The sequence below is a fragment of the Ostrinia nubilalis genome, chromosome 1 (genome assembly GCF_963855985.1).
Source record: "Ostrinia nubilalis chromosome 1, ilOstNubi1.1, whole genome shotgun sequence".
Classification (NCBI taxonomy): domain Eukaryota; kingdom Metazoa; phylum Arthropoda; class Insecta; order Lepidoptera; family Crambidae; genus Ostrinia; species Ostrinia nubilalis.
The window spans coordinates 11,631,135-11,888,628 of record NC_087088.1 but is presented as its reverse complement, the minus strand read 5'-3'; the positions used below and the strand labels follow the sequence as shown (position 1 = coordinate 11,888,628).

Sequence of the window (257,494 nt, the reverse complement as noted above, 5' to 3'; positions counted from 1 at the left end):
TATATCCAGATCCACAATATCCAACCATAATCATCTGTTTAGCTCTTGGTTCCAATTTCTTTGGTTTTGGTAAAGTTACACACCAAGCTTTGCTCCCAAAAACTCTCAATTTTTCTAAATTATTTTTACCATACCATAACATAGATGGTGTCTTCCCATTTAGTGCAGTAGTTGGACTCCGGTTTAATTCATAAGCTGAACTGAATAAAGCTTCACCCCATAGTTCTTTTGGTAATTTTGTTTCAATTAATTTGGTCCTCACTTTGTTTAATAATGTTCTATTCATCCTCTCCGAGGTACCATTCTGTTGGGGGGTGTAGGGAGTTGTATACTCTATTTCTATTCCTTTATTCATACAATAATTCTTGAGCATATTCGAACTGAATTCTCCTCCATTGTCTAGTCTCAGCCTTTTTGTTTTCTTCCCAAACTGTGTTTTTATATATTTTATAAGATTTATTAAATTACTTTCTGCTTCACTTTTTCTTCTTAACAGTTTAACCACAGTGTAATGACTAAAATCATCTATTAATACTTGAAAGTAATTATGACCATGTAAAGTTGTAGGTTCTACTGGACCACAGACGTCTGAATGAATAAGATCTCCTATTTGCTTACTATGTCTCGACTTTGAATTATGAAAACTTCTTCGAGTACTTTTTCCTTCTATACAAGTTGTACACTTTTTATTAGGTACAGGTAAGTTCAATGTTCTCAGATCATCATAATTAATGTGTCCCAACCTTTTATGCCAAATATCATTTCCATTTTCTTTTGAAATGTGAGCACTATTTATTACAATTTCCAAATCTAGAGTGTATATGTTACTCATTTTTGTGCCACTCAAATATATATCACCTTTTCTTAATGTTACATTTTCTTGATCAAAGATTACTTGAAATCCTTTTCTTGTTATGTTGTTTATTGATAATAAATTATAGGACAAGTTCTCTACTAGTAATGCTTCCAATTCTATTTCTATGTCTTGATATTTTGTGTTTAATTTGCCTTTTTTCTTTGCTATTAAAGTTTCTCCATTTGCTATTTGTATTTTAATTGGGTGTTTTAATTCTTGTATGTCTGTCATAAATTTTTCATTCTCCATAGCTACCATATGATTACTGGCTCCTGAATCTAAAATGAATTTATTTAATTTCTCCACAGTACACATGGCTAGAAATGCTAACTTTTGTCTATTATTTTGTGGTGTTCTGCCTCTGTATCTTGGACCTTGGCCCCTGGTCATGGTTCGGCCTCTTCCTCTATAGTTTCCAAATGAATTTCTGTAGTTCTGATTTGAATTTGTATAACAATTAACGGCTTTGTGCCCTTTCTTTCCACATTTAAAACATGCCATAAAGTTAATTTCATGTATAGTTTCTTTGCCTTTTAATTTTAATTCCGCATCCAGCAGTCTTGATTTCACAAAGTCTAGGTTTAACTCTTTATCCACAGTCATGGTTTCCAGCGTTGTTATTACTGTTTCATACACATCCGGTAAAGTTAATAAAAGATGGGCCACCCTGTCCGTTTCCTCCATGTTATGTCCGGCAGCCTCCATGTCACTAATCACAGTGACAAATGCCAGAAAGTGGTCATGTAGATTTTGGTTATCTGTACATTTTAGTGATAATAATTTCTTCTTTAGATATAATTTATTAAATACAGATTTTCTTTCGAAAATTTCTTCTAATTTTAGTAACATTTCGGATGCAGTTTGCGCCTTTTTAATGATATCTATATATTTATCTGATACGCATTGCACAATTACTGACCGCGCCTTGGCGTCCTCAATCTGGAACGCTGTGATCTTTTTGTCGTCCTTTTCGTTCAATATGTCAAAATTAATTGCTTGGACTACACCTCTCTCTTCGAGTAGAGTTTTTATACGAAATTTCCAATGGGAAAAGTTCAATTTATCGGTCAGTTGAGGCATTAATAAATTTGTTGAGCCGGTAGCCATCTTTAAGTTCGACTTGATAGTAACAAAGAAAAGACGCTCCTGAAAAATGTGAGAACTAACGCTTCCCTACGGCCTGTGCCATCTGGCTTAATAGCAAATTACACTCTTTATCACTTTTATAATCTAATATCAGCCCATAACCTGTTATAATTAGTTTAAATGAAAGAGTATTTAGTTAACTTATTTTATTACGTCTTGCACAGGTCAGGTTACCATAGAGAAGAAAGAATATCCATACAAATGTCATCGAGTCTTCTAGCTGTCATTTACAATTTACACAGTATAAAAATCAATGATCCCAACATAAAATATTATTATTTCTCAACTTTCTTCAATTAAACAGTACTGTACCGTTATTCGAAGCCTTTATAATGAGAGTAGTGTCTGTCTTTTCCTGTTTGAGTACTAGTTTTGACGTATAATCTGCCCACGTGACTTCCGCTCCGGTCCCCCACCGCCTAAGCACGCCTCAATTAACGACACTAGCGCCACCAACGGTAGCTCGAAACTAGGTTTCGATATTCTCAGTGGGTAGACACTTCTCATACAAAAACTAGTCTCTATATGTAGCAATTGATATACAACCTTATCCCTTAAGTAATAAAGTGCATTTTGGATTGATTTCTATATAGCAGGGGAACCCGCGGATCAATACCACCATACTAAAAATAATTGTTAGTGTCCTTATGTTGGTAGTATTGTTAGTTTGACAAATGAAAAAAAATGTCTGTCAATTGAGTTTGAGTTTTAAACCGGCGAATTGATTCGTGTGAAGTTATTTTCTCAGATTTGGTGCAATATTACTGTAAATAAACTTTTCTGTCGTTTACGTTGAGTTGATTAAGTTCCTCCGTATCGGGCGTGATAAAGTTTGCTGTTCAGTGTTATGTTTTTTGTGAGATAGAGACTCTTTTAAATAAGCTGTGTTTCAACTTCTACAGAAGTTTAAACTCTTATTTACTTTTCTGTTTAATGGGTATGTTATCTACTTACTTGAAATATTAGATCTATTACAAATCTATTTTTCATTAAAAACAACCCTATGTGATGAAAATGTAAATGTACTTTCAAAACTGGTAAATGCATGAACCAGGGCATTGACACTGGTTGGAGAGAAATTATAGGCTTTGTTTAATTAATACCTATTTCATTTTAGGCTTCTACTGATAATGGAGAGTAGAAACAACAAGAAGTGCGTTATTTGTAATAAGAGGCGAAGTCGTGGTGGATCACCCTTACTTTTGAGTAGGTTTCCTCTGGATTCTGACCGGTAAGTTTCTAATAACACTCATTTATTACAAGATAATTTTACTGATTGTGTAAACTTAAAGGCTGGGATTAATATTTTTAATCATACAGTAAATAACCATAACCAATTTTTAATTTCAGTATTTTGTTTCGTACTCTGTAAATGAATTGCATAACAATACTAAAAGAAATTAGTTGATGAATAAATTTCAGTTTGTTATTCTTTTTCTTTTCTAATAGGTATTTCTTATTTCAGTTGTCGAATGTGGGTTAAAAATGCTGGCATAGAAGACTTAGCATATGTACCTATTGAAAAGTTACACCAACTGAAGTTTGTTTGTGGTGGGCACTTCACTCCTGAATCCTTCAATGCCAAAGGAACTCGGCTGAAGAACTCAGCTATTCCAACACTGGAATTGAGCAATCCCATCTTGCCAGATGAAGTTTTGACAGAGTTTCCTCTTCATGTAAAAGACTCCAATAAAGAAAACCTCAAGACAGGTATGATGATGACTTCAATTATTTTTTTTAAATTTAATTTACTATCTATCAATTTTTCTGAATTATTTAGATGTCTTAATTAATTTTCTTTGGTTTCCAAAACAAACCAACCGAATGCAATTTAACAAGGTTCTTTCTTTGTAACCACAAACATGTGTTGTATGCTTATCAATAAATAATATATAATTTCAATTATTAATTATATCTATACTTTGTTACAGTTCTTTATGATCATTCATATTGCATTCCAAAGAAGTCAAATCCAGTTGAACGAGGTATGTTTATCTAAAATTATACTAATAATATAAAAAGGAAATATTTAATTGTTTGTTTGTATTTGATCGGCTCCGTAACTCGAAGCCAAGATAGCCTAAAGTGCGGGTTAGAACCCCACAGCTTGAATATTGTAGTAAACCCACTCGTAACACAATTTAGCTTAGAATGTGTGTTGAGTTAGAGGGACTTTAGTAATTTGTGTAATACAAATTCTTCAAAAAAAGTACCGGACCAATTTGAAAAATTTTAGGCAATCTACATTAATTAGCCAGGTCAGCTAGTTTAATAATATTTATAAGCTAGTAATTTTTAATGTGAGCAAGACATGTACTAGACTGATTGTACCCTAAAGTTGGGTAAGAACATGACATTTTATTACCCAATTCACATTTCATTATCTGCTTTCAGTTCCCCTTACAACTACAACCAAACAACTAAATTCAACATGTTTGGGAGCTGTGGATATACCAGATTCTGGTATTTCTGCGAAAACAACTTTTGAACCTCTTCCTTCTACTTCCAATGCACCAGAACATATGACCTATAAACCCATTACTCATGGTAAGTGTACAAACTAATTATTTACCTTCTAAAATATGCCTTCCCTCAAACTAAAGAATGCCACCCTGGATGCATTCTGCAGTCTGCAGTCAGGTCAAAATGAACTTATATGTACAACATTCTAGGTTTCTGTACATTTTATATTAATGCGATTTGACCGTGCGGATACGAACAAAGAACGCAAAGCACACGTGACTGATTGCCTTATCACGACCACTTACAGATTGTCTTGACATACCCGCAGACCGCATCCAGAATGCAGAACATTAAAACCTCTAAATGCCTTTAATTTAATATTATGTCATTGTTATTGAAGGTGGGCCCACGCTTCATATTTTATGAGAAGAGCTATCATTATCCTGTCTTTGCATTTTTTTAAAACTTGATAATGATTGATTGATTTGGAAATAATATGTTTCATAAAACAACAAAATAAATTTTAAACTTATTTGCATATTTATAATATTTCAGATGATAAAAACATTTGCCATCAAGATGCACAGGCAGAAATATTAGTCCACAGTTATAAAAGACCTAAGAAAAACATTGAAATGAAAGGTAAGATAAAACATACCTAATTTAAAAAACTAAGTAAAATTGCTGATTAATTAACCAATATTCAATTCAATTTGCTTTAATGTTGTTTTTTTTACTAATGGAAATGTTTTTATTACAGACACTTCATCAACATTTACAATTAAAGAGAAGAGGCTTTGGCGACAGTTACAAAATGCAAAAAAAACAATAAGGAATATAGCGAAGTCAAGAGTGAATTTAGACAAGTTAGATTCGGAAGTGCTGACATCGTTAGTAAAGGATGTAGTGCAGAATAACAAAAAAAAGTCACAAGGAAAAAGGTGGACTTTAGCCAACAAAATATATGCTTTGGCTATATTTAAACGGTCCCCTAAAGCATACCGCTATATGCAAAAGCTGTTTACGCTACCAAGCACTAAAACGCTCCAAAGGATTTTAAAAAATATACCAATGGAGCCTGGTATAAATAAAAATATAATTGATATGTTAGAGGCAAAAGCATCAAGTATGCCAAAGGAAAATAAATATTGCTCGTTAATATTTGACGAGATGGCGTTAAAGAAACGGATAATTTATAACGAAATTGCTGATAAAGTGGATGGCTACGTGGATTATGGAGAGGGCGAGAACATGGGACGAGAAAAGAAAATTGCAGACCATGCGTTAGTGTTTATGATACAGGGTGCTAAACATAAATACAAACAATATATTGCGCACTATTTTGTGGAAGGCACAATATCAACAGCAAAACTGGCAAAAATTATATCGGACATCATCAAAAAATTAAAAGAAATCGGATTTATGGTTCTAACAACAGTTTGTGATCAGGGATCTACAAATATAGGAGCTCTTAACATGTTAAAAAGAAACTGTGGACAAGGCATAGATAGCAACTTTTTCTCTGTAAATAATGACAAAATTTTTATAATCTATGACATCCCTCACTTGTTCAAATCATTACGAAACAATTTCTTTAAAAGTGGAAATATGTCTTTCGATGGAAAAATTGCACAATGGAGGCATTTGGTAGTTGCAGAAGAACACAACAGAAATTTTTTAAATTTTAAAAAACTGAATAGTACCATTGTAAATCCAACATTCAAAACTAAGATGAGGGTGAAGTATGCTGCGCATGCTCTGAGTAATACCGTGGCAGCTATTTTAAAAATGATGGCATGGAAAGAAGTTTCTGATTGCAATGATACAGCATTTGTGATTGAACAGTTAGATAAACTATTTGATTGTACAAATGGTCCATCATCTTTAAATGACGTAAAGAAAGGGATCCGGGAAAATGTTTCCACATCAAGTAATCACATTGAGTCTTGGAACTTTTATACTGATAAGTTAAAAACCATAAAATTTATAACAGCAGAAAACACGATACTAAAAAATGTTAAATGCGTAAAGGGATATCAAATATCTATCAAATCCTTAAACGATATTTGGGAAAAGTTAAAGAATGAAGGGTTTAAATATATGAACCTTAGACAGTTTAACCAAGACTCTCTGGAAAACTTATTTGGAATCATTAGGCAACACAGTGTAACCAATAGAAATCCCACTATCACGCACTTTACTGCAGCGCTTAAAACAAGCATGGTTACTGGGCTGAAAGTGCCTCATAGCAGAAGTGCTAATTGTGAAGCAGACAACAATAAACATATGCTGGAATATAAAGACATTTTAAAAACTAATTTAAAAACAACAGAAATAAAAATTAATGTTCAAGATTCCACAGACACTGAATTTTATCCTGTGTTGTCTATCCCGGACCCTGAAAACTTAGAACAGCCCATTGAAAATTTGTGTAGCCTTGAAAACCAACCAGTAGTATATGTAAGCGGGTATTTAGCTGCCAAACTATTACAGAACAGTTCTTGTTTAATTTGTGAAGAGTGTTTGAGCGTGAAAACTCCTGTTGACAATGATTTGTATGCATATATATCTCTTCGCGAATGGTGGCATGATAAAAAAAGTCTCGTTTATCCAACAATTCAATTATGTACCACCGTAAATGAAGCTAAACAATTTTATCATGACCATATTGCCGACCAGATATATATGGAAAATGTTGGAAAATTCATTTTCTTAATGTTGAGTACAAATTGTAATTTTAGTTGGTTTAAATGTCAACAACATAATAAAGAAATTTATGATAAGATGTTTAAAATATTAAGTTACCTTTTTCTAAGAAAAAGTTGTAAAATCATTAATGACAGCTTCATAAAAAGTGAAAACAATTTTGCTGACAAAAGTAAAAAAGCACAGCAACAAAGCATTGAAAAGTAATCTTGAGGCTGAGGTTCGATCAGCTGATAAGAAAATTAAAGATGTTTATAAATAAAAATCCTATTTTTTCTTAGAAAAAGTTGTGAAAATAAAAGTTTACAAAATTATCATTTCTGTACTTTGTTATAATTTTCAATAATTCCTCATGCCTACAACTGCTATGTCATGTTCAATACTTATTGTAATATACCTATTTTATTTCGAAATAAATAATTTACGTTACAAAACTTCGTTTTACTTACACATAGTATAAAATAAAAATAGTAATCATTAAAATATTGAAGGTTCCTATACTAGATATCGATATGCAATTACAACCCTAGCAAAGTATCGATAATCGATAAGTTATTACGAACGTCACTAATACTGTCAGAAAATAAGGCATTATGTTGGTAGCTCCGCCTGTAGTTTGTGCGGTTGGTAAAGATTTGCGGGTCGTTCTCTAAAATGCATATGTGTGCGTGAGCTCAAAAAATATCTATGGAGTGCCGTCTCTTACTCTTTTATGCTCTTTGGATATTCTCGCCATTGGTGTTTTAGTTCCCGTTCGAGACCAGTGGGTAGACACTTCTCATTCAAAAACTAGTCTCTATATGTAGCAATTGATATACAACCTTATCCCTTAAGCAATAAAGTGCATTTTGCATTGATTTCACTACAGCAGGGGAACCCGCGGATCAATACCACCATACTAAAAATAATTGTTAGTGTCCTTATGTTGGTAGTATTGTTAGTTTGACAAATGAAAAAAAATGTCTGTCAATTGAGTTTGAGTTTTTAACCGGCGAATTGATTCGTGTGAAGTTATTTTCTCAGATTTGGTGCAATATTACTGTAAATAAACTTTTCTGTCGTTTACGTTGAGTTGATTAAGTTCCTCCGTATCGGGCGTGATAAAGTTTGCTGTTCAGTGTTATGTTTTTTGTGAGATAGAGACTCTTTTAAATAAGCTGTGTTTCAACTTCTACAGAAGTTTAAACTCTTATTTACTTTTCTGTTTAATGGGTATGTTATCTACTTACTTGAAATATAAGATCTATTACAAATCTATTATTCATTAAAAACAACCCTATGTGATGAAAATGTAAATGTACTTTCAAAACTGGTAAATGCATGAACCAGGGCATTGACACTGGTTGGAGAGAAATTATAGGCTTTGTTTAATTAATACCTATTTCATTTTAGGCTTCTACTGATAATGGAGAGTAGAAACAACAAGAAGTGCGTTATTTGTAATAAGAGGCGAAGTCGTGGTGGATCACCCTTACTTTTGAGTAGGTTTCCTCTGGATTCTGACCGGTAAGTTTCTAATAACACTCATTTATTACAAGATAATTTTACTGATTGTGTAAACTTAAAGGCTGGGATTAATATTTTTAATCATACAGTAAATAACCATAACCAATTTTTAATTTCAGTATTTTGTTTCGTACTCTGTAAATGAATTGCATAACAATACTAAAAGAAATTAGTTGATGAATAAATTTCAGTTTGTTATTCTTTTTCTTTTCTAATAGGTATTTCTTATTTCAGTTGTCGAATGTGGGTTAAAAATGCTGGCATAGAAGACTTAGCATATGTACCTATTGAAAAGTTACACCAACTGAAGTTTGTTTGTGGTGGGCACTTCACTCCTGAATCCTTCAATGCCAAAGGAACTCGGCTGAAGAACTCAGCTATTCCAACACTGGAATTGAGCAATCCCATCTTGCCAGATGAAGTTTTGACAGAGTTTCCTCTTCATGTAAAAGACTCCAATAAAGAAAACCTCAAGACAGGTATGATGATGACTTCAATTATTTTTTTTAAATTTAATTTACTATCAATTTTTCTGAATTATTTAGATGTCTTAATTAATTTTCTTTGGTTTCCAAAACAAACCAACCGAATGCAATTTAACAAGGTTCTTTCTTTGTAACCACAAACATGTGTTGTATGCTTATCAATAAATAATATATAATTTCAATTATTAATTATATCTATACTTTGTTACAGTTCTTTATGATCATTCATATTGCATTCCAAAGAAGTCAAATCCAGTTGAACGAGGTATGTTTATCTAAAATTATACTAATAATATAAAAAGGAAATATTTAATTGTTTGTTTGTATTTGATCGGCTCCGTAACTCGAAGCCAAGATAGCCTAAAGTGCGGGTTAGAACCCCACAGCTTGAATATTGTAGTAAACCCACTCGTAACACAATTTAGCTTAGAATGTGTGTTGAGTTAGAGGGACTTTAGTAATTTGTGTAATACAAATTCTTCAAAAAAAGTACCGGACCAATTTGAAAAATTTTAGGCAATCTACATTAATTAGCCAGGTCAGCTAGTTTAATAATATTTATAAGCTAGTAATTTTTAATGTGAGCAAGACATGTACTAGACTGATTGTACCCTAAAGTTGGGTAAGAACATGACATTTTATTACCCAATTCACATTTCATTATCTGCTTTCAGTTCCCCTTACAACTACAACCAAACAACTAAATTCAACATGTTTGGGAGCTGTGGATATACCAGATTCTGGTATTTCTGCGAAAACAACTTTTGAACCTCTTCCTTCTACTTCCAATGCACCAGAACATAATTATGACCTATAAACCCATTACTCATGGTAAGTGTACAAACTAATTATTTACCTTCTAAAATATGCCTTCCCTCAAACTAAAGAATGCCACCCTGGATGCGTTCTGCAGTCTGCAGTCAGGTCAAAATGAACTTATATGTACAACATTCTAGGTTTCTGTACATTTTATATTAATGCTATTTGACCGTGCGGATACGAACAAAGAACGCAAAGCACACGTGACTGATTGCCTTATCACGACCACTTACAGATTGTCTTGACATACCCGCAGACCGCATCCAGAATGCAGAACATTAAAACCTCTAAATGCCTTTAATTTAATATTATGTCATTGTTATTGAAGGTGGGCCCACGCTTCATATTTTATGAGAAGAGCTATCATTATCCTGTCTTTGCATTTTTTTAAAACTTGATAATGATTGATTGATTTGGAAATAATATGTTTCATAAAACAACAAAATAAATTTTAAACTAATTTGCATATTTATAATATTTCAGATGATAAAAACATTTGCCATCAAGATGCACAGGCAGAAATATTAGTCCACAGTTATAAAAGACCTAAGAAAAACATTGAAATGAAAGGTAAGATAAAACATCCTAATTTAAAAAACTAAGTAAAATTGCTGATTAATTAACCAATATTCAATTCAATTTGCTTTAATGTTGTTTTTTTTACTAATGGAAATGTTTTTATTACAGACACTTCATCAACATTTACAATTAAAGAGAAGAGGCTTTGGCGACAGTTACAAAATGCAAAAAAAACAATAAGGAATATAGCGAAGTCAAGAGTGAATTTAGACAAGTTAGATTCGGAAGTGCTGACATCGTTAGTAAAGGATGTAGTGCAGAATAACAAAAAAAGTCACAAGGAAAAAGGTGGACTTTAGCCAACAAAATATATGCTTTGGCTATATTTAAACGGTCCCCTAAAGCATACCGCTATATGCAAAAGCTGTTTACGCTACCAAGCACTAAAACGCTCCAAAGGATTTTAAAAAATATACCAATGGAGCCTGGTATAAATAAAAATATAATTGATATGTTAGAGGCAAAAGCATCAAGTATGCCAAAGGAAAATAAATATTGCTCGTTAATATTTGACGAGATGGCGTTAAAGAAACGGATAATTTATAACGAAATTGCTGATAAAGTGGATGGCTACGTGGATTATGGAGAGGGCGAGAACATGGGACGAGAAAAGAAAATTGCAGACCATGCGTTAGTGTTTATGATACAGGGTGCTAAACATAAATACAAACAATATATTGCGCACTATTTTGTGGAAGGCACAATATCAACAGCAAAACTGGCAAAAATTATATCGGACATCATCAAAAAATTAAAAGAAATCGGATTTATGGTTCTAACAACAGTTTGTGATCAGGGATCTACAAATATAGGAGCTCTTAACATGTTAAAAAGAAACTGTGGACAAGGCATAGATAGCAACTTTTTCTCTGTAAATAATGACAAAATTTTTATAATCTATGACATCCCTCACTTGTTCAAATCATTACGAAATAATTTCTTTAAAAGTGGAAATATGTCTTTCGATGGAAAAATTGCACAATGGAGGCATTTGGTAGTTGCAGAAGAACACAACAGAAATTTTTTAAATTTTAAAAAACTGAATAGTACCATTGTAAATCCAACATTCAAAACTAAGATGAGGGTGAAGTATGCTGCGCATGCTCTGAGTAATACCGTGGCAGCTATTTTAAAAATGATGGCATGGAAAGAAGTTTCTGATTGCAATGATACAGCATTTGTGATTGAACAGTTAGATAAACTATTTGATTGTACAAATGGTCCATCATCTTTAAATGACGTAAAGAAAGGGATCCGGGAAAATGTTTCCACATCAAGTAATCACATTGAGTCTTGGAACTTTTATACTGATAAGTTAAAAACCATAAAATTTATAACAGCAGAAAACACGATACTAAAAAATGTTAAATGCGTAAAGGGATATCAAATATCTATCAAATCCTTAAACGATATTTGGGAAAAGTTAAAGAATGAAGGGTTTAAATATATGAACCTTAGACAGTTTAACCAAGACTCTCTGGAAAACTTATTTGGAATCATTAGGCAACACAGTGTAACCAATAGAAATCCCACTATCACGCACTTTACTGCAGCGCTTAAAACAAGCATGGTTACTGGGCTGAAAGTGCCTCATAGCAGAAGTGCTAATTGTGAAGCAGACAACAATAAACATATGCTGGAATATAAAGACATTTTAAAAACTAATTTAAAAACAACAGAAATAAAAATTAATGTTCAAGATTCCACAGACACTGAATTTTATCCTGTGTTGTCTATCCCGGACCCTGAAAACTTAGAACAGCCCATTGAAAATTTGTGTAGCCTTGAAAACCAACCAGTAGTATATGTAAGCGGGTATTTAGCTGCCAAACTATTACAGAACAGTTCTTGTTTAATTTGTGAAGAGTTTTTGAGCGTGAAAACTCCTGTTGACAATGATTTGTATGCATATATATCTCTTCGCGAATGGTGGCATGATAAAAAAAGTCTCGTTTATCCAACAATTCAATTATGTACCACCGTAAATGAAGCTAAACAATTTTATCATGACCATATTGCCGACCAGATATATATGGAAAATGTTGGAAAATTCATTTTCTTAATGTTGAGTACAAATTGTAATTTTAGTTGGTTTAAATGTCAACAACATAATAAAGAAATTTATGATAAGATGTTTAAAATATTAAGTTACCTTTTTCTAAGAAAAAGTTGTAAAATCATTAATGACAGCTTCATAAAAAGTGAAAACAATTTTGCTGACAAAAGTAAAAAAGCACAGCAACAAAGCATTGAAAAGTAATCTTGAGGCTGAGGTTCGATCAGCTGATAAGAAAATTAAAGATGTTTATAAATAAAAATCCTATTTTTTCTTAGAAAAAGTTGTGAAAATAAAAGTTTACAAAATTATCATTTCTGTAATTTGTTATAATTTTCAATAATTCCTCATGCCTACAACTGCTATGTCATGTTCAATACTTATTGTAATATACCTATTTTATTTCGAAATAAATAATTTACGTTACAAAACTTCGTTTTACTTACACATAGTATAAAATAAAAATAGTAATCATTAAAATATTGAAGGTTCCTATACTAGATATCGATATGCAATTACAACCCTAGCAAAGTATCGATAATCGATAAGTTATTACGAACGTCACTAATACTGTCAGAAAATAAGGCATTATGTTGGTAGCTCCGCCTGTAGTTTGTGCGGTTGGTAAAGATTTGCGGGTCGTTCTCTAAAATGCATATGTGTGCGTGAGCTCAAAAAATATCTATGGAGTGCCGTCTCTTACTCTTTATGCTCTTTGTTCGAGACGGTCGTAGAATTAGCTCCGCTAGTTCGCGACCCATCTCACAGGTACTAGTCGTGACGTGATTCAGGTAAAATATTACCATCATAATGTAAGTACTTCTAAATTATTATGTACTGGCTGAAAACTTATAAAAAATACTGTGATTGCTTATTTCGCAGTGTAATTTATTTTTACAACGGTGTTACCGTTCGGGGGTAGATTGCATTCAATCTAACTCAGTGTAATTTTAAATAATTATCTTTCTTCTCTAGTAATACTTGTACCTAACGGTATTCCGTTAGACGTGTTTTAAAAGTAACATTACTTTTTAGCAATGTTTGTTTCTAACGGTTTTTCGTTAGATATGTTTTTAAGCTAACTTTTCTTCTTAGCAATGTTCGTACCTGACGGCGTGTTCCGTTAGATGTGTTTTAAAACTAACATTCCTTTTTAGCAATGTTTGCGCCTAACGGTTTTCGTTAGATGTGTTTTAAAACTAATATTCCTTTTTAGCTGTGTTTGTTCCTAAGGGTTTTCCGTTAGATGTCTTTATTTTCAAAAGGAAAGAGGAAATATTATGTCCACGTGCAGAAGAGGAGCAAGAGTTGGCGTAGAGGACAAATCAAAGGATGGTGTGGTGTAATGTGATAGTCGCAAGATGTGATTGCTTGCTACAATAAGCTGTAAGTACCAACTTACCAATACCATTTCAGACATACGAATTCCATCGGACGGATTGTGTTGATTTATAAATCAACAAAATAAATAAACGGTAAACTACCTTTATCAATATGCATCCGGGGAAAGTATGAAAACTTCCACTAGGTAGGGTAGCGTACCGACGTACCTATTCTACCGCCATTATGGAAGTCTAACGCATGGCTTATAACCCAAGAGTGAAGTGTGCAGTTTGTCCTATTAGGAGACGGTACGTAGGTATAATAATACCTTTGTGGTTTTCTTAAACTATGATTTCAGGAAAACGCTATGCTGTTACTGTGTAGATAAACAGTGAGTCTGTGTAATAAACGGTGAAGGATGAACATCGTCTATTCAGCCTGATACGCAGTTTATTTGATGCTAGCGGCATCTGGAAAATTTTTCGGCAGCAATACGATCGCAACTCTGCTCCGCAGATCGATCTGAGATTTCGCCTTATGCTAAATACCTACAGTGGAAAACTCAAACTGGCTACTCGGCAAGCTAGATGGCAGTGTAACCAAAACGCAGCAGCATAATCCTGTAGCGAGGGTAAGTTCTCTTGGAGCAAACAGGGAAAAACCAGGAGCCAGAACCTTTTCTCCCTCATCCCACCGGGATAGGAGAAAACTCAAACACTCAAGGAGTCTCATATTGAGCCAGGCAACGCCGCTCATTTTTATTTACGTCGAGAGGTCTTAGTAAGGCATTGGTCCAAACCCTCTTGTTATCCCTCATCCCACTGGGATAGGAGATTACCCAAAGAGAACCGGACTCAAATCATACATTTCGAGCCGAGCAACCTCGCTCATTTTTATTTACGCCGAGAGATCTTAGGGCATCGCTCTAAACTCTCATGTTATCCCTCATCCCTCTGGGATAGGAGATTACCCAAGGAGAATCGGACTCAAATCATTACATTTCGAGCCAAGCAACCTCGCTCGTTTGTATTTGCGGTTCAAAGACATGAGGGCATCGTCCTAAATCCTCATAATTTTTGAAGAGTTATAGAACCCAAACGCCTTATTCCACGGCAAACGAAAATAAGTAAAGTTGCCGAGTAGACATGAGGGCTTCGCCCTAAATCCGCATAACTATAAAATGGTCTGAAATTCTATTTTGCACGGCAAAATTAAAGTAATGTTGCCGGGAGGACATAAGGGCATCGCCCCAAATCCTCATAATTTTCAAGGGTTATGGAACCCTAATTAAAATGCTTTATTTCATGACAAAAGTGAGCTATTTAAGACCTGCCATGGGTAAAAGGTGGAGACAGAGATCATGAGATTACGCAAAAATTACTCGATTCGTGTCAGTTTGGCTTATTTCATTACTGCCGAGATGATACAAGGGCATCGCCCTAAACCTTCAGAATCTTGAAGGATGTTAATTAATCGGGGCCGCAGCTATGCGCCCTGAATTTTTGGTACCGAACAGTTAACGCCTGGAGAAATTAAATAAACTTAAGCCTTTATGCAGCCTCTGCATAGTAAAGTTACAACTATTGACCTGATAGTCTTTTAAATAAGGTATACATTCATAGACGCTTGGCGGGTACCACAAAGTACTGAATACTAAAATAAGTATTTGTCTGCTATACATACCTATAGTACACCGACAGACTCATGCAAATGTTCTGACGGCAATTGATTCGCACAGAAAGAGTCGCGACATTCGCGCCCTTACCTATTGGACGACTTCATTCTGGGGTAACTCAGGACCCATCCTTGCTTCGGGGTCAGATATAACCCATGCCCCTATTGTAATAAAAGCACACAAGTCTGGATAATAAACACAATGAAGTCGGTCCTTACCTATATAAAATAAATAAACAAAATAATAACAGTCTTACAAACTAGTAACAGTAAAAGGTGAACTCCATAAATACAAAATGGCCTAACCGAGTCTCGGTTACCAAAAACATACAGATCAAGTCACGTAACGTTACAAATCCTAAAGCATTGGCTCTTCTCATGTTATAACACTACAATTCATGATTTGCGTGAGGCAAAGAGCATTTTAACCGCCAACTTGAGGCGCTCATGGCACCCAATACCAAATACTTATGATCCATAATAACCAAAAGTATAAAGCTTATCTGAGCTTAAAACAAATTGGGCACGCTGCATGGTAACGCATTTCGCAATTGAATTTCACTGTAGATACAACGAAAACAGTGACTTTAGTAAACCGTACTTACTAAATATACAGGGTGTTTGGCGCATCGTGTGCCATAGGCATAGAAAACGCCTTTGTAGTAATAAAAAGGGAAATGTGACTGCATACGACAACAGTCGAAATTAGAAGAAGATGTCGTGAGTGTATACGTTGCCGAGGCGGACATTTTGAACAAAATTTGTAATAATTAATAAACGATCAAAATAATTATTTTCGTCTTTAATTTCAAGAAATCCACATTGAAAAACGAAAGGGAAAAGGTTTTTACATTGCATAAGATAAATAATTTTTACCTGTTAGGTGTTTAATAACGTGCTATTCACACAAAAGGGGCTATAAACACAAATTTCGCAAATCAGTCCGAGTAGAGTCAATGCACTAATTTAAGGAATTTGTGAAGTTATTGTTATTATTTAAACAAGATTAGTATACCGTTTGAATGGGGATAGACTAGAGAAGTTTTGTTTAAATCCGAAGATCGCTATCTCTTTTATTTATTTTTTTATAGCCATGTAAACTTAAATGTTCAGTCCATTTTTAACTTTTCGGAAAACTTCAAAGCTGAATTAAAAAAAAACTAGATGATATTTGCCAGTAAATTTAGATTTGATGCAACCCTACATCAATGCACGTCAAAACAAAATATTTACTTTGAGGCTACGCCTAGTAGTTTTTTTTTAAATCGAAATTAAATGATGCGATTTGGGTATTTTGGTGAAATTACTAAAAAAAATAATATAAAAGTAGCCGCCTGGCATGGAACGTGTTATGGGGGCTGAAAATATAGGAAATGACCCATTCTATCCGCCAAATCATTTTGGCACACGATGCGCCAAACACCCTGTATATTAAACCGCGTAGGTTTACATACTACAATTTGTTATTTTCTCATTTATACAAGCCATTACATTCGTTGGAGAAAAGATTGCATACCAAAAGTCACACAAGTCTTCAGTCTCTTAACTGAACTTTCCGTGTGCCCTATTATAGTGTCAATGACTACGTCTTGTCTACTTAATTTAAGTAAATAAATATAATTTATTATTAATGTCATATGACACCATGTCATATTGTTAATTCGACCTTTTGTGCACCTCTGTGGTTCAATAAAAATTGTCGTATGAATATGAACGACTTTTACGAGGAGTTAAAGTGAATAAATCAAAACCTTCAGTCCAAGAAAGTAATTTAACTCTGATTTTTCCAATTATCACTGTGACCTTAGGGTCACACAGAAGTACATAAACATGGTTGGAATTAATTTTGGATAATGTGCCGCACTCTTAAGCTCTTTGCTTGGGGCCGAAAGTCCTTCGCCTACCTACATAGTACAATTTACAAAATTCGTATTTGATGTGATTTAAATCCATCAATTATTATACTGTAACGAAGGTAGTCACAAGCAAAATGTTGTGGCACACACAACTGTTTACGAGTTAACTTGTTTTAAGTACAACAGCCTCGTGAAATATTCTAATACCTACCCGACTCGCTAGGTCAATAAAGTAATTTGTCTCTGCTGACTATTGTCACAAAAATTAGTACTTACCTACCTACTGGCAACTTAGGTATGTACACTTCAATGAATCATGAGTGACATTGGCGATGATATAAAACTTAGTGTTACACAAACATCATTACATAAATATTTTTACATAAATATTATTACATCGTGCAAATGAGCGATCGTCCAACGGCATTCAGGGTGATGAAAATAAATCATTCGAAATTAAATCCGATGCCCACCCTAAGGGCCTTGATGAAACCTGATAAGGTTTAGATCGGCTACGAAACTATCATTTAATTCTAGCTGTGCTTGCGACTTCGTTTGCATAACTTTTCCCGCTTTCGCAACATTCTTATTGATGCTCCGCTACTATTGGTGGTAGAATGATGTTATTATGATTTTATAGAATTCGTGGTTAAAGGACTCCAACACAAAGATAGTTTTTGTGTTGATGCAAACAAACTCTTGTTCAGCCCTATAACATTATTATCATAATTGTAATTACAATAATACATAATTACATATTAAGATTGCTCTGAATTAAGCTGGTTGACTAACCGTCAATAAGCTGATCTAGCTGACAAGTTATCACTGTTAGCCCTAAAGATAATGGTCGCACAGTCTTACCACAGCACCGACGTTTGTAAACCGCAAAGTTTACTAAGTTTGTACTAGGAAAGTCTGTATTATTATAAATTTTATCAATTCCGACTCAAACTTCGCTATCCCTAGCGAACAGCGATAACGCGGAATACTCAGGCAATACAAAAGTATCGTACCTATACATAGCCGGCTAGCTATTGTCACCTATTCATTACACCGTCCACCTAGGCTACGGTCCTGTAAAGGTTTATAAATATTAAAATCTGAGCTGATATCTAAATGTGGGAAATGTTGGAGATCATCAAACGCCCGCTATCGGCAAGCGACCTTAACTGTACCAGTGAATATTCTTATCCATACCTAATAATTATTCACTCCTACCGAAGCTTATTAAATTCACCCAACAGTCTGATACTGTGAGTGAGGGTGGACGTAGCATTCGCGCCTTTTACATGACGTAAAGTAACCGATAGTTCATTATTACATAGTTGTTAATAAACGATGCATTAGACGTGAATTTACGGAGATGCAGATGCAGGTTGCGTTCTGTAAAATATTATAATGTACCTACACACAGTACCACAGATCACTATATATGTAGCAAGCTACACAGTACATTACCACTCAGTAGACAGATAAGCTAAAGTTCTAACTAATTCATAACATTTCTCACTGATCAATGTCTTATTCTTCAATTGATCACATTGGCGATTACACAGCGCCACCAGGAGATAATAGACACGTCTCTCATTATAAAGGCTTCGAATAACGGTACAGTACTGTTTAATAGCGACGTTTTACCTGAAAATAAAACGTTTATTAAACATACTTACCTTATTCGAAGCCTACTTTTTAAATCTACCTGGTATCATAAAACACAATGGTGAGAATATCGAAACCTAGTTTCGAGCTACCGTTGGTGGCGCTAGTGTCGTTAATTGAGGCGTGCTTAGGCGGTGGGGGACCGGAGCGGAAGTCACGTGGGCAGATTATACGTCAAAACTAGTACTCAAACAGGAAAAGACAGACACTACTCTCATTATAAAGGCTTCGAATAAGGTAAGTATGTTTAATAAACGTTTTATTTTCAGGTAAAACGTCGCTATTTTGACTGTAATATCACAGGCTCGATGCCAGTACTTTAGTAAAAACACCAAATGTCATTGGGAAGCTTGACATTCGTTTTTTTGACACTTTCTTGACAGCTTTTGATTGACGTTTTGAAGAAACGTTTGCGGCTTTTTTGGCTGTGTAATATTTTGGTGTAAACAATTTATTTACTCGTAAATGCCTGAGATAAAATTCCAAATATACTCATGAAGATGAATGCAACCAGTTTATATGTATCAACATGTCGTTTGATTATACTGGCCGACGCAGCAGATAAGTCTTCTTGGACAGATCTTTTTCGCTTGGTTCCTTACTTGCGCCAGTCTTTATCCTGTACAGTCTGCGGTAATTTATTGAAGGCACCCTACACTCCCACGGGCTCAGGATGCCAGCATCACGTGTGTAAAAAATGTAAAGGTGGTAGAAAAAAACTCAAGCCTTCTTGTAATTGGTGCAAAGACTACGAGAATTACGCTGAAAATTTGCAGTTACGAATACTTCTCCAGTGTTACAAGAAGCTATGTGAATATTTTATGGGTACTAATGTGTACAAAACGTTACTAGAGGAAGATGAAGTCGCGGCAGGAGTGAACGGCGGCACAGTGGCCAGCTCGGGCTTGATCGACTTGATTCAAGAGGGTGCTGGCTTCTCTGATGACTACAAAAGCACAGCAGGACTCTCCAAGTCTGCTTACAGTATATTGCCATGTGTGTATACAAATTCTGCATCGACACAGACACAAGGAGCTTCCTCGAGCACTACAGAAACAAGATCTTCTAGCAAGGACTCTCCAAATTCTAGAGCTGTATCAAATGGCTCACCACTTTATTCTGTAATGTATGCAGGCTCTGGCAATAAAATTACAATAAAAAGAAAAGCAGTAGATGATACTGAACCACCTCCTCAGGTTGAACCGCCACCAAGAGAAAGCAAGGTAACTTTGACCTTTGTGTTAATTATGTAAATCGGTAAAATTTACAATACCTTTCGTACTGCAATATACCCAAGTGTTAGTAGTTTTACACTGAAATGTAATTTTTTGATGCAAAGTAAATATCTGAATTACTTAATATGTGTTTGTTTTAATTCCCATAAACCTCCTTTTCATTCCAGTCCAGTTCAAGTTTTAAGAAACCATCAAATAGATCTCGTAATTCGGCAAGCAGTAAACGCAAAGGTTGTCGGTGTGGCAACGCAACAGCTACGCCTGGGAAATTAACTTGCTGTGGTCAAAGATGCCCATGCTACGTTGATAGCAAACCATGTACTGAATGTAAATGTAAAGGATGCAGAAATCCACATAGGCCAGACGGCATGAAGGTGAGTGTCTAAATAAAAGAGGCCATAATTTTTTCATAAATAAGAAATGCTGAGCTAATTAATTCATGATTCAAAATTATATTTCTATATTATATCATCTATCTTTTAGAAAATAGTTAATTCTATAGCTAAAATGAGTTTGCATTTCACAATTTAATTTGCTAGTAAATAGATGACACAATAAATGATTAATTTATGTTAATCGTTCAGGCAGTGAGATCTATGTAACTCAATATTGATTTTTCAACTTCTAAATTGTTAAGAGCCATTTTACATTTTCGTGCGAATTTCTAAGATTTTGGAAGCATGAATTACTATCTTAAGCAACACCCAGAGATTATTTAATAACTGCGAAAGATAGGTCAATCCTTGTTGTTGACCATTAATGAAACGGATTTACTAAAACTCTTTTGCTTAATTCACAGTGCCCCATCTCCCACAACCATTTTACGAAAAAATTGCCGCAGACTCATTTTCAAAGTCCTGTATCTATTATTTATGCTCATATAATAAGCTTAAAAATATATAGTAATCATCGGACATATATTCTTGTAGTCCATTAATGAAATAGATTCTTGAATTTCATTACCATTATTGAGTAAAATCTAAAAATAATTTGGCAAATTTGAAGATTAACGTCACATTTTGATCGTGGTTTTTGGTTTAAAAACACAGCATAAACTGCAATAAAAGTATCCCAAAATAAAGAATATTCATTGTAGAATTAATTTCTACAGTTATTGTTTAAATATTAGTAACCACTTTGTCAAAATATTGATGTGAATATCAGTATAAATTACAATGCGCAAGCCGACATCGATTAGTATGGCGCGAGCGCCCGTCAAGGCAGGACCTGTGTCATTTTTCCCGCCGTGACGTTTACGTGCGTTCGTGTCGTAAAGCGGTGATTTGTACGGCGACCAAATACATTTGATACTATGCCGAGAGGCTGTTTCGAGTCGGCCGTCCGAGCAGAAATTGAAATGATGAATTTTAATTTCTTTGACGGATCTGGGTGTAACTATGTATAATATGTAGGTACCATGTATTTAATTTAATAAATAAATTATAAAAAAGTATATCCATTATGATAGCACCCTTAACACAAGCATATTGGTTGCCTACTTTTGGACTAGATGGCGCTGTGAAATTGTCCAAAGATTTGTTTATTTATTTATCCGCTTTGAGTTTTGTTTCGTGAAGAAGAAAAAGAAGCGTTTTGTTTTGTTGTTAAATCTATACTAATAAAAGAAGAAAGATTTAATTGTTTGTTTGTTTGTTTGGAGGCAATAGGCTCCGAAAAAAAATTTCTTTCACGATTTAGAATCCTAATTTTTTTCTATGTAGGCTATAAAATATTTTCAAAAACTTAAGTCCAAAATCTTTGTAAAATTCGACGTTTAATAAATAAATTAGATAACATGTTAATACTTTTTTTTTTCAGTACGATTTTAGTACTTGTTTTTCAGAAATTCTACGATTTAACTAAACTTCTAAAGTGTTTATATTTTATGCATAATTTATTAACTTCTAAAATATACATATATCTTATTGATAATGACGTGCTTCGTATTTTATTAAAATTATTACCTGACTAGGCTAAAAAGGTGTGGAATATTATTTTGGAGATAACTTGGTTCCATAGAAATATAGAGAGATGTTAAGTAATGCGCTGAGTTCGAAACTCAGTGTCGTATTAGAAATTCACACACACAAAGAAATCAAATTATGTGCTCATTATCCATTGCGGTATCAGTATTCAACGTTCGAATAATCTTTAGTACTATGCAAGCAATATAAACTGTTTACATAATGACGTCGCTACTGTCATCATTGCTTTCACAAGCAATATGTTCCAATTTGTCCCTTGTCACATTTCCCTTTAGTTTCTGTGATCTGTGCTTGTTTCTAAGTTGATATCAATGAAATATTCCTTAGTACTTCTGATTTTTTTATTTTTTTTATTTTGACACGTCGCACACCTAGATCTAAACTGAGACAACTCAAAAATTGTCAATTTTGACTTATACTTGTATTCAAATACTCGGTTATCATACGCATCTTTCCAACATAACAGGTTTAATAACGCCTTAATCCATTTGCCGCTAGATGGCGATAACTTACTTTTGTTGAATCAACGCTTGTCAACCCCTTCCACCTAAACAAGCGTTTTGTCAGTTGACCTTCGCTAGTATCAGAGAGTGCACGTATTAAAATAAACGAAAACGCGGATATTTAGATTTGTTACAGTTAAGCAGAAAGTATATAATGAGTTAATTTGAGTAGTAACAGTATTGATGAATTGTTCTGCAATAGTTAACCAAAACATTTTGATTTGTTCCAGTTTTGTTTGATAAAGCAACTTATATTTTGTTACTATTTTGAGTTGAGTTGGTTTTGATGAATCAACTTGTGAATTTCTAGTTGGCGTAGTTTTGTTGGAACAAATTTCATTTCAATGTTTTTCTATACACAACGTGTAGTTTTGCATATTTCACCTAAAATCAGGTACAGTATGATAATCCCTGTTTCCAAATAGTGTTAGTTTTATTCAAACTATCTCCTGTTTTGTTTGAGAAGAGTGTTTTGAGTTAACTTACTATTGTTGGATAAGCAAAACTTACAGTGGATATTATTTTTATTTTCCGAAAAAAATTATGCTGGGTCGTTTTCTTGTAAATATTTTAAGAGAACAGTGTAAAGATAATTAAAAGGCAATGTACAGACGACGGCACTTCAAGTTAAACACTGTAGTAACTTATGTAGTTGTAATACAAGTGTATAGTCTGGTATTTTGTTGTCTGCACAAGAGATAAAACCTTCTTTATAATGTAGAAATATAAAATAATGTAGAATAAAGGTCTATAATAAGTAAATAAATTAATAAATAAACATATCGATCGGCTGATGCTAAGAAAAAGTGGCTGAAGAAACTCAAACACCTATCATGTTCACCATGTCATGAAATCTTCATTTTTATCTCTTATGCTGATCCAGATCGTGTTCAAAATGAACTGTTTTCTCAAACAATTCCTAAATTGATCATTTAGGATATCGAAACATTCAATGAAAACCACTTTAATAGTGCAGGAAGAGGACTCAGTCACATCTTGAAATTTTGAAATACAGAGGACCAAAGAACGTGGAAGAGATGACATTTGAAAAGTTTTATGACATTAAAATTTGCAAAAAATGTGGGCAGCTAATTTGGTTTTAGACGAAAATCGGAATCAAGTTAAATGGCACGATATACAAATTTTAAGAGTGGAAAAGGAGAACTCAAATCTCAAAATGTCCAAAAAAAACTGATTCAAGTCTAAATGTACTTTATTATTTATACAAGTCATTCTCCTAAAATGTAACAACTAAAAAAACTGCGATTAAAGGTAAAAAGGATAGATTTTTTGACCCAGTTTATATACAGGGTCCTTTCACAGCCTATCAATAATCCAAAATAAAACTGAGTTTCATAACTTCCCTAACAAAAAATGTAGTAATACGTTTTTTTCGCCTCCTGAAAAATGCCCTTTTTTGAGTTGTCTCAGTTTAGATCTAGGTGTGCGACGTGTTTGAAAAATCAAGGTAAGATTACAATAAAATAACAAGTGAAAACGTAACATTGCATTGCAACTTGCAATTTCGCAATATTGATGAGGAGATTCCATTGGAAAGTCTGTATTCATTCCTAGGATTCCCCTAACACCATCAAATTCAAGAGAATTCAAGAGAGTGCAGTTTCCCATCTCATGCTTAGGGACCACGGTTTAAAATAGTGTGGTTGCATAGAGCCTGCAACGGGCAACCGCGTGCGCAGCTGCTCATACTAATTTTCGATACAAAAGCAAGTGTTGGCGCCCTCACGAGTTTTAGCGGAGTTCCATATGGTAGCGGGAGTAGACTTAATGGAAATCTATGCTTCTCCGACGACCAGTTGTATGTGGAATACTCCAGAGTATGCGCACACAATAGCCTGGTGATTTTAGCACCTGAAGGAAAAACAAAAAAACATTGTTTACAAAGAAATCTGCGGCAGGTGTAGTGTTTTAATTTTGTTTTAGAAAGATCTCATAATTTTGTAAGTATTCAAATATTTAAACATAATGATGTGTAGATTTTATATCAAAAAATATAATCATTTAACAAAATTAATTTTCTTAGAATATTTTAATTCTATTAGAACCATTTTCCACTTCATCGCAGAAGAAGTCGCGGGCAAAAAGCTAGTATGAAATATGTAGTATTGCCCGCGGCTTCACCCGCTTGAAATTTAGTTTGTCACAGATCGTCATAAATTATAGCCTATACATTGTTATTCTGGTCGACGCCAGGGATGGATGAGCGTCGCTGTCGCTGGCGACAGGGTCTTCTGGTTCAGGGTTCATGGCGTAGGTCTCAGGCAAAATGAAATCCACTCGTAGAAATTAATAAACTCAGTGTATTAACGAAAATAATTACACACAGCACTAGAGTCGTATCGGAACTGAGTGAACCAAAGGTCTTGCGATAGGAACGTCCGACCCGAGTGATAGTTGAACACAGACTGCCTAGTACTGCTGTACTGTACTGTAAAGTTTCATCAAAATCTGTTCAGTAGTTTTTGCGTGAAAGTGTAACAAACATCCAGACATCCACACAAACTTTCGTATTTATAATATTAGTAAGACTAGTAAAAAGTAAGATGGTAAGATGAATTATTTTAGTTATTTGTTTACTTATAATAATATTTATTTATTTATTTCTTAGCTCTGTCTGATAATGGATCTGGAGGAGATGCAATGGCCACCTCCGTAACAAAACAATAGAACCATATGGAGTTTAGGCTTGTGTGATTCGCCTTGACGAATATTTCGTATCCAGGGTCCGATGATGGAGCTGTAAGGGGGCAGATTTTTTTCTTTCACTATGTGACTGTCTTTATTTTGTACTTAAAATATTTTACATATTATACCTATTCGTGTTTCATTATTCGTATCCAGGGTCCGATGATGGAGCTGTAAGGGGGCAGATTTATTTTTCACTATGTGACTGTCTTTATTTTGTACTTAATATATATTTTACATATTATACTATTCGTGTTTCATTATGAATCGAAATATAAAAGACTTAATAAACTCTATTAAAAATTTAAATTAATTAATCAAGTTTGAATACCTCATTCTACCTTAAAAATAATAACTTAAATCAAGTCTTAATACGGTCACGGCTCAAGATTTTTTTGTCCATTTCAGCGTTCTTTTTACTCTTTTGACGTTGCGTTGACAGCTTTTACCTAAATTCGCGCGGAATATTTTTGTGAAATGGCTCTTAAGTATATGCCACTTAATGTGTTTCTACCTAACTAAATGTGACAATAAAATACCTTTTCAGGTGAGACCACACATACCTCAGCTGGACACGCTGCAGCTGTCCCTCAACAGTGCTGACAGTTCACCATCGTGCTCCGGCTCCATGGACAGTCTTGACGATACACTAACCATAGAAGCTATGGAGGAATCGCTTAATTTTAGTGCAGATCTCAAATCATCTAATATTAAAGGTAAGATATTTATAATTGTAGTATGTATTGACAAAATTCTTGTGTATTTCCTGTTGTGAATTAGAAAAATATTATTTAATTCACTATTTTTTCCATGTTTATTGTAAAATAAAAAAATTGTATTCTAAACTTAGTTACCATTGCCGTTTCAGTATATTCAAGTCAATTACAAGAGGTATCCCCGTCGCTACCAGCCACAATAATGATGGATGAGGATTTGGCGGGCTCACCGGATGACGAGCTAAGTTCGCCGCACGAACACGAATACGGCCCGTGTTCGCCGCAAGGATCGCACGACGACGGCGGCTCGTCGCACTCTACAGGACACGACCAAGACCAAGACAACGACGATCACGACGGCACTAGCGACATTGAGGTTGACGTATGACATCCACTCTCGAGCGCCAGTGACTAGTGGCCGAAGCCCGTTGAACTCTTAACATGTATGCTGCACTTCTCTCCGTCGAGTGTCCGCTCCGCTAGTCACTTGTGTATTGAACTTGTGTTAGCCATAAGTTTTATTGTTTATTGTGCGGATATTGTTTCATTATTAAGTTTTGTTAATATACTGACTGCGGAATGTCTATCTGAATACTGTAATGTACTATAATTTGAAACCCCAATGTTACACTTTTGTATAAATTTATAACCTCTACTTAGGATTATGATTTTTATGTACTTATTAGCAATGCATTCTGTCTTACAATGTAAGACTATTATTTTCTGGCAAAGGTTATAAATAAATAAATTATTTAATTGTAATAAAATTTTATTCACCTGACTCAAGAATTAATGAAATTGTTATAGTCTTTGTAATTTTTTACTTACGTCTGTATTCCTAATTATTTTTAATTCAAATGAAAACTAGTTTTTATACCTCGTGTTGCGTAGCTGCTATGCAGTAGGTTTTAAGGTGTAACTTGGATATCTTCTTAAATGAATTGTCTAAACCAATTGCATATTTTTTAATAGAACTTGTTTTTTATGTTCACAAAACTAACGAATATTTTAAATGTTGCAGTTTATTTATTTCTTAGTTTTGTTACTTTGTAGATCAATGTAGTTTACAGAAAAAATATTAGACTCCGTTATATTTTTTTAAGTTATGGGATGAACTTTGCGATCATCAAATGGACATGGTTTAGTGAGAAAGGCTGCACTTGTGGGTATGCGATATTGTGTAAGATGTTAAATGATGCCTCATGTAATGTATAATAATTTTATTATTAGTTTAATTTAGGCGCCCAGTTTTGTAAAATAGTTTCTACTATCATGATCAGGTCTTATAATGATATTTTTATAACAAGATTATTATTGAAAAATACGCTAGTTTACCACAGAAATGTACATTTAGATTTGATCATATTAATTTTAAAATCAATTTATTATTTTAAGGAATATTTTATCCTCAAAATACATGTTGCTTTAACAATCTAAAAAATTAAACAATTAATTTATTGAATACTTAGTGGATATTCTAAGCTGAATTTAGGGCAAAGCCCGAATACTTAAAATTCACACTTAATTTTTTCAATCATCAAATATGATTTGAGAATATAATTGATATTTAAAATGTTTTGATTCTTGATATTGAAATAATTTTCTATAAACTCGATATGCGTAAAGTGTCTAATGTGTTTATTAATCCTAAATCTGACTGTTAAAAGTGCATTCCTATTTCTGGTTCGAATACTGTCCTCCATAAAACTTTCCTCTTATGTATGTGACTGTCGATCTGTTGTAGTATGTAGTGAAGTCAAATCGTTAAATTATTATGATTTTGAAACACTCGACATTTTGTTTACTATTGTCGTTAAAACTGGCGATAATTATTTTCATAATAAGAAACGGTTCTTAATGTAACGGATTTTAACTTCATACTGGGCTAAGTTAAATTGACTGTATATTTTAATAGATTAATATTTAAAAATTTGTATGATAGCCAAATTTGTGTATTCGAGTGTTTCAGTATTCCCATCTTATTTATCAAGTGTGTTGTAGAAATCGTGATCCATGCCAGTAAAAATGTTTTATAGTAACCTATTGAAATAAATCATCAGTTTTATTGTTACAAAGAAATTCAAAAGAACTGTGATAAAGCATCACCAATGAAGTTGCATAGTTCTATACTGGCATGTTTGTTGTGAGTGTATTAGGCTAGAGCTCTCGAGTACAAATAAATTTAATGAGAATAAAATACAATTGATGTAATTTTTGCTTTAAATCACTAGACGAATGAAATAAAATCAAAATATTTTTGTTACAGACACACTTTTATTTAAAACCATTATTGTTAGTTAAATGATAAAAGAAAGCGGGTGAATCTAGCAGGTATCGTTGAGCATTAAGTCGGGCTTGCCTTCCTTGGCCCCGAAAACGTCCGGCGTGGAATTCCAGATTCTGTTGAATTCTCTTTGGAGGTTCGTCACCACTTCGGGTTGCGAGGTGAGCATCGTCATGTCCTTATTGCAGTTCACCCGCGCCGTCTCATAGTCCAGCGAGCCCATCACCGCCAGCCCATCAGAAGTCGCTTCACACGCATCGATCAACGCGAACTCATGTTCAATCCTCTCGGACTTGATCACCTTCACTTCGATGCCGTGCTGTGCCAACGACTTCAAGTTCCCAAACTGATCACTGTTGTGTATAGCAATTCTAACCTTCGCTTTGTTCTTTAGATGCACGTTTATCAGACATTTTGTGATGGTCTCGCTCTCAAGACTCGGCACGCACACGTCCACCGATCGGCAAGCGTTAGACAACACAAAGTTAATGCAGTAAAGATTGTTCAAGCCTGTTTTCTTGACTTTTTCCTCGTCGGCTGAATCCCCGTAGAATAACACTTCGTTGAATGAATAATCATATTTTCTATCAATTCTTTTCTTAATTAATTTAAACGCAAGGCCACACAACATTGGCCCGCTTATAAATAAACCGTTTTTCCAATTAATGTATTCCATTTTCTATTTATAAACTATAAATTATATTTACTGTTATTTACGGTGGTTATTCTACTTTTCGCTTGTTGAATGTATCGTATTTACTCTGGTACCGTGCCTTTAGATCTTGGCGTATAGTAGGGTAGTTGAAGAATTATTTGTTTTTTTTTTTCACCGAACAAATAGGAACTCTATACAAACACTTGTCACGATGATTAATTATGTTTGACTCTTAAAAAAATAATTGTCAGAACAGTTGAAAGTGCGTATTTTGATGTTCCCTTTTGTATACCACATACATTTTTAATGATTTTTCCAGGGAGTTGGTGTTAATGCGACGCTTCGCTCGTGTTGTGCTTGTGTTTACATGTTCGGGACGTTTTAGTTTATTCCAATGATGTCTCAGCAGCGGTCGAGAAAGGCCGCCGGGGCTGCCTTAGAGGCCCCCCGAGGCCGGCAGTCGGTCGTCAAAGCCTCAGGCGACTCGGTTTCCTCGAACCTCCAGGCAAAGCAACCCACCGTCAGAAGTACGAGCAAAAGCAAAATACCGAAGAGCCTGCGATACGACTTGGAAAACGCACTCGTTGGTGTAAGTGCCTGTGACAATTTTAGAGCAAATATTTTCAGAGCGAAGTCAATAAAAGGTACCTCTTTTGTCTTCTATCCCTTGGATTGTTATGAAATTAAAGTCTAAAGTTTTCGGAAACCGAAGTCAAAGCACGTTGCTGTAACATGACGCCAACGCCACCTGGTGGCGTTGGACCTAGGACCAAGTGTCATGCCTACTCGAAAATCTAACGACAGAGTTGCGCTAAGCCACTTAGCTAGGTGGCTTCATGAGAACTTGTAATAAAATTAATCCGATTTTTGATAAGTTAGATGATTTCTGGAAGGCATACTAAGTCATCGGTCGGTTCACAATGCCCACCAGGGTAGTGATCTCAGCTGGCAACCAGCTCGATAGAAGAAAAAAGTAATGCTGTTATTTTTTCTTTCAGCTATGCGACGTGTGGTTCGAAGAGATCAAGCCACACCTAGTCCGCAACAACATAAAGGTGCACGTGCACGGCGCTGGGCCGGCGAGCGGCGACCACCGGCGACTGCCGCCCGGCGCGCCCGGCTGCTCTCACCTCGACCCAGGTGCTGCCCCCGATGTACGAGCCACACCGCTCTGACATCTCCCTAACGTCCACACAACGACATTGTCTTACAACTGAGGTCCTTATTACAACGATATTAAGGTGCACGTGCACGGCGGTGGCCCAGCGAGCGGTGGCCACCGGCGGCTGCCGCCCGGCGCGCCCGGCTGCTCTCACCTCGACCCAGGTGCTGCCCCGATGTACGAGCCACACCGCTCTGATATCTCGCTATCATTCACATTTCACACCACAACGGACATTATAATGTATTTGTTAAAACGACGTTAAGGTGCACGTTCACGGAGGCGGCCTAGTGAGCGTTGGCCACCGCACCACATGACACGCTCGGCTGCTCACACCTCGACAGAACCTCGAAATAACACCATTCAGTTTTATTAAATAGTCGCTATAACCACTCACACTGAAGATTAGAACCTACTAAAATAGTTTACCTACAAAGTAGCTGGGCTGACTGAGGTCTTAAACTAGATGTTACTATTATTAGGTACCTGTAAATAAAAAGCCAGAGCCTACTTAGGTATCTGTAAATAAAAAGCCAGAGCCAAAACACATTGGTAGTAATAAATTCAATAAAAAATAAGTTGTCAACAATAGCGAGTGTTGTATTTTGTATCCAGCCTTATCAGCGGGCATGTGTGAGCTGTGCCGACTGCTCTTCAACGCGGCCAACAGCATCGAGAGCGCGGTGTCGCAGGCCGCCGCCGTCGGGCCGCCCGCCGGTCTCGTCGCCGGCGCAACTGCGGGCCTCCCTTCTGGTAAGTTTTTAAATAAATAAATTGTTTATTATATCAAACTTTGTTGTTCTGAGTGTGCGATCTGGAGCCTAAACTAGGGCCACCCTGTATTTTAGGCCTCCAGGTCCCCACTCGCGGATCACAATAAGATCTAAATACCTCTCGTTTCTACCTCACGTCGCCACTGCTGGGAAAAGACCTTACCCTAACAGTTTGTCTGACTAATAGCGGCACATACAACTCGGAGCAGCAATAGCGGTTCTAATTCATTGCTTTTTTTAAATTCTTTTATTTACTTATTTTAATCCTAAACTTCTTCGAGAGAGTTGCTGAATTTTCCCATGAATTTTACAAACATTTTCTTTCATATAAAGCTTTTCCCGTACCTAGTTATCAATACGATAAATTCTTTACACCATATTAAATAAGTATTTTTAGTTTTTAATCCCTAATTGCTGTTGCTTTAGTCTCTAACGCATGATGTTTTCACCTATAATTAAGTTTGCATTTAACAAGTGTAATTTTTTATAGTTACTTTTGTGAAGCCTCAATGTAACCTTGTTGGTGTTCAAATAAATAAATAAATAAATAAATCGAGCCATTCAGAGACGATGAGATAGGTAATATCTACCCTGACAACAGAAGGTGGCTTGTTGCTTTTCTTTTTGTAGGTAAGTATAACTATGTGGCTCATGGTTTGAACTGATATTTTTGGGTCAATGATTTTAATCACAATTTTAATTCCAGAATCCGTATCAAACCTATGAAGCGAAGTTGCCGAAGTCAAAAACGCGGCGTACGCCCCGGCCGCAACCACCACCGCCCACCTGGCGGACGCCCCGCCTGTGTCGCACCTACAGCATCATAACGCCCCGCTCCAAGCCGCCAGAGCGCCGCTCGCACACTGCCGACCCTCGGAAGTACCGCGTAAGTGCATATTTATCGAATCGCTTTTCTTTCTTTTCTTTGAGACTGTCTTTGCGTGAATTGATGATTAACACATTTAAGAACAATGTTCAATGCAGTGTCAATACCTAATGTATTTTTTTAACTAACTTATACATACGGATCACTACAAGGAAAAAAATATTCGTGCTGGATTTTAACATAAAACGCTGAGTTTAGCAAACTAGCGCCACCTATATATTTTCATACACGAGCATATCTTTTAGATGGTCAATTCATAAAGAAAGAAAACAAAAGCGTGTATTGGGAATTCATTTATTGATTTATCTTTTTATCACCTTTACAGCACAACCAACCAAAACGTCGACCAAAGAAGATTTTCGTAGACAAGTCAACTCAAACGCCAGCATTACGGAGGCCGGAGATTCTACCTACGTGGCAAGAGGAGCCTCCTAGCGTGGCACCAGTGTGTGATCTGTTCGGGCAGGAGCCGAAGCACAAAGCCACGACGCCGTCGTGTCTGCGATGCCCGGCCACGACTACCTTGCACACGCAGCGAGCTCGGAAGCAGCCGGCGCCCGCTTCTCCTTTGTTTCAGGATGTAAGTAACTTCATTTAGTTGTAGGATACGTGGCAAGAGGAGCCTCCCAGCGTGGCCCAGTTTGGGATCTATTCGGGTAGGAAAGGCGCAAAGCCACGACGCCGTCGTGTCTGCGATGCCCGGCCACGACTACCTTGCACACGCAGCGAGCTCGGAAGCAGCCGGCGCCCGCTTCTCCTTTGTTTCAGGATGTAAGTAACTTCATTTAGTTCTAGGATACGTGGCAAGAGGAGGCTCCCAGCGTGGCACCAGTGTGGGATCTATTCGGCTAGGAAAGGCACTAAAGCCACGCGACGCCGTCGTGTCTGCGATGCCCGGCCACGACTGCCTTGCACACGCAGCGAGCTCGGAAGCAGCCGGCGCCCGCTTCTCCTTTGTTTCAGGATGTAAGTAACTTCATTTAGTTCTAGGATACGTGGCAAGAGGAGCCTCCCAGCGTGGCACCAGTGTGGGATCTATTCGGCTAGGAAAGGCACTAAAGCCACGCGACGCCGTCGTGTCTGCGATGCCCGGCCACGACTGCCTTGCACACGCAGCGAGCTCGGAAGCAGCCGGCGCCCGCTTCTCCTTTGTTTCAGGATGTAAGTAACTTCATTTAGTTCTAGGATACGTGGCAAGAGGAGCCTCCCAGCGTGGCACCAGTGTGGGATCTATTCGGCTAGGAAAGGCACTAAAGCCACGCGACGCCGTCGTGTCTGCGATGCCCGGCCACGACTACCTTGCACACGCAGCGAGCTCGGAAGCATCTGGCGCCCGCTTCTCCTTTGTTCCAGGATGTAAGTACCTATGATATGTGATCCTGTATTGTTTATTTGCTAGAATGTGTCCTAATCTTGCCCTATTGATCGATGATGTACCTAACATTCGTTGTATTAGGATACGATAAATCGCATTTTAAACACACTCTCGAACTAGTCCATTCTGTTGTACTCTTTGGTACGTTCTATAGGGTATAATTACAAAACTATAAGGATCTGGAGCCCAAATATAATGTGACATTGATTCAAGGCATCAGTAAAATTACGACTTTAATCATTGCCGTAATATTTGTCGAGACTTGTAATATTTACAAGAGCCTGCTTTGATTATAATATAGTTCTGCTAGCCTATTCTTCGATATTATAAAAATGTTGACAGTCACTTTCTTTCCAGGACCTAATAAACATAATTGCCGAGAAGAACGACAAGCAACTCCGTGTATTATTCAGGAGTCCCACTCGCTCAGACCACACGTCGACTCTCAACCTGGTGCAGACGCAACCGGCTCGGCCCATGGGTGCCTCGAAGAAAGTACCGTGGAGGTAAAACGTGAATTCATCCAAAGCCAGGCTAAAATTCAACTCAAAGTTACACTATGTAAATTTCGTTGGCTATTTTTAAAAGAAAAGTCATGTAACTCAAGCATTGCATTTCAATATTCAGGCCCCGTTACGATACAAGGCTCGATGCAATCTCTATCATAGATTCTGGTGATATTGAAATCAAACCAAATAACAGCTTCAATTTAGCTTCAGGTTCAAGTGAGTTTGGAGCATCATTTGGGAATATTAGCCTTATTGAAATGAATCATTAAGAGTTGTCTTAAAAAATCGATTTTATCTTCAGACAACTTTTCAGAATACGACCAACTTGAGTAGGTAATAAGCTAGCATGAATGGATCAAACAATTTAGTCGAATAGATGAAAATTGGAACTCGGAAACATTTTATTCAAATGATCTGATCTCTGAATCTGATTATTTAGATAAATCCTCTTTTGTGGAAGCTCTATCTATATTACGGCCATAAGTTTGTTCGACATTTTTGATCCATAAATGCTATCAATCCATAAATGGGTCGTTATTTTGTCTTGCATTTTAAGAGCCCTATTCGTTAGTTGTATAAAAATGAGGAAATCAGTTGATTTCTAAACCAATTAATAATACAACCAAAGCAAACGTTGCTCTTAAAATGGATGAATTGCTATTTCAAGTACTAGATATAGAACTATAGCACAGTTTTAGTTAGTCAATGTTTTTTCATTTTTTACGAAATGTTGCTGTGATGAATCAATATGAAATGATCTTGAACATTCTTCCCTACTCTAATAATTGTACTAAATCTTGGCCCATTTCTGCAAAGGATCACTATTGTATTTATAAAAATTTACTTTATTTATTTCATACGCTTAAGTATTAGAATATTCTCTCTATAAATAAATTTAATTATACTAGTAATGAACTTGTTTCTTTCATTGACGCAGATTACATTTGTGTAATCAGCAACGATTAGCTACAAAGAGTGGCGCTAAGTCTCATGAACCATATTTCAACTAAAACGTGGGAGAATGCTCAGTGTTCTCTGTTGTTTGTTATAAATACATTTAGATCACATTTAGAACAATGTCTTACGTTTCTCACACTTTTGCTTACCATACGCTGTTTCTTGTTTCCAAGATCTGATTGAAACTAAAGATGATTTAGATACGTCTCGATTTGAGACGCTCGATGAAAGCGTTGAAATCTCTCGCTGCTTAATTGGGAAGAATTTATTATTATTGTGTTCAGGAAAAAAAAACGAGACTTCACTCACGCGACACTTTTTAATTGGTATACAACTTCCTTACTTCTATTTCCTTACTTACGACTCTTTACAAAATTACAACAGACGTATCGACTATAAAGGCAGTACAGGGAGTGCTTTCCACACGAATAAAATAATTTACAAAACAACAGTCGAACATAATATACATCACGCTCACTAGAACTAAATAAATAACTCACATGTCACCGGGCTTCGTTCGCGACCGCGACAGCGCCGCGCCGTCCGGCCGGGGCCGAAGCGCGCTCTTTGGATCCGAGAAGAGTTTATGGAACGTCCTGGCGTCACACTGCACGGCACTAGTTGGTGTGCTTCACGTAGTCGGTCTCGTAGTAGGCGGCGGCGCCGTGGCCCTTGCGGTCCAGCGCGCGCACGCGCACGAACAGGAAGGCCGCCACCAGCGACGCCACCACCAGCACCAGCAGCAGCATCACCAGCCCCGCCACGAACGACGGCACCGACATGCAGATCGTCTCCGGGTCCGACGCCGGCGACTGGATCACCACGGTCTCGTTGCCCGCGGCGTTGTTCAGCGCGAAGTTCACGTCGCCCGGCGCCACCACCTGGATGGTGCGACTCGTGTTCACGTCCGTCATCTCCTGCGCGTCGCGCTTGTAAATTCTCGTCGGCGTCGACGTTTCTCGTCGTCTCCTCACGCCCACTAATCTCTCTGGCAAGTCCTCCACTGACCGCGGGCGGCCGCCCAGCGTCGCTAGGTTCCCGTGGCCCTCGTCTTTCCTCTTGACGGTGTTGTAGACTCCGCGGCGGCCGGGCGGCGGTGGCGGCGGTAGGTTTACTTCGTCGTCCTCGCGCGCGGGCGCGGGCGATGAGGGACTAGGTGCGTTTGGCGTTGAGGACACTTGCGCTTGGGGTGGCGGCACGGCGTCGTCTCGCTTTTCCGAGAAAGCTCCCGTGGCGTCCGCGGGATGTCTCGGGTCTGGGAACGCAGGGGGCACGCCGTACTCTGAGTGTGGCGATTGTGGTGGCGGTCCATACTCAGCGTGAGGCGAGTTAGGTACGCCGTATTCTCCAGCGCTCAGTGAGTTGCCACCGAGTAGCGGCACTCCATAATCTGCTCCGAGACCGCCGCATTTTGGCTCAGGACAATTATATCTGCAGACCTGGATGACACACTGGAAGTGCACATTCATTGAGTCGGGGAATTTGAAGGCTTGAAAGTAAGCAAATGATACAACAGAAGCAGAAGGACCGAAGTTCTTTATCTTCTGGAATTTGCTCATAATCTTTGGCCTGACCACACATCCGTATTGGTCGACCAATTGAATAGGTGCCCTTTTGCCGTCATGTGCTACGCAGTTTCGCACGAGCATGTCGAATTTGTTCTCGTCGTCCTTAATTGCGAGCACCATTGTCATAGTCTGTCCAATTTTGACAATACCAGACACTTCTGAGGCCCAGGGTCCTTTTCCGACTTGAATTTGCATCCAGCACTGCAGGTTGTCGCCAAGAAAGTTAGCCGTGACGGCATGCAGCATGTCCACCTGGAAGGGTCTGAATGTGACTGCCTTTTCGTAAAAGTCGTACCACGTGCATCGTAATTTTCGTGCCTGATCCCATACTTCTTGAACGTAAGGGTCGTATTGTACAATAATCGTGTTTTCCACGTAGGAGCCACTGGGCGTTGGGCTTCCGTAACTGGCTACGTTGTGGTTCGCAGAGCTCGACATACCACAGCTGTTGAGGAAGATTTCAAACGTCGCGCTCAGATGACCGGTGCCAGGTTTTAAATGCATGCAGTGAGGGTCGCTGTAGAACCCTTTGGAGAATATCATGCCGTAGAATGGTCTGTCGAACTCTATATTGACCCGCATGTGGGTCTTCTCGCACTGAACTTGAAGGTGTTTTATCTTCGGACTGTCGGGCGTGGCGAGGGGCCAGGGGTCGTCTGTGTGGGCGGGGGGCAGCGGCGGGCCGTAGCCGCCGCCCGCTCGGTGTTCTAGGGGCAACGAAGCCGAATCCACAGGTGGCTCGCATACTGCATCCTGTAATGAGACAAACGTAATTTTAGTTAGATTATAATAAGTCACCGCAATTGGCATCAATGAAACCTAAGCTGTGGAAAATTGTTATCGTTGGTGTTAATTCGAGGTTGGATAAATAGCGGATTGGACGTGTTTTGCTTTAATGATGAGTTATGTGTCCGTTTAGTGGTTTGTGTACAGAGCCGCGCATTCCTGCGTCTCAGTCTACTTCCCGCGCAGGCGCGTGCGCCGCGGGCCGCGATCTCGTAGCAGTGCGTTCTTTCCGACTTTCTACACTGATGGATAGCTCGTGCAAGCAATTATAATATTAATCAGCGCAATCATACAGCCGAGATGAGTTCCGCGGCTGCTTTCACGATAGTTTGTTACATTCTTACTAGAATTATTCAGCGGACAATTTAACAATTGAAATTATAACGATAATAACTTTATAATAGATGAAATTTTGTTAACGTGTCTTGAGTAAAATGTAGTTATTTTCACAAAAAAATCTACTAAATTATCTACTCAAATGCATTTCAAGAAATACATTTAAAATTACTATAGAGTCGCTGAATAGGATGTACGTAATCACGTCTTGATTTTGAAATAATTTAGATGCAAACGTTTAATTTTGTTCACGAAAGCAGGGAAAGCGTATGTGTCCCTGTAAAACTTGAAACTCTGTATTTGGGTATTAGTTGAATGAAGGTACGAGTATATGGGGCGAGAGCGACGACAGGTGGTCCATATATGTGGCCAAGAATAGGTGCAAGTGGTGGGTTGCATGTCTGTACATCATGTCAATACTCAAAGATCCCCTACTCTAAGCAAATCTAGCTTTTATCTCTGTAGCTTACGGGCTAAACTGCTACAGTGTTGCCTGGAGCTAACGTTTTCTAAACCGGTTAGAAATTACCCACTGATCGAGATTGTCAATTGCGGAAGAAAACAGTGGACCTATAAACATACACGCTTTGACAAATAGAGCTTTCTTTGACAACTCTCGCGAAGGTCGTCTAGCTCGATATTCTGGTAATCGATAAATATATTTAGATTTTCTTGAATGTTCTTGAAGTTCCATTTTCCTTCTGTCCGCCGATACTACTCCAAGAGGGAGTGTCTCCCATGTCTTTATCATCCCTTGTGAGCATACTCATGGTAAATGCTGAGCGTGGGAGAACTCCATTGTACTTAGTTGTCATATGGTAAATGTAAAGCATACTTTGTCAATAAAGTTTTTTCTATTTCTATTTTCTATTCCATAACAAAGCTCTACGTAATGTGGGGCTGGGTTATAATTTGATAGTCGGTACGAGTCATTATTACATAAATATTAAAAGGTATCATAAATTCATAATACCCGTGAGTGTATCATTTTTTTTTTAGATTTAAATTGGATTACACTAACTAGGCTCTCACTGTAATTACGAACTATGACAGGATATTCCCATTTATCAGCTAAGATTGCATAGAATCTGCGCCGTAATTGATAATGCTTGGAAGATGCGCGCGCGCCGCTATAATGTATCGGCAGGTGCGGCGCAGGTGAAAGTATCGCTTCGCCGCATCCGTTTCCCCCCATACGCAAGGGATATTCCAAAAACCCCAAAATGTGCGTTTTTTATTCCCTTTTCCAACGTTTCTTTGCTAAAAATTTTTTTCAAATAAAATGAATTCAACGGTCACAGACAATCCAATTGAAAATGAAAATGAAATATTTTATTCAGCGACACAAAACAGCATCAAAAATATTTAACAAAAGTAAAGAGAGTAGGTAATGTGCGTGTCACCGAAACGGTATCCACTCAGCATCATGTCGAGGTGTCGTAAGGGACACCACGACGCTGGTCTTCCGTGGATACTCGGAGGGCAAGAGGCACTGCTATAACACAGCAATACTACTCCGGTTGTAGTACAAGCAACACAGTTATCACTAAAAAAAACACACATTGCGCATTTTTATGTCTTTCACTAACTCGTAGCCCTATCCAAATCGATTCGATGCGATATGCACAATCGATCGTCACGTATTAGAAAAAATCTTAAGTCGTTATTTTGTTCTAAGACTACGACATCTAAGAAGAGAACGAAATAATTTAGTTAAAGATTTAACTTAAGCGTAAAAAGGTGAACTGTTTAACTAGCTTTAGCTTTGTGGGTGTTTTATTCTTTTTGTCATACTGGGTGGGACATACATGGGAGGCTGGAGGTGTCATTTTACATTGTCTCAATCAACAGATCATTGCGCTAAATATGATTTCGCATTGAGTGGTACAATAATAAAGATTATCAAAAAGTTCATAATTATGTTTAAGCACACACACATCAATTTAAAACACACCAATTTAAAAAAAAAACTACATAATAATTATCTTACGCGTTTGTTTAATTACCTCAAATTAAATAATATTTATCGCAATATGGTGTTGTGTCATCATCACTAAGTGCTCACTTTCCTTAGAGTTTATTGAAACAAATTATGTGAATAATTGTGGTATTTAATGTTAATAATTGTAGTATTGTTCTAGTTAACATTCCATTAAATGAACAATATTTATACACGTAGGTCACTCACGCACGGGACATATATTATAAGACAGCGCAAAATCCTATTCCTAGAATTACCTACTAATAAATACTAATTATGTGTAGAAATCATGTGATGCAATAAATAAATGAATATGAATTTGAAATTCTGCATATACATACTATCCTCAGGGATAGATTGTTATGTAAAGTAAGAAAAAATATATTTTCTCAAATTAAGCACTGGTTATGTCGGCCACATAAGAAGTTCAGCTAACATAAAAGTAATTCCTTTTTACCGGGCCTATCTGTAGAATTAATAGTCTAACCTTCAGTCATGTGAATAACAAGCGTAGCAAGACATTCTCACGGTTGATTCATAAAACAAGATTCAAACGAATTCGGTCCACATCATATTATAAGTAAAAGTGCGTGGTTACATAACCCATGAAATAAATGGCTTCTTTAAAGAAACCTGTCCACTTACACCTTATACACTACGAAAATTGGTACAACGCAGATGAAAGTTGTTCATATGAACGTGAAATGGGTGGAACCGGATTTTTGTTTGCGTTCCAAGGTGTTTGCGAATCCTAACAAGGTCGAGGTTATTTATGTTTTTGATAATCTGCTGATTCAAAAGTCCTTTAGAAAATGGCTTGCCCGTTAGGAATTTTGGTTTTCACTTCTTTACAAACAAATCCAATATCTTCTCTGTACATTCAAGCAATTAATCTTGAGAGCTCATCTGGCGCATCTAATCTTCCTATGCCGAATATACATAAAAAAGTCAAGGTCCTACAAAAGATGTCACTGTCAAAATATTGAAAAAGAAAGTTATTTGTGAGAAATTTATCGAGAAAGATTAGACATAATAAATCATAATATTAGTTCATTTTATAGTTGATTTCCTAGCTTGAGGACTTACACTGAACAATCTCTATAGAAAAGACTTCGACGATAATACTGATTTGTAATGGATATTTAAATTTTTTACGTTTTGGTAACTAGTGTCACTTACGACTTTTTATTCAGATATCCAGATCATTTGCGGCTTTCCGCTTGACATCTGAGATGGTAATATTTCTACAAAATGGCGACATCAATGTCGTCGTCTCAGCATTCATAACAATAACTTCCGGGATGTGATCGGTGCACTTGGTTGCAGTATTTGAAACATGTCCCACAAGATGCGCACTATTGTTGCTGGCGGGACGTGGGAAGTGTGCCCGAGTGCGTGCATCGCGACCTGCATGCCTGCATCTGCTCTGATGCTCTTAATTGTGCTAAGAGCTTTCCTACGCAGTAACTAACCTGCCCCACATGCACTAATGACTGCTTTATGAAACGTGACAGTCATTTGAGATTCACAATCACGTTTCGAGATTTGCGATCATTGTTTGTCTAACTACAGAGTCTAACTGGCAAGCGAATGAGTTAAAAAATCGCGTTTACATGGTAGATTATATCTTACATTGTTTATGTTTTTAGATTTTCTCATGTGCGATTTAAACTGGCCCTTATTCTAAAAATAGAGGGAATAGAGCAACTTAATTTGTGTTTTGAGTATACTTAACGTTTAAACGATTGTCTTACGTGGGAAAGCAAGTATTTAATGGTTAATGATGGTGATGCTGGTTAAAGTTATGGGCACGCTTTTGACAAATGGTCGAGACAAGTGAAAATCGACATTAAAAATAATTACATGCGTTGAGCACGGGTCAGAATGCGCGGTAATCGGAACGTAATCGATCACTGGTTGGTACGGCACGTCGCGCGTTTATCTCGCGATCGGCGCATAGTCTTGAACTTGAACTGCGCGCGAAGGGCACGGTTGAACACTTTCCCTTGGGACGGGAAAGCATTGCATGACGTATGGGAGCGAGTTCAACTTTTGACCGTTTATGAGCACATGTTTATGAAGCCCTTACATAGTAAACGTATATTTCTGTGTTAGTATAAAGCGACAATCGATCAAAGAGGATTTTATTCTCAGATTGTTTTAATCTTGATTTCTAAAATTTTGAACTTTATGATTTTGTTTACTCTTTTACATCTATGTAAATTGTTACTTTTCAATGATGAGAAGTTAATTAAACTTTTACTTGTATAAATTAGCTATAACTGCTCATTCAGCGCCCATAGCTTGCAGAACAGATCGATTCTTCCGATTATCCGAGTAATTACAATAGAGTATCGACAACTCAAATGAAAGTGTCCGTTTACACTTTCTTTGACAATACAAGCACTTTCTAACACAAATTAGTGAAGTTGTGTCTTACTGATGAGTTAGTACAACTTCGACATTGCACCAGTTGATTTTGAACTAGAATTTGATGAATATTTGAATGCATAATGCAACGTTGTCACTTCGTTGAAAGTTTTGTTTCGTGGTTTCAGGACTCTTCACAGGTATAACTTGTAAAAGGTTTTGCAAAGTAGGCTTTTCCATCAATCAAATCAAATTAAGTGATTTATTTGCATTACATGTGTGGTTTGACAGTTTTTAAACGATTAAGTATCTTTTTTTAAACGGTTTTATCTAGCTTGCCCTGTTTACTAACTACGGCTCTACATCTTCTATCTTGCAGCACAGTCAGCGTCAAATAGTTTGTAACACCCAATGTAGCCAAAAAGTTCGCAACACGTTTTTTTTTTGTTACAATATTGAATTAAGGTTGTGTTTTCAACTTTTAGGTCACTTTGGGTGTCACGAGCTATTTGACGCTGCTGTATTTACAATAAGTTTAATTATAATCAGATGGATTACAATCGCAACCCGATACGTTTACCTTTTTGTCTAAAAACGGCTTTGGTCATAACCGTGTTATCTTTCCGTCGATCATTTTTGAAACCCTTTTCTTGTTATTTATTTCTGGTAGAGTGACTTCTGCCCACGGCTGGCTGCGCTAATTGTGTGTAGAACAGAGAGCCTATTCACGCAGTCGCTCAAAAAACCAGTAAAATAAATCATGTCGATCCCGTAGTTAGAGTAATAATCCTGTAAACTTATTATTAATACATACAGCTCACAATATTACATAGAAAGTGTCATCTCGTCCTGTTTTTCTAATTATTAATTATGTACGTCAGCAATCAGTCTAAATAAAGGCAAGACAACTTATAAGTAGATATAACGAGTGCGAATAATCGCTAACGAGTCAGTCAGACGCTGACACTGATTGATTAAATTAACCGATGGTGATCTAATCGTGATGAATATCGACACGACTCTAACGTAATAGTGGTAAGAATCGAATGCCTTTATCGATAGCGAGCACAATGACGCGAATTCAATGGAAAGAGTTAGGCAGTACCAAAGTTACGACACTATTACGCTTTGTGTCTTCAATGAAAGTGTGCATTGTTGTTTATTGTAAAGATTTTTGTAAATAGATTCACACTTTTTTCGAAAATATTGTAGAGTAATTTTACGCATCAACGTTTTACGCGTTTTATTGTAAACTATTTTTATTGCATGTTTCAGTCGTCGATTACAATTTTATTTTATGTGACGCCTTTCTGAAGTTACACTTGTTTTTGATTTAATTATTTATCATGCTATAAGACTAGAGCCGTTTTAGGTCTCCTAATGATGCCTAATTTTGACATTTTGTTAACCTGATATAGAATCTAAAGTTACAACGTTTTTTTAATAATAATTGATGATTAAAAGTTATTTAATGACTGAAAATCAGTCCTAAATGTAATATTTAATGTTATTGGCGAATTTCTAAGTGATGTCACTCAAAGAAATTGGGCATGGCGGCAGTTGCGTCAGAGCGTGGAAAGATGCGAAACCATAGTGAAAGTGTTCTTGAAGGGTATTTCGTCGGTCGACGACTCCGCACCGCGAAACGAAACGTTTGGCTTATGCAAATTGTGTGTATCTCAGTTCCGTATCTCCGACCAAAAGATAACAAGGAAAGTTGACATTTACGTTTTGCATACAGTTTTGAAGATTATTAAAACCCAAAATCAGAATAAATGATTTTTTTTTTCATTTTTCATTTTAGTCCAGTAGAATTAGCTTTTAAATCGGAAATAATTCCTACAAAAGATTTTATTGTTTTAATGGCTTCATTGGTTGCCCATTAAGACTCTCCTAAGTTTTCGACTTCGACGGAGTTGTGCTTAAGTGGTGGGGGCCCCCGAAAGAGGCATTTTTTCGGTTTTCCGGTTATACCGCGTAAAGGACTTACCCTATCAAAAAGTGGTCTTCATGACGGTTGAAGGGCACTTAATTCTGCATTGAATAAGACCAAATTCATATGTTTTGGACAAACCGTTCTCGCGCTAAAGTTCGGCAAAGTAGAAAATATACTTATAATTAATGACCCTCTCCACGTCCAATGGTTTGTTACCCACAGGCTTCCAAGTCTTGAAAAGGGCCACCTCAACCAGTGTAACCCTATCAAGGCTTACGAGCTTGATGCGCCTATCCTTGTTCGTCCCAGCCGTTCCTTAACTGCGGTTGCTGCACCTCTTCCTGGCACTCACCTGAACGACTCTGTGTTACCTACTGTGGCTGCCCCTCTTCCTTGTATCCTCCTGCATGACTACGTTGCCTAGCCGTATGCCTGGTCTAAGGTTCGACGCCAAAAATCAACAACAACAAGTTCATATTAAAACGCTGAAGAGTTTTTTGTTTGTTTGTTTGAACGCGCTAATCTTAAGAATTACTAGTTTGATTGAAATCATTATTTTTGTTTTGAATAGCTCATACATTGAGGAAGGCTATAAGATATATACAATCACTCTACGACTAATAGAGGCGAAGCAGTAAAGAAAAATGTTGCAAGCACGGAAAATAGTATTTAAACTATTTTCACGCGTACAAAGTTGATTTTGTGGCGTCGAACCTTGGACCAGGCATATAGCTAAGCAATGCAATCGTATAGGAGGGTACAAGGAAGAGAGGCAGCCACATTAGGTAACACAGAGTCGTTCAGGAGAGTGTCAGGAAGAGGTGCAGCAACCGCAGTTAAGGAACGGCTGGGACGAACAAGGATAAGCGAATCAAACTCGTGAGCCTTGTTAGGGTTACACTGGTTAAGGCGACCCTTTACAAGGCTTGGAAGCATGTGGGTAACAAGCCATTGGACGTGGAGAGGGTCATTAATTATACGTATATTTTCTACTTTGCCGAACTTTAGCGCGAGAACGGTTTGTCCAAAATATATGAATTTGGTCTTATTCAATGCAGGATTAAGTGCCCTTTAACCGTTATGAAAACCACTTTTCGATAGGGTAAGTCCTTTACGCGGTATAACCGCAAAACCGAAAAAACGCCGCTTTCGGGGGCCCCCACCACTTAAGCACAACTCCGTCGAAGTCGAAAACTTAGGAGAGTCTTAATTGGCAACCAATGAAGCCATTAAAGCAAAAAAATCTTTTGTAGGAATTATTTCCGATTTAATCAATTTTTGTGTTTAATTCTACTGGCCTATTTCGGGAGTTAAGAAAAGATAAGACGATTGAAACATAGGTTGTCATTTTAAACGATAGTAATGTATTTTATACCACGATAAATAAAACTCTACAGTAAGCTCGGACGCTTTCGGTTACTTTTTTCAAAAGTTAAAACTTCTCCCATCGCGTTACGGCCAGCGTTCAGTACTTGCTCTATTTCCATTTAAAGAATTGATGTCTCTAGAAATTGGATAAATAAGCATACGCAGTTAGCCGCCGATAGTCCGGTGTTTTGTGGATGTGCTAACGGAATCATTAGCCTAGTTGCCGTGAACATGAGCGGAAAAAGCTGAATTATTCAAGAGCGAGCGGTGGGCTGCAGCGCACGCCACTGCATCTCCACACACCGATCTAATAACACCTCTATCACAAACACTGTGGGTTCTAATTTGTGTACAATAACAAGCTTACTCGGCCGTACAAATTACTCTCTGCATCATAAAACATCACTTATTTTCTGGAGGAACATACGCAGCCTTGTTTCAAAAGTTTAAGATACTGTTGTGTGTTGACGCTGAAATATGACTTGTTAATTCTTACACGGTATAATCACGTCTATGTTATTATTGGCTATGTAATATATGATTCTAAACTGAGAAAACTAAATTGGACGCAGCGGAAATAGACGATACTTTTCACTTGATTAATTTTAATTCTGTAATTAAAACCAATTAAAATGAATTCCTATTTTATAAAATTCATTTATAAATGATCAATTCCGTTTCCGAATTTACAAGCAGTCATTAAATTGGTCATGCGTGACAGTTAATTGTTAATTACTGGTGATATGTTTTTAAATATTGTCTTTATGATTGTGGTTAATTTATAGAAAAGTGTTGTGTCATTCCGCTGGCCAGTTAGGGTCGCTGTTATCCGCAGTTGCCGAGTCCAACTCGGAACGGTATCCCAACGCACGCAGCCCCACAAACCCGCGTTATGCCTATTATCATCATCATTACTATGATTCAATCACTGCACGGAATACTGTTAAGTCACCACTTTACTATCGGAATTAAAGAAATAAATTGTCCACATGCAAGCTGTAAAAAATGCTTTATTTGCTCTATTAGCAAAAAAAAAATCTTGAGTCATCACTCGTCGTAATTAGAAAAAAATATTTGCACTACTCATTCAGTTTTAATTCAATAAAAAATTGATTGATCATTTAAAAAAATAATAATTTAAAACCGAACCAACCTGTAACAGGAGCGTCGCGATCGCCAGCAGTATCCTGGTCCTCTTCATAGTCACAGTCCAATGTCAGTCAGCGGCCTGCAACCAAAACACGTATGTGAGCACTAGCATGGGCCCGGCGCGGGCGGTGGGTCATGGGCGCTAGAAGCGCGCGGGCGCGGACCCGACCATCTCGGCGGCTACCACGGGGGGCACTGCACACCGGCCCCCCCGCTCTGGGGGCCCCACCTGCGCGAGTGGGGCTGACCCACTGACCGAGTGCAGCGCCGGAACTGCACCGGCCGCATCTTTCACTGCACGCGCCGCTCCCGTTGCGTCGAGAGGAAACCGCGCGCGGCCTTCACCTTATTATGTGCAAGGTCGCCTTTATAAGTGCATTGCAAATTGAATACCATTATTGGAGTTGCGATTGAGGATATGTATTGTATTTAAATTATTTAAACGGCCTTTTTGGAACGATTTTGGGCAACGAATTAAATTGATAGTCGTTACCGTAAGCTCTGCGGATTGTTATTGATGGATCGAGGGTCTATTTTTAATTATTACTTAATTACATTATCAATCGCGTCTACAGCAATAACACTGATAGCTTCTGATGCACAAGTTCATCGACGTTCTAGAAGTCTACGAACGAGTTATTTTTTTTACTTTCTTTACTTAGAAAAAGATTCGATTCATATTATGCGCGACGTGTGCACGCTATCGGCGCGGGCGCGGCGCTGGCGGCGAGGCTTCTGGCGATTTCACTCCAGACACTCGATCGCTCGCTGGTTAGAAAGCACGAACTCTCGTCTGTCGATGCAAGAATATGCTCGACTGTCTCAACACCGTTAGATATGATACCACGTCTCATTCCGTAACAAAAATAATCGGCCGTGCGCTGCGTCCGCATCTCATTGAGACGATGTTCTAGTTTAATAACAATATTCATTCAATGGAACCATACTGTTATGAATAAATAAACCGTACCTTCATACGTTGAAATTAGAAATAGCTCGTATCAAAAGTCCAGATTGATTTTTTGTGAGCGGTCGCGGCCACCTGCCTGTAACTAGCCTGGTTGCCCGCAAGAAAGCGGGCCCTCGGGCATTTTCTATTTTCTGTAATCTGCGGCGATATTATAATAATAGACTGTAGTAGGTGCCGGCCGCGTTCAATTAAGCGCTCGCGAAGAAACGCGACGAATGTGGGACAACAGAGCGGCTCGATCAAATATATCCATAACCATAAACATTGTAACAGCTCAATGGGTGTTCCGCTAGCCCTTACAGCCTACAGCCTTCAGCCGAGTCGCGCCGCGCCCATAAAAAATCACTTTCGTTCGTCTTTGCTCATTATCTTATCAATATACATGTGCAACTGTTATTTAATGTATGTTTATTTAATCAATTGTACAGTTGCATTTGAATAACGCGGTGATTGCATTTACCTATTCAATAACTGTAAATAAATGGCAGCGTGGGTTCTTACAGATCTTCCATTTTCCTGGAACTTGCATATCTCTGACTCTGTCTGTATACTTACTTTTCTATATACTTTCGTAGGATAAAATTCATGAAGTCTTCAGATAGCATATTATTATCCTTTGTCTCGGATTACTTAACATTCGTGGGTTTGACTTAGCCTGGTTTATTTCCTAGTAATTTTTAATTACTGTGACTAAGACCAGGCCTGTTCATCTCCGCGAGTTTACATCGAAAACAAAACACGCATGATGGCCCACCTACAGGATACTATTCGACAAGGCCTCACATACGAGCGAACATTGACTCACGCACGCGTATTCTTGTGTATGATGGAAGATAATAAAGAAAATGGTGTACTAAATACTGTGCAGTATTTAACTGCCTACATAATAATAAAAACACAGAATTTACTTTTTTAAGTTGCCTCAAGACACTGAGAGGTAAATCCGAAGTCAGCCCTAAAGCTTCGGCGCAGTGCCGATCACTGACGTTTGTCAACAAAATGGTGCTTGACTCTTGAGACAGGCTAAATTACACCATATTGTTAATGACATTGAGCATACATTTTTTTAAATACCTTCGCGAAGTAAAACTTCTGTACGTAGTACTTATTATTATTCTGTGCTAAGACTTACTTTCTTTTGGGAGGGCCTAGCTGTAATTAATATTTGTTAAAATCATTTGTTCTCGAGTTATTAATTGTCCGTTAGGAAATAATTAAAATTGTTAGCCTCCATGATCGACGGGCTAGTACCAAGTTTGACGTCTCAATAACAAGTTTCGTCCTACACACTAACCAGCCCATTATTTGCGAGCTCTCGTTTAGTTGGTTAATTGCTCTGTCAAAATGCTCATCACTCGTTCCTCAGCTGAAGAATAGACGACATCATCAAATTAAGAGCTCATTGATCAACGTCCAGTGAAAGCAGCTCCAATTACTGATAATATAATAAATTTTTGCTCAGAAGTTTATTTAATCACTTTGCTGAAACAGCGAAAACATTTGTTATTGACCATCTAGAAAATCTACTAAAAAGAATTTGACTGGCTTTCTCTCTTGAGTTTTTGACGTAGAAGTTAATCGGTAAACTCAGTTTCATTTTGTAGAAAGCTGTAGGGAGATACAAATTTTCCAATAATAAAATTATTGGTGAGATACTGCCTAATGCATTTACATGTAAAGAAAAACGTTGCGTCGATGTTGTAAAGAAATGTTTATTTACAACAGTTGAAGTATATTAAATTATTGTAAAAGTTGTGTTGAAAGCATTTTCGCATAATTCTGAAACTAAACAATGAACGAGAAATCTCTATTTAATTAACCGATGAGACATTCGCGGAGGGGCATTTACACCTAACGTGAATCCAATGCACCGATCGTGGGACTCTTTAAATCATACGCTTAAAATTCATAAAAAGCCATGCACAGATTTCACACGAGATGATCGACAAAAACCAACGTGAGTTGTAACTTTGTTGAAAACTTTCGTTTTCTGTCTATCGCTAAACTACAATTTGCAAGTCAATGTGATCAATATTTAGAGGCTGACAGCGTTTTTGCAAGAATTATCTTGGGTGCATTTTTTGCAATTATTATCTGAGCCAAGATAGAAATTAGATCAGCTGTATAATGACATCTACTTAACTGTAACAAGCACAAGTAGCTATTATCTTCTCGGATACTTAATTAAGTTTAGGAATTCTTCCACGCAGACAGAGGAAAGTTGTGACTTAAACACAATGTATAACTATTGCAGTTTTTATTGGGTATTTTTGATCCATTGGCAAGTTCGCTCGTGATGGCATGTGTTTGAGTAATTATTTTATAATTTTCACTTTTAACTGAAATATTATAAACCTCTTATTGTCCCGACAAGTCCATTAAAGTTAAAATTAAGCAGTCGTTGACATTACTAGGTATGACATTATCTGCATTACGTGGCTTTATGACTAGATAACTACACAACTTTTGTGCATTTCTGTATCCATAACTATGTTAACTAAAATAGTGAGGTATTTTCCACATCCCATTTTTCAGCATTTCGTTATTCGAATTCTTTTCGTTTTTGTAATTTGTTTTCCAGTTTATCGGTTACGTTCATTTAAGTTAGTAGGTACCTACCTATTATTTTTAGCCGAGATTTTTTAACAACGTTATAATTTTAATTCGAACTTCTTCAAACTGAAATGATAATAGCAGAGACAATGTACACACATATTATTATAACAAACGTGAGCCAACCTTGCATTTGGAGTGGAACGAGTATTAGTATGAAAATGAGATTACTATCAACGATTGTAGATGTAACCTAGATATAGTTTAATCAAGCCAGCCGCAAACGGCATTGCTTTGTGTACAGAAAACAACGAGCAAGAATAAGTATCACGCAGATGATGCCCACAAGTCATTCATTCTGAATATTACACGTGGTGAAGTGACGGGAATGGATGGCCACCTGCCCGGTGGTTTGCACACGACTACGAAGCCAGATTTGATTTTGGCTTGAGTTTTGAAGAGGATCTTTTTCAACTACAGTAAGTACGAGTTTTTTTTATATTAGATGTCTTTAAGCTAGTAGTTTAGGTGCACATTTAAGGTAATATTATCCATTTCCTAGACCTTGCCATGTATTTTTTTGCATTTTGCATACAAGGTTAAAACTTCAAATAAAGTTGACTGTGATGTAACTCCTCACCAATGTTCAATTTGTGTGCCAATGTTCATTTGAATTTATGTGTAACATCCATACTTCCACATTTAATTTTGCTCTTGGTTGAAAATTATTCCTGTTCCTTGAAACTGATAACGCCTTGATTAATAAAAAACAATCGTCACCCTTAGTGGTGGTTTCATGAAAGGATCACATGCGCGCGTTCTGTTACAAGTTATTGCAGAAGCGGCACCTTAAAATGTTAAAATCCATTAAAGGTGTGGCAATCCAACAAAGTAACAAGACTTTCGGGGGGCGGGAACAGTGTCAGCTTAAAGCTCAACTACTTTCGGTGCTTATTAATTAGCGGAAGTGAGCTTTGCCTTCTAATGATCCTAAACCAAATGAGCGGATGGGTTTTTCAAGATAATTTGACTTCTTGTATAATGTTCAGTCCGGAAATAATAATGAGTTAAGTGAGGGTTGTCTTTTGTTAGTTCCTTTATTTTGAAGATTAATTGAAAATTAACTTCCAATAGAAGACAAAGACAAATACAATTAGCTGTATCTTTCATCAAATATGAATAGGTTATGAAAGTAATCTGGCTATTGTGCAATTCCTAAAGAAGACAATAATTTATACTACAACGTTTCAGCAATGCGAGCTTTAAATTAATCGGAGACGACGCGAAATGAGCCATTGAATACGTCTTAATAGCTTTCGTTCAGTAAATGAAAAATGAATTTTATTGTTGTGCACGCGTTTTCACTTGTTGAATCAATAGAGCTGCCCCTCTCAGATTAGCAGAATTCCCATGCAATTATATCGCAACTTAGCTATTAATAAACAATGTAATGGTTTCTGAAATTGATTTAATGTTAGTTTTGTTAAAGTGAAACTATATTCTTTAGCACATTTTCTTTTCGATCAACGATTGCGAGCAGTATTTTAGCAGGCTTGGCAAATAATTTAGAAAACGAAGAATACGAATGGAGGTGAATGGCCGATTGATCTGCTAACACCAACCAAATTCTTGATTCTACTTAAAATGTGCCGAATTTTCACCATTGTTTTTCACATCACGTACCTACCGCACAAAGCGATCACATGTCGATAAAAGGATGCAGCTACTTTTGGCTGTTACATAGTGAGTTAGGCTATATCTTTTTATCTTAATGGTCACTAATTCTCACATTTATTTTGTAATTTCTTTTTTGTTCACATAATAATTATGTTAATAATTAAAACTGTCACTGTTAACCCACGCCTCACTCCAATTCAAACAAGAGCCTCTATTAATAAGAAGTGATATAATAAGTGTAATATGAGGCCGCTGGCCATTAGCTTCCATATACAGAAGCACGTATATAAATGTGCATACGTAATTATTAGGCGACTACCCGCTAATGTAATTGATTACGAGCGTACTCCTACACTTGCGTACTACATTGTGCAGTGACGTATCGATTAGGTGATCCGATGAAGAGCGACACAGGCTCAAGGTTACGCCACAACACTTTCTCTGCGCCCACAGTTCGTTGCTCTCCGAATTCTGCATCTCCGCATCAATGGCTAACCGCCCAAGTTCGCAGTACGCATCCATCATGAACACGCCGCAGCCAAATTGCGCCTAAATAACAAGACAATAACATCGAAATCCCATCGTCGTGGAACCAAAGATGCTATCCGTTGACGTTTACGTTCAATGCCCGTGTTAATGGTACCGAGAAACGTAACGTGGCCCACTTTCTCTTTTAAGCACACGTGGTCCCTCTTTTACATGTCCACTCCTAAGCCGCGAGAGCGAGATGACAGTATTAAAGATGCTTCGCTTGGAAGCTGGGCAGCTCGCTTTCTTCGCCGCACTTGGCATTGGAAGTGCACAAAATCCGGTAACTTTCGTTAGCGGCGTGCGATTGTCGCGCGGCCTGCGGGGCGCGGGCGCAGCCTTCGCGGTATAATTAGCCGATCGATCTTTCATTTTATTACATAACCGTTTTTTAACAGTTCGGTAACAGAAAGTTTTTTCGCTGATCAAACATTCGTTTGATTCTATTAATAGAGGTGTCGCAAATCAGTAAAGTTGCCGAAATAATAGTTTATAGAAGTAGTTGTAACGCAATAGTTTTAAGCTTATAAAAGCTCTATATTTGTATTCAGCGTAATATTCTTACCCAGAAATCAAACTTTTCAAAAACTTATCAATGAAAGCTATCTCAATAATTCGCCGGCGCCGTATGACATCTGCACACATAACTCGAATAATTTCCATACAATTACCCTTTAATATTTTACAAATGCACGAGTCATCCGATGACAATCATCATTAATCAATAATTTATGTATGTAATATTTCATTACTCGACCTTTGGAATTGGGTTCCGTTGCTTAATAATTACCTATTCATTCATAAAACACACTAGGTAATTACGAGTGATTTGGTCAATGTATGATATTCTACAGCTTATTTATTATTATTTTTAAAGCTTTTGCTCGTTTGATGCAGTAAAAGTCGTGAACTCTACAACTTACTCAACACTTCATACTAAAGACATAAACGCGTCAGCTTAAAATAACAATAAAAACGAAACTCACACAATAAATAATATTCCTCAGCTCCATTATGGTTACAGATAGAAAGTGGAACTAATAAAACAGAGAGATAAGAGAACCCTTAGAGGTATAGATAGATATTTGATTTAAGCGTGAAGAAATTTCACAGGCGCCAGCTAATCAGTAAAACTAATCGAAATTAAATCTTGACACTAGTTTCGTACGTACATAGTAACTTAGTAACAGTTAACAGGAAGGTATATTTTCCGCGTCCACTTAATTCGCACTTATGGTGTGACATATCGCGTATCGACTCGTCACGGGCCAGGCTTTCCACACAGACGGGTTTACGGTCTCACGTCGCATCAACTTTTCCCCCTAATGATTGGTGCTACTGTGTCCTAAACCACTTGTCACAATAAGGCCCAGAACAGACGGTGAAATGCAACTGCAACGAAACTGCAACTGCTAGTTACTTTTGAGTTGCATCTAAGTTTCTGCCATAGCGTCCGTTGAGAGACCACACATGACGCGCCCAGTTTGAAACCGGGTTGAAACGCGCGTCATGTGTGGTTTCTCAACGGACGCTATGGCAGAAACTTAGATGCAACTGAAAAGTAACTAGCAGTTGCAGTTTCGTTGCAGTTGCGTTTCACCGTCTGTTCTGGGCCTTAGTCTACCTAACCGGTCCATATGTCCCATGTTCCGCTTTTTAATGGTAATCTTGGATGCCGAATAAGGCGCATAACCGCTTGTAATTGACTGAGGAAACGGAAATAAATACGTTCAGTGTTTATTTGATTGTAAAACAACATTTAATCATTCTAAATGTGCGTTTCAGTGAAAATGTAAAAGGAGCGTTAATTTCTCACAGGAAACATAAAGATATTTATGATTAAACATAATCGGGCAGTTAAATCTTATCTTGTTAATGCGTCAAGCCTTAACGCTACCATGGTGTAAGTTTTAATGCTCTAATTTAGATAACTTTAACTTATGAAGTAATGTTATTACTCTGAGATATTAGTACACTTATGTAACTTAACATGTAATACAGGAATATTTGAATACTTTCTCCAAAATGGTGATAGTGGACGACTTTATTCCATGAAATAAAATCCAAAACTACACATAGCACTTTTATTGAGATTTCTTGACCTAATTAAAGTAGCAATCTTTCAATGTTATAGTTTACTTTGAAAGGTAAGTAATAACGTAGCCCGCGATTATCTTGTTTCATGGTATATTGCACGTAATTGCTTTTTTGTTGGGTTGTAATTTGAACTTGACGGAGGCGCAGTTCAGAGATAGTGTTGACCACGGCGCCGCCAGCGCTCCAGATACGTCATTCAGCTCACCCAGGCTAGTAGGCTTGACGTCAAGATGACAACCGAAAGTGGCCCAATGCTTCAAGTATTGCTTGCTATTAATATTAACCTTGTTAGGACGACCTATATTAAAGACTACTTGTAAAAATTAACCGTCGTAATTGCATACAACTTTCTAAGAAACATTTAAAATTCCACGCTCTTTCAGCAAAAATATAAAACTGTCTACATTCATCGATAAACAAAAAATAACTTTGTACCAAAGTAATAATTAAGTTCGGATGAAAATGCTTTACTGACTGATTGCAATTTATTAAAAGTAATTATTTCAAAAACATTAATTGTACATCACTATAAAATATGTTATTGCTAAAAATGTAACAAAATATCTTAACGCCAATTGCTTATTAATTTTTCTTCGCTAATCAAAATTCCTTGCCGAAAAAAGATGACAAATTTAGTCTGGGAGGTGCAAATGAAAGTAAATGTGATTTGTGAAGGCGCACATTTCATTCCACGACTATGAAAGCTCATAAATATCTGGTAATATTATGGTAAAGTGCGATAGGCTTGAAAGGAAAGTTAAAGATATACATTTTCGCCTTAAGGTTTAAAATGCAGAGTTAATTATACACTGCCATGCCTCGTTAGTTATGAAGCAAAAGGATATAGAAAAAGCTCGGGACTTTTGGAAAAGCTATTGTTAGTGTAAATTAAAGCGTAATAAAGGAAACACGCAGCATAGGGATTTTCTTTAAAACATGCTTTTGCTTGTAATCAGAAAAGTTTTTGAGAATAGTTTCAAAACACGATTCTCAATGCTTTAAAAGAAATGCGCTAATTTCTAGACCTCCACTCATGCCACATCGCCGTGCGTGAATGAATACTTATACAGTAAAATAATCCCATATGGGTTTATATTATTACTGCTTTCTATGTTCCAATAAAGCAAGCGTAAACAGCAACTGAGCGTGACAAACCGACAGACATTTTCACTAGCTTAGTAATCCGATAGGACTGATAAATTATTCGGCCCAATAAACTTATCCAGCCACAATAGGAGTAGCGCAAACGTGCGTTTGCGGTCGCCATATTAGAATATCAAAAACAAAAATAACAAGTACGTTTGTATTTGAGATATAATCTGTAGGTCAATATTAGTCGCACCAATAAACAGAAAGTGTGAGCGATATAAGTTAAAATGTTTTATGGGTACGAAAGTTATTACCTACTTTGATATTCAAAATAGATACTGTGGTAGGTAAGGGGATTTTACATGCGTCCGAAGTGCATAACGCATAAATATCAAAGTACTTACCTAATAAAAGTAAAACCACAATATAAAGATAAATGTCACCCTAACTTACGCTAGCGTTTCCGCGTGCCGTAGAAACCGGCCTAGTTTACTATGAAAATTGCCTTATTTGCATTCGCTGGGAAAATCACTTAAGAGTGCCGTCACTCATTGATTAGAACATAAACGTTTATTAACTTCAATAATGAAATATCAATCTTTAGTCGCACATAAAAATAAAGCTTCATTTAGGTGCAATATCGCTTGACTGAAAGTATCATTTTGAAAGCCATAAATAAATTAACCATCCGGAAGCTCCGCAAGATAAAAGAGCCGATGAGCAAAAATAACTTAGTAGCCGGGCAACACCCACGCGTTTCCCGACATTTCCAACCCGTCGAGCCGGCAGCAGAGAGAGCCCGCACTTTTCACAGATACTGAAACTGGTATCTCGCAGCAGGCTATCGAATTACGACGCCGTTAACGCGAAGACTGCATTCACGATAATGAAAACATCCAATAGATGATGCGATTTGAATAAATTATCAATATAGTCTGAATGAAGATAGAGGTGACCTCAAATCAGCGACTTAGTTGATTGTTTGCCATTTAATTAAGCGTTTTGAGGTTGATTGATAATGTATTAAAAATTCATATGTCACGATCACGAGACATATTTTTGCGTGAGAAAGTTTTTTAAAAGAAAATTCTGCATATTCCTGAATGAGATTGTTATATCATATCGCGTTGAGCGGATGTGTGTCGCTTGCACTAATGTATGCGGTGACCTATCGCTGGCATGCGCGGCAGCATAAAATTACGTGTTTAGGTGAGCAGCATGTAAACTCGGCCTATCTACGCGGGGCGCATGCAGTTAAAGGCATGCCCGGCGACAATTTGCCGATCATTGCGATTATACAAGCAGTTAACTCTGTACCACTTATTGACGCATACTTGGTCAATGAGCTTTGATGGTAAAACCGTCGTCCTTATCGGCTTGTTGCTAGTCCACTTCTGGGGTGCATTTGTTATTAAGATCACGTGCTATTAGACCATAATTGCATGTAAGTCTAGATTTTAAGAATTCACCAGCGATGCTCATTAGTTTCTGATTAAGTTATAAAGTTGTCGAAAGTTTAGATTTAAATCACAAAAGTGTAATAACTACGTAAAGCCATGCTTTATTTCTTTTGATGTTATCACGGCAACAAGAAATACAGAAACTAATTATCTCACGCTTTTTAGGCTACTCGGACTATTTCAAAGAAGTGTAACCGAAATTATGTCAATAGCTCTGCTACTAAAAAAGTCAATGGCGGCGTGATGGGTTTATCATTGCATGAAATCTTCACGGGCGTGGAGCGTAAAATGTGAGATACGCGAGGACGGCGCGGGCGCACGGAAGAGAAAGTTACGGCTCAAGGACGAGGGCGTCGCTCCCGATATTGCGCAAGCTCGGGGTAATTGATGGGGTCTGACCTCACATTGTGACCTTTCTTTTTGCTTTACGGGGACAGTTTTTTTTTAAGAATTAATCTGAGAATTAAAACTTAACTTTTGAAATGTCCCTAAGACAAATTATTGAGTATCCAATACGACAGTACTCGTATATCGAGTACATGAATTGGTACTTAAGTATTTATCTGGGTTAAAAAAGTATTAGGTACCATATCATCGGATGTGATGTTGGATATTGGATTCAAGTCTAAGTATTGTTCTACAAGACGGACCATAATTTAATTAGTAATGCTCGATAAAAAGCTGTGCTTTTTCGATCGAACCTCAATCATCAATAATTTAATTTATACATATTTTGACTTCAAAACTGTCTCAAGTCATGGTGACTCTACTCGCAATTGTTTCGAAACCAAAGCGCTTGGTCCGGGTTCACAAAGCGGATGCCGACTCAAGGACGATGACTCGACTCTACCATCATCATCAGCCTGCGGCAATCATGGCTTTCACTCCGATGAGGGCCAGCAAAGTTCAATGGCAACTGTCGGGCCTTTTTTGGAAACATCCCATGATTACGTTACGGGCATGAGCACGGTGCATTCAGTTTGACGAAAGCTCCAAAACATTGTTCGTATTACATTACAATCCATTTCAATCTTATAAGCCAGCATTTATTACCACATTACAGTTTCGACAATGCGCTAAAACGGTATCAAAGTAGGTAAAGTAGCATCCTTGAATAAAGGGGTACGATGAATCCTCACGTGTCACAGTTAGAAAGACTGCAGTTCCAACTTTAAGACATCAAAAATTGCCACCAAATTCTGCGTTTTGGATCGTAATTTCGTCACGTTCTTATATTTTTGTTAGATACTCAAAAACAAAACAGCGAGGCCGGTCAAACGTGACCCTTCAGTACTTTCACTCGCAAGCTGCGCCCGCGCCACATACTCCAAATGCTCTTACAGGAGTTACGTAACACAAGTTTCGGCAGCATCTGCGAGTAATTACCGCAGAGAAAGCCGATACATTTCGCCGAGAATGATCGAGTGAGCACAAACTATAGCTCGTTTCCGTCTTTTAACGAGCTCACATTGCACAATTTGATACATGAGAATTGAAATTGCATAATGATAAGTGAAAATCTTAGAGCAGCCCAAAATTAATTGGTGGGCGATAAATTATAACGCGCAAGCCTTTCTAAATTAATGACGGAAAGTCTATCATTTGGGCTCGTTAAATTGCGTTTATGTTTATTTTTTTAAATTATTCGTCAATTTATTATTATTAAATTAAGGTCAGTATTTTGACTACATCTTGATTGGCATAAAAGACATGCAGCAGCGATAGATCTACTTCAATTATGATTTTCATTTTATGTTTGTACAAAGATTCAGTTTTCATCTGTCGCTGTTACATGTTCCACACATACAGTCTTTAATCTATACGTTACTTTGGATCGTTTTAGAAATGAACTTCCATAAGTGTACTTACCAAAACGTTATCTTGGTGACATATATTTGCAAGTTACTCGGATTTTGAAAACCTGCAACAAAAAGATAAACTATTATTACACAGTCCTTATCACTTAACTGCTAACATAGTTACATTACTAAAACACCCGCACAAATAGATATTACGACATGTTGAAAAGTGACTTCTACGGAAAATGTATCCTTAACTCAACCCTTCCTAAGGGGCGTCTCCCTTTTTCGAAGTTCAAAGTTATCTTTGACATTTTCACAAGATAAAAACATAAAGAAATAAAAGCAAAAGTTAGTAAAATCGAGGTTACAGAGACACGCCTCACCCAAATACCTGTATTAGTATGCTGGAAAACAATACGGCTCATTGGCGCTAAGAAAACCAGCGTCCGCTGTTTTGGACATTTTTCACGAATGAGTCACGCGTACTACTTTGATCGGAACCGAGATTCAACAAAACATTTGATCAATGTCACGTCGACAGCTATCACGATATTTTTCAATTTAAACTGTAAAAAATTACGCTTAACTCAACTCAAATTAATTAACTTCACATGTTTTTCATCTAACATCATTTTAAATACTTACTCTGCTGGAATAATAACATATAACTTTCGTTAACTAACGTTAAAACCATATTTAAACATAAAAATGTTAATAATCATGACAGCCAGAACTAAAATTTTGGTTTTCTCTCAGCTACTCTAACTTTAAGATCAGCATAAATAAATCTCAATGTATTTTGATTATTTTGTTAACTATTTGATTATTTAAAGAATAAAATGACAAATTCAACAACTAGAATATACAAATCATAAAAGTTGTCTAAGTGTCTGGAAGCATCTTAATTGGCTTTTATGTGTTTCTAATACGGATTCGTAGCACTACTTCGTAGTCGTTTGCTACGAAGTGACGTTTCGTAGTAATGTTCCTAACTACTATTACTTCAGTTATAGCGATTACCTATTAATCTTATTGAGGTTAATTATTTTATAAGTAAAGCCTAATCAGCAAAAAATTTGGCAACCACCAACCGTCCGGTTGTTACACCTGCATTTCGTTACGCGGTAAGGTCTTCCGTATAAGGAGTGAGACATTACTATTGTGCTATTGTTTCCTTTTATGATGTCATAAACATAATAATTCTATTACCGAGTAAGCTATCTATGTCGTATACATTGTCGTGGTGAAATCGTCCTTGGAACAATGAGGTGGCGTACAATGGTCTATTTTCGCGATAAGTCATTCCCGTAGCGCGACTGGCGGAAACAGTAGAAAGTGAAAGCTATTTTGCTTTACCGCAGCTAATTTTAGTTTCTGTTACTATAATAGGGCGGTGTTAGGAGATCTGTTTAACGATAAGTATAATTAAACATCACTTACAACCGATGTAAAGACTAGAGCTCATTAAAGCGAAAAATTGGTGAAGATAATCACAGGCTCGTTATCTCTCATCTGGCTATACATATTTACATACATTAAAAACTATTAAAGCGCTATGAAAACTCAATTTACAATTCAAATGTCAATTAAGTTTTTATGGGAAAATATTATATGCCTTTTATAACAGACTCCCATCAGTTTTACATTGTAAACGCAAACTATCACCATATCAAAATTTCTTCCGTCAAGGAGACAGACGACTGTAACGGATAACTTAATTTATAATTCCAATTGCTTAGAAATATCTACCTCCTGGCCTATCTACTCAGGCAAACAGAAGGAACAAGTATTTCTAAGCACTTGTTCAAACACAAAAAATGACAAGCGTTCCAAGGATGGAAGACCTGGCGTGTACATACTTGTAAATACGAGATGAAAGTGGTGAAATCTTAAGACCGCCCGCGAGAAATCGACGGCGTAATAAATAATGCACTAGATCGATGCGAGCGAGCCCTTTAATCGTCTAACTGGTTCCATACACATATTTTGACAAGATGTTAGATAGAACATCGGCGTCTTTTAAAACGAACAAGAGCAACTGAGCTGCGGTCTGCCATACAATGTAATTACCATCTGCGAGATTTAAGCGATATTAATCTAAGCTATCCGACAATTAATCAGACAAATTAGTGGCTACGCAGATACGTTTTACTCAAGCGGTAGCCAGCATCTAATTAGAGATTTCTATGCGTGACAGATTATGCATCACATATCATTATTGTGTCTCGTTTGAATTCGATCCAATATGCTGCTAGTGTCTCTTTACATTGTTACAACAATGGTCTGAAATGATTAAAGCTTAAAAGCTTGCCAGTAAATATAAACAGCTACGAATCCGGGTGCTAGTAAGCTATCAAGAGTCGAGGCGTTCTTATCTCATAACTTAAATTAAACTTGTCGTTTATCTCTGAACCACATCCGCCTCACCTCGGAGCGTGGAAGACATTTGCCTTAACTTCTAAACATCGCAACATAATTGGAGCACAATAATTTGAGTTACTTTCTCCAATTTAACGTTAAATATAATTCATAAAATGCATATAGGAATGCCCACAATATTCACTGTCCAATTAGCACTTTCCGTTTCTTTTGTGATATAAAACAATAGCGAGCTGCAAGCGAATATAATGATATTATGTAAACTACATGCACAGTTTCTGTCAGTCATTGCTTTCACATGAATAATAATGAGATTAACATTTCACAATTTGCAGTCTGTCGAGACTCGAGGTACGTTGCGAGGGTGAAAGATGAAATATAAGTTTATGTTCCATTTGCGGCATGCCATTAGATTGCGAGCAAATCTGCCAGCTGTCAAGGGAGAAACTTTCAAGTTAGTGTCTCCGATAGGAGTGCAGCAAAAGTGAAATCTAGCGAGTTTCCTCGCCGCCGCCCGGGAGCATGGGGGCTCTATCGCATGCGGGCTACTCATATGGAAATGAACTTGTTATCTATCGCGATTTGTAATAACTTGTTTCTATGCAAGTAGATAAAAATACACATCAAATCAGTTACAGTGATACATGCATGAATTGTCGCTAATAGGAAGTTCTGACTTCGATTACTAGTTGAGAAAAGTGTAATTTTAACAATCTAGTTAGGACAGCAGGCTTAAATCAATATAGGTATTTGTTTCAAATTTTTATAATTTTATGTTTCCCAAAATGGGCCCCGTTATAGGGTCACCTCAGTTTTTACAGCACACACGATATAAAAAGAACTCGCAAAGCTTAGTTTTTTATGTCAAAGAAGATGCTCTACAAATCTCAATGCGAACGTTTATGATCAGTATTTTCGAAAAGTTATTGCCATCGAATTTTTTACTAACTACGCGCATTTACAATTTGCCAAATGTTACTTGCGGTGAAATTGATAACTGTTCGCAGCAATTTGAAAGTGAATGGATGTTATTTGTCGAAACTTAATTATTATTTTGCTCGCAATTAAAATAAGATGGGCGCTTCCAAAAATTAGGAGGCGTGAAAATGTTGTGGGATATAATGTGCATATCCATTAATTTGCCCGTAATAGCCTGAGCTTGAATCGCTTGAAGCGAGCGTTAAATCGTCGCCGCGAGCCATCGAATCGATCAAAACAATCGTTGGAAAGCTGTAGCTGACCACTGTTCGCATAACCGCATTTCTCGTCAGTTTCATCTGACGGTAAAAATAAAACACGTTACGTCAGCACATACATAAAAAAACTTTCAATAAGACCCACTTTGACACTCCCCATGACGAAGTATCCTCCTTTTATTTTAAGCAAATGCGATCCGACTCTTGCTAACCATGTGTGTGTGTAAAAAATGCACTTTTACACGGGTAATTAAATGAAGTTGTGTAATTCAGGGTGATTGTGTCAATTCTGACATCACAGCAATATCGAGTAGGTACCTAGTACCTACGGACGGGATGACATCTTATTTCCTTGCAATGACCCGAACATGACGACATGCCATCATTGCCAAAACCTCCTCAAATAAGAGCATCTTTACCAAAAGTGTAACTCGACCGACAATGTCAAAACAATCTGCCACTTCCCGAAAATTATTATTTCTGGATTCAGAGTAGCATGCTACTTAATCGGCACTTTCTCGAGATAATACTAAAATTATTACCCTCAGATGTCCATAAAAGTGTTGCGGGGATAAAATCTGGTGCATTTAGTGCAAGTGCAATATTTTTCGCCGTGCCCATTGCATGCTCGGCGCGCAAATGCAATTAAGGCAGCGATGTTTATGCGACAGAACCGGCCGCGCTAACAACCGCTCCACCCAGCATAGATCCCGCCCTTCCTTCGAAGATCTAGTTTTTTGACCCGCAACTTTTACAACAGGTTGATCGGCCACATCACTGTCCCAGTTTTATTTATAACACTATCTCGATCTAATAGATGTCACTGCTGATTAATTTGTGCGCGGCGCCTGATTCAAATTAATTCTGAACGTAGCCAATAAATTAGATTTCGATGCAATATGTTTCAATGTTTAACACGGTTCGTTGTGGGGAAATCATATGATTCTTAATGAATCGAGACCCGAAAAAACACGTCAACGTGTGATGAACTGTATCTGCTATGCACATTTTTCAATCTTATCTTTTTTTAAATGTGAAAACATAAATTTGTCTTAAATGGTTACTTTACACAAGTTGCAACGTTGGAAACAAAAATGTAGCTAAAATTATATTAGGCTTTGTGGGAGTTATGGAGAAAATTGCAGCTCATCTTAAACGGAATTCCAATAATGTCCACCTTTTCTGTGTTTACATAATGAGTCATCATTTTCCGCGCATAGCTTTCGACACGCACAATACAATCTATTCGGGTCAGACAATCGGACATCGAATAATACCGCTTCAGTACTCGCAACAATATAATCGGTAGATGCGATAAAAACGTTTAACATCTTTCAAACAAACGAGCAGTGATAGTTCGCAGATAATTTATTGTGGCCTCAAAAGTGTGCCCGCTGACAAGCTAGATTGGATGAAACAGGCATGTAAGATTAAATGTTCATTCACTTTTTATAAACAGTGCTTTGTCAAAATAAATCATGAGGAATTGTGTATTTGTTCTTTCAGTGTTGAGACGACTATTTATGGGATTTTGATGCATCAAAGTACACATGAATTGAAATGTAGTTAGTAAACTTTAGGTGCGGCAGCTTTCTTACAGTTTTGATTTGACGGGCTATTTGTATTGTACCTTACTTCTTTGCATGCACTTTAACCTTTTTAACAATTAAGTACTTTCTCAAGTACATTTAGATAGAGTGTGGGGTGAGGAGCGCCTGGGACTGAGAACTGACACACTGACTCGCTTTCCAACCTGCGACTCGAGCCGCTGAGCTCGCTTACATCTCATCTGATACTCGCTCCACGCAATCGATTAAGGGAAAACGATCTAGCTTCACAAGTCATGCGAATAACTTTATACCTTGCTACTAAGTATGACATTTGATTAATTTACACGAGAAAATTGGCCACCAATAACTACATTGATGAATTTCAATTTTCAATGCAAAATGTCTCTAAAATGAGACCTAAATGTAGCTCTAAAATCCAATTACTTTTTAATTAACTGCGTGATGTAAACTATCAAAAAAATATGTTAATTACAGACGAATAACATGAAATGTGATTGACTCTACAGACGAATAATATGAAATGTGATTGACTCTACTATACGAGCCTTTCATGTAAACCTGAATAAACTTGTTCAGTGTTAACTAACTTATAGTCTTTTTCACCTAAGATGATCCGTATGACGTTTGGAGTTTGAAAGATTTAGAGATGTCACATAACTAAACCATAGCGATTTATCTATCGATTTTTTTGGAAGAGTTAGTAAAACCTACTTTTAGATAAATATTTTGTTTAGGTGTTATTTAACAAAAAACATGTTTTTTTTTATATTACAAATATTATTGTAACAATTTTTTATTGATAATATTCAAATTTCATGGTTCGTGTTAAAAAAAAACGATTCCTAAAAAGTACTGGTTCTGTTTCTTGAAATTAAAAACTATTAATTTATTTTCAATGCGTTTATTAAAGTCAATAATCGAAAAATATAGTTGATTTTTGTGATGTTTTTAATAACTAAGTATTCACTGCAATCGATTAATGAACCGCGGAAATAATCGATTTTATTATACAAGAAATACCCCAGCACTAAATCTATTCCGTTTCACACATTGCGTACATTAAATAAAAAATATTTTTACATCGTATTTAATTAAAATATAATCAATAGACTCAGATTTTACTATATATTTCAAGAGAAGTAGTTAATTTTTTTTTATTATATTGCTAATAAAATACAAATATTTTTTCAAAAATATTCTGCATATGTAGTATGCGTAATATGGATAACCTTGAAGTGTCATACGGATCATCTTACGTGAAAAAGACTATAATAATTAAATTAACTCTATCGCTCATTTTCAGCACATAACCAATTAAGTTATATCAACTTGCGATTCGCGCAAATTTTATGAGATGTTTGTTTTCTTTTGAGCGTTCTCGAGTTTTTAGCCATCTTGACGGAAATTAAAAACTGGTAGCTCATTAACGCTTTCTCCAGTGTGTTTCCGTTACATTCAAGAATTAACCGGTAAACATGGGACTTACACACTGAGAGAGAAAGTGACAATTATTGAGAAGTTGTAATAAGCATTCGTTTCCTACCGCGTTAACGAAAGTGTTTATGATAATATCAACGTGTTTACGAGCGCTCACATCTTTTATATTAGATCTATAATATTATTTAAATATGCAAAATTTATTACTCGAATATTTTATACGCCGATGTGTATACCTAGATGACACTTTAAATTAAATTAAATAGCGATATTTTTTATCAATTTTTTATTATCATCGTACTGAAAAAGTATGGGAACAACTTATATTTTTTAAACGTTCTAAAGCCTTTAGTGAATTTTATTTTAAGTATACGTAGTTAAAATATTTCATTAGTTAAAAAAGCTAGCATCAGTATTTTTAGAGCTGGTTCACCCTAAGTAAATGTCCTTTTGCAACGCGTATTACCCAAGTCTGAAGACAATCTCTGGCGATGACCGAGCACCGTAACACACGTTACAAAACCCACATCTGAACAATACAATGGGAAGTCCTACTGTGTGTGGACGGATTTTGCAACAGTTTACCTACTTCGGTGCAGAACGCAAGTTCGCAATTACCATATCCGCAGAGATAAACGCAAAGAGTAACAAAAACAGCTAAAAAATAAACATGGCATTCTTACGGTTTTGCAATCGCGGGTTACCCACTGTCCTGAATTTTTTGCAATGTTTTAAACACAAGGACGTAACACTTTTAACCGTAATTATTACCCATTACCTAATAGCTTTTCATTTTTCAGATTTTTAGAGAAGCTCTCCGTTTTACATTTCTATTTCTAGAAATATTACTTCACGGTTTCATCGAGTTATATCCTTTGCAAAGACGTTTGTTCAAATCCAGGAAGGTTTCAGTCAATGTTCAACTGATATACTTATTGGGAGATAGCCCTGTCTCAAACTTCTTTTAATACACTATTATTCCTATTAAAGCCTAAGCTTCATAGGTTTCAATTGGTAGGTATTTAAAATAATCTAATTGCGTTCAGGCATTGCAGGCATTAAGTTTATTCGTTTTATTTCGAGGTAAGGAGTACGTGAGCAAAGATGCCAATACAATTATTTTCGTCAATGAAACCGTTAACTACTTATACCCGAGTATCTATATTACAATCGTTAAGCGTTTAAAAAAGATTATTGCAATTCACCTTATCGTGTAAGCTCTTAAAACCCTGGTGTGAAATGGTGATAAGCCACTGTATGCTTTTAGGCCGGCAATTTGCACATTGCAGTTATCCAAAGGACTATAATCTTTGTAACTGGGACTAAAAACATCCAACGCATGCAAACAAGGTTTAACATTATTAATTGATGAAGTAAGGAATCCAACTTTAGAACACCGTGTCAGAAGTTCTTTATAAAACTAGATCTAGAAGTTGAATGAAATTAAGGCTACCAATATAAACTTTCAGTCAACATTTATACTCGAATGAACATAAGTGGTTCTCTCTCATCTTAATCTTAAACTCATATTGAGTCGATTTGTGACAAGAATCGAGCGACATTTGTCACGAATCAGTGACAATAAATGATGGATTACTGAGTACAATGTCGATCAACTAACATATTAACGACTATTTTTCTCGCAATAAAACACTTTCTTGCGATAACACTGAACAAACTAGTAGTTTTTATTCGAATTACAAATATCGATTTCTCTATTTTTTGTCTAATAACATCTATATACAATGTACATAGCAGCAATTAACTTACTGAACGTTTGTTTTTATAAAAAAATACATTTTTGGACAGAAACTTTGCTTTGAAATGCAATCATAATGAACGTTGGATTGTTTTTAATTGAAGTTTCCAGGTAAACCATCTTATTTTAAAACATTGTAGAACCGAATAAATATAAGGTTTTTTATTACTATAGAAACAGTAAGTTTTCACCGTACTTGAGAACTTTGAAACAGTTAGAAGTTCTTATAATAATTTGCTGACTGCTGATACTTTAAGCGCACATAAGACCTAAAGAAGGAGACGCTAATATATTTATCCGACAGGTTGACTTTATTACAACCTATTTACTACCATTTCACATATTAGCGTAAACGAGAAACCCCTCATACACCTATAAAATGCGAGCTCTGTGACGCGTGGCCCACTTTCCACACCGGCTACACCACATGTCGTTTGTAGAGATGTTCTAACTCTTATTACCATCTCAATAAAGTGCAGATTTCTAGGCAACATTAATTACTTTGTATTAAAAATCATCAGCCGCGTGTAATAAAAAAATACGTGCATGTAAATGAGTATTTCAAATGTACGCGATATGCGAAAGATTATTTCGGCGGATGTACGCCAGTGAAAGTAAAATTATGCAACTTTCTACAGCTGGACAGTAATCATGATTGAGGTATATTTATAAGTACATTACATTTCGTTACTATAATTGATGGTTATATTATGCATATTATAATTATCTAGTTGCCGGGAAATTGGTAATTTTCGTACGACGTTACAGATGATAAACATCTGATAATGTTTGATTGAATTGATTAAAAAGAAAAAATGAATAAATTTTACACTGTGTCATCTAGTCCCGAACTAAACAAAGTCTATTACTACAGATAGGGTATAAAAAGTAATATAAACATCCCTACTTAAAATCTTTTTTGGAAATAGTAATAAAGAAGAAAATAATAATTATACATACAAAAGACCCATTTAAAATACTTTGGGTAGTACATCCGTTATCTTTGTAAAATATGTCAAATAGTGTGTTTACCTAAATATGTAAACTATGCCTAGGTATGTAATTGTATGTGATACATAATTATTATGTACAATCTATCAGTAGCATCCTGCTCAAGTGCTCATATTTAAAACTAATAAGCTATGCATTGCATATTAATCTCATAGAAGTTTCAATGTAGTGTAGCTATGCTTATGCTCTTATTCTCATGTTTAGCTCTAGTTCCTATCTATCTTGAGATGCAATTTTTTCAGTAAGTATTCATTATGAGCAAAACTTTTCATACTTATAAGAAATAAACTTTAATTACTACTCTGAATAGAATATCCGACTGTGTAATTTCCCTTACAAATACGAGTTTAAGGGTCGCCGGGACCTCGTAGCAGGTGTCACAGCACAACAGCGTCCAGTAATCCAACCACAAGCACACAAGCCTTGTACCTTCACAGGCGTTTTCAGGTCCAGCAACCGTCACGGGATATCACAGCTTCGAGCACTGCTCCAGAGTTCACAATCACAAGTCACAGTCTGGTTCGATCACCTGTCACTTTCGTTTTCACGTGGTCCGCGCGCATGCCCGTGCGCCGTGGTTCGTATACGTCGAGCGCACTGGCCGCGCCCGCGGCGCCCGCACCGTTTTATACGCGTGAAAGTTCTGCCGGCACCGCCGCCGCCTCTATCCCGGATCGACAAGAGGATTCGAATTTTGAAATCCTTTGATGACGTTATGATGAGCTAAGAATGCGCGTGGGCTGTCACCTTTTTTGTTACCCAATGTTTTTCTCGGGTGAGCCTGTGTACCTCATATGGATTTATGAATGACGCGCACGCCAAGTTCACCTGCCAGTTTGCTCGTAAAGTTGGTAACCATTCGGTTAATTGAAAATTATATTTAAAAGGTAATTTTATTACGATCTAGAGCCATAATGGTCACGATTTAGGTTGTCTATTTTGTAGGTACATTTAGGCCATCATTATTACTAATTTTCATATTTTCAGGACTCATCCCTTTCAAGGTTATTTGATATAGGTACGAGTAATGTTGGTGAAATTACTCCTAAAGGTACTAAATATTAAAAATAACTAAGGATTGTGTTGTCATTATTCATTATAGGTTGATCCTTTCCTCGGTTTCCGCTACGAGCGCTACGACTACGAGATTTCGTAGCAGCGTTCTATATACTCCATGAACACGTGTTATTTTCCGCCCAATATTTTTCTACGATTTCAGGTTTCAGTGTCAATAGAGACTATAGTAATATACTTCAAAAAGTTTGCTATGACCTTACGAATATGTTCGTTTTGTCAGTGATTTAACTTACTTTTCCGTTTTTTTTGGTTCTTCTTTATGTGTCAATATTTCGTGTTTCCTAGCGTAATCTGACTTCAATTTCATTTGATATGTTAAATTATTATTCATACATTCTAAGTTCCGATCAATGAGTAGTTTAATCGTTATTAAATCTAAATATATAACTCAAAGGTGACTGACTGACTGACTGACATAGTGATCTATCAACGCACAGCCCAAACCACTGGACGGATCGGGCTGAAATTTCGTAGGCATCTGCTAAGAAAGGATTTTACGAAACTCCACCCCTAAGGGGGTAAAACGGGATCCACGCGTACGAAGTCGCGGGCGGTCTCTATCTAACTCAAAAGTTACTGACTCGTAACTCAAAAGTTACTGACTGACTGACTGACTGACTCCGCTTCTAGGCATCCGCTAAGAAAGGATTTTACGAAACCCATTAGGGGTGGTAAGGGGGTAAAACGGGATCAACGCGTACAAAGTCGCAGGTGGCCGCTAGTTGTAAGTATGTATAAAACGTGAACATTATTATTTTTATTAGTTCCGATTAATTAGCATTAATGGTATATTTAATTGTTGCGTTTGAAGTTAACCTCACCAGTTATAGTTATAAGTATCGAACCCGTAAACTAAATAAAATAGCCTTTCCAAGTCTAATAATGTAATAAATAATAGTCACCTGCAGTAAAAGTATTAGAGCCTAGAATCTAGACTCTACATTATAGGTATTATCTCAGCAGCCAATGCAAAGCACAAAGCGTGAAATTTCAATCTCAGATTCAACCGAAAGCGAAAAAAACTCAAAGTAAATTCTTTATAATAAGGGAGAGCTCATAAAAGAGATTTAAATTATGATAAAATGTTCTTTTATCTGTTCCAAAAGAGTAACTAAATCATCCGTCTGCTTAATCTTTGTTCGTAGCTTCATGCCTCTTTACGACATTTGAATTAATTAAATATAGTGATAGTTTAAACTTTGGGCGCATTATGTTCAGACAGACTTTCAGAAACGTAATGGACTTTCATTGTTTGTGATTACAATTTAATAGAAATTGGATCTTTGTAATTTATGGTTTTGGAATTATGCCTTATTATAAATTAACATCTTTGTGACTGTTTAAATCCTATTTAGAACTTCATTAAGTTTTTAGATATTAATTGCTTCAGCTATTACCTAATGTGTTTTATGATGTTTATAAATTGAGCAGAATTTATTTTCGTTAATGTTGGTACTGAAATATTACACAAACGATCGAAAATTAAGAATTTTCCTTCAAAATTTTCCTCGTTTTCATCTTATACTCGTAGAAGCATGGTTTAAACGTACTGTTAGGCTGAGTTGCACCACCAAACTTTGACCGTAACCATAACGATAACCGGTGGTTTTTGTATGGAGTTTGACAGATTTTTGACGTTTGTTACAGTCAATGTAAGATGGTCAATGCAACCCAGCCTTGAAATTTTTAATAAATTAGCCAACTCCTTATTACAAATGCCGTTTAGACCGATCCAAATTATTTGTGCATTGTCATCTATCTAAATATACAGGGTGTTAGGTAAATGGGTATATGAGCCGACACAAGCCCATGTTAACATGGGCATATAAATGGTATGGTGAAGTCAGAAAATTGATATCTTCATTTTAATTATTTTAATTTTCATACAAATCGGATTTTATAAAATTTATTTTGTATGAAAATTTAAAAAATTAAAATGATGATATCAAATTTCTGACTTCACCATACCATTTATATGCCCATGTTAACATGGGCTAGTGCCGGCTCATAAACCCATTTACCTAACACCCTGTATAAAAGGAGAAACTGACTGACTGACTGACAGATCAACGCACAGCCTAAACGGCTAAATGTAGGCATTTGAAATTTGGAAGGGACGTAGTTTAGGTACCGTAGAGGTGCACTAAGAAAGGAATTCCCGAAATTCTCACGTGAACGGGAATTAGCGGGAAAATCCTTTTGTATGAAAAATCTAAACCGCTTAAGTTAGACGCTTGAAATTTGATATGCAGGTACCTTAGTAAACTTAAAGCTTAGGTACAACAGGATATCGCAAAATTCCCACGGGAACGGGAGTCAGCGGGAAAAAACATATGTATGAAAAAATCTAAACTGCGTAAGATAGACGCTTGAAATTTGACATGCAGGTACCTTAGTAAACTTAAAGCTTAGTTACAACAGGATATTGCAAAATTCCTACGGGAACGGGAGTTAGCGGGAAAAAACATTTGTATGAAAAAAATCTAAACCGCTTAAGATAGATGAAGGGGGTAAAACGGGATCCACGCGTACGAAGTCGCGGGCGGCCGCTAGCTATCATCTATCTATCTATATAAATAAAAATGAATTGATGTTCGTTAGTCTGATTATAACTCGAGAACGGCTGGGCCGATTGAGCTGATTTTGGTTTTAAAATATTTGTCGTAGTCCAGGGTAGGTCTAAACGGTGAGTAAATACGCGCGCGATATTGTTTTTCTGTGACAGATAAAATTCCACGCGGGCGAAGCCGCGGGCGGAAAGCTAGTGCAATACATTTGTTGTTAAATGTTATTTGTAATGACGTATTGCCAATTAGGCGTTTATAAGTACCATAAACTCGGCTCTACGCCAGTCCGCGGCAAGGTGGGCACCCAAATAAATATGAAATTGTGAAAAGAGTGAAATCGAATAAATTGCCCATTGTGTTCGCAAGGTGCACGAATTTGGTAAGTAATACTTTCATCTGACGTGTGCGGCGCGAGCGCATGACTGATCCGAGTTAAGTGTGATGCGCTGTTAGCGGCGACACTGCCATCATTTTGTGGTTGGGTTATGCAATGCTTCATTCATCATTTGCTGTTTCTTTTGTTATTTTTAACAAACATCTCTTATGTAGGTAAGGTTAAAGTGACTGCACTCTAAATATTTCAGCAAATATTTAGACGTCGATGTTGCATAACATGTTTATGTACGTTCGGGGAAACTGCATTATGCATACTAATGCTGTAAAGAAGAGAAGGGGCAATATGTGGGACTCATTTATAGAGAAACAGGGATATTCGCTGCATAGTCATAGTATGTACTCACCACCTAAAAAGATCCGCATATTCACTCTAAGCATTCACAAACAAAAGCATGAAATGGCTTTTGGCTTGTTCTCTGATATGCAAAACATGTTGTTTCGAACCCAGTGACCCCTCATCATGACCTAGGAATGAGACATCGTTGCATTCGCCTTCAAACAATACAATAATTTTATTTAAAGAAAGTTACACAACGTTACCTATTAACGAATACTCAGTATCAAGAGAAAACCGTGTTCCTAACTAGTTACATTTAATTGTGTCAAACAGGTCTCAGCGCGGATCAATATGTGGTTTGTCAAATGTAACATAATCGATGTTACAGTCAAGAAAGAAATTATTGCATACCAACTTACAACTTTCTTAAAGACAGAAGTGAATAAGCACTTTCTGAGCCGGTAGTTTCTCCATCTTTCTCTGCAGAAACTGAATTTATAGTTTGTATTATTTACAAACTGGTTGATTTTGATATTGCCTTATAGAAATCAAATAGGGATACTTACCTAAGTATTGCATGGTGCCTACATATTATTAATAATTAAATTGAATAATTTAAGTTAATTTGACTATCGGTTCAGTAATCATAATTCACGCATCTTTTAACGAGGTATAAGCTATAAATATTTATTTTATTTAGATTTGTGTTTACATTTCATTATCATAACTGAATTAAAATATTTATAGGAGAATCCTTAATTTATAGATTTTATGATGTTACTATAAGACTTGAAACACCCGAATTCGGGACTACACTCCTTAATTTCAGGGCGAGAGTGAATAGGCACTTACAGGGCAGATATTTTATGTACCATCCTAGACTGCATCTCACTTAACACCAGGTGCGATTTCGGTCAAATACCTGCCTTGTTACGCATAAAAAAGTACATGCATCATACATCAAAAAAGGTAACACCAATTCAGTGTATTCGTATTATTACAAAAGCCTTTGTTTTACCAATTAGCATTATTAGCAAATAAATTCAATTAACATTTTCTAAAATTTCACTAAACCCGCATTGTTTATCGCACGCCCAATTTATTATTGTCGTAATAATACGACAGACATGTAACTTGTTACATATGTCTACTACACTGTAATATGTATAATGTCTGCCGTGTTTTGTAATTAGACACATTAATGTTGAATCATATCGGTGGCCTAATTGTACGGACCTATTTACTTCCATTAGATGTAGTAAACGATTGATTGAATTTAAAAAATATTTGTTTCTTTTAATTTAATTCTATTTCAATTTTACAAAACTAAAAGGACACTTAAAAACTTAAACTTTCGCGTCCCATTTCAATTAAAATAGATCATTTTAACTAAAAGTACACTTCGGTATTTTCAACCTTTAACCTAAACTATCTGAACCTGCGACTAGATTTTCTAGTCAAGAAAGATGTTGGTTTATCTTCCAGTTATTGTTAATATTCTATTAGTAAATGAACTCTACATCAGTAGCTTCATTAAAGCTTTTCTCCTAATACTTTGCCCGAAATTTCCAGTAGCATTGTAAGTGTAGGTAAGCCAATCAATCGACATGTGGCTCGCCACAGCGTATATGCTACATACAATACAATGCAGGACAAACAAAGAATTTTGTACTGCCAATAGTATCCGTTTTGCATAACAAAGGCGTGTCACTTTCTTAAACGGAACACAGAATTTGTGTCAGTTAGTCACCGTAGGCCGACTACGAATTTACATAATACCCGTAGCATTATGGAGTATTATAATTATTATTGCAAATGTGACGATGTATTGGATGCAAGTGAAAGTACTTTATTGTATTCGTACGTATAATTTAGATCCAACACTAAGCTGGTTGTAATACTCGTCGATTCTGTTATGTTTATGATAATGTATTATTTATTAGTACTCTAACATAAGTATTTTTACTAGTGTGTCAATTTCGTTACAATTTTAAACAAGATATTTGGCAACTACTGTCATAATACCTAATTAGGTAATTATGTTACTGTAACTTAGTTATTGTTAAAAATTCTGAAAATCTTTTAGCTACATTTACCTACATCATTTTCAGTATTATCTGGAGCCGGATATGCCCAGGAGATCCATCCTTATTCATAAAGCTCATTTACATTTTCACTCATCCTTAAGCTTAATTCTTACGACACCAATAACGTAATGGGCTTAAAGGCTAATATGCGCAGTGCCATTTCTTTTTCATTGACGTCACGGCGTGCAAGACGCCGTCTGTCGGGCTTGCTCAACCAGCTGCATGACAAATGCCACCCTCCCGGAACTGCGAATCAGCAGTTCTGTCCACTCTAGGGTTGACAAAAATCTTGCAAAATATGTATTACCATTAAAAAGGATTTCTGCTTTAGCAGTGGATTTATTTTTTGACGTGGGAAAAAGTAGATGCGTGTCTTCATTAATGCAATAAAATTTTTCTTCCTTCCTTGGACATGTCTGTGACAGAAACACACTTATAACTGTGCTTATTCATTCATTTACAACTTCATATCTCCTACTGCACTAATCACATTTCTTGCATATTTAATAAAGTAAAACTGTTTTTTAGATTTATGTTCACCTCAAAACATTCAAGAGGCAGCCCTTTCACTCAGGTTCAGTTCACTTACGATCCGAATTGCGGCTGGCAATGACCCCCGTCCAAAATATTGTCTTATGCAAGCGCGCGGGGCTAGAATGGGCCGGTGATTCAATACGGACGCGCGAGGAATGGGGCAGTACGCATTTCATAACCGAAACCTGGTCAGCATGAATGACGAACTCAATAGGAAACACCCCAGTTAAATACTAGGTAGATGAGTTATTTTTACGCGAAACGTCATCACTAAAGTCTGAAAGACCAGGGCTGAACGAATCTGAAATTCTAAACCAGGTTATCTCAGTGACGGACATTACTTAAGGCTTAAATTGCAGACTGGAGAACACCATTTTCAATGCCCTAATAGACCGATAACATACATGGGCGGTCTTTTATTATACTTGAACTTAATTTGATCATCACTCAATAACCTTTCTTTCCCAGCAATATAGTCTGTTTTCCTTTTGACGTGCCTTACCTATATTCGTTGTCAGATTACTTTATTTATTTATTTATTTAATTAAAATGCAAGTAAGCTTACAGATAGACCCAAAACGCTCACATTGCCAATTTCAAATTTAATTTATTGTTAGTAAGTACTTGTATCTACTTATTTATGGTTAGTAGAGAAAAACAATCTTAATTTAATTACAAAATACACCAAGGAGTTGGCAAAGATGTCGACGTTTGCGTTTGCGGACGGTTTGCGTAAACATTTTTTTTCTAATTAAACACCGAAAGTTACTACTAATCTTCTGCCATCCATTTTATCTTGTTCTTCACAAACAAATGGTTTCTATTTCTAACTAATTGGCTCACTGTCTAATTAATTTTAATTTCACTGCTTATTTCATTTTTTGGCTTGCTTCTTTTAAACCTTAATAAATATTCGATTTATAATTCAACTACAGACTTAGATATTGCCTCGATAATTGATAGGACTACATTTACTGTTTGTTACGAGAAACCCAACAGCAGTAAGAGCTAAAGAAAGTTTCTTTCAAAGCTTTCGAGGAACGATAGGAAATCTTGAACTATCTGCATTTGTGTCTATTTAACGATTGTGCAAACTCTCCTTAAATTAAACCACATAAAACGAAACTATAAACTGTCATCTAGTACCTAATTATTAAGTCCTAATAAACGTTTAATAAGATATTCTCAATTTAAAGTGCAAAACATTTCAAGTTATTGCGTAAGACCGCTATACTTTTTACCATTGCGACACCGGGCACTTCACGACACTTTTTATTATGCCTAACATTCATTCATACTCAAAGAAACTTTCATTTTCACCATTTACAACCATAATAAGTTATGGTAATAGTATCATTTATCAACCGTGAGATATTATTATGTACTGAGAATATTTTTTTTGTATTTAATATGATTTTATTGTGTAAATATTTTAATAGTTATTCTCAAGCATTGTCAAAGTTAGGTAAAGCTTGCCTCATCTTGAATTTCACTTGAATAATCGGTGATTCTATTCCATGAAATGCATTTTCACATACGAAATGTATTGCTTTCGCCCGCCCAAGAATGCATATATGGAGTCGCAAAATGATCTCTGCGATTGTGTGTAGATGAGTCGCTGCTATGGCGGAGTGATCCATTGTTTGTACGTAATGCACGCGAATGTGAAGTTGTGTGAACTGCTCTGCATTGTTGCTTGTATGAATACAACTAATTTGTGGAAACAGTGTTTGTCAAATCTTTGGAGCTTTGGTAGAGCTCTAAAACCACGCACCAATATTTTTTCTTAATGATGGTCAAAAATACAACCTACAGCTAATAAGGTATTGAGTTTAGGTACTTAAGTAAAGGGTTTTTTTCTTTTGCTTCTATGTAAGTTTACCTTAGTAGTATGTTAATCAATAAAATAAGTAAGTGTATCGATTAATGTTACTTTTTTCCATTCTTCCCTTGCGGTCATATCAGTAATGTTCCCAACAGTTAGTACCTACCTACTATTGTAGAGACTTATGTACGAAAGATTGAGAACCGCTACAGTTTTCGTCGAGCCACCAACGAGAGTTCGTTCGGGTGGCGCTAATTGTTACGAAAGTGATGTTTTGGCAGCGCCACCTGAGAAAGCTGATCTAAATACAAATATTACGTACTCTGCTGGCCGGTGAGAATCTGTTAATAAGCGACTCTCTTGAAATAATACTTTTGTTCTTGTAAATCACTAGGTACATTGATTTAAATAACTACCTTCGTAGTAATAGGCTTTGATTAATTACTGATGAACATTAATTGGCTTGTATTTTTCGCTTTTAACAACCTAATAGATGCTGGCAAAAAAGTATACCGCATGTTGAGGGCTCTTACACACTTGTATTTCAAATGTCCATGTAAATGTTCTTTAATTGATTGACGAATAATTCTAAATAGTGGATACTTAGGCTAATATTTTAATCTGCTTGTAATGCCTGAAGTGTTTAGAAAACTGTGAAAGTAATGCAAATGATTTGCTAGGAAAACGAACAGTAGAGGACCAATACTAATCATTTATCTTCATACAATCTGCATACCAAATAAGGGGATACCTTTGAAGTGTTTACTTTCGTCTATGATCTCAGATAGTCATGCTTCATTTTCATTCTTCTAGCATGAATCTCACATTTTTTAAATATTTCTTTCTGTATTACATCGAGCGCAGTAATATGACGGCAGGCCATGTTTTCGATTATAACTACCATGTTACTGCTTAACGATAATAACAGTCATATCAACATATTTATCTCGATAATGGTCGAAATTGCTATGCTATAAAGAAAGGCTGAACCAACAGTCCCGCCTACATTGCATCACCGATGCGATATAAATACCCAAGTCCGCTAATAAATCTAACTGTGGCCGGCGCCTCCTCTGTATTTAACTGCATTTCTGAGCGCTTTCTTTTTCAATAACGACGGCGAAACTTTTATTAGATTCCTAATAGGTCTAATATTTGGGCCTGGTGGATGAGTCATTAGCCTTACGCTTGTTAGCGAGGAACGTCTGTTACGCAATGTGTCGCCAGCCATAACAATAAAGTCCTGCGCACGTAACTGGCATGATTCAGACCGAAAGTGAAAGTAGCACATTTCGAGCGAAGCCCTATCTGTGGTACCTACTTATGCTTGTAATAACTAACGCTGAATAGGCACCTATACTTCATACTTTGGGTAGTATTCCTACAAGATTGTTTTTGAAGATTGTGAGATCAGAGATGTTTTACACTTAATGAAATTAAAGTTGAACATATTTATTGTCTCTTTAGAATAAAAAAGCAACTGGATTTTGAACTCCTTTGAATTAATTTTCACGTAAGATTTTACCTTTCAGAACGCGTGCGTAAGTTTTAGGGCGACGTTTTATTACGCAAAGATTAAATACTACCGGAGTAAACTTTATGCATGTATGAGCTTAGTACAAAAATCTGCCTGCAAATTAACAAGACAATTACATCGATCAACAATAGGTCATCACATAAACTCTTGTTAACTCCTATTTTCTACTCGCCATATCAAAAACCTGACACCATACAATTTATTTTTAGTAATTCTGCAACTAACAGTTAACAATAGTACGTATATAAAATGCAGACAAACGAATTGATTGCAATTATTCAGTTAATTAGCCTTGTCATGCTAGCTCGAATACAATAATGTTGAAGCTTAAACGTTATGACAAGTTGACCAGTAAATATAATTTATGTTGCTTATAGTCAACATGTACTGTCAATTTCAGAAATTATATGTATTAATTACGTTACCTAATGCAATAATATTTCTACATAAGACGCCTTAAATCTGAACTGAGCAATATTGTATTACTACTACCTTTGGCTACACCATAACGATGTCGAGTTCAAAGGAGTCTGCTCTGAACTGACAAATCGTCACTGAACGCCTATTGGAAAACATGTAGCAATACAATTGTATTTTAGTAAACTTATGGATGTATTTTAGTAAAATTATGGTATATTTTGCTCTCAAACATATGGTATATTTGTTAGGTATTATGTCTGTGGGTTTAGTTAGATCTTGACTTGATGATCATATTATCAGTATTTATTCCCAGAAAAGTTTTAATTTTACGTCATTTCATTTTATTTTATTTTTGTACTTATTTGATAGCATAAAGTTTACGCCATGTTTATGCAGAATAAAGCAAATAAACAGTACATATTAAATGGAATATTACAGAGTGAAAATAGATGAATAACTATTAAGTGTAATTTAAATTTTCATTTTCCAGAATAAATCAATCTCGAGCTCGCACATAACTTTGCTCATTGTCAAAAATCTAACCTGATAATCCAATTGCATGAGTCATATTGTTAATTCATTCAAATAATCCGCAAGCAGCCCTACAAGAAACGCGACCACATCCGCAGCGGTGCGCCCGCGCCGATCCAATGTGCTCGGCTTGTACGTACTACACTTTCACTGGCTGGAAATAGGCTTCGCTGCAATTGTTTACGTCTTAATGCGCCTTTTAAGCCGTTTCTAGATGTATCCGGCTGATGTGGCGGTCGTTGACTCCTTTTCTAATACAACTTATGTCAACTCATTATTCTGATTATCTTTACGTAATTACGTAATTAGGCGTGTAAAGGTAAGCTATTAAACACATGAATGTTGACACTTTAGTTAAAGCAGGGATTTGGAGAAATGAAAAACAAACTTCATTGATTTATCACAACTTTACTTTTAGCAAAATATTGTCAAGGAAAAGAACTTTCTAATTTCATAACACCACTTTAGTCCTGTCGGTCAGTAATCACCACAGTAAGGGATACCTTAAATAAATCAGCCTTGTTTCACAGCTTGGCTGTAGCTGTATGGCCTGATGGGGCTGCCCTTGCCCTGACTGTCGTAGAAGTTGACCAGCTGCTTCACGCTGCCAGGTCCAGGGGTCGAGACGGGGTTGGCAACGGGGGCAGGGTTGACTGGCACGGGTTTGATTTGGTTGGGGGTCTGAGGGACCACTTTTGGTGATGACGGCGCAGCGGGCTTGGGTACCGCTGGTGTGGGTGATACTGGCTTCGGAGTTGGAACGACTGCTGGCTTAGCAGTTTCTGAAGGGTTGACTGGCGCAACAGGCGCCTTGGCTGGTGGAGAAGCAGGTGGCGAAGGTGCCTTGGCAGGCAAAGTTTGAGGTTGACTCCCGGGTCTGGTACCACCACCGCCTTCCATGTTGATGAAGGCCAAATTCGCATTTTTGTCGATAGGTGGATATGTTTTTCGACCTGTAATAAATAGTATTTATGTTACGCAAAAAAGAAAATATCAACCTTGTAGTACCTATCTAGTTGAGATAATAATATTTATACAACAATATAAATGTCCTAAGTATCCATTAAATTTTCACGTGGTGGAAACCATGGCTAATGACATCGTTCAAACAAATTTTGTGACGGTCATTACCGGTCATCATTCTATCAACTTATTAGGCATTCCACTGCCATTACTCCTCTGACATAAGTGCAGTTAGATGTGCGGTTTAGTAGATGTTAAGTAACAGTTAAATACTACGATTTCCCCGCTTCAAATAAAAACCGAGTTGCCATAAATATCTCGCGTAAACACATGCTTCTAAACGGTTATAATTTTACGACCGATTGCGATTCTGTAGCATCGTCAACCGGCAAGAATTGTAAACAAGTTTTCTTATTGCAAGTAATAATAACAAAATAATGGCTTGTAAATACTCACATTGCACGTAGCAGAATGCGAAGAGTAATATCACAAGGGTCTTCATATTAACAGGAAAATATTTGCTACACAAGCTTCCTCTACACGAGTAGTTTCAAGTTTAAGAAGGATTTTTGGTTGAGGTAAGAAACTCGGTATCGCGAGAGTATAGCCGGGGTCAGGCGAAGCACTGGCAAGCGGGCGGCCGCCAACTCGACCTCCGATAGCCGACTGCTGACCTCATCGATAACAAACTTCGCTAGAATTCATATTAGCAGATTGGTTTTTTCTAGATATCTTTCGTTTCTTGTTTTCTTAAGTAGGTACTAGGTACCTACAGGTCGAACTTCTTGAGGAAAAAGAATAACTATTTACAGATACTGCCTTGTGTTAGCTTTGGACACGCACATTCAGTGAAACAAAGTAGCCAATAAATATGTATGAACCAGATATTGTCGAAATACATTATTTATATTTTAAGAGACTATTTCCCTGAGCAAAATCATTAACAACAACATCTACCTAAGGTAACTAGGTAGGTACTAAAATTAAATCCTTGATAACTTCATGCAAATATTTTAATTACAACAGAGTTTTTCCTTAGAACAAGCTCGTTATTGTGTTTAGTCACAGTATGTGTAGGAACATGTGGGTTTGATCTAAAACTGCAGCATCCGCATGCAAAACGACGATAATGTAGACCATTCGTCTCGTATGTCGTAGTCGCGCGCTCGATTATCTTCAATAATCACGTTTGCTTTAATGTGGTATTGCAAATACTTGGTAGTTTGATCAAAGTATTCAGTCTCCTATAAATAACAAAGAATGCATTAGCATTAGTATCTGTTTTTGTTTAGCAAGAAACTCATTATTAGAGTAGATAATTAAGGATTTTTTAAAATTTGTATATTTTAGTTCAAAAGACATCAACGAACGCAAAATCATTTAAATATTTTGTGTTGAAATGACATTATTTAGTTCAGGTAAGTAAGTAGCACTCGTAATTGTAAAATGGGAATCGAGTCATAATAACCTTAAATAATCATACCCTCAGATCATAGAAAGAGAATAGATATGAAGTCGCGCGTAACTACAACGAGAACCAGTGTCCCCACATTTCCCCCACCACAGCTCCCACACACACATTCAACTGTGTAAAAACAAAGCGACTGAGAGTCTACGACAACATGTGCAACCGGCTTAAAAGTGCTGTGATTGGCCAGAAGGCATGCCTTATGGCCAATCAATGGCCGCGTGACGTGACGCACACATTGAAAACGCTAGTGAGAGAACAAAGATAAAATGGAGTCGACAAGATATCGATACTTTAAATCGCTAGGGGCAAGGATCGAAACTGATTTCACAAAATGCTTATGTATGAAAACCTTTTTATTATTATACGTTATTATTAACTACTATCACGCATTTACTTTTTAATTATGGCGATCTGCGTACCGCATAATGTTTATCAAAAATAATGCCTATATTAGGCTTTCAACTAGCTCTTATAGTAATTACATAGTTGACAGTTACTAATTACTTCTACTGTTATTTTTTTTTTGTAAAATCTTATAATCGCAAGTAACACATCATTTTTTTATTTAAAATTACAAAATAGAAAATTATAATTTACTTCTATTTATCGATAATAGGAAACCGCATTAGAACACGAGCACGGCACTATGTAACGACCGGCACATGCGGCCGTACTGTGTATTTTCACTCGACAGTGGATATCGGAAGAAATTAAATACATTGCGCAGTAGTTTTGAGCATGACATAAAGTGGTTGCTAACTAAATCGTCAATGTACAAGTGTGTTAGAATTTTTATCACCACTGATTTCGATATCGCAGTAACTGTTACGGCACTGAATTCGTTCGTAAAAATGTTTAGTTTTTTTTATTTATAAGCAAAATACCAATGGATTTGCAATACTTACATGTAGTAAATGATTCCATTGTTCCTGTAGTTCTGCGTTTCACTTGTTTTATTGCACGTAACGACGCATTATCCAAAATATCGGAGAACATTTCCTTAGTACGACTGAATCGCGACTAACCTAGCTACGCGGCCGATGTTCGTTTCTGGGCATATCGCGGAGACACGCGCCACGCCCCCGTTTCACATCTATTCCCTTCTATGATCTGAGATCATACCTATGTTTAATACTATGTATAGTATAACCGTGACGTTGTTGACGAGTAGAAAGATTAATATGACATGAGTGAGTACCTATACATAATTTATTAGGTAAATAATAGCTAAACAATAACAACAATTGTTACAATTAAGTAGTAGGTACCTAACCACAAAACATAAGCAGAATTTTGAGAGCAGAAGTTAGTGCTAATGGAGATTCAAACAAAGCTCAGTAAGAAAATTAAATCATAGCATATAATATTCCTAAAAGTACAGTAAATATATTAATATATGTTGAATAAGAAATCGAACTGGAATCTGAATTGTTTGTAAGATTAGCAAAAAATCACTTATTTCCAATAACGCAATCGCATCTCCCATAACTATTGAGTGTTCTTTGAACGGATCTGATGTTTAATACATGAAGTAAAACACGATTTTCCCGCAGTGCGCACGCGACTGTTGCATTGCAGAGGCTCGCTCGCCTGCGACCGCTCGTGGTAATGTCTCTTTTCAGTGACTTTCTTTTATTCATCCCGAAGAAGTATCTTAAACTTACAATATCTTCCTATTTGACCATCCTACTATTATAATGCTGCTACACCCGGCTGCGGGTGTCTATGGGCGGCGGTAATCACTTACCATCAGGTGATTCGTATGCCTCATGTCCCATAAAATAATTCAGAAGGATTCAAATGAACATAAATAATTTATAACTTACCACAGTATGTATACCTTCCTATTTGAACATCCTGCTATTCAATATTAAACTTTTTGTCACATTTGTGTAAACACGAATGCGTGTGATCAAATTATTAGTTCGGTAATTACAAAACAAATATTATCGGACAATATGTGAATATTTTATAAGAATGCGATGCATCATAATATTGCTGTATTATGCAAATAATGCACAATAAAATTGCTGCACAGACAACATTACTCTCGAGGCAATTTGTGTTTTAAAAGGTGCGATTTTTGCGACAAAATATAGATCCTGATGTGCTGTGCACTGCTGACAACTTGCACATTATAGAGCAAGTAGATAATTTAGTAAAATTATAACAAAGAATGCATGTCCGTACACATTCGTGCATATCTAATCGCTTTAATGAAAATTTATTGGCCGCCCGGAAACCAATAACCTAGATATTTGAGTTTTACAAATATTTTTCCGACTTTTACGAAAATAAAATTAATTATTCCGATTTATTTAAGATGAGAAAACACTAATTGCAAAACCAACTTGTTAGGTAAACACTAAAGGTAATTTAAGTATAATGCGTTTACGTAGGTAGTACCTAAGTACTACGTTTGCTGTTTTTAATAAGAAAATAATATGTCATGTTAAACTTTATTCAATTAAAAACTCAATAAAAAACAAGTTTTCCACATGATTAGAATTTTTTAATCTTCAAACTCGACTGACGAGAAATATCTCCATTGTCCATTGACCTCTCCCTAACTTCATCATAGGTGCTTTTTAATTGAGTGCCTGTCCAAGTTAAATGTGTAAATTAAAATTGGAAGATTAATGGCCGCTATACATAACAAAAAATTTACACTACAAACATCACGATCGAATTGTTTTCATGAAATTACTCGTTACTTATACTAGCTACGAGCATTTTATACAGGTAAAACACAACTCCATTATCGCCTCGCTACTTGACTAGGACCGGATACGCAGACGTTGTCAAAGGCCACTGAAGGTCGTTTTTGTTTACTTCCAAGGTGTGTCGTGTAATATTACCTATTCGGGGCAATCACCGCGCGGCGCAAAAACTGGAAGACCGCGCGGGTTCAATCCGAGCATGCCATACCTATAGTTGTGTATCTACACACGAGTAGATGGACATGACGTCATCCAGAGGTCGTGCAGTATCGCTGTCGACACGGCCCGGAGATCACTAGTGCGCCGCAATCGCGATACAGTAAACGTCTAGCGTCTCCCAACATGAGGGTCCTTACAGTTCTTATGCTGTGCCTCGCAGCTTCCCGGGGTGACGATATAGCGCACGCAGCAGGACAAATTTTCAACAGCATCCTTCCCAACCTGATCAGCAACTCTGTGACTGGACAACAGGGAAACACTGCCACCAACACCCTCTCACAGATCGGCACCGTCGTCGGCGGAGTGGTAGACTATGCCAAGAAGAAGAGCTACGAGGACCTGCTTCGCCAGATCCAGGACAGCACCACCGACGAAGACCTGCTCCGCGTCGGGGAAGAGATGATCAACGCGGATATCAACAACGCTTTCAACTACATTCAGGTCAATTTGCAAGGCAAAACCAGTTCCATGTCGAAGAACGACGAAGCGCAATCTAAGTAAGTCTGTCACTTGGAATTTTCATTAACTCTAATCCACCCGTTTGACTAACGTTAACGATCCGTTCCCCATTAATGCTCCCTAGAATCTAGATAGATGGCGAGTTTCACTGCTCTCATAGCAGTAAATAAACATTTATCTGCTAGATATACAGGCCTAATTTTAGACTGGCTTTATTTAAATTACTCGTGAAGTTAAAATGGTGATGCATACGCTTACGTGATGCGCAAGTAACAAAGTTAATTAAAACCTTGAATTAAACTTGTTTGTTTTTCAGCCTCCTCAACGTGCCTGAGAATGTGTGGAGTGGACCCACAATCAGACCCTTCGTGGCCTTATTCGATAACTACCACAAAAACATAATCAGGCCCGAATTCGTAACTCCTAACGTAAGTTTCATATTTTCCTTCTCGCCTATTACCTCCATAGAGTATGTTGTGTTTAGTTTGGTAACGTACTTTGGAAAATATCATAGTAGACGTATATTCGAAACTAGGTGTGCCCTCGACTTCGTACGCGTGAAAATTGTTTGAATATTATTTCCGGTTTTTGCAACAAACATTTTCCTTTACTGCTCCGCCCCTATTGACTGTAAGGTGATATTATACAGGGTGGAAACGATAAGTGATCTCACTCGATTACTTCTAAACTACACAAGATATCGAAAAACTGGTTACTGATCCTGAAAGTGCTTCACGAGCTCTTTCTAACGGTATCAGTAATATGTTACAGAATTAGAAGGATCTATCCGAAAATTCAATGTTTTCAGCCTCCATACTAAATGTATGCCAGCCACACAATATTAGGTGTTAATTTTTTTTACTAAATAATGAACACTTAAAATTAACTCATAAATTGCATTCTTATTTAAAATTATTCATGGAAAACATTGGTTCTACGCTTTACTTGCTATAATATTATTAAGACATGAGTGCCATGACTGTGGAAGTACCTACTAAATGTATGGAAGTTGGAAACATTGAATTTTCGGTTAGATCCCGTTTATTTTGTAACTTATTATTGGTACTATTGGATAGAGCTCGTGAAGCACTTTCAGGATCAGTAATCAGTTTTTGGATATCTTGTATACAGGGTGTTAGGTAAATGGGTGTATGAGCCGACACTAGCCCATGTTAAAATGGGCATATAAATGGTATGGTGAAGTCAGAAATTTGATATCATCATTTTATTTTTTTTAATTTTCATAAAAAATAAATTCTATAAAATCCGATTTGTATGAAAATTAAAGTAATTAAAATGAAGATATCAATTTTCTGACTTCACCATATTATTATACCTACTCGGCTCATATACCCATTTACCTAACACCCTGTAGTTTATAAATAATCGAGTGAGATCACTTATCGTTTCCACCCAGTATAGCCTTAATGAACTATCCAAAACAAAAAGAATTTTTCAAATTGCACCAGTAGTTCCTGAGATCAGTGCAAGTGCAAACAAACAAACTCTTCAGCTTTATAGTGTTAGTAGGTAATAGATGTATCTGCACACCACCTGGCCGTATTTTGTTACTAACGTGCGGTGATGTCATTGCAGGAGGAGACCGAACAAACAACTTATATCAACACGATCCTTGCCACGGGCCCTATCAGGAGCCTTGTGTCATTCCTCGTGAACAAAGGTAGGTACCTATGCCATACAAACGCTTTATCAAAATTCTTCTCACGGCTGAGCTGAGTCACAATCGAATTAACTAAACATATCTTGACTACGATATTACGTGTTCCATTATTCACATATCTAAGCAGGCAGGTATGAAAATATTTTCTGATCGTTTATGTACGAGTAATAAGTGTAGATTAGCATAGTTCTAATGCTTTGAGCAGAGCAATGCAACTGTGTGAGTGTCGACAGTACCTGGAATAATTTAAACGTTTGTTGGAGATATTGTTATGTAACTAAATTAACTTACAATATAATAATATAAAATGTTTCTTACCTCCGATCGATACTAAAATATTATACTTAAAAGTAATAAAACTGCTTTCGACCCTGGACTAAATTCAAGTTTTGTGTTAAGTAATTTAATTTTTAGCTGGTACCATTACAATAGGAGCCCTAAAGGTGATAATAGGGTCTACATATTTCTCACATAACCTTAAATTTACCAGGTCTGACCCAACTGAACGAGTACAACGAGCAAGTGGACCTGCTAAGGAAGATCTGGTTCACAAAGTACGCGCGCCACTGGTCCGGCCTCTGCAAGTGCAGCTGCGCCTTCGAAAACGTCTTCATGGCTGAACTCAAGTCCGACGAGGTGCTTGGTAAGTCGAAGAAATAAGGTATCTACTTAGTTACTTCATAAATTTCAGCCAAACGACGTCCACTGCTGGACAAAGGTGACAAAGGCTTCTTCCAAAGAGTTCCACGACTGTTACTTACAAATTAAATAATGAGAAATATTACGTACCGGAAAACGCAGCGTCGGACGTTCACCCACAAGGTGGCCGACGATATCATAAAGGTAGCAAGAAAGCGTTGGACGCAGGCCGCTACCAACCGGGTAACATGGAAAGCATTGGGGAGGTCTATGTTCGTTTAGCAGCGGACTTCCTATGGCTGAGATGATGATGGTGATGATGATGACTCTCCCAGCGTTCCTAGAATACCATTTGTAATCAATTGAGAAAAAATAAAAGTTTGTGAGTGTAGTCTTACAGATTCATGAATGATTCTATTTAAACTGGTCGTCCTAAATAATGTTATCTCATTTTTTGTGGAAATAATTTATTATTTATAATATTTTGTGTCTAGGTCTCCACAGCTGGCTGTTCTTCGCCAAGCGCGAGCTGGACCACAAGGCCAACTACCTGGGATACATCGACAAACTCGACCTTCCTGGAGTAAGATCTATTTAATTTCATAACTAACCTATTGGAGTTTCAGGAGTCACAAAAATTTCTATTTTATTCCCGAGCCGAGATACTCGTATGTACTGAAAATTCGGTCCTAACAAACAGCAACAAGTCTACTGCAAAGTTTTCATTTAAAATGCTAAATATCTCTAATACATGATTAGTAACTTTAAAAAAACTCGACTATCGAATAGTACGCAAACTCACGACTTTTCATGTCGATTTCCGCCGATACCTTACCTATCTGAAAAATCATTCTACATCAAATTTTCTTATTACCAACTTGTCCCATTACAGAAAGGCATGATCCTCAAGCAGCATTCAGTCCTGAGCAACACCAAAGACGCGCCCGAGGTGACCATGTTCGTCGGGACTTCCCCCGAGCTAGAGACCGCGCTATATACGCTCTGCTTCATGGCGCGCCCCGACCGGCCCTGCAAGCTGCGATTCAACAACATCCCCTTCACTATCCAAACCAAAACCATTAGGGCTGACAACTTACCGGTTATCGATACTGCGTACCCCACTTATTAAATTGATTAAGTCTTAATCGTTACAATATTCACCATCTTTTTTACATTTTAATCAGTCAGTTGTGTATAGTTACTTACAATAAGTTTGCAGAGTTTATACAGACTCAATAAGAAGCTAACGTATGTGTGAGTAACTATTATTGCCAGACTAATCAAGATTGCGCTCAGTGTAACTGACGACGTGTTATCAAAATTTAAAAGAGCGTAGCTAGTTAAGAACTCTGATAACATAGTTAAATTAGCAAGAAATGGATTAATAAGTTTGGAAGTCAGAAATTTCATTATCGTCTTCCATCTCATAAAGTAAGTTAGGTAAACAAATTAATGTCAATAACTTATCAGGATCGTTAATAATATCAGACTGCCCAGTATCCTCCTATTTACTAACATATTTAATTGCCATTTATTAAAATGATATATTTATTTACCATAAAATTGCTCTCTGCTTTACTTTCTAAGTTGCGAGTACAAATTATAATATGCAATAATAAATTATCAAATTAACTTGTTTGTTTAACTCATATTAAGGAATATAGTGATAACAACGAAACGGATTTATCACAAGCTACTATTTCAGGTCGCGGCCCCGATGATAACAATATTATTGCACATCACAAATTAAACAGGATTTATTGCCAAACAAAGATAAACAACTGTATTAAAATATCATTCTTTAATGAGAATATTTTCATAGAAAACAGTAAACGAACAAATACACGATATCTTAATGTATATTAAAATGAAAACTTTATAAACTGTAGGTACGACGATGATACTTGATTTGGGTCGAGTTATTGTCTTTTTGGATAGGCAGTACATTGCAATGTCATTTAATTTCACTAATCGTATTTATAGGGTAAAAATTAAATCGTGTTGCTTGAAAATGCATTAATGCAGTACGAATACTTTATTACCATACAACTATTGTAAAATATTAAAATACTTCGTTAAATTTGTAAACTAATGCTGTAATGTCATAAAAAAATGTATACAACAATCGTTATCAAAAGTTGTTGTGGAACCACACGATTTAAAATTTACCCGTTATGTATAATTATTACATCCAATTAAATACTCCTATGTACCTACTCTAATATACATAGAAGACAAAATAATGTCGAATATTTTTCTAAAATCTATGACTACTTCAAAATATGGCTAAAGGATCTTTCGCTTTACAAAGACTGACTTTCAAAAATGACTACTTTTAAGCCTGTGTTATGAAACGACATTCATCTTGACTCGAGGGAAGATTCAAGCATAAAATTGGTGTTAATAAATATTGAAATTCAACCAAGGCAAGCGTGTGAATTCTAGGTTAATTCGTTTCATAATGCAGGGCTAAGTCTCCAATTCTCTAAACTACTGCTAAAGACTTATTAACGGTGATAAAAAACAACTGAGCAAACAATAAATCTTATCAAAAATGAAATGCTTCAGAATATCAACATCAACAAAGCACAAGATGATTTCATATTAATCTATATATATAAAAGAAAGTCGTGTTAGTTACTCCACTTATAACTCAAGAACGGCTGAACCGATTTAACTGAAAATTGTTAGGGAGGTAGTTTAGATCCAGGAGAAGGACATAGGATACTTTTTATCCCGTTCGAAATTTAAAAAAAAAGTCTGCTTATTTATTGCCATTAAGGCGGAACAAAGTTCGCCGGGTCAACTAGTAATTTTATAAAACTAAGATCGTAATCAAGTGATTGCTTCTAGCTTTTACTTTATAAAAATATATCTGTCTTCGTAATTACTTATCGTATTAATTAGCAAACAAGATTGATGTTATATGCCACTCATATGTACCTATATCAATCAATCAAAAATTATGAAGCGTATTATATAGCCTTGTCACAAATAGATCAAGTTATTGGAGTAACATACATTTTAATCACAAAATCAACCTTAAAAACGTGTATCAGTAGTGGAAATTCAATTAGAAACACATATTTGAAGTAAATGAACATTAGCGGCAAGATCACTTTTTAAAGCAAATTCCAATGAGTTTCATTACGTTTGTATGGATGCAACGTATAATTATTAAATCTACAACAAAGAAATTATAATAAAACTTGGGAAAGTATTGCAATAACATCCAATTACAAACGAAGAGGAGACACAAATAAAAAAGCCTATTTAGGATATTAATATAGCAAACATATTGACGTCAAAATTAAATATATTATTCAGTTGTTTCACTTGCTGCATTCATCTCGATTTAAATTTAAAAAAATAACAGATTATTTCTAATTAACTAACCACCACTGGTCTGTATTATCTAGCAATTGGTAATGAAATTGACCATCTCATCTTACAATGATGTTGATTAAACTTAAAAATAACATTATTAAAGATACTTAAATACTTTTAAGATAATAGAAAAGGTTAATTATATAAAAAATCATGCATTTTAAATTGACTACGTCTTCGTAAATAATAAATAAATAGTAAAGGTATACAAATAATAAATAAATAATAAATAGTACTAATATATAGTATACTTTTTTTAATCGAAAATATTGCACAAATAAACTGCTGATAATAAAAATAATGATTTTATCAACAATATGCACCTTATAATTTTTTTAAAATAGCAAGGTGGTACGTTAATAATTAATATACTTTGGTACTATTTACAGATATTAACAATATAATAACTGATTGTTATTTGAAATGAAAATTATGGTTTCCGAACTTCACTAATTGAGTATGTAGATTAAGTATTTGTCTTAAATCATAATTATTTTATTGCAAACCAATCTAGATGTTTACTTAGACATGGAAGTTTGAATTATATGAAGATATTATAAGATATTTCATTCATCAGATCCACGGAACGTAAGCAGTTTTCGTCAGATGCTAAGTAAACAGTTTTCTTGCAAGAATCTGACTGAAGGCTCTCATCAATCGGGAGGATGACCGTCCGATGTAACAGTGTTGCACGCTCAAAATAGAATTTGGCATTGGTTACATTACACGAGTATACTCTCGATGAATGAGCACCTTAATATCGTATGATATAAATACATAATATTATATTGCAACTCTACATAGTATTTCATAACTTAAAGACATAATATACTGACTTTAAAAAATTAACAATGATATATGTATTTAAAAGCTTTAATTAAATCGATTTATGAGACAGTATTAAATACTTTTGACTAGAAAACAGTTGGCTGAATACTTATCTATACTTTTTCGCTTTTCCATTAAATATAATAAACTAAATACTATCCAAATATGATATGTATAAATAAAGAAAATACGCAGTTATACATCCTAGATCATATCAAAGGAACATGTTACAGAATATTCAAAATATTCATAATACCATTTTTGTGAGTAAACTTATCATAAAAGGGATGTATAAATATGTATAACAGACCTAAAAGGATTCTAAACGAGTTATATATCTGATTGCTTAATACTGCTCTTAATATAACACTATTCAATCTAACTTAATAGCAACAAAATCAGTGAAAGTTTATCTTTCTTACATTATAATAAAAATATAATTGCCACGGTACTTTCAGCTTAAAACTAGACGAAGTAGGAGCCGTATTCGTGTGGCATCACTCCCCGCCGTGGGTAGAAAGTGTAAGTGAGGGAGTAGTTGAGAAGATTCGTGATATTTGAGGTGTAAATGTCGGCGAATCTGAACAACCTCCTAGAGAAGTATGTGGGGTTGTGGTAGGTCCGGAACACGCTACCGAACTGGGGGTTAAACACCGCCTTTATTTCGTTCCTGGAAGCGAGATAAGAACTCCTACAATGCGTCGGCATGAAAAGCAAACACAGGCGATTATTTATTTACAGCCAATCAGTCAATTTGCACGAAGAGCTTGCAATCAATCACGGCCATAAAAGGCAATGTATTTCAAATTATTTAATTCACATTTAGTGCGGGAATAGTCCCCAGTAGCATTCCCTAATGTTTCCAACATCCAGGGCTATCAAAAATAGTAAGAACAATATCTTTTTATAACTTACTTAAAAATGGATATCAACTGTTCTGAAAATACCTTTTGGCAGTGATTCATTGCATTCCACACTCGTACTTGTATATAATTTTGTTTATCAAATGCGCAATAGCATACGACACAGGTTTACGAAAAACAATTCCAATAATAGCATGATTACCGTTTACACACACGCGAGTAAATACGAGTGAGCCATATCTATAAACACTAGCGATTGTCAATTGTTTTATAAAAATAATTCCTGATGTGTTCAATTAAATAGGTATTGTTTGAAATTAGTTTTAAATTAACATCCTGAATTATAATTATTGAACCACGGACAAAAAATTTTGTTCATATTTCATAATATTGCAAATTAGCATCGCTTTCGCCTTTCGATTTATTAAAAACAAGAGTTCAGCGAACTAATATCAACACATAATCCATATTATGTAATTAATGTATAAAAATCTGATAAATTAAGAAAACTGACACAAAACTCTACACCTCTGAAGCACAGTCTGTAGTGTTAATGGTTAAAGATTAAACTCTCTCGATGAGGTACCGGATTCGATTTCCCGTTGGGTTACACGTGTCAAATCTCTGTGTGTTTCCAATTTGTTAAGGAAAGGACATTGCACACGCGATTGCCTGAAAATAATTCGCGCGATCTGATTGAACAACCGAACGCGATGGAGGACTGTTGTGGACGCCCTTTACCCCATCTAGGAGACTAGTCAAAGTAAGTCAAGTGATTGAACAACCTAATATAACAGACTGTAAATACAACACCAGTCTGATAAAGTTATGACCTCCGTTTTTACAACATAGACAAAGAAGAATAATTTTGTCTATACTCGACGCAAAAACTAGCAGCAGGTGGGGCCATAAGTAATTTTTGAAACAAAGATGCACATTGGCTAATATTTGATTAATTATTACGTATTATAAACAACACTATGCCTGCCTCTGTGTAACGTCACCCAAAACCATTGTGAGTGCGAGAGAAAACGTGATATGCACTGTTTTAATATTACACTGCCTGCCACAAGTCTTTGCTCCGAGTAAGCGCTCTTTTAGCGAAAATCATTCTGTTATTGAATGCTCATTTATCATAAAACTCATCTCAAGTACCAAATAGCGGTTTAATATGAAACTTTACTGACCTAAGATAGTCCCGCTCAGCCATCCACTGGCCGATGACCTCGACGGCCTCCGGTTCCTTATAGTCTTGGTGGTCCTCGATAAGCTGGGTCAGCATCTGAAGCCAGTTCGCGTTCTCCTTGAAAGACTGCGTGTTGAGGGTCTTGATCTCGTGCTGAGAACAAATTAATACATTAGTTTGAGTAGATATTTTTTTTATTTGTTTGTTTCAATTTTAAATAGTTAAAGTTACTTAAAATTATTGGTTAACAGTTAACTCTTTATAATAAAAATAATAGAGTCCATACGAGTACACCGACAATAAATATGAAAAGTAGAGTGCAGCCTATGATTGATCTAAGTACTAATACCCAATCAATCACAAAGTGCGAATTCAGTTATAAGTATTGTCTGAAAATCTTGTGACAATGTCGACCGTGTTGATTGATCACAATAGATTAACCAATAGATTAGTTTGTTTGCTTCATAGATAATAGAATTTCATCACTTTTGTTAAATGTGTCTAATTATAACCGATTGCAAAAACATCTATTGCATTTATTATATCAAATGAAATAGATTAAGAGTATTGAAATCGAGATGCCCGACATTGTGGGCGTGGCCAAAGGTGGATCGCTGAACTGTATGACGTGACAGGTCGCTGCAGAGTGGTCTCAATACTAAGCGCATGACAGTATGGAAGTTGCCTAATGAAGGTGTGTTACTGAACTGTAATCTCGTTGATGATGGCGCCGGTCCGCCAGCCGTGCTCGAGCGTGACGTCAGCCAGGTCACTGTAGGGGTGGTCTCCGAAGTACAACACCTGGTGCCCGCTCCAACCCGTCAGGTCTTGCAACTGCTTCACTGTGCCCTGGAGACAATTGAGAACATTTGAGGTGACAATAGACCAACGGTTACCCAGTTCGAACTCCTTCGATTGACAAATTAATAATAAATAATAATAATAAATATCCTTGGACATTTTACTCTACGCCTCTAGTCCCAAACTAAGCAAAGCTTGTACTATATGTACTAGACAACGGATGTAAACATACTGAAATACTTTTTTTATAAATACATACATATTATACCTACATAGAAAAGACAGCGAATATTGTAGTGAACCCTAATACGAGCATCTTACTTGGAGTGGTTAGCGGGAATATTAGTCATAAAATCTTCGCTTAAATAGGTTAGTATGTAAGTACTATGTAATGTTTTTAAAAATACATTGTGTAAAAGAGGTACATGTGTCACCGTTTATTATCTGTTGTTCGCTTTGCACTGGAAGAATCTTCAAATTTATTTGTTTGGTCAATATCATACTATTTACTTTTTTGTCTTGATGCACGCTGAGCGGGTGCCTTTTTGTCAAGAGGGGCACAAGCAGTTAATTGTCCACTTGTTTATTTCTCTCTGTTTTAATCTATGTCTTACCTGCTTGTATACCTTTCTTGCAAATAAAAAGTTTTCTATTCTATTCTATTTATATCCATATAATACGCACAGCTTCCATAGCGTCCACGATCCATAGCGTCATAACACGCACAGCACAACATTCTCACCTCATAATAAATGATCCCTTTCTCCAAAGACGTAACCTTCTCCCAGATGTGCGTATTGGCGTTCTTATCAAACACCCTGATTGGGCGAGACACTTCAGTGAAGAACTTGGGCTTGTTCGCGTTCACGATGACTACGTCGAAGAAGTCCCGCCAGTCGTGACCAACTAGCATCTCCATGCCCGCATTGCTGGAATTAAGAGCCATTTCACAAAAATATTCCGCGCGAATTTAGGTAAAAGCTGTCAACGCAACGTCAAAAGAGTAAAAAGAACGCTGAAATGGACAAAAAAATCTTGAGCCGTGACCGTATTAAGACTTGATTTAAGTTATTAATTTTAAGGTAGAATGAGGTATTCAAACTTGATAAATTAATTTAAATTTTTAATAGAGTTTATTAAGTATTTTATATTTCGATTTATAATGAAACACGAATAGGTATAATATGTAAAATATAATGTATATTAAGTACAAAATAAAGACAGTCACATAGTGAAAAAAAAATCTGCCCCCCCTTACAGCTCCATCATCGGACCCTGGATACGAATAATGAAACACGAATAAGTATAATATTATTATGTAAAATATATATTAATTAATTAAAATATATATATTAGAAGATCTAGGCACAATGCTCGATGGCCTCAGTAGAGCCTCTCAACAAGTGGGTCTCAAAATGAACATGGACAAGACAAAAATCATGTCTAATGTCCGTGTCGCACCCACTCCTTTGAAGGTTGGAGACTCTACACTCGAAGTTGTTGACAATTATGTATACCTGGGACAAACAGTCCAGTTAGGTAGGGCCAACTTCGAGAAAGAGGTCAATCGTCGAATCCAACTCGGCTGGGCAGCGTTCGGGAAGCTACGCAATATACTCACGTCCGAAATACCACAGTGTCTCAAGACAAAAGTCTTCGAGCAGTGTGTGCTGCCAGTGTTGATTTATGGATCCGAAACGTGGACGCTTACTATGGGCCTCATAAGAAGGCTCAAGGTCACCCAAAGGGCGATGGAGCGGGCCATGCTTGGAGTTTCCCTGCGTGATCGAATCAGAAATGAGGAGATCCGCAGGAGAACCAAAGTGACCGACATAGCTCGCAGAATTGCTAAAACCAAGTGGCAGTGGGCGGGGCACATAGCTCGTAGAGACGATGGCCGTTGGGGCAGAAAAGTTCTCGAGTGGCGACCACGGGCTGGAAGACGTAGCGTGGGCAGGCCTCCTACTTGGTGGACCGACGATCTCGTAAAGGTCGCGGGAAGAGCCTGGATGCGGGCAGCGCAGGACCGTGCATTGTGGAAAACCTTGGAGGAGGCCTTTGTCCAGCAGTGGACGTCATTTGGCTGAAACGAACGAACGAACGAACGAAAATATATATTAAGTACAAAATAAAGACAGTCACATAGTGAAAAAAAAATCTGCCCCCTTACAGCTCCATCATCGGACCCTGGATACGAAATATTCGTCAAGGCGAATCACACAAGCCCAAACTCCATAGGGTTCTATTGTTTTGTTACGGAGGTGGCCATTGCATCTCCACCAGATCCATTTTATCAGACAGAGCTAAGAAATAAATAAATAAATATTATTATAAGTAAACAAATAACTAAAATAATTCATCTTACTATCTTACTTCTTACTAGTCTTACTAATATTATAAATACGAAAGTTTGTGTGGATGTCTGGATGTTTGTTACACTTTCACGCAAAAACTACTGAACAGATTTTGATGAAACTTTACAGTACAGTACAGCAGTACTAGGCAGTCTGTGTTCAACTATCACTCGGGTCGGACGTTCCTATCGCAAGACCTTTGGTTCACTCAGTTCCGATACGACTCTAGTGCTGTGTGTAATTATTTTCGTGAATACACTGAGTTTATTAATTTCTACGAGTGGATTTCATTTTGCCTGAGACCTACGCCATGAACCCTGAACCAGAAGACCCTGTCGCCAGCGACAGCGACGCTCATCCATCCCTGGCGTCGACCAGAATAACAATGTATAGGCTATAATTTATGACGATCTATGACAAACTAAATTTCAAGCGGGTGAAGCCGCGGGCAATACTACATATTTCATACTAGCTTTTTGCCCGCGACTTCTTCTGCGATGAAGTGGAAAATGGTTCTAATAGAATTAAAATATTCTAAGAAAATTAATTTTGTTAAATGATTATATTTTTTGATATAAAATCTACAAATTATTATGTTTAAATATTTGAATACTTACAAAATTATGAGATCTTTCTAAAACAAAATTAAAACACTACACCTGCCGCAGATTTCTTTGTAAACAATGTTTTTTTGTTTTTCCTTCAGGTGCTAAAATCACCAGGCTATTGTGTGCGCATACTCTGGAGTATTCCACATACAACTGGTCGTCGGAGAAGCATAGATTTCCATTAAGTCTACTCCCGCTACCATATGGAACTCCGCTAAAACTCGTGCGGGCGCCAACACTTGCTTTTGTATCGAAAATTAGTATGAGCAGCTGCGCACGCGGTTGCCCGTTGCAGGCTCTATGCAACCACACTTTTTTAAACCGTGGTCCCTAAGCATGAGATGGGAAACTGCACTCTCTTGAATTCTCTTGAATTTGATGGTGTTAGGGGAATCCTAGGAATGAATACAGACTTTCCAATGGAATCTCCTCATCAATATTGCGAAATTGCGAGTTGCAATGCAATGTTACGTTTTCACTTGTTATTTTATTGTAATCTGACCTTGATTTTTCAAACACGTGTCAAAATAAAAAATAATAATTTAAATCAAAAGTACTAAGGAATATTTCATTGATATCAACTTAGAAAAAAGCACAGATCACAGAAACTAAAGGGATTGCTGTGAAAGCAATGATGACAGTAGCGACGTCATTATGTAAACAGTTTATATTGCTTGCATAGTACTAAAGATTATTCGAACGTTGAATACTGATACCGCAGTGGATAATGAGCACATAATTTGATTTCTTTGTGTGTGTGAATTTCTAATACGACACTGAGTTTCGAACTCAGCGCATTACTTAGCATCTCTCTATATTTCTATGGAACCAAGTTATCTCCAAAATAACATTCCACACCTTTTTAACCTAGTCAGGTACCTAATAATTTTAATAAAATACGAAGCACGTCATCTATCAATAGGATATATGTATATTTTAGAAGTTAAAAAATTATGCATAAAATATAAACACTTTAGAAGTTTAGTTATCGTAGAATTTCTGAAAAACATGTACTAAAATCGTACTGAAAAAAAAAATAATAATATGTTATCTAATTTATTTATTAAACGTCGAATTTTATCAAAGATTTTGGACTAAAGTTTTTGAAAATAATTTATAGCCTACATAGAAAAAAAATAGGATTCTAAATCGAGAAATAATTTTTTTTCGGAGCCTATTGCCTCCAAACAAACAAACAAACAGTTAAATCTTTCCTCTTTTATTAGTATAGATTTAACATCAAAACTTCCCTCTCGAAACAAAACGCTTCTTTTTCTTCTTCACGAAACAAAACTCAAAGCGGATAAATAAATAAACAAATCTTTGGACAATTTCACAGCGCCATCTAGTCCAAAAGTAGGCAACCAATATGCTTGTGTTAAGGGTGCTAGCATAATGGATATACTTTTTTATCATTTATTTATTAAATTAAATACATGGTACCTACATATTATACATAGTTACACCCAGATCCGTCAAAGAAATTAAAATTCATCATTTCAATTTCTGCTCGGCCGGCCGACTCGAAACAGCCTCTCGGCATAGTATCAAATGTATTTGGTCGCCGTACAAATCACCGCTTCACGACACGAACGCACGTAAACGTCACGGCGGGAAAAATGACACAGGTCCTGCCTTGACGGGCGCTCGCGCCATACTAATCGATGTCGGCTTGCGCATTGTAATTTATACTGATATTCACATCAATATTTTGACAAAGTGGTTACTAATATTTAAACAATAACTGTAGAAATCAATTTTACAATGAATATTCTTTATTTTGGGATACTTTTATTGCAGTTATTGCTGTGTTTTAAAACCAAAAACCACGATCAAAATGTGAAGTTAATCTTCAAATTTGCCAAATTATTTTTAGATTTTACTCAATAATGGTAATGAAATTCAAGAATCTATTTCATTAATGGACTACAAGAATATATGTCCGATGATTACTATATATTTTTAAGCTTATTATATGAGCATAAATAATAGATACAGGACTTTGAAAATGAGTCTGCGGCAATTTTTCCGTAAAATGGTTGTGGGAGATGGGGCACTGTGAATTAAGCAAAAGAGTTTTAGTAAATCCGTTTCATTAATGGTCAACACCAAGGATTGACCTATCTTTCGCAGTTATTAAATAATCTCTGGGTGTTGCTTAAGATAGTAATTCATGCTTCCAAAATCTTAGAAATTCGCACGAAAATGTAAAATGGCTCTTAAATGAAATATACAGGGTGTAAAAATTGCATGATCAAGCTTTTTTCATCTGTTTTTATTTAAGGCCTTTTGTTCAAAAACATTAAGATTTATTATTTAGAAAGAGGCTTAATCTTGCGAAACCATATCCACTACAAAACTTGCAGCTTTGCTTGTTCGATTAGCTAAAATATTAATATAACCTCCTCCTACATCGTACGCGTTGATGTGAAAGTTTCGCAAGATTAAATGACGAAGCTTAAAAATATGCATGTTACCTAAATATGACTATTAGAGAACAATACAAACTGTTATTTTTATTTTTGAGCTGAGACAAATTTTTGGCGTTTTCCTTAACATTAGTGGTCTGGTCGGTCCAAAAACCGGTTGGTCGGTGTCGGTAGTAATAGAATAAAGGAAAAAAAAGGGTGGAAGACCTTCCTACGTCACGTCTAGCGGTGTGTGGCCGGCACTCGATGCAGTAGGTATTATTACTATATGAATGAGTCTCGCAGACTAGACTATTTAGACCGGTAGTTTGGTCAGCTTCTAATCAGTACGAAGGATCGGCCGATACCAAATCGTATAATACATGTTCATACTCATTAATGTCCCAATTAAAACTATCGTCCGAAAAAAATCTGCTGTCTACACGCACTTTTTCACTTACACAAAATGATAAGGGCTGTTGGTCACCAGAAACAAGTTCTTTTCAGATTCTTGCAACATTTGGAAATATTTTCTTAGGTCTGGATTGGGCCTGATGTACTCTTCGACATTCTGAGCAACAATCTTGTGCATTACCGGGTGGCAGCTTTGTACAGAATTCTGGAAGATAATAAAAAAATAATTGGACATACCTTCCTTTGTAAATTTTACTGAGAAATACATAATATCACCCCTCATCTACATAATGTATTTCTAGGTCTACCTACTTTTTAAACTGAAATAAAATCTACCCAGTGTTTAAGTTTGATAATCTGCTATCAAACAGTGTAAGTAAATAAAGTAAAGAAGAGATGACCTTGACACAATGATTTATTTTCTCTAGTATTTACACAGAACTACATTAATTATATCAAAGATATTGAATATTTAGCTTAAGCCTCAAGTCTCTAATTAAAAAATAATATAAATATTTCTTACCTTAACATCCAAAAACAAGATCTCTGGATGATAATCGATATGATTCTTTATGAAATACTCTGCTACATTACACAGCAGGCCCATCTCAGGTACAGAGAACAGATCCGCCAAATGCACCATCTTTGCGCGATTTGCCTGAAATGTTAACCAGAAGTACATTTCTTTTAAACTGGTCTTACAATATTTTACATTTTAATTTTTAAAGATAGATAAGAGCATTACAACTAATTCTTCTTTCAATTTACATAAGATTTGCCTACATTACATAGTTAATATCATAACATGCAGGAAGTAATTTTATATACCAATATTTCAGTAACTGATCTGTGACAATATTTATTTCCATATTACCATAACATGCGCTGCAGAAGTGCTAGTAAATAATAACATCATGTCATAAAACATACAATATAATTTGCTAACCTACATCTGTATAAATAATATAGCTCTAGTACAGTCAGTACATTATTTACAAATTGCACATCAGTGTCATGTCACATGGGCCTTGTATCAACACAAGACGTAGGGGAGTGGACAAATGAATGATTGCTTACAAGTGCTGGTGATTACTAACACATGTCGCTATAACTGGCCGTAATACATTGAATAGTCGTAAATCGCATGCAGTTACTAGACTGATCTTTTGCATATTCTCTGAAACAAGATGCTGGATAAAAGATTATCAGAACAAGTTTCAGGTAAACAGATGTATTTGGTTATTTTCTTAATAAGTCTATGTTATTATCATGTTGTTTGACTTACCTTACCTTTCCGCTGTGCAAAAAATTGCATGCAAGTTTATTTACAAAGTATTAAAAACAGCACTAAATTAATGAACTTCTAGTGCCTACAATTAAATTGATTTCAGTGTTCCTTTCAAATTGTAAAAAGACAAGTTGAAATAGTTCAACAATATTACCTTATGGGCTCTAGTGTCACCTTCCACGTAGGCAATAGGAATTATTCGGTTCTTGTAGATTTTTAGCACTTCCTCTGTAGAGACAGGTGTGAGGCCTCTATAGACGGCACCAAACTGGATTTGTAGGAACGAGTCCAGTTTTAGCAGCAACCCTTTTTCAATGTCATAGTGAAGACCTCTTACAGCAAAGTTCGGCTTGTACTCCAAATTTAAAATTTCCGGTGGATACTAAAAATGTAGAAGAAAGGGACGTTAAAATTATAAGTCTATAATAATGTTGTTAGTATAATAAAAAATTCTAAATGTATCGTCAACTTACATTGTATTTTTCCAACAAGACTTCTCTGCCAAGATTATATAACAGGTGCTCCAGAGAGGGTTTGTAGTGGGCCAGAGTGTAATCATAGTCGAACCCATAAACTTTAACTTCAGACAAGTCCAACTCATTGCAGGCAAACACACCTCGAGGGTTCACATCTTGCGGTAGCTTTTTGGCTAGAAAAAGTATATAAAAATGGAATTATATAAAAACTTGATATAATATTAATATTTATGTAATATGTAGTCTTAAAAATTTAAGAGAATTTGAAGCTATATTTACCTAAATTAATAGACAATAAAGCAGGTGAATAACAGGTTCAGGAAGGTTTAAGGAAGGGGGCGAATGAGCGATAACTATTCTTGTTATAACATATTAAATACATTGTATGTACTTACAACGACATTTTAATTTAGTGCGACAGTATGCTTCTTTCAGCAATTCGCGTGTCGAATACTTCTTAGCAAGTAAAACATGGCACGTATCGATTTTCTTCGTTAGATTACGGTTTAGATATTTGATTCCACCAACTAAAGTGTTGCACAGGCTCATATTTGGAGAGATATTGGAAATAATGCAGAAGTAAAAATACACTTGCAAAAGTGAAGAAACAGGTGCGTTATCGACAATCAAATAGGAGGAAGTTTATGAACATTTACGTTCAATTTATTAAAAAAAATGTATTAATTAACATAATCTTAATACAAACATTCGAACATCGTTGCATAATTCAAAACCTAATCGAAGACACAACCACGATACACGACTCTTTTTAGCAACTTAAAAAAAATCACTGATGATCACAGATATGGATTAGAGTAGATACAGCAAGTTGATCGTCAAAGCGTGCCATTCCGATATGTCCAAATGGACATACATGGTCGAGTGATGTTCATGTAATCCGATTACAACAATCGGTTACGATGATTTTACGAGGACAGTAGTACGAACACGGTAGAAAGAAGAAATTATTTACGGATTGAGAATTGCAATTAACAGCACAAGTAACAAATAATTAATTAGAATAAAGTAGCAGTAGAAGAAGTATAAAGTAGCATTGTTTTTAAAACCCTTTTTAAATACATATCCTGCGATGTACTCTTAAGAGTTAAAACCATGGTCCCTGTATGTGGTGCACTCATACGGTATGAGTCATACCGATCCCAAGGAACCGTACTTACTCATAACAATAAGACACACACTGATCCATGTATCATGCACTTGACAAATACATATGTTACGGTTAATGTGATAAATTGAAAATTATTAATAATAACCGGTTATTATGAATAATTACCGACAGTCGCGGTAAAAGTGATAAATTAATCACATTTAACAGTGATTATTTAATAATTCAACCTTAGTACTAACAAATTTCTTAAAAGAGAACAACATCTTGTGTACGTGCTTGTGTACAGCCAAACTTTTGAACGTTTTGATATCATATATTAATATAATTTGGCATAATGAGTTTGGAATGTTTCTTGCATAATATTACTTTTCCATGATGCCTATAACATAATGTTTTGATTTAAAGTGAAAAATAGGTTAAGGTGCGGCGGGGGTGGCCCTTGGGCCACCCCTAAGCCGCCTATTTAGTTTTATACACACATAAACATAGCTGGGCATTAACTCGTTAATCCGTTAATCGTTAATTAACGAAGTTAACATTTCTATTAGCGGATTAACTTTTAAGTTAACTTTAAAAAATGTTAACGGACTCGTTAACTTCCGTTAAATTATCCTAAGTCCGTTAATCGTTAATCCAGTACCTACTATTTACCAAAAAGATACAGCAGGCACGCTGAAAAACACTAGAAAAACGCGTTCTGACAATACGTTCGGGCTTCCAGAACTTCCAGAACCCAAAACAACAGTTTTTGTAACCAGAAAGAAACGATATAAAAATGCTATTTTATTTATTTATTTACAAGCTTATATCACAGAACAATAATTAGTACTACCACAGAATAAGTAATAGTACAGGTACAGAAGGATTACTCCGCAAGACGATTTAAATAAATGCGAGTCTTGCTACGACGCGATACAGTGGAATTCAGCTCGCACAGCACTACGTACCTACAATTTTATTCACCTACAAGTTTTGTCTCTTTCTATCGCGTGCCTCTGAACTCTTCTTACGCTGTTAGGGTTGCTGTCTAGTGAAAAAATAATTAATCTACTTATTTGTAATGAGGTACGTATGTAGGTAAGTATGCATTCATTATGGAAAACCTTGGGAGAGGCCTTTGTCTAGCAGTGGACGTCATTTGGCTGAAACGAACGAACGCATTCTGAGCAGTAGTCATAGTAGGTTAGGTTCCTATACTATCCTAAGAATTATTGATTACCTACATGGACGTCATTTGGCTGAAAACGAACATGGCCAACATACCTTTCAGCATCTTTGGGAAGCGAAAAAAAAAGATAAATCCGGTAGATTACTTTTCGAATTTAAACACCCGAACGCCGCACAATATTTCTTTCTCTTTATGTCCATTTTTAAATAATACTTCGATCATAGAATTATAATCATACTACAACGCACGCCAGCGTCCTGACGGGCGCGCGCGTGACACTCGACTGATATAATACCCGCCGGCGGGGCGCTTCGCTGTAGGTAATTATCAGATGTACCGCGCGGAGTGAGCCAGGCCTGGTACTACGTACAGAAGGTTTACTTCGCGAAGGTATTTAAAAAAATGTATGCTCAATGTCATTAACAATATGGTTTAATTTAGCGTGTCTCAAGAGTCAAGCACACACACAAGCTGACTTCGGTAAAATGATGTGTGACGTGAGGTGCCAAACTGCAGAAAATGGCGGAGGAAATACATGATTATGCATGAATTATCATGAATAATATTAACCACTTATTTACCTCTCAGTGTCTTCAGGCAACTTAAAAAAGTACATTCTGTGTTTTTATTATTCTTTAGACAGTTAAATACTGCACAGTGTTTAGTAGACACCATTTTATTTACTTTACACCATTTTCTTTACTTTTTTCCATCATACACAAGAATACGCGTGCGTGAGTCAATGCTTGCTCGTATGTGAGGCCTTGTCGAATAGTAATCCTGTAGGGTGCCATCGTGCTTTTTTTGTTTTCGAAGTAAACTCGCGGAGATGAACAGGCCTGCTTATATTGACTTCACTTGTTAGTAGGTATAGGTGTACCAGAATCTCATGGCAAATAGGGAAAATAAACTTTGTTGAGAGCAATACTGGGGAAATTGGAATAAACGATCTTGATACTATTATTTTTTTTACTTTTATGACTAACTAGCTGACCCGGCGAACTTTGTTCCGCCTTAATGGCAATAAATAAATAAGACTTTTTTTTTAATTTCGAACGGGATAAAAAGTATCCTATGTCCTTCTCCTGGCTCTAAACTACCTCCCTGACAATTTTCAGCTAAATCGGTTCAGCCGTTCTTGAGTTATAAGTGGAGTAACTAACACGACTTTCTTTTATATATATAGATATTAATGAACATGAAGTACGAATATACATTTTAGGTAGGTATGTGTATGAAGAATGTTGTTATAAATAAATCGTATATTACTTAAAGTAACTAATTTTATTATGCACCATACTTTTAACTTATCACTTCATTCAGAACTAGAAAACGATTCTAAGAACTCCACTTGCATTTCTTGTTCTTCAATAGATGATCAAGATAAAGAGGTGTTGTAAATAAATTGTTCTTCCAACATTTCAATGGAGAAGTTTCGTGATGTTAAAAAAAAACTATATTTCTCTGAATGGGATTAAAATATATGTATACCAAAACTAAAAAGACGGTGAAGTTTTTTTTTAAATCGATCTAGAAATTTCTGGGAAATTAATTATTTAAATTACCTACATACTTATTTTGGCGTGGAATTGGAACAGGCGGTGCCGTTCTTTTTGTATAAATGGCCAGGTCTGGGATATTTAAAAAAAGGTTACAAAATTCTACTAAGAAAGAATCTTGAGTGACTTAAAAAAATAGAAATAGATTTAAAAAAATATGGATCTGTCAACAGCACTGGATCAGGGGTGATTTACTGTTTGTACCCCGAATGACTGTCGTGCGTGAATACAGCGATCAAAACGGCGTGAATAGTTATGCGCAACTTTAGGGCCCTGTAACTTATTTATTTGTAGAGATATTTTCATGATTCTTTCACAATTATTATTAGTTTTACTTATTTTTATTTCAAGTTTATTTAAAAGAAATAAATTGGAAACTTCTCCATTATTCAATCTTGCTTGATGAAATCTTTTTCAATTTTCTTTACATGGTCATAACATTTTGACCATTCCTCTGCACCAATTTGTGAGATATACCTGAAAACATCGATAAAGCAGCTATTAAGTAAGAATAAAAAAACATAACCCTCCTTCTGACACAGTTGGGTAATAAGCTAAATGTATCAAACATTTCAGTCCAACTCACTGTCAACTCGACGGCGCGTTTAGAATCAAAGATTGACTTTGAATTATGCCTTATTTTACAATTCACATTGAAAACAATATGACTAGCTTGAGCTTTTTCGACTTTTTCACAAAAATAACAAATAGTCAAGAAGAGATTACAAAATTTTTGCAACGACTGACAGATTTCATAATTTTCTTTGACAGATGACAATTAAACCATAGACAATTGCCATATGAAAAACACACTTTTCCAATATTTTTGTTTGCCATGAGATTCTGGTACACCTATATGTGTGGGACAAATATTGCAAATTTCTCCTCAATTCTCCTCAACCGATTGAGCTGCAATTTGGTATAGTTATGTAAGTACGATGAAAATGCAATGTTGTGGTACCATTGAGCTGGTCTAATGATGGAGTTAGGAGGCGGCAATAGGAACTCCTAAATGAAACGGCGGAATCGCATCGCGTTTGGGTTTGTTGGATTTGTCTTTTCGAGCACATTGGTGCTAAATTGTATTGTAATTGAACCAAGGCTCTGAGATTGAGATACTATAGACTAAGAGCTGGTGAATGCCAGACCAACGTCATTTTATAAAAGCTGAAAGTTTGTCAGCGTATGCTCCCAATATAGGATCTGCAGGTCTCCAGCTTCCTCATTGGCCCTAGAGCAGTTCCAAGTATACCATAAACAAAAGCCTAATTAAGGACACGTGTCCTCAGCTTACACACAAAAAACAACTCATAGTTATGAAGTTCTAGTGGCTCTAAATTAATGACTGAGACGTTTGATGACTTTAATAAGGCTTTTATTTATGGTATACTTGAAATTGCTCTAGGGCCAATGAGGAAGCTGGAGACCTGCAGATCAATATAGGTTAGAATGTTGGTGGATTATGATGTTTGGGTCATCGTGGCTTTGGCAGCTATCCTAAAAAACGGTCTGGCAAGGAGTTGGAACTGTCAAAACTGTCTGGCTAAAAAGAGGAATAAATTCCATGCGCGATACAAGCTTTCGAAATGATTTGAACCTTGCATACAATTATTTTTTTCGTTTTATTATAATGTGTTAACGGATTAACGATTAACGTTAACTTGCGTTAAATCTTGCTAAATGTAACGTTTTAACGTTTAACGAAGTTAATTTTTTTATTAACGGTTTAACGATTAACGAAGTTAACTATTTGATTAACGGTGCCCAGCTATGCACATAAATGACCTCATATTAATCACATTAACCAAATCATGCGGTAATTATTCATAATAACCGGCGATTATTCATAATTTTCACATTTATCACTTTGACCGTAACACATATATGTCTTAAAACGCTGGTAGGGTAAAAAAAAATAACGAGATTTGACGATTTGTAAGAATTAATTTATTTTAAAAAGGTAAATAAAGATGTTTTTGGTTTTGTATTTAACAAATTATCAGTTTTATTGGAATTAATTAATTTTCGAATCGAGTCACACGATATCATTCGATGACTTTGCAAATGCAGTACGATGATACGATTACTTTTACGTTGCGGCAATCACTAAAATTCGCTAAAATGACACTAATGACGTTTAAAAAGTGGCACGCTCGGCTTCATACAATTTTTGACACATGCTGCATCTATCCATATGCTGATGATGATTGACAAATTGTCTCATGAGACAACTGACAGGATTTGTCACTGTCACTGTCAGTCATCACACATGACATACAGTGTTGTATGTGTGAATTGAATTTAATCATAATCAATATTATCGAATCTTAGCTTCGAGCAATAAAATTGCAAAAGGGAGAAGCGACATCCGGGCCTTTAACCTATAAGTGTCGGAGAGGTACTAACTTTTGTTTGGTGTGCTATTTGATACACTGTATAGGTACGTCATGTACTACAAAAATATGTTGTCCCGAAAAGATAATATTATTTTAGATGTATGTAAATGGTGTCAATTAACTAAATATATTTTAAACGACGCACGGTGGGCTGATATTAGAGCTTCATAGACTTAGCGTCGCTCAAAAATCAAGTGCCTAATTTTGAAAAAACAAATATGCCAATGTGTTCCTTTATCAAAAAGGAATATTTTATGTTATGCAACGTTTCTTGATAAAGTTATTATTTAATAAGTTATTGACAATTTCCTTTTTTTTTTGTATGGAGCTCAACATTTATTTTTATTTTATTCGTTATTCTTAAGCTTTCTTAAGAAATTGACTTTTGTATTATGTAATGCAACATATAAGCTATATTATCACCAAGGGACGAATCCCGGAAACCCTCGGAACATTGTCATTTTCGACTTTAAAATAATAAAAAAAACGAAAAAAAAAAATAACTGCAATGTTATGTACTTTCTTCCGTACTACCCTAACGAGGTGGTGTAGTACTTTCTGATTGGAAGTAAATATCTTTTCCGTGAGTAATAATTTTGTATGCTTGCAGGCATATACGTATGTAGAGCTCCATGTACGTAGTATAGTTTGGTCTGCGAAACAAAATTTGCGAAAATGATGATTCTAGCGTTTTAGGGCAACTTGTAAGTGCCCAAATGAACGTTCGATTTGATGTCACCAGATAAAATGGATGAGGGAAAATAAGGTTTCTAGCTCCACTTTTTACTATCGACTCATTTCTTTTTCAAAAAAATCTCGTAATAACTGATTCTCACTTGATAGATAGAAAAATAATATCGTTGATAAATGGCAGCTCTACACAAGCAGCGATGTGATATTTGTAAAGCCTTATCAAAATAAATGAATAATTTAGACGTAATTGCCATCAAGAAAGGTTTTCAACACCACCAAAAAGTCTACTATAAATGATCAATTTGATGTCTAGGCTGATACTGAGATAGAAAGCTTTACTTTTGTAGATTCAGAAAGTGGCTCTTGAGTCTAACCAATAAACTTATCTTCAAACTGGCTTAATTTCCATAAAACAAATATTATATTTTAGTTACCTTAGTAATCATGTGGATTAGGCCTCCTGGTAACACCACTATAAAAAACGTGCTTAGTTCTTCACCTCGTTAGGGTAGTACGGAAGAAAGTACATAACATTGCAGTTTTCTTTTTCGTTTTTTTTATTTTAAAGTCGAAAATGACAATGTTCCGAGGGTTTCCGGGATTCGTCCCTTGGTGATAATATAGCTTATATGATAAAAAAGCAATTTCTTAAGAAAGGTTAAGAATAACGAATAAAATAAAAATAAATGTTGAGCTCCATACAAAAAAAGTAATTATTGTCAATAACTTATTAAATAATAACGTTATCAAGAAAAGTTACATAACATAAGATATTTCTTTTTGGCAAAGGAACACATTGGCGTAGTTATTTTTACAAAATTTGGCAGTTATTTAATTTTTATATTTTTTTTATTTTAATGTCCAAAATGACAATGTTCCGAAGATTTCCGAAATGCGACACTTGGTGATAACATAGCTTATATGTTGCATTACATAATACAAAAGTCAATTTCTTAAGAAAGCTTAAGAATAACGAATAAAATAAAAATAAATGTTGAGCTCCATACAAAAAAAAAGGAAATTTTCAATAACTTATTAAATAATAACTTTATCAAGAAACGTTACATAACATAAAATATTCCTTTTTGGTAAAGGAACACATTGGCATATTTATTTTTTCAAAATTAGGCACTTGATTTTTGAGTGACGCTAAGTCTATGAGGCTCTAATATCAGCCCACCGTGCGACGCCGCGACGGCTTGGCCTAATAGTTCGCTTGTCGGGCTAACTTGACGAAAGTCGTAGGTTCTATTGTTGCCTAGTAAGTAACTAATAGTAGGTACAAGCTTTACTAAGTTTAAGACTAGATAGCGGCGAAGTGTTCAAATCTTCAAGGTATACCTTTAAATGGCTGGACAATCTAATTTTCTCGAAAAAGTAGATACCTATTACTTGTCTTGTTTAAGTACCTCTATTCTGAAACTGTCCCGTTGAAAACTAGGAGTTTCGATAGTTTCAGTCCAGCTGAAAAGCTTTTAATATTTAATATAATTTTTGTGCTAGCTCTTAATGTAATGTGGAAATGTGGAAATACAAAATAAAAGTAATGCAAAAATTATAAAAATAAATTTACAAAATTTTTTAAACAATTATAACACAATATAATAATTAGTAAGCAGGGTTCTGCGCCTAAACTAAACGTGATCTATCGAAATTGACACGAAGAAGCTGCAAGCGGAAGTTATACAAAAACTTATATTTGGGGATAGGCACTTCCGATATAATTTTTACTGCGATAACGGAAGTTATGAGTCATCACTTTCACGTCTTTGCCAGCAAGTTTTACATTGCAGTCATCATCAACACGAGTTAGAAAACAAACTGTGTAAAGCGCCATTTCCAATTCAGGTGATGTTCCAATAAATAAACTGTCGACAGGTTTGTCCACTCCTTGTTGATTAAAATGCAATTTTATGATCGCTCCTTTCTGTAAAGCAACAAAATTCATAGTAACATGATTGTGTTATGAAATTAAAGGATGTAATTAATCACGATATTTCTAACGCATTATTTTGAATTTATTGTAGGATAAAAGACGTAGTTTTGTTAGTTTTCTTACTTACATCATTTAATTGCGTATATTTTAAATATCCCAGGTAATTAAGACGATTTGCTTGTTCTTCTTTTGAAAAGTAAATCCAGTTATGCAATCCTAAAACAGAAAATATAATAGTTTTAAATAAATTCAATTCAAAAGATAGTTTTGTATAGAATGAGGATAATTGACACACATCAGATTTTTATTTTACCCTAAATGGCTCTTATTATAGCAACTTATGGTGTTACGCTTAACATGTCATGATTTTCACAAAAATTATGTGCAATTTTCCATAAAAATTAATTATATAACAATTGAATAGTCATAATAGGTATCCTTACTAACCTGACACTTGGCCATTTTTAAGTTCTGACACAAAGCTATGTTCGAAACCAGAACTGCTTAATTTTCCTTTGCCTCTGGAGTATAAACCAAACCATAATTGTTTCAGAAAATCTCGCTGTTGTCGCGGATCAGGGGAAACATAGCCTGTAAATAAAATAATAATAAAATTTCATAATGCTTACTTAGTAAAGAATACGCTTAACTTTTATAAAGCAACACGACACGACTAAACAATGTCTAGGTATTTTTATCTGATATTCATTATTAGGTATCTTTACCTTTGTCTTTTAAGAAATTCATCAAATGGCGAATAACAGATGTAGCCATTATTGCATCCATAAAGGCATTTTCTTCGTTTCTTTCCTGTAATTATTAATGTTTAATAATATTGTTTACCTTTGTTAATGAGTAATAATATTTTTGTAATTGCCAGCTTCCTAATAAATTAATTAACAATAAATGAAGTATTATTTTGATTAAAGCATAGGAGAGGTTAATACCTATCTTGAAGTAATTGAAACTGTATTGTATATTATATTGTATATTGTCGGCCGTTTGGTGTAGTGGTTCAGAACGGACTACTATGCCGAGAGGTCCCGGGTTCGATTCCCGGCCGGGCAGAAATTGAAATGATGAATTTTAATTTCTGTGACGGGTCTGGGTGTTACTATGTATAATATGTATGTATTTAAAAAAAAAAGTATATAAGTAGTATATCCGTTAAGCTAGCACCCATAACACAAGCATATTAATTGCTTACTTTGGGGCTAGATGGCGCTGTGTGAGATTGTCCAAAGATATTTATTTATTTATTTATATTGTGCTAATGTGATGCTAAATATGCAAATTGCTTATGGTGTAGCATTAATGGCAATGGCTCATCATACCTGAGGGGTTACATACTCGTTGACTAGTGTGTCCCTTTCATAATTGTCTAATAATGGTACGAATTTTTGTATTGTTGGAATATTCCATGCATCAGGTGCCACAGTGAGCAATCTGAAAGGAAAGACGGTAATGTATCAAGTAAGCTAATATTTTGATACTAATCAATCAAGGTTAATTATAAATATTTGCTTAATTTATCTTATTAGTCATAATAATTATCTTGACTAAGACCATCCCCTACAGTGAAAAAAAAACTTTAACTTGACTTTTACTTGCGAAGTCAATGTGCGAAGTAAAACTATAAATACTTAACAACGTAAAAAATAATACTCACGGAAGAGGCGCCTTATCATCTATCGACTGCGAAGTTGTTTTTTCTTGATAATTAACAGTTACGTATTTCGCTGCATTATTAACATCGCGTTTTAGAAGCTCCTCAGTAAGAGTTTGAAGCTCGGTGTCTGTCGGTTTACTTCCACTACTTCCTTGATTGTTATTATTTGCTAGAGTGCTAGGTAATACAGCTGGGCGATTTGAAGCTTGATTATTACCAGGCTTTGATTGGGTATTAATTATGCCCATCGTTGAAGGTCTGTTTGTTGTACCAGATGGAACTGCAGCAGGACGATTAGACCCAGCAACAACACTGCTAAAACTTAATGGTTTAGGAGTTTGAGTTGGTACCATTTTCGGGGTAGACTGGGTAACAAGAAGAACTTTAGCTGTGCTACCAGAATTTGGATTATTTCCTTGTTGTAAAATTGAACTGTAACTTGGCACTTTTTGAGGACCATTTTGAGGGGTACTTTTACTGTCATAAAAATTTACTAAGTCCTTAACTTTACCAGTTCCTGGTTGTACATTTGTTGAGGAAGAAAGAGGTGGAAAGTTGGGAGCTACATAGTCTCGCCTGTTGTTTGACTGTGTTACTCTATTAGGAATCGGGCTGGTCAGAGTGCGCATAGTAGTCTGCGTGAACGATGTAGTTCCCAAAGATGGAAAATCATCCCGTTTTTTAGTAGTAGTTGATAAAGATGGATTATTGGGAGCTACATAATCTCGTTTGCCTGACGACTGAGTTACCCTGGTAGATAATGTACTAGGCAAACTACGCGCAGTCGTTACTGTCGTTTGAGTATGAGTAGTAGACCCCAAAGGTGGAAAGTCTTCTTTTTTTGTCGAAGGATTACGCACGGGTGCTACATAGTCTCTTTTAGGAACTGCCGGACTTCCTTGAACTGTTCCTGCTTCATGTAATAGGAAATCCGTATTTGGGTTGTATCGTTGCTTACTATATTCCAGAGCTGAAACATAATTATAATGATAAGCATCAGGACCTATGTTTTTGAAAGTAATTTTCTAATCCACATTGATCAATAAAATTTAACGTATATACTCGTAACAATTTATGGATGTCTTGGATTTATTAGTAATATTTTATAGCATTTATTTTGTACTAGGTACTTATGGCTTAACTATTAGTACCTATTAAAACTTTCTTTATTTTAATTTATTTATTTATTGTTGTTTACACCATGTATAACATTCAAAGTGTAAGTATTAAGCATCAGACTGATATTAAGTAGCTAGTATAAAACAAAATATCCATTTGAATTTGCCGCGTTCGTTCCAAAAGAAATCTGACTTAAGTTTCAAAAACAGAACATATTATTTAAACTCAAACACAGTATAATAATATTTGTTTTAATATATTAATAATTTAATCAAAAAATAACAAAGATATCGAGAAGTTAATGCGCAAATAAAAAAAGAAATCAGGCCATGATGTCTACTTCTACTTACCATTTTGTTGTTGAATCAATAAAAGTATCACAATATAATATCCACGTCTACACATATTTTAAATCTATCATAACACAAAACTAGAGTATTAAACTAATAATCACAAGATTGTTGACTGAATTTTCGACTAGATATAACTTGACCTTTATGTTAGGGTCAAATAAGCATAGTACTTATTATTATTACTACAACCTTCGGAGCGAATTACTCCGAGCGCACGTAAGTAGTAGACTGATATAAGATGAATAAAGTCAAGGAACCGAAGGAACGTACTCGCTGTGTATTAAAAACTTGCGTACACTCAAGAGTTCGTTCATCACAGATTATTTCCCGCTTAATGCTGGGCAGTGCAGTTGTCAGTCTTGTTTTGGACCTTATGTATCTTAGTTACTATGTATTATAATAACACAATCATTTTAAGTACGTAGGTCACTTGGGAATATGTAGTATGTTTATGTACCTACACCAATATATTGTTTACTGTAAAAGAAAGCTCCTAATTTAAACGCGTTATAAAATTATTTTAAAATTTTATTAATAAGTTTTTTTTTTAATTAAGACCGTAACCACTGAAGTTTATCACACAGAAGATTACAAAAAATGATAAAGGTACATATGTTACGGTTAATTTGATAAATTGAAAATTATTAATAATAACCGGTCCCAACTAATATTATAAATGCGAAAGTAACTCTGTCTGTCTGTCTGTCTGTTACGCTTTCCCGCTTAAACCTCGCAACCGATTTTGATGAAATTTGGCATAGAGATAGTTTGAGTCCCGGGAAAGAACATAGGATAGTTTTTATCCCGGTTTTTGAAACAGGGACAAAGTTTTTCTGTGACAGACAAAATTCCACGCGGGCGAAGCCGCGGGCGGAAAGCTAGTTATGAATAATTACCGACAGTCGCGGTAAAAGTGATAAATTAATCACATTTAACAGTGATTATTTAATAATTCAACCTTAGTACTAACAAATTTCATAAAAGAGAACAACATCTTGTGTACGTGCTCGTGTACAGCCAAACTTTTGAACGTTTTGATATCATATATTAATATACGTTTTGATATCATATATTAATATAATTTGGCATAATGAGTTTGGAATGTTTCTTGCATAATATTACTTTTCCATGATGCCTATAACATAATGTTTTGATTTAAAGTGAAAAATAGGTTAAGGTGCGGCGGAGGTGGCCCTTGGGCCACCCCTAAGCCGCCTATTTAGTTTTATACACACTTAGATGACCTCATATTAATCACATTTACCAAATCATGCGGTAATTATTCATAATAACCGGCGATTATTCATAATTTTCACATTTATCACTTTGACCGTAACACATACATCAATAGCGCATTTGACTAGATCGTCAGTTGCAGGTTCACTTGGGGTAACTGACAAAATCCGGTTTTTGAGTTAAATATACATACAGTCTTTCTTAGTTTTTACTGCTCTTTCGAATGGTATACGTAAAAATTTATCTTTAAAATTACGATTGCATGGACATTTTTGGGGTGTGAACTTTTCAGATTTCCTTCACAATGGAGAAGTTTCGTGATGTTGAAAACATTAGATTTCACTGAATGGGATTAAAATATACAGGGTGTTAGGTAAATGGGTATATTATTATGAGCCGACTCTGGCCCATGTTAACATGGGCATATAAATGGTATGGTGAAGTCAGAAAATTGATATCTTTATTTTAATTATTTTAATTTTCATACAAATCGGATTTTATAAAATTTATTTTGTAAAAAATTGTGTAAAGATTACATTATTATAACACCAGCAGTATCAGTTAAAGAAGTTAAACTTAGCTCAAACCAAAAAATATTGAAATTGAGAAAATTATCTTCCAGACAACTTAAGGTAAATAGGCGTCACTATGTTACTAACATTACCCTGTTGAATTACTCATGACGTTAATTCGACATTGCTATGAAGAGGTGGGAAATTAAATTCATTTTGTTTTGTTAAAAGTTTTGGTTAAAGTTGCCCCGTAGAGCTAAATATGGCAAATTATTGGTAAGTCAAAGTTTAAGAAAAATATTTGAATTACTAAGTTTCACAGTATTACTTAATAGATATTATTTCAATATTTCTTTCTTTAAAAAAATACATTTCGAACGATACGAACTGCAACTGATGTTCATGATTAGGGCAATCGTGTCATAGCTCAGAGTGAGTACTATCATCATCGGTTATTTTTATGACGTTATAGCAGTACTTTTTATTTTTTCTGATAAACAATTAATTTCTAATTACCACACAGTCAGAATCGATTATCGATTCACGCACACACTGCCACTCACTAGCACAAAGCTGAAGGCACTGACATTCATTGTGCTGTCATAGTGACATTTTAGAAGAAGTTTTTGTAAACATTGCGACGAAATTTTAAATTTTAATTAACATGAAAATTTAAATCATATCATGTAGATTTGTTTTTTAAATAAAATGTGTGTAATTTGTATTGAAAAAAATATTTTGTCTAAATTCTAATCATATAAATCTTTAACATGAAGAGCAAATTATCGTATCTTGAAATTTTATTATACTTTTTTGTTTGGATTTCTGCAAACTGTTATTGTTTGTACAAATTATTTATTGCACAAAGTGGTAAGTATTAAATTCACTTTTTAATTCATAGCGAGTGTAATATATTTTATAACCACAGTTCATGACAAAGACAAGTTTTAACTCATTATTTCTTCGACTTTCAGACTTATACAATAATAACTATGACTTCCTACATTCTTTGGGAGAACTGAAGCCAGGATGGAGGCTTTTAAACAGACTTCAAGATATTTCTGATATTGAATGGAGCAGTTGGAAGTATTTTATAAGAATATCTTGGTCCTACTTATTGATACAATTCATTGTGTCTGAAATCATACGCAAAACTCAATTGCGGCTTTTAAAATATTGGTACATTTTATCAAGTATGATTTTTATAGTGTCATACATGGGCTACAGACAGTTGATAATTATTATGGCTCAGCCCATTCTTTATGCTTCAGTAATTCTTCTTGGTGGAAAGAAAATGAGTCTGTGGATCATGAGTTTATCACTCCTCATCAGCTATAATTCTCTAAAATACAAATACTTTTTCTGGTATTATTTAGATAGAGAAGACTTGAATGATGAGGAGGTTTATTTAATCTTATTTACAATAGCTTGGATCAAGTTGAGGTGCATTAGTTATTCCATTGACCACATTGACATGAAAGAAAAAAGTGCAAAAAGTAATGAAAAGATTCCGTCTACAGTTGAAACATTGGTGAACATGTTCAGTTATGTGTTGTACACTCCATTGCTTTACATTGGACCGATTATTCCATACGAAGATTTTGAGAAAAGTTTTTTAGCTCATAGTGAGAAGTTGGCCAGTCGCCTCAGAAGATTTATCTGTGATATGTTTTTGTTTACTTCCTATACCTTCTTACTGGACTGTGCATTCCATTACATATATTTCCTTGCAATGCAAAGTGATGTAGAGGTGTGTATCATGTGAGTTCTTCAGTAATTTAGTAATAATATGATAAATATTTTCTAACTTAATGTTTTAATTTGTTCTAGACTATCAGAAAGCTGCCTACTATTGCCTTGTGTGGTGGAGGTTTGTGGATGGGACTGGAGTTCCATCTGAAGTATGTGATATCTTATGGCACCACCACAGCATTTGCTAGATTAGACAATATGGATCCACCACCAACACCTCGATGCATAGCTCGAGTACATGTGTATTCTCAAATGTGGAGATACTTCGATGTTGGCTTGTACAAATTTTTAGTCAAGTAAGTATCCGAAAGAACTAATATGTCTTTGAAGCCCCGTTATTTCTGTATTATAATTCATTTTTAAAGTGTATCCTAAAATTACTTATCTGTATTAATCTTGCTCTTTATTTTCAGGTACATTTACAAACCATTTCTAGGACTGATTACCAAGAACTTCAATATACCCAAGATAATAAGCAAACTAACAGCATCTTTTGCTACATTTGTCTTCATATTCATGTGGCATGGAACTGTATGGAATATATTTGTGTGGTCCATATTGAACTATTTAGGAATTACTTTAGAACACTTTGGCAAAGTCATTTCAGAAAGTAATAATTATAAGCTATTCAAAGAAAAAGTGTTGAAGACAGATGCAATGGAGACTCGTTTCATTGCTGCCCTTTGCACACCATTGCTGGCTTTGTCTGCAATATCTAACTTCTATCTTTTTGCTGGCAGTAAGGTGGGCAATGTTTATTTTGAATGTTTTATTAATCCATCATTCTTCAACTCAATGCTAGTGTGCCTTTCCTTATATGGTTGCTGCCATGTATCCATAGCTTTACAAGATGTTTCCTCAAGAACAGATTCCAATCCATCAAAAATAAAGAGCAATTAGCACAATGCAGCAGTTTATTTTACTATGGTATTTAAAATGCTATGTCAATAAGCTAGTTCAATTTCGAAAATCATCCCCATCATTATTTTACTTTGCCAAATTAATGTCAATGTTAAACGAACTACAGCCAAGGTTTTTATCATCCATATCCATTTAGTAATTATTGCTGCACAACTGTGATATAATTATACGCTTAATTTGTTGGTATGAATCAATCAACATAGTTATGTGCTATGTAGTGTGCTTTACGATCAAACTATGATGAGTGCAAATAAAGTGCCTTATTTGTTACTTATGGTATTTGTATTTCATTTTCCTTGTGCATCATAAGTATGATAAGGTAAGAAATGAAAACCACATGTTTGTAACGAAAATATTATTATATTCAACAAGTAAATAATCACATTAAATCTTATAATCCTATAAGTTGGTATGTATTAGAACTCTTGAGGAGTAAATAGCAATGTGTGTGCATTGCTTCAATTAGCTCTCCTGCATCACCCGGTATACCGGCCGCCTTGTGGATTTGTATTAACTCTTGCCTTGTAAAAACATCTTTTCCTAGTTGATGAGCTCTTCTTGTGAGGACGTCCAAAAATTTCTTTAGCTGTGAAGAGAAAAACAACATTAGCTTCTCTCTTAAAAATAGGATGATTTGTGAGCTTTCATGCTAGTCAAAACTTTAAAATACTTGCTTAGATTTTCAATAATAAAAAACTACGTAGGTATATTATGGTAGAAGAGGTTTTAGTGAACTTACTTTACTTCTAGAGCTGACTCCTGAACCGTTGATGGATCTTGACAACTGAATATTCCCAAATTCGTCGCTAAATGTGTCCATCAAACTGTGTTTCATGAGACTTATGACGTCGTTCGCGTCTTTTACAGTAGCTTCTTCTCTTAGGTCTACTCTTGCACGCGCCTAAAAAATGGTAAAAAGTACTTAATATTTTTTGTCATTTTAAGTTGTGGTTTTAAATCTTGAAGCAGTTTTCGAGTAAAAACAAATATGGGGACGTGTAAAAACCGCTTTTAGAAGTAATCACAAAACGAAGTTAAATTATTTAAGAAGGAAACAAATTATTTTATGATTTTTTTCACTAGAGCCAAAAAGCTTCAGTTGACGTTGTTTCCATAAAAGCAATTTTAAGTTTTTTTTTCTATAGATTAAGGTACCTGTGTAAGCCTAATGCAAGCTTCTAGCTGCCTTGTAGTGATGGGCGTCCCATCTTGAGAACCACCTTGATGGTTATGACGGAGTTCCAAGTAGAATTCTTGCAACGCATTTGCTGCTTCGGTACTCAGCTTCGGATGGACATACCTCCTGGCATACGCTATGTACTTTCGAAGCAGAACTAATGGCAAGGTGTCGATAACTTCACCAGGTTTCAGCCGTAATCGTGTACTGCAAATTGAAATGGTAAGTGTTAAAATCGATTAGGAATTGTTAATTGTCGAACATTTGTTTCTAATTAGAAAATTGAAAATTGCCTGCTTTTATTTAGTGGCCTTCTAATTGGTAAAGCTTTCTGCATTATAAGCGAAGCGAAGTTGCGTTGAAACATTTTAGTTTTTATTAATTATCAAATATTGTACATTTATTTTACCTTAGCGACGCATCACTGTCATATTGGCTTGTATTTATGCTAACGTTTAGAGCCTTTGAAGAACTTTTTCTCTTCTGACCACTATGCAAAGCTAAAACGTGTTCCGATAACATCGCGTCGATTTTCTGAAATCAAACACTTTATTGGTATTTAAATAATGTACAGGTTGAATGTATAAGAGCAGTTTTGTACACAATAAGATTGATATTATAGGCTTAATTTTTTTCATGGTCAAATTGCAAAATATGTTATGTATGACGTTTATTCTTCCATACAAACCTCATCTGGTTGATCCAACAGGATGAAAACCAAGTCGAATCGGGACAGCAAAGCAGAGTTTATTTTCAAATTTTCTACCACGGTCTTTGCCCTGAAAATCATCAAAACATCATTGAATTCCATATTATACTTATTATCTTATAGTATCATGAATTATACACCCAACAGAAGTATACATTAATTCAGTAGGTACCTACAGATTAAATAATTTATAGTTCCCTGTTATTTTTTATCTCAAGGAAAAATATAACTATTAATATGGAAAGTAATTAAACAAACAGACCTTCATAACAACTGATAAAGCGTAATGATTTATGTGGTGGACTGCAGTGGACTGTATGCGTTTGTGTGTGTTCGAGAGCGCTGACCGGACGATGATGACTGCCGTTGAGAGCTTGCCCTTACTATGTCAGGCGTAGTAGGTGCTACTTGCAGGAATAAAACCACTATTTCACTTGCTGAGACTTCTCGCGTTTATTATTCGCTTCCTTTTCTCAGTTCTTGCTTCTTCAGATCACTTGTTGCTTGGAGCACTTGTTCTCTGAACTGAACAAAACAATACAACACATCAAACTTAAACTTGTCTCCCGGAGCGCCTCGCTCCGTATTTATAGGGCCCCGGGCTATTTCCATCCCTTTCTCTCCCGATATTCCTGTCTCTGTCTCTCATGTTCTGGACCATAGTTCTGGAATGTTCGAAGCGAGAGGTCCGATGTTGCCGTCCCGTTTCTTTTTCTCTCGAATATTCCAGAAGTGTGTGGAAGAGTAATTGATGTGCAAGCGAGATGACAGATAATGTGAGAAAGAGATGGAATGTAATTTATCTCTAATCGACTCTAATTGATTATTTTAGTACATTATCTGACTGTTAACGTTGCTAATCGATTCTAATTAATAAGTTAGCGTATTTCCTTGGTCGACGTCGCTAACAATCTCCCCCGCAGTGCGAAGCACTCCCTCTTCTGGATGCGACGTCTTGGCAGGAACCAGGACTACCACTTGTCGCGTCGGTCGCCGTAGCACTCCTCTGGTTGTTCGCACGTCGAGGACTCGTACTCTTCCGTCCGGAGCGGGGTATACCCTCTGCACTTCCCCTCGTGGCCAAGTGTTCCTTGGAAGCGATACGTCGACTATAAAAACGACGTCGCTGACTCGAGGGTCTTCTGTTTCCCGTCCGGCTGTCTTCCTCGGCATCAAAGTTGGCAGGTACTCTTTTAGCCATCTTTGCCAGAAGCGCTGCGTTGTCCTCCAGTTCGCCTTCCCGATGAAGTCGCGGTCCTTGAACACGCCCGGCGCCATCGCTCCGCAGGATCTTCCGATGAGGAAGTGGTTCGGCGTGAGTCTTTCTTCGTCGCTGGGATCCGCACTTCACAGTGGCAACAACTTGGGAATTCTTCTTTTCTCGGATGTATTCTTCCCCCGTCTCGAAACGATCTTTCTTCCATGTTGTCTTCAACACTGAATCCTTTTCCTTCTTTCTCTTGATGAGACGCTGATGTGCCTGATGCCCTCTGCTGGTCTTCTTCAGGACACTGCGAGCCCGTTTGTCGGCGTCGTTGCATGGCCGACGTGGTTCCACTCCGATGTCCTCTTTCTCGAAGTGTTGGTGAACCAAGGCTTCCGTTCCATCTTCCACTAATCTGCTGTGGTGCACTAACTTCACTGGATCACTTCTTCCAGTGTTGCATCCATGCAGAACCCATCCAAGGCTGGTCAAAGAGGCAACTGGTTCGGAGGCCTTCCCTCTGCGTAGTCTCCGTGTGACTATCAGCCACCAATTGTCTTGCCCAATCAGAAGTCTAGGTACTTCTTTGTCGTAGACCAGCTTCTTCTTAATTTTCTTCAGGTGTTTCCAGTTCTGAAGCATTCCTTCTTCGACACCTTGCTTGGTCAGCTTCAAGTTGTCGATAGTTCTCGCTTCCATGTTGAGTTTATTTCTACAATGGACCCCCTTGATCTTTATGTTGATCTTCTGGGAGTTGCTCTTCACAATTCCGTTCCCCCCGACCATCTCGATGGTGATGGCTTCCGGCTTCCCTTGCGCCCCAATCTTCTTCGCCACTGATGAGTCCAGCAGCGTGACGGTGGACCCTTCGTCCAGGAACGCGAGCACTCTTGCTGTCCCCTTGGGCCCGTAAAGGTTTACCGGCGTCATCTTCAAGTAGGCCCTTCCGCAGCTCGTGGTGTGCACTGACGACACAACTCCTTTGGCGGGTTTCTCTTGAGTCTTTGTTGCTGCGGACTTCTCCGAGTGAAGACTGATGTGATGCCACCTCATGCACTTCTTGCACGGCTGTGCCCGGCATGTGTTCCTAGCGTGCTTGAAGCGCAAGCATTTGAAACACATTCTTGCCTTCTTTGCCATTTCCCATTTTCCGTCTACACTGGATTCCCTGTACCTCTTGCACTCGTACAGCCAGTGATCTTCTCGGCATTCTGGGCACTTCTTCACGTCGGTCTTCTGATCTCCGTAGTATCCCTCCGCTTGTGGGACGTGGTGGATCGGCCTCTTGAACGTGTTCCTCTTCTGATCCCAGGACACTTCTGGGGGAGCGTAGTCGCTGTTCATATCTGCTTCAACTTCCATGAAGTCGTACATGAGTTCGAGCGCTGGTTTTCCCTCTGCCCGGCGCTCACGTTGGTAAATGAGCCACCGAGACTTCATGGTCGGCGGCATCTTCTCTATAAGACACTCCACGGCCCCCGGTGCACACAAATATTCCGTCTTCCCGAGTGCCCTGATGGTGGCCACGGCATTGCGGACTCGGCTGGCAAACATGCAGATCTCCCCCGATGACTCGTTGACCCTTGGCAGCCTTTCCATCTTCTTCAACTCCGCCAGGGCTATCGCTCCAGGTCTGCCGAACCGGACCTCCAGGCTCTTCATCAGCTCTTCCGGATCCTCGGCGGTGAACAGGAGGCTCTTGACTGCCTCCCTCGCGTGCCCCTGGAGACACCTTCGAAGTCGCGCCAAATTCTGTGCCGGCGTGAAGGAGCGCGCGGTGTCTTCATACGACCTTCTGAACGCGAGCCATTCTTCACATGCGCCATTGAAACTTGGGAGGTCGACCAGTTGTCTCGTGAGGCCACCCTCTGCCCTCTGTGACAGCTTGGTGATGGCCATGGCCAATTCTTGAATATCGGTCCTCCCTTCCGAAGTTAGTGGCTGCGGCGGCGGCGTCGGCGGCAACACTTGCGGCGGCAACGGCGGCAACACTTGCGGCGGCGACGGCGACGACGGCAGCGGTAGAACTTGCGGCGGCGGCGGCAGCGGCGCGGCGGTCGGCGGCGGCGGTAGCGGCTGTGGTTTCGGCGGTACCTTCTCGTCGATGATGCTCGAGTGGTCCGGCCAATCTTCGATCTGCATTTGCCTGTACTGCACTTCTTCTGGATCCTCTTCCATGTCGGAATCCAATTGGGCCAACTCCAATTCCGCTTTGGCAACTTCCAGTTCCTGGCGGGCCACTCTTAATTTGGCCTCTATTTCTGCCCTTCTTCTTGACGAGCGGACGGAGCGCGTGTCTTGATTCACTCGTGACAGTCGCGGCGTTTGTTCATGTACTTGCGGCGTGGGTGGCGCGTACTGTCCTTCAACAGTCGGCACGGTGGTCACCGTAGTCGCGGGAGTCGCGGCGGCAGCGTTGGCGGCGGCGGCGGCGGTGGCACGTCTCTTCTCTGCTTCCGCGATACGGGCCCTTAGTGCTTCGTGTGGCTTCGTGACGTCGGCGGTTATCTCCTCTGTGTAGGAGCGCGGTGCTGGTTCCCCTTTTCCCAAATGCACGCCGGGCTCTCCCATAACCCGGGTGCTAACAGCCGGCGCGGCGTGGTCCCTGGCGATGCGCGGTGAGGACGCGCTCCCGGCGGGATACGGGGTCAGCGTTGATGAAGTATCCGTGGTTTCCGTCGGAGTACTTCCTCCATGAACCGGCGGCGACGTAATTCTCCCTGCGGCGGCGGCGTTAGCCGCGGCGGCGGCACCTCGTAGCTTCTCCGACCTGGTGACAGGCATCTTCGCTATTCCCGTAATCCGGCTACTCGAAGGACCAGGAAAATGTGGTGATCCGGCTCGAAGGACCAGGAAAATGTGGTGATCTGCAGTGGACTGTATGCGTTTGCGTGTGTTCGAGAGCGCTGACCGGACGATGATGACTGCCGTTGAGAGCTTGCCCTTACTATGTCAGGCGTAGTAGGTGCTACTTGCAGGAATAAAACCACTATTTCACTTGCTGAGACTTCTCGCGTTTATTATTCGCTTCCTTTTCTCAGTTCTTGCTTCTTCAGATCACTTGTTGCTTGGAGCACTTGTTCTCTGAACTGAACAAAACAATACAACACATCAAACTTAAACTTGTCTCCCGGAGCGCCTCGCTCCGTATTTATAGGGCCCCGGGCTATTTCCATCCCTTTCTCTCCCGATATTCCTGTCTCTGTCTCTCATGTTCTGGACCATAGTTCTGGAATGTTCGAAGCGAGAGGTCCGATGTTGCCGTCCCGTTTCTTTTTCTCTCGAATATTCCAGAAGTGTGTGGAAGAGTAATTGATGTGCAAGCGAGATGACAGATAATGTGAGAAAGAGATGGAATGTAATTTATCTCTAATCGACTCTAATTGATTATTTTAGTACATTATCTGACTGTTAACGTTGCTAATCGATTCTAATTAATAAGTTAGCGTATTTCCTTGGTCGACGTCGCTAACAATTTACATTATGGATGCAATAAATTAATAAATTATTGAGTATGTCAATATGCCTCGTAGTGTTTTTGTGCATGCATGCTTAACGCATCGCATTTATGCGTGAGTCTATGTGCGGTAAGAATTTGTATAGATGACCCACGCTGAACCGTGGCTGAACTGTCCCACCAAACTCAATGACAGGGGGGCGCTACCATCGTTCAACTATATGGTTTCCAACATGGCAAACATCGAAACCAGCGATTCGGTATTGACGGTGGCGCCCCACTGTCAATGTCATGGATAGGACAGTTCAGTACATAGAGAAAAGTAATTAGGGTTCAGTATTTTGGAATTACTATACGCTCACTAAACCACACTTGCATAAGAACATGCAGGACTGTATCCATCATCATTATCCGGCTGCAGACCACACCCCATTGGTAACGCTCCCGTACGTGTGGGTCACGGTGACTCGAGCCAAGTGTGGGTCACGGTGACCCTGTGGCTTAATTAACATATTTTGACAGTCAAGATCTCGCTGACGTTCAGAAGTCGTCCCATTGAAAAACAGTTCTAAATCCGTATTCATAAGGGTCATTTTGATAAAACGATTACTTGATAGGATCGCAACTCAGTGTTTTATTGTCGTTGAAGTTTTGTTACGTGAATTACGCTCATATTCACAATCGATGCTTGCTTAAGTGAAGCAGTAAATCGAACGCACAGCGTTGAATAGAGCTCTGTGATTGGTTCGTGTGTCATCCTGTGCGTCCACGCGCACTGTGAGACCTCATAGTAATATCACAGAATAATAATAAGTACTACGTACAGAAGTTTTACTTCGCGAGGGTATTTATAAAAATGTATGCTCAATGTCATTAACAATATGGTGTAATTTAGCTTGTCTCAAGAGTCAAGCACCATTTTGTTGACAAACGTCAGTGATCGGTACTGCGCCGAAGCTATAGGGCCGACTTCGGTAAAATGATGTGACGTGAGGTGCCAAACTGCGGAAAATGGCGGAGGAAATACATGATTCAGCATGAATTATCAAGAATACGCGTTCGTGAGTCAATGCTCCCTCGTATGTGAGGCCTTGTCGAATAGTAATCCTGTAGGGGGCCATCGTGCGTGGTTTGTTTTCGATGTAAACTCGCGGAGATGAACAGGCCTGGTAATATTTGTGAATACGGGCGTAAGGCTACTGGTGTCACCTCAGATCATAGAAGGGAATAGATGTGAAACGGGGGCGTGGCGCGTGTCTCCGCGATATGCCCAGAAACGAACATCGGCCGCGTAGCTAGGTTAGTCGCGATTCAGTCGTACTAAGGAAATGTTCTCCGATATTTTGGATAATGCGTCGTTACGTGCAATAAAACAAGTGAAACGAAGAACTACAGGAACAATGGAGTCATTTACTACATGTAAGTATTGCAAATCCATTGGTATTTTGCTTATAAATAAAAAAAACTTAACATTTTTACGAACGAATTCAGTGCCGTAACAGTTACTGCGATATCGAAATCAGTGGTGATAAAAATTCTAACACACTTGTACATTGACGATTTAGTTAGCAACCACTTTATGTCATGCTCAACTACTGCGCAATGTATTTAATTTCTTCCGATATCCACTGTCGTGTGAAAATACACAGTACGGCCGCATGTGCCGGTCGTAACATAGTGCCGTGCTCGTGTTCTAATGCGGTTTCCTATTATCGATAAATAGAAGTAAATTATAATTTTCTATTTTGTAATTTTAAATAAAAAAATGATGTTTTACTTGCGATTATAAGATTTTACAAAAAAAATAATAACAGTAGAAGTAATTAGTAACTGTCAACTATGTAATTACTATAAGAGCTAGTTGAAAGCCTAATGTAGGCATTATTTTTGATAAACATATGCGGTACGCAGATCGCCATAATTAAAAAGTAAATGCGTGATAGTAGTTAATAATAACGTATAATAATAAAAAGGTTTTCATACATAAGCATTTTATGAAACCAGTTTCGAGCCTTGCCCCTAGCGATTTAAAGTATCGATATCTTGTCGACTGCATTTTATCTTTGTTCTCTCACTAGCGTTTTCAAAGTGTGCGTCACGTCACGCGGCCATTGATTGGCCATAAGGCACGCCTTCTGGCCAATCACAGCACTTTTAAGCCCGTTGCACATGTTGTCGTAGACTCTCAGTCGCTTTGTTTTTACACAGTTGAATGTGTGTGTGGGAGCTGTGGTGGGGGAAATGTGGGGACACTGGTTCTCGTTGTAGTTACGCGCGACTTCATATCTATTCTCTTTCTATGATCTGAGGGTGTCACGGACCTATTATAGCTGCCGTGCTGCGGGTTGGCGGCGGCGAGCACGGTGGCTCGCGCGGCGAGACTGCACACTACTCCGCCTTTGGCCACGCTCACACGACGCTGCTCCATCGCTTCTAGAAGACTGCTGTGGTGGGCTGACATCTGTTGAGTACCACCAAAGTAAATACAAATGGGTAGGTCATATTCATAGAAACGCACCGAGCGCGGTTTGTATGTGAGCGCCAATACGTATGCGGCGCGCACGCACACACTGACAAAATTTAACGTGGATCAGCGGGGAGTTGCGCCGAATTACAAACCGCGCTCGGTGCGTTTCTATGAAGATGACCTACTCATTTGTATTTACTCTGGTACCACTACTTATTAGAAACTACTCTTAGTCTTGCAAACATGTGCACTACTGAATTCTATATATACCATGTAACATCTTTATATACCATGTTTTTACGCAAATAAAATTCTGATTCTGATTCTGATTCTTAAAGTGACACATCTTTTTAGGAGTCACGAGATAACACTAAAAACAAATTACTGGAAAACACAAAATAAACAATAAAAACTGTGAACACCTGGATATGTCCCGGAGGGAGATCAAAGAAAGTAACCTCACATGAAATCTGGACATAAGACTTAATAACTATCAGGAAATGACCATAGATTCAAATCTAGTTAGTCACAGTAAAAGAGGGCTTTCGGCATTTGAAAATAGTAAAAAAAAAATTCTCCAGCTGATTCATGACTAACGCCCGTATTCACAAACGATACTTGCTTAAGTGAAGCAGCAAATCGAACGCACAGCGTTGAATAGAGCTCTGTGATTGGTTCGTGTCACCCTGTGCGTCCACGCGCACTGTGAGACCTCATAGTAATGTTTGTGAATACGGGCGTAAATCTGAAGCAATCTAAAGCCTGGTCCGTGAGCACGTAGAATGAACCTAAGCTGCCCATCCTTGTCGCTCGCACGTAATTATGTTGCTGTCGCGCTCGTACACTCACTGCGGGCGCGCATCGCACAGTCGCGACAGCAATATAATTACGCGCGAGCGATAAGGATGGGTAGCTTAGGGTCATTGGACGGGATTCTACGTGCTCACGGACCAGGCTTTAGTAAATTCCCCACCTTATCAAGCTCGTCCACGCAGCACACTCCCTGATCGGCTAGTACCAAGGCGCCTGCTTCAAGCGCGAAGTCTCCGCCCGCCTCGCGGCCTAAGGCCACTGTGAGCCCGCCGGCCGATGCTGAAGCGCCGCAAACGTACACCCCTAAAGAAGTATAAATTTGTTTAGGGTCATCAGGTTTGATATCGCTAGCCCTTGATGAGTGTAATGTATAGGACTTCAGCGTCCCATTTTCATATGAGTTAAGTACTACATCATGCTAAGTTCTGATGCCACTTGTCATATGGAACCTAAAGCGACCGCTATTCACACTCTGCTAGGAATGTGGACTAGCACTGATTTATCAATATAATCTTAGCTGATTACAGTCCAATGCTGGGTGTAACCTCCCCAAAAGTAATCTTTATTTCAGCCTAGATTGCTGTCCCATGCTGGACTAAAGCCTTCAAGAGAATAATCTTCCGCTTTTTCATCGAGCCTAACACTTGCAGTTGTCGGCCCATCGACTGTAGTGCGTCAACGGTGACGTCAGCACATTGTCACTATAAAAAAATCAAGGTAGGTACCTCTAGGTGCCGCATGGGCTGCTGCCTGCAGCAACTGAGACTTCCCCAAGCCCGGGTCTCCAACCACTAACACATGGGGGTTAGACCTCGTCCCGTTGTCAATTTCCGTGCCCCCTATCAGGCCCAGGATCAGACCAGCCTTCACTGCTTCGTGCCCGAATATAGTGGGGCATAAGGAGTGCACTAGCAATCTGAATACATCTTCTGATCCGTGGATTTCCTGAAAACAGAAGTATTTTGAGCTGACAAATGAAATTATAGCTGTGCCCTTATAGTGCTACAGTTACACCACGGAGGCGCGCTTGACACGCCTCTATTAGTTTTCATATAACTTCTAGATGCGCAGTCGCAGCGCCACTACCGTTACAAACGACACGTGCGTTCACTTCTAGAAATTGTATGGAAACTAGTAGTACTATAGTGTGTGTGCCACAGTGGCGCCACTGCAGCGCTTCCTCAAGCTTCTAATTTGAAGGGCCCTACCAATTTGAAAACTAAAACCTCAACTTTCAATATGGATAATTAACTTTTTAAAAAAATAAAACCGACTTCAAATGCGTGAACACAAAAAAAAACTAAAAATTAAAAATATTGCGTATAAAAAAGTTCATCCCCAATTTTCCACCCTTGGGGGTGAAATATTTTCTTCAAATTCGCATGAAACCACCCTTTTGATAATACCTATTCAACAAAAAAATAATCGTTCAAATTGATTTATAATCGGCGGAGATATTGCGTATAAAAAAGTTCATCCCCAATTTTCCACCCTTGGGGGTTGTTTTTTCTATTATTAAATTTAAATGGGACCACCCTTGAGGTATTACCTATACGCCGAAAAAAGATTTGTTCAAATCGGTTCGTAATTGGCGGAGTTATCGCGTAACGAACATAGAAAAAAAAAAAAAAACATACGGGTCGAATTGAGAACCTCCTCCTTTTTTGAAGTCGGTTGAAAATAGAGAAGTCCTGTTGTACATATTGAGCTTATATGTATACCTGTATTGCATAGTAATCCTTCAGCGTGAAAGACAGTGTGGGGTTGCTGAGATTCCTCTGGCTGTGTATCGATACTGCCTCTATGTACAGCTGTAGAAGTCTCGCGGCTCTTTTGCCGTCTTCGCCGCCTTTACTCTCTCCGCGAACCTGGTGGATTATTTCGAATTGAGACCTTATTGCATCAAATTAAAGTAGCTTTTTAAAAGACCTAAAGGCAAGTATTGCCAGATTGTGGTCAAGTATTGCAAAGAAAAAATAATAACTTTTTTTTTATACTTTGTCTTGATTTTTAACTTGAATTTACCTGAACAATACCAGTGACTGACAAAACATCTCCGGGACACGCCGTGCCGACCAAATCGCCTTGCAATTCAATTTCGACACTTCTAGGAATGGTTCCAGAAATACCCTGAAAGAATAATTACCTAATTAATTATTTTAACAAAAATTGTGCTACTGAATAGGTCTATTTGATCACCTAGGTGATCAAAGTGAACTTGTTATCCGCAGGTGTTCAAAGGACACTGTAGGAGATTGGGATAGGAACGGGATGGGATACCTTCGATTGAGCAGACTCCACAGGACGGTCCAAGCTTGGTTCTTCTTTCACTTTCACAAACACTTGAATTTTTATTGAGATGAGTTTAGCGCGCGATTTGGGTTTATTTGAATTGGTTTATTTTGGATACTTATTTAGTAATTAACGCCCAGATAGGTAGGCGAAGCGGCGCGTTGCGATGCGAGAGCGAGACTGAAGGTGGGAGGGAGAGGATAGGAAAAAGGACTGTCAGAATGAGTGATAGAATAGTGTGACATGAGTTTGAAATGTATGAGGTTTTAATGCTGGCGCGTACAACTCCCCCGGCCTAGAGGTCTTCCTCTAGATTGAGTAGCGTTTGTAAAAAAAAGTTAAAAACGTAAAAAAACATGCGTTAGAGAGAACTAAACGAGTTAAATTAGCGTTAAAGTTGTGTTAAATTAAAGTTAAGGTTAAAATAAAGTTAAGAACATTATTTGAGTTACTGTAAAGGAAGAGGACAAACTCTAACTACAGGCCGAACATAAGTACCGGTTGCAGTGCGAATCTTTAAGGTGCGAATGATTTTGTCCTTTCCGGGATATACTTCCACAACCACACCCAATGGCCAACAAAGAGGATGCGCATTGTCATCTTTTATAACAACAACAGAGCCCACATCTATCGGTTTGGTCACCGTATTCCACTTTTCACGGCGTTGTAGAGAAGTTAAATACTCCTGACTCCAGCGACGCCAAAAGCTTTGCACTAATTTATTGACTAACTGATAACGCGTTAACCGATTGTCAGAAATATCAGAGACATCCTCTACTGGTAAGAATTTCAGTGGAGTTATATTGAGAAAGTGATTGGGAGTGAGAGCGGATATATCAGATGGGTCAGAGCTAAGAACACACAATGGTCTACTATTCAATAAGCCTTCTATTTGTACAAGTACAGTGTTGAACTCTTCGTATGTTAACACTTGAAGACCAATAACTTTATAAAGATGCGTTTTTACATAACGAACATTTATCTCTGTGATGCCGTTAAAGTGCGGACCATATGGTGGACTATGAAGAAACTTAATGCGTTGTTCAGCCAAATGTGAACTTAAATAATTTTTGTGAGAGTCAGATTCTAAAAGAGCGTAAATTTCGTCAAGCTTGCGTTTAGCGCCAATGAAGTTAGTACCTCCGTCGCTATATATCATGGAAACGGGGCCTCTTCTACAAATGAATCGACGAAAAGCGGCGAGAAATAGATCAGAGCTTAAGTCTGAAACTAACTCTATGTGTAGAGCCTTAGTTGTAAGACAGCAAAATAAACAAATATAAGCCTTCTGGCTTTTAACACCTCTGCGGCGAATGTGAGTAATAAAGAAGGGACCTGCATAATCGACCGATGTATAAACAAAGGCTTTAGCTTCTGAAACGCGAAATGATGGCAAGTCGCCCATAAGAGGGTTTGTAGATTTAGGGTTTAAACGAAAACAGATATTGCATTGATGCACTCTTTGACGTACTAAGTTACGTGCGGAAAGTATCCAAAATTTCTGTCTAAGCAGACTGAGTAGAAGTGAAGGACCAGTATGTAAATTACATACATGAAAGTAATCAACTAAAAGTTGAGTGAAGCGATGTTTAGGCGATAGAATGATTGGATGCTTTTGTCCATAGTTGAGTTGAGAGTGAGTGAGTCGACCTCCGACACGAAGTATATTATCAGAGTCAATGAAAGGGTTAAGTTTGAGAAGCGATTTGTTAGAGGGTTTATTATTTTTAATTGCGTGCATATCTTGAGTAAAAAATAGTGCCTGTATATGGCGTACTAAATAGAGTTCAGCGAGTTCTAAATCAGAGGATGTAACCACTCCGTTTGAACGTAGTATTTTTTGCGAAGCGTAACACGTACACAGTAGCGCGTAATAATTTTGGGTACGTGGAAATGCGATCAATTAATCGATCGAAAGGGTGAGAGTTCGATTGAGAGCTTGTCTCTGAAACAAGAGCGATAGTTTTCTCTTCCAGTCGAACACTGTTAGATGAAACTTGAAATGGCTCGATAGGCCATTGCGAGATTGGCTGAGCTGTCCATTGAGGAGAGTGAAACCAATTTAATTGATTTAATAATGCTTTAGGAGTTACAGGTCGCGATATTACATCTGCAGGATTTTCATTTCCATTAACATGATGCCAAATTTTTGCGTTGAGTTTCGAATTAATTTCAGTAATTCTATTCGCAACAAATGTGTGAAATTTGTACGCGGGAGAATGTATCCACGTGAGAGTGACAGTCGAGTCTGAAAATGCGTAAATTGAGTTAACAGGATAACGATTCTCTATACTATCGCGAACCGATAACAAAAGATTTGTTAAGAGCAGCGCTGCGCACAGTTCAAGCCGCGCAAGAGATATTTTCTTTAAAGGCGCGACGCGCGATTTGGATGCGATAAGAAAGACTTCACCGGGTGAATCTGCATCAGAGCTCACGCGCACATAAACTACAGCTCCGTAGCATACTTCGCTGGCGTCCGCGAAGCCCATGATAGTGACGTGACAACCCGCGGTGATTCCTATGTGACGAGGTATTTTTAATTGCGATAAATAGTTAATCTCACTATCAAACCGATTCCATTTATTTTTTATTGAGTCTGGAACTGGCTGGTCCCATTCAAGTTCGCGCTGCCAGCATTCTTGAATTAAGAGTTTGAGAAACGCTGTCACAGGGCCTAGCAAACCCAAAGGGTCGAATAATCTAGCGGTTGCGGAAAGAATCGTGCGTTTTGTGCATTGGTCAGAGTTAGTAGAGTTAATTTTGTAAAGAAAAACGTCATCATTAGGTTGCCACTGCATGCCTATGATTTTTGTCGTAATTTCTGAGTCAGTGTCAAAATCGACGAGCTGTGGATTTTTATGCAAATCGGGAATCTTATTTATAAGCTCAGGGTTGTTCGAGATCCACTTAACCATTTTAAACCCCCCGGCCATGAACATCTTAACCATTTGATGGTAAGATTGTTCAGCTTTTTCTAACCCGTCCATCGATGAGACATAATCGTCCATATACATACAGGATTGAGCTTCAGACGCGGCGATAGGATAATTCGCGCGCTCGTCCTCAGCGAGTTGGCGAACGACACGCATAGCGAGGTAAGGCGAGCTAGAAACGCCAAAAGAAACCCTATTGTATTGATAAGTATCAATCGGTGATTCAGGATCAAATCGAAATAATATGCGTTGAAACGGGTGGTGATTTTGATCAAGCTTTACACAGAAATACATCTTTTCAATATCAGCAGATAAAGCGACTGAGAAAATGCGTAAGTTAATTAAAAGATCAAAAATATTACTTTGTAAGTTTGGGCCAGTGTAAAGAACATCATTTAACGACTTTCCAGAGGTTGTTTTACAACTTGCATCTAAAACGACTCGAGTTTTTGAAGTGAGTTTATCTGGTCGGTATACTGCATGATGAGGTATATAATAATTTGGAGTATTTTCCTCTGAATTCGATGCGTTTTCAACTTTTGACAGAAAACCGCGATCGATACAGTCTTGAATATTTTCATTATAGTTAGTGCGTAAGCCCGGAGTTGAGTCTAACTTTTTCTCTAAGTTATAGAAGCGACGCCTAGCAGTAAAGTAAGAATCGCCGAGTTCTGATGGGTCGAGTTTAAATGGCAAAGAAACGGTATACGTCCCAGAGTCGTCGCGAGAATGAGTTGATTGGAAAATGTTTTCACATATATCATCGTCAGGGCTGATGTGTCTCTTAGTAGGTACACTTTCAAGCTCCCAAAAGCGTTGCGTGAGTGATTCTAATGAGTGCGAGTCTACATTGCAAAAGAATGCTTTATTATCATTGCGTGAATGAGCTGAGTAGCACTGAGCGCGTCCCATAGCGAGATATCCGAGCGTGGTTTCGATGGCGATGACAGAGGATTGCGGTGAAGTTATTTTATTACTACCTAAAAGAAGCGGGAATATCTCATTGCCTAACAAACAATCGATTTCAGCAGGGATATCGAAGCTGTCATCAGCCATAGGAAGTCCTTGTAAATGCGATAACTGGGTTATGTCAACCCTTACATTAGGTAAATAATCGGTTATTGTATCAATGACGCGTGCGTTAATTGTGTATTTACACCTGGGATCAAAGCGTGAGGCAATTGTGAAAGATACATATCCTAGCGACACACTTTCAGACTGACCTATGCCCTTAATAGTGGTAGGTAGCGGATTGACCTTTAAGTTCAGTCGCGCACAACATTTATTTGTGATAAAGTTGCTCATCGAACCTGTGTCTAGAAACACGCGTAATTTTTGACACGTCTTATTATTGTCATAAGTATACACTGACGCGGTGGGTAATAAGACCGTGGTACTAGATTCATCAGCAATCGACGGCGTGACTGCAGAGAGAGATACATTGTTGGTTGGCATCGATTGCAACGGCGGCGTGACCGGACCGGGCGCGGACATGGACGCGTCGGTCGGCGAAAGCGTAGCGCTGCAAGTCAGCTGTTGTGACGTCATAGGTCTATTCACGTTAAAGTTGTCTATATGAATAAGAGTGTGATGTTTACGTTGGCAAACTGAGCAACGATTTTGAGATCTGCAATCTTTGATGTTATGAAAGCCTAAACAATTGAGACAAAAGTTACATTTAGTAACTAAAGAGTGGCGAGTTGGCGCATTTTTCGAGAGAAAATAACTGCATTTGAACAGGGCATGTTCAGGTTCCGTCTTACAAAGTTGACAATTCTTGCGTACAGCGGATGGAGTGTATGAGCCTTGCGAATTCGGTTGAGATTGGAAGTAATGTTGATTGGGTTTTACTCCAGAAGCTGTATTAGAAACAAACGACTGTGTCGGTTTTGAGTTTTTAGACTGCGATGCGAAATTCGTTTTATTATTAACGTACAGCTTATTCTGCGTAAAAGATGAGCGTAAAGAATGGATCTTATTCTGTTCTCTTATAAAAGTCTTGAGATCATTAAACGTAGGCATTTTTACGTGCTTAATGGATTGTTCAAATAAATTTAGAGTGTCTTTGTCTAATTTACTGAGAGCAATATGAGTCAAAATGAAGTCGGAAAGGTCATCAATCTGTAAACGTCGTAAGGCAGCTTCAGCTGAGCAATACTGTTCCAAAAATTCATCTAAAGATTGCGATTTGAAGTTTATTAACTGTTCCAAATACATAGAGGCTTGTACTCTTATGTCTTGGTATTTTTCTAATAGGTTGTTCCAAATTATGTAATAGTTCTCACCAGTAGGTGGAATACCCGAGCAAATTGTAAGTGCTTTTCCGGAAAGTTTTCCTATAAGGTATTGAGCCTTTTCACCTGGAGACAAACCAGCGTTCTCATGAATAAGCGTTTTAAAATTTTGGTAGAAAACGGGCCACTTGGAAGGGGCTCCGTCGAAAGAGACTAGTTCTAAAGGCGGTAATTTTTTTACGAAATCCTGTTTGCGTCGCTCTGTGTTGGCCTTTAGTTGTGCGATGGAGCTTTGCACCGAAAGGATGTTACAGTACAAATCGTCAAACAAGTTGAGTGCGGCAAATGTAGGTTTGAGTTCCTCATCATTTTTCATATAACACAAATTAAGTTCGTCAATAGTATCAAGAAAATCCGATCTTGTTTTTTCAATCGAATGCATGCGAGACATGAAAATTTGTTCAATCTGAGGGTCGGAGACCTTTAGGCTGAGGTCGTATAATTCCTGAACCCTCTGAAAAAGCGCTTCTTTTTTAGCTTCAAGCAAATTAATTTTGCGTTTTACTCCCTCCATTGTATTGTAGGTGAGCAAACACACGCACGAGAGCTAGCGTTAAAAAATGAGTTGAGTTGAGCGTATTTATTTATAATCCAGTAGGAAAATAAAATGCGTAGCGTATGTAAGCGAATTTGAAATTGAATTGAAATAAAATTTTAAAAGATTGAATTTAAAAAATACACGTGTTTACAAACAACGAGTTGACGTTTGAGCGAATAGTAATTTCTAGAATGTGTCAAATGTCAAACGAATCGAACTTTCCAGAAAGAATGTGTCAAACGAGCGAATTTTCTAGAATTTTCTAGAGGGTTGTCAAAATGACGGATGCGTGAAAATGTGTAGTTGTGATTTTCTGTAAGTGTAAAGGATAGGAAATGAACCATGCGGCTCGGTAGGACCAGAAAGGAGTTGTAGGAGATTGGGATAGGAACGGGATGGGATACCTTCGATTGAGCAGACTCCACAGGACGGTCCAAGCTTGGTTCTTCTTTCACTTTCACAAACACTTGAATTTTTATTGAGATGAGTTTAGCGCGCGATTTGGGTTTATTTGAATTGGTTTATTTTGGATACTTATTTAGTAATTAACGCCCAGATAGGTAGGCGAAGCGGCGCGTTGCGATGCGAGAGCGAGACTGAAGGTGGGAGGGAGAGGATAGGAAAAAGGACTGTCAGAATGAGTGATAGAATAGTGTGACATGAGTTTGAATTGCATGAGGTTTTAATGCTGGCGCGTACAGACACTAAAGTGTCGTCTTGAGGCCACCTTGATCACCTGGGTGATCAAATCCAGGTGATCAAAGTGGAATAGACCAGAATAATGTGGTCGAAACTGGATTGAAACTCAAACATAGATTTAAGAGAGCCATAGGCTTAAATTTTGGATGAATATTTTAAGCCTTACTTGTGATTGAATTTCTTGGATCTTAGCCACCTGCCAGTCAGTGGTATTTGTGAAGGGTGACGATTGTATGGGATCAAACCTAGATCCTCCACGGCAGCTTTGGCATACAGTAGGTGCTGGAAATAATAAAAATATTCAATACTTTAAGTGCTGTTTTATTCCTTATTTATTTTAGAAATTAAATACTTGTTTAGCCACAAATCACTATCCTTTCTTTCAATATTACAATAGGTACCCCCAAATTGGAAAATAAATAGCAATTTCTTTTCTTGTATAGAATTTTAAAGCACTGCCAAGTTATTTCTTTCTATTCAGCACAAAGATTACTTGACAGAAAATAGGTACCTTATGGCATTAAGTTCGCCTTATCTAAAGTTTTATCTGGCATTAAAGAATAAATAAATAAAATCTTTTACCTGTAAATACACCTTGTGGTTGAACCACAGCTTGGATGTTATGGCAACTGGAGCACTCAAAGGCCATGGAAGTGCATATCAGACCGACGCTGCCCACACGGATGACCGTACCTTTGATTGTTACTAATTTACCTATAACATGAAGAAAAAATAATGAGGGCTATCGTTTTAGCGCTCACCAGTTGGTGCCACTGTAGAGTAAGGTCCTGTCACTTGCTAGTAGCGAAGACAGTGGCGCCAACTGGTGAGCGCTAAAGTGGTAGGAGGACTATCGCATTTGCACTCATCAAGATGGCGCCACTGTAGAGTAAGGTCCTGTCAATCGCCAGGGGTGCCAACTGTTAAGTATAAAAACGATAGCCCTCATTGGAACAAGTCAAAACATTAATACAACTGGTACAATATTGAATGGATTTTCTCTTAGGTAAACAATATTGCTACAAGTAATCAGTGTATCTTTTTGGAGCATAATAAAAATGGACAACAAAATAACTACTTTCAAAACTTACCAAAATAATTCACTTTTAAGTTATTCAGTGGAATAACCGGCTGGTGATTTAGCACTCTAACTTTAATCTTGGATTCACATTTTAAGCTCTGCAACAATGTGGAAATAAGTTAATAATATATTATAAAGCTTATTTGTTAAGTTTGAACTGTAAAACCAACACACCTGATGCAAACAATACTCTAACAACCTTAGTGTAACTTCTGGTTTTTCAAATAAATCCGTGCTAAATGTAGGCCAGTTGGAATTGAAATCAGCATCGTTAACAAGACTTTGTACATCTAATGGTACGCTCCGTGTTTGATCTATCTTCTCCAGATCAAATAAACTTCGGTTCTTTTCAATGAAAGTTTTAAAACAATTTATGTGTTCTGATAACTCTGGGTTCGGTGGATACTCTGAAAATAATCAACTAGGAGTAAGGATCAAGGTAACAGTAATCAGGTAAATTATGATATGTTATTTAAGTCGTAGTTAAGCAGTTAGAAATATCAACTAACAGCTATGTTGTTATTGATTACCTTCTGAAGGGAAATATAATCGCCACAAACTATTCTCATTGTTAGGTGATATGAAAATGGGCAGCTGATTTGCAGGAGCTCGCGAGGAGCTAGCAGCACTGGATATTTGAGCTGAAGATGACGAATTGTTCAGGCTTCTATTGTCAGCGCCGGCAGAACTGTTTGGCCTGTTCTGTCTGTACCAGTTGTTTCTATAACGACCTCTCCAGTTACGGCGCATAGTTAGGAGGCAATTATTCCAGCAGTTAAGTATTTAATGGTAAAAAAGTAAATAAAAAGATTATTTTTTTCGCGGCAGAATTTTTGTTTTGACAGCATCAGTGCTTGTGTCAAAGTGACAGATAATCAGGAATACCAGCACAAATACATAATTTTCCCTACCATGTTTATAATAATTAAGTTTTGGACTGATTTTTTGTATTATAAAGAAAGGCAAGAAGAAATGATAATCATAAATTGAGTATTAAAGAAAGAAATGAACAAGTAACCACATTCACATTTTACACCTAGCCCTTATTATTAGACAGTAAATTAATTTTGTGACGAAAATTATTATAAATTATTTTAAAATATTTAAAAAATTAAAGCCAAAGTAAACATATTAAATCATGAAAACATTAAAATAACAAAAAAACAAATAAGAGTTTTGACCAAAAACCCATCCTAGTTTGTTTTACCCTAGTAAGTGGCAAAAACTCATTAACTGGCAACCCTACAATTGTCTTTATTTTTCTTAAATAATTTTACCGCTCGGAACTCAGGAAGTTTGCCACTTAGTGCTGTACCAATTCGATTAAGTATTGTTAAATCGATTTTATAAATCATTGCTGTCTATTTAATTACTGGAAGTTTTTTTATAGGAATAATACATTGAGATAGGTATAATACTATAATTAAAAGCGTAGTTTATATTGGTTGAGTGAGAGTTGAGAAGTTCAACCTTATTCGTGATTCCAAATATTTTGGCGAAATATCCCAGTCCCGATTCTGAAAAAAGTTTGAAGTAATAAGTTTTACTCTTTGGTTTGAAGTTTTTTTCGCGGGAAACAGTTTGCAATGCAGTTTGTTTGTTGTAAATAATAATCTATACATAGCTGCTGGTATAATAACTATTACTAAAACTAGTTGGTCGTTTTAACCATTTACTGTTTTGTAGTAAAACAACATGAAATAATCACAACAAAAAGTTTTTGAGTGGTTTGTTCTAAAATTAAAATCATTTAAATTTCATTGATTTTGTTTTGCTTCGGAGTGTCAAATCTTGACAATCGATCAATGACCTCCGTGAAAGCTGTTGCGTGTGGTTTGTTGAATTGAAAAAATTAATTGAAAGTTTGCTGTGATGTCTACTGAAGGTGGCGAGGCGCCGCCTGAGCCGCCGCCCGAGGCTGCAGGTGAAGCGGCAGAAGTGGCAGAAGGCGATGAGGAGCATGGAGAGGATACTGGAAAGAGCACCGTGAAGATGGATCTGTCCAGGAGAATGTCAAGGAAAAGCACTATGCATAGACCTGCTGCTTCCTTGAGTCAAGTTCGGGTCGACGTGGATCGGACTGCGTTAGAGGCCATTTTGGACGTCGGATCCCGCTTGCAAGACATCCAGAAGAAGAGCAAAGTCTCCATGAGCGCGCTGGCCTTTGCTCACGACTCGTACAAAGATAAGCAAGTAAATAAAGTTGACAACTAAATATTTTAATCGTTTTACTGTAGCTACAGTTCCCTTCTTAATTCTTTACCGTTTTCTAGGCAAAAGCCAAAGAAGCGCGTAACAACCGAATGGGCGGATTGAAGACGCAAACTAGGTTTTTGCTAGAGAATGCGGCTTCAATATTGAATAAGACGATCGAATATGTACTGGTGAGAGCTAGTTTATTAATGTACACTAATGTTATGTGGAGGTATGCATGTATGCATGAGTATTGGTCAATAAATAATATCTAGGCGTTTTACAAATTAATTTCATTGTAGGAAGGAGTTTATGACGCAGATATTCACATAGACTTACTAGACAGCGCTGTAGCTGAAGGTGGTAGAAACTGCATTGTTCTTTGCGATGCAAAGTTACCACCAGTCAAAATGGGTAAACCTCCTTCTTTCTATTCAGTCGCTTAAAGATCTTGGGATAAGCGCAAAAGGCTGAATTCGTAAAACTATTTTACAGAGACCGGCCGTTTTGTGCCAAATCAGAAAGCGTGGATGGACAGAACTTATATTTCGGATGGTTCATCGATATGTACAGAAGGCAGATGTGTCGCTATGTACAGAATAAAGAACAAACTTATTGACTCCAAGAATGTTGCCGAAGTAAGTTTATAATTTAAAATAACGTGAACCTATTTTAAATATCTGGTGCATGTATGGTAGTTTGTGTTGTACATGAGAAAGTGCTTGGCTGGTTTCTTCTTCTATGCTATTTTTGCTTCTTCATTCTTACAATAAATAAGGGTCTCTCATCTCTGGATGTACCTACTAGACTGTAGAAAAAAAATTGACAGAAGTTAATAAAGCACGTTATAAATTTTTCAGGATTATTATTTGGTTTACTTCGACATGAGCCAAGATACAGAGAATGTGGTGTCTGGAATCTACAACACGATGAGTCGCGTTTACATTCCTGCATTGCAATGCTGCAAGGCATGGGGAGACATCAACCCTCCAAATCCTAGGAGCGAAGATATCATTAAGTCTTATATTTCTAAGATAATGCTGTTCATTGATTATCTTGCAAGTGAGACCTTTTTGGCTAATTTTAGATTTAGATTAGGTACACCTACATATTAATAAGCGAATCTAATTAAAGGCAATTAGAGTTTTTTACTCCCTCTGGCAACTATTTTATACCTACTTGTTACCATATTTTCTCTCCTAGAAACCAAGGTCGATTTAGACTGTTGTACAAAGTTCAAAATAAACTTGGCGCTCTATGAAGAAGAGCTGTCGGATCAAGAGAAAATGAAAGCAGCTATAACTAAGACGCACGTTTTGGAAGAAATCTGTACGTACGTGAAGCAGTGGATGAAGCAAATAACTATGGTAAAGCCTTTTGAGCTTTTTGTGTTGTGTATTTGATCCGTTTTACATCAAATGTACAGACGACAGCATACACATTTTTATTGGAAAATTGCCGCTATTACATAAGAAGAAAAGCCATTATGTTTAGCTTGACGCGCTGTCGTCTTTAGCTACCATCCAAATAAGTAATACGCAATTGTACGTATGTACACCACAATTGTGTTTTGTCTTCTTTACCATTAGAGTTGTAACTGAAGTCATAAACCCTGATTCTTTACCAGCTGACGTGCTCTTTGTATTTTGTCTTTGAGTTTGAAACTACGGACTTTTTTTGGACAGTCAGTTTGATGAAAGCTGCACAGGGATAATGCAATGTTTTTTCAATTTGTGTGCCTCCAATTTTGTTTTCACCTTCTTCTCGATCAGGTATTAGTGCAAAGTCAGCAACTGAGACGCGAGCCGTCCAACATTGGTCCTCTGGCTGAACTGGATCACTGGCGACGACAGCTCACGACTTTTACTTCTATAATCGAACACATCAAGAGCGACGCTTGTCAGATGTATATTCACACGCTCATTCGAGCCAAGTCTAGACTTATTAAAGTGAGTAGTATTCCTTTTGTAGATTAGAGCCCTTGGTCTTTCCCTACAAATGATTGTTCTTATATTTCAGAAATGGAGAATGCTTGATAACCAAGTTACAGATTATTTCAATGAGGCCTATGATAACGTGAAGTATTTGTATGCTCTGGAAAAATACTGTGAGCCCCTTTACAGGTACATCATCTACTGTCTTACTGTCTTCATCAAGTTCTTATATGACGTCTACTGCTGGACAAATGCCTCCCCCGAGGATTTCCATAACGTCCTTACTTTTTATTATTTTGTCATTGCTTGCATTGGTGCAATAGCTTATCGATTGTTGTTTTTTCAAAGATGTGATCCACTCACAATGCAGCAGTACATACCAGGCCTACTATACACGGTGCGCATGATATTTGCTACGTCTCGATACTACAACACGACCAAGCAAATATCAACGCTTCTTGTCAAAGTGACCAACCAAATCCTCAACATGTGCATGGACTTTTTGACAAACCAAGGAAGAAAAACCATTTGGAATCAGGATAAATGGAATTTTATTAAGAAAACTAAGGTAAGGATTTCTTGGAGAGATAGGTCTCTAAGTAAAAAGTTTTCATAAATATGATACGTTCTCATACGTCTATGAGAAAAATTGTATCTTTACAGCAATGCCTAAGTCTCTACAGCTTCTACCGCGAATGCTATAGCGAAACTCAAAAAGAAATGATGGAAGCAGCTGACGAAAGGCCATTTGATTGCTCTGAAATGTATATCTTTGGTAAATTCGAAACTTTCAGAAAGAGAGTGACTAAGGTAAATGATACATAGAAACATAAGATGATTATCAAAATAACAATAAGAAGATAGGCATTAGTATAAACCTGAAAACATTTCAGATAATGGATCTATTCGAAACCTACATCACATACTACGTGCTCAATAAAACTACCTTGGAAGGCATAGAAGAATATGCAGCCAACTTCAATAAGTTGTTCAAACAGATTTCGTCCAAGACGTATGATGCAATGGATCACCGCAGGCCCGATTTTGACAAAGATTACAAAATTTACAAAGACGGTGTAGCAACTCAAGAGTTGCTTCTAGAAAACTTTATGATTACTGTAAATATTGAGTTGTAATTACATATTTTATGCAGTAATATTTAGATTTCTTTTAGGCTCTATTATAACATATGTTGTATTTTTGTAGAGTGTCAACAAGTGCCCTACTACTGAGATAGCCTTGCATCTTCTTCTTCGTTTTGAAAAACTCAAGTTGGATTGCCTTTACCTGGAAGATCAGTATTATGATTTGATAAGCAATTACACTGCTGAAATTGAGTCTATTAGGGACAGGTAAGATGGAAATTATGTGATTTTTATATTGCAACTTGATTATGGTCGAGGATTAAACATAATAATATCTCTGGCACACCATAGAGTAAAATTTGAAGAATCGATTGGCGCCCAACGTGTTATTATTTTTCAGGTACAATGAAGAGCGTGAGAATCCAGAACTTCCTAGGAACATGCCACCAGTTGCTGGTAGAGTAATGTGGATAAGGTTCTACGACAAGAACATCAAAGGACCTATGGAAGAATTTAAGAAACACCATGAAGTTATTACTCACATGGTATGGTTATCATTATCATATTTTTCCAGTGACATCATTATTAGTAGTATTCTGAGTTTATCATGATTTTTTCATTGCAGAATACGCAAAGGTGTATCAAACTATACAACGTGATGAGTATAGTTTTTACTGAGTTTGAGTTGATTTATCACGACGCTTGGGCCGAAAATGTCGGTCAGGTATGGTAATCAGCTCTCATACCATCCTTTTAATAAACTTGTAAAATTTCAGGTGTGTTCAATATTGTATTATATTTTAGGTACGCCTAGGTCTTATAGCACCACTTCTTATTAGACATCCAGCGACTAACATGTACATAGTTAATTTCAACCTTTACATACCTGAATGCATTAGAGAAGTTGAATACATGTGGCAGTTGGGTTTGAGTAAGTAGAGCATTGGCACAATACGTAATGCGATAAAACATTAAGAAAATACATCTGATTTAATACTTCACGTTACTAGGTGTTCCTGATGGCGCCCAAATTGTTGCTTTTTGCAAAGACAAAATATTGGGAAATTTTGAGAGGATGAAATCATTAGTTGATCGGAATAATCAAATACGAAGGTAATAATATATTGACGTTTTAAGTAATAATAGTAAATACTAGTAAAAGTTTCAGCTCTAAATACTTATAAAAATTTCAGGAGCATGCCTAAACTATATCTGCCATTACTAAGGGCACAACTAATAAAACTTGAGAAAGCCTTCCAGCCTGGATTGTCGACTATTACATGGACATCTCTAGAAATACCGGCTTACACTGATAACATCGAAAGGATTTTGGATGAAGTGGATCTTTTTGTAAAGGAGGTATAAAATTATCTTACAATCTTATTCTGCAGAATAATCACTAGTGCTCAATGCTATTGTGGTAAATTATTCTTGAATTTGTATCTTATGCGAGTTATTTTTCAGGTGGTTGACATGAAGGAGGCTCGGATTGATACTATACTGGGATCAATAACCAAAACTTTACTCGTTTATTTGCCTGAGCAAGCAGTAGATCCCGCTATTTTCTATGAAGAAAATTTAGTCAGGCGTGATGAAATTGGTACGTTCAATAAATTAAAGCTTCAACCACACCAACGCGTGCAGATTGACATCGCCGGCGCAATCAAAGGCCAATGACAGGTCGCGCGACCCATGACAGTTCACGCGACCTGTCATTTCCTTAGGATCGCGCCGTGATCGCGCTGGCAATCGGCACGCGTTGGTGTGGTTGAACCATAAGTCGGTAAATCATTTCAAATTATGACGTCTATAATGCTATTTTTCTGCTAGCTGCGGATTTGCAACAGAAGTCTTGGAACGCCGAAGTAGCTGTAATAGAGTTGATCAACAAGTTCTTGGGAAGTGTACCAGCTAAACACATTCAAGATCTCAGAGATAACTGGTTCAGTACATTTTTTCAATTTTAAGTATTGATGAATGTAATAAAAATTCTAACGATATTTTACTTCGTTTTCAGGCTTGATATTGAAAAAGCTCTGAAACAAGTCACTTCAGCTACACGAGTGTTTCCTGAAGACGCTGGTAATCAAAATATTCTACGTATTAAAATTAATTTGCTTTGCATAATTATCAGGTACTTATTTCTGAAATTTTTAGCCTTTATGGAGATTGAAAATCCAGAGCGTTTCGACGTATTGCCCACATTGAACGAATGCAATGAACTATTTGCATATTTTGCTACAAAATGCTTAGAATCCCTTATAAAGTGTACCAGACAGAGCTTAGACCTTTTGAGGAGACGAGCTTCCGTTTCAAGGTATTTTATTTATTGATATGGCTGTCATTGGCTGTAACTGGCTATTATAATTTATTGTTTTTAAATCTTTATTACAGTTTCCTAACTATGACAATTGATCCAGAGGAACAAAAGAAATTGAAGCCTCTAATGTTGACAAATATGTATTTGCAAATACCTAGGATATTAATAAAGCCCACTTTGGAAGAAATTCAAACATCATTCTCACAGGTATTGCCCAATTTCCAACAGATTACACAAGAAAGAAGTAATAAATTATTCAATAAGGAACTAATACTGATAGTGTATTTTGCCAGGTGGTGCTGAATTGCATCATGGATATTCATCGAAATGTTTTCATGTGGGGACAACAAGAGGCAATGAAGAATCAAAAAATGACAGGAGCATCATTAACTGCTACTAGAAGCGTGAGTGGTATGTAGGTTTGTGCAGTTAAAACCTTTGGATATTGTGGTTGTAGTGATTTTTGAATATAAAATAAAACCTATTTTGTTCAATAGCTGGATCAAGATCAGGTTCAAACATAGTTGGGATAAGAAACTACTTTAGGATGGTATCAGAGCATAAGGATATTGTAAGATCTGTTATGGCCTTGCAAGGAATGATGTACATGTACAAACCTGACATTGAAAAGTTATTGAAGGTAACTGTTTTCTAGTAAATAAATAAAAATCGCAATACTATTATAACGATTCTGCAATGAAACATGTTCTCAGGGTTATGGAAGATTCGCTCATCTATGGGCTGAAGACAGAGTGCAGCAAGTACAAGATTTTGTGGATTCGAATCCTTTGAACGTCATTATTAGAGACATGCTTAAAAAGTATGAAAATCAGACTGAAGAGGTACTCAATCTACCAGAAAGACACATTATAGGATCAATAGAAATCAATATGGGTAAGAAAACTAAATAAAGATGAAGTAAATGATACAGGTAAACTATTTATGATGTGTCTCATGGTGATAATTGTGTTGTAGATAACGTAAAATTGGGTCTACACGTAGAGTCGATAGAATGGAAGAGAATCCTAGGTAAGCTGCTCAGTCAAGCGTACAAAGAGCGTGTGATCAAGATGATGCAGTTCATCAATGACCGAATGAAAACTATGAGTAAGAAGATAAAGGATTTGGATGACGTCAAGTTTGCTATGTTATGTCTGGAAATGATTCGAGAGGAATTCATCGGGTATGGTACCATGTTAGTCATTTTGTTAAGATCGGAGAAAATAATCATCGAATCACGTTGATTAATGATTGCATTGTAGAATGGACATGGAATTAGATCTCATTGAAGAGAGCTATGCAACGTTTTATCAATTCAATATTGAAATTCCCAAAGACGACGCGGATATGGTGTATGGACTGCGATATGCATTCCAAAATATGCTTTTGACGGTGTGTGTCTCTTCTCTACATCACATGTTTTAACATAATATCAGCTTTAAGTAGATACTCGTAATAAAATCAATTTTATTGTTGGTGCAGTCACAACAAGTGCAGCAGAAGATTGTCGATATGCAAGGCCCGCTTCAGAAAGAGTTGACCGAAGGTGTGTCGACGTTCAATGCCGATGTAATGAAGTTCGATGCGGATTACGATGCGTTCGGTCCACTAACTCCTGGACTAAGCGCCAGAGAAGCTTCAGACAGGTTAGAAATTATATACCAGGAATAATACATAAATTTTTGTTTATATATTTTTTAATTTTTTTCTGTTTACATTTTTAATAAAAAAGAGGGTCTAACTAAAGTAGTAGAGTTTTTATTTCGACAACTAGCATGTTTCACTGTAACTGATTATCTAAATACAGGGTGATAATGTTCCAAGCAAGATTCGATGAGCTATGGCGAAGATTTGAAATGTATTCTAATGGTGAGAAATTGTTTGGTATGGAAGTAAAAGACTATCCAATCTTACATCAGAAGAAGAAGGAGTTCAACTTACTCAGCAAACTGTAAGCCGAGAAAAGATAAACTTATTAAAGTAATCTGAAATGAACACGATCATTGATGATTGAAATATTGCAATTTTTTACAGATATTCCTTATATCTGTCGGTAATGAATACAATCGACGGTTACTTTGAAACGCCGTGGGTTGAAATTGACATCGAGACGATTGTGGCACAGTTGGCTGATTTCGATCTCAGGTAAATGGTTTTTTTTCTATTAAATTAAAAAAGGTCACTGAACAAAAATTAAAAAGTGTTTCTAGTATCTAGCAAATAACAACTTTCTTATTTTGTAATTTAGGTGCCGTAAGTTGCCAAGAGGAATGAAGGATTGGCCTGCATTTATTGAATTGAAAACTAAGATCGACGACTTTAATCAGACTTGTCCCTTGTTAGAGTTGATGGCTGATAAGTCTATGAAGGACAGGCATTGGAGAAGGCTGGAAAAATGCATGAGTGAGTATTTTTGTTTTAGAATAAATTTTATGGTTTAAAAATAATTTTATTTTGGGAAATGTTATTACTATGTGCCTACCCCTTTTGCTTTTTAGATTGCGTGCTTGATGTGGAGTCAGAATCATTCACGTTAGCCAATGTTATGGAGGCACCACTGTTGAAATTCAAGGAAGAAGTAGAGGTAATTTCTTAGACATTAATTGTATCTAAATAAGTTTTAATTTTTGTATGCGTTATGTTTTGATTTGTGATTATTACTTGCTTAGGATATTTGCATTAGTGCCGTGAAAGAAAAGGACATTGAGGCTAAGCTGAAGCAAGTTATCGCAGACTGGGCGGTAGTAGACTTGACTTTTGCACCATTCAAGAATCGCGGAGAATTGCTCATCAAACCTCAGGAGACTCTGGATATTATCACGATGTTAGAAGACTCGTTGATGATACTCAACTCTTTGGCTTCAAACAGGTAATTAAAGTCATGTTGGTTGATAGCAAAACATCTAACTTATAATGAGATTTGAAAAAAATACCCTGTTTCTATCAAAATAGATACAATGCACCATTTAAGAAAGATATTATACTGTGGATCAATAAGCTAGTCGGTACGAGCGAGATCTTGGAAAAGTGGTTGCAAGTGCAGAACTTGTGGATGTATCTAGAAGCTGTTTTTGTTGGGGGTGACATCGCCAAACAGCTGCCGGCTGAAGCTAAGAGATTTGGAGTAAGTTATTTTTTAGATTAGGTTGATATCAATATTTCATATTCCATGAGGTGTTATTATTACATCTAATATACATTTTTCACATGACAGACAATCGATAAGACCTACGTCAAGATCATGTATCGCGCCCGAGACATCATCAACTGCGTTGAGACGTGTACTTCTGATGATACACTAAAACAACTTCTACCTCATCTATTTGAACAACTAGAAGCGTGTCAAAAGTCACTCACTGGGTATTTGGAGACGAAGCGCTTGATTTTCCCAAGATTCTTCTTCGTATCAGATCCAGTGTTGCTGGAAATTTTGGGACAAGCGTCCGATCCACATTCGATTCAGGTAAGATTTAGAAAAGTTGCATTACACCTTTTATACTTAGCTCATTTAATGACTATCGAAAGAAACACAGACAGATCTCATTCACCCACGGATTAAAAACTCATATTTTTTTCACAGCCACATCTGCCAAGTATTTTCGATGCGATGTATACGGTCGACTTCGATGATAAGGAGAGGATCATAAACATGAACTCTGATAACGGGGAGACTATTCCATTGGACCGTCCAGTGACTTGCATTGGTGGTGTAGAGGTATCCGATCTTTCGAATGTCTTGTAAGCAGGTTTACATTGGTTCAAGATTCTAAAACTCTGGTGTTTTTAGATTTGGCTGAATGTTTTATTGGACACAATGAAGGATACAGTCAGAAATATGATCGCTAGTATTTCTCAGACAATGGCTGGAGACCCTGAGTTTGAATTTTTATCCGGTTTTTGGCACTTCCCGGGACAGGTAAAGATTCAAATAAAATTTGAGAGTACCTAAGTGTATCTTCATATTTATGACGTTTACACAAGTATCTTTGTTTAGGCTGGTTTATTAGGAATGCAAATCTTGTGGACGAGCGATGCTGAGTACGCTCTGAAAAAAGCGAGGGTAGATAAGTTTATCATGAGGTTGACTAACCAGAAGAATCTAGACTTACTGAACGGACTGATTGATCAGACCGTAACAGATTTGGCTCCATTGGATAGAACAAGAGTGGAGACTATGATTACCATTCACGTACATCAAAGGTTAGTAAGTCATTATAGTAGTTTATTTAGGGGTATTTTTTCAATATCTTATCCTTAAGGTTATTGTTATTATACGCAGAGATATCTTTGATGACCTAGTAAGAATGAGAATCAAGTCTCCAATAGACTTCGAATGGCAGAAACAAGCTCGCTTCTATTACTTTGAAGACAGTGATGACTGTATAGTATCGATTACTGATGTCGATTTCTTATATCAAGTAAGTAGTTATATCTTAATGCTCCGTGTGTTTAGTTATTTGTCACCTCATTATAAAACTGCTTTTCTTCATCAGAATGAGTACTTGGGTATCACAGAGCGTCTTGTAATCACGCCGTTAACTGATCGCTGCTACATCACGCTGTCTCAAGCCATCGGCATGAGTATGGGCGGCGCGCCCGCCGGGCCTGCGGGTACTGGCAAGACTGAGACTACAAAGGACATGGCACGAACCTTAGGGAAGCTTGTTATTGTATTCAACTGCTCGGATCAGATGGACTTCAGAGGTTATTATAATACCAAATAAAACAATATCTTTCGTCTACTATATTCTTGGTCTCTTCCTATACTTTGATGACGCTTTTAGGTTTGGGCCGTATCTACAAAGGCTTGGCTCAATCCGGAACATGGGGCTGTTTCGATGAGTTCAATAGAATTGAACTACCCGTATTATCTGTGGCTGCTCAGCAAATTTACATTTGCTTGACAGCTAGGAGGGAGAAGAAAGACTTCTTTATTTTCAGGTATGAGTATGTTTAATTTATTTTAATGACATCTTATGACACGTTTTATTCTTTCATTCTTTTTTCAGCGATGGTGATGTAGTGAGCTTAAATCCAGAGTTCGCTTTCATCATCACCATGAATCCGGGTTACGCCGGACGTCAGGAGTTGCCAGAAAATCTGAAGATCCAGTTCCGTTCTGTAGCCATGATGGTACCAGACAGGCAGATCATCATCCGAGTAAAACTGGCTAGCTGCGGTTTCAAAGAGAACATTTTGCTAGGTATTATTGTTAGCTCTTCCGTTATAACTTACTATGTACTCAAAAAATATGTATAACCATTTTAAATGTTATGTTTCAGCCCGTAAATTCTTCACACTATACAAGTTGTGCGAGGAGCAACTGTCCAAACAGGTGCATTACGATTTCGGTCTTCGTAATATCTTGTCAGTGTTGAGAACCATGGGGGCACAGAAACGAGCCAACCCTGAAAGTACTGAGGAGAACATTATGATGAGAGTATTGAAGTAAGACATTTCTTAAGACATTCTTAAAATTAATTATATTTATAAAACGTTACTTATTAACAATTCTTATTCGTACGATATCTTCCAGAGAAATGAATGTATCGAAACTAGTCGATGAAGATGAACCCTTATTCGTATCCCTGATAGAAGATTTGTTCCCTGGTATTAAACTTACTCAAACTGTCCAAAGGTAAAGCATAACTTGAATAGGTATACCTACGTACGAATTTGGATATCAAGTTAAAAATAAATTAAATTAAAATCTTAGGGAGATGCAGCGAGCGATCACTGTGGTGACAGATCGAACGGGTCTCGTAAACCATCCTAACTGGAATCTGAAGATCATTCAGCTATTCGAGACGTCTCTAGTACGACACGGCTTGATGACCATGGGCCCCACAGGTTCTGGCAAAACAACCTGTATTCACACGCTGATGGCAGCGCTCACTGAAGTTGGTAGGCCACATAAGGAAATGAGAATGAATCCTAAGGTAACATGGTTTTGTTATGCAATTATTTACATTATTGTTTTTTTATTTTTTAATGACCAAATTGTTTAGGCCATAACAGCCCCACAAATGTTCGGACGTTTGGACGTAGCGACCAACGACTGGACTGATGGAATATTCTCTACTCTCTGGAGAAGAGCTCTAAAAGTCAAGAAAAGTGACACTACGTGGATTGTGTTAGGTTTGAAAATTGTTTGCGCATTTTTGAGCCACCTAAATTACTTTTGAAGTGACCAAATTGCAAAGTGTTCCTAACTATTGTTTCTATAGATGGCCCAGTAGATGCTGTGTGGATCGAGAATTTAAATTCCGTGCTGGATGATAACAAGACACTAACACTGGCCAATGGAGATCGTATCACAATGGCTCAGAATAGCAAGCTGGTGTTTGAACCAGACAACGTGGACAATGCTTCTCCAGCCACCGTTAGTCGGATGGGCATGGTGTTCTTATCTTCTTCAGTGCTCAGTTGGCCACCTATTTTAGAGGCAAGTCTAGTTTGGATGGAAGAATTTAAAACGACCAAAAATTTATTTTACTCAACTTTTTCATAATTGCAGGGATGGTTGAAGAAACGATCACAGAAAGAATCAGATTCATTGCGTAATGCTTTCAATAAAGTGTATGATGATGTTCACTCATTCGTGCAGCAAAGGTTGCCTGCTAAAATGAAGTTGCTGGAAGCCATTTATGTTCGGTAAGTATTTTAAATAATACTTTTTATTTATAATAAATATTAGTACAAGCCCACGAATTTTTAAATAAATTGTTTATGAATAAAGTTTTCATTGAGTGTAGTCATCAAAATGATTTATTGGGTTTTCAGGCAGGCCATAGATGTGTTGATTGGACTTCTACAAATTGAAATACCAGGTGGAAGTAAGTAATAAGTTTGACTCCATAAGACATGAGTCTCATTTTTAAGATCCCATAAGTTCTAATTCTTGGTTTATTTTCTAGAAATGCATACAGACCGACACCTGGAACGTCTTTTCATATTCGCTATGATGTGGTCTTTGGGCGCTGTTCTCGAGTTAGACGCTCGTACGCGAATGGCTGAGTATATGACCAAGTTGCCAGTTAAAATGGACTGGCCAGGAGCCAAGTCTAAGGAGTGGATTATGCCTTTTGAGTTTATGGTCACTGAAACTGGCGTTTGGCAGCATTGGTCTGTTTAATATCTCTATTTTTCTATCTAAAAATAATCATTTGACATTGGTAGTTGGATTACAAAAAAAAAACAAATCAAATATTTCATGCATACCGAAATGCATAATATTATGTGATAATTTCGTCTTTGGTCTCAGGTCTGAAAGCGTAGAAGCCTACTTATACCCAACTGACAGCGTACCAGAATATGCGTCTATACTGGTTCCAAACATCGACAACGTGTGCATATCGTTCCTAATCGACACGATCGCGAAGCAGAATAAGGCGGTACTGCTGATCGGTGAGCAAGGGACAGCGAAGACTGTGATGTTGAAGAGCTACATGGCAAAGTACGACAACGAGGTCAAGTTGTTCAAGATGATTAACTTCTCGTCTGCTACTACGCCTAACATGTTCCAGGTACTTTTGATTAATGAATAGGGTTTAATTTTAAATGTAGAGAATAAATTCAAAATTTTCATATCCGAAGTTCTACATTTCAATCTCGAGTATTTGAAATAACTGATATCTTTCCTGTAGAGAATTTTAGAATCGTATGTGGAGAAGCGAGTGGGTATGACATACGGTCCGCCTGGTGGACGATCGATGACTGTGTTCGTAGATGACATCAACATGCCCGTAGTAAATGAATGGGGTGATCAGGTAAAGTCATTAAAATTTTAAATTAATTGAAAAACAAAGCATTTTGCTCGAATATTAATAATTTAATTGATGATTTAAGGTCACCAATGAAATTGTAAGACAAATGATGGAGTGCCGTGGTTTCTATTCTTTGGAGAAGCCTGGAGAGTTTATCATTGTTGCTGACATTCAAATGTTTGGTGCAATGATTCATCCGGGTAACTTTCCACATGATACAAATTCACATAATTTGTCATTCAGACAATGTTAATGCTTGCTATTCGCTGTACCTACTTGCGGATTGCATGAAGTGAAGAAATTCAAGTCATAATCGAATACATTAATTATCTTTCTTTCTGTGCAGGTGGTGGTCGAAACGACATTCCTCCTCGTTTGAAGAGGCAGTTTAATATTTTCAATTGCACATTGCCTAGCACAATTTCAATGGACAAAATCTTTGGTTGGTAATCAATCGTATGATTTAATAAGTAAATCAAATTTTTATGCATGGACAACACACAAAACAACATTAAACTGATATATTTCAGAAACTATAAGCGCTGGTTATTTCTGTAAAACTCGCTTTGATAAGAAAATTGTAGACTTCATGCCAAGACTTGTCCCTGTCACTCGTATCATTTGGCAGCAAACAAAGGTACGCAGTAGAAAAAATAGTTTATTTTGAAGTGAGTACATCATTATCTAATCTAAATGCTTAATTTTCACCAGGTTAAAATGTTGCCCACGCCTGCAAAGTTCCATTATGTGTTCAATCTTCGAGATCTTTCTCGGATTTGGGAAGGTATCCTATTCATTAAGAGGGATGAGCTGCAGTCCGTCACCACTGCATTAAAACTATGGTTCCACGAATGTTTGAGAGTAATATCTGACAGGTATTGGTTTTTAAAAGTCTATGTTCTTGCATGTATTGGGCTTGACCTCAGATCATGGGCTTCACTGTATTGTATGCATTACCATTATTTAGATTCACAACATTTGACGACAAAGATTGGTTTGTGGCCAACTTTTGGAACACAGCTGCCCAGGAACTGCCGGACTTAGTTAATGACTTCCCCAAGGAAGAAACCTTCTTTGTGAACTTTTTGAGAGAACCGGTCGATCCGACTGGGGACGAAGAAGAAGACTTCAGCACTGAGGCACCCAAAATTTATGAAGAGTTGCCTTCGTAAGTTAATTAACAGCACTACTCCCTCAGTTAGAACGTCACTTATGATAATATAGATTAAGAGATGATCTATTATCTGATAGGTATGAAACTATTAGTTTTATCTGTTCTCCAGATGGGACTTCGTATTGATGAAGTTAGGTCAATTCCAAGAACAATTCAATGAGCAAATTAGAGGAGCACACTTGGACTTGGTATTCTTCCACGATGCCATGGTGCACCTTTTTATTATATCCAGGATCATCAATACTCCACGGTCAGTGATTTGACATGATGAACATTTTTCTTAATAGGATTTTGTAGAATATTTATTTGGAAGGATGGTTCTTCATTACAGTGGTAACGCTCTATTAGTGGGTGTCGGTGGTTCCGGTAAACAGAGTTTGACGAAATTGGCTTCTTACATCGCCAACTTTTCGTTTTATCAGATAACTTTAACCAGGTAAGTTATGCTTACTTTCAATTATATGTCGGTCTAATTGACGGTTTTCCGCTGTACTAAAATATAAATTTTATTGTAGAACCTATAACGTGAATAATTTCATGGATGACATCAAACTGTTGTACCGAGTGGCAGGATTGCAAGGGCGTGGTATAACATTTATTTTTACTGACAATGACATAAAAGATGAACAGTTCCTGGAGTTCCTGAACAACATTCTCAGCTCGGGCGAAATCGCGAATCTCTTTGCGAAGGACGAAATGGGTAAATTATCTATCACATACCACATTGTTGCAAATATCCACGCTTTGTTGTAATTTCAAATCATTCATAAATTGACATATTTCTAGACGAAATCTTGAATGAGTTAACGCCAATAATGAAGAAATATGCTCCTCGAAGAATTCCAGTGCCTGACGTATTGTACGAGTACTTTATCATGCGATCTAGAGCTAACTTACACGTGGTATTATGTTTCTCGCCGGTAAGTCATTGATTCGGTTTATAAATTGCTAAGGAAAAAATTACGGTATTACCAGATTATTAACTTATGATTTCTTATAAATACAGGTGGGTGAGAAATTCAGAAGCAGAGCGTTGAAATTCCCTGGTCTCATATCTGGATCAACGATGGACTGGTTCCAGAAGTGGCCAAGGATGGCGCTGATTGAAGTAGCGTTCCATTTCTTGAATGAATTCCAAGTAAGGCATTGCAGACTTCTTTTTCTGAAAAACCATTATAAGTAGCTTTCGAATTTTCAATATAACTTTACACCTAAAATTAATATAACTCGTTTTAGGTGGTGTGTTCTGCAGAAACAAAGACCCAGCTGATTGAGATTATGGGCATGGTACAGGACAATGTGGCTGACACCTGCTCTACCTATTATGACAGATTTAGGAGACAGACACACGTCACTCCTAAATCTTACTTATCCTTTTTGGAGGGGTACAAAGTATTGTACAAAGAAAAGCACGTGAACATCGCGGAAATGGCTAGAAGGTAAAGTAGAAAAGACAAAAATGAGAGTGCAATAAGGGCAGTGGTGACAATATCTAGAACTACATACCCGCTTGACTCGGCTCAATATACAGGCTGTTAGGTAAATGGGTATATGGGCCGACACTAGCCCATGTTAACATGTATGGTGAAGTCAGAAAATTGATATCTTCATTTTAATTATTTTAATTTTCATACAAATCGGATTTAATAAAATTTATTTTGTATGAAAATTAAAAAAATTAAAATGATGATATCAAATTTCTGACTTCACCATAGCATTTATATGACCATGTTAACATGGGCTAGTGTCGGCTCATATACCCATTTACCTAACACCCTGTATAGTATAGACTACTTAAGTAGATAGTTTTTCGGCAGAGGAGAGGCGTTGTTTAGAAATAATTACTACACTCCGTTAACATAATTTGCAGAATGACAACTGGTTTAGACAAACTGGTAGAAGCAGCAGCAAGTGTGGATATATTGAAGAAAGAGTTGGAGCTAAAGGACATTGAAATTAAAGAGGCTACTGCGAAGGCTGAAGAGGTTTGATAGACTTCATGTCATGTTCTCAATACATATTTCTATCGATATTACGATGATCGATTGTTTCTTCATAGGTATTAGCAGCTGTAGCAGAATCTCAAGCTGCTGCCGAAGTGGTGAAAACCGAGGTGTTGGAAGTGAAGGACCGCGCTGTGAAGCTTGTGAGCGTCATCGCCGCGGAGACTGCGATCGCTGAGGAGAAACTGGCAGCAGCCAAGCCGGCGCTTGACGCCGCTGAAGCCGCTTTACAGGTAAAATGGAACTTAAAGTACGGCCAATGAGAAGCGATACCAAATGTAAACAAACAAAATGTCACGGTCATTAGGAATAGCAGGGGTGCATAACTTTTTAATAGTTAGTTTACATATTTTTGTAGATAACTAGTTTAAAAAAATCTAAGTATACTAAAACGTATGCCCGAATGTTGACGAGCCCGTCCCGAATTTGACAATTATTTTGGCGGGAGAACGACATTACGACAATAATACACAAGATGGGAAGAGATAGAATAGATTTTCAACTCGACGGTAAAAGATCTTTCGTATCGCTGCTAGTTGGCCGTACTTTATATTTTATGCTTTATTTTATTGTGTGCCAAATTGTGAAAAAAAAAAGATATCTAGTTAAGGTAACTTATTATTAGATCTCAAATACTCAAGGTTATTGATACACAGTGCCAGAAGATTATAATTATGTTTTGTTAAAAAATATTCATACGACAATTTAATTAAGTAGGTACCTACGTAACAACAGGCACATGAGTAATATCAATAATGCCATAGTTAATATTCCGGGTGATAAAATTAAATTATCGCGATATAATTAACATTAATGAATATTGATAAATTCCACAGTTTTACATTAATCTAACTAACTAATACAATGTAAGAACTCCGTTTCGCAGAAGTTTTAACAGGATCAGTAGGTACAGACCTTAAGGTTATTAATTTCGCAACTCTCCGCACAGCCCGGATAGCTCAGTCGGTAGAGCATTGGACTTTTAATCCAAGGGTCCAGGGTTCAAGTCCCTGTTCGGGCGGCATCATTTTTTATTTTTAAAGAGCATTTTGTTTTTATTTACTTTAGTCCGCTATTAGATTTAAAACAGTAGAGTAAAATAAATTTTTTTTTGACTATAATTATTACTTTGTGTGACTTTTTGCATTACGATAGTAATCAAATAGGTATTAGTTAATACGAGTATCAATTTATTTATAGATTTGAAAAATCTTAAACGAGGTGCAAACTCCAATCAACTGTAGCTATATTATTTAACAAATTAGTTACTTCTACCAGACTATCAACGCCGCTGATATTGCGACGGTGAGGAAGCTGGGCAAACCGCCGTACCTCATCACCCTCATCATGGACGCTGTGATCCTGCTCTTCAGGAAAAAGATCGACTCTATCAAACCTGACCTTGAGAGGAATTTCCTTACTGCCTCGTGGGCCGAGTCCTTAAAGGTATTCAAACTATTCAACGCCCGAAATGATTATTTATTCAAGGTACAGATCAACCGATTACAAATCATGGCGTAGATAAATACCAAAATCAGCAAATAAAAAAGAAAGTGGTAAAAAAATGTGTTCAGGTTTTTACCTGGTCTTGTTTAGTTAGGTCTGAAGTAAACTTATACTAGTTTTATCAGACACATTATGTAAAACTTGCGTAACATAATGAATCACGGTAATCGAATTGGTAAATAGCTTATAAATAAACATTTACATGTTCAGAAATAGAAAACCGTTACATTGCGTGAGTATCAAGTTATTTCTAAAAATATTTTGTTACACACAAGGTTATGGCGGACTCAAGGTTCCTGAATAACTTAAAATTCTATCCTAAAGATGAAATCAATGCGGAGATGCTGGATCTACTGGCACCTTATTTTAACTTTCCGTAAGTAAAGAAGACTTTCTTAATCGCTATTTGACAATGACATCAGTTATGTAGTAACTAGTAAGTAAATGGTTGTAATTTTTTTTGCCGTTTCTAGACAATACACATTCGAAGCGGCTAAGGTTGCTTGCGGCAATGTTGCCGGTCTGATCTCATGGACCATTGCCATGGCGCAATTCTATTCTGTAAACAAAGACGTGTTGCCTTTGAAGGCAAACTTGGCTGTCATGCAGGGCAAGTACCAAGCCGCCAAAAGGGAGTTGGATGCGGCTGAGGCACTTTTGGCGGCGAAAGAAGTGAGTTGAATCATTTTTATAATGTACAGTACAAGTGTACAGAAATACTTCTTCATCAATTAATGAGAGCGTTTTTGTCTTAACAGCGTGAGTTGGCAGGAGTGCAAAGGCAGTTTGACGAGGCCATGTCTCTGAAGCAAGCCGTGTTAGATGATGCTGCAAAGTGTCAACAGAAGATGGACGCAGCCACTGCGCTGATCAATGGGCTCAGTGGTGAAAGAGTCCGATGGACAGAACAGTCTGCGTTGTTCAAGTCAGAGATTGAACGACTGGTGGGGGATATATTACTACTTACAGGGTAAGATCCTAGCAGTGGAAAATGTATAAGGACTATTTAGCACTGTCCGGTATCACTCGCATCTTACTGCATTTTCAATTTCTTTGAAGGTTCTTGTCATACTCTGGTCCTTTCAATCAAGAGTTCCGTAACCATCTCATCAGCTGTTGGCTTGCCGAGCTTTTGAGAAGAAAAATACCAGTTTCGATGAATTTGAATATTACGGAACAGCTTACTGACACAGCTACGGTATGTATATCCTCTTTTCATTAAAATGGGGGATACGAGGGGCGGCTGAAAAGTTTTGAGCCTAAGTATCTTCAAGTGTTATTATTGACTCGCGCTAAATTTAATTAATTTGCCAATAACCTCCTTAGTATATGTACAAAGTTTCATTTCATTAGCGTCATCACGCTTTTAGTAATTAATTCGTAAACATCACCATGTCTCAGTCATCCGCGCAATGTACGAAATTGAAGTACACAGTTGTCATAAAATTCCTCAAAAAGAGGAACAAAACGCTGACGGTAACATTTGATGAGATGTTTACAGTCTATGGGGAGTCTGGGCCTTCATTTGCCATCATGAAAGATTGGATCCGATAGTTCAAGCATGGCAGGGAGTCGCTAAAAGATGACCGCAAGTCAGGGCGGCCAGATTTCGCCATTAACGAATAAAATAAGAAAAATTTAATTAATTTTGCTTTAGAGATCAGCGAATTAAACTGTGACAGATAGCTGAAGCCATAGGCATTAGCAAGGAGTGTATTGGCGATATTTTTGATACTAATTTGCACATGAAATAGGGGTGCGCGTGATGGGTGCCAAAAATGCTCACGCCGCTCGACAACCACCGTCGAGTCCCAACTTCGCAGGAGTTTTAGGACATCTTTGGCGATAATGCTAACAATTTTTTCTCTCACATTGTCACTATTGATATGTAATAGATCCGGCAGTACGATGTAGAGTCAAAATAAGAGTCAATGCAATGGATTTAAAAGGGAAAACGTCGCCGCGGAAATTCAAAGTGGAGCGATCGACACCCAAGCACATAGACACTATTTTTGGGATTGTGGAGGAATTTTATTCATTGACTACCTATTTAAAAAAACTACAATAAACGGAGATTATTATACTGTACTGTTGATAAGAGTGCGTCAAGTGGTTGTTGAAATATTGAGAGGCAAACTGGCGAAAGGAAATCTGTTATTGCAAGACAATTCGCTCGCGCACATTGCGCATGTTGCATGGCTTGCCCCGGGTAAAATTGGATTTCAAGAAATTAATCACCCACCACACAGTTTAGTCCGAATCCCTAGCTATTTTGTCTAATTCTCAAATTGGAAAAAAGACCTTCAGGAACGAAGATTTTTGAGTGACAAAGAAATGAAGGCGGCGTTAAAGGCTCATTTCGAAGGCAAAGATTGCGATTTTTTTTTCAGTGGGTTAAAAGCACTTTTACACAAATGTAAGAAGTCCGTTGTAGTAGAGGGAGATTAAATAGGAAAATATATTTTTTATACTTTTCTATCGGCAGTTTTAATACCCTAGGCTCAAAACTTTTCAGCCGCCCCTCGTAGGTACAGACTACAGTATTGTAATAATGGAATTAATATTACCTATTTCGTGCAAACAGATCGGCGACTGGAATTTATGCGGTTTGCCGACGGATGATTTGTCTATCCAGAACGGAATCATCGTCACGAAGGCATCTCGCTTCCCCTTGTTGATTGATCCACAGACACAAGGCAAGATATGGATAAAAAATATGGAGAAATTCAATGAACTTATAGTTACTACTCTAAACCATAAGTACTTCAGGTAAGTTGATTGATGATACAGGTATACGTTGACGACACTATGTCAGATTTGCAGAGTATATTCTAGGACGGTCTTCAATATTTTTGCAGAAATCATATAGAAGATTGTGTGTCACTGGGTAGACCGTTGCTAATTGAGGATGTGGCTGAAGAATTAGATCCTGCTTTAGATAATATTTTAGAGAGAAATTACATCAAGATTGGTTCGTCTTACAAAGTATGCTTTTTATGTTGTGTGTATTATAAAGTCAAGAGTATTTTATACAAATACACCTACTTATTTAGTACTTTTCCTACTCTCTTTGTAGGTGAAACTGGGAGACAAAGAAATTGATGTTACTGCCGGACATAAAATATACATAACCACGAAACTACCAAATCCCGCTTACACTCCCGAGATTTCAGCTAGAACTTCTATTATTGACTTCACTGTCACCATGCAAGGTAATACAGAGGACCACTTATCAAATATCTTATATCTTATGTCTGGCAAACTTTTAAATATAAACATTATAATGCAGGTTTGGAAGATCAGCTGCTAGGTCGAGTGATCTTGACGGAAAAGGCAGAAATGGAAGCCGAAAGAACCCAACTCATTATGGATGTTACGGCTAACAGACGTAAGATGCAAGAACTAGAGGCCAATTTGTTGCATAAATTGACCACCATTCAAGGATCACTAGTCGAAGACGTATCTCTTATTCAAGTGCTGAATATTACGAAAGCTACTGCTACAGAGGTAAACATTGATTTTTACGTAATTTTCGTTCTTATTCCGATTCATCACCGTATTGGATTGTACATTTGATTTCTACTAGGTGAGAGAAAAACTGGATATAGCTAAGGAAACAGAAATCAAGATCAACTTGGCTCGAGAGGAGTTCCGTCCAGTAGCCACGCGTGGCTCCGTCCTGTACTTCTTGATTTGCAATATGTCCCTTGTGTGTAATATGTACCAGACCTCATTGGCGCAATTCCTGGAACGTTTCGATATTTCCATGGAGAGGTCTCCACAGAGTCCTATTACATCAAGGAGGATTGGCTTCATCATTGATTATTTGGTAAGTGCTTCTTTGAAATCATCTTTGCTTTGTAACTTGGTGAAAAGCAGATGGCAGTTATTTAGTTTAATATTTCCAGACCTTTGACGTCTTCAAATACATAAGCAGAGGCTTCTATGAAAAACACAAGTATTTGTTCACGTTACTGTTGACGTTGAAAATTGATATGCAGAAGGAATTTGTAACATACGAAGAGTTCCAGACACTAATCAAAGGTAAATTTTGTCGTTTAGATACAATAATAAAGAAGTTTAGACATACCCATGGAATTACTTATTATCACTATGGTGTGTTATAACAAATTATTTTTGTCTTAGGTGGTGCTGCGTTGGATCTAAATGCATGCCCGCCAAAACCATTCAAATGGGTTACGGATATGTCCTGGTTGAATTTGGTCAATTTGTCTGGTCTGCGGCAATTCACTAACATCCTCAACCAGGTTTCAAATAACGAGAAGGGTTGGAAGTCATGGTTGGAATGTTTTACCAATATTATGTGGATGACATGAGAAAATATAAATACTACATAAATAAATTCATTCTTGATTCAGGTTTGACAAAGAAGCCCCGGAAGATGAACCTCTACCAGATGGCTACAACAGCTTGGATGTCTTTAGGAAACTGCTTATTGTAAGGTCTTGGTGTCCAGACAGGACTATTGCGCAAAGCTTGTAAGTACCTCTTTTTGGAATGAACCAGGGAATAAAATAATAACAGTGAATAATTTTACATGTACTTTTTCAGAAAATATGTAATGTATTCCATGGGCTCGAGATTTTCTGAAGCAGTTATTGTAAACTATGAGGTAATTTTCTTTATTACAACAGTATGCACTTGCTTTAAGGCTGCGTTTAAAGGATTTCACTTATTTATACATTTATTGTTTTTTAGCAAATGGTGCTTGAATCTCGACCGTTAGTGCCGTTGATCGGCTTTTTAGCCATGGGATCAGATCCGACACCGTCCATAGAAGTAACTGCTAAGCGATTGGAATGTCTCTGTTCTTCCATTTCTATGGGACAGGGTCAAGAAATTCACGCGAGAAAACTTATTGATCGTGCTCTTAAAGAGGTGAATAAATAGCTAAGGCCAAGTTGGTAATTTGCTTGTTCATTTCAACAAATAATTTTATTTCTGTGATAATTATACAGGGTATGTGGGTTCTACTTCAAAACTGTCACTTGGGTTTAGAGTATATGGTGGAGATTATTGAACAATTTGCAGAGTTGGAAAAGGAACCAGAAAAGGTTCATGATATCTTCAGGTTAGTGAAACTTATTCTTAAAATTGGCACATTGCGAATGGTTTTAATATTGTATTTTATTACAGGTTATGGATAACTACGGAACCACATCCCAAGTTCCCGATTACTTTATTACAAATGTCTATCAAGTACACTTGTGAGCCTCCATCGGGTAAGTAACGAGTAATAGACATTTAAAGAGGCAACTCATGGTTACTGATTAATTTCATTAATCCACTGCAATTTTATTTTCAGGAATTAAAGCCGGCCTCATGAGAACTTACGACTCAATGAGTCAGGACTTCCTAGATTATAGTGACAGTCCGTTTTATCTGCCAATGATATATACGCTCTCTTTCTTGCACACGGTCGTGCAAGAGAGAAGGAAGTTTGGCCCTCTTGGATGGAACATTCCATACGAGTTCAACTCTGCCGATTGGCTGGCTTCATGCATGTTTGTTCAGAATCACTTGGACGGTTTAGAACCTGGACAGGGAATTAGTTGGACTACTGTGAGGTAAGAAGAATGATAAAAAAGAAAGATGATAGAAAATTGTGAATGTTCACGATATTAAGACCTCTTTACTTCCCAGGTATATGGTATCTGCTGTACAGTATGGAGGTCGTGTGACGGATGACTATGACAATCGACTGTTAGTTACATTCACCAGAGTATGGTTTTCTGATCAGCTATTCACAGAAGATTTCCAGTTCTACAAGGGATACGGGATTATGAAGTTTAAGAATATCCCCGAGTATTTAGAAGAGATTGATAAGATGAAAACTGTAGATCCGCCGCAGGCTTATGGATTGCATACCAATGCTGATATCACGTAAGTGTACCTACCTATATTTTTGTTAAGGCTGTTTTAAATTGAGGCTAAGGATCTGGATCCCGGAGAATCCCGAAGAATACTTATTACACGAATGCTCAAACACTACAGCTACCTTCTTCCTTTTTAATCTAATAGATACCAGCGTAGTATTACACAAGATTTACTGGATACTATTCTGTCAATTCAACCAAAAGAGTCAAGTTCGGGAGGTGGTGAAACCCGAGAGGCGTCTGTGTACAGACAGTCAAAGGAGATGTTGGATAAAGTGCCACCTAACTTTGATCCTCATGAAGTTAAAGAAAGGTATGATTTAACATAATATCAAATTGGTGCAATAACAGTGAGCATGATCTAATATTATTATTTAACGTTGTTTTTTGATTGTAGATTACGATACTACGGAATGTTGAATTCTATGGTCATTTTCTTGCGACAAGAAATAGATCGTATGCAAAAAGTCATTTCACTAGTGAGGGTAACACTCAAAGATTTACTCCTTGCTATTGATGGTACCATTATTATGAATGAGGTGAGCTTTTTCTTGTAATACGCTCATCAAATACCTACCTAGTTTTATAGTATAAAAACAAAGTAAATAATAAACAATTTTACATGACAGGCACTTCGTGATTCCCTTGACAACATCTACGATGCGAAAGTGCCAAAGATCTGGTTGAAAAGCTCATGGTCGTCTTCAACTCTCGGCTTTTGGTTCACCGAGTTTTTGGAGAGGAATATCCAGTTTTCAAGTTGGTGCTTCCAAGCTAGGCCTCTCTCGTTCTGGATGACGGGATTCTTCAATCCACAAGGTGCGATTAGAATTAGACTTTCACGTGGTTGTCTTGATACTCGCGTTGTCGATTAATTAAATTTCTTAATAAAAAAATAGGTTTTCTGACGGCGATGCGACAAGAAGTGACTCGAGCTCACAAGGGCTGGGCATTGGATATGGTGTCACTTCATAACGAAGTTACAAAATATTTTTACGAAGAAATTAAAGCACCACCGCCGGTAACCAATTTTGATTCTAGTCATTTACTTAAAGTATATAAAACAAGAGATTGTAAATTATGCTTTGCCAATTTATCATAATTATTTAAAGCTTTATTTATAATTTGTCATATCTAAAACTGTTTTCTGCTCTTTTGTTCATAATTACGGACAGCATTATATTTATGCGTGTGGCTATTGTATTTTATAAATCTCTCTTCAGGAAGGAGTATACGTCCATGGAGTGTTCTTGGATGGTGCAGGGTGGGACAGGCGTAACATTCGCCTCTGCGAGTCTACCCTCAAGGTGCTGTATACGGCGCTGCCAGTCATTCACGTCTACGCTATCAACTCCACTGCACCGAAGGACCCAAAGCTTTATCAGGTATTAAAATTTGTTATGCTACTTAAGTAAGACTATTAATTTTATTGCAATACCTATCGCTATTAGTCTAGGCGCAGACCACCGATTTTTTGTCGGCCGAACGTTTAGTCGGGCACTTAATCAGTATGGGCATGTATGGAAATGCGCACATTACACCGATTTGATTTTCATACAAATTAAAATCGGGTCCAACTATCGTAAAAATACAAGTTGGTCTTCTGCGCCTAGGTTGTGGCCTAGGCTTATGGAACAGTGTCTAGCTTGGTTTTGGTCTTTGTTTGTCATATTTAAAGCTATGTGATAGGCTATAAATCTATTTATTAGTAGAGATATAAATTACCGTATAGGACTGCTTATGCTATGCACTAATATTTGCTTGTATTGAATTTAAAAACAGCTATATGGTTTGGTGATTCTTGTTTATTTATTGTAGTGTCCCGTGTACAAGAAGCCAGTCCGTACCGGGTTGACTTTCATCACCCCGCTTTGGCTGCCCACGATTAAGAACCCCGATCATTGGATCTTGAGAGGCGTCGCCATCTTGTGTGATATCAAGTAAACTGTTCACCAACACGCAGTTTTCACGCGGTCATTGATTTTATAGATTAATTTTAAAGGTAATATATTTAATCAGAGCTTAATCATAATATACAATACGCTCATGCCTTGTGCTATCCAAAGGTACTCTATCTTACCTACTAGTCATAGTTTGTGTTATTTATTTTTTGTAGTTTATTTTGTTATCTTTTTCGTGAAATAAATCAGATTTCAGGTTTAAATAAGTTTATTATTTGCGAAATAATACGAACATGTCGAGGTATTCACTCGTAAATGGATTTACGTTCAATAATTTATTTACAAAACATGTCAAACGTAACTTACGATATTTGTGGATGGGTAATATATACATTTTTAAGAGACAGTAGTAATACACAATATGGATGGTGTCGAGTATATTTCAGTTATTTAATGATTATAATGAGTAATGGGAGATCGTTTTAATCATTAAAAATTGAATATACTATCAAACAACGGCTGTAACAATCTTACTGGACGGAGCGGATTCGCTGTTGCAAAAGTAGTCATCACAATACTTGGAAGCGTTATTTGATATTCATTCACGATGATTTTTTAAACATATTCTAAAAAAGAAGCAGTGTTTATAATACATAACTATATTCAATACATGCAGATAAATATTGTACGAGTAATATAAATACATATTTAGTTATATCAAAAATTTCAATGGACAAATTTATTGTGACGATATGTGATAGTAAATATGGCATACATTTCTATTTTTATTATTTCATTGAAGTCATTTTTCAATTTAAAAATTTATACTTCTAAAGCTTTGGCAGTGTTAGGTATTCCAGTGTGTAATGGAAATACTTCAGTCTATAACGATTCAGTTTCCATTGGATTAATAATATTTATATTCGTTAGAATAGGTGATCATGTTATTTACATTAACGAGATCTAAGGTTTGTAGTGAAATATCGTAACAATATCATTTAGTAACAGGCTAAAACAATATTTTAAATCATAGCTTAGTAATTATAGTACACAATACAGTCTTATCGTAATAACAATATACAATGCTAACAAATATTTTAGCATAACATGACTAATACATAGCATTTATGCTGTACCATATAACATTCACCATGCAAAATAATGGATAACGTTAATAATACCCAATAATCCGTCTTCTAAAAACCATAATATGCATAATACATTAAGCATTTTATAATAATACAAGACACTACGCTGTAACAACGAGGTGTCGTATAAAATTTAACATTTATAATTGATGTACATAATAATTAAGGTCTACCAGAATTCGCCTTTGGCTACAAATGATTAAGTAGAATGAAAGTTATTGCACTCAAATAATGTTTGTCTCTTTGGAGTTAGAGTTTGCAAAAGTTACTCTCTTTTGCCGTCGCCGCGGAAGTTGCCAAGAGGCTCCACCGATCTGGACCTAGGTGCTCTGAAATTAAAAAAATAGAACGTTATTATTTTTCACTTGTAAATGAATGAAAATATGTTTAAACACATGAAAAAATATGTTTAAACACTTTACACAACACATGGTTCGTTCGTTCGTTTCAGCCAAATGACGACCACTGCTGGAAAAAGGCCTCCCCCATGGCTTTTCACAATGGTTCACATTATGTAAATTTAATATTATTGTTCAAATTACCTTCTTCTTGAAAGCGTCAATTCAATCTTTCCTTCTTTAACTTGTTTGAAAAGAGAAATTGCCCCAGCATGGCTCAGACCACGTGTTGGCATATTGTTCACTGACAATATCTCATCACCTGTAACGAAAAATTTTACGCCATGAAGACCATTTAATAAAATAATATAGATTAGCATATAATTATTATATTCATTGTAATATTTACCTTCAAAAATAGTACCCTTATCAGCAGCTTGGCCGTTTGGAAAAACGGTCTTCACAAATATACCCATTTGTCCTTTCGGCGAGTCTGTTCCTCCAACAATACTAAATCCGAGACTCTTATGGCCTGGCCCTTTCCAAAATTCCACTCTGTGTATGGAATTATGTGAGTAATGACCCCCATGCTGACCTTCTTGGTGAATATAAGCGTTATATTCCTGTTGTCTTGATACGTGGGAGCTGTGATTTGGAGAACATCGTTGTGATCCAACTCTGCTGAAAAATCTACTGCGGCTACTATTTCTTAGCTGTTCTGGTATACTCTCAAACGATCTGTTTTGATACAATCGTGGAACATGTTTTATGTAATGGGAAGAGTTCTCTTTTACATCATTAGACGCGTTATCATTGCTAACTGGATATCCAATAATTGGTTGTGGCCTAGGATGGTGCAACGATATTGGCCTATAGTTGGCATTTGGGTTTCTAGGCGCTGGTGACGATCGCATAGAAATTTCAATGTTGGTTATGTTTTGCAAAGATGTTGTAGATTGTGTGTAGCAATTTCTCTCCTGTAATTTTTCATCGTCACTTTTTTGACTTGGCTGTCTTAGCCCATTGTTAACTTGCACACCCATTTCGTATTTTCTGTGCAATTGTTGTTGCTTCTGTTGGTTATTTTCATGAAAACTTTGTCCAATATTTTTCGTGGAATAATACTGACTATCACTTGGGAAATGAGTTTCAATTGTTATCTGATTTGATGAAGAAGGCTTATGAACTGTTTGTGAAATTATATCAGGAGGCACGTTTGATGGAGAGGGTGCTACAGTTTTTTGTTCACATGTTTGGCTATTTATAATTCGACTTAACGTAATAGGTGTTATTTCATCATGCGCCATTACAAGATCAACTTGATATCTTTGAAATAACGCGCCATCTTCAACAGCAGCTTCAGTTGAACATGAATTGACAATGTGTTGAACTTCTTTCAGAGATGATAAGCCACGCAAAACTCTGCCATTAACATTTACTATTTCATCACCAATGCGTAGTCTACCATCTCTGTGTGCTATTCCATCAAAATCTAGTTTTACCACTATGTACCGAATTTCATAATTTGATCCACTACTATCAAAATCGACTCTGTGCTGTGCTAAATAAACCCCTAAACTTTCATCCAATCGAGATTTCAGAAGTCTAATTTTTCTAAACCGTTTGGTGCATGGACCTCTACCCAAAATATCAATTTCAGAGGTTTGTTGTGCAATTGGCGGATTTTCATTGACTATTGAGTTTGTAGAAGACGTATTTTCGACTGGTATTAACTGCGAGTTCAAAAATTTAATTTTTCTTGTTTGCACGCGTTCATCCAATGTAGTGGTTTTGTAAATATAAGGTGCTTTTTTATTTATTGTTTTCTTTGGTAGTGGAGGAGGTTTGCCATCGCTATGATCTAGTATGTTGTGAGAGTTTAAATTATGAATTGTGTATTTATTTATATTTTCTCTGTTTTCAGTTTCATATTCGTTCGTTGAAGACTTTTCAATGGGAAACAATGCGCAAGGCGTTGAACTTCGACGCATTGGTATTTGAACTCTGCTAACGTTAATTTTGTGGTTTAAACTAAATTGTCTTGAAAAAGTACCATGATTAGCTTCAGGGTTTGGATCGTTATCTGCTCTGATAGAACCAGATGACAAGTGACAGGAGTAACCCGGTGGTGAATGGTTACTATGTTCATCAGTCGGTCGTCCATCACTATCATATCCAGATTCATTTGAGCTAACATAGTTACTAAGACGATGTGCTTGAAGTACTTCGGAAGTTTCTGGCCCATGATGGTGTATACTCTGTGTTGAGGATGCTAATTCGGTTTTCAAATCTCGCACAGACCCAAACATCGAATTGTATTCATACACCGGTAGACTATTTCTATTCCTTGGAATAAGCATGGGATCATAGTCTATTGGACCTCTCTGTGAAATCATAGATGATCTCCTTGGTACATCATCATTGCGCCGCATTGAATACATGGTACCATCAATTTCATTAATGCTCCTCATAGAACTTCTTGAAAAGTCATAATCGTTTCTTAGTGCTGAATTTAGTAGCATGTTATCTTCGTGGATAGATATACTATCACTACTTTCGTATCTTTCTTCTGACCTGGAATTATTTAGGTACAATCTTTCTCGGCGGAATTTAGGTGATTTTCTATCTATTCGTTCTGAAAAGCTTTGCCTCACCACATTGACTCTTTGCTGTGAATTAATACTATTTTCTTCAGGTAGCACAGACAACTTCGATCTTAAAAAAGCATACGGAAAGTTAGGTTTCTTACAAGTTCCATTATTTCCTTGACCTTCTAGATTTGGAATGTTATCGCAACTGATAGCTTTAGTTGATGCTGTTACTAATGTATCTTCAGAGAGTACATTATTTTGTTTTGTGGGAGAACTTTTATTCTCATTATCAGCGTTTTGTAAATCAATGTCGTCCGAAGGATCGTCGGCTTTTACATAGGTCGATAGATGTGAAGTAGAACAACTTCGATAAAGTGAGGGTCCGTTAGCGACTGGGTAATTTTCATTAGTCTTATGTGCATTTAGTGATTGTGACTTTGATGAATTCAACATTCCTGTTGAGCCCATTCTATGAAAAAATGTTTTGAATGGACTAGGTGACCTGTCTCTAGAGTTGCTTTTAATAGAATCAGTGTCGTTGTCTTTTTTCAAAGACGTGGAGTCAGAGCTGCTCCTGCCCATTTTCCAGTGTTGTTTCTTCTTAAATTGGCTCGCTAAATTCGTGGGAGAGTCTTCATTGAATCCTCCGTTAGAGGATGTTTCAGGGTCAGTAGTTTCTTTTGCATCAGTTTTTTTCAGCATGTCTAACTTTTTTCCCATTCGACGACCCCACGTAGCGAACACTGAAAAAGGAAAATTAAGTATATAATTTAAATTGTCACGTTAGTAAGCAAACGTTTTATTTTGAGTATTCTTGGCCAAAAATGTACCTTTCTTCATCTCCTTCACGTCGTCCTCCATGACCATGGCTGGAAGGGCGGTGACGATAGCGAAATCGTGTGCAGCATTCGCGTGCGAGGTGTGCGTGGCGTTAGCTGCGTGCGCAGCGGCGCTGGCGGCGGCGTCTCGGCGCGGAGACGGCGTCGCGACGGCCCGCGGCGCGGTCACTTCCCTGCGCTTCGGCCCGCGGAAGAGGCGCATGATGACCACTCACGCAACCATCGCGCCACACCGCACGCGCCGGCTCTGGAACGAGACGTCTTTATGTTAATCGTAAATTGCAGTCACTTTGAGGGGCTGGTATTGGGTAATTCTTACACGATATGAAGCAAAACGAAAGGTATCTGATTAGAACTTGATGACACTTCATCTCGTTAGACATTGTTTATGTACCATTTCACCATGAAGTAACAAACACCTTCCATTATTCAGTAGCTAGAAATGCCAACAAAAACTTATGGAACAAGATAATAACACCACTCATGTGTAAACAAGGTAATGTATAAAAATGATACGTCGCAAAACAAGTTCATTATCCCTTCTCAAGCGGAGAGATGTTTGACGTGGAGCAAGCAAACCGCAGGACAGTTTAGAGTCGCGGACCGTCCGTGGCTATCATTACATCTGCATGATTGACGCGCGCACCGCCATAAAATAAGATGCGTCTTAGCGTGCACGCTAATAAGTTCAAGTGACTCATCATGGAGCACAGCCAAGGTAGTCGTTAGACTAAACCGCCGGAAATCCAAGCGGCTCCACGACGCCAGCGTTGTCTAATAACTGGCCATCCCAACCTGTTCTGGATCACATGCTCACATCTACAGGTTTATTTTTCACTTAAACGAACGCGACATCAAGTAATAGCTTTACCTTTAGGAAACGCTCAATCTAATTTTAATGGACAGTCCGTTACAGGAAATGTTAATGGATTAAACACGACTCGTCTCGATCGAAGTAGCGGCTGGGATGGATTTTATTTATTATAACTCCAGTGCGTCCGTATCCACGCGGTATAATTTCAGGGCGGGTGTGTTTTCAGATGGTTTTGAAGATTACATGGATTATCTCTACGCAATTTCATTTCGCTATCAGAAAGGAGGGTGGTTATTACCACTATTACTGTGTATCTTGGTTTGCAGCATTTACTTACATTTACTGGGAGCTGGTATGACTTCTAAGTAGCGTTTGTGCAAGACATGAGTCGGTGTAATGATGGGCATTCATATGAGGGTGATAGCAATGATGATGATAACGTAGGCTAGTTTTCATGATAGTTCCGCGCTTGTAGAAAATGTGTGCTTTATTTTTTTTCAGGGTAACAATTTAATGTGATGTATAAATACTTGTTCCAATATTACGTTTCATTAATTTAAAACAAATGATTTCATTAATTTCTCTGTGGGTAAACCGCACTTTAAAAGCAAAAATAAAATAAAAATAAGACTAATCGTTTTCTCTTGCGTTCTTAATTATAACTCTACCGTTGCGTTTAAAAACTTGCACGCACTTTTTTCTTTCTTGCGATTATTACAAAACGTGTACGTAACTTTGTGCAATAGACATTTTGGAGCGGTTCCACGGTGGTGTGCGTAACGCATCATTACGCTGGCAATTATCTAGTAAGTGCATAATTCGCCACATTCCTAGCAAACCACGCCTTGACGAGCGCAACGAATCTTACCTGCGCCAGGATAATGGCTTAAATATCCTGTGATTGCCACCCAGTTAAGATTCCTAGCGGGCACAGAAATGCCTCGCAGGCCATTCTTGGTTCTGATTTGTTTAGTACCTACTTTGTAATTACGTTTTTCTTAATGGCGCCGTCGCATAGACGTATTACGGGCCTGTCTATGCAATTATACTAAAGTAGCCTTGTTACAGCTACCGGAAACATATCAGACAACGTTTTTATATTTCTTAATCAACAATGCTCATTCTTAAGTTATGGGATTCGTTAGGTCTATGAAGACAGTTTTATATCTGACCCAATTCCTTTGTTACGCGTGATTCAATAAACAGTGGTAATCATTGATAGGTTTAACACATTTATAGTGTTTGCCGACATAGCAAAGACTTGAAAGAGATGTACGGTAAAATATTGCTCAAGTGTCTACACTTACTGACTCTAGTCAGGCACATGATATAAACTCTCTACAGTAAGTATTGTCTTTTACATCGTCTAGCATTTTGAAAGATGGTGTTTTCGGCTAGTTTGCTCAGTATATCAAAACAAAAAATGACTACAGCCCAGCCTCGCAACAAACCTTAGTGCAAACATTACAGTTTGTTTGAGAATAGTACCGTGGTAATTAAGCATAGCTCGTGGAACACTGTTTGCTGTTTAATAAGTTGCGTACGGTCGGCTTCGCGCATACCTCAATGGTGAGGCCTTATGAGGTTGTTTTAAGGGCTAGATTTGAATGGGAATGTGTTTCTGTCTGTGGCCCAGTGTTATGCTAGGCCCGCGTTTGACGGGCATTGACATCAAGTCGCGAGGCAGGTGTGCGACTAACTAATAGCACGCTCACGAGTGCCTTCGCGATAATATGGCGTGTCGCACGTTTTAAAGACGTACGCTCCTGTCTTGTATCGAGGAGGATATAAAAATAACCCTCTATAGCTTAGATGCCGGTCATTTTATACATTCTATCGAAGAAGATTTGCTATGTCTAGTTAAGTGTCTAGTCTATCTTTATCTGAAGATGATGAAGTTTCCTAAGCTGATAGTGCTGTGATTTTGTAAAGCATGTGATCTTATGAGTAATATTGTGATTATTGGCTCCCATACATCAAAGCGTGTGCTTTATTAAATTAAATTTTCCTTCGCCCCAGTTATCTCCGTACCGTTCAACGCCCGCTTCATCTGAATGGGATAAGTTGAATCGTTTGTTGAACTTAGCTTAACCGAAAGCTCTAAAAGTATCTGTGAATGCAATGCGGGTGTAAACAGTTTATATGCGTGGCATGACTCACCTCTGGGCAGCGCACATGGTGCTAACTGCGCGGATCGGCCGCGCGCGTGCCCCTCTGAAATAACATACCGGCTAGATGAACAAATTTGGAAAAAATGCCAATAATAACAGTCGGGATTGTACGGTTTTATTCGCCATTATTAGATTGGTAAAAAAACGATTTATAATTGTATATTTTGTAGATGTTTTCGTCAGAAGAAGAATCCAATGTAATGATATAGCTTAGGCGGCTGCATCACGAGAAATCTCTATTATACCTATAATTTAGAAATGAATCAATATCAATACTTTTTGTTCAATGTAATCTAATCGCGTTTTATTTTCAGGATTTTCAGCAGGTGGAATCTTTTCTTTCGCCACTTTTCCGTTTCTTATCAATCAATTCATCGATGTAGAGTGTTTTTGCATAAACACACTTTCATGATAGGTATTATGTAAACTGTCTGTTACAAAATTACAATAATACATTAATATGCAAAAATGCTTCGTAGTTGCTTCAGCTTTTCCGCGTTATTTTTTAAGATACGTTTAGTTATTATGGCTTTCTTTCAATAGAAAACAATTTGAAAAACGCAGATAATTAATTATCATTTGTCATAGTAACATATGGGTTTTGGCCTTAAGGTTACCTGGAGAAGAATGCTGAATGGCATTAAGTTTGCCTTATGTACTGTGACTTATGACCTTATAAGTTTTATATAAAGAAATAACGAGAATGAAATGTAGTTTTTTATTCATATAAAACTTATTAATATTGATTGGTATATGATTGCTAAGGTAATAGTTTGGACAAGTCGATAACCCTAAGTAAGGAATGCGCGACCTTGTGGTCATAGAAATGTAAGCCAATCTCAAACCACGGGATAGCTACACTATCCACTCAGATATTAGGTTTCTGATGCGCTTTTTTATTTGTAGCTATCGTAATAGCGAACAGGATTATCAGTCTTCTTATATTTAATCATTTACTTTATCAATGTGAATTTCAGTACAACATAAAGGGGATTTTCAATTAGTGATTATCTTGTGTTCCTAGAAAACTGCCTAAGCCTCAGTTCCATTCTATTTAGACTTCATTATCTATCAACCAAAATGCTAAACGCAGCATTACAAGATTAATTCAGTTTCACTTAGGGAGTTTGGTTAAGACGCAATTTGAAGATTGAATTATTTCGGATCCACATTTAGGTAGGTACTTTATACAAGTTATTAATAACGTTCGCAACTTCGTTTGCGTCTAGTACAAAACCTCAATTTCATCTTAAATTATTATCAAAATCCATTTATCTATCCTCACAAACGTTCGCGTTTATAATAAATTGAATTTTAATTAATGTAAAGATAAGCCAACCACTCAGTAAAACTATTTAATTGGTAAAAGTTTATTCACTTTGAAAGCTCAGCATAAGTATTATTTAATTTATAATTCTAAAGACGTGTATGAATCGGAAATATAAAAATTCCTTCACGCAGAATGTTTTATCGCCATCTATTGCAGGACAATAGGGCCGCGTTGGAAAAGTAGCTGGTATAAATCGGCGTCAAATAGTTTGTGTGTCCCAAAGTGGCCAAAACGTTGACGACAGAACCTTATTCCAATTGTAATTGTCTACTTTGGGAGTCACAAACTATTTGACGCTGACTACCCACCTACCTACATTTACAGGTAAAGAGAGGATAAGATCACAAAATTAAGACCTCAAATCACTGTGGTTAAGACCGTCAAAACTCAAAAATTTTACTTCAGTTACAGGTAAATACGTTTAGCAGATCTAACTACAACAAGCTACTGACAACGATTTTGATTTACCAGCATTCCTACCTATCTGCAAAGCCACATTTATCCCCTCTGTTCCTTCGTAAAGGGATAACGAATCCTAATTACGTTTTTCTACCACATTTAATCCAGTTAGCGACCAAGGGCGGGGGTTGCTGGCAGCGACACCGGGACAAAAGACGTTATTGAGGCCATTCCACACCGGCTCCATTACACACGTCATCTGCACGCGTCTTGAACAATAGCTGTGTTGCCATTAGAAGCCACGTAACGCTTACCAAGAATGTTGGGTGTCTTTTTCAAAATTGGCTACGAAGCCTATTAACAAAAGAAATCATGAAAATATTGTCGTTTTCAGTTGTATTGACTGATCTGAATCAGTAAATTTTTTCGCGGATTGCCTAACATTCTCGACTAATTTTATCTTTCTATTCGTTGAGATAACATGTATAGGGAATTACTTGTTTCCTACAATGATGAACTGGAGCTTACGCCAGCGAAACTGCAAAATAACCAATGAAGTAAACTCTAAACATTGACTGTACAATACAATTTTTTTATTGTTTATTTATTTATTTATTTTATTTATTTGGGAAATCAACGGCGATACATTATGGTAATAATATACATTAGTATTGAATAAAACTTACAGCTAATTACAGATTTCCACAGATTTCCACAGTTTACTAATAATGCCTCTGTTTTAGCAGGATATAAGGAAACTCAATGAAATGGAAAATTGTTTGTGGAAACGTGCAAGACAAACATGCCCTTTAGCGGTTAAAAGCACGAATTCGTCGTCGGAAAGGGTGGGGCACGTGGAGCCTCTAAATCATTGGACTGATACTAATGGAACGTGATATTTTGCAAATTACCTGCACACGCAGTTTAGCACAGATTCTGGTTACATTGTAATTTATTAACCTCCCGTGGTACGCATATAAAATAATATACCATATTTGCAACACTCGTTTTAACTTTCGCTGCCATCAAATTGCGCTTAATATTCAGGGTGTCCCATAAATGCCACGTGCAAGTGGATCGGAGGATGCGACAAAATATTCAATTAATTTATTATAGAGAGAGCTCTACTACTAAATCTTTGAACCTTACGATTTCCAAGTTTAGGTATAATATAAATAGCTTTTGCTTTACGTTTAACAGTAAACAATTAAATTACCATCCAAAATGTACAAAATAGTACCTACAAATAAACCCAAATGTGTTGCCAATATTTTTACATTGTTTACGAACAGCTATAAAAAATAAAAAACTTTTGAGCTTACCGGCGCTATTGACATTCAACACACAAAAGTGTTTGTATTTTGTTTTTCTTTTGCAGCTCAAAGGCAATGTTTTCCATTGTCACACGTTTTACCTGGCTTATCCTTTAAGAAATAAAGTCTAAAACTGAGGATTTACTGATTAGGTTAAGACATTCTACATAGCAAACAAAGGATTTATGTCCCATCATACATAATACATATTATAGTAGGCTCTCCCTTACCATTGTATTTGATGTTTGAACAAGTGTCCGAAAGCGTGTTATTTTTCTATCAGATTTTTGGCGTTGAGAGATAACATTCGTATTTGCTTTACTCGTAGTTAGCTTATTTGCACAAATGGCACATTGATTTACCTAAAACTTTTTCTTAGCCTTGTTTGCTGAACGTTTCCAACAAAAAACCTACCTAACGCAATATTTTTTCACAAGAATCACGTGAATTTTGTTTGGAATAGGTATTTAAAATAATTATGTTAATTGAATAGATTGATATAAATAAATGACCAGGATTTCTTTTATAACTTCAGTGTACTTCAAAGCATTGCTTACCCTTAGCAAGTTTGCTCATTTCCTCTTTTGCCGGCTATAACTTTAGAAAGCCTGTTGAATCTAAGAAACTTAAATAAAGCATTAATTAACAACTTATTTCTAGTCCACCATTCATATTGTATCCGTTTGAGTTAATTTAATTTGTCTGTTACGTCAATGTTTAGCGCTACCTACATTATTTGTGCCTTTTAAGACCCTTCGGGGAATTCTTTTGATATAAAATTAAGGAGCTATCATGTTTGCTCTTCTGTCTTACATCAAATAATACTGAAAGCTGTTTGTGTAACGTGAGACGTTATTTTGATTTATCTTTTACTTACTGTCTATTTATTTAATTAATAATGAGGTAGTTATATAAAATTTCCTTTTACATTTATGCCTTATTTGATTTGCCAACGGATCATACAATCGATACTAAAACTATAAAGTTAAATCGGAAATATGTTTTAGACTGTAGATGTTCCTAGATTATAGCTAATTGGTACCTTAACATCGTGCGTGCTATTTTTACACGCTTAAGACAATACTCGGTAGTTATTCCATAAAAAATCTTCAATGGTTTAACCACTAATTAATAAATATGTGAGAAAATGAGATCATTATTTATAGAGCAACGTGTAATTCCGTAGTTTGCGATTCAGAGTCGGTATTCTTATAGTGTAGGCTATTACGGTAATTATTTCAGTCTATATGAGCCTGCCTGCCTGTCATAACTCAATCAGACCGAATCATTTTTTGTATTATCGACTAATCAAGTTAATGGAATTTCCTACAAACCAATCTGCGAAACTATTTCGCCTTCTGCTACCTAATCGAATCGAGGATCAAAGGAACACAGCATAAGGGCAACAATAATAATATGTAAGGCAAAATATTCGATCATATTCGGCAGAGAAAGTAACATCATGTTTGATGTTATATTCTGTAGCGGAGTAACGTCTAACGTATCGATTTTATACGTGCCGAGATCATTAGTATAAGGTTTCTCTGTAATGAACAACAGTCATCTGACTGTACGTACATCAGTCATAAATATCGCGTTTCTAACTGACGTGCAAGGTATAGAACCTATGGTTAAAAGGAATTAATTAATGATTACTTCTGTTTAACGAAGAACTGCCGTTTTGAACAGCCTAGTACGTGTAAAGTATTGTCATGGAAATTAGGGTACACGCATACATACATCACCTCAAATAAGATGATCTGGACCATGAGATGCTCTATGTAGAGCTAGACCTAAATCTTCTAAGTTCAAAAGTGCCGAAATTCCTGGTTAAATATCGAAGTGATACATTGCTACTGCAAGCCTACACTCTACTTAAAGTATTCTGAAAAAAGCTCTTTACCTTTATTACTTCTCAGATCGCACAATCGCTCGCTATAAAATATGATGTTTTTGTAGAATAACTTGTAAACATGCAATTTATACATCGGATCGTATTGAGCAAGATTTCTTGTTCAAACGTGGGGAAAGGCAATCGAAAGTAATTTGATGCCCAATAAAACTTACATCTAACTACTCCTACATTGTAAGCTAATGCTTAGCTTTTCGCATTATTTCAGTGGAGTACAAATGTACCGTTTGGCTTGCAGATCATTAGCTGTGTTATGCCGTTAATCGGCAGCTTGCAATATGCATATACGCAACTGTGAAGGGTTTAATATAAGATTTATTGACATCATTAATGTTTTGTGTCGTTATGCATTCCCTATTAGATATAAATACCCACTACTGTCCGCTCTAATGACTTCGGATATCATATTTTATCATAGCAGTTATCATAATGGACAGGGTAACTTGTTTCATCCAGAGTTGATTGAAATTAATTCTTAGCGTGGTGCCACAATGTTTTGCGGCCTAGATATGGAATGATGTATGTGTTCTTAGAAGGGTTACAGACACTGCTTAAAGAAAAAATCATAAGATCTACGAGTATGAACAGCATCATTATCTAAATAGAAAATTACTCTCTGTCCGCCTTACAAATTGCTAGGCTAATCGGTTCTTAGTAGCACAACTCCACAATAAATGTAAGTTATTGTTCAAAGGGCATGATTAAAACTAAGCGCATTCAATTACGTATGTAACATGGGCAATTTGTTGCCGGTACAGTTAGGGGACAATTTACAAGCGAGTGGGCGGGCGGCGCACTGGCCGTGGGCGGACGCGGCCATTCACGAGGAAATGCTCCTCGCGACTACGCGCCACCTACACCCAGATGCGGCTTTTACGACAACCAACAAAACGTGCCTCAATAAAATTTTAACACCTTCACAATACCACGGTTTCGAAAGTAAACAATGAAAACAATGCAACAACAATTTGTAAATGCCTCTTTTGTTAAGAGCGGATCTGGTTCGTAACAAAAACTGTTCCTGTTTTAAAAGGATAATACCATTAGTTTATTTTCAGTTTTATTACGTAAGAGATAAGCGAGGGTCAATGTTCTTAATGGTTTAATAGATAACGATGCAGTAATATGGGCGACGCGTCGGAAGCGAGTCTCCTTACGATGTCCAGCGAGGTAAATCAAACGCGTTAGACTAAGCGACATTAATAGCAGGTAATAAAACAAACTTGACTGTTTCCTGTCTCGAAATTGTCTCCGAGTGAGAGGCGATAGTATTAACGATTACAAATTAGCATAAAAGTAATTTGTGCAAGAGAAATCTTTCTCTATTGCTTTGTCATATGTACTCAATACACATGCTTAAGGATGATAAGGTCAGAAATAAGATTACTCTCTGTTTCTGAATTATGTGACAAAAATTAACAGCTTAAAACATTGCCCACACTCTGCCTGTGATTGTTCGATAAGTACTAACAATCGTTCATTAATATTCTATTATAGTAGACCCGGGGGTAAATCTCGTTTACGATAACATGTTTGAGGTAAATTAAAGCTAAATATCGATTAATTGAACATAATTATGTTTTTTACTGTAAATAGGCATTGTTTGTTATTTGTACAAAAAGCGTTTGTTTGTTACGAAACTCATATCACTTTCTCAAACTAATGTGTACTCAAACCTTTAACGACTCTACGATAATACTTCCACCCAAACATCATTGGGCTCCGAGCTGGCAATTTGCATTTAAGATTTGAAAGTTTCTTGATATTTTAGTAGTTGTGAGCATGCAATACACAAAACAAGTAGATCGCATCACGAAACCCAGTTACGGTCCGGAAAAAACTTTTGATTAGTTCCACGTTATCCGGAGAGTTCGCTAATGAGAGCTATCACATTTGTTTATGCCCCATGGTCACGAACATTCATAAAAGGTATGAATCAGATTATTCCGTAAAAGGAAAACTTAAATCACCAAGCTATGAATGGAATGCCATTCAAATAGAAATATTCGAAAATTTTTAGATCAGTTGCTCTATCAATAATCATCAGCGATTAGCATAGGAAACAGTTATTGCCACGGTCAAAGTTATATCGTAAAATATCAATTACATTTGGAAATCGATACAGGAAACAATGTTTTCTTTTAACGCCAAATATTTTTTAATATTTATAAAGTCATTTTGTTTTATTGCAGCGAGTTTGGCCTCGGAAGTTTATAAAAACAATACAGATACATTTTTCATTCATTCGTTTACCAACGATGCGTTCATCTTTGTCTAGTCTTAGATGTTTTTCTCCTTTTTTCTGTAATCAGTGGATGGCTCAACTAAGCATCTCTGCCATCTTCATAGTTTCTTAAGGCATTCACCGTAACACAATCAGAAACGATCGGCAAATTGTGTTGGATTACCTAAAAAGCGTTGCGTGTGTCGATTGTAATAACTACCTTGTACTACACAGTGAAAGTCGTTATTGTTACTCAATCCACGGTAACAGTTAACCGATTCACGACCAAAGAGACAATTACCAGAATCTTTAGTAAAAATTTAAATTCCAATTAATAGTTATCTCACCAGAGGAACCTGTTCGCTTCCGGAGTTACGCCGGACCGGTCCGGCGCCTAATATTCTCTTTAACGGTCCGTCCACGGTTCTTATTACATAATTGTATAGAATTAGGCACCCGAACCGAGCGAATGTAACATCGTAAATCTGATTCGGAATAGGACATAAAATACCCGATGTGAAAATACTTTTGACAGATTTACAATTGGAGAATAAAATTGATAGCCCATTTCGAGGATGTCTAATGGATATATTTTATAACTTGCCATTGATGATATAATTTAATTGACTTTTTAAAATCTCGAAGGATATTAAATAATGTTTTTTCAAACATCAATTAACAATCACACAATATTTTCAAACTAAACTTGATTTTTTATGACCATACAAATGTACTCGTACTTGCTTCCAATGAGTTGCAAAGAATTTGCAACAAAGTGTCTCACCGGTTTTGAGAACTAATGGATTGATAAGATTCTTCCAATGATCGTAATATACTTGGAAGCGAGATATTTACCCTTTCGATAACTTAGCTATTTATGATAAGACCGAAGGAATGCACCATATTGGAAGTACGTGAATGATAAAACGGTTTATCATGATTTATCCAAACAGTCCTATTTTGGATCTATTTTTCTTTTCTGTACTCGATCTTTCCTTTGGTTTCCAATCTCTTGGATTCTCTTTTGTATTAAATCTCAGACAAGTATCTTGATTAAAGTATTTGTCTCTACATTTTATACAGTAATTTGGTTCTTGTTCAGAAATGAGCAGCAATAGCGCTATTATAGTTTATGTTTAGTCAAATGCATCAACCTTGATCGTGTATTCATTATTCAACATAGTATTAATAACGGCAATTAAGAGAGACAAGTGACATTTAAGAACAACAAATTATTATGATCAGAGTTCGATCCAACTGCAAAAATGCGTTCACTTTTTGCATCTGAACGCTCGTTTATTTGTAAATATTTTCTTAAAATCCCCTGATACCGAGGTGTTCTGCAAGACATTTGTATTGATATGTGGTTCATTTGCTAACTGGTCCGATAAGTTTTTCACTTTGACGTCCAATACAATGTTGCACCGTCAGGGTGGTATTCAAAGTGGTCAATATTTCGGAGCGTTGTCTCGACAAGATGTTTAATTACTGAGCTCGGCGTTGATGAATTGACCAGATTAAGACGCGAGACGGTCTGGTGGCATCCAGGTCGCAGATGCGTGCGCCATACGTTTAAACGGGCCATGGCGGACGGTCTCAATGAGCTCTGTTCTGTCTCATCTCGTATAAAAACATGAATGTTTGCAGATTAACAGATACACTCATACTGTGGATAGGTAAGTAGCACGCGTTTTAATGCAGCAACACGCTAACGTCCCACTTCAGTCTTAGAATTGCTTAGTGGATCGCGGGTGACTGTTATTGATGTTTTAATTATAAACGTTTCCCAATGCACATATTCATGTAATATATTGCGATTTTGTAAACGTGAATGCATTTGCAACTAAAACATATTTCTGGTTCTTTGCGCAATTATTATTAAATCCGTGGATTTGTGGTTAGCAACAAGTCACCTTGAAATTAACAGTCTAAAATTTTCTAGCGAACACTTTGTTCGCGTTCTTTATTGGGTGCAAAAGTAAACAATTGCTCGTGTTAGTAAGTTATAATCTCATTTAACTCTTTTTGGTAAAAAGTTTCTTATTATTGAGGATTTTTGGGATTTGATTTTCGCAAACTCGATCTATGAGCATCGAGAGACAAGATTGTAAATGCTTTGGGTTCTCTTGCTGTACCAAAATCATTTAAGAATAAGAATTCCAACCATATGTCATCGAACATGGCAATAGCTAATGAGTGAGTAACATTACTTCCCTATCCAAGCACTCAGGCTTTGAACATAATAATAATGATGGTCATCAAGGGGTATTTATTATAAACTAATAGTAGACAGGAGTCGTTAAGCCATCGAACTAAAAAGCGCCAGTCACTGATGGATCTGATGGGAATCGGGGAGTCGCCGACAGAGGTTCACTTAGTGTGTCATTTGGTCGAGTAATGGAATAAGAAATAACAGTGATCTGTAAAGATATTATAAGAACTAAAATAGGTATTACTGTAGCACACATTCACTTTATACTTATAAAAATAATTAACACGCGGGATGTGCACGCAGACGCGGTAAGAGCTTTTACTGCAATAAACTGCAGTTTGTTTCATTTAGAGCAGCTGTTCTGAGCATTTCATTCGGTAACTCTTTTAAGTTTCAGTTGGGGTATAAAAATATACATAACGTGTGTTGACGCTAGCATCTGGGAATACGTATCTACTTATACCACTTCAGTCCTACTCCCACCGATGCTGATGAGTTTCGGGCATGTTTAAATGTAAATGCGGAGTGCGTTCAGAATTCCCTCTTTTAGAAGATTGTCGCATTGTTTCATTGTGGTGATTATTTTGAATTTCAAATTATGTGGCTGGCATGTCGGGAGTTGAGACTCAACTTCGTACGAAAATTTAATCAAGGGATGTTTGATCCATTTCTCTAAGAAGATTACTGAGCAACAATGCTTCTTACTGCTGTTTCATTATTTGTGTTTACAGTTTGACTGTAGGCATTACTTAGGTGTTTACAATATTGTTATCATTGTAAGCTTCATTCTTTTGCTGTTCACTTTATAAGTCATTTTTGACTTCTTCACCATTCAAATTGATTTTGACAGCGCTAATACTCTTTTAGATGTATGTTTATCAATTGTTTTTGTTATTATTTAACCTGATCTTGTCAGTCGCGTACTTACGTATGAGAGTTCGGTATCGGATCACACAATCGTTCCTGTACAGTCAACACGAGAGCACATGTCATTCACAACACTGAAGGGCACTGGAGTCACAAGTCACGGTGGTTCGAGCAATCGATCGTCCGGGAGCGAGAGACGGTGCGAGCGGGCAGGCGGCTCGGTGCGCGCAGCGCTACTGAGCGGGGAAGGGCCAAGATAAGCCCGCGACAAGTGCATCCATTCATATCTGCATTCGGTTTGCCAAACCGCACGTTCGAGTGGTCACGGTTTTTGTTACGCTAACTTTTTCGGGTGCAGACAGAGGAACACCAGATTCGTTTGGTTTTGGTCGTTTTGGAGGCGTGGTTTTTTTAAACGTTTGCTTACGATTATTGGCGTTAAAATTGGCTTTCTTACTACAACATTGATTCCTGTTTAACGGGAATGTATGAGTAATGAAAATTTTACTTTATTAATGTAGAGGCTGATGCTTGAAAATAACAAGTAAATTCATAAAGCTTCGGAGTCGTTTCAATTCTGTATAATAAATCTGAATTCCTTTAAGGAAAATTTTGGCAAAAAGGGTTCCCTGATGAATTTTGTTGATAAGTAATGTTATTAAATATTCTCAAAAATGTATCCAGGCATTAACGGTTTTTGGGTCGGTGACTAATTCATACTCCCTCCAAAATACATGCAAATCTTCGGAATAAAGTATGAATAATAAAAACATTTTTCGAAGCGCCCGTGGAGGTCGTCGATAAAAGGTTAAGGCTGTTTAAGGACAGCAGCAATGACAAATGATGTGATGTTTCGAGGATTTAGAGTTTTGGATTCCACTGCCTCAGAATCTGCCCACTCGCAGTCACTGCGTGGTTTAATAATATACATAATATGTACGAGTACGTATATGTATGTAGTAGGTGTATTATGACTGTATCGTAAGGACTTGGCAAGCTTAGTGTAGGACGCTCTCTAGCTAGGTAGAGTGGCGCCTAATAGGTCGCTGGCAGAAGCTGAATGCGACCAGCCGCAGAATTATAAAATGGCGCATGTTGCGAGAGGCCTATCTCTAGTTGTGGACTGATATAGGCTGATGATGATGATGACGACTCTATTCTATATGATTGGTTATTGCCAAAGCATGGTAATATTATGAACTGATGTGTGCTGATTAAGGCAACAAAGATATTATTACAGACTATTAATAGAAGATTTATATTGAAGCATAAATTAGTTGACGATACCAAACTACAAGTAATTGAAACGAAATGATTAATTTTGTGTTTGTTAGCTGACTTAAATAAAATTACGAACCACCTATTACTGGTTAATTAATCGAAGTAGAACAACAAACACGCTAATATAATTGTTACAATTAGTATTAGATTCGGTGTCACGACGTCAATCACCAACTGTGACCACACAAGTCGTGATTATTATGTTCCTGTTATTAAATAATGTCCTTATTCGTCATTAATACGCATAACAATGATTCAATAATGTTTAAAGTACAAAATATTGCGTCAACCATTTTGCACCGTCTACTTTAATTTGCTACTTGGACCAAAGGTTTCCAGGAAGAGAATGCCATATGACATTAACTACGTCTTTTGTAGTTACTCTAAATAAGTGTATGCATTTTTTAAATAATAATTATACATATATTTTAATTTTAACCCAAAAATCGTACTTAGTATACTTACGAACAATAGTATGGAATCACTCCGTTGTGTTCGAGCGATTTTAGATTTTTACTAATTAGTAAAATAGTGTTGATTCCCTACTTTTGGTTGCGAGTGTAGTTCCCATATTTTTTCATTCGAAGCATTTTGTTTAGTTCTTGTCTGAAATCAATAGAGATGGGCCGACTAGTCGCCGACTAGTCGGGAAAGCCGACTATTCGGCATCATTTGTAGTCGGCCGACTAGTGACGACTGTTCGGCAAAATATGCCGATCATAATCGGCGCATTACAAAATTAAATATGTGAATGAAATAAACTGATAATCACCAAGATAATTATGAGGTAGAACAAGGGCGTTTATTTAAACCACTTTTAACTGCAAAAAAACATTAAAAAGTGGTTTCACCTGATTTAAAATTTTGGTAATCAGTCTAAATTCATACAAAGTTAAGATTAGTTAAAATTACCAGAAAATCATCAAAAACGTGTAAAGTTTATGTAATTTGTCCAATGTCCATATAAAATTATTATGACACTTTTATTTTGGGGAAAAAATGCATGGAATTGCATACCTATCCCGTGGGAAAGTAGTAGATTATGTGGGGCTCCTCTCATCGGAAGGATGAGGAATAGTGTGAAGAACTATGGGAATCCGGACAAAGCCATCAACTATCACAGTCCGTCCCGCCAATTGCCCACCTGTATGGCGAGCCCTGCCTATCCGACGGTGGTGGTAGTCCGTGCTATTCAGGCGGGGTACCCCCACGCCCCCAGCTCGCTGATTATAATTATCACCGTGGAGGGTGGAGAGGAATCAGTGGGCCATTTTTCCCATACATTTTGATATCGATAGGTAAGTAAGAATAATATCACGGCGCGCATCCTAGCCCAGCAGGAGGCGATCATATTGTCACCTCCGCCGTCGAAAATTATGACATCTACCTTAGGTACTGTTAGGTGATTGTAATGTTGCTTTTTATATTTTCTCATATTAAAGAAATCTCATTTCTCAAGAAGTTATATTTATCTCTTTAGAAATCTGGATATTCATATTTCTTTGAGAAAATTTAGATATTATTCTTCGGACAAGTAGGTATTAGAATGATCGGCATTGCCGATTAGTCGGCCGACTAATCGGCAATTTGAAAACCGATTAGTCGGCTAGTCGGTTAGTCGGCAAAGACCATAGTCGGCCCATCACTAGAAATCAATTATGAATTTATTGTGAACTGGTCGGACGAGCTTGATCGCGGTTTTTACGTTCGTGCCTTATTCGTTTAATTAAAAGTTGTCTTTCGAAATTAGCGAGCATGTTTAACCCACTTTATACTACCGTCGTTTTAAAACAACACATAGAAACAAAAAATATTGAAGAATATGTAGGTACTTTTGTTTTTATTTATTTATGTTACTTGACAGGTAAAGGCTTTATCAACTTAGTCTATGTGGCAAATCTTAATAATTCATTAGGTTCTAATTAATATTTACAAGTTTATTTAGCCATTTTCAACGATGAGTTTTTCAAGATAAGTAATAATAATAAGTTGCACAATTAATGAGATAGTTTATATAAATCGTGATGTTAGTATTATAAACTACATATAAACATCAAATCACACTGATTCAGAACCTTTGGTAAGAAGTTATAACGAAAAATAACTGGTGTTGTTTATAAACGCCAGCAGTAAAATGTACTACTTTATCTTTCAAGAAATTATTATTTTATTTTTTATTGTAGGACACATTATCGGGTCTGAAGCTTCATGAAAACGTCGACGAGCTGGAAAATGACGATAATTTTTCAGTGCTGAATCATACAGTAGTTTATACATAGATATAAACAATAACAACACAACTAGAATAAAAACAATTACTGAGCCACTGCCCCAATAGGATTATTCCACTATGTTCACCTCGGTGATATCTGGGTGAAGAAAGTGTTATTTTTCGTGTCCTCATTTCACCTCAGAACCATTTCACCCAGATGATATTATCCAGGTGACTCGATTTGACTAAAGCAGTCGCTTTTGTTCATCTAGGAATTAATTCACCCAGGTTTTCGCATTTGTTTACCAGTGTGAATTAATTCCTAGGTGAACAAAGGCGATCGTTTTAGTCGACGCAATCCACCTGGAAAATGAAGCTAGGTGAAATGGTTCCGAGGTGAGATGAGGACACTAAAAAGACAAATAAATATTTCCATTTCTATTTCACTTTCTTCACCCAGGTGAACAAAGTGGAATGACCCCCCCCCCCCCCCCAATAGGCTCCCCGCTCAGCATTTATCCTGACATTCTCGTAAGGACATGTCAAGAAGCTGGTCTTCCTCGGACGCTCTTGCTTTTGGCATCGCACATCCTTTCGAAGAGACATCGACTCGAGTTCGCTATCCCTCAAAAGGGTGCGCGATGCAGGGAAATACCGTGGTACCTATCTCACGTTATGCATTTTTACAATTAAAGAAACAAAAGATAATACCAAAAGTAATATAACTCAGTTTTCTCACAAAAGCCAAATAAAATAAAGGACAGTTTACTTTATGCAATGCATACCACATAGTAGTGCATTTTACTACTGTTGTTTATAAACGACACCGCTTTTCCGAATTTCCACGAAAGAAATATTTTTTTTCTTATTTTTCCCATGTTATTTGTCAGTTTTTAAGCCTCATATACAAAAATCATTAACTTTGGAGATAGTAAAATGTTTCAGGAGTATCTGGGTTAATATTTGTTTTGTCATCGGCAATTTGTGCGCCGACGGACAGTTATACGAGTAATTTGCACGCAATTACCTAACCGCGTTTAGTTGCTAAAATCATGCGCGTTCATAGCCACTGTAATGTGTCTACGTTTAAGCTTCGTATTACTATAGCTGTCTTCAATTTGGGAACGGTCTTGGTATACTACAAGCTTATTCAATAATAGGTAAAATATTTAATCCACCATTTTGATATCAATGGGAGATTTAGAAAGAAAACCTTTACTTTCATTGATTGAATTTACACTAACTGCAATAAATGGAACTCTTCGTGAATTGGCTACTTTTACTACAACCAACAGATTTTAAAACCTTATTCTTTAATCTTCATGCAACCTTAATTTGTAGGCATGGATCCCCCTCAAAAAACGCCATTTCCACCCGGAAAATATGTTTTTTCCTGTAAAAAGTAATTTCTTTGTAGTTTAATACAATTTCCTAATAATCATTATAAAAACATTTTTCCGTTTTTATTAAATCCGTGCTTTGTTTATTCGTACGGGCCAAACTGTAGGTTGCGAGACTATGTAGTAAGTACGCACCTGTGTGTGAAGGCAAAATGAAATTGTTTTGCATTGACAAATTTTCGTATTTTTACCAACGGATGTAAGTCATTTGGGTTTTTGTCGGAATTCTTCACATCCAGTTAAGTAACAAAATATGACTTCATCCTAACATTATGTAGAAAAACATCTTGATAACATAGGCATTTTTTCCTCGAACATTTTAAGATTTAAGAGGAATCGATAAAAAATTTTCATGAAGTCACCACAAAATCAAACCCAGAAGTGGACCTTATCAAAAGTAAACACCGAACTTGGCCTATTTCGTCGTATCTATCGGTTACAAATAATTCATAACATCGGCATGTGTCAACGCTAGCAGACCGCACGTTCGTTACACCACGTCACGTGCCATGCACTCCTTATCTGCTATCTTAGTATATGTTACAATGGATAGTCTACTTCTAAGCAAAATTCCAGCGTACATATTGGCGTGGAACTGATAACTATTGTAAGTGTGTGTCTCGGAATAGATCAGCAACCGGTGATTAGTGGTTACTCTGGCGTCGCAAAATGGTATCGTTTAGAAAAACAGAAAGTTAGTCATAGCTACTTGATTACTGTGCTATAGTGCTAATGAGGGGGTAAAATTCACCAATTTGGCCGCTAAGATAGAAATACAAGAAGACGTAGTGTGGGTAGGCATCTCACTAGAGTCACTAGGTAAACCGAGGAGGCGTTTGTCCAGCAGTGACGTCCTCATTTGGCTGAAATATTTTTTTTTTTAAAGATGTAGATACCTTTACTCATCTCATTCATTACCTTCATTGTATGGAGTATGTAGAGTTCTATAAACTTTTTGATTTTCTCCTTACATTTTGCTATATTATTTTGAGCTTTTATTTATTGACGGATCACCCGTTTGTTGATAACTCTATTGAGATAGGAATTCGTTTTGTTTGCGAAGCACTCGAGATTCGCTGTGTTTGCACAAACTCTAATATAGCCGTGGCTCGAGTTTGTTCACCTTATCGTGATGTTATTTTTACAAAGCATTCTGGGGAATGTTATGATAGCATCATCAATGGAATTGTCTTCTTGACTGGAACGATAGTAGAAGTGATAGTTGCATTGTCATCAGTATCAATTATTTTCTCTTGAAATTGAAAGTTTTATAGGAGTTTTTCATGATTGGGATCCATAATTTAATTGCTTTGAAAAATTGTAACGCAGAATTTTGTATTAATAACAAATATTTTTTATGTAGGTAAGTAGGAAATTGATTAATTTAATTAGTTTATTTAAGTTTCTTACGAGAAATAATGAGTTTTCCACCAATAACTAGAATTATTTAGCGCTATGAATCACTTTAATGGTGTAGGTTTTGAATTCTAAGAATTTCATTTATTTACTGTATTTAGAAATGAAACAGTTCATTAAAATTATCTAACGTTACTTACACTTATTATTCTGTGGCGTATTAAGTGGCGTGATTGTTGCGAAATTATGCGGTTTTTAGTGTGAAATAATTGGAGTGGTACAGACAATTTAACAACAAATCGGACTGGACATTTTTGTGGCAAAATGGACCCTAATACAAGCACATAAGATTCATCAGTGTATAGCTTGAAGTGCTCGTCTACGTATGGGGAAGATAACGGCGCGTGCGCCGCGCTCTACCAGAGGCGCTGAAAAGACGAACATGCGAATTTTAATTAATGGATATGTGTAACGGAATTAGGACAATGTACCGACCGTTGATTCGGCTTACTTTGTTTCATGATTCAGTAGTACGAGTACGTATGAGAGACAATTTAGTTTAATAATAAAAAGTTTTGTAAAGTGGAAGTAACGCCCACTCTTGAAAACCCTTGCCTAGAGTACGATTCTATTATGATAGTGAATCAAATTTACATTTTTAAAACCACGGTGTTAAAGGATACCGCTAGTGTAATTGATTTTAGATTGTTAGCCATTATTATCCTCAGATTGTCATATTTTTTAACGTTGTATAATTTCTAAAATAATTATAAATTACTTTTCATGAAAATAATGTCGGATACAAAATGACACTTACGCCCGTATTCACAAACAATACTATGAGGTCTCACAGTGCGCGTGGACGCACAGGGTGACACGTGAACCAATCACAAAGCTCTATTCAACGCTGTGCGTTCGATTTGCTGCTTCACCTAAGCAAGTATCGTTTGTGAATACGGGAGTTAGTTCTTTTAACCAGAATTCAGTAGTATCTTGTGAAATCACTAGCCCTGTACGTTGTTGAGTCATGCTAAAAGTTCATTATTTGAAAAAAAAAAATCAACAATCATGAAGTATATTGTTGTTGCTATTAATAAGAATATAGCAGAATTGATTTCATAAGCCTCGTACCAAATAGGCACAGTTCCAAAGGCTGCTCTTTATTACCTACCAGTAATAGACATATTTCATCAGACTGGAGCAACATCGGAGACAATACGAACAATATGTGCCCAATTCTGTAATTCAATACGTTGACAATACGCGTCTTCCCGAGGGTTATTCCAACAATAAGTTGCAGAAGTTTACCAATCGCGGATCACAATATGGCCGACCTCGCTCTGGTATGTGGATGTGACTGGCGCAGACAAACGGTGGAATAGATGCCGCTTTTCGTGTTTTCTGGTCAAAAGATAATTTTAGTGACTCTTTTTCAAATTTGGAAATCACGAAAAGTGGGAAATGAGGCGGTCTATTATAAAAAAAAATATATTTTTTTATTGCTTGAGTTACATTTTTAATAAGACATTGGCAAGAAGTATATTTTATATTCTTAATGTTGTAGATATTCATGAACCACATATACCTTAAACCTTGGTATAAGTAGGAGTATTAGCTCGACCCTATTCTTTGTAAAAGTGAGAAATATGATGACATTAGGGTACTTTCATATGCGCATAATTAGATGGATAGGTACAGCATACAGTCAAATAGAAAATCTGTAAAAGAAGAGTAAGTAATGAAAGTCAGCTTTTCTTTTGTGTACTCTACTCTACCAATACATTTTTTGTTTTTTAATTTGTTTTGTAGTTGGATATTGAATTATAATGCGGTGTCTATGTGACTAAGTTATCTTCAAGTTGTAAAGATGGGCAATATCATAGTCACAGAGCTCAATCCACCAAAATATTGTTCATAAAATGTTTGGTATAATTTAGGTATAAGGCAAGCAAATTACTAATTATGAGAAACAAGAATTAGGATAAACTAAGTAATTCAAAGTAAGTATTTCTGATTCATGAAAATGTGGTTTTACTAGGTATCTAATATCAATCATCAAATCCCTCAACTTCTGCTGAATTTTAATTATTTACTTGTACTGTCATTCAATTCAGTAGGGATCAGCAACCATTCCAACATTTCTTATTGATATTAAGTAGTAGCGTTACGTACTTACATCAAAATTTTTACTTTTGAGATTTCAATTTTTAATTCATAATTTATTTAAGGTCCATGCTTACATTACCTTACATTAGGTATTACACTACAATATTAAGATCGTTTAAATTTTATAAATATGAATTTAATCACGGAGTTTTGGGCTGACACTGTGTAGGTTTGTTGTCGACACGAAAAGAAGAAGATCCCATGAAAAACAATACTTGTCAAAAAACCAAGTCTCGCAACTCAGTTGTTCTACGGTAAAAAGTTGTAAGATCCATGTAATACCAAGTCCAGGCCAGGAAATCTTTAACGTTTTACATGAATATATTGACTTGGCCATCGCACTAAATAATTTTATTTACACGTGTTTTCATGCGATGGCCATGTCAATATATTCATGTAAAACGTTAAAGATTTCCTGGCCTGGACTTGGTATTACATGGATCTCACAACTTTTTACCGTAGAACAACTGAGTTGCGAGACTTGGTTTTTTTGACAAGTATTGTTTTTGATGGGATCTCATTTCTTTTTGTATTTTGTAGACAGCAGTTATGTATCTAGAAAACTGGACCGAAATTGAAAAATTTTACTCGACTTGGCGGTTGCACTACCGTGCCCCCAAATATTTTAGTTTTTCCTTGATTCATACACCAAACACTACTTATATTCCAAATTTGAAGCTTCTAGGTCTGCTAGAAGTGCCTTAGAATTTTGATGATCGGTGAGTCAGTCAGTCAGTCAGTCAGTCAGTCAGTCAGTCAGTCAGTGAGTGACAAAATTAAGTAACTTTGACCCGTTATAATTCTTAAACTACTGGTTCAAACTGAATGAAATTTTAAATATACCGTGTCTTTGCAATGCCTGCATAGCTAATGAAAATTCAGCCTTCTAGTTTTATCCACAACGAAGTTACAGGCGGTCGAAAATGGCCTGAATTGCTTCGAGAAAAGGATGGTACGGCCGTGCCGCTTTTTTGCTCGACTTGGTGGGGGCACTGCCGTGCCCCCAGATTAAGGTACTACTAGCACCATGAACTTTTATATGGGTTTCATTCTGTGAATTTACTTTTTTAACATGAGGAAATGTTTAAAATTTTAAACAGGAATGCAATGCGGAGCAGTTAGTAGGGTGCCAAGCCAACAGGCAAGTGGTTTAAACATATTTACACAGTTGCTTTACTAGTGAGTTCGGTGCCAGGAAGGTACAGTCGGTATCAGTATTAATTTTTTACTCAATAATTCAATATGCTCATATAAAAAAGCATTACAGCAGTATTTATGGGTAGAAAATAAATGAAGAGTTAACCTTCATGGATGATGGTTCAGTTTTGTTTAATATCTTATTAAATTAATCATTGATTTTATCAGACATTTATTATCATTTTAAACACTCCATATTGCTTATTGAAAATCATCAATTTCACAGTAACAACATTTTGATCACTCATAAATCTAATCATAAATGTTATCCATGTGGAATTGTGGACTGTACCTACATGCATTTACATACTAAACTTGCAAGCACAATGGAAATGGGTCAGACACACTGTTTCTTTTAGGCACTCAGTAATGTCATAATAATATGAACTATTTTAATAGGTAGGTAAGTACCTTTCTTACCTACCTCTACCTACCCTTCTTATCAGAAAAGCTGGTCGATGAAGTTGATAAGGAGTGGAACTTAAAGCTCGATTGAAAATTCAAGCAAAGACTGAAGTTAGCGATATTTTTAACTAAAAAGTTTTGATCAATCACTGTCTTGAGTTTTTTGCGTCGTTTCAGAATATATTTGAAGCAAATAGAAAAAAATGAGAAATATTTTACTTACAAAGCTTATTTAATGATATACAATGTAAACGTTAATGTTTACATTGTTGTTTCATTGGGAAATTCCGTAGTATGTAGAGTTCTTCCGCTCGTGCTCCTTTAGCATACCAATGGTGACTTGAAATCAAGATAAGGCGCTAATAAAATACAGGCATAATTACTTACCAATAAAACTGAGCAAATAAAAACAAATTGAGGAACTATAAATCTATGTAAACTGCGTATCTACCTCCCTAATTAGTCGATCGGAATGCAGAACGCAGCAAAAAGTTTCAAATAAAGGGAAATGAAAATGAAACCTGTAAAAATATTATAAATAATATACCTAAAGTATTTTATTTCATTATTTATTGAAATATACCAATATTTACCAACAACATACTTTCACGCACACAAATAATGCATGCAATGATGACAATATTATGACAAAAATGGTGACGTTTACACGATTGCACAAAACACGTTTTAAATTAAATAATATTGTTAAATAGGAGTTAATTGATACATCACTGTGTATTGTTTGCTATAAAATATCTAGTTACAGATGATTTATGTCTCTGTTTTTGTTAATTACACTTTAATTGGCGGATTAATTGAAATATCTTACGACAGTGTGTTACTCGTACGTATGTATGTAATTAATTGACATTTTTCTACATAAATAGACTAAAACTTCATAATAAATGTAAAGATACCCAACCTAATAACAACTTTAAGTACATTACGTACTTATTGAAGGTTGAATTCTATTAATTTTAAATTATTTTGTTTGTATTGCGTTTCAATTATTTCAAATGTTTGTGTAATCAGATACACCTTTATTCGAGAATACCTTTGTTCGCCAGCATTTCCCAGTGCATCTTTCTATCTTGTTCTGCATTCCTTCAACGAAACAGAATCATGAATAACCCATAATAAGTCTGCAAAAAATATCCCACAATGCGGCGAGAGCTGGGAATCTAAACTTATAATTTTCCTAGTAGTCTTTCTGTGGCTCATCAAAAGAAAAATTGATTCGATATGTACTTACATGTTGCACTTTTGACAATTTCCTTGATAAATCATCACATTGTCTAATAGTAAAAAATAAGTAGTACCTACGCCCATGAACCAGTAAAACCTGTGTTTTCATATAAGTCATATTGTCGTATCTATCATGCATATCATTATTGATGTACACTAATTTACAATTTAAATTGGTTGCAATTGTGTTTTTTTAATTTCCTGTAACATAAAAGGAACTAATTTATAGCGACATGTCATGTAACGTTTGAAACTATATAAAATATAGTTAGCTGTTGCAGTTAATCATCAACATTTGAATAAGTGTATAAACTGTGTTATATTTGTCAAGTTTTTCATGTTACAATATTAATGTAACAGAAATGATACAATAAAATATAAATGTTACTGGCGGTTACGAAAATAGTACGGTATGCATGCATAATGTACGTTTATATCGGCCTAAATTATCATTATCAGGGGTTGCCACACGCGGGCTTCCTACCACATGAGGCAATGCGGAGGCGCCTCGCTTGCAACACGGTTGATATCCTCTGCCCTGCAACTTTTAATGGCATAGTATTACTATGCATTACTTTTTCAAGGTTCTTAATGAGTTGCATTCAAATGCAACATAGCAAGTTAATAGCTGGTAGGAATGTAATTCTACTCTTTTGGAGTTTCATTGATTTTTTATTTTTTTATTATCCACAACGAGGAAGTTCTTGGCCTGAATCTCACCTAATGGTAAGTGATGATCAGGCTGAATGTGGCTTATTGTTTTTTTTTGGTGAGTACAAAATATTTGGCTGTAAGCCATAAAATTGAAACGAACGACGAACGTGCGAAGCACTATAAATTGTGCGAACTTTTTTGAATAAAATATTCGATAATTCTATCATTAATGAAATCGAATGTATGTTTGCGCTAAAACTCATTAGCGATGGTTCGTTAAGTCGAATATTTTATTTGTGTAAATAGCTTGGTCGATTTTTACTTACATGCTTAATAGTCTAAATATTACGATAACATAAGATACTATCCATTTCATTCAGTGTAATGGGTCAATACATTAATTATCTAGATCTTACACTACGACGGTGCGACTAATAGTATAAACGTACTATATTTTATTATTAAACTTACAGTTTACTTTGATAAAATCGAAGTAATTAGTGAATGATTCATTGAATAATGTATTTTTACAAAATACTACAAAAATAACTATTTAAGATTTTTTATTTATTTATTTATGAATTGAACGGTAGTATCAATTACACTATTCAAATAAGACGTAACAAAGTTCAGAATAACATTTAAGTATTTTTAATATGAAGTAATAAGTATACCTATGTTTGACATAGGTACATCTGTAAGTTTGTTAAACAAGTACCTAATATACGTAATTATTTACACAGTTCACATTTGTGCTACATGTAAACGTTGTAACAATAGGTTACGAACAATTAGGAATTTTCTTTATTGGTAACCTTTTAACGCAATGAAGCGTTCAGTCCGTCTGAGCTAGAAATGTGTTTAGACAATGAAAAAAATCTAGGCAGACAGTTTGATTAACAACGTGAAAGTGGGCATTAGGTTGTTTAATCTAATTTTGTAAAATGAGCTTAGTGAAAAAATTTACGCTGGATACTTGAAAATAGCCTTAATCCACCGAATTTGAACTGTAAGTACGCCAATTGTATTTTTTGCAATAAGTATACAAGTTACAATTTTGTAATAACAAGTTTCAATTAGAAGCAAACAAAGTCATAAGGAATTGATAATAAATCAGTGTTCTCGCGACTGTTATGCATTTTAAATGTTTAGTGTAATGATTTCAGTGTTCTGATGACAAAAAAATCATAGCAGAGTACTGAAATTGTAAATACCTAATCAATACTCAATCGCGTTTTGTACAATAGTATATTTATTATTATTTCATTAATTGGCAGCCTGATTTACACACTACAGTTAAAATATATTTACGAGTGCTGTCTGCTTGTATGCAATTGCGATGAGTAAGGCGCTTATACTATTATTGAGAAAAGGTTTGCGCCCATACAAAACACTATGCGACAGTCAAGCTACATCGCATGGGCCCGCTGTAACGTATGGTTACATTGCATTACGCTGTATCTTACGCGTATTACGCAAGCGTTGCATCAAGCGAATGAAGCGTAAACGCTGATTTACGTGTTCCATACACGCGTGCGTTTGTAATCCAATTTGCATATAGGTGTACCTATTGACCTGGCTGAGCAGCTTAAGTGAATTACAAAAGTTCTAGGTCATGCATTTCTCGCGACATAGGGCCGTAAATGTAGATACGACACTAAGGCTGGGTTGCACCATCTTACTTTAACCACTTTAACTTTGACAAACGTCAAAAAAGTGTCAAATTCCATATATAAACCACCGGTTATCGTCAAAGTTACGGTCAAAATAAGGTGGTGCAACTCAGCCTAACTGATAGAGTCTATTAATTGGATCATTGCAAAAAGTTAACCTCGTAAGACCGAAGAGTAAATTTTGTCGACTTCTAAGTATCGCCGGATGTGCTTTCAGAAGAACGAATAATTTGAAGTAGTAAACGCCGAGCACTTCGAGTAAAAAAATGTCTATGTTAGAGATTTTCTTTTGCATTCATATTTTCAGGGGCCCTATATAATAGTGCATAGAGCTTATTTTAGGTGAAAAATAATAAAAAAATGTTTTCTCTTAAAAGAACATTCGGTATTACAGACTTTAAAAAGGAAAAGTAAATAAATCGTATTTTATACTTTAAAGTAAAACATAAATGTAACCTTCTTAATAAATTAATACTACATAAAGATACAAAAATGATATTAATAAATGTAACTGAAAAGGTACGACGGTTTTTATTTTATTTAATGTTTCATAATTAGTACTTTTAAAAGTACTATCGGTTTTATAACATACACTAATGATAGGTTAGAATGTATAAGAAGTAAAGTGAAAATTCATGGTAATTATAATATTTACTAAACTAAAAATCAGAACGTTCTCATGGTAAATTTTCTCAACCATATCATAATTTTAAAAGTCCAATACTCAATTATTATTCCATCTCAATAGAAAAAATATACAAAAATAAAACTTTCACCATCAAGACCGAATGTTCCTTGCAAAGAACTATTATTTTCAAACGAAAAAAAATCTTACAAAACTACTTCAAATTGGGAAAAATAATTTTTTTGCTTGTTTAGCAGTATTTTAACTTAAATTATACTGATCAGTTTTGCAATTAAACTACGTTAACGCGAAGAAAAAAAAAATAATCGCACATCACGTCTTCTCGGACGAACCACCTTGTCAAAGGAAAATGATAATTTGACAGTGACGTTTTGTTTTTTTTATATTAATAAGTTTGGATACCTGATTTTGAATACTTTAAGCCATAGACTATCACTCTTTTTTTTCGATAGGCGCGAATTTTTTAACTTAAATTTATCGCTAAAGTTTTAGTTCCTCTGAAGGCACATCCGGCGATACTTCGAAATCACCTCCGAAAATGTCTCGGCGTTACTGACTACAAAGTTTTAGTTCCTTCTGATGCACATCCGGGCTTACGAGGTTAAATAAAGTAGGTAGGTTCATGATATTCTTTTATATTCTTCTATACAAATGTTAATTTTAAACTAAATATGAAAAATAACGAACTCTTGCAATAACAGGTGATCACTATAAGTAACTAACCTACCTAAGTTAGACAAGTTTTAATTTATGTCCAAAATACAAAAATAAAACATCAGTGTAGAAGTAAAGAAACATTTACAATTGTTACTAGTATGGTCTCATGTCTCATTTTCTTATTAGTCCGTGTCTAAGCATAGAAGTTTTTACTTTTTGTGATAAGTACGGTTGTTATTCTAGCCAAGTAGCAAACTTCAGCAGATCAGTTTTTCAGCCGCCGGCGTCATGCACTGGTTTTTATGAGATGAAAGATCTACAAAAAAGAGACAACATGATTAATACCTAGTTTTTGTTTTTCTCATCGTTAACAGCAATCATATCGATTGTGTTTATCGAATCGACACTTCAATGGATATTCCACTGAAATATAGTTTTCAATTAAGATTTTCTAAAATGAAATCTCGTTTATAGGACTTTCACACTCATAACGTGCACTATTTTTTCAAATGAGCATTTGAAAGAGCATTTGGTTTCATTCTGATTTCTTTGCACTTTTATTTTTCTGCAGTAGACATTTTATGACCGACATTAACACAAAGTGTTATCGTAAACTAGTGATGTAGAGCTTCGGATATATGTATATCAATAGGTATGAATTCCATAGGAATTTTAAAAAATATTGCTTTCATATTTGGAGGATGTTTCTCTGCTATTATTTAAGTAGGTATCTGTAGGTACTTTTACTTGGATTGTGCTTAAATTAATAAATTTTTGCTTTCGATACTAATTCGATTTTGCATGTTGGCGCTCATTATAATCGATATAGCTAAAAGTTTCAACATGTTTATCGATATATGTAGAGACGGAATTTTCACCTAACACCATCACCACAGAAGGTAATAGAAACTAGTCAATATCAGACTTTGTCATTAGACATTGCGGATTTCATTCATAAATGTGGTTCGAGTAGTTTACATAGTGAGTTGTGGATTTTGTGCGATAAATAAAATAATATACCATTTTAGTGACGGTCTTTATGTCTCATATCTATTACAATCTTTTAAAGGTTTGCACTATTTCTTCCCACTGAATTGTATTACAGATTAATATTAGAGTAATAGTCAGTATTACTAGTGAAGTGCAAACAAAACTTATTAGCCATATCTTTTACGTCTATTATCATTATAAATCCGGTTATGTATCTCTTAAATTTTACTTCGCAGTTGGTCAACATCTGATTTAATTACTTACTAATTAGCAACAATTTTATAACATTGTTCACGTACATTCACCCGCTTTATATCTTCTAATGTCCTTCAACACTAAATAATATTAGGCAACACCTTCTTTGCATTTTAATGTGGAATTCATAATCACATTCTCTCTTCATGATAATTAAACAAGTATTTTAAAATTTTAATTATTTCTGCAACTAGGAAGGATGTTATCTGATCTTGCTATGTAACATGTCAAATAATATAAAAGTACAATGTAAATATTGGTTAATACATTAAAGTTACGTTGTCTTAATGCATTAGCAATAGTATAGGTTTTAGTAACTGGAAAGATGGTCTGAGATGGCACACAAAGATTAGTTATGAACATAACAATTAAACAGATATTGTGTGTAATGTACGCGGTTTATACTTATATCTTGCATCTTCGTATTAAAAATGCATTTATAATACAATCATGCACATAACATTCTTGAAACGGAGTATATTGAGACGTAGTTCTAATGAAATTGCATGAGTTCAATTTGATCCCCCTTACTTACCCCAGTGAGTTGGATTGGAATGTTAATATGAGCTTGAACGCTTTCAAGAGAGAACATAATGTTTTGTCAAAATCCAGTAATATTCGTAGTGTAACAGCTCATTTCGTCTGTTTTACTTAAATACGGATTTGAAATAGGTAGGTATTTGATTATATTCAGTAGGTGTACAGTATGAGCCTTCATAAAATGCACATATGAAAATGGACGAAGCTAGACCCATTTTTTTCGAAGGAAAGAAATACAAAAATAACCTCAGATTTTCACCCATTTTCATGTGTGCACTTTAAGAAGAAACACTGTATAATAAATAAATACCAAACAGTTCAATTAAAAAGAAGTACGCGCTATTAAAGAATGCAATAAGTAAACTCACATTTATTCTTAGACCGATCCGCCCTATTTCAAGATCCTCGACATTCATCATCTCATTGTTCCCATCATACCTTGGCGATGTGAATACTCAGAATTCAGTACAATTAGTGTTTGCAGAACAGGTGCGGTTATGCCGACGGGATTCCTTGTGCCGTCAAAAAAGCTCGGTTTGGTCGTCAACAATTAACCGGCTGAAAAATGTCGCCCGACATCCTCGGCAAATACGCGGGCTAGACACCTGCTCCGGGATAAAATAGTTAGGCGGGGGGCACATGAGCGGGGATAAAAGAATGTGTTAAATTGAGATTGTAATGAGTTCATTCGCATTTACTGAAACGAGGCTGCTGAATAAGGAGCGCAAACGAGTCTATTAGGTACAACTACTTTCCAGGATCGAAGGAAAATCAACATTACATGTAAACTGCTCTACATGTATTTTACATTTAGCTAACAACTTTTTGATAAGAGTTCCTATCCTAGAAATTTCATATTTTTGTGTAGGATTTTACTTAATTCAGCAATGGACTCAGAAGAATCTATAGTGTCTGCTCTCAAATGCACTCCATATTGTTATAATTTACCTAATTAAGTACTCTTCCCTTCATTAATCAAGTTATGTCTTATCATTCAGAAGATCTCGGATTCTTTAGATTTCTGCTCCAATATACTAATTCTAATAAAAGCCAGTTAGTTATCCAATCTTAGTGCCTACACTAAAGGTGTTTTGTAGTCTCTGTTTTAAGTCAAATTAGTGTGACCAAAGCCTTACTATCCTGACAACGCGCACTTCAACTTGATTTATTTAATACCTGTTAAAATAAGGCCAGCTAAATATATACGTTACTCGGTGATATCGATCAAATTGTCCACCACTGCCTTCGACTCTATGAGATAACTATCATTCTATCTCTTGATTAGATCGTGGCGATCAATATTTATAATTATATAATTTTCTTGCTCGTAGTAACTCATTTTAAATTAAGATTGTTAAGTTAAACCGATCATTTGTGTAAAAAATGGCATTAGTTAAGATGTAGTAGAGCTTAAAGAAATTACCAACCTAACTACCATTTTCACGCCCAGTTTGCTGTTTTAGTAAAGATCAATTCACCAAGAGTTAAGTTAATTTCAAATATAAAATGAAACGTGGCATTACAACAATACGAAGTTACCTAATTGAATTGTATGACTGAACACACTCAGAAGATGACGTAACGGAAGAGATATTATCATGGCATATTCATATTTGACAGGAAACGACTTCGAATACCGTTACAAAACTTGCAACTAAATAAAGAGGAATCTTAAGTCAAATGTGTTTCTCTTTTCATCTATTATTTCATATTTTCTTTATTATTGTGCAGCCGACGTTCCTTGTTGCGGTATGACGTTGACAAATCGAGAGGCGAACGCATTGCGACATTCTTCGACGTATTCCATACTATACATCCATAGATAATATACACATACATCATAGGCAGGATAAAAATAGGACTGCGTGCGTGTATGTAATGCCACTGACACAAATATTCGACGCATTGTGTAATCAATAGGCACAATGAAACCAACTTTTGGAACTCTTAAACTTTATTTGGGTGAGGAAGAGCTATTTGAAAGAGGCCTGATATTGCATAAAAAAAGAAAATCTTTGTACTCGTAGGAGTACAAATCCAATTCTATTGCAAATCTACATGTAAAATTCGATTCTAACTTTAAGAGTAGATTTATCCTATCATAATATTGGCCTAAATACTTAATGTCATTACTCGTTAATAAATTAATAACTTGATCTCATACTTGATATTAAATCGAGATTTTAGCACCGTATTGTAATATGGCCCTTAAATTCTTAGGTTATTTTCCCACTTATTTTTCCAATAGGTATGTATTTTTACTTAGCTTATTGGTATTGGAGACACAACCAATATATAAATTAGGAAAACAAAACAAAATTGCTATTTCTGAATGGTTAGCATGTGTTAGTTAAAATGTTTTACGTTCTTGCGTTATAGTAGGTTGTTGATTTTAAACTATCTATTGAATCGTAGTACACATTCATTGACTGACAATAATTATTGTTCGGCTTTATTGGATAAACAAACAGTAAACAAAGGACAGTTCGTGCTCTATTAAATGAGTAATAAATGAATGCACATGAGTATGCGCTTTGCATAGATACTATGCTGGATATGGTAATTGAAACCATAGTAATCTTACAACAAGGAAGTTTTAGTGAATCACACCAAGACTAGCTTTTCCTCGCAGCCTCGCCCACGTGAATTTCAGCCTAAGCTGTCACAGAAAGTCTTCGCGCATGTGTCCCCTTATTACAAAAAGGGATAAAGTCATACTCATTTATTTTCTGCAAATATGCTGTTAAAAAGCGCTTATACACGTCCCAGAACTCTTTAACCCTACCACTGCTCCGGCACAATGCAGTAAATGGGCCAGTTGCTGAGAAGGGCAGGATAGAAATTACACTGTTTTTCCCTGGGGTTCAAACTGTTTAAATTAAAGGGTGGGCCAAAACTTTTTTGCAAATAGTAACGCTTGATTTCTCGAAAACCGTACGAGGTAGAGACGCGTGAGTGATGCGAAACTGCATAATTTCATGAATTTTAGTCACAGTTAATGGAGCGTTTCACGGGACAACAGCGTGTTTTTTGTGTATCTCTTTTTAAATGTGAAAATTAAGTAACTTTTTCCCATTTATTATATTAGTATGGAGAACATAAAGTTATTTTCTATTTCAATTGACCATACTTGAAATCCATAAGTTATTTCCTCGTTTCGTCCTCCGCAGTTTGTAGATACTTGTAGTTGGCCGTTAATTTATCATGACTTGGAGTTGCGAACAATATCAATAAAGGATTCATTTGGGAATCAATAGCGATAGCTTTCAAACTCTCGTTTCAAGTTGGAATTGGGGCTATTACGAGTATTGCTCTTTTCTTGAAGTTAGCTTTATTAATCTTGCCTTACTTTTATAAACTTATCCTGACGCAATAGTGTATTTTTCATCTTTGTATCATAACTATTATTATGATGATTGAATAGTTCATAAATGAATCCGATTCGTGACATAAAGGTGATTTGTATAACGAGACAATTACAAATAGTTTTCAACTGAAAACAAAAGTTATGATCCGCGGGCTTATGCTGCTTGAAACGAAAAAGCAACCTTTTAGGTTTCATCGATGATATGTTTTTTTCTGAGTCCCTATCTTCCACCACTTCTCAGTACGATTCCTAAGTAATGGTAAAGTAAGCTATATTTGGGCCATGAACTCACTGCATAGTCGGAAATGGCTCTATGTGTTATCATCTTTAAGTAGCATACCTTAATACCGCCCAAGTGGCTCTGGCAGACGAACCGGCACAGCATTGGTCTGCAGCCCGCGTCCTCCACGTAACATTCCCCAAAAGGCGACGGAAGGGCCCTGACTCAGCGAGGCCTATTCACCGCCCTGAACATACTAATAAAGAGTTTGCAATTTATTTAATTTATTAACAGAGCAGACGACAGCACACTGAAATCTCTTTTGAAGTTCTAATAGTCTGATGTGCTGTCATCTGAACGTAACTAGGTATACCTTCATACCGCCCAAGTGGCTCTGGCAGACGATCCGGCACAGCATTGGTCTGCAGCGCGCGTCCTCCACGTAACATTCCCCAAAAGGCGACGGAAGGGCCCTGACTCAGCGGGGCCTATTCACCGCCATACACGGCCCACGCGCCTTTCATCAATACATCTTTAGACTGAATATCAGTGGTGTGGCCACACGTGTGGCTTTTGATGGGATTTTTTCATCTGAGGAAGTTTGACTCAACCTGGAATCATTACTTTATTTTAATTTATAATTTAGCGTTAAAAACGTGACACAGTCTGCAGTTTTCAAGTGTATAGAAATGAAAAAAAAAAGTCATTCAACCTCTATGATTAAAAAGTTATACTTTTTCACAATTTGAATTTGGAATGTGAAAATTCCTTTGAAATCAAGAATTTATTTGAAAACAGAAATGACGATCGCAAACCTATTGCAAATATAGACGCGCGAATGTTTCTTGAAAATTATCAAGTATAGTTACTTTAAGGCTGAGTTGCACCACCTAACTTTGACTGTAACTATAACGATAACCGGTGTATTTTGTATGGGGTTAGACAGATTTTTGAAGTTTGTCAAAGTTAAAGTAAGATGGTGCAACCCAGCCTAACAGTCTTGCTTTTTCCATGCAATAAAACATGGTTACCTCAAACATGACGTAATTATTGATTGATTTGCATTTCTATAGACACCGTGCCTTATTAGGAAGCAAAAGAGACAGGTGTATTTGATGTTCATAGCCAAGGTTGATAACTAGATACTTGTACGAGTTTATTATGTTTTAGAATGTGTTTATGAGGTGCAATAGTACGGCGTAACAGCAGGGGTCCTCTTTACGTAATATGACAAATTAATACAAATGCGATGTACTTTGCATAAGTAACCACTTATAACTTACATATTATGAGTAAAACATAAGCGATCACGTGTTCACTCTCACTTTTAACTATTAAATCAATCATCGTAACATGCACCAATAAATATTTATCTATAAAATGTCGGTTATTTATAAGAGTATATTTTACTAAATTCCGCTTCCGATTTAATTAAAAAATATGCGTAAGTTATTATAGATATTTTTTTTGATTATGTTTTTCACCCTTGACCGCACATCAGACAATATTATTTATTTATTTAGTTACGAACGAATTCGTAGTCCGTACCTTACCTACTTTCGTAGCAGACGAGGCGGACTTGCAAGATAAACATCAGCTTCAAATTTCATAAATATACCTTAAACGGTTATTTAGGTATTGACGTCTCAACACATGAGCCAAAATTGAAGTGTTAATGCACAGTAGTTTTTGAGTGATGAGGAGTCAAAAGTGGCTCCAATTGGGTCGTCTAAATATACGCACAATGCAGTCCCCTCCCTGGAACTAGGCTTAACATGCTCCCGTGTGTCTAAAATGTTTGTTTCATGTTGGTTTAGTCGATTTTCTCCTGATGGGAACACGTAAGACAAAAATAAAATTTCCAATATTACAGACCTTCTAGAGCAGATGCTGTGAAAACTATAAAAGATATAGAAAAACTTGACAGTCTCACCTGTAGCTTATTGAATAAGCTTTTTTTGGTTCATAGTAGTCATGTCACTAAGACGCATAGTTTCCGAGGATTAAGCGAAAAACCGAAAAGTGGTACCTTTAAACCCCCCTCACCCCGCCGGCTCAAGGGCTAAGGGCGGGGACTTTTGTTGTGTTCACCTCCTAACTAGTCTAAATAAAGTCCCGAAGTCAGAAATTGTGTTCCACGGATTTCCATCTATAATGCTTTATTGACTGTACTATAACTTTTACTGTTAAGATGGTATTTATTAGACTACTTATTTAAAAGGTCTGTTAAGTGAAAGGTTTTACGACCGCGGTTATGGCTTCTAATCCTAAGTTACGGTGTACTTAAGAACCATATTAAATGATTTCATTAACTGTGGCCGAGCGAAACGTGCTATTTAACACGCTATTAAATAATTATACTGAAATGTGTTATTAATGTACTATAATTATTGCTATGAAAATATTGACATGCCACCTAATGGATTCCATTTATGCGTATGTCGACTTAATTTTCTCTAATTATATGTCAATGGCGATTATCAAGCTTTTATTGCATTAATTAATGTTTAAGTGCTTATATTTTAACTGGTTCTTTTGAGAAATTTTCTATATTTTTATAGGTAACTTAAGATGTATTGGAAAATTGCCTCACAAAGTTGCATTATTATAGACAACGCTGATCGTAAATAATATATTAAAAATAGTCAGCAGCGTCAGCATCAGACTCTACATTCTTGTTGCAAAGTCACACTTATTGCAATTAATTTAGATGCCACAGTGTTTGACTTGATGTGCTATTTGTACAAACGCATGCCACACAATGGAATATTTCCCTTCATCTCGCACGTGCTATAATAAATTATTATCCATTTTCCACATATTACCATCAGTAAGTAAACAGAATATAATCGTGATTCCTGCTGCATTAATATGCAGGGAAATAACAGCCATTGTCACTATACTAACGCCCGTATTCACAAACGATGCTTGCATAAGTGAAAGCAGCAAATCGAACACACAGCGTTTAATAGAGCGTCCACGCGCACTGTGAGTACGGATAATAAGTATAAAGCTGAAAAGTTTGTTTGTTTACTCGAACATGCTAAACTCAGAAACTACTGGTCAGATTTGAAAAAAAAAATTGAGTTGCACAGCACATTCATCGAGGAAGGCTTTAGGCTATTTACATCACCCTACAGCCAATGGAGACGGCGCAGTAAAGAAAAATGTTGCAAAAACGGAAATATTATTCAAACAATTTTCACGCGTACGAAGTAGCGGGCATAAGATAGTAACACATAGAGCGTGATAGGTAAATCTACTTTCGGTGACTATGGTGGACATGTGCGGACGTGGTGTGGCATCAGTGCACAAATTAATACCCACGACAATGACCCGGCCGCAGTTTGTTGCACCCGCGATGCGAGTTGACATTGCATAGCTGACTGACGGACGGCTACTGGCTCTAGCTTCCATCAAAACATCTAGACATTCTGATCTTGCTTTCAGAAGTTAAAGAACTTATAGACCGCTGTGTTTATTTAAGGTTGCGATCATATCTTCAGGTTGAGTTGTTGTTTAATATTGTGTCCATCTAAACTTATTTAACCTTTCAAATCTCCGAAAAAAAAAACAGCCGAATTTGGTGATTCCGCGAATTTGCAATAGTGGCATAGGAAATACCTAGGTATTTCCACAAAAATCACCTTACAAATAAATCGCAGAGAATGCCACCTGACATTAAGTCCGCCACTGTACAGTTGTATGTGCAAAAGTATAAATAAATAAATACATCGCAACCAAACCTCTTTAGAGTAATTTACCTACTGATGAATAATGTATCGGTTATGAAAATATAGGCGATAATCGACAAAATATACTCCTGACAATTGAACTTAATAAATATTGCCTACTTATACAATGTAAGGAACTCTAGTAAACTCTATCTAAAATTAGTAAATGATTAACAGTTTCCTTGGCCTATTATCGCTTTTAACCTTATCATTTATTAATAACTATTATTAAGTTACGACAATCAAGATATCCACTTATATAATTCCAAGCAATTACCAAAGCTGAGTTTTCACTTAAACCCAGCAGCTAAATGCTGACAATATCCGCACAAAGGCCTGATGGTGCTGTCGTCAGTTTTGCGGACTTTCTACAATGATCCTCTCCAATTAACGGAATGATTGGTGCGCAGACTGCGCACGCGACACACTTCTCGTTACGGCGCGCATTGTCTGTGGGCGTAGTTCCGATTTGGTTGGTAATTTGACAGATGCCACTGATATACGCCGGTTGGGAATTGTAGCAAATTGCCAGTTTCCAACAATGTTGGTTACGTAAGCAAATATTGTTGCAAACATTTGAAGATCTTTGATGAACAATAACTTAATAGAATCTACCACTACTACTTAAAGAAAACAAATATTAGGATACCTACATCACATTTATGAATGTTATAGTTATTTATTCGAATGATTATGAATTTCGATCATTAGTATAGAAAAATATATGAAAACAAATATTAGTAAAAACTAAGTGTATGATTAGTGATATTATGAATATTAATGATTATGTTTTTAAATATGTAGGTTTTAAATTTTTTATGAAGAATGATCATTATGGTATCAAATTGTATGAGAAATATTTTCGGACCTGCTCCGATGATAGGAATTGAAAAGTTATGTAAGAAAATGCGCTACCAATCTACCTACGTCACTTTACTGCTTTACTAAGAGTTTAGGAGCGGATTTTATAAAGAGGTAGAGTTTGTAATTTTGTGAGTTTAAAAGTATTGTTGTTGTTATACTTAACTGATTTGAAAATCATTTCACTAGTATCTACATTGTTGCATACCTCTACATAGGTGTACCTAATTTATAAAATCTACGCGAGCAAATCCACGGTCTAAAGCTGCTACGATTATTATCTGCAAGGATTATTATATTGAGTTACTGAACGGTTAAAGGAACGGTCAATCACCTTACAAGGGAAAAATGCATAAATAAATTGTAATGTAACACATTCTCAAGCAAAACTAGTAGCAGTGTAACCAGTGCAGTGTTCCTTGGTGTAATGACGGACAAGTGAGTGGCTGGCGTTCAAGGTAAATATTGTAATTTGTAAGTAAGCTGTTAAAGTAATGATTAAATCGCTGAAGGTGTTCGCTAACAAACTACCCAGTGTTATCTTCACGTGTATGGTCACTAGCATTAGCAGTTTCTTTACTAGAAATTATTTTTACGGTTCTTTCTTGATCATAATTTCGCTTGAAACTCGTTAGGTTAATCTTAATGTTTAATCGTCGTGTACAAGTTACTGTGACGTAATTATCCTTTAGAATCACAAGCTGCCGACTGTCTAGGTAATAAAGAACAAATGCCGTTAAACGTTTATTAAATAAGATGTTAAAAAGACGTACATAATATCAGTTGTTTTGTTTAAGAGCAGGAAAATAAATGAACATAGATACTAGATAATTTACAAAGCTTTCTCGCTAAAGTCATGGTTCGATTCCGAGAATCGATTTCGTTACGTTATCGATGTGTTTTTTATTTGGAAGACAATCGGAAGTGTCGGTATGAAGCCATTGCGGATCCGAGCGAGTCAGCAGGCTGGAGGAATGCTTGAACATCCGGACGATTTCGTTCGTGGTCGACTCATTATCCGTAGTTTCAACAATATTGATTACTTGTTACGAATGACCGCACGTCAGCTATACACGTCGCATCTTATGTAGGATGCAATAAGTGCTATTTTTCAATAATTATAGTCTGAATTGCTGGCGACTGTACATGGTTATTTCAGGTTTTTGCCTATGACTTTAAACCTTGACTGATGATTGGCGTGATTCCCAATTGAATTTATCACAGATAAATTGATATGCGAAGTAACATCGGTATTTCTGCGTGATCAGTTACCTATTTGAGTTTTATTAAGTTTGTTAAAGCCATAAAAGTCATGTATAAAGTGCTTTTACAATGCCAGCTAAGCCAGTTAGCAATGGTAGCTGTTTTGGCATTAAATTTGGTCCAGTGCTGAGAATAAGCACCGTCAGTCACGTAGTCGGGTACCTTTTGTATTTCAGCATTTATTACTGAAAAAACTTAACTGGGTAAAGCTACGTTACGCTTAATTTCATCTTAATAAGCTTATGATAGGTAGGTATGTCCCTAAATACATTCTACTTATTCTATTCTAATATGTGATTACTGTTCCTACATGTCACATTTCAATTAGCAAAGTCGGGATATTTATTAAACAGTTAAACGACATTTTTATGCAAAACTGATATTTTTTTGCGGCTTCAAAATAACATCAATCTTTTGTCGCACGAATTTGAAGTGTTCCTCGTCAATTTGAATTAATGTATAATAACTAGGATATTAATTGAAATATGAGTGTACACAAGCTATCGCGATCGCCGACATTACTACACGTTGGTTAATGAAGTGAAAAAACAGTAATTACCGGTAAATAGGTCCATAATTCTGTAAACAAAATAACAGCGCGTAGAAGTGCATTGTTGTATAATTGCTGTGGTACGGTTAGGGTGACCAGATATTTGAAATAACTAGCTCTGTTGGAATTTAAATGCGCAATCATATTCATAATAACGGTATTCAAACTTGACAACATTGTGGCGGAGGTTTTAGGGTGTCTGTCTCCGAAATAGGATTTGTCATCTCACTTTGAATTTGACTTGATTGGACTGCATGCCATCGTGTTGATTTATAAACGCTTAGGGATGTCGATCCTAAAGTCGTTTGTTGAAATGGAAGTAACACTTACATTGCTTTTTTAAGCTGTTGTAAGTTCTGCATTCCGAAATTAAAAGTTTCCGAGCTTATTGACTTACAAAAGTACTTAGTTTTTTTACTTAAACATTACAGCAGCGGGTGCGGGTAAAAACGGTGAGTTCTTAGCAATAAGAAACTGCCATTATCGCTGACCACGTGACCGTGAGGACTTACTTAAGCACAATTAGTCTGGATTAATCCGCACGTATGGTTACCCTGGTGCGGCAGCGAGCTATGCGGATACCGCGCAACGCGTAGTACGGATCGCGCGACCTTCGAGGTTGCTCTACTTACAGGGTGCTATGTAGTAAGTCATTCGAAATTTTACACTCTGAATACTGAATCTTTATTGACGCAATAATAAGCTGCATCAAGTATGCATGCAAATACTATTATACCCTAATTGGGTGTTAAACTTTGCAAGCGTAGACATTTTACTAAAGATTTACTTAAGTTAGTAAAAAGTTAAGTGAAAGGTTAATGCCCATTTTCACCAACAATCCCTAATTAAGTGACCCCTATGGTAACACTTATCAGGAATTTTGTATCCATAGAGGTCACTTAAAAATTAGGGATTGATAATGAAAACCGGCTTAAGTCACATAATTTTGACTAAATTGTAGAACTTGTAAAATTAGGACTTATAGAGTTAAGGCGCGTAGAGTAAGAAGCTTGGCTCTACATGAGATTTGATAAGTTACTTTTTGATATGCGAGCCAGTTATTATGGTACACGAAAATGATTCGTTTGGGATTTATGATCTATTTAGAACTTTTCATATCTTATCTTTAGGTAAAGTTACTGATATGTATGATAATTAAACTGTATTTGCACTCACCTTCAAAGTCATAATCATAGCCCCAAGTTCTTTTGAATGTAAGAGTATTTTGTCCCTCGTTTGTAAGGCTGAGGTCAATATAATAAAAACAAACATAATAACAAAAGGAAAGGTTTTCTTATAAACATTACGCTAGAACGAGGGTCGAAGCACTGCGCAATAGGGGCTAATGCAATAACATAAAACATCTAAGTCGAAAACCTCGCCAAACAACGTAAGACATGAAGGCACAGTAGAACCACTTTGTCAGTTTTTATGTAAACGATCTGTCTTTACTAAAATACGTTCGTTCGTTCGTTCGTTTCAGCCAAATTTAATGACGTCCACTGCTGGATAAAGGCCTCCCCCAAGGATTTCCACAAAGACCGGTATTGCGCCGCCCGCATCCAGGCACCTCTTTCTTTTTTAAAATAAAGGAATGTTTTCATTGAGTAAATCTTTCTATCTACATTACAAAATTCCACCCTGTGTATAAAATGCCCTCGAGATCATTGTAATGTAATTTTTAAATTTAATAAATACTCGTAAAACCAATATTACAAGACTTTGACAATAGACTTACTTTTTTCTATTTACTTTGTCATCGGCTCCATTTTCTTATTCAGCTCGCAGGGCAGTGGGAATAAAAACGCGGGCATTTCTTATGACTGAATATTTGTATGTCACGTACTTTTACTGCTAAACGACAAAGTTTCGAATCAAGTGGAGCTTGAATGTATTTTCGTGGCTTTACAAGGCACCCAATTCCATAGACAACAGAATCTCTACCAGCAGGCTGGTAAAGATTTTGGAACAGGAACCCTGAACACGAATACTCCAATTGTGAACCTGACTCTCTACTCTTCTCTAATGTCCGTTTTCACCATGAATCCCTAATTTTTAAGTGACCGCTATGGTAACACATACAGGAATTTTATGTTCATAGGGGTCACTTATAAATTAGGGATTGCTAGTGAAAACGGGAATAACTCTACCAGAGCAAGAATACCTACCTACTCACTTTCAATCGTATCCTTGTTTTTCACACAAAAAATTAAACGATTACTATACCATAACGAGAACGATATTTAATTTTATTCGTACTCTGGGTACTGAACTCGATTCCAAAGTAGCGAAGGGATGCCTAAAGCTCCATCTAATTCCACTTGAGACATTGGTAAGTCATTGGAATTATAGCAAACAAGCGACTTAATTATCGTCTTGACCCAGCTCAAAATGTCTCAAGACAGATCCCGGAGAGAACTGGAGAATAAAATAAATATCGAATAATGCGAAAGTATCAAGTGAAAATAAGACACTTGATATTTTTTTCAGTCAGTTGTTTTGAGTTTTCGTTCATTTGTTTTAATAATCATGCATATTGTTTTTGACTGACAAGAACATTTAATAATCGTGCTTTTTTAATCTGACCGCAATAATTTCTGATGTTGTTTTGTTTATTTTTTTAATTATGTGTTTTATTATTTATATTATGTATATTTAAGAGGAAACGTTGAACTGCTTCCAAGTATTTTATAAATCATCCTGTTTAAAGTTAAACAATGTAACTTAGACTCGTATCAGTATTCGATTTCATATTTCGATACGGTGCGTGTAGAAAGTGCGTACATACGCGTCGATATTACCAAACGTGGTGTGCATTTCGAACGCAATCTGAATAAGTTTTATAACATTCATGTTTAATGGAAGCTTGCAAGTTTGTATATTTTTTTTAGTTTTAACACTCAGTTTGCAAACTCCCAAAGTAGCCATTAAGTTTGCAACTTGTCTTTGTTAAAATTGGAATAAGGTAGTGTTATCAACTTTTTGGCCACTTTGGGTGTCACGAACTACACTCGACATCAAATAAATCGCACCTCTCTCGACAAGCATTTTCAAACGTATGTATCCCCACTTCCCACTAATATTGACACCATTTAAAAGCCTAGTTCTAACCTTCATTTCATTAAAGGAAAGGTTTTTACCCCAAAAATGTGTCTTTAGAAGGATCCAGAGTCATTTCTTCAAAAAATAGGTAGTTACGCTTGAGCCAACTTTTATGGCTATAAAACTGTTAAGTTGGGATTAATCGCTATCCATCTGTTAAAGAGGACACGTGAGATCATTATTTGGTTTTATAACAATAAAAAATGGTCTAATTGATCCCATAGGTGGGCCCAAAGTTAGGTATTTTTTCAAGTCACATTTATGGTATATGTTAATCATTTGTTAAGAAATTAAATGTGTTTTTCTTTAAGGATATTTATTGGGCTTTCAAATAACACCAATATTGTTGCGGCACCATGATTGTGTCGGAAGAAAATCGTTAAAGTTCGCGTCGCGGAAGGTGCGGTTTATTTGATGTTGAGTATATTTGACGCTTACTATACAGTTAAAAAGTAGAGACAAGGAAGATGATGATTACCAACAAAACATTAAGTAGTATATCCGTTAAGCTAGCACCCATAACACAAGCATTAAGTTGCTTACTTTGGGGCTAGCTGGCGCTGTGTGAAATTGTCCAAAGATTATTTATTATTATTATTTAGAACGATAAGATACGATGCAAAAAATGCTATTTAAAAATAGAGGAAAATGTAGTTCAAGTTTTTATTTCAGTCCCTGCATTGTAATTATTCGGCTATTTTTATCACACGTTACCTGACTAACCCAGTAGCTTATGTACTGTCACAAGAGTCGATAACTCTGCAAGTCTCTATCGTTTTTGCATACAAAACCTGTATAAAAACTGGAGGCCAGTAATTGTCAGCCCACTCGGACACACACCTGCAGCTACTGTGACCCATTAATATTCAATAGTTCACTTTAGATACAAACACAATCAGCAATATAAATGATATTACCATAAGCGTATGCTAAATGCACCATAACAGCGGTTTAATTAGAGATTAAATTGAGATCTCTTCGAAACAATACACTTTTATACCATACGTTATTTTTATAATCGATGAAAATTGTCATTTTTGCAGTAAAAGTAAATAAAGACCTCTAATTATTATTATGCAGTGGTATATTTATATTTTAACTTGATTTTTTCTACTATTAGATCTGATGCCGTGTAAAAATACTGCTTTTAACTACATATATTTACCAAACATCAATGAATCAATAGCGAATCAAAAATATTGAATTAAATCAATGAACGGAATGAACCCTAACGTACACGCCACTCAAAATTTTGCAGAGATTAGACGTAATGAGAAAGTTCTAAAAATATGCTTTTGGCTTATGTGCCAAGATGCTTTCTAATACAAATAGCTTATAAACGAGATCGCTTCGTCTTCGTAGATGACGATCATCGCGAAGGTAATGGTCCAGGAAGATTACTTTCGGAGTGGTGCCGGCCCATCCGCCCTTCGGTGTAATTGCTTCATTACTTAGTTCCCATGAAGCATGGGAATATTTTTCATATTTTTTAACGATTGTCAATTTTTTCCGACTGTTTAGACGTTCAAGTGAACCTTTTTGATTGTTTACCGCTGTTTATAACGCCCAATAAATTTAGAAAAAAATATTTACAAACCCTACATCTTGTGTTTGTACGAAAGTTAATAATAACTTCAAGGTATTGTATCTTCAATACAATAGGCCTTAAGCTTATTATCATAAAGGGATCGTTTACTTAGGGCTATTGCTTTTGTTGAAAGTTTTACCTTTCTGGGGACCTATACCGCTGCTTAAATACTAAAATAACCTGACAAAAGTAACACCTTTTTCTTTGGATGAATTTTGTAAGTATTTTTTTCAGTGAAAATATATTTTAGTAAATATCATCATCTTTATAAATATGCCTTTTAAGTGAACCAAATATTCTGAGACTTTCAATTTGTCATGTTAATGTCAAATTAGTTTGGTTAAGATGGCTTCTTTCAAGTTAATATCACTTTTGATGTAGGTAACTGAATATTTTTCTGTGAAGGCTGGCATAAAGAATGAGATAAATAAAGAGGTATCAGTAGTAAACTATTATTACTAGCAAAATGAGCCATAACGTCACTTAAACACGTTTCAAATTAATATTATTGTACAGTAACAATACACTGTAATTAAAACATAGAACCGGCCGGTCGGCAGCTATTCATCGCAAATGAGCTCTGGACACAGCGCTGTTTCACTACCTAATGGACTCTGTCTTTGGGTTGCCACTCGATAAAAGGCGTTCTCCAATGAATCGATTAGAATTTTTCATTCATTACTATCGAGAAACAATGGGGAAGCCTTATTGGATTGGAAACGGCACGTACATACCTATTATACTTACACCCGTATTCACAAACGATGCTTGCTTAAGTGAAGCAGCAAATCGAACGCACAGTGTTGAATAAAGCTCTGTGATTGGTTCGTGTGTGCGTCCAAGCGCACTGTGAGATCTCATAGTAATGTTTGTGAAGACGGGCGTTAGCTACTTGTTTTTAATTAAGGAACAGCAATAAAAAAAGGACAAATACGCGAACATCAATAAATTTATACAGACATTTATTTGGTCCTTCAATGCATAAAACTCAAAACGATATAATATAGAGTATCTGTTAAATCCATTTCAGTGGATATTTCAGCAAATAAATATTTGTATTAGCTCCGGATAACATCGATCTAAATTAAAATCGGCCGTGTGATCTCGAAAACGTTGAAATGAGAACCATCTCGCTTTCATTTTACGGGATATCATTTTCCCGAGGGATCAACGATTGTTTGACATCGATCCTATTCGTAAAAGTGAAACACCCGTGAGAGGTTATTAAAAATACGTAAATAAAACAGAAATTAAATTTGAAATTGGAAGCATAACTTTGTCAAAACAAAAAACAAATGAAGGGCTATCAACTGTCAACGGGGTAACACAGTAGAGCTAGCAACACACGTGAAGCTTGATCCAGAGCGCATTCCCGATTCGTTCCCTGTTGTTTTTGCGGCTAGGCACTCATTAATGAGTACAAGTTTAGCTCTGAAGCCTGCTACGTATGAGCCCTTGTCATCCCAAACGACATAGCTAGGCGTTCGAAACGCGACGGGACGGCGTGCAAAACGCTTTTGACCGCAAAAAATGTCCGTAAATACCTGTGTAGAGTCGCTATTGATCGTGATTCGTCGGTGGAAGTCGGTAAGTTTTTTGTTAGGTTTACGTTAACGTAAATGCTCTAATTACGTTTTGATTCGTTTAACGACATTTATAGGGTAATCTACATACAATCTAATGTCAGGGCAAGTCACCTACCTATATTTAAATGGCCTGAAAAGGACTTACTTACTAAAATATTTTTTAATTAGATTTATAGTGAATTTAACTGGTGAATTTAAATTTAATTAAGATCCTGTACATTGTAACTTAACGTCTAGAATATTTGTCTGTTATTTTTCGCGCGAAAAACACACTCTACTATGGTGGTATTTTTCCTTATGTACATTTTTGTTAGTTCTTTTCGATACTATTTTTAAGGGTAAGGATTTTTATCCAACTTCACGCACTAATGGTGATCGGGGGTTTTGGAACAAATGTAAGAATGAGGGTGAAGAAACGACCCGCGAGAGAACATTACGTTGACAAATTGAGAACTGATGACATAAGTGAGTACGTGTGGTTACATTTATAGCATTTTATTTCAACCTTTGTTACTGAGGAGACTAATAGGTAATGATGTGTTTATCGCATTATATTTATGTTTCTTTTCAATATTTACGTTATTTTATTAATGATCTAGTTAATGCCATTCTTTCTGTTTATTACTATGGAAATAGTGACAGGGTTTTATTTAGGACTTTACTACCGAATACAAAGTTAATTACTTTGTACTCGTATTTTAGTAAGTAGCCTGATTTACTTATGATGTACCTACATAAATTAAGCTTTATTTAACACTAGCTTTTGCCCGCGGCTTCATCCGCGTGAAATTTGGTTTGGCACAGATCGTCATAAATTATAGCCTTTATGTTATTCTGGGCAATAAAGAATAATACTGTAAAGTTTCATCAAAATCCGTTCAGTAGTTTTTGCGTAAAAGAGTAACAAACATCCATCCAAACATCCAAACTTTCGCATTTATAATACATATTAGTAGGATTTTATAGGTAAGTACAATATAACCATTTATAACGTAGATCCTGAGACGTACGAGTAGCTAGACCATAGACTCTATTATAACTCTACCCTCGATTCTGCTCTGTTAAAATAGCCTTTACTTATCACGACCATGGTGCCGACGCGTTCACTAATTGCATGACGTGATTGTACCATAAGCAAGCCATTTAATTTCATTGGAAATAAACTGTAGTCATACAAAAACGATGCGCCGCGCCGCGAAAGCTCCAGGTTCTTATAAATCGCTGCCATAATGGCTGAGTAATCTAGTTGGCAGGTGGTATATGCTCCCCAGCCGGTTAATTGCTGATTAAGTGGCCCGGGGAGAACGAATAGTCCATTCAGATAATCTATTTAGCGTTAATCCGGGATTAACCTGATTCTACATTCGAATCAGTTGTAGCTGTCTTGATGTTAGTAGAAATGCTGATTAGCCTGTGTCTGATCTCTACTTTATGATTGCGCTTGATGCTATCAATGGTGTAAGTAGGGTAAACCACCCAATCATTGGCACTCTACCAATTTATTGGCATGCTCCAGTTTTTTAAGAAAATTAAGGTTTTTTGTAGCCAAACCTTATATTTTTTAGTAGAAATTGTACAGTAATATCATTTATTACTCAACTGGCTACACACGTTTTTCACTTTTTCAAACATCGCGGCGCATCAACCATTTCTTTGACAAACCGCGACCTGTGCGAAAAAAACAATCGAAATATTCGTTTTTTTTTACTAAGGTAAGAGCTATCATAATCTTTTAAAAAAATGCAAATCTATTTTGTTGTCCCTATACATAATCATTTCGTCTTATTATTAAATATATTTACTGCCTTTTTAAAACATTATTTTATAACTTAACCGCCAACTTTTAATTATTTGTGGTGTGCCAACATTTGGTATGCGTAAAATCTGTTTATCCATTTTATTGGCACACATGCCAATAAAAGGGTATTTAAAATAATTTGAGTTTATTAAAAATTATACCTTGTTTGTCTCAAAATTGAGTTTAAATTGCATTTAAAACATTTTTTAACGTTTTGGATACACCAATCCAAATGTTGGCCCACTGCCAATTATATAAAATCCATTTATTGGCACGGGTGTCAAACATTGGTTAAAAAGGTGCCAATAAAAAATATTATCTTTTCAACCACTTTCAAAGCCTTTCAAAGTCTTATTCCGTTATTCCGTTATTTACGTTAAAAATAAAATACTCATGTAAGAATCAGGTACCTTCTATTTATTACTGGATAAGAACTCACTTATTATTTTTATTATCAAATTAAATTAAATTTAAGACTGATTACAATACTTAAAAAAATTAACACTTACCTGATTAACCATAACTTTTTTTAAAAATAAAACCGACTTCAAATGCGTGAACACAAAAAAAAAATTAAAAAAACAAAAAAAAGTTCTACTTCTACCCTTTACGTTCTACCCTTGGGGGTGAAATATTTTCTTCAAATTCGCATGAAACCATCCTTTTGATAATACCTATTCAACAAAAAAATAATCGTTCAAATTGGTTCATAATCGGCGGAGATATTGCGTATAAAAAAGTTCATCCCCAATTTTCCACCCTTGGGGGTGAAATATTTTCTTCAAATTCGCATGAAACCACCCTTTTGATAATACCTATTCAACAAAAAAATAATTGTTCAAATTGATTTATAATCGGCGGAGATATTGCGTATAAAAAAGTTCATCCCCAATTTTCCACCCTTGGGGGTTGTTTTTTCTATTATTAAATTTAAATGGGACCACCCTTGAGGTATTACCTATACGCCGAAAAAAGATTTGTTCAAATCGGTTCATAATTGGCGGAGTTATCGCGTAACAAACATAGAAAAAAAAAAAAACATACGGGTCGAATTGAGAACCTCCTCCTTTTTTGAAGTCGGTTGAAAAGCACTATGGATATTGAATCGTTATTCCCCATTCATCATTTAAAAGAAGATCCAAACGATTACATACAAATTTGGGCCAAGATGTAACAAGATAAAAATGGTGTAAATTAATAGCTTTGTAATCAGGCTTAAATTTAATTTAATTTGATTATAAAAATAATCAATAAGTGAGTTCTTATCCAATAATAAATAGAAGGTACATGATTCATACATTAGTATTTTATTTTTAACGTAGTTTTCTGAATAAAGAAAAATAAAATAAACTAAAAAGTTCATTAATCCCCATTATAAGCTCCATTGGCGTTAGCGGGGATTAATGAATAAAAAGTTCACTAATTCCCGGGATTAGTGGAATAAGGCTTTGAAAGTGGTACCACGGTCTACTATACAATTCAGATTGAAACATCCTGATCATCGCTCTAAGCCCGGTCCGTTCACAATTTTAACTGACGAGGAAGAACAGCTTTTTGTTGACTGGATAAAATAAAAATCAGTAGCAAAAAAGTATTTCCGAAGAGAAAAGAAGATTTGATAAAAGTGTTTATGGAAAGTTTAAAACCATATTTAAATATAAGCGTTTGAACTGATATGGTATGTTCCTATACAAATAAATGTTACTTTTCTTATAACAAAGGATTTTATTTTGTTTATTTCTATCATGAATCTCTTTAAAACCTCTACATAAGACCTAGCAGCTATTTTTCAGTCTTGCGAGAACAGTGCCAATAATAGGTAATTATCACTGCCAATAAAAGGTTTGGCTATGCCAACAACTGGTATTTTGAGGTATTTTTTTAAAAGGTACACTATATTGAATAAATGATTTTATTTATTAATGATAAGTACTTTATAATATTCTGCAAAGATTAAAAGACCAATATAAATGTTTTTTTCTTTGATAAAACATATTTTTACATGCAAATTTTACCGGTTTTGTGAAGTAGCTGCTTAAAGTGCCAATAATTGGGTGGTTTACCCTACAAGGTGCTTTTACAAAAACGTTTGAGATGCATAATTATCTTTATTTGATACCGGCTTTAGGCTGTTTTAGGATTTAAAATTAGCAACATTTCATGAAACGCTCCTCGAAAAGATTTGGTGTATTACTGATAATTTTTATTTACACTTTAGATTTAGAAGTAAAAAGCAAAACTAGAGGTTGAAAGAATGAGCTGGCTTCTCTTTATGAGCTGTATACAGCGTGTAAAAACTTGACCGTCCGTTCCAAGTTCCTAGTACATACTTAAGTTTATAAAGGTAATCAGTGTTGAGGCACTGTTTTAAATCAGTATTATTCTTGAATATTTTATTCTTTGACGGTTATTACCGCATTATTAATATTACTAGCGGCCGCCCGCGACTTCGTACGCGTGGATCCCGTTTTACCCCCTTCATCTATCTTACGCGGTTTAGATTTTTTCATACAAATGTTTTTTTCCGCTAACTCCCGGTCCCGTGGGAATTTTGCAATATTCTGTTGTAACTAAGCTTTAAGTTTACTAAAGTACTTGCATGCCAAATTTCAAGCGTCTATCTTACGCGGTTTAGATTTTTTCATACAAATGTTTTTTCCCGCTAACTCCCGTTTCCGTGGGAATTTTTACAATATCCTGTTGTAACTAAGCTTTAAGTTTACTAAGGTACCTGCATGCCAAATTTCAAGCGTCTAACTTAAGTGGTTTAGATTTTGCATACAAAAGGATTTTCCCACTAATTCCCGTTCCCGTGGGAATTCTTAAGTATACTATAACCTGCCCAGGAGTATGAAGAATAACTGTACCAAGTTTCGTTAAAATCCGTCAAGTAGTTTTTGTTTCTATAAGGAACATACAGACAGACAGACAGACAGACAGACAGACAGACAGACAAAAATTTTACTGATTGCATTTTTGGCATCAGTATCGATCACTAATCACCCCCTGATAGTTATTTTGAAAATATATTTCATGTACAGAATTGACCTCTCTACAGATTTATTATAAGTATAGATAGATATAATTTCAAAATGAGTTGTAGGCACTGGCAGCACATAAAGTTTATTTATATTTTAAAACCTTCTATTCGCTGGGTGCGAAGTACTAGGTGGGGGTAACATAATCTATCGCAGCGCTCATGGTGGTCAAAAGTAGAAATAATGTAAGCTCTGTCATCAGATGTATCTGTCAATGGCAAAGCGATTCTACATAATACATTTTAATATCATTAATTAATCGCATGAAAAGGGTCCTACTGGGAACTAAAATAAAAGAGTGGACTGTATTTCGATAGGGCTGGTTTAATAGCCGTTTACAATTTGGAAATAACTAGACTATACAACGTGGTAGTACAAAAATGAGTCACAGTAGTTGTTGTGCACAGATGTTTGCCTTATGATGAGAGCGTGAATTATTGAACTCTGCCCTTGTTTTGTTCCTAATTCTTCTACATCTCGGACTTGTCCAGCCAATACCAACAACTTTCCTTTAAATACGGTTTGTGGTTGGAATTTGATATTGTAACACTCACAAACCCGGTCTTCAAAACAATACTCATTTCGATCTGAAAACGATATTTAATTTATTACTAGCGATACAGGAACATTTAATTATATTTACTGTTATATAATGAAACCGTTAAAGTAGCTTTTTCTTTTTGTTTTACTGTAAAACTACAACTATAAATGAAGTAACCGATTATACCAAGGTGTGAGAGCTGTATGCCGGATATCCGGTTCCACCAAAGCTCAGTACGCCTGGCTCTATTTTCCCTGGATATCCATAAGTCGAGTGGGCCCGATGGAATCCCTCCTATCGTGCTGAGGACGTGCGCTCCAGAGTTAGCACCGGTTTTAACGCGCCTTTTTCGGCTCTCCTACCTCTCTGGCATAGTCCCGACCTCATGGAGGACAGCTTTGGTGCACCCGATCCCTAAAAAAGGTGACCGCTCAAATCCGTCCAACTATAGGCCGATAGCAATCACCTCCTTGTTCTCGAAGATAATGGAATCCATTATCAACAGCCAGCTCCTTCGGTACCTAGAGGCCCACCAGTTGCTAAGTGACCGACAGTACGGTTTCCGTGGAGGTCGCTCGGCTGGTGATCTTCTGGTCTACTTGACACATTGTTGGGCACAGGCGATCGAGACTAAGGGGGAAGCATTGGCGGTCAGTTTGGATATGGCGAAGGCCTTCGATCGGGTTTGGCACAAAGCGCTTCTTTCGAAGCTCCCTTCCTATGGGCTTCCCGAGAAATTATGCGGATGGGTCGCCAGCTTTTTAGCAGACAGAAGCATTAAGGTCGTTGTCGACAGTAAATGCTCAGACTCTATGTCTGTGAATGCTGGTGTCCCCCAAGGCTGTGTGCTATCGCCTACGCTCTTCCTTCTGCATATCAATGATATGCTGCAAATTAGCGGCATTCATTGCTATGCGGACGACAGCACGGTTGATGCCGCTTATACCGGCCGCGCAAATATCTCTCGGGAGAACGTCATTGAGAGCCGTAACAAACTTGTGTCCGACATTGAAACCTCCTTGAAGGAGGTCTCAGACTGGGGTCGACGCAATTTGGTCCAATTTAACCCTACAAAGACACAAGTTTGCGCGTTCACCGCCAAAAAGTTGCCGTTTGTCGTATCCCGCTGTTTCGAGAGCACTCCCCTAACTGCCTCAGCCAATATCGGAATCCTTGGTGTCGACATATCGAGCGAAGTCCAGTTCCGTGGTCATTTAGAGGGTAAGGCTAAATTAGCCTCGAAGAAGCTTGGTGTGCTCAATAGATCGAGACGGTATTTCACTCCAGCCCATCGTCTGCAACTTTACAAGGCGCAGGTTCGGCCTCATATGGAATACTGTTCTCATCTTTGGGCAGGTGCACCCCAGTACCAGCTTCTCCCTCTGGACCGCATTGAACGGAGAGCAGCTCGAATCGTTGACTGCCAGGACATTTCGGATCGGCTTGACCCCTTGGCGCTGCGTAGAGATGTATCCTCACTGTGCATATTCTATCGCATGTATCACGGGGAGTGCTCCGAAGAATTATCCGGACTTATTCCTGCCGCCACTTTTCGCCACCGATCTACCCGACAGCACTTCCACCCCCAGCACTTAGATGGTTGGCAGTCCACAACAGTACGTTTCTCTAGAAACTTTCTGCCCCGTACAACCAAACTGTGGAATGGACTGTCGTCTGCGGTGTTTCCGGACGGATACGACCTGCAAGCTTTCAAGAGGAGAGCGTATCTTTACCTTAAAGGCCGGCAACGCACCTGTAACGCCCCTGGGTCTGCGGGTGTCTATGGGCGACGGTAATCACTTACCATCAGGTGATCCGTTTGCTCGTTTGCCTCCTATCACATAAAAAAAAAAAAAAAAAAAAAAAAAAGTAAACAAACCCTGACACAATCAAAATTAAACACACTTTTAGGACTTACCTCATTTGATTTGAATGACCAAAATGATTTCAAAACCTTTTTTCCACCCAAATCGTGATATCACAACAATTTATTAGTCGAAAATATTTATTATTTTTTCATTTCGATATTTTTTCACAAATATACGACCTAAATGTCAATGTGACAGAGCCCACAAAGTTGTGGACGCTAGTTGGCGCTGTAATCGTGCACGGAGCCAATAACATCTTGATTGCTGACTGAAGGTGATACACAAAAGCTGTATTTTCTCTAGTCAGTTAATATATTTTTCACCATAGACGACTCAGTGGTTACATAACAACTGCCAATCACGTCTAGTCGTTAAAAAGAGATTGGACGATCATCGATTTGCCCAACGATGACTTCAGCAATTTTATGATGAACTAATGTGGAAAGTCCTTTACAAAAAGTGAAAGTAGCTACAGCATACACACTAACTTCGGATTAAACGTGCTTTTATAATAAAGTTCGATACCGAGAAATTATAACTTGAACATAAGTTTTACATTTGCAACAAAGTAATTAATGTAAAAATATAACACAACGTAAAGTTTACAGCCGATTTTATGGGATATTTAATTTACGATGTCACCGCAACCAGAGTTATGTCCTTACTCTATATCGTCTGACAATAATAAAAATGCTATAGAATTAAGATTACTTCGTATAATTTACGATATACGTAACTGTAGATATTAATTGATGGTACAGTAAAAAGTTATGTTTAACATTTTGTGAAACGATTTGAAAGTTCATAAATGGGAATTAAAAGCAAAAGTTCTAAAGCAGGAATTTTATTGGATCGGACGCCCGCAAACCCCTGTAAGCCTAGTGATAATATTCTTAAGTACTACGAATAGTGCTACTGGTAAGTAATTATGAATACGAAATTGTTTCCTTCTGCTTCATTAATATAAGTAGCCATGACTGTATAGATAAAAATAATCACTACACTACTTGGGCAACTTTTACATTATCGTACCCCGACTTGTTTATCGCGTTGTTTAATAATATGAAGGCATTTATGATCATTAACTCCGAGTTTCGTTATCGTAATAGTATTAACTATGTTACTTTATAGTTTTGAGTAAAAAGTTGTTAATTTAAGGCCGGGTAGCAGAGAAAATGGCGAAAATGAGGTTTTCATTTTTCATTTTTGAGGTACTAAACAGTAAAATTAAAGGCTAAGATTTTTATTGGGCATAGTTGAGGATATTTTCTAGGGCTATTAACGGATGGAAACACGATTTGATGAAGTTGACTCGATAGAATAAATTCCCAAAGTTACCTCTATTCGTTTTCTATTTATGGTTTTATTTTTAAAATAAGCGATTTGAGATTCTAAATCTTTTACTAAACTAAAGTTCAGAAATAACTTGAGGGCTTTTAACGGATGAAATTTTTATATTGCGTCTTATTTAGTTACTATGTTAAAAAATGTGGAAAAAATCGTCCATGACGGCTTGGACAATCTCAATCAGTCGCGCGGTGGCGCTTACGGAGGACGGACGCGTGTCAGATTTTTGGCCGTGACAGTTCGCGATTTGTCAATATTTTTGACAATGATGACTTTGATGAGTCACAGTATAATAATATCAGTGTTACTGGAGAAAGCTTAAATTTTTGATAATTAAGAATTATCAATTTTGTCTACCTATTGAAATTTAAATCGTTCGCATCCTTTTAAACGAAGACTCTACTCATGATAGTACATTCCTCAAATATGAGACAAAACCAATGAGTTAAAATTACATTTTAATAGTACCTACATACAATCGTCTTACACTCTTTAGAAGAGCACACTGACACAAATAAATAATAAAAAATACTGTCTAAGGTCTGTAGCTAAAGGTCTAAGCTGTAAGATAGAAGAATCTTTTAGCCAAAAAGATGGCAGATGCAGCAGATGTCAACGGATTTAAAACTGGAGTTCATATGACTCCTTGTAGACTTGAGTCTCTAGAGCGTCCCTTCCTCCACCATGCGTAAGAATGTTTCAAAAATACTGTCTAAGGTCTGTAGCTAAAGGTCTAAGCTGCAAGATAGAAGAATCTTCTAGCCAAAAAGATGGCAGATGCAGCAGATGTCAACGGATTTAAAACTGGAGTTGATGTATGGAACGGTCGCTTTTTTGTAACTGGTGTGTATTATTCAAATTAATGACTAATGTTTGAACTAATTTGGACATATCAAGGTCTATCATTATTGGTATTTTTTTCAAACTTCTGCGTTGCGCCATTTACGAGATCTGGGACATCACAAAACATTACCCCAGCAAAATTCTAAATAACTTGAGAACCGGAACACGAACAAATTTTGCTATTCGTGGACAAATTACTACGCAACAAGAGCTATCTATCCATGTATTTGGTTCCGGGATAGAACGACTTTCAAAAAAAAAATTTGCCAGGGTAATGTTTGAAACGTTACCCCAGCAAAATCTGGTTTTTCCTAATAACTTTAAAACTATAATTTGAACGAATTTTGCTATAAGTGGACAAATTTCTGCTCACAATGGACTAATTATCTGCTATACTCTCGACTCTCTAAAGCACAACATTTATAAAAATTTTGCTGCGGTAATGCACTCCAGGTAACCGTGTGTGATGCTCATTGCTCATAGTGATTTTCGATACAGTACGTCACACGAATTTCATGATTTTTTGAGCCCCCCTCCGTCCTTGTCACAGGTGGTCACATTTCTGTGACCCCCCCTCTGTAGTGTGACGTCACATGTTTTGCAATTTCACATCGAAAAATTATTAAATCAACAGCAGTTCCGAAATCAGTTTTATTTCCATTTAAATTAAGTACTTTTTTTATGAAATCAACATTAAATCAAATATTTGAAACAATTGAAATATGATGTCACGAAACTTAGGACCCCTCCCACCCCTTGTCACACCATGTCACACTTTGTCGACCCCCTCCCCCCCTCTTTACGTGTGACGTACTTTATGGATGACCCCTTATGGAAAGAAAACACCCAGACCAATTCAAACAAATATGTATGCAATTTTTGATATTTTTATTTATTAATAAACAAAAAGACTGAACAAAATTGATGCGTGTACTGATTAATGTAATTAACCTCATGCAAAGTTTCGTGAATTACAACAACTATAATTTATTATCCAAGCTCTAAATAATCGCTACTACGAGTAACTGATCATAAAATGTTTTTCCAATCGCTCAAGCTCCCGAGGATCTACCGATAGGTCGGGTGACGTAATCTTGAAATTCTTTTAGCCGGCGCGAAACTTCCGGAAGGTCGGGTGACGCCACGCCTCTTTGAACCGAGTTTACTATGGCAGTTATATTCTAAATTTATTCGATTCTAAAATATATTCCCAAAAATTTTGAAAGTTGTTTTAATTTGTATCACTTGGATATGATTTGTATTAGAAAGTGCTGTGAGTGTGACGCTTGAACGGAAGGAAGTCAACCTAACCTAACCAACTGCGTATTTCTATACTGTGTAGCCGCGAGAGCTCTTTGGCGCGCTGTCTTCGGCGAAGTATTGCGCGCGCAGATTTTGACAGCGCGAAATACCTACTTTAGCAGAAATACCAAGCCTTAATTCTTAATGTAAATGTGTGGTCGCGTGGAATTAATCTTGTGACAGAACGTGTTTTTTGCTTGAAAGGTAACGAGTATTACTGATTATTTATAACGCATTGTACATATAATTTTATTATTAACACATGTATCTTTAGATTAAGATATGTGAGATAATTGAATATGTATCATGTTTTGTCTCGTGAACAAGTTATTGACGGCCATTCTTATGATAAACGTTTTGCTATAATGTTCGTAGTCTTTTATTGCTAATGCCACAACATTTCTATTGTAGAGAAAGTACGTTCGTCGGAATAGAGTTGTACTACTCGCATGCTCCCATTTCTTCAAACCTCCGAGTAAAATAGATGGAAATGTTTAGGTACATACTCGTATATTTCTCAGTCATTGACGTAAATTACCATGAAAATACGGTTAATAAAGACAATGTCTATCCACAAAACTTTCTTTCATCTGAATATTTTACTTTCGTTTTCGTGTGTGGTTGAATTGACCACATGCTAATTTGACTCAGAAATGCGCTTCTAATATTCATGATTTGTTGGGCCAGATGAAAAGGATGTCTCAAAACACCGATTTTTAGTAGAGCGATTCAAAAAAGATTTCCTTGCGTTATTTCATTGACAATTTTTAGTGCTCACCTTGATTGTATAAGTTAATTTTGATTGATCATTTTAAAACCCATTTAATGAAAACAAAGATTTTATTATTAGGTCTACTTACTTAAAGCTAAAGCTAAAGCATAAAGTTTCTAAGTTGCTATTTTGTGTTGATAGGTAAATTGTCCATTATAAAATATCTACTGTTTCTTAAAACTATTGACATAATTGTATATTCATAATATTTATAATTACATAAATCTTAAGTATATTTAAGAATGTTTATCCGTTGTTTATATACCGGTAATTGACTTGTTTGTTAAAAATATTTTTAATCGTTATTTAAACATTTACTCAGGGTCTCTACCGTGAAGTGTCCAATCTTTTGTACACAAAACTCCTCGGATTAAGTGCCTTTGTTTATACAGGGAGTAAAAACTAAAGCTTGAAGATCAACGAACCTTACTCCGTGACTTCCTTTTTAACGCGAGAAAGTAAGGAGTTAAGGGACCGTGGAGTCACCACCTTTTGTTCTATCTTTGTGACACAACGACTGCAAACGAGGGCCGTCTCTATAATAGTGAGCTATATTTTTAAAATGTTAATGCTTTTGTGGTTGCCTGGCCCGTAAATCTAGGAAATACAAAATTATGTAACATGTATAACATTTTGATAAAGTATAAAATACATTAAAGGTAAACTTTCTGTCTTGTCTCTCAGTGTCTTGTTTTTAAACTTTTTTTAAGTAATTTCATAGCCTTTTTAATAAACTAAAAAATAAGTCGATAGACGTCGTTGATATCGAGGAAATAACATGAACTGATCACCGATAAGGACCTTCATAGAGTATAACAGTAGCTCATAGTAGCGGGAATGTACTCGTATCTAACATACTCGTAAGCAATTTGGGAATGTAGTGACACGAATTGACGTGATTTTGGTTAGTTATTTTAGAAAAAGTATTCAAATTGAATTTTATGTTCAAAACTATTTCATCGTTGCCATCCCTAAAACACATCGAGTCCAAATGACAAGTCGTTAAGGAAATCATTACGCCTGTTGTATTAAATATTAATTTGTTTATATTATACATTGAATAATGCTCTTGACTTATATAAAATGAAAGGTCAAGGTTCTCGTTGGATGCGCGATAATGACTAAAATCAATAAGATGTTAAGTGAAAGCGTTAAATTAACATTATTGGTTATTAAATATTAATGTATCGATTATTTTTACGTTTTTATTATTACATAAGGTTTTGTGCACCTTTATGATTCCCGAATTTAATTGGAAATTATTTTCAAGCACTTTTAAATGTATAAGTATATTGTTTCCATAGCTTCAGGACAATGCTGAGGAAAAACTGATTACGTAATGTATTATGTAAGTATTCCTTATTTTGTTACGTTCTGTTATTTAAGACAGTTTCAGTCAAAATACATTTACCACACTTATTATTGCTGTTTTTTGGAACTTCCTGTTTCTTGTGATTTTTAAAGTAACTTAAGCTTTCATAAAGTAGATAAGTTTACTTAAATACTTTTGGCTTTTAATGTACGAATTTAATCTTTGCTCTACAAAAATCGATGCAAATAACGGTTTTCAAAAACTCTACCAGCCTTTCTTTTGATTAAACTTAATTTAAGGGCATTAACATGCACTTTCCGTGGGGTCGGTCACGTTGAGCCTATTATGCACGCCCGACGGAGAGTCAATAAAGCAGCAAGTCATGTGCGCTAATCAGTGGAGAGTCCTGTTACGTCGGTGCTCAGTGTCGTTACGGTGCACGAAAAAATCGCCTTTATTGACATCGTACAGGGTTCAAGGATTATCATTGTGGGATTAACGTGTCCTTGCGCATATTCAGTCTGTTGGTTTTAACATGTGCATTATTTAGAGGCTAATGTGCTCATCAAATGTTTTAGAATATTTACAATAGCCATGCATAATGTAATTTATAAGGAAGAGTTTATTTCGTTAGGCTGAACAACTCTACATAAATACTTACATAGTCATTTATTTGCTTACCTGGCAAAAAGTGTTTTAGATGAAAATCAATGGTTTGATAAGCCGACCAGACATAAAGACATCACTTTAACTGTTATTCCAGTGCAACTGAGGCTAAATCTGCCAGCAAGGCTTGCAAGCCTTGTCGCACTATAGTAGTCATTCCTTCATGACAACCACAATTTCTGGTCCGCTAAAAGTACAATTAGGATGAGTTGCACCATCTTACTTTCACAAGAACCAGTGCTTTTTGTATGGAGTTTGACAGACTTGACGTTTGTTAAAGTTAAAGTAAGATGGTGCATCCCAGCCGTAGTATTATTTTGTTGCAAAATAGCATTTAATAAAACTGCTAAGCTCTAAGGGTGAGTTGCACCACCTAACTTTGACCGTAACTATAACGATAACCAGTGCTTTTTGTATGGAATTTGACAGATTTTTGACTTTTGTCAAAGTTAAAGTGAGATGGTGCAACCCAGCCTAAATGTAACTCCTCTGTACCAACGACCACTGCTTTTTTTTTCATATTGTGTTTAATAGTAAAAGTAGTCCGTATTACCTTGTTCTCGCTCACTGTAAATTGCCCGTAATGTGTTGCGTACACACTGCAGGTATAATTAAGGTAATAATAGAAGCGAACAGAGTTATGCGAAGACCCATTAATAAATAGCAATGTATTTTCATGAAGCTCTACGTAATTGGTAGAGAATCATGGACTTATCATATTAGGATTTAGGTATACATTTTTGTATTTGGTTTTCATGTGCTGCCGACCTTATGAGAAAATCTCCTAAAAGTCATTTTACTTTCTGCAATTTAAATAGCTTTTAAAAAGCCCTTTACACGTTCTAGTATGATATTACGAGTAATCTTACACACTAATGTCACTTCGGAAAAAAGGTAAAAAAAAATTCATAAAACTCATTTATTTTTGAAAATAGGCTTTTCAAAAGCACTTTTACACGTGGTATGGTAAAAGGTAGTTTACTACGCAAAAAATAGCTTTCTAATATGCTATCTTAATATTACCTAATTCTAGTCGACTTGAGAACTTAATACGCTTTTACACACTTGCTATTTACCCAAAGGAAATAACTTTTATTTAACAGCTGATACAGCAGGCGATAGTGACCAGTCAGTAGGTAATTACAGTTTAGTGACGTGTCACAGCAATAGATACGATAACGTCTGCAAGCTTATTTATTTTAATTGAACAAAGATAAACTCGAATTACATTGTGATAGCGCATTTTCACAATACGCGTTTCTTAGCAGTGCTCATAAAAATGACACTGTGGTTCATCCCTGAAACGTACTTACAAGTTACAATTGAAGGGGTGAGTGGACAAAGGTGTTATCTGACAAAACTGAAGAATCGACTTTTTTGTATGAACGTAGGTTTTAAATGATGATAAAATCGACTAATGAGCTCAAAACACGCAATTTTGTTACGTGTCAAACCTTAACAAAGGTGTTATCTGACAAGCATTCATACATTTCAGGATTCAAATGTGGTATGAGCAGATTTTCATGTTCAAACACTCATAACTCATTTTGTTAGTTAAGACCTTTGTCCACTCACCCCTTTAGCTCATATAATTCGCTGTATTAATAATAGACGTCAGAGACGAACGTAAATATTGATTTAAAACCTTCGATCAACAATACTAACTAGATATTGGGTCAGTGTAAAAAATTAAATTACGTCTCGAGAAATAAGAGCGCACTTGAGAAGTGAGTTGTTATTTAATTAACGCCAACTCACATTTAGCGGGGTGTAGATGGGAATTTTAAAGACTATAAAATATTAAATTAAATTGATGCCAGACCAAATAATACATTAACTCACTTCTCAAGTGCGCTCTTATTTCCCGAGGCGTAAATTTTGAGATTCACACCAATTGCTGCACTTTTTAAAGCTTGATGTAGAACCACAACAACTACAAAAACTCTGTCAAATAAGGACCTTAAAGTTACTTAATTTTAAAAGCTTTATGCTGATTAAACGCTACTCAGATGCTATTACGCTCGTAGTTTTAACTCGTATCAATGAAATAACGATATAAACATATATGTATTTAGATGCAAAACCTCGCAGGAAACTTGTCTGACAATTATGGACTAAATCTGATTGCTTATGACTACTTTACTGGGCTGTTTACGTAACTACGCAGTTCTAGATTAATCTTACTCGCTTTTAAGTTAGTGATTTATCTAAATTGCGAATTGTAAGACTGGTATGATGTGTTTATTATTTCCCTAACGAGGGGTTTCGATTATTGATAATCTTAAATATTGCTGATATAGAACAGTGTAAGAGAATTGTCGTAGGTAATAAGCAGGTAATATAAAATTTAAAGTCTCGGAGTATTGTTTGGAAAAGTTCACATTTTTGCAAATGGTAATTTTAATGAAACTTTCAAAAACGTTACCGCTTTCACAGTAATGAGCATGCAGAATTACGCAACGTTTGGCTACCAGGAAGCATATTTCGATCTCATAATTGTTAAAAACAACACTAAAAATAATTTGAATTGGCAGCAGCATGGGATGTACGGTCAGATACTGAAGCTGCTGAAATTTACGTTCTATATTAGGCTTTGTTGCGTTGGTTTAAGGATAGAATTAGGGATGTGTTTTTCGCGATGCCTGTACAGCGGCGTTAAGTGCAAATTGTTCAAATAGAGAAGTTGAGGCAGGCTGGCGTGGTGCCAGCCGCGAGCGTCGACCTCGCCACCACCCCCTCCCAAATTTGTTCGGTATTCTTCAGTCCGTTAATGAGAATGTGGCCAGTAATGTGCATAAAAGATAACTGGCTTCTAAGGCTTAGATCACAAGTATTCAAATCCGACTATAGGTAATATGGATCCTCCGAAAATGCTGACGAAACTGGCAAAATAGTGTGTGATATGGACGATAATAGTTCGAGCTATATTGACGAGTGTAAAAGTGCAAAAAAAATACATAGCAGACAGAAACTGCCATGAATTGCAGTCGTAAAAAGCCAGTGACGGATGAACAAAGGCACAAAATAGAAAAGTACGAACCAATTCTTTTTACTCCCAAATCAACGTGCAGTCTATTTTTGGTCTATTTTTCTAAACGTTAGTGTATTTTAGAACGGCTGGGTCACGCAAGTTTTAACTTTCTACGTTTATTTTGTATTATAACTGATCATGATCATATTATTATTATAAACAAGGGCAAAGGTCACGGTTAAGGTTCAAAATAAACTATTTACGCACAAGATTACAATTGTATCAAAACCTGTAATCAACGTAAAAACACTAGGAATATTGTAGAGTCTGTAGTTCTTGACCTGACCGCCGTATAATTCTGATTCATTAGTTCAATAATCGATTAGACAAATGATATAATCGAGTAAATAGAACAAGGCTTTTGTTGATCGAAAGTTTTGTAATTATGCCACGTCGATGTCACCTGCTTTAATAGGCAGATAAAAACGCACTGTTTTAGTAAATGTTACTGCATGCTTTTTTTTGATAACTAAATAAGTTTTTAAGTATTTCAATAACCTCAGTACTGAAAGTCCTGTTATGATTTGAAAAACTTTTTGAAACTTTGACTATTGTAGAAACTATAATTAGGTCATATTTGGGGACAAAAAAATATAATTTTGCATCTTATAAAGTACAAGATAAAAGTACAAAAAGAAATACCTATAACTTTTATAGTTTTACAAACCATCACCTTAGGGGGCGTCCATAAATTACGTGAGGCTTTTAGGGGGGGGAGGGGGTCAACAAAAACCTCACCAAATCTCACATGAGGGAGAGGGGGGGTCTCGGGAAATATCACGTATTTTTTTCCACAAGAAATAGAGTTTGCCAGAAAACTGGGTTAAATCTTAAGTAAAAAAATTGGCCAAGTGCGTGTCGTGCCACGCGCAGTGTAGGGTTCCGTAGTTGTCCGTTGTTATCACAATATATTTCAGAAGTAAGCAATTACTTCACCTGAAGTCACTTTTAATATTTTCTTCTAGTGAATTTTTATTAGGTAAGAATTTTTATTAGGTACTAGCTTTCCGCCCGCGGCTTCGCCCGCGTGGAATTTTGTCTGTCACAGAAAAACTTTATCGCGCGCGTCCCTGTTTCAAAAACCGGGATAAAAACTATCCTATGTTCTTTCCCGGGACTCAAACTATCTCTATGCCAAATTTCATCAAAATCGGTTGCGAGGTTTAAGCGGGAAAGCGTAACAGACAGACAGACAGACAGACAGACAGAGTTACTTTCGCATTTATAATATTAGTTGGGATGAAATTTTATAATACATGAGTAAAACGACTATTACTCTTGAACTAACTGGTCTATCTTAACCGCTATAGTTTTCCTTGAAAGTTCATAAAAAGCACTATAATCTTGAATTTTTCCAGATTTATCAAGCCAACAGTTTAGTTTTTAGCGGGGGGGATGCCCTACTCGGACAAAAATTGGCACTTTAAACTTTTAACATTTTGCAAACGGATCCCTAAATCGAAAAATGGTCTTAGAAACCCCTAAGCCATTTTAAAAGACCTATGCAACGATACCCCACACGATGGGGTAGAAGACGAAAAAAAAAATCATCCCCACTTTACATGTAGGGGAGCTAAAGTAAAATTGTATTCTACCGTTTTGTCGGCGTGATTAATATACATACTTCTACAAAATTACAGCTCCCTAGTGCCAATAGTTTCCAAGCAAAACCTCGGACAGACAGACAGCCAGACATATCGAAACCATATTAAGGGTTCCTTGTCAGCAGGACTAAAAAATGATATTTGTATGATGATAAAGTCATTTAATTCTATACAGTCTAAACAAATAAAACTAAAAATGCTTTCGTCTGCATGTGTGAATACTAAAATGCAGAATAAATGACGAAATTAAGAAAATTATAAAACAAGTTCTTTTTTTATCAAAATCGATTTTGCTAGATTATTAGTGATTTTGTAGAAAGGAACAATTAGACTAGGTACTTCTGTAAAAAAACAATGTGACCCTAGTACTAACCGCTGTCACTACACGTGTTTTTCTGGATCTATTCGTAATCAGTGGGCTTAGTGCGACTTTACACAATCGTCATCCGCTAGCGACTGCGTAAAAAATGACATACATTAAATGTATGATGATTGTACAGCGTCCCTAGCAGATACTTTCAAGAACTAAAATCTTTAACTTTATAGATCTTTTTGATGCACTCGTTAGCGACAACGTTAAAGCACACAAAAAAAATGTTTCTCAGTTATATTACTCCAAAACTATTAAATTTCGGAATTTTTTAATATCACGTGAGATTTGGGGGTGGGGGAGGGAGTCAGGCAAAATCTCACCAAATCTCACCAAGGGGGGCGGGGGGGTTGAAAAATAGCCAAAATTGTCTCACGTAATTTATGGACGCCCCCTTAGTAGCAGCAGTAATAAGTCTAAATTTTACATCGACATAATATGCATCGAATAAAACAGTGTTAAACAACGCCCGATTATCGATCCACAAACCGATCGACATCGGTCTTAACATGGGTAATCTTGTTCGTTTTCGTTTTTATAAACCGGTATCACGATCACTGTTTTAAAATGTATCTTATTTTAGTGTCATAGTAACCGGCGCCAGTGTCAACCACACAGGCTGTATTGTCACTACAATCTCATTATGAGTTTGTGTGCGTTAGATTTTTATCACTTATGTACTCAAGCTATGTTGCACCTTAGATTTACGACGTCGGCATTTAAAAGTTTGGGTACCAGATAGACAGAAGAGTTCCGTAGTTGGTACGGTTATTGAAATGAGAGGTCTATTGTAAAGATTATGCTAAGCTTCGTAATCGCTAGAAGTATAAATCAAGAAAGAAAACAATAAAGTATTGTATATTTTACAGATACGATTAATACTTTAACATTTTAACATAAAACTTTGACGGACTGTTACAAATCACTAAAAGTGATTACCAATAACCATAAAATAATGATTACCATAAATTAAAGAAACATCACTAAAGCTTATCAACTCAAGTGCTTTCATGCGACATGACGAAAACCAAAAGAAAATTACAGGTTTGAGTCTTCCACATCAATCAAATCACTTTGAACGAATCAGAAGGTGATATTTAGTTTGTTCGGAGCCGTTCAGTCTAGAACAACTCTTCCACAAAAGTTAGCACAGCTGCAAATCGTAAGTTCCGTATTCGTGTGCGGAACACCAAAAACTAAAAAGCGTCAAGCAAACAGCGCGCGCGCACCTCGTGTCACCGGGGGAACTGTTTCCTTTTGCGCCGGCGACTATTTTTAGTATGCTAAAATTACACCGGCTTCAGTGCGATGTTTTTAGGTCAGGTTGTTATGTTTATCTTGTGAACAACTTGGGGGTTTTAACTTTGTAATGGTTGGGTTTTAAAGGATTTCTTTATTTCGGTGTTTTGATGGGTTGGCAAAAAAAAGGGTTGTATTCTGAAACGACGTTAAACTCTACCTACCCAAACATGGAGTAGGCTTGTGTCAATTTAAACGGATCACAGGCTTGAACGTCTTAATGATACGGTAATAAGATACTTACATCAATAAATGACTGAAACGTAAATAATAAAAAATCACAAAGAAGTTCGAAGCTAATGCGGTCTACGGTGTTGATTGAAGAGATTCTTAAAAAAGGGTACAAACAACTTCCTGCAAACTGCAGGAAATGCATCGACAAGTCTTCTGATGTTGCGGAAACGGGTGATAGAGATGATATCAAGTTACCTGATATATTATTTTGCTGAAAATAACGTTAGCTACGCGAAATTGGACCTTTATGCATAAATATAGAGATGGTGGGCGGATAAAAGGAAGTGTTAGGTTAATTAATTAATGCTCATGTCACTGTTAGTATGTTGTGTGCTTATAAAAGGACATAATAGCCAGATTATAACAGCTCGAGGACTAAACAAGAAAAATAGTATGTAAGTTCCATCAAAAGCAAGAAGGTTTTATAATTATCATAAGTATTATTAAATTGACCTTTTACACAAAGCAAAGGACCAGACATTGTAAACCTTCTATGCTGAAATAGTGTGGGCTGAAGATGATTCAAATAAATAAATAAATTAAATAAATAAATCTTTATTAATTTCTTCACAAGTAAGTTTCCAATTACATGTACTAACAATAAAACGCATTTTTTAAACAATATTACTTATTGTGAAGACTGGTGCTTGATATGGGTTGAGACAACCTGTAATACAAGACACCAGGTCTCCACCTCTTAAACCGAAGATAACACAATAGAAAGAATGCTTCTAAACTAAACTAACATGGCAATACAAGAATTAATGCAATATAAGGTTTATTTTCTTACTGATTATGTTAGAATAGACATAATTTAAACGTGTGGAGTGTGGTGAGTGAGAGTTGTGTGGTGGGTGGTGTGAGGTGTAAGGTGTAACGTGTGTGATAGTGTGGGAGTGTAGAAGTTTCTTACTTTGTTCGTATTCTTATAGAGTAACGTAAGTTACATGAAACCAAGAATAGATAAAGTCAAGAAGATTAAATAATTAAATTTTATTTTATTTAGGGGCGTAATTTAATTTTATTTTAGGGGCGTAAGTAGGGGACGAATATCATTTTCATTTAATGCTAATAGGTGTTTAAATAATGGCTCTTTAATTTGTCTGCTTGTAAACGTTCTGAGATTCAGTTTATTTTGTAACATATTGTACAATCTGGGAGCTAGAAATTTGTAGGATCTTTGTGCAAACTGGGTTTTGAAGAATGGTACATTACAGCGGTTTAGTCTAGTGCCGGGATCAGGGGTGATTAAAACAGAATTACTATGGAATCTACGTATGGTTTGATAAATGAAAAGTTTTCGTACATTTAGTTGTTTTACTTTCTCATAGAGCAACGTTGTGGGGTGTCGAATTGGCAGGGACATGAGAACTTTTAATACTGCCCTTTGAGCTCTTTCAAGCTGGAGAAAGTGCACTTGAGCAGATCCTCCCCAAATGCAGATACAATAACACAAGACAGATTCAACTAGCGCTTTATAGATTTTAATCAGGAGAGGGAAATCAGCTACAGTTCTAAGGTTTTTAAAAACAAACATTAACTTTCTAATACGTCCGGTAATAAGTGACAGATGTGATTCCCAATTCAAGTGTTCATCGATCATGATGCCCAGATATTTTATGGTATTGGTACGAATTAGAATGGGGCAATTACATCGCAAAGGAGTGTTGGTCTCTATATTACAAGGGTAGGTGTGTATTGTCATCGAGAAAGTGTCATCAGGCCGGCCAGAATTAGTTATGCTAAAGCAGATATATTTGGTTTTGCTTGTGTTCAAAGAGAGTAATGATTAATCCTTAACATTTAAAACCCACAGCATACATTCATAACCGTTTAATCAAACAATAACTTATTAAATGTTTGTAATGTTTAAAGCTGACTTGCACCACCTTATTTTAACCGTGACTACGAGTATAACCATAATTGGTATTTTTGTATGGAGTTTGACGGACTTTTAAGATGGTGCAACCCAGCCTTAAAATTAGTATCGTAAATAAAACATTTTATTATGAACTCTTGTCATCCAGACCCTAACAGAAGCACTTAAAAGCTGCAGGTTTATACAAATTAAGTGTATTAAAATTTTGAAGGGTCAAAACGACTTGAGTGCCGTATAAAGATAATGGAAACCAACTCGTCTCATTACCTTAAAAACACCACGTGTTCATACAAGTATTAGGTCGAGAACTTGTCTTGTGTAAACTCCTGCGCCTTCCAACCATGTCGCGCTAATATTTACCCAGCGGGGCTTACGTAATATTTACACAACTTATTAATTTGAGGAACCTTTGGAACAACAATTAAACCACTATAACTTTAATTTATTTTATGGTGGAGACAATTAAGAAATAAAACAGAAGAAACTTAATGTATTATATTGGTTTATTGCCCGTAAAATTGCGAAGAGATTCCAGAGAGCCATTCTAGAAATTGTTTTGCGAAAAGATTAAAATCTAAACTGCCATTGATAGTCAAATAAAAATTACAGTTTTGGAACTGGAATTTTCCAAAAAACCCTCGTAAAACTTTAAATAAAAACATGAATAATTATAATTCAAATAAAGTTATCAGCCGTGGATTCGGAGGTTGTATTCAAATTCGAAAGAAAAAAAGAAGCGCCATCGACCGTGGGATTGCGATTACAAGGGATCGCGATATGAGCCTTCAAAGAAATCTGGGCCAAGGGAAGTCGACAGCATAAATTTTCGTGCACCATTTATTTGACCGAATGAACGGGAGTCGAAAATGGGCCAATGGGGGCGCCTATCGTGCCGAACCCCATGGTCTCTTTCATTTAATCCATTGCCATCACGTTGCAACCCCAATTTTTTGTGTTCGTAATTTGAACTTTTTCCTGGAACGGTTAAATTAAATCGCTGGTCGTTTATTTTGACAAGTCCTGAAAAGTGATGAGGCGGGTTTTTAGGATAAAAAAGTAAATGCGGTCATAAAAAGAGCATTCTGACTGAAAAGGCTGACTTCAGTCATAGGGTTACTTTATTTAAACTGAATAAACCTACGAACCTTCTACGTACTCGTATACTGTCTAGAGGCATTTACTATAGTATTGTTTGCAGTAACATTTAATATTATTTTTCTAAACAGAATCAATTAAAATACATTACGAATATCTCAGCCATTCTCTTAAAAGCCACGTTCTTGCACATAAGCTTTTCGTATCTCATAAATCTGGTTTCCACGCACGTTTTTTGTTCATACAAAGAAGCAAGAGCCTGCGGGAATACTCTACAATTTCCGTATTTTTTTGGGATCTTGTCGCTTACGCTAAGCCAGCAACTGTGTGAGTAAAAAGTGTAAGTGGAGATACGGAAATACGACAACGTTCAAGGAAAAAGTTGTAGCATGAAGGAATGCCTAAGTAATTGACATAATAGTAAAAATAGTAAGCTATAGAAATTAGTTTACAAGAAAAATACAGTTACAAAACCGATAAAAGATGTAAACGGATTCTCGAGTAGAGAGCGTATGTTATCAAACGTAGTGTCGGACGTCACTTAGCTCTATTTGACGAAGAAAATAGCCGCTAATATATGAAAGAAAAAAATTATTTATGATGTAAATGCATGTTACGCTACGGTTTTAGGTTTTTAGGAGTACGATTATATACCCATAAAGATCTGCAAGAAACTAGTTAACACAAAAGCATAATGATTTTTCCTGGGTACTTAATACATGTTCATACGTTTGCTATGCCCTTCAGCTTCATACTCCGCACAGCTCTATTAGCGTTAATTCAGCAAATAAAAGATTTTCTCGTCTAATTTAGCAATCAATGGCGTTTACGTAAATTTTTGTGCCGTGACGTGTGACGCTAATGGCGGTTAAGCCAAGCAGGCCAACAGCTGCGCTTGATCTGGACGCGTACAGTGTGACTAAACGCCACGACCAAGGCCGAGGGCAACGCCTCCTGCGGTTGGATTCAACCTTGACTCGTAATACGTAGGTAGGAAGAGATTTAATTACCTTTTCAATTTTATCATAGACATTTTTATGTGCGGACGATTCATCAAGGCTAAGGCAGGTTTTATTTAGCTGTATACATAGAGGCAATTTTGTCGACTGTAAATTTTGTCTAGAAAATTGACATACAAATCCTGACCAAAAAGGCAATACAAGTATTAAATAAATTGTAGCTAATACTATACCTATTAGAAGTCGGTCAAAAATACCTTACTTACGATAACCTCATCTACCCAAACTATTAAACTTTCAGGAGAGACTCACAGCATTTAGTACTGTAGAGTCACATACTTACAGCTCTAACCAACTTAGAACATGGGTTCGAAAATTTTAACCACATCAGTAAAAAAATAACCACGTCCACATACCACATAACTAGCCAACACAAAAACTGAACTTTTTCAACGTAGTGTCGCATAGATCTAATATGCATAATAATATAAGCATCACAATGCTCACGACAAAAAGGTTCTCACAGCAATTCTAAGCATCCTGTTCTAGCCGGGACCCCATTACCCAAAGCGTATTATTGTTTCTTCGCCAAGCTTTAATATTATGCACTGTTGCTATGTGTTTACTTATTACTAGGGCCTCGTTCACAACGCACCTCATTTCGGATGCGTGTAGGCAAACGAAAACAGTCGGTTATAAGTTCACCAAACATTTAATTAGTAACATTATTAGTCATCATCATTATCAACATTAGCCTTCAGTACAGAAGCACGACCCTCTTTAATACTGGAGACAAATGGAAGATTTGATGTACAGTCTCTTACAGTACAGTCAGACGGGTTGGTGAAGCCTAATGTTAGGGTATTTTTCCTCTAATCGCTTTTTATGTCATTCAAGGGAAGAATAGATAGATTTTGAGCTTTACCTGACACTGTTTTCAACTTTGAGGAAAATGTGCGCGTCTTATGAAATTTCGAAAAAAATTATATAACTTTTCAAAGCTAATCAAAAGAGTTCAAGGCATGAAGGTGAGTGATTATGATTACAATTTTATTTAAAAGCGTGACCTGTTAGTTTAAAGTAAGCTGTTCTTTCAGCGCTATGACAGCGATCAACATTGTAAAACAAACTCGTGAACGCGGCTCTACGTGATCGACGTTTTAAAACAGCTGTTATAAATAATGTGAACTTAATTTGGAATTAAAATTTTACCGTTACCTCTTTTGAAGTCACCACTTCTAATGCATAGAATGCATAGCTGGGCATTAACTCGTTAATCCGTTAATCGTTAATTAACGAAGTTAACATTTCTATTAACGGATTAACTTTTAAGTTAACTTTAAAAAATGTTAACGGACTCGTGCATTGTAATTGAACCAAGGCTCTGAGATTGAGATACTATAGACTAAGAGCTGGTGAACGCCAGACCTACGTCATTTTATAAAAGCTGAAAGTTTGTCAGCGTATGCTCCCAATATAGGTTAGAATGTTGGTGAATTATGAAGTTTGGATCATCGTTGCTTTGGCAGCTATCCTAAAAAAACTGTCTGGCAAGGAGTTGGAACTGTCAAAACTGTGTGGCTGATGTCAAAACAACTTCTAATCATTGCCCAAATATTATACATAAAAATCAGATTTTATGGTATAACGTAATAGGCCAGTAGAATTAGATTTTAAATCGGAAATAATTCCTACAAAAGATTTTATTGCTTTAATTTCTTCATTGGTTGCCCATTAAGACTCTCCTAGGTTTTCGACTTGAGAGGATACAAGGGAGAGGGGCAGCCACAGTAGGTAATACAGAGTCGTTCAGGTGAGTGCCAGGAAGAGGTGCAGCAACCGCAGTTAAGGAACGGCTGGGACGAACAAGGATAGGCGCATCCAGCTCGTAAGCCTTGATAGGGTTACATTGGTTGAGGCGCTCCTTTTCAAGACTTGGAAGCCTGCGGGTAACGAGCCATTGGACGTGGAGAGGGTCATTAATTATACACATATTTTCTACTTTGCCGAACATTTGCACTAGAACAGTTTGTTCAAAACATATGAATTTGGTCTTATTTAATGCAGGATTAAATGCTATTCAACCGTCAGAAAGACGACTTTTCGATAGGGTAAGTCCTTTACGCGGTATAACCGGAAAACCGAAAAGCGCCCCTTTCGGGGGCCCCCACCACGCACAACTCCGTCGAAGTCGAAAACCTAGGACTACTTTATGGGCAACTAATGAAGCCATTATTAAAGCACTAAAATCTTAACTGGGAATTATTTCCGATTTAATTAATTTTTGTGTTTTTAATTCTACTGGCCTATAAGTAGAATTACAGTCTATTGAATATACTTACAGAAAAAGCCACCGTAAAAGTTAGGCTTACGTTATACCAGTCTTTCCCAAAGTGGGCGATAACGCCCCCTTGTGGGCGCTGCAGGCTAAAAGGGGGGGCGGTAAGAGACCCAGAAAAAAAATCGGGACGTTGTGTAGAGGCTTGGGAGGCGTCATCTACTAGGAGGACTCTTAGGCCCGGTTTTTTGATTCGTAGTTAAAATAACTAATTGTTAAATTTTGCTACTAATGGTTAAATATTAACAAAATGTAAACTAATGGTTAAAAAATGTACTAAAAGTCATGCTAACCATTGTTCGAAAAACATTTTTTTCTGATATTTAACCACCTGTCACTTGACATCTGTCAAATTTGACTATTGGTTATTTTAACTACGAATCAAAAAACCGGGCCTTAGACACCGACTGAGCTCGACTCTTGACTACAAAAATGGGGGGCGCTAAAAATAATTTATTCTCAAAGTGGGCAGTAGACTAAATAAGTTTGGGAACCACTGCGTTATACCAGGCCTGTTCATCTCCGCGAGTTTACATCAAAAACAAAACACGCACGATGGCCCACCTACAGGATACTATTCGACAAGGCCTCACATACGAGCGAACATTGACTCACGCACGCGTATTCTTGTGTATGATGGAAGAAAATAAAGAAAATGGTGTACTAAATACTGTGCAGTATTTAACTGCCTAAATAATAATAAAAACACAGAATGTACTTTTTTAAGTTGCCTCAAGACACTGAGAGGTAAATAAGTAGTTAATATTATTCATGATAATTCATGCTAAATCATGTATTTCCTCCGCCATTTTCCGCAGTTTGGCACCTCACGTCACATCATTTTACCGAAGTCAGCCCTATAGCTTCGGCTCAGTGCCGATCACTGACGTTTGTCAACAAAATGGTGCTTGACTCTTGAGACAGGCTAAATTACACCATATTGTTAATGACATTGAGCATACATTTTTTTAAATAACTTCGCGAAGTAAAACTTCTGTACGTAGTACTTATTATTATTCTGTGGTTATACCATAAACGCTGATTTTTACCATAAACGCTAAATATTAGGGCAATAATTAGAAGTAGTTTCCTCATCAGCAAGACAGTTTTGACAGTTCCAACTCCTTGCCAGACAGTTTTTTTAGGATAGCTGCTAAAGCCACGATGACCCAATCATTATGATTCACCAACATTCTATCCTATATTGGGAGCATACGCTAAAAAAACTTTCAGCTTTTATAAAATGACGTAGGTCTGGCGTTCACTAGCTCTTAGTCTACTACTAAAAAGTGTAAAATTAAATTATTAAAATGCTTTTTTTAAAACAAGCTTTTATTCTTAAATGCAGTTGTTACTAAAACGAAAAAAAAAGAGGAATAAATTCCGTGCGCGATACAAGCTTTCGAAATTATTTGAACCTTGCATACAATTACTTTTTTCGTTTTATTATCAAGTGTTAACGGATTAACGATTAACGTTAACTTGCGTTAAATCTTGCTAAATGTAACGTTTTAACGTTTAACGAAGTTACTTTTTTTATTAACGGTTTAACGATTAACGAAGTTAACTATTTGATTAACGTTGCCCAGCTATGATAGAATGTTACGTAATAAAACTTTAGTATTGGTTTAAAGATTTATAGAATGATAATGAAGCTGAAAAGTTATGAACGAGCTTCGCTGAGTCATTCTGCTTTCGTATTTTTTCAAACACGTTAATAATGTAACAATTACGGTTCATTAACATGTCAAAGTAGTAGAATTATGCGTAACTAGCATTTTCCCGCGGCTTCACCCGTGTAAAATTTAGTTTGTCACAAATCGTCATAAATTAAAGCCTATATGTTATTCTGGGTTATAAAGAATAATACTGTAGTTTCAACAAAATCCGTTCAGTAGGTTTTGCGTGAAAGAGTAACAAACATCCATCCAGACATCCAAACTTTCGCATTTATAATATTAGTAGGATTGACGAGTTAGTGTAATAAGTACGAGCTTTTAATATTCGTAATATTCTCTGGTAAATTAGCGAGGGTCGTCCTCCTGCATTGGAGACTAAATTATCTCATGATGATGATGAATTAAGCTTTGATTATTTGGAGGCTCTTTAATTTGATCCATTTATAATTTGACCCTAAGGTCGAGTTAGACTAATGCTTACTTAAAAGGAGATTGTCAATGACTTGTTGAATGGTAGCTTTGTCGAGAGGCGTTGCATGGCATAAAACGTTCCTTTTTGGTGAGGGAACACATTGGCATATTTATTTTTTCAAAATTGGGCGCTTGATTTTTGAGCGACGCTGGGTCTATGAGGCTCTAATATCAGCCCACCGTGCGGCATGTTGCTTTTCGTTTAAGTTAAATTTACTGTTGTTGTCGCGATCTCCGAATTAAAGTGAAGTTGTACCTCCGTGTTGTTTTTTATTAGTTTTTTAAATAATGTAATTTAAGTTTTAGCGTAGTACCTACTTGTTATTATTCTGTGGTTTTAGTATTTGAATTTATGGTGGCGCCCTCTTGCAAATGTCATAAACAAAACAACTTCTTCTTTGTTGATGGCGGTGAACTTGTGCATTTTCGCCAATTTTGCTAAAACCCGTATGTGATGGTGGCGCCCTCTATTTACTTTTTTTTCTTTTAATATTGTATTTTTTTTTATTTTGTTTTTTCTCTTTAGTTTGTTTTTTGTGTATTGTCTCATCTCATGTTTGTTTCCAGCTCTCTCCAAAAATGGTCACCTCAGAATAACAGCGTCGTGTTCTGGTTTTATTTACCACTCCAGAGCATGACACATGCTGAGCGGTGGCCAATTTTGGTTCTAACTTACCTATACTTGTTTTTTGTTATCTGATTCTGTGTGTTATATTTTTTAAGTTGGAACCAAATAAATGTTTTTCTTTCTTTCTTTCTTTCTTTACTTTATACTAGACCCTTAATTAGTGTAGACGAAGGAAAAAAGGTGAAATGTTTAGGTAAGTAGGTACCTAATTTACTTCACCCTAAGCGCTCCTGGAGCGCTAAGGCACGGCTAAGGCCGCTTGTAAACATCCGCCAACAACTTTTTCGCCTGATTTAGCGGTGGTATATGATTTATAATTAACGTGTGCAGTAGCGCATCCATCGGACAAAAAAATTGACAGCAATCAAAGGATATCCGTTTTTTGACGGTCCGTTGTCCGGCGAAAAACGGATGTCTACAAACGGCTTAATTGCTCTACTGATTACCTATCTGGCGAAAAAATATATGATTACAATTCGACCCTACACATTCTCACACAACTTGCATTTTATGTGTCACTTATTATGCACTCAAGTGACGTGCACATCTCAGAACTGGCGGAAGGACGAGCAACGTTATGTGCTTAGTATTCCGAGGCCACGGCTAAGGCTGCGCTGTTCCAGGAACCTTGCTGGCAGTCGTCGAACCCAGTATTGGCTCTGGATGTCCCTTCAATACGCTACCAATATTATTTTAATAGGGGAAAATAAGTTTGTAGGTATTATTAAGTTATTTCTAGTATTGTCTCTGGATGTCCCTTTAATTCGTATTGTGAGTTCTGAGATTTACGATCGAAGGCCTACTGGTATTGCCTTGAACGGAATACTTACCTTATTTCATCAATTAGTATTTTCTGATTAGTGGTAATTATTATTAAGCTATCTTTTCTAAAATGTTTTGCAGGTATTGCAAGTCTGGGTGGGCTGGAACAATAAGTCTGTGGTATAAATCCTTATAGGTACCTTAGACTTAAAAAAAGTCCGAGACCACAATTATTGTTTTTTTTTTCTAAATTTAAAAGTAGCTTCTGCCTGCAGCTGATTTAAGTCTTCTTGATCGGGCATCCAGCAACGAAAGCACAATACTTCTTAACAAAAGCTCCAATACAGTTTCATATCCTGTTTCCCTGTAAGTATTTTATTCCCTTTTCCTATCTTAGCATACCAAAGTTCATTTGACAACGTAGGGTACATAGACACTTTTAATTTTACTGGTATAATTATGCTTTATTAGGTAAATTAATGGTTAATGTTGTTTCATTAGAGCCTACATATCCATTAAATTAGGGATTTCCTTTCAAGCATACAGAGGTGTTACATAAGATACATATAGAAAAATTTCCTGGTTCAGAGCTAGTGACCAATTATCTATTAGGTAAGCAAGTGTACATTAACGATAATTATTTTATGACTAGAACTAATCAATATTAACTAACACGAGTTCCCACGAGCTACTAATATTAATATCGAGTATGGCATAGTTTCCTGTTACAAAACACTTGATAAGATATTATACCCAGCGGATGTGATTCATCACAAAATTCATCCTACAGGAACTAACTGTCTTGTACTTGAAGTACTTAAGTACTAACGACAGCATATCGAGCTAAGGGGCCGTCCGTTAATCGCGTGATCTTTTTTTAAGCATTTTTTAACCCTCCTTGGTGATACATGGTGAGGTTTAAGACTATCCCCCCCCCTCAACATCACATGTAATTTTAGTGTCTACAAAAAATCTTATTTTTTTTTGAATATTTTAGGTTATCTAAATATAGGTATAAAGTATAATATTATTTTATTCTGAAATTAAAGACATGATAAAAATGTCTAGACAGAAAGGTTGCAGGTTATTTTTGATTGGCATAAAAATAATAGTAAACGAATGGTGTAATCATGAAAAAATCATATTATACGCGTATGAAAAAAATTAAATGGGGGTGCCCTTGTAACATTTCGTGATTTTTGTCATACCCCCCTTCAAGCCCTCCTTAATGTACGGCCCTTAAATACTCTGGTGTATTAGGTATTCGTAATAGGTACTGATTTGCAAATAAAAAACTGATTTGCTGTCGACTGTACCTACCTATGATGTATGTTATAATATGTGATGATTAATGAGATCAATTTCTGATAACAAGTTTGGTGTCAGGGGAAAAGCCTTGAAGAATATTATACATAGGGTCGTAGAGGGAAAAGGGCAAAATAGTTTTTTCTTCGACTCGAAATATTGTTTCCATAAGTGCCGTGAACTTAGACTGGTTAAAGTGATAAAGTTACTACATACTGAATTTTATAAAAGGTTTCGATCATGTCCCTGGTGATCAAAATACATTGCGGATTGCTATTAGATCGGATAATATTTTTATTAAATAACATGTTTTGGCTAAGAAAATTTTTTACAACCGAAAATTCATTGAGGTGCTTTCAATTACTTGTGGTTTGCAGACAGATAAACATAATATCTACAAGAATGCGAATTATAAGAAAAAGTATTTAAGATCAAATGTGCTTTCTCTGTGACACTCAGTTATCTGAAAAGTTCTTTTGCAACATTGATTGATGAAATAGTTTACAAGAAAGACAGTTTTCCAGATAGCATTGATTTATGGTAAACCGACAGTTCATATCGCAGATTTCTATCCTTCCCGGGCATAAACTATGATTATGATGATGAGATTATGAAAATAAGTAGACCCGTGCACTCGATCTGGAATAGCGAACTGAATATCTTTCATTTAATTGCGGTAGATGATTAATCCATTACGATGGTAATACAGGGAAACCAGACGAAATTGGTCTTTACATTTACTTGCAACAATGTTGAACGTGATCCAGGTAAATAAAGTGATTAAATAGTTATTGGGTTACAAGTCTCATGCGATCGTAAATAGGGATTATATTGTGCAGACCGACTCTCCCGGCAGGTATTGGTAAAGTTGGAACTTTACTATGGAATTTCGATACTGGAGAAGTTTCAAGTGTTTCAAGTATCAAGATATTGATGCAAAGTCGAATCAAAACTTCTAAATGATTCATAGAATTCGAAGTTTGATTCCAGAAATTTAGAGATTTGGAATTAGATCCAGTAAGAACACATGATAAACCACTGTAAAATGAACCCCAATAGCTAATGTGATTTATAAAAATAAAGAAAATAATGGATTATTGACAAACTCTAATAACACGCCATCAATTTTGTTCCGAACGGCCTTGTCATCTGCATTAAGTGGTCGGGTTGTTATGAGAGCAAATACTCGTCATAAAAAACAGCTAACGATCGAACATCCACAAAAATTTCATTTCAATTGCCAATTAACCGAGATAACGAGAGTTTTATAACATTGTTCTACAGATTTATTATGAGAACGCCAGATAAAACAAAGCTCTGACTGAGGATGAGTCATGATGAATTAATGGCAGTAATTCCCTAAAGAGTTAAAATAAAGTTGTATTCACCTACCACAATATAAAACCCACTTAATATGAGAAAATATATTATATTTTGAATGTTGTTAAGTAGTAGAATGCTGAATAGTTCTCGGATATTTTGTCTTAACGTGAACAAAATACTGAGTTCATTTGGCAATGCAAACTGGGCAGCCAGCCACCACTACTCGTCCAAACCTAATACACAGTCCGTGGGAATTTCGTGGCCATAATGAATCGTAAAATCCTTCTTGCTGTCAAAATAATGCTGTCCTGTTTAACAAAAAAAGTAAAAATTACGAACCTTTTTGTTTTCAAATGATTGGCAGAGGGTTTAATCAACTCCATCGACGTTCTATTTTCGAAATTCGACAAAAAAACGCTTGATTTTCATCCGTGCGCTATGGAACTTTGCCAACTGGATGCGATAGCCGATACTGCCGTGACAAATGGAAGTGCGGTTAGTCCCTTGGCGCCAGGCCGTCTGTTATCAAGACTCTTCAATAGAATGAAATATTCTACCGCCTCTATTTTCCATTTTTCATCAGTCAATCACGGCATATTCAAAACAAGGATGATGGATGCCCCACCAATTCGCTCTACATTTCAACAAAGCGTCTGTTAAGAAGTCAACAAAAGCTTGTTAAGTCTATCTAAGGCCTCAGCCTCGAGTTTAGCGGGCAGCGGGGCGGGAGCGGCGGCGGCGCGGGAGCGGCAGGATCTTATGCGTAAAATCAAATAGACCGGTTCTCGAAAACAGCGGCGCGGCAGCGGCGCCGGAGCGGGCAACGAGCGGGCAGCGGCGAGGGATCGGGCAACGAGCGGGCAGCGCACTCCTTGTTTTGCCCACAATAAATTGAGCGTTAGGAATAAATTTGAATCGAAATAAAATTGTCGCCGTTGTTCAGACATTTCGTTTGCGAATAAAAACAAATATCTCGACAACACAACCCCGAACACAACACTTCGCCGCTAAAGCGCCGCGCGAGCTGCCCGCTTGTTTCGAGAACGGGTCTGCGTTGCCCGCCCCGCTCCCGCGCCGCCGCCGCTCCCGCGCCGCTGCCCGCTAAACTCGAGGCTGAGGCCTAAGTCGTGTAAACTTTCTCGCTAAAATATATTCAGCACTTTAAATATTGTTCCAAAACTTTGTTGGCGAATTTGTGGGCAAAACTACTACGAATAACCCATGGAATATTCTCACCTCGCCAGCAATTTCTACTCCAGCTGACATAAAGCGAGGTTATTAGATTCACGCGAGTCAGGGGTTCCACCTCGAAGGAAACCGAGGTATATTAAATTTTAAGGGTCCATTGTGACGACGCGTAAACCTATATTTCAGATGGCACGGGTAAATCTTTGGAAGTGAAAACTTTGAGGATAATCCACCCGTAAGTTTTTCTAAAGTGATTCTCTGCATAAATATGTACTTTGGGGGTTCTCATTGATGGAGAAGTGTACTTTTAATGATTGATTTATAGCATTGTGGGCATTTGTTTATCCGGAAAATGAACGCCATTTTTTACAGACAGTGTTGACTCTCGTATTGTGGGAATTGAAGCAACATGATAACGCTGAAAAAAGCTTAATTTCACCTTGCCATGCAAATAAGGCTTTGGCATGTAGGTGTGTAATATTTTTTATCTATCATAATTTTGATAGAGCTCCACGCATTCTTTATTATAACTATTTATGTCGGCTATATGGATACTGGATGTGCCTTGTATTTATGGAATTCAAAACCCTATATTTTTATCAATTTAAGATCATTAATCTGACAATTTTATGAATTCCTTTGAGAGTTACAATATTGAAAATTGGGAGGAATTGATAGGATCAACCACACTTGAACTGGCAGCCGTTAAGCCTTTAGAATTAAACCAATTTGCATTTACAATTCGCCACTGGTCCCGAACTGTTCCGGTCGGTTGAGCACCATGCCATTTAAATTCAAACCCTACTCTAGTAACTTCAGAGATCAAATTTCGATACAGTTTTGTTTTACGCGTTTATACATTAAATTGTATCCGACATCCGATTGATTTTGCGAACTTCACGCGACGGGAAAGACTCAGGATATCACGTTTATGTTGCTTCCTTTTCAACCAACTTCGCCTTATTGAGATAGTGATTTCCTGTTACTCAAATATGAACACTGATAATTACTGATAAGAGTGAAAGTTGTACAACAAGTCATACACGTGGTATCTGTATTGTTCGTGAGCACACGTGCGAAGGCGTCATCCCACTATCGTTATTTGTTAGACAATGTTTTTGTTAAAGTTTATTTTGTGTATCTTTAGTTGTTGTTTCACTTTGTTTCCTAACAACGTTTTGGTATTGTAAACAAACTGGCGTGTTGTGGGTGTCGTATCTTATTATTTTGTTTGGTTTGTAAACTTATTTGTTTCTATGCTATTTTTAATTTGAGTATTAATCTATGTTACATTGATAAGTCAAATAAATTGAGATTTTAGAGACATTTCAGTCAGACATGCTTCAGTATCTACTAATAACAAGTACAAAATTGTCAAAGTACGAGTACTTATATTGGCACCGTATAAGACAATGTTCTTTCTAATAAACCAAAATTAAATCCAACAAAGGCTACCCAGTCGTAAATGTTAGTTGACTAGCAACAGAGATTAAATCTTAAAAGAATATCTAACAGCCATCAGAAAATGTATTCATTAAAGTAGGAGGACAACAAATAAAAATAAGTCAATAAAACGTTAATTTAACTGTTTACGAAGCTATTGACAAAGGTCGTCGACCCCTGCACACTTATTTACCCTCTTATTCTGTTTTTAATAAAAAGCTCGAACAAAAATCTCTAACATTAAAATCGGGCTATTCTCCGAAAATAAATTTTACTTATTTTGTCCTTGTTTTGCCTTTATTTGTTCCAAGATTTAATTATAAGACGTTGCTTTTACGACAGTTTACTACATAATCTTGTTTGTTCAAAAGTTACACTACGGACGTGTAATAACCACAAAAGTTGTCCTTAGGGAGCCAAAGGAAGCATTATCTATGCCAGGGGCTTACCCTAAATGGTTATGGCTATTAAGCTAGGGATGTGTCGCAAATCATCGATACATTTGGGATGGGACAAAGTAAAAATAGATTCTGAGTTGAACCGTTAAGATCTAATCTATCTAATACATAAATATTTACATAGTTATTTTGCATTCGGCAGATAAGAATCTTTTTAACTTTCGTTCGTTCGTTCGTTTCAGCCGAAAGAAGCCGAAGCCTTTTTAACTTTATTGTTAGTTTTTTCTAAATGTTTCATTCAATACAATCATTAAGCACAGAAATACCTATGATACAATGAGGTAATAAGTACTATGATCTGTATAAATTTGACTACTCAGATTATCAGGTACTACACCTATGTAAATGATTAGCAATACTGACCTCACATTATAGGTAGCGCTTTGGCACCCTTTGTGTAGTTGAAAAAGATGCGTTTTTTTATCCACAACGATGAAGCTCTTGGCCTGTATCTCATCTGATGGTAAGTGATGATCAGGCCGAAGGTGGAAGCAAGCTTCACCCGGAATCCTCAACCACGGAGCACGAAGAACAATATATTAAATTCTGATCTTAAGATGCTTTGAATATTGCTTATAGGCTTCAACGCATACAGAATTGAGTTAATACAAAGGCATATTCTACAAAGGGCCCGAGGGGAAACAAATAAAGATCAATGACCGGCTTTAGGCTTACGTAGCTGCCACCTGATCCCTAATTTAGCAGGCTGTTATCTTGCAAGTGACATGAGTATCTACTTACAGGATAAAGGAGGTCGTTTGCTTCTATCACCGAACTCTTTTCCGACTACTAGTGGTTTAGTTTCTTCAGTTTTAAATAAGAAGAAAACTACTTGGTGTTTTCGCCTTATTAGAGAGAACCAAGGTCTGAAATGTTTTGTAGTTCAGAAAAGATTTTTTGTTAGTTTTGCTTCTAGCACTTTACTCTCGATGAAATAGAAAATTGTAGAGCACACTTTCATTTGAATTTTATATTATCTCTCTCTATCTTGAAAAAAGAAAGGTTTACACAGAATTACGAGATTAAATTAACTTCAACAAGTACCTTTCGAGGGCTTCTCTAACGGAACCAATTAGGAAGAAAATTGTAGCCTTAATTTTAAACTTGTTAAGTTTATTTCTGATAATTTAATATCTGGTAAATGAAGATGAAGATACTACTTCTGGATATTGATTAAAAACTGTTTACATCGTAGAAGAAACTAATTAATATGCTGGTACACTCCTCCCAATAAATTGTGCGGCACTCATATCGAGGTGGAGCATAAAGAGAGTCTGAGACTGCTTTAGAGGAGCCATGATTTTTGTAGTTTGGTGGACAGAGATATGTTGATTAGGTTATGATCTTAAAAGGAGGACACAATTAATTGCTAGTCTGGCAATAAATTAAAAAGTGTGCGTGTGGAGGAATGGAATCATGATGAACTTACGGCTTACAGTAAGCTAAGTAAGTCTGTCTGTTGCTATATCAAAACCTATAAAAAAGATCACGCGTAGGTAGCAGACAGGTACTAAATATTGTAACATGAATGGAAGCAGAAAATAAAAGGATAATCGCCTGTTTTTCCAGAAGCATTATAAGAGCTTTTGAAAAGATTAGCGATGACGACTGAGATGTTTTATGGCCTAGAAAATATTTTGTATGATATTATCTTTCATTTTCCAAAAGCCTGGTGATCCCACCGTCGGTTGGAGGTGGCATGGATCGGTATGTTCGCAATCGATCCGTCGCGACGAGTCCAGCTCCCGCCGTCTGCAGGGAGTTGACATCAGCATAGAAATTGCTTCGTTGTTATGATGCTGGCTCAAACAACAATAGTCTAATGCTAACACTACTTTTATAAAGAATTTGAACTATAGAAGCCCTTTTACGTACTTTCATAAGCTACTTTGGAGATAAAACGTGGGCTGCTTTCAATTTATTTAAATCGAGTCCCTTTTAAAATAAATGTAACTTTTTTCTTAATTATATTTGTGTGTTTGGTTTAGATTTCTAAATATGTATATTGTAAGAATATTATATGAAGTATGCTTAGCGGCAACATTTAATACTCTATATTATGTCACTGAAATCGTAATAATTTATTTAAGACGCGTTGGTTTTTGTGCTTTAGGTGTTGATTTAATACTTCTATTAAAATACGTATTACCATAATTAATCAGTCATCTAGTGAACCGGTCTGGTCCTGAATTTAATCAATATTACGTTTGTCTAGACTAGAAAGAAATTAATAATGCTAAAGGTAAAAGTCATCTGGATATAATTTATCATGCACACTGTGTGCAGATGCGCTGATATTTAATAGAAGCTTCCATTTGCAATTAAAAGTTGCACGCTTGACGAATTATCTCGTCGATTATTGTGAAAATATGAGTCCCTAGAACAGGATTAAGACTCTATACTATAACAAAGTGGTATAACCGGTCAAAAACTTTCATCGAATCTTTTTATTTTTGAAACATTTCTTTTTGATGACCATAGAACCAATAAAATTGTTACATTATAATGTATTCAATAAATAAATTGTAATCGCAGTAAAGAGAGTTTCAATTCAGTCGGCCGTTTGGTGTAGTGGTTCGAAACGGACTACTATTCCGGAGGTTGCGGGTTCGATTCCCGCACAGTACAAACATTTGTGTGCATGAACATATTTGTTTGTATAGGACTGGGTGTTTTCTATGTATAATATGTATGTATTTACAAAAAAAAAGTATTTAAGTATGTTTATATCCGTTGTCTAGTACCCATAGTACAAGCTTTGCTTAGTTTGGGACTAGAAGCGTAGTGTAAAATGTCCAAGGAAATTTATTTATTATTAATTTATTTATAAAAGGTGCTATAACATGACAAAACAAAACACATTCATAAAAAAACCATGACGTTGCATTGACAGAAGCTGACAAGATTTCGTGGAATGCTGATCGAGTGTACTCGGTCTCTAACAACGGATTGGTTAGGGGACTATCCTGTCATCGCATAGCTTGGTTGTTTGTTTATTTGTCTGCGATGTAATTACACCGCGACCACTCGGCCCGTCCGACTGGTCCTGTAATATTAATCAGATTAACTAGATGCCAATGCCAATACAGAATATTATTAGCTCGAATGATCATTAAAATAGATGTATCAATCTTTTTAATTAAGCGAAATTGATGATAATGACAGTATTTTCATTAATTAGTTGTAGGCTCGTCAAGATAATTACATGTCAATAATTTGATTATGAGTATTTAAGCAAATGCCTATTAATGGACTGCGATAGCAACAGACTAGGTTATTTTTTTATCCTAAACTAGTCTTTGCTCGCGGCTCTACTCACGGAATAGTTATATTATTATGTCCTTGGTGTAAAAACTTGTGTGAATACTATAACCAAAAACCTTACCTCATTTACAATAATATCTTCTTAACGGTGACGGTCACAGCCGAAATCTTCAGTTTACCAAAAATTACTAAATATAAAAAAATAATAAAACAAAATTAATTGCGTTTGTAATGCCCTTTAGGCAATTTTATATCTCATGATCCCTTTGCCCATCCAGCGGTTTAGGTGCAGTCTAGCATTCTTCGTAAGATAGTCATCCAGTTATTATGCTAAGTAAGATTTTAAACAATGCTGATAAGGACATTGTGGTAGCCACCCATAGTTTCAAACACGACCTCCTACAAAGAAACAGGCACCTACACACAAAAATTTTAATATCTTATCATAATATTAGCTAAATAAATCCTTAGTCAGAAATAATTATGACATCGCGTTAATGGGCCGGAAAGAATGCTCTGAAATATTGTCGCGACATTAGGGACATTATTTTGGTACACCCTTCTGCGTCGGCTATAAAATATCGCTTAGTTACCCACACAAAAATAAACGGGTTTATGCTGAATGGAATGTTAGATAGAATTTTTTTTGTTGTCACATTTGTCTTAACATGGCTGGTTTAACTCAGGAAAAAATAGTTATATTGTTCAGAGTTATTGTTTTGGGTGTGGTTTTTATTTTAATATTTAATATCTTTGACTGTAAATAAAAATAAAAGTAAGACACAGGTCTAGTTCAGGCAGCGATAACCGCGCGGTTGGTCTCTCACCAGTTCTCGTACATTTGCCGTACCGTATGTGTCTAAATCATACTTGTGTATACAGGTTTGAGCCCAAAATTTAATGTTGGGGCTTAAAACTGTATACACAAGTATACAACAATTAAGGAATGTAAAATGTATCATCAATAACTTTTAATTTGGTCAACCATGTAGAAATAGGCGTCATTATTGTTTCTCGTTTTTTTATTACGGGACTAACATTTTCACGGCGAAGCCAATAATAAATAACATTAAGGGCCCTCTAAACTCTGTCAACAAAATATACATACCGGCTAACTTTATTACGCGTTGGATTTATAGCGTACTAACTTACAAATAAAATAGGGTATAAGGCGATGGGGTAATTTTTATGGTGCTCCTGTTGCCTTGCATTCTTTATTCATAGCATTAAAACATTAGCTGTGTTCAAAATGTAAAGGTCTACGTACAATTTCTTACGTAATTTGTAGAGGCCAGTGTGATTATTTTCAGACACTTTGGTAAAATAGGGACAAGGAAGAAGATAATATAGTTTAAATAGTATGTAATGTTGCAATAAGAACAGCCAGCACATGTTAAAACAGAGAAAACTGCCTATAAAAATAACTAGAACATCGATGAACTAGAATCATGATTGTTACTATTCCTTTAACATTTTATTACTATTACATAGTTACGGGCCTTATTGCTAGAAGTTAGCTAGAAGTGTAACACGTAGTTTTGGTTCAGACATATATCATCCCATCAAAAACAATACAAAAAAACCAAGTCTCGCAACTCAGTTGTTCTACAATCTCACAACTTTTTACCGTAGAACAACTGAGTTGCGATAATATTTACCGCTGCCTAAAATTAAGTTTATTTTAAATTGAAACGAAACCTTAATTTAATAAGCTATAGTGGTGGTGAAGGTCGCGGTAAGAACCTGGATGCGGGCAGCGCAGGACCAGT

The 257,494-nt window shown here is 36.5% G+C and overlaps 12 protein-coding genes, 1 long non-coding RNA gene and 1 other non-coding gene across 17 annotated transcripts in view; 8 read left to right on the top strand and 6 right to left on the bottom strand.

The window, feature by feature from the left end:
• The first annotated feature begins 19,518 nt into the window (after positions 1-19,518).
• LOC135072299 (E3 ubiquitin-protein ligase MSL2) lies at positions 19,519-28,536 on the top strand. Its single transcript, XM_063966236.1, has 4 exons — positions 19,519-20,351; positions 20,531-20,737; positions 26,105-26,273; positions 26,426-28,536. Exons 1-4 carry the CDS (start codon positions 19,623-19,625, stop codon positions 26,659-26,661), a joined length of 1,341 nt encoding a protein of 446 aa, XP_063822306.1. The 5' UTR covers positions 19,519-19,622; the 3' UTR covers positions 26,662-28,536.
• Positions 28,537-29,448: 912 nt separating this feature from the next.
• LOC135076751 (uncharacterized) lies at positions 29,449-30,639 on the top strand. The gene is made up of 3 exons (XM_063971176.1): positions 29,449-29,801; positions 30,211-30,366; positions 30,454-30,639. The coding sequence occupies exons 1-3, from the start codon at positions 29,607-29,609 to the stop codon at positions 30,637-30,639; spliced, it is 537 nt and encodes a 178-aa protein (XP_063827246.1). The 5' UTR covers positions 29,449-29,606.
• A 443-nt stretch (positions 30,640-31,082) lies between these two features.
• LOC135075867 (uncharacterized) lies at positions 31,083-32,451 on the top strand. Its single transcript, XR_010258132.1, has 3 exons — positions 31,083-31,127; positions 31,854-32,033; positions 32,359-32,451. It is a non-coding gene; the product is annotated as an uncharacterized LOC135075867 (long non-coding RNA).
• A 2,723-nt stretch (positions 32,452-35,174) lies between these two features.
• LOC135072274 (cuticlin-4) lies at positions 35,175-68,489 on the bottom strand. 3 transcript variants are annotated; one of them, XM_063966216.1, is made up of 4 exons: positions 68,327-68,489; positions 58,612-58,663; positions 46,373-46,447; positions 35,175-37,195 (listed from the first exon to the last, which is right to left on the bottom strand). In XM_063966216.1, the coding sequence occupies exons 3-4, from the start codon at positions 46,418-46,420 to the stop codon at positions 35,492-35,494; spliced, it is 1,752 nt and encodes a 583-aa protein (XP_063822286.1). In that variant the 5' UTR covers positions 46,421-46,447; positions 58,612-58,663; positions 68,327-68,489; the 3' UTR covers positions 35,175-35,491. The 3 variants fall into 3 exon arrangements, with proteins under 3 accessions (XP_063822286.1, XP_063822293.1, XP_063822300.1); XM_063966223.1 differs by lacking the exon at positions 68,327-68,489 and adding an exon at positions 68,235-68,314; XM_063966230.1 differs by lacking the exons at positions 58,612-58,663; positions 68,327-68,489 and adding an exon at positions 46,862-46,882.
• Positions 68,490-79,536: 11,047 nt separating this feature from the next.
• On the bottom strand, positions 79,537-80,786 carry LOC135075856 (uncharacterized). The gene is made up of 2 exons (XM_063970318.1): positions 80,568-80,786; positions 79,537-80,101 (listed from the first exon to the last, which is right to left on the bottom strand). The coding sequence occupies exons 1-2, from the start codon at positions 80,611-80,613 to the stop codon at positions 79,662-79,664; spliced, it is 486 nt and encodes a 161-aa protein (XP_063826388.1). The 5' UTR covers positions 80,614-80,786; the 3' UTR covers positions 79,537-79,661.
• A 3,768-nt stretch (positions 80,787-84,554) lies between these two features.
• LOC135072263 (endoribonuclease CG2145-like) lies at positions 84,555-88,932 on the top strand. The gene is made up of 6 exons (XM_063966207.1): positions 84,555-85,018; positions 85,297-85,408; positions 86,577-86,661; positions 87,152-87,304; positions 87,795-87,883; positions 88,193-88,932. Exons 1-6 carry the CDS (start codon positions 84,645-84,647, stop codon positions 88,427-88,429), a joined length of 1,050 nt encoding a protein of 349 aa, XP_063822277.1. The 5' UTR covers positions 84,555-84,644; the 3' UTR covers positions 88,430-88,932.
• Positions 88,933-89,086: 154 nt separating this feature from the next.
• On the bottom strand, positions 89,087-102,960 carry LOC135072250 (5'-nucleotidase domain-containing protein 3). Of its 2 annotated transcripts, none has more exons than XM_063966192.1 (9): positions 102,309-102,960; positions 101,911-102,086; positions 101,592-101,819; positions 100,673-100,807; positions 100,197-100,354; positions 95,108-95,294; positions 94,273-94,413; positions 93,566-93,717; positions 89,087-92,206 (listed from the first exon to the last, which is right to left on the bottom strand). In XM_063966192.1, exons 1-9 carry the CDS (start codon positions 102,460-102,462, stop codon positions 91,981-91,983), a joined length of 1,557 nt encoding a protein of 518 aa, XP_063822262.1. In that variant the 5' UTR covers positions 102,463-102,960; the 3' UTR covers positions 89,087-91,980. The 2 variants fall into 2 exon arrangements, with proteins under 2 accessions (XP_063822262.1, XP_063822269.1); XM_063966199.1 differs by having other exon boundaries at positions 89,087-92,185; positions 102,309-102,957.
• Positions 102,961-110,411: 7,451 nt separating this feature from the next.
• Positions 110,412-114,212, bottom strand: LOC135072239 (endoribonuclease CG2145-like). Its single transcript, XM_063966185.1, has 7 exons — positions 113,933-114,212; positions 112,464-113,433; positions 112,129-112,240; positions 111,520-111,604; positions 111,242-111,385; positions 110,922-111,010; positions 110,412-110,785 (listed from the first exon to the last, which is right to left on the bottom strand). The coding sequence occupies exons 1-7, from the start codon at positions 113,985-113,987 to the stop codon at positions 110,552-110,554; spliced, it is 1,689 nt and encodes a 562-aa protein (XP_063822255.1). The 5' UTR covers positions 113,988-114,212; the 3' UTR covers positions 110,412-110,551.
• A 2,021-nt stretch (positions 114,213-116,233) lies between these two features.
• Positions 116,234-118,626, top strand: LOC135075846 (protein-cysteine N-palmitoyltransferase Rasp). Its single transcript, XM_063970312.1, has 4 exons — positions 116,234-116,553; positions 116,658-117,433; positions 117,514-117,731; positions 117,849-118,626. Exons 1-4 carry the CDS (start codon positions 116,454-116,456, stop codon positions 118,333-118,335), a joined length of 1,581 nt encoding a protein of 526 aa, XP_063826382.1. The 5' UTR covers positions 116,234-116,453; the 3' UTR covers positions 118,336-118,626.
• A 68-nt stretch (positions 118,627-118,694) lies between these two features.
• LOC135072323 (DNA helicase MCM8) lies at positions 118,695-138,866 on the bottom strand. Its single transcript, XM_063966246.1, has 15 exons — positions 138,554-138,866; positions 138,198-138,430; positions 138,034-138,121; positions 137,525-137,656; positions 137,109-137,224; positions 130,209-130,313; positions 129,905-130,051; positions 128,909-129,128; positions 128,344-128,486; positions 127,225-127,364; positions 120,222-120,312; positions 119,943-120,067; positions 119,512-119,740; positions 119,096-119,257; positions 118,695-118,942 (listed from the first exon to the last, which is right to left on the bottom strand). Exons 1-15 carry the CDS (start codon positions 138,771-138,773, stop codon positions 118,748-118,750), a joined length of 2,346 nt encoding a protein of 781 aa, XP_063822316.1. The 5' UTR covers positions 138,774-138,866; the 3' UTR covers positions 118,695-118,747.
• A 907-nt stretch (positions 138,867-139,773) lies between these two features.
• On the top strand, positions 139,774-166,059 carry LOC135072216 (dynein axonemal heavy chain 8). Its single transcript, XM_063966166.1, has 90 exons — positions 139,774-140,216; positions 140,297-140,407; positions 140,519-140,630; positions 140,712-140,854; positions 141,077-141,278; positions 141,420-141,583; positions 141,989-142,165; positions 142,236-142,339; positions 142,499-142,718; positions 142,814-142,960; positions 143,044-143,268; positions 143,357-143,502; positions 143,636-143,780; positions 143,861-143,959; positions 144,040-144,166; positions 144,246-144,348; positions 144,429-144,594; positions 144,700-144,835; positions 145,066-145,177; positions 145,253-145,317; positions 145,393-145,552; positions 145,630-145,762; positions 145,849-145,966; positions 146,053-146,195; positions 146,269-146,449; positions 146,531-146,738; positions 146,818-146,947; positions 147,038-147,201; positions 147,363-147,506; positions 147,590-147,700; positions 147,804-147,958; positions 148,054-148,139; positions 148,225-148,424; positions 148,508-148,679; positions 148,770-149,018; positions 149,136-149,270; positions 149,343-149,471; positions 149,550-149,755; positions 149,835-149,973; positions 150,049-150,259; positions 150,340-150,496; positions 150,565-150,758; positions 150,838-151,003; positions 151,092-151,193; positions 151,272-151,494; positions 151,564-151,693; positions 151,783-152,000; positions 152,073-152,209; positions 152,339-152,391; positions 152,473-152,680; positions 152,820-153,081; positions 153,202-153,324; positions 153,404-153,521; positions 153,668-153,763; positions 153,852-153,958; positions 154,033-154,196; positions 154,289-154,489; positions 154,605-154,745; positions 154,827-154,931; positions 155,011-155,195; positions 155,282-155,415; positions 155,502-155,633; positions 155,732-155,934; positions 156,366-156,480; positions 156,555-156,731; positions 157,777-157,944; positions 158,280-158,380; positions 158,478-158,676; positions 158,763-158,974; positions 159,064-159,202; positions 160,589-160,773; positions 160,863-160,989; positions 161,081-161,216; positions 161,294-161,511; positions 161,591-161,833; positions 161,913-162,048; positions 162,151-162,304; positions 162,384-162,503; positions 162,577-162,637; positions 162,724-162,903; positions 162,984-163,096; positions 163,162-163,247; positions 163,331-163,592; positions 163,669-163,908; positions 164,047-164,214; positions 164,299-164,440; positions 164,531-164,720; positions 164,801-164,922; positions 165,125-165,286; positions 165,720-166,059. The coding sequence occupies exons 1-90, from the start codon at positions 139,896-139,898 to the stop codon at positions 165,843-165,845; spliced, it is 14,040 nt and encodes a 4,679-aa protein (XP_063822236.1). The 5' UTR covers positions 139,774-139,895; the 3' UTR covers positions 165,846-166,059.
• On the top strand, positions 157,447-157,519 carry Trnak-uuu (transfer RNA lysine (anticodon UUU)). The gene has a single exon. It is a non-coding gene; the product is annotated as a tRNA-Lys (tRNA).
• A 39-nt stretch (positions 166,060-166,098) lies between the features above and the next one.
• Positions 166,099-184,180, bottom strand: LOC135072227 (uncharacterized). The gene is made up of 5 exons (XM_063966175.1): positions 184,022-184,180; positions 170,710-170,965; positions 167,698-170,622; positions 167,493-167,610; positions 166,099-167,279 (listed from the first exon to the last, which is right to left on the bottom strand). Exons 2-5 carry the CDS (start codon positions 170,918-170,920, stop codon positions 167,216-167,218), a joined length of 3,318 nt encoding a protein of 1,105 aa, XP_063822245.1. The 5' UTR covers positions 170,921-170,965; positions 184,022-184,180; the 3' UTR covers positions 166,099-167,215.
• Positions 184,181-216,821: 32,641 nt separating this feature from the next.
• LOC135075830 (NADH dehydrogenase [ubiquinone] flavoprotein 2, mitochondrial-like) overlaps positions 216,822-257,494 on the top strand; it is a 219,418-nt gene continuing 178,745 nt past the window's right edge. Inside the window, exon 1 of the mRNA XM_063970294.1 lies at positions 216,822-216,909. Within this exon, the coding sequence (XP_063826364.1) occupies positions 216,853-216,909 (57 nt within the window). The 5' untranslated portion in view covers positions 216,822-216,852. The remainder of the gene's footprint in view (positions 216,910-257,494) is intronic.

What these genes read in the sequence shown, in the direction of transcription:
- LOC135072239 (XM_063966185.1), bottom strand. Translation starts at nt 113,987, where the DNA reads ATGTGTAGACGTGGATATTATATTGTGATACTTTTATTGATTCAACAA. An exon ending in ACGAGTATGTAACCCCTCAG is followed by an intron (nt 111,605 to 112,128) that starts GTATGATGAGCC and finishes TAATAATTACAG; the next exon opens with GAAAGAAACGAAGAAAATGC. An exon ending in TAAAAATGGCCAAGTGTCAG is followed by an intron (nt 111,011 to 111,241) that starts GTTAGTAAGGAT and finishes TTTCTGTTTTAG; the next exon opens with GATTGCATAACTGGATTTAC.
- LOC135075846 (XM_063970312.1), top strand. Translation starts at nt 116,454, where the DNA reads ATGAAGAGCAAATTATCGTATCTTGAAATTTTATTATACTTTTTTGTT. An exon ending in ATTATTTATTGCACAAAGTG is followed by an intron (nt 116,554 to 116,657) that starts GTAAGTATTAAA and finishes TTCGACTTTCAG; the next exon opens with ACTTATACAATAATAACTAT. An exon ending in CAATGCAAAGTGATGTAGAG is followed by an intron (nt 117,434 to 117,513) that starts GTGTGTATCATG and finishes AATTTGTTCTAG; the next exon opens with ACTATCAGAAAGCTGCCTAC.
- LOC135072227 (XM_063966175.1), bottom strand. Translation starts at nt 170,920, where the DNA reads ATGCGCCTCTTCCGCGGGCCGAAGCGCAGGGAAGTGACCGCGCCGCGG. An exon ending in CGTGAAGGAGATGAAGAAAG is followed by an intron (nt 170,623 to 170,709) that starts GTACATTTTTGG and finishes TTCCTTTTTCAG; the next exon opens with TGTTCGCTACGTGGGGTCGT. An exon ending in TTGACGCTTTCAAGAAGAAG is followed by an intron (nt 167,280 to 167,492) that starts GTAATTTGAACA and finishes TTTTAATTTCAG; the next exon opens with AGCACCTAGGTCCAGATCGG.
- LOC135072323 (XM_063966246.1), bottom strand. Translation starts at nt 138,773, where the DNA reads ATGCGCCGTAACTGGAGAGGTCGTTATAGAAACAACTGGTACAGACAG. An exon ending in ATTATATTTCCCTTCAGAAG is followed by an intron (nt 138,431 to 138,553) that starts GTAATCAATAAC and finishes GATTATTTTCAG; the next exon opens with AGTATCCACCGAACCCAGAG. An exon ending in CAGCACGGCAGCTATAATAG is followed by an intron (nt 120,313 to 127,224) that starts GTCCGTGACACC and finishes GATGATTTTCAG; the next exon opens with GGCAAAGACCGTGGTAGAAA.
- LOC135075856 (XM_063970318.1), bottom strand. Translation starts at nt 80,613, where the DNA reads ATGAAGACCCTTGTGATATTACTCTTCGCATTCTGCTACGTGCAAT. An exon ending in CGCATTCTGCTACGTGCAAT is followed by an intron (nt 80,102 to 80,567) that starts GTGAGTATTTAC and finishes TATTTATTACAG; the next exon opens with GTCGAAAAACATATCCACCT.
- LOC135072274 (XM_063966216.1), bottom strand. Translation starts at nt 46,420, where the DNA reads ATGAAGAGGACCAGGATACTGCTGGCGATCGCGACGCTCCTGTTACAG. An exon ending in TCGCGACGCTCCTGTTACAG is followed by an intron (nt 37,196 to 46,372) that starts GTTGGTTCGGTT and finishes GTCTCATTACAG; the next exon opens with GATGCAGTATGCGAGCCACC.
- LOC135076751 (XM_063971176.1), top strand. Translation starts at nt 29,607, where the DNA reads ATGATGTCTCAGCAGCGGTCGAGAAAGGCCGCCGGGGCTGCCTTAGAG. An exon ending in TGGAAAACGCACTCGTTGGT is followed by an intron (nt 29,802 to 30,210) that starts GTAAGTGCCTGT and finishes TTTTTCTTTCAG; the next exon opens with CTATGCGACGTGTGGTTCGA. An exon ending in ACCCAGGTGCTGCCCCCGAT is followed by an intron (nt 30,367 to 30,453) that starts GTACGAGCCACA and finishes AACGATATTAAG; the next exon opens with GTGCACGTGCACGGCGGTGG.
- LOC135072263 (XM_063966207.1), top strand. Translation starts at nt 84,645, where the DNA reads ATGAGGGTCCTTACAGTTCTTATGCTGTGCCTCGCAGCTTCCCGGGGT. An exon ending in AACGACGAAGCGCAATCTAA is followed by an intron (nt 85,019 to 85,296) that starts GTAAGTCTGTCA and finishes TTTGTTTTTCAG; the next exon opens with CCTCCTCAACGTGCCTGAGA. An exon ending in CCGAATTCGTAACTCCTAAC is followed by an intron (nt 85,409 to 86,576) that starts GTAAGTTTCATA and finishes ATGTCATTGCAG; the next exon opens with GAGGAGACCGAACAAACAAC.
- LOC135072250 (XM_063966192.1), bottom strand. Translation starts at nt 102,462, where the DNA reads ATGAGCCTGTGCAACACTTTAGTTGGTGGAATCAAATATCTAAACCGT. An exon ending in GTGACACTAGAGCCCATAAG is followed by an intron (nt 100,808 to 101,591) that starts GTAATATTGTTG and finishes TTAACATTTCAG; the next exon opens with GCAAATCGCGCAAAGATGGT. An exon ending in CCATCATCAACGAGATTACA is followed by an intron (nt 93,718 to 94,272) that starts GTTCAGTAACAC and finishes ATTTGTTCTCAG; the next exon opens with CACGAGATCAAGACCCTCAA.
- LOC135072299 (XM_063966236.1), top strand. Translation starts at nt 19,623, where the DNA reads ATGAAGATGAATGCAACCAGTTTATATGTATCAACATGTCGTTTGATT. An exon ending in CGCCACCAAGAGAAAGCAAG is followed by an intron (nt 20,352 to 20,530) that starts GTAACTTTGACC and finishes TTTTCATTCCAG; the next exon opens with TCCAGTTCAAGTTTTAAGAA. An exon ending in ATAGGCCAGACGGCATGAAG is followed by an intron (nt 20,738 to 26,104) that starts GTGAGTGTCTAA and finishes ATACCTTTTCAG; the next exon opens with GTGAGACCACACATACCTCA.
- LOC135072216 (XM_063966166.1), top strand. Translation starts at nt 139,896, where the DNA reads ATGTCTACTGAAGGTGGCGAGGCGCCGCCTGAGCCGCCGCCCGAGGCT. An exon ending in ATTGAGTCTATTAGGGACAG is followed by an intron (nt 143,503 to 143,635) that starts GTAAGATGGAAA and finishes ATTATTTTTCAG; the next exon opens with GTACAATGAAGAGCGTGAGA. An exon ending in CGGAATAATCAAATACGAAG is followed by an intron (nt 144,349 to 144,428) that starts GTAATAATATAT and finishes TAAAAATTTCAG; the next exon opens with GAGCATGCCTAAACTATATC.